We start from the raw sequence: 288,358 nt of genomic DNA on the forward strand, positions 1-288,358 counted from the left end.
GGCCAATGAATTTGGATAAATATTGGAGTCAAGTTCTTACCTTAGTCCGAGTTTTCACATTTCAGGTTCATCTGTGTTTTCTATTGCTCTGGAAATTGAACCAAACTGAGTAAGTGGTTGTGAAATTCTAATTGTTTTCTTTTTGAATGAATAAAGCAAACCAAGAATCCACTTCTGTGCTTTTTTACCAGAAACAGTTTCCAAAATCTGCAGCTCAGAAGGCCAGTTTGCACCCTCACAATCAGAGGTCTAATTTCTTAATCCCCTTATACCGAAATTTAAAATGCTTCATCAATTCCCAGAAAAGCTATAGATATTCAGACATTATATGGCCCATTTAAGTGATCTTTTTGTTTCTTATATAGCAAGTTTTTGTCATTTGTGTATCTTTCAAGGGATTTTTGCATGCTTCATGTATTTGAATTGCTTCTTGTAGGTAATATCCTTTTGCACATAAAGCTTCTCGGCTGTTGAATTTTTTTAGCTATTAGAATTTAAGGTTCATATATGAAATCTATTCCTGAAATATATACACCTGGTCAGCAAAAGAAAATATTACAGAGAGATGAATTTTGCCCAATACACATAATAATGAAGGCAAAACTGTGTTTGATCTAGTATTTGAAATAGTTTCTGTGTTTTATTCTGTTCTTCAGCTGTGTTCCGACAGGTTTGCATTAATCTACTTTATAAGTGTAAACCTGGATTCTGAACAATCAATCACTACAAGGTCAACTGCAGCCATCGCCTGCCTGGTGTAAATCAAAACTTAAGACACATGGACATTTATGAGAAAATAGAGAAGCAGAGAGTTCACTGTCACCAAAATGCTTTTTGTGTTCAAAAATAAATATATGGAATGGTTTCAACTGAATTAGGTAATAAATTTTTTCCAGATTTTGAGAGTAAGATCAGGGGAAAACCTGGAGGTGAAGTTATAGTGTATTTGCCGAGTACTGTACTGGTCAACACCAGAAAATCCTGAGATGGCATTGACTGAATAGTGCAGATATTGGTCAGTGGTTAAAAAACTTCCTCTGGGTGAAAAGTGTCTTTGACTGAAAAACTCCTGGTGCTGAGCTTTGGACATGTTGCAGAAGTGAATAAAGGCAGCTGAACAGGGCCAGGGGATGGTGGAGGAGAGTGTAGGGATGCTGCTGTCCCTGCTTTGCTCAGGCACAGCTGGCTCCTCTGCACATCTCCTCGCAGTGGGGCTGGGGCGAGCACTTGGCAGCTGCACTGCTGGGGCTCAGGGTCCTCAGGAGGTGGGCGCTGCTTCTGGCTGTGTGGCCACATCCTCTGTGCTGGTGTGGCCAGAAGCACCTGGTGCTGACAGCAGCCTCCTGCCATGGAGAGCTGGCAGCAGAAGGGGAGCTGCCACAGGTGATGGCAACTGGTGGCTTGCTGTCTTGAGAATCAGTGACCTCTGCCAAGGAGACACCAACAGACTTCAGGGAGCTGATCCAAGAGCCAGAGAAGTCTGTGGAGATTTTCCCTCATATAAGGACCTGTGTTAAAATCTGATTATTTTGTTTATTGGAGAAATACCTCTCTAATAAGAGAGGAAGGATCTCCCAGCAATGTGCCCCCTGAATTGAGGTGCAAACTGACCATATGCTGAAGTCTATAACAAGGGCTTTATTTAATAATAAATGTGAGGCAGAGATAGAAAGAAATAGGAAAAAAGCAGGGGGTGGAGAGAAACAGAGTGACAGAGAAACAGATTAAGTAGAAAGGTATCAGGACCCATGGATCCAGAAGGTATCCTGTTGGTTCTCTCTGGTCTTCTTGGTTGTGGGGGTGCCATGAAACATGGGGTTCAACGGGTTAATGTACGTTCAGGTGTATGTGGGAGCATCCAGGTACCTCCCTCAGAGTGTCTTTTGAAAGGCTGGGGATCATGTGCAGTCCTCTGGTGAAAGACATTCAGTCTCTCACAGAGGCAGGCCCTGAAATATTTATTCACATGCTAAATGAAAGAGTGCTACCAGCCCATTGTTTTTAGTATGGTTGGAGCACTTACATATCATATCTGGCACAGTGCAGATGTTCTCTTCCATCACTTTCTCGACCGGGATGAAGTTCAAAGAAGCTATAAATATATATAAACATGAAAATTATGACAATGAGAAATAAATTTGACCTATTTTGTTTGACTGAGGCAAAAAGAAAATGAGTCAAATGTATCTTTAATGTATTCTGGTTTCCAAGAGGAAACTTGGGTGGCAATGTCAGGAAGGCCCTGTCTGTGTCTCTTGAAGTGTCCCAAAGAAAAGGATCCATTTCATGTGGGGCAGCTTTCCAAAGAGTGCACAATTAGGGGCAGCGATGCAAAAAATCACAGACACAAAGAACAAGAAAGACTTGCAGACGTGACTGAAACACCATGGCTGGGAAAAGCATGGGTCCACACCAAGTTGTGTGCCTTGGTGTCCCTAATTACAAATGCAACCTGTTGGTTTATCTTCAATGGCTTAGCAAGATTACTTTCACAGTGGTTGTCTGATAAATGTCTGCTTGCTCATTAACATAGCTGACATTTCCTAGCTCTGCTTAGTTATGCAGCCTCAGTTAATTCACATCCTTTTTAGCTGATAGGCCAAAGTTCAAATGGAACAAATTTGAATTATTTGTATGGCTGCGTATACTTTCCCTCCTGTATGGTCAGAATAAGAACTTCAAACCCAGAAAGAAACCCCAAACCCTGAAACAGCAGAAAGCTCATTTACATTTATTCTGGGGCAAAACTTCTTTTGAACTCTGAATATAATTTTTTCTTCTTAATCACTTGTACCTTTATCTCTACAGTACAGTAGTAGTTCCTCAAATCTATATTGCTTTCTTACAAGTCCTATGCTATAATTATACATCTGTACCCCATTAAAGCAGCAAACATTTTTTCAATGTATTTAAAGAAAATAAATATATAAGCTCACTGGATAATGTGTGTTGTTAGAACTGGCAATGTTATTGATGTGGGACAATGGCATCATTTGTCAAACCAAAGCCTGTCTTTAAAGAACTCTATTTATCACGACTTGAATTTGAAAGGTATATATCAGAAAATTTTTAGCCTGAAGAAATGAATAGAAATAGAGAATTTTTTTTTCTGAAATGTTTGCTTCAGCCCTGTAAATTTTCAGAGAGCAGTCTCTGAAATGGCAGTAATGAATCAGGTGAATGTTTGCTTTCAAGGACCCCTTGGGAAGATCTAGAATCACCCACCTAAAAAGAAGCTGTATGCAGCTGAGCTGTGTTGTCTCAGTGCTCTTCTGGGATGGAGCAGACTGGAGTGCAAGACCCTTCTCTGTTTCCTTCTTCACTTGCCCAGGAAGTAAGTGCCCAGCCATAGCCTCCTGCACATTTCTGGTCCCATTCCCACCTTTTCCTTTTCCCTATGCTTCTTTTTAGTCTGATTAAAAAAAAAAATCCATCTCTCCTCCCAGCTAAGGGCCATAGCCTAGAACTGAGCTCAGTCTCCTTTTTGCCCAAAACACTTGCATTCCTGGATGTCCACTTGCTGCAGGGCATGTGGTGGATGAGAGGACCTTCCCCCAAGCCCTGCACCATCACTTTCAGATGCCCTTTAGTGAATGCCTCTGAGGAGACAGCAAGCTGAATTCCGCAGACCAAGGGCCCAATGTCAAGAGTTTTTCAGCACTGCCAATGCACACGGATTTAGAGCAAATCAAATAGCAGAATGGCAGCTGATCACGCATTTGCCATTTTCATTCATGGACTGCTAAATTTTATTAAAAATACTGTCTTACAGTCACAGTCTCTTAGTATTTAATTTTTAATTTAAAAATATATACATGGGATGTAATCTTAGTGTCATTTATAACTTACTGAGTAGCTTTCATTCACTGGACTGCACAGTCTTTTGTTAACATCCACGAAACTTCAAAAATGCCATATTAGTCACTGGAGAGCTTTCAGTTTACTCCCAACCTACATTAGAGACAAAGGCAGAATTACAGGAAAAGCATTAATAAAAAATTGACACTGAGACTACAAGGACTGTTGCAAAGTGCATTTCCTAGTATGCATCAAGAGCTAACAACATAAAAAATTCTATAAAATTCATGCTTAATATAGTATGGTTTGTTTTTTCCAGAGGAACAATGTATTTTACACTAGGCCTAAGATTGTCTCCATAAATAATAAACCATTTGGAAGCACTAGGTCAGTGCAGATGAGCAGAATCAATGGCATCATGGTGTTTTTTTCCTAAAGTCCCTCCCATGTTTAGGTGGCGACAGGTAGGTAAGGTCCTCTCTTTGTGATCACAAGTTATTTACATTGACATGAAAGATTTAAAGCCAGTGAATGAACTGCAGAGGACATGAGCTCACAGGCAGTTCAAGTGACCAATAAGGGAGCCAATTCTGGTTCATAATTAAAAAACAAAGGAAGTCATTCCCTTCACTTCTATGTGAAGGACTTCTCACCTTTCTTTGAGGACCATTAGTGGGACAGAAAAAAACCACAATCATTCATCTGGGACATTTTTCCTCCTCCTTTTCCTTTCTCTGCTCTTGTTTTTCCATGTTCCTGAAGTTTATCTGCTGAGGCTCCTGGCACTGTGTGCACAATGTTTTCACTCATTTGTCTTGCATTGCTTTCAGGTTCTCTGACCACTAAAACCAAGCCATACCTAACCAAACAAGCCACTGAGGAGTATCTGGAAAAATCAACTGAGCTGTTAAAAGAGACTGTGCATAGCATAAATGAGAAGCCGTTTAGAAGAACAATGTCTTATCTTCATAAGCAAAAGTGGCTCATTTTCCCTGTATTGGCATGCTTTTGAGCTTCCCTCTTGCCTTCCAATTATATGCTTGTCAAAGATAGAGCCAGAAGGTCACAACCACTTTACTCTCCCCACTGTACAAATCAGCCAATGAAAACTTCCACTTCTTAGTGTATTTCAATTATTTATGATAACCACTTTGAACAAATACACTTCTAGGCCTGAATCTGGAAGCTAAAAGGGGAAAAAAGGCATAGCAACTCATTCAAAATGGACAATACCAGACTGGAAAATAGAGAGAAGTTCTCCTAGGATGCCTTTGCTGGACAGCAAGTCATGGGAAACATAAAGTATCTGGCCATTTTTACACCGTTTGAAATGATCATTTGAAACTATACCATCCTTATACACTTCTTAATATTCTATTTGGAAGTACAGCTGAGACACATGCAAACACCTGCATTCTCCCAAGCAAATAGGGTGGGTTTAACTTGTCAGACTAGATGTGCTAGACAGCTGAGCATCTAGCTCCTTCTGAAGCCTTGATGGGAGCTAAAACAAGCATCTTGTCAATAAATACATCTGAGCTGATGTATATACTCGCGGGATGCCTGTGAGAATTTCTCAAAAGCAAGGGTTGGAGTAAACCACTCCTGTTGGAGAGTGCTGAGCCTGGTGGCCCCAGGGTGGGGAACCTGCCATGGCTCCCTGCCTTCAGACCATGAATTCACCATATGCCTCACTCCCAGAGCCATCCCCTTGGCCCCAGGCCAGGCGCCTCCATTAACAGCTGCTCCATCGTGGTGCTGGTCAGGGTCAAGCACTGGCAGCACACCCTCACTGTGCCCGTGCTGGCTCACCCCTGGCGCTCAGCCATTGTGCTCTTGGGGCTGCAGGAGTGAGCCCTGCATGGGCCTGGGACACCAGGATGAGCTGGCCAGGGAGGGACTGGTGCTTCCCAAGCTGTGGTGCTCTTTGGGAGTATGTGTGCAGCTGTTGTCATGTAACCCCACACTCCCTATCCTCCCCTAGCCAAGAGACCACCAGACTGTTGGCTCAGAGGGACTTACAGCTGGATCTTATATGGCTATAAGCCATATGGGATTCTGGATCAAAATTCTCTCATCAGAAGTGAGTTGTAATAAACTCTGTAATGCCAAAGAATGCCACTGAAAATGAACCAGAGAAGAAATTCTTATGAACTTCTCATAGATATAATGAATTTTTAAAGAAGAATGAACATGTTTCCATAGAAGGAAGCAAGTGTCAGGTCCTGTGAAGCTCTCCAGGACAGGACAGGTTGTAGCTAAACAGCTCTTCTCTCCTGAACAGCAAAACAGAGTAGAAGGGCTATTCATCAAAGTAGGGACACAGTGTTTTGGAGACAGTATTCCAGATAAAAAATTCAGCAGATGTGTTCTGTTCCTGGGAAAGCCCTTAGTCCTCGTTGGCTTTGGAAGGATCCACTTACGAAGAAAAAAAACCCAAGTGTACAGTCCAGCTAAGAAGAGCCTTCACCCTAGTGCCTGTCTGCAAACCACTGATGGGTTGAGTAGACATTCCCAGGGTGACATGGGCACAGAAAGTCCCCACATGCCTTCATGGAGCTCAGACCCAATTTGAACCTGCAGGAGACCTGCATGGGAAGGGTTTGAAGGGATGGTGGAATTTTTGACCTTGTTACAGGGGATGTGCATGCTGTGCCCAGGGGGTACCCACAGCCCCTGGCTAGCTAGCATATGCCCCAGGGTAGGGTACAGAACCCTGAACATAAATAAAGGGCACAAAGAAGGGAGTTTCACCCACTCCATGCTCTCAGCTTAGTGCTAGTCAAGGCTGGACTCCATGTCTCACATGTTTTCTTCACATTAGATGCATGTACAGATGTTGAGGCTTGTCTCATTGTGAGGGTTGTTTATGCAAATTGCTGGAGTTGGTTTTTTCATGTTTTATCTCCTCCCATATGATTACATGGTCAGAATCACTCTGCATTTACAGTTGGGTTTTTTGGGGGAAATACTGAGGAATATTCAACTCCTCCTTTTGAACTGGCTTGCTCCGAAACAACTCCCAGAAAAATTCTTGTCAGGAGGAGCATGGTGTTCTCCATGGTGCTCTGAGCAGAGCGGCTCCCTGCCTGCCTGCCTGCCCATGGGGATCTGTGCCTTTCACTGGGGCTGTCCCGCTGGGCCTTTGTCCTTCCCACTGGCAACACTCTGGGAAACTGAAAAAAGCCTGTTTATCCCCTTGCTCATTTAAATGCAGACAGGCTGATGCCGTGGCTATTCAAAGTAATGGCAGTCAGCAGAGCAGATGCTTAGAACGTGAGTGCTGGACTATCATTAAAAGATATGGTCTATGATTAAAATATGTTTTTCCTATGGGAAACTGCAGCCCTCTGGGACTTTTTGGCTTATTAAGAAAGTTTTGAGCCACCATGTCTCTCAAGCAGAGATAAAATAATGCAAACTTGCTACTGATGCCAGGAGCATGTTGTTCTCATTCCTGCTGTTGTTTCTGGATCTTCAAACTATTCTGTTTCGATTCTTGCAACTAATTGACTTTGAGTAGAGAGAATGAAGTAGCTTATGTTCTTGTATATTGAGATCTTAATTTCTTGTAAGTACCTACAGGTACTCTTGACTTTACCCTGTGATTTCATGAATAGAATAGAATAGAATAGAATAGAATAGAATAGAATAGAATAGAATAGAATAGAATAGAATAGATAATAAATCCTATCTTCCACTTTGATTTCCTCTTGATCATTATTTTCTAGATAAGAGATCATTCTGGGTGCTTAGATTGATAGTTTTACAGGTGCAGAATGGGTTTGGCTGCACACATTTCCTTGAAATGAGAAGCAACTATGCTTCTAATGTAATGGAGTGATTCTGAAACATTTCATACTTACAGCTTATTTTTAACAAAGGAATTATTTCCTGTCAGGAGCAAATCCTCTGTAGTATGGGAAGCTGCAGCAAGCCAGTTCCTAACTATATCAATTCTCACCAGAAGCAAATCTAGAGGTGTGTGTTCTACATTTCTTTTGTTAATAATGTGAATCAAGTTTTATTTAGTAAATAAAAAGATACGTGTTGCAAAAGTTTTCCAGCATCTCATTGAGAGTGTAATAAACTGTGTGTTGTTTGCTAGCCTTGTGGCTCCTCTTCGTTTCTGATCGTATGGTATCAGAAAAATCGATATCTCATTTCTCACATCAGCCAGATGGATAGGCCAGGCAAGGGCTTCATCCAAGCCTTTGTGCCATTCTGACAGGGGAAAAAACACATTTTCCCTATTTCAAGCTCTACTGTTTACAAGCAGCTATTGACAGCTTTGCAGTACTTTCTCTCAGTAAGATCTATCACAGTAGAACTTTGAAGTCTTGCTGGCTCGGCTGTATTGCTTATACCTCCTCACTTACCAAGTACAGCTATAAATCCTTAAAGTGGTTACTATTGCATGTGCTCACTAAATGTTGAGATCAGCCACATAGTAAAGGAAGTATTCTGAATTTATGGTCAGCCTGACTTATGCTGATCCTTCCAAAAAAGCTGTTGGGAGATTTTGGCTTACAAAATCCTGGCAAGCACACTGCCATGCCTGCTGATGAAATTAGTTTCCCTGCATGGCTGTGTGGCACAGGTCTTTGTATCTGTTGCAAAACAAGCTGGTTTAGAACCAACTGGCAGTAGGAAAAGTTTGTTTTTCTGCTCTGTGGATGTCATGGGACACATTGACATAAAGGGTACATTTTTATACCACAACTTGGGACGATACTAATATTAATATAAAGAGTATTTTCAAACTTAAAAGACAGATGAAAAAAGTTCTATTTTGAAATGTATTGACTAAATCTAAAACATTTCTAGTGAAAGCATTGTTTTTTTTCCTTTTATGCACAATATCTCATAATCACATTCAAATGAGAGTATTAAAAGATAAATAGACCTTGTGATTGCCAAGTGAATTATGCAATGTCTGTAAATATCAAATAAGAATTATCCATTTAACTCTGGCTGGCAGCCCTACACACAGTGCTTATTACACATTATTTTTTCCACAGAGACACTGCTTGTCAAAATAAAACCCCTGGAATTATTTTCTCTCTCTATTAACAGTGGCTGAGTGCATGCAAAGTTCTCCACAACAGTTTCTTCACAGTTATGTCACTGCATATGAGATGGTTGTAAAGCTGGCTTCAAGAAAGTCAGTGCTGGCATTTAGTGAATCTAAAGCACTATCAGTATAGTAATACTAATGGTAATTCCCATGTAATACAAGAAATTTAAAATTCAAATGCAGGTACTCCATTTTCCACATGTCACCCTCAGGAGAGCTAGAGAGGCAGCTCAACTCACAAAGGGAATTTGTGTGCAAATTCGGGCCCTTCACAGACTGGTGGAAAGCAGCAGAATACAAACCAGACCTGTGCAATACTTTTACATTAATCCTCTTAAAACGCCACCAGTCCCTGTCCTGTGGTGAAACTAGCAGTCCCCTTGGACCTGGAGATGTCTGGGGAGGGCAGCCCATGTCCAGACCCAGAGTGACAGCAGCCCCCAGGGCTGAGCCTGGTCATTCCAGTGCCAACACAGCCCTACAGTGTGTGCTGTATTGCAGTGCAACTGTGTAACATCAGGGGCATTACCCTTCATTTCCCTCTGAGCTTGTAGGTCCAAAATTTTAAACTCAGACCAGGAAGCTCAAACCCAAAGCAATGTTCCTGTGACTCTCAGAGAATGAAACCAGGAGCAAACAATGCCACAGCCTTCTCTGATGGCTGCACAAAGCTATGAAACACAGTGGGACTGCATAAAGATTCTTAAATGACTGAGAGAAAGTTATGGGATCTATGCTTAGGTTTGAGGAATTAAATATAGTGAGGTATGGATCCATTTTCTTTCCAATTGCAACTTCTGAAGTGCAGCTGATTCAGAAGAAAGGCTCTTTTTTGTCTGATATCAGTTTGAAGATCAAAATCAATGACACCATACCTCAACACAAGCAAAGAGAATATAATGTTCCCTACAATACTTTTTGAAGCTTACTTCTCTTAAACATAAACTGTATCATTCTTCTGGAAATGAAATTTAAAGATCATTTTGTCAAAGATATCATAAAGTGCAAAGAAACAACTTTTGTACATTTTTAGCTGGTCTAACTTCAAGGTAGAAATCAAAGTTAAGAAAGGAAAATAAACCATGACAGAAAAGCAATGTTTCCTCCTTTTCTGGATGATTGCATGCTCAGATTGCGCTTAAAATTCCCAGGAGATGTACAGATAGAGATGAAATATTGGTTTGGTGTAATGGCAGCATGGAGATCATAGCTATAAGCAGTTTTTGTAAATCATAAATCAATGTCTGAGCACCAAACCATGGGAGTCTAGCATTCAATTCATATATTATCACTAATTATAGGGTTTTTTATTTGACAATGCATCATCACTCATGCAAGTAGCTATAAGCTATTTTTTTCACCCATAACCACACAACTTGTACACAAGACAATGACTCCTGCAAATTGTCAAGCGTAAATAGGAAAAAGGATATTTTTGTTATTGGTAATTCTGTACCCAGCTGAAAAACTGTTTCTTCTTACTACAGCCCAGGGCACTGAACAGTTCCTTTCCCAAAGAGTTTATCTTTCAACAAGGCAAGGCAAGAGATTCTGAGAATGAGACACAACAGCCAAGAAATTGAGACTGAGTGACAGTTTGCAGTCAGCATGTTAATTCAATTCTTTATTTCCTTAAAAGAAGAAACACCTGAGAACACTGTAAGTGAGGATGGGGTAAAGAGGCTGTGAAAGAGAATCTTGACAGCCTTGTAACGTGACTAATTAGCAAGGAGGAGGAAATACTTAAACTTCATTGTGCTTCTTTGACTTGTTTCCCAAACTGTTGGCTGTCCTGATCAGTTAATTTTCAGCATGTGCCCTCATCCTTAACCTGCTGCTGAGAACATTACCTCTGGAATTGGGGTCTGCAGAACATGTGCCACTGCTTTCCCTCTGAACTCTCAACTCATCAGCTGCTCACAGATGTCACCTGGCATGAGCTGCAGACATGATCCTCACTGCAGCCCTTGCTGGAGCTGTGTTATCCCTGCTCCCCTGGATGAAGATGTCTTTTCAATCTCCCGTGCTGCATCCTTTTTCTTCCTCTCCCACATCTATCTGGGCCCAAGCATGGCATGCTTATTCTGTGCAGATCTATCTCAAATCACTCTTACAGTGTTTTGGGGTTTTTTAAGGACTATGTCTTCCCCATCAACGTTATGATCAAGCTGCAGCAGCTCCAGATAGCCGGAATCACTCTGATATGACAAAGAGGAGCTCAGGAGACAAAATGGGCTGAGCTTCATCTCAGTCCCTTGCCTTTAGTTATGTTGACCAAAGCCTCCTACATTACAATAAATCTTGGCAATCATGCTGCACTGATGAGTGAGATTGGTACTGCCAGCAGCAGCCTGCTCAGATGATGTGAGCCCGCTGTGTGCAGCCAGCATGGTGACATTCATGGGCACAGTGGGCTGTGCGGGGGATTTGGGGGTGTGTTCTCACTGTGGAGAGTCACAGAGTGGGGACCCCAGCAGCACCATCTTCCATTTTTCCATTATATTGACAGTGAGAGTAGCTAACCTGTGCTCTCCGAGACTGAGGAGCATTTGGCTGGCTCCAGCACAGAGAGCCAACTGGTTCTGAACCTCATGAGTGCCCGGATGGATTATGTCATGAGGTTGGACCTATTGGGAAGAGGTTTCCTGGGGTGGCTTTAGCAGGGGAATCCTGAGCTGGACTATGACAAGAGCATGGCTTGCACCAACCAGGCTGTCTACATCTTCAAAGCTAGGAATTTACCCATAGAGGGTGAAACACGGGAATGAAGCGCTGGCTTACCAAGCAGCAGCTTTGCACTGGACTAGGAGATGTGAAGTCAGAATTTTTCCAGTGTGGAAAAAGCCTTCATTTGCCAGTGTCCATGTGCTCTGTTTTTGTCCCATTCTCCTTTTCACATACATCATATGGAAAACCAGGGCTTTGCAATTATCTGTTGTGTTGTACAGAAAGCAGCATCTGAGAGTGTGACTAGTTCCCCATGAGCAGTATATGTGAAGTGAACATTTGTTGCCCACAAATCTATAACAATGTTTCTAGGAGCAGGTAGGAAACTTTCAGTCAAAAGCAGATCACTGAAACATTCTTTGGTCATCTAAAATTCTTGCCTTTGGTGTTCTTGACCAACATCTCAGTAAGTTTCCACCAGGTATATGAGATTTGTTTTATTTGCAAATATAGTAAAGGCATTATTAGAGTTGCTTCTGTATCTGTACTGAGAGACAAGAAAAATGCGAGACAAACACTGAAAACACCTATAAAAGTGTGATCATTTCACTGAATTGCAGAATCACAAAGTAGTTTAGGTTAGTTGCAGGTCTTCTGGTTCAACTCCCCTGCTCAAGCAGGGCTATGTAAAGCCTGTTGCCCAGGATCATATCCAGATGGCTTTTAAATTTCTCAAGGAAAAGAGATTCTACAACCTTCCTGAGCAACCTGTTACACAGTGCAAAACTGTTTCCTGATATTTAGAGGGAACCTCCTGTGTTTCAGTTTGTTCTGATTGTCTCATCCTGCCATTGAGGAGAGCCTAATTCTGTCATCTTTGCACCTTCCCTTCAGATACTGTACAACCCAGCATGCACACACATAAATGCAGAGCCAACTATGAAAATGTACAAATCCAATAAAAAGAGTGAAGTCAGTGGGATGCAACAACCAGTGGGGTGTAAGACAGTGGATTATTCCAGGAGATGCTTAAAGCAAACAGAAGCCTCCTAGAAGGTGTACTTTGCTTTCTCAGCTTCTGTTTTTTAGGGTGTGAGAGACTGAAATGTAATGGTTAATGGCTCAAACAGTTGACCACTTTCAAAAGCAGGGGTGCTTTGCTGTCAATGTGCAAGGTAATAGCCCAGGTGCAGAAGGGGTAAACACCAGAGGATGACCATGACAAACCAAATTTTGTCTAGCAAAAAATCTGGGTTTTGAGTGAGATAAGGGAAGAGGCCAATAAGAAGCAGATCCTGCCAGGTGGAATAATGCTTTTTATCACATCCTCCCTTACACAACTGGCTCAGGTATGAAAAGCTCCCTCTGGGGAACTTCTGGGACATTTACACATAGGCCTGAAGGTATTCATCCCTTTTGAGGGGGTTTAACTGGCTAACAACACTGATGTGAGAGGCAGCTGTCATGTCTTAGAAGGTGTCATAAACCATCAAAGACCCCTGAAGCACCCACAGACTCATTTCTTGGGGCCTTCCATCAGAGGCCTGTCAGGATCCACAGTGTCGCATCTGACAGTGTAAAACTCCCCCCACAAGGGAGGGATGTGGGCATTCCCACCTACACCTGAACACATATTCCCACCTATACCTGAAACCCACTGAACTTTGTGTTTCACAGGCTTCCCCCTACCCCAGCCTCAAGACTGCAACCATTGCTTTGACGAAGGGACATCTAAATTTCAACAATCAAGCCTCATCACTGGATCCATGAGTGGTAACATCTTTCTACTATTATCCTTTCTTTCTCTTTCTTTATTTCCTTTCTTTCTCTTTCCTTCTCTCTTTCTTCTCCTAACTTCTCAAAATATTGTAAACCAGACTAAAAAAGAGCTCCAGTCAATGCCTTATGTCTGAGTAAGGTTAAAGTTGGTTATGCTTAAGTTTGCTGAGTTAAGTTTGTGAAGTGCCTTACATAGTCTGGATGTTGTTTTAAAATTTGCCAGGTGTCTTATTCTACCTTAATGGTCTGAAGTTTTCAAGTGAAAGTTTGTTGTTGAGCCTCCTAAGAATTTTGCTGGTTTTCCCACATATCACCCAGACTGAATCCAACTACCTTTCCCTGCACCTGTTGAGTGGACTGGGGAATAACACAGGCTCTGCTGGGAATCCTGAAATTTAGTCTACAGGTCATAAGTGGTTGCTACCCTAGACTAGTTTAGTACTGAAGTTAGATAGTGCCAATATGTGGAAACTTTTGAGCTAAAACCTACAGTAGTCAGACTTAATTTCTTCTCTGACTTGGAAGCTCTGCCTCATCCAAAGGTCATTTTCCCCTTGCACATGCATTAGGGTCTTAGCCTTGATGCACTGCAGCATGCTGATGCTTCCTGTACCCTACCAGATGCCACAAATCTTACAGAAAAGAGGGGAAAAGTTGAGTTGGAAAAATAATTTTTTTCATTATAAGAACAGGTACCTGTAAAATATCTCCATTCACAATCTTTTCAGTTAAAGTTCAAATCTGTATTTTGCCACCTACATATATATTAATATTCTCAAAAGGGTTGAGCACCCACATCCATCAAGACATGCCAATGCAGTACACTTTTATAACAGATTTTGACTACTGTAACTCAGTCCTTTACCTCCATTTCCAGCATTGATCACATCTTACTTGCCTGTTGAAGTGCTCTAAAAAGTCCAAGAAAGCCATTTTAAAACATTAAAGAAATTACGATCTGACTCTTCTTACCCCAAATACTCTGTGCCCCTCACTGCTGTTTGAACAGATTGCTGCTTTAGACACTCAGCTGCTGAAATTCTCTTGGTAGCCTGTTACTGTCGAGTGTTTGATCCTCCTACACGCCCTACTTGTGTCACATCTGACGTCTCTCTAAGAAGGGTATGTGCTTGCATGCAGGTGCTTGCTGACATGTTACTTTTTAATCCTGGTAAGCCATGACACTGCACAAGAAATTCAGTCTGGTCTGTCTGTGAGATAAAGACTGCTCAAGGAACTGACTCCTGCAAGTCCTGGAATATCACTGGTAACATCTCTAGGCCAATTAGGTCCAGAAAAGGAAGAGTTTCAGTACTACCAGGGAAAACCAATCTCATGACCAGGAGAAACCTCTCAGTGAGAGCAAACCAGAAGTGGGAGCTCCCCACACTGTGGGCAGTTTGAAACTCTCCAAGGACTGCTGTGCAGCATCAGTGACACCCCAGGAAATCCCTCATGTGCTTCATAGAAAGGTTGCCCCAAGTCACTCCTACCAGCATCCTCTTTGCACTTTCCCCATGGCTGCAGCCATCATCTCCCTTGACGGGCTGTGCAAGGTGCAACACTTTTTGAATGAGGAAACACATTCAATTATCTGAAATTGAGTTAATTTTTCCAGTGAAGTTCCCAGTGCTGCTGAAAACCAAGCCTCTGTGTGGTGCCTCTGGGAGATGACTCCTGGGAGCACCCTCCAACCCACACAGCTGCTCAGAAACTTTCCATGGTGCAATCAATTCTGTGGTGTGGTTTCAGGGAGTTTGTGGGGAGATGCTTCACTGTAACGGGGCTCACATCCCTCAGTCAAAGGGAGTCAGGGAACACAAGTGCACCTTTGTATCTAGGGTGAATTCAGGGACATTGCTTATGGCCACCATCCTCCACCATCATCCAATGGTATGTGTAGGAAGTTAATCATTGATTAGACAGCAGGCACAGTTCAAAGAGGTGATGCAAAACAAGTCAGAGAAAGTGTGATCAAAGCTGTACATAGAATGCAATCAGTATCTGAAAATCCTTTTACACCCCAGGACCTACATAAGCTCTGCACACAAAGCTGACTTCTCAGGCCACACCTGCAGTGAGAACTAAGAAATTTCTTCTCTTTCTGTAAATTTTGGGGCTGCAAACCAGACCACTCACACTAATCCCAGCTGTAGATCATTCTGGGAGAGGAACATTCATTTCTTTCAAAATTAAATTGCGAATCTGCTGACAGTTCAAAGTCATTCCTTCTACAAAAACAAGAACAATGCTGAAATAACTTTGTGCAGTATGATGTAAGCGCCTCAGGTTTCTACAAACTGTCAGAATAGAGAACATGACTTTTTTAATATTACAGTTACCTAAGAGGCTGATGTATTTTAGTTTCCTCCCTTTTAGATTGTTTTAAAGACTTTTTTCCTTCAGAGATAGAACTCTGAAAATATGGCTATGTTATCTGTTGCTTTTCTTCCCTAGCTGTGAAGAAGAAATGTCCAGGCTTTTCTCTCAACAAGAATATCCAATTTATATTATTAAAACTCAAGGCATCTTTGAATTGATCTCCAGAAAGATTCAGTCAGTAGGACAAAATTCTAGCAGTCTCACATTCCCCAATATTATTCAAAGTAAAGTTTTGGCTCAAGAAACTAGGAGAAAGAAAACCTTAAGTCTGGATGATAAAGCTGCCAGCAGATACATGTGTTAAAAGTGCTTATCCCACCACCTGCCTTTCACCATTCCCTCCATCTGCACACATGGACCTTGACTGGCAAAACACTCCAGCCTTGCTGTGTGCAGGCAGAGATGTAGCACAGTACTTGTCACTTTCTGCTGCTCACCTGTGCTCTCACTGGCCAAATGTTTCCCCTCATCCTGTCTTAATCTGATACTGGCAGAATTTCAATCTCAGACAAGACTGTGTACCAGGACTCTAGGTGCAGAATCCCATTACAAATAGATTGTTGCTTTACAGGTCTCTCTGTTTCATCATTTAAGAAAAAGTTAATGTATTCACAGTGTACATGACAGGAACATGTTAGCAGCATACTTTTTGTTGCTTGTTCTTTGAACTCCCAGCATTGCTCCTCAGTGACACTTGATAGAGTTGAAGGAAAACACAGTCCAGTATAAATTTTGAAGTTTCAATCACAAAAATGCTGTCAGTCTTTGCTATTACTAAGAAAAGGAATTTAACTACTTCCTGTTTGCAAAGGAACAATAGGATGTCACCATTTGAGGGCATAAAAGAGTGGCTTTGTAAGTCCTTTGCATGTTACTCACTGTTACTTGAAGCCCTGTTGAAGTCTGTTTTCCAGGTCACAGTATCTGAAAGCAGACTGGTTTCTTCTGAAGGAACCTCCAAAAGGCAGTTGAGGAAGAAATGAGGAATTTACACTTCCAGTGCAGCTACCCTGAGGCAGTTTCATGGCATGAGACAGCGGAGATCTGATGCTAGCAAAACTGCCTTCTGATTTCAAAAGTCTAATTTCTCCAGCAAAAACTTATGCAAGGGTGAAATATGCCTAATTCTGTTCCTGGGATATTTCCTGCCATGTCCATGTATATGTGAATCACATGAAGCAAAGAAAACATTTGACAGCAACAAACTAGAAAGACTAAAGTGCTAATAAAATATGCAAGCAGGGGATACCTGACATGTATGAAATTGAGCGAATAATTTAATGTCTTAGACTTTTAATTTTCTTCTCTACTTTTACATTTCTCTTGCATTGCAAAATCTTCAAGCAGTTTCTTTCCAATCTCTGTAGCTGTATTTGTCTGAGAGACTTACATGCAACAGTCGTGCCATTATAAGTGCAATACAATGAGTGGGTAGTTATAGTAAAATACAGTTTCCAGTGACCACAGAAGATGGGGAGAAATCTCTAGGAAAGGTCTTGTAAACTTTGTAGTTAATGTCTCCAAAAAGTTGGTGGGTATTTCTGTGATGTGAAGCTGAAACCTTTAAAACGCCAGGAGGGACATTTGGGCTATACGTATTTATTCCTCCATGTGCACTGTGAAAGGCACTAAAGTATGTCCAAACGAGCAGACACCTTTGAAGTCTAGTCAGATCAGTATTACACTGTGCCTTTGTGACACTCCTCAGAGCAACAGGGCCACACTGTTCAGGAGCAGTGACCTAAAATAGCCATACAGCCCACACAGATCTGAGCTTCTATCTTTGAATGGAAGAACCTGTTGGTACAGACTGGTTGCTAACTAAGGACCTATCACTGTGCTCTTATCCCTGGGATTGAAAACTGAAAAAAACCCACTTGATTTTTAAAGTGCATCAGCACATATTTCTATGGAGGTTTCATTAAATACTGCACCCTAAACCTACCTGTGGCTGACAGGTTCATGCCCTTCTAGGGGGGCCAATATAATTATGGGGCGGGGCTATTAAAATATAATTATAATAGGGGGGCCAATTGCTATTGAAACAGAGCAGGAGGTTACTGCCAACTTCTATTGCATCTGCTTTAACTGTTTTTTATACAAATACAAACCTCCTTAGACCTTAGAACCAATATTTATTTCTTTTTTATTTTCTTTTTTTTTTTTTTTTTTTTTATTTGAATGAATGATGTCTGAAGTCTCTCCAGGACTGCATAGGAAAGAATTTGATTGTTGTCCCCTTTGGGGTTATTTTTGAGGAGTAGCTTTGCTGTGGATCAGCAGGTCAAAATTGATGGAAAGGGTGAAAAGGGAGTAAGAAGGTTGCACAGATGAAGCAAAAATGGCTAGATTGTCTACTCATAATTTAGCTTTAACCTTGCAAAGATTTGGAAGACATTCTGGTTTTTTTATAGCTTCATGAAGCAAAAATAGAAAATGATCCAGTAACCATGGAAACATGGAAACAATGATCACTGGAAATTATCTCTACTTGTGCTATCATTAGATGACACTAAAGTTAAGGCACACATGCATCCTCAGCAATGCTGAGTCCTCAAACATCTGGAGCAGCTGGAGCCACTGCAGTTTTGGAATTTCTAATTCAAGCTGTTGGGGGTTCAAGCTATACCTGTTTGGCAAGTGATTCTGTGAACAATTAAATACTGAAACTCCAGCCATGTCTGACTATGTGTTCTGCTGACCAAATGACCTAGTAGCCACCAGCACATCAAGTGCCTTTATGTGCCCGCAGAACTCTCAAAGGAAAGGTCAGCAAGGCATGCAGTGTCTCAGAGCAGCCACCCTCGATGTTAATCCCTATTGAAGGGGAGGGAGAGGGATCCAGATGGTACCAAATCAATAACAGCAATTTTGGGCCTTTGGAGGGTAACTCGCCGTCCAGGTCACTAACAATAAAAGTTTATTGGAAATAAAAACAGAGGAATGAAATGAAATGGACTTTTAGTGGGAAAAACGAGAGAAAAATGAAGATAAGAAGAAATTCAATACGAAGAGAAGTGTTGCAGTTGTCACAAACAGCATGAGAGCTGGGTCTATAACCTGCCTGCCAGAATCAGATAAGCTGCTCTTATGCACACCCCAACTGCTACACATTAAAGGAAAAGCATGAGATTAGAAGTACCTCTGTGACTGCGCTGCTGATATAAGATATATTCCTGAAAGGATTTGATTTTGCTACTTCACTCCTCTTTGCAAAGCAGCTGGATTCATGCTTTTCCTTTCTTCAAGGAGTTTGCTGTGGGGAGTGCCAGCCTCATGAAGCATCTCCCTTACAATTTCTTTCCCACTTCCTTTTCAGAAAACTACTCCATTCTCCCAAACAGTGAAAAGCTGCTGACATCCCCCATGCAGAGGAAGTGTTAGGAGGGAATTATGATGGTGTTAAAACCTAGTTACCCAGAAGAGCTACTCACCCAGAAGTCATCTGGAAGCTGGGAACTGTTTGTGAACATTTGGAAACAGGGACTTGCTGCTTCTGTTTGAATATCTGAAGGGGATGGAAAAGATTTCTAGTGATTTCCTGTCTCTCCATTTGTCCCTTTGTGTTCCTATGAAACAGGACTTCTGCTTATATTGATTTGCTTCTGAAATGGTCACGTAAGTGACATTCTTCACCTCAAGGCCGTAAAACTGACAGACCAGACTTCCCCCTTTTGCCTGCCCTTGCCTGTCCTTCTTGGGAGTTGTATATTGGGCATTGCAATAACATGCCACAGCACTCTCAGGCAGCCCAGCCTCCCCACTGGACAGTTTTGAGCGCACAGGGAAGGGAGCAGCTCCTTTGTCACTTGCAGGACAGAGAGCGTATGGCAGCAGAGCTGGTCTGTCTGGGGCTGGCAGGGACACCTCTGTTGATAAAGGTACTGCAACTGTTTGTTAACAAATGCACTTTGAATCTTTGCATTTATCCATCATTGCAAGCACAGGGCCACTTACACATCTGACAAAAGTGTTTTGTCTCCATCCTGTGCTGGGAAGCACAAAGTGAATCACCTTCATATTCTTACTCACAGCGTTGTCTAATTTTTATGGTTTTTGCAATCTGCTCAAAGTTTAAGTTGGTTACTTTTAAACGCACACTAAAAAGTGGAAACCTTTACCTCTGTTTGCAGGATGTAACTACTTCAAATTTATGGTCTAAGATAAAAAGTCCTCTCCCACTGAGCCCCTTCAAGAAGGCTGTTAAAATTAGGGCCAGTGTATTAAAAATCTGTTACATCTTTTACTAGTGAGCCATGACCTGCTCACTTGTGGGAAAATGAGCTTGCCAGACTACTAAGGAACTGGCTTACTACCTTCCCAGTCTTTGTGAGGTGTCTGCTCTTTGTTCCCAGGTGGTTGTCATGATGGATGCTGTTCAATGCAGGAAAACCAATAATTTAACACATACTGTAATCCAGTGCAGTAGCCCAAAGTATCATGATATTAGCCAGAAAGGAAAGAAATCTTTTAAAACAGAAAACATTTAGTTTCTGCAATAAATTAAATTTGACAAAGAAATAACTTGAGGACACAGACAGTGCAATTAAAGGCTTTCTTTGGTCTTATATTTTCTCTGCAAAATAAGTAGAGGCAGAGGATATGAAACAACCTGGAATAAGTAACTGATGGAGCAATGTAGCATGAAAAGGGCAGTAGTAAATTGCCTTGTGGAACTCAGCATTTTTCCCAACAAAATCAACTAATCCCTGGGCTCCTAATGTACATACATTATAGACATTTTATATATTTTATATTTATATATTTATATATTATATACATTTTATATATGTGTTTTTTGAAGATATCTATACACTTCCATAAGCATGAATATTATATTTAAGGTACTTTCTACAAAAATTCTTACTTTCTATTTGCTTCATGTAATTTCCATCTCAGTAACGGTAATTGTTGAGAATATTAAGGCAATTTATGAGAACCTGTGGGCTCATAGATCTTATGTGCTTATCCTAGAGATGTATCTTCTATATATATACTATATCAAGTGGTTTCTATCATCCATCACTGTAAAATGTATCTATGGTAAAAAAAAAAGATACCAAATCTGATCTTTGTCAAAGCAGACACTGGCCAACCCTGTAGTGATGGAAGCTTCTAGATGGTTCATTACAGAGGGTAGATTGGAGGTGTGTAGTTTGTGAAAAAACTGACACTTCCTCCAGTTTCTCCCCTCCTGTGGGTTTTTCAACGTCCTCAGGAAAATAAATAGAAGCCTAATAAATTTATCCAATAGTTAGGTTTTCAGGAGAAGGTCAAATGTGGGTACTAGACTAGAAAGCAGTTCAGACTGTTTTGAGATAGCAACATGTTTTAGAATGTTAAATTGAACAACAGTTGACAATAATGAATTGTGCTTGGAGAAAGAATATTTCCATTTTGGGAAGAAGACTCAGAATGACTCTGCATTAGCAGCTAAGCTCAGGAGTGAAGTTGTGATTGCGCTCACTGGCTGTCCTCCAGCTCAGACCCTGAGAGGTCCTCCAGCTCAGGGTCTCTGCATGTACCCCAGCCACTATCCTTCATTCACTCTATCAGGACCAAACAAGAGCTAAACTGATATAAACCCCTGAAATGCACAGACAGTGGGGGGGCACTGGGTCCTCAGCACCAACTCCACAAACCTGCTCTTTCTGGGTTGCACTACTCAGTAATGCAGAAATAAATGACTGAGTTAGGTACTGAATCATCTTTAGGGTGTGTGGCAGCAGCTCTGGCCATAGAGAGCAGGTACAGGCCTTCCCAGGAATTCTCCCTGAGGAACGCTGCAAGAAGCTGTGAAAAAGCTCAGAGAAAGAATTAAACCAATTCTAATCTCCACTTGCTGCACCTGTTGCTAAGCAAATGTGGAATGTGTTATAGAAATTTGTTTACCAGTGGGTGGTAGTGTTTTAGTTAGTTGACCAATGAGGTCAGAGTTATATCAGACAAGCTAGAAGAAGTTAAGAGTTTCTTAAGAATATAGTAGGAATATAGTAGAGAAGAATAAAGCAATGGTTCAGCCTTCTGCATCACAGAGTCAGTGCTCATTACACATGGGTCAGGAGACCCCTGTGCTGACAAGGGTGCTCAGCTCTCTGCCTCCTTCAGAAGGTGCTTGGGGCAAGTCTGGCCATCTAACTCAGGCTTCTCAAACCTAACACTGGAAGTGGACAATGAAAATACTCCTCTCCTCTTCCATCTATGTCTGTGATTACAAATGAGACTCCTACATGACTGAGAAGTCCTTTCTCCATTAATTAACTAGATGAGTTGACCATGGTGAGTGGTTACACTGAATCTTTAAACCTCTTACAAATTATAAATAATATAAGCAATCTCTATGCTTGGCCATTATTTAAATACTCATGCAAAATCTAGGATTACTTGATGTTTTTCTCTCTTTCATGAAGGCTTATAATGACCTTAAAAGCATTAACTCAATATAAGGTCAAGGAATTATTTTAGCTGTGAAATCAGTTGCTTAATAATGTTTCCTCAGAGTCAAGAAATCATGCAGGCTGTAAGGCTCAAGTAATTATTTCATTTTTCTGCCTACATATTCACGTCTTTAACTACTACTCTGCACGAATAGAGAAATGAGTCAATGAGAGATTTTCAGTACTTGGGTTTACAGCGTCCAAAACATACAGAGAAGCATGTATCTGCAAAATTAAACAGCTATTTCTGTAACTACTTAAGAGATCAAATGCTGTTTTAATGTCATACATCAGTATATCAGCTCTTATACAGTACAAGCAGGATCTCACGCTGGTTTATCATTACTTATTAATGGCTTATCTTTGATTATATAGTAAGTCAATTAAACAAGCTTATAGGTTGCAGTAGGCAAAAGAGAATAAATTTGGGTTTAGCCATAATTTTTAATTGATAAAAAATTACTATGATTACAAAATTATTTTTTTCTGATAAAACATTAAATATTTCATTTAAAATATTAGATTTTGACATCACTGTGATGCTGTCTTTTTTAGTGTCAATTGAAATAGGGCAATGCATGGGTAAAGTGGTTTGAAAAACTGCAAAATTGACAGTGTGTTCCTGCCTCATAATAAACAATTGTTGAATGATGTTTATTAAAACTGGCTCTCAAGTGACAGTTAATAAATGCACAGTTCTATTATGCATGCTAAATTCAGCATTCTGAAAACTTAAAAGCAAATAGATCAAAACCAACAGAGATAAAAAAGTCACAAAGACAAAATACAGCAACACCAGAAAGTGACAGGGACTAATTCAGTCTTAAAAATTACTTATTATATGGTAACTTGTAACAACAATTTTATAGAACTGAAATAGAAGCAAATCAGAGTCTTTCTGATGTTTTAGATATGTGATTTCTCTAGTGCGTATAGTTTGATCATATAGCAAAGAAATTTACATTATGAAGTACCCTTCAAAAAAGCAAAAACCCAAGTTTCCCTCTGTTTCTGATTTCAAGTTATGAATAGTCATGAATAACAAATGAAGGACAAAAAAAAGGTGCAATAAAATTTAATTATTAATTTATGTTAATTAAAAACCTTCAATATTTCTTCAGTATTTGGAGAAATTAGGCTACAAGCAGTGTGTTACACATATACCCTGACCATATCTGCACAGAATTGCAAAAATGCTGGATTTAATGGGCTTTGTGTCCTTTACTACAATCATTCCATTGGCTCTTTGATGTTGCATGGGGTTGGTGTGATGATGGAAAGAGTTGCTTCAACCCTGTATTTTCACCTCTGTTTCTAAAAGGTGAAGGGCAAAACTTTAAATCAAGGAGCAGTTTATCTTTAATTAAGAAAAACATAATTAGGCATTATCACATAATTGCTATTACTGATGGAGAGACTCATATTTTCACAACTAGTGACCCATGTCGTATTATGTCTCTGCTGTTTACTGCATAATAAATCTGTATTTGTGTTTGGCAGCTAGCCAGAAAAATTAAAAGGTAATCACCATGCTTCTCTGCAGTCTGGTCATCAAAATCTCTGACTTCACAGATGAGTAATTAACAAAGTCAAGTTGTGGTATCCTAACAGAAAACCTTTAGGAATAACTATATTTTTCTCCTCTGTCAAGATATCAAATGACACTTGAAACAACCGTATACAAAAAGCTTTGCAAAACAGATGAGAAGAACTGTGCTATACACCTGGTGTTGAGTTAAAAAACAGTTTAATGTCTCAAGGCACCACCACGGTAGAATTTTATACCTGCAAGTAATCATCTAATACACTATTATACAGTTAAGGTAATGTATTAATAAATAGCTTGTGCAATTTTGGGAAGCAATCTATAAAGGAATGTTAGATATACAATAGGCACATACTATAATACAAATAAAACCCAAAATTCCTAGAAAAAGCATGCTGAGCACCTCTTGGTATAGGTTGAGTTTCTTATTCTAAACACTATGTAAATCTTAACTTACAAAAGGTAAAACTGAAATCTTAGAGTAACTGCTTATTTAAACAGATTTTCCTGGGTATTTTCCTCTATGTCACAGGATTATTCTTAGGGACAGAGGAGTCTGGTACTGGCTGTAAAGGGCTGTCTTGTTTGTTCAGTTGTGCGTTCAAGTTTTCAGAAGTTAGAAGAGAAGAATTAAAAACTATTTCACTTAAGTCTGATTTTATGGATACCAGGTGTGGTTCTTGAAAATTCAATGGTTCTTCTAACACCTGTGTATTTTCTCGTGTCATTCCCATATCTGATGGTGACTTTCTTTTCATTCTTGTGTACGATTTGTCTAAATTCTCCATGCCTTGGTCAGTTTTCTGAAATCGCCCAAAGAACCAGATGAAGAAACCAAACAAAGCAAAAGCCAGCAAACTTGGAATAAAAGCCAGGCATTTGACATCAAGGCTGGAGCCTGTGAACCTGCTGTGCAAGAACATGTCCCCTTCGGCATAGGTCCGGTTCGTCAATGGGTTTGTGTTATTGGATCTCCACTCCCAAGACAACTTAGTTCTGTTAAGGTCTTTCAAGCTCTCTGAGTCCTTCACTGTGTAGATCTTCTGTCCAGGACCGATATATTGACCATACTCATGAGGTTTGTAAAATATTTGGTTCTTCCACATATTCAGATCCAAGATTAAAACAAGGAAGATAATTCCATAGTTAAACCATTTGCCTGTTTGGAAAAAGAAAATCCTGTCATCTGATATATCCATTTTAGAAGCAGTACAAATGCCATTACACATAAAAGATACTCAGAAAACAAAAAGTTCATTTTTATTAATCTGTAAAGATTAATAAAATAAATAAATGTATAAATATAAAAAAATTAATAAATAAATTTCCACCACAATCAGATTTATGCTGAATATCCTTTAGTATTTCACAATTTGGTCTGGAACAAAACAATTTTGTAGCACAAGCACAGAAGTAGAACCATTCAATTGACATTACAGTTTGTAAGTGACCAGCTTATTAGATCACTAGGTGATGTGTTATAGAGCAACAAAGCTAGAAAAAGTAATTAATTCCACAGCTTTAAAAATATTCACATGGAAATTTTCCATAAAAATGACAAGGTGTGATTTATAGAATTACAGTGAGATTGTTGAAAAATAGCAAGGGCTGATTGTAGACTTCTGAGTCTAGCCTAGGTTTTTTTATAATCTGTGTCAATGAATATGCATAATGAATTATACTATTTTCACAGTCATAGCATGTCTTACATTTTAGTTAGACATATGTTAAGATCTCACCTGTGCAGTGATGACTGCTATCACCCAAGAACCTGGCAATTCTACATGTCAGCATTAAGTGAAAATAAATACATGGAGGAATGTTTCTGCTGGTGATGAATGATCATGGTCTTTGCTGGAATAATATCTAAGTATGCTTCAAGTGAAAAAGAAAATGTATCATAGGATCTATCAGATTATTTAGGCTAGTGACTTGCAGAGAATTAATGGATTCCAGTTCCTGAAAGTATGTGTTTTCAAACTGTCCAACCAGAATTCTTCAGGAGAGTAAGGAGACTAACTTCATGCATTCAGGAGTTATGTTTAATGGTTCTCTTCAGTTCAGATTAAACAGATTGAAAATAAACTAGAATATTTATTCTCTTGTTATTCTCTTATGTTGAACAGTCGTCACTGTTTGGAAACAAAGCTGAACTGAAAAGACCTTGCAGACAATCCTATAATTCCTGAATAACTCCTCTATCAAAGTCAAGTTGGATGGGCTTTGAACAAACCAGTGTAGAGGAGGGTATCCTGCTCACATCAAAAGCGCTGGAACCAAATATCCCTTAGGGTCCCTTCCAACTGAAACCATTCTATGATTTCTCCCTGTGATTTTGTCAATTTTATAATTGACATGTTAAAGAAAACTATCTTTTCATACTATTAACACTACATTTAATAATATTTTAGTTTCTTAAACCAACACCCAAGAGCTTAAAGTAATGCTAAAGCATGAAATAATCTAACAAACAATTCAGTGTAACTTGATGTTTCCTGTGGATGTTTGCCATGTATTTAATGTTTCTATTTTTCCCATCACATTTGTCTTTCAACAGAAAGACACAGGATTCACTGATCAATAGCTGTTGTCAAGCAGAATGTAATAGCTGACTTCTTGTTTTTACCTCAGCTGGGCAATTAGATGACTCTTTTTTACCTTACCACCATTTCTTAGGACACAGTGATAACAGCACTATTTTTCGTATTTTCACTATCTGAAAATGTTTTGAAAATGGTTTCAGAAGTTATTTGATGCTGAGTGTTTGATAGAAAGATACACTGTTCCTGTCTCATAGAAAGTATGAACTTGAAACTCCCTCACTCAGCTGCTAGTCAGAGCCAGGCAGGCAGAAACAAAGTCCTGAGCTCAGCTGCTGTGATTGTTGGGTCCATGTGGGCCATACAAACCACTCAGGTCCATCATCCCATTTAGTGAGGATGAGCTGTCACCTGCATATCTAAATGGCAGCTAGCTGACTGAGAACAGCTGTTGTTCTATAGCAGATTTTCTCAAAAATCCTTAAATTTCTTATTCTCAGCCAATTTTTTCACCTTCTGCTTCACTGTTATGCTTGATGAGCTCTATTAATTTTCCTTTACTTTTGAATACTGTTGTCACCAGAACCAAAGGCTGTGTATGAGTAACAGTCTCACTATAACCATATATGAACACAGGACAGGTATTCACTGCTGTGCTAGCTAGCACGACAGCCAAAGAAGCCAACCCAGCCATCCTTCTAGATCTGAGATGCTTTGGAGCACAAAGATGTCATTGTGCTCAAATGTGGTTATACAGAGATTTAATATATTGCCCAACCTTTAACATTATAACTTAAATGTTTGTAATGTATGTATATTAAATGATTGTCTATTGCAACTTAATTTTAGCATAACCATTTTCATAGAAATCTTTAAGTCATATACCAAGCTTATATAGGAAATAGGCTAAGTAAATGAAAAGTCAATCACAACCTTTGATCTTGCACATGAACGAACTCAAGTTTGTAAGTTTGCAAAGGATTATAATAAATGTATTATGAATGTACAGATACTAATTTTATTTTAAAAAATTTCAAGTTTCATTACAGATTAAGAGTGTCAAGGGAAACTGGATCCCCACACTACAAAGTCATTTAAGTTGTCTTTTACCCAGCTTCTGTAGGATTAGTATTACTGCTGCTTTAGGGTTGGCCCTACTTCAATGAAATTTGTGTGGCCAATACTGGCATATACCTGACCCCACTTAGCCCTTCTGGGATGGAAAGTGACAAAGACAAAATCTGAAATGGAAGGATGTAATAGGATCAACTCTCAAGACTGGAAGGCTAGTCAATCAAACAGAAAAGAATTTTATCCGGTCTTCAATAGTTAACAAGTTAACAATGAAGAAAGTCATGTGGGAAAATAGGTTGTGTCATTCAGCCATGCACTACCTGAAAAGTGACCTGGTTAAAAACTTTATAACTTTCACAGCACTGACATCTTACATGCTGCACATAATATTTGGCGAATTAAGAATCTGATTTGGTGTATTTGAAAACACGGTACAATACTGCAATTTGATGCAACAAAGATTCTCCAAAATAAAAATTGGACCCAAGAGTGTTAGTGTCCTTGTAAGGCTGTGATGTAAAATGTGTCATGATATTATAGGCACTGTAGACTACAACCAGTACTTGGGGATGAAAATTCACTCCCGTTTTCTGCCAAAGCATGTCTGTCAAAGAGGATTGTATCCTCCTGGCTAGAATACTCACCAGAAAGGAAACCTTGACTCTACAATAACCTCCACTTGTGGCAGCTTGGACCTGCATCATAAGACCATGCTCTGAGCATCAGCCTGTACAGAAGTCTGCTTAGAAACAGTCTCCCCCCACTGCTGAAGCTCAACAACTGTAGACTACACATGAATGCCAGGGGTCTTCTCATTTTGAAAGAAGTATGGATTTTTATTTTTCTTTTTTCCAGAAATTCACATATTTTCACCATCAAACAAGATTTTTGGGCAATCCTCCACACAATATTTGGAATATATCCCAATATTCCATAACAGCTGCTGATTCTGGAGCAGTTTTATTTTTGTATGCCCACTCTGGAACAGACCATTCATTTCCCAACAAAAGGATCTCATGTAGAAGCTAATCCTCAGGAACTTTACTGAGGTCAGGAGGTAATGTGAAAATTCTACTTAATAAGGCTAGACACAAGCAGCCTCATGCTGTGCAACCACAGCCAGAGGCTAGTGTAGGACATGTTTGCTTTAGACTTCTACCTCAACTGTAATTTGTGTCTAAAACCACTCAGACACTGCTGTAAAACATTTGAAATGTTCTTCCTATCTCCTGTCACATTGGTGCTATTAGCTAGATACATGCATACAGACAGACCACTCACAGCTGATCTAAGATATTAATCCTCTGAGGTTTTTTCATGTCTGTGTGCATGGAAAGCTTTGGTTTTACCTCTAACCTTTCTATTTATGGCCACAGACTCCCTCAGGCTACCCTGTGTAAGCCTGGGCTGAATCTAGAGAGGCTGTTGGTTTAACTCCACCAGCCAGCCATGCTGGTCACTGCCCAGCTACGAAGGAGATGATTCCTCCTTTGGGTGGAAGGGTACTTGGGTCAGAGAGCCCTCAGAAACATGTTACAAACACCCAGAGAAATCTCCCATCTCTTCTGACACCTAAATTGTAACATTTTCAGTTTGAAAATTACCTGCATACTTGACAGTAGATGCTCTTGGATTTTCAATGCTGCCATTAAAGGGTACAAGGCAGGCCTCCTACCCAGTGTCTTTTAATCACAAAAAAAGCTGAACAAAATTCATTTTAAGTTTTACAAATTTCCCTGGGTATTACAGAAACTAGGATAGACTATGTATTTTCATAAACATCAGCCTAAAAAGGAAAACACACTTTGCAATGAACCATCTGTCAAGGGAAATCCAGATGAGCTAAGCAGATGCAGGAATTCAAGTTTTTTTAAATGTTCACCAAAAAAAGTGGCTATCAAAACAGAATGAAAATATTTAATACTCAGTAAGGAGTATTGCAAGGAGTTCCTAGCTGCAAAGAAATGAGAGTAAAATGAGGTACTCACTTACCAGCAAAAATAAGATAGCTTTTCACAATAAATTCAAAATTACACTGAAGAGTCAGAAGATGTTAATTCACTATTACTGCCAACAACATTAAGAAATCATAAGTCAGGACTAAGGAAGTATGTTATTAGTTTAAGGTATCATGGGTTAAAATAATATACCGTGTATAGCTGTATTTTTCTGCCCTTCTAGAAACTGAATTATGCAGAAGCAAATTTTAATTTTTTTTTCTCTGCAATCATGGTCTTTATTTTATGAAAGCTGAAATTCTCATTTACTCACTGTATTCAGGAGATAAGTTTTTAAGACAAAATAATAAAAAAGGAAAAGAAAAAGAATAATAAAAAAGAGAAAGAGAAAGAAAAAGAAAAAGAAAAAGAGCAAGAGAAAGAAAAAGAGCAAGAAAAAGAGAAAGAGAAAGAAAAGAAAAAGAAAAAGAAAAAGAAAAAGAAAAAGAAAAAGAAAAAGAAAAAGAAAAAGAAAAAGAAAAAGAAAAAGAAAAAGAAAAAGAAAAAGAAAAAGAAAAAACAGTGTAACTGCCTTAAGACTTGTGACAAAGTCAGGAGAGCAGGCAACACATAGCATGCAACTGAAATTATTCATCTATACACAACTTGCTCAAAGCCATCAAGGACAAACCAGCCATCAAGGACAAACCAACAGAATGGTGGCTTGAAATCCTTGGCTCCTCAGAATGCTGCTTTCCTTAGAGATGCTCCTTTGTGGGACCATTGCTTATTTGAAAAAACAATACTGAATAGGATTGCTTTTATTTATATCAATTAACAGTGACTAAACCAGACTGTGTAAGAACTAATAAAGAATAAACTTTGCCAGGAAAAGGATGGCAAATGTTATTTCAGCCATGCTGTCTTTCTCCTTGCTATTTGGGAGAAAATGGTTTTCAGTTTCTGAAAATTAGAGCACAAGTCATAGATTTACAGCCTGGATTTATCTATGTAGCTAGTACTAAAATAAATATTTTTCAGGCCTCAGTGTTCATGTCCTGCTTGTTACTTAAACGTCCTATGGTTAAATTTAAATTCTGGATTCTGTGTATTAAACAGGGCTTAAATAAAGCTGGCTCCCTGTTGTTACCATTGTTCTACCCCCATGTAGAATGATGTAGTTGCATTCATGTCTATCATTTTAGATTGAATTATATTAATCTTGAATATATATATATATATATATATATATATATAATTAGGGGTTTTTTTTCATTTCAAATATTCTACACCTTGATTTGAGTAGAATATTCAAGTATCTGCACATCCAGAGAGTCACTAGAGCTTGCAAATTATCCAACATGCCCTAACCTAAGACAAGAACTGATGGCAAGAACAGATGGTTCAAGCAAAACTTACCCAAAGGGAGGTTTCTTGTGCCATGTGTTATGGCTGTTTATTAGATCTCCTAAAGGGTGGACTAGCTCTGAGATAAAACAGGCTCTCAGTAGACAGGATACGTGATGTGCAGTCAAATGGATTGATTTGTCTAGTGAATCTAATAAATGGATCTTGTTAATGCTGAGCAGGGAAAAATTTTCCTCAGCCCTCATTCATTATCTCATCCTCATTAAAAGAATGTCTTCTCACTAGAAAATCAGAAAGGATTCCAGTCCTCTCTGCAGAAGACTACAATGCATAAATATTGGTTTTATTTGGTTGGCCTGTTTTCAAACAGCAGCATTGCTACTGATTGCATTTCTGATCACTAATTTATGTTCTTTGCTCTTGTTTATTCTTTGATTATACCTGATTATCATCTACGTCTCTGTCTCTTCTGCAATGCAAAACTGTTCTTTGCTCTTCAATTCCTCTTCTATCACCCATTAATTATATGCCAAGTTTCTGTATCTGGAGACACAGCCCAACCTACCAAGCCTCAGCCATTTTTCCTACTCCTCTGTGCATCCATTCCACTACTTTTCCTGATACAATGGAATAACAGTATGGCATCTGGGACCCTTGTGGGACTGAGCCGCTCCAAATTAATTCCCTACCTTGAGAAAAAGGAAAAAAAATCATTTTTGCTATCCCTGAATTTCATACCTGTAATTCACATAAAATATCTGATGCTTAAACTAATTTTTTTTCCTCTGCTCCTTTCTCTTTCTGCTCACTTGGGAGAGAAAAATGTGTTCATCATGTACACATAACATCATCTCCTCTCACCCTACACCTTCCAGTCACTGACTGGTCATAATTTATTTTATCCTGTTCCATAAACCACTAATGGCTGAATGGTCTCTCTCAGATATGTACCAGCTCTTCTTTTTCCTTGTTAGCTGGCTGTTCTCTGTCAGCATTCCAGCAGGGCACCTACCTTCAATTTTGAAAACTTTCTATCCCTCCATCTGTAATTCCTGCTGGCTCATTTGCCTTCCCTCAGTCAATAGCCAACAGGTACCTTCTGCACTATTTTTATCTTCTTTTCTGTTTTTTAATCTCATTTCTGCATTCTCTGCTGAAAACACTTCTTTCTGAGGCCTCATTCAGTCTGCCTCAGCTCAGTGCTGGTGTCATTCTTTCCTTGACACATTTTCTTCCCTCTGCTTCAGCTGTCTGCTGAGCTTGTGACTCACCTGCTAACTCTTGGCCTTATCTTTGTATCATCTCTGAATGCTCCTTTTGTCCCTGGTCTGCAGGGGTTTCTTTTGGCTTGTCCTTGGTTGCCCTCATCAATTTTATTTCTGTGTGGCGTCATGTGCTGTGACTTTTTATATTAGCAGTTAAAGACCCCTGCCAGTTCACACCTGCATTCTTCTGTTATCCATTATTATCCATCTCTTCTCAATGTAGAGAGAGGAGCTATACTCCTTTTGTATAGCTTGAAGGTAATACCAAAATATTTATCCCTATTTAACCTTCTTCTCTTTTTCATTCCCTACTGTTATTAAAATACTGATTCACAGTATGCAAGGATCAGGTACTTTTTATCTATATGTATCATCCATTTCAATAACTGCAATTCTATTTTATTTGAGGTTATTTAACTGTCTGCTTCTTGTTAGATGACTGATGGAAGTAGGGTTATGAGTGGCCTTTGCCAGATGAGAATGACCGAAGTTATAAAAAGATATTAGCATAAATCATAGCAAAGGCATCTGAAAGCATAAGAGATTTGGAGATGAAATAAGCTGCTAATTTCCCTGAGAGACCAATTTTAGATAAAAGATGTCTGAAGTTACATTATGTATTACTTAATGTCACAAGAAGTTGCTGAAATCTGTGAGAAATAGCAGGCCGCTCTGATTTGTAAGATACAGGTTCCTCATTTCCTTGAAATGGTTATATATGGAGAATATGGATATGGACAGATAAAGAGGCAGAAAAAGTCTGGGACAAACACAAAAAAATACACATTTAAGACCATGGTAGCATACATTTGTTACATAGAAGCAGCTCACTGTGTGACTGAGTCACAATCTGTAAGATTACCTACCTGTTATGTGTATGTGATATTCCTCTTTCAGCATTTTTTGGAAATAAGGTACTTTGAATTGCATGTGTGCTGAAGGCAAGCCTGGAAGATTCACTTCAACATCACCCATAAAATGTGGAAACTCCCAGTCCTGTTAAAAAAGAAAAATAAGAGCCTAAAAGTAAGATTTCACAGTATATTTTTGCCTTTAAAATGGCTCAAATTAATAAAACAGAAATGTTCTATATTTAAGCCTCCATTATTGGATTTTCTTACTTTAAATTTGACTGAACTACTTAAAATAGAATACCTTATTTATATTAGATATTACAATATAATTTTTACCTCAACTCCATGTAATTGTATAAAATGTGTATACAAAGTTCATCTCAGAATGACGGTACTGAATCCAACTTACCAGCTGATAGTACAAAACAGAATAAGAATAAGAATACTTATTTAAAACCTGGCAACACTGTGAATACTTATATAAAAACCTTGCTATGCTACTTACTCTTAGTAATTTGTAATTTGGCAAACAGTTTACAGGTATGAGATTGGCAAAGGTGGCCTAAGCCTTTCAAACACCACGTATATCTGCATTCTACTTGTTCAACTTGCAGGGTGTTTTCTGTATTTTGCCTTCATACATTTAAATAAACAATCACTGCGAGTGCAGGCCCTTCAGCATAATCTGCCTGAATCAACCCAAGCACAGTTTTCTCCACTGCTATATTTCAGCTGACAAGGTAATGCTGGAAATGTGGAAGCTCTTACCTAGCATTATGCAAATTTTTGTAGTGTGTGGTACCCCAGCTGAGGAAGGGCTGCATTTAAAGGAATTTTTCACTTGGTTATCTGTACCCACCATCAGTCACTAGAAAATGGGTATGACAGCATGGCTCATTAGAGCCCAAACTGAAAGCAATAGTGCTAGAATCAGGATGATTACTGCCAGTGTCTTTACTCTGTGCACTGCAGATTGTTGATGATCTCCTGTTACAAACACACTGCCCCTCTTCCCATGCACGCTCCTGGATTTGTATCGAACAAGCTGGTGCCACAAGCACCTGAATTACTAAAAATAAAATTAAGGAATCCAAAATGTGAAGAACTCTATGAACGACTTCTGATTCTTTCACATGAAAACCATTCCAGCATAGCTGTTTTTCTGTGACAACCAATTCCATTATTCAATTTTCAGTTTTGTAAGGATAGGAAGTTTTCTTACAGAGTAATAAAAAAAATATTCAAAACTAAGAATCATCTACTAAACTGGGAGGAGCTGTTGACTCCCTCAAAGGCAGAGAGGTCCTGCAGAGAGATTTTGGCAAATCAGAGGGCTGGGCAACCACCAACTGTATAAAGTTTAACCAAGACAAGTGCCAAATTCTGCACCTGGGATAGGGCAACCCTGTCTGTTCCCAACACACAGGGAAGTGCAATACTGGAAAGCAGTGCTGGAGGAAGGGACCTGGGGGTCCTGATCAATGGCAAGTTGAATTTGAGTCAGCAGTGCCCTGGCAGCCAGGAGGCCCAACCCTGTCCAGGGTGCATCAGGCCCAGCCTCACCAGCCAGGCCGGGGATGGGATTGTCCTGCTCTGCTCTGCTCCTCACCTTGAGTGCTGGGGGCAGGTTTGGAGGCCATATTATGGGACAGATATAAAGCTATTACAAAGTGTCCAAAGGAGGACAACAAAGATGGTAAAGGACCTTGAGGGGAAGCCCTGTGAGGAGTGACTGTGGTCATTTGGTCTGTTCAGCCTGGAGGAGACTGAAGAGAGACCTCATTGCAGTTACAGCTTCCTCATGAAGGGAAGAGGCGGGGCAGGCACTGATCTCTGCTCTGTGGTAACCAGTGACAGAACCCAAGGGTATGACCTGAAACTCTGTCATGGGAGATTCATGTTATACACCTCAAAAGGTTTCTCCCCAAAGAGTGGTTAAGTACTGGAACAGGCTCCCCAGGGAAATGGTCACAGCACCAGCCTGACAGAGTTGAAGAATGTTAGGACAATGCTCTCAGGCACATGGTGTGATTCTTGGGGTTGTCCAGTGCAGAGCCAGAAGCAGTCCTTCTGGGTCCCTTTCAACTGAGGATATTCTATTCTATATATGGCCTCTGAAAGATTAATCACTATATATAACTTAACTTCCAAGACTTACTAAGATCTCCAACATTTTCTACAATGAAAGGGAAATGGAAGAGTTTTATGATCTGGAAAACACACGGCCTGATCACTAACAGCTGATCTGTGCTAACTATTTGTTATACTGAGTTAAGTGGATTAACAGAAGTGCAGGCAAGGAGAAAATCTGACACCCTTTACCTAGTTCTTAATGTTCACAGAAATGCAGAAAGTGCCGGTTTACAGATGTAGAAGATAAGAAAATAAGGATGCTCTAATTTTGCCTCATCATTAATGCAACACATGCACTCCTGGTAATACCTGCCCAGCTGCAGTCCCTTACCCTGCGTCTGTAGACATCCTCTTGCAGGGGGTAGGCATTCAAAAAATTTTCAGAGATAAAAATGTTATGCGTGCACACTTTCAGTTCACTGCTTCTAATATATATCTCAGGACTGGTGTCTCTTTTCAACTCATACATACTCTCACCCAGGAATAAATAGGAAGAAATAAATTACATATTCCTGAAAGTAAATGAATGGAGAACTGTGAACTCTGCGTTAGTTATAAGTAAACACGGGTCTATAAATATGGCCTCCTGTTCCTGCCTTGCCCCAAGGCTCCTACTGTGCCTTTTGCTGATTTACAGATAAAATTCCACCATGTAGAATTTTGCAATGGTCTGTGTCTCTGCATCTGAGTGTTTCATTAAAAAGAGTTTTTTCTCATCTGGATCTGAGTGATAACATTTTCTACATATATGCCCCATACTGTGTGAAGCACGCCTGAATTGTATCGTGGCCCTTATTACACTGAAGCACTGTAAATGTGGTGTGGCCATAACTGCAGAGATGGGCACAGGCTGGTGCTGCAGACCTCACAGCTATAAACAACTCACTGGTGTTCACCTAAAGAAATGCAGATCTGGGCTGGGCAAAACTACTTTTAGGGGTAACAAGGAGAACAAAGTATCTCACATAAGACGCTATCTGTAAAACCTATCTGTAATGTGAAGCTTCAGATCAAGGAGGAAACAGCAACATGTTATCAAACATAAAACCAGCCCCAAGCAACTTCTAGCACAAGAAAAAAGAAACCATCATGATGAAGATCATATCCTTCCCAACCAAGGAGTCCAGATGCCAATGACTTGCATAATGCTCCCACTGAGCCCCATCAGGCTGAAACTGCCCGTTTCAAGAACCACAGGAACAGAGGGAGAATGGATGAAATATAAGGAAAAGCAATAGAAACTAAGAAGTGTGTGCATAAGACTTTAGACATTGTTATTATTATTATTATTATTATTAATCACTACTACTATTACTACTACTACTACTACTGAAACTTCTTTCTGCACAGAAGTATTCTTTTCTGTAATGATTAGATCTCAACTAATAATCAGTGGATTACACTGTTTAAAAATAACACTTATAATAAAATCTTGGCTTTATATGTAAAACCTTCCTCCCCCATAAATAAAATTTTGAATGTAACACCTTTATCAGAACATTTATGCAGTCTGTTTTTTAAGAACAGTCCCATGAAATTACAGAAATAAAATATTTTTTAAAGCCACCAACAAATAATAAAATGTATTTGAAAGCAATTTTACGACAAGGAAACTAAAATAATGAGTTAAACCTACTGACTTCTATGGAAGTAACTACAGATGCAGCAGTTAGGAAAATGAAGCTTTAAGTTAGGGATTAAATAGCCTTTGGATCTTCATTTGACTCACAGCTTTGCCAAGTGTGAGTGTCAACTGTCTACTGAAATTATCACTTGCAGATACATAGCTGTAGTATTATTACTGTGACAAAGAAAAGTAGATTATTATTACATTTTCAGGCTAATGTCAATATCAGGCGATCACATCCAAGCCCAACAAAGTGGCCATTTTACTATCTAGATTCTAAGAAAATGTTGTCCAAAATCTTTTGAATGTGTTTGGTTTTTCCCTTACTGACAGCCAAAAGACAAATTAATTTCAGCAATATCCAGAAAAACATTTTCCTAAGAAATACAAGATGCCTTGTAGATATATTCCACCTCACTTACAACAGCTTCACGAAAACACCAAATGTTCAAGCCCATAAATAAAAACACTTCCCACTCTGGAACATAGCTCAGGCCTGCATCACCTTTCCCTACACACTGTTTTCTCTCTATGGCCTCTGGTATCAGTCTGTGCACACCACTGGAATATGAGTGCCCTGTGTTATGTTTTTAAAGATTTCAGGTCATAATTATGCAAAGTTCACTTGATCAGCTTTAGTCCTCATTGCTGAGGTGCTTGTACTCTGCCATTTGTGGGGTCTCATTAGGAACTGGGCCCAAAATACCATATTTAGAATGCACTGCAGAATTGTAAAAATAAAGCTGTACAAGCACAAGGTTAGCTCATATATGTACCTTTCATACTGCACAAACAGATTGTTTCTCCTTTAAATCCATCAGCATCAGATTTCTAATATTCATTGACTTCATTGACATCAGATTTCTGATATTCATTGAGTTCAGTGGTTCCCAGCCTGGGGGGATAAGGCTGCAGCACACATCCACTCTGTGTGTGGAGACAGAGCCAACCCAGAACCAGCAGGCTTAAATCAGCCGCTCAGAGGTCTCTAACCTCAGTGGAAAGTTCTGTGGCATGTGCAAATCAAATAAGGTTATTGCCTCATTTCACTCTAGTCATTGAGGAAAGGGCAGCCAGAGGATGAATTTAAAATCAGTGAGGGTCTCATCCTGGTGTTGCAATGGGCAGAGAGTAGCTGTGATTTCCCTCAGCTACCTCATTAAATGCAGAAGCACAGAAAAAACCTGAGGACATCATGGTATTTTGATTCTCTTTGCTTTGGTTCTAGCTACCCAGGCCAAACAGATGCACATACTCTCTGCTGCAATGCCAGGTGTTAGTTTAAGAGCCTGCAGTGCAGCTAGCAGCATCAGTTTGGTACCTCTTTAAGTAAAGATATTTTTAGAATGGTAACTAAGCATCAAAGCCAGACTTTCCGATATGATCTGGCCATTTTTTGCCATTGTCTGAGGGAAAGAGAAGGCATTTCCTGGGCAGCCCTCTCCTGACCATTCAAGCCAGGACACACAGCTGCCCAGGAGCACGTTTGCAATGCCTAGTGTCCTGGTTTGTTCAGGATGGGTCCTTGGTGTTTTTTGTTGCAGGTTCTGGGCCATGTCCCCAGAGGATGAGGAGCAGGTGCGGGCAGGATCAAGTCAGGATCATTAGCTGTCTGGGAGGGGAATGCTAGCCCTCAGCAAACCACAGCCCATGCATCATGCACACACAGCCCCACATGCCTCAGCCATAAGCCTCTTTCCTCCCAGGGAAAAATGCCACAGAGAACATGGGACCATGATTAGAAAACACTGACAACTAATGGTGAACAAATGTGCCACGGTTTTATCTCTCTTCCTGTTTGCATGTAGCTCTTGGTGTGTTCATTAAATATGAAATAACACTGAGAACAATATTAACACTGCTGAAATATCAGTGTTAGAGAGGAATATCAGAGGAAGAGAAATAATGCACACTGAATATTTCTGCTTTAAGTAATGATGACATATGCTATATTTAATGCTATGAACATACTTGTACTTTAAATGTCTCAAAACAGCAAATAAAAACAGGGCAGGAACTGAGAAAATGTGCATTTGAATGTGCATGTGAATAAATGCCTATAACAATTTTTATGTATTTATTAAAAACATTTTGAGGTGAAGACTGTTTTCAGATATCTTTGCATCTTAGAACATGACGGACAGACATCATGAGGAAATTTCAGGAGATGCAACGGTTTTGTATTTTTGCAAGTGTTTGAAGTAAGAAATGAACAGCCAGAATTCAGAGACAAAGGCCCAACTCCTTTGTGGTTATGTCTAACTTCATTGCAGTGCTGCAACTCACAGTGATGTCTACAGCTGACAGATCTCTGAGCCACTAAACTGCAAACATATTTATAATATTTCATTCAAACATAGGTAAGAAAGGAAGTCAGTGGCCATGACTAGAAATCACTTTCATGCTTGTGAGATCAAGCTTACTGCTCACCTTCTGACCTTCTGTTCTTTGACAAATATAGGAAGACAGTTTGATAGGCAGTGCTGGTTTTAGCCCTTGTTAAACAATAAAATACATCTACTCTTAATGTTACCACCTGTATACCTGAATGGCTTCAGTGGGGCTACTCAGCTCCCACAGTGAAAAATGACACACTATTCTTCAGAACTCTTTCATGTTGGTACTATCAGCGCTAATCTCTTTATATTTTTCAAGTCCATAAAATTTTATTTGATCTGGTCATCTCTTTTTGCTTCACCTATCTGGATTGTTACTGACAATAATGATAACAAAACCCCATCAGGAACTGTGGTACCAAGTCCCTTATTGGAGACACTGCTTCACCTTTTATCTCTTTTATCACTCAGTGTTGATTTAAAGAATTTAAAATATGGAAAAAACATTGCGGTGGTGGAATAACTGCTTCAGTTGAGATCCAAGGTGCAGAGACAGAAGATTGAAGACAACTCTCAGAACCAGACACAGGTATAGAAAGGCTATCCCTGCACTATATGGCAATGCATTAACATATACACAACCATTCTGTTGCTCTCCGTAATTTTTGTGCTCTTCCCTCCTCAGTCTTTGCTTAGCTTCTTCAAGCTCCTGTCTCTAGAAAGACCACTGCAAATCTTGCTGGTTTTCTCTCATTTGAGAAAATAATAATAAGACTGCAATAACCCCCTCTATTAGAGAGCAGCAATGCATGCTTGGCCTTGAATGACCTCTTCCATGAAAAAAATCATTAGAGAATCCTTTGTCTATTATCTATTTCTGCTTATTTAAAGGCAACAGTTCCCAGGCCACATAGGACCCAAATAAGCACTCTGCACTCTGAATCTACACACTAATGCAATTTGAGCATAGACAAAGCTGCATATGCACATGTCCTCAAAACAGTACAATTTGTTACTGAACTGTCTGTATTGGTATTTAGCCTTTCCACAGGAAGCTCAAAGTAATCTCAGTATTTCAGTCCACCCAAAATAAGGAATGCTTGCATTTTACTGAAAGTTGCATTTCTATGCCTGATTCATGACAGATGGCACCTCCCTCTCTTCCCCCTGTGACTGTGGCTTGGATATCATCCTCTATTCACTCCTCAGAACCTTGCAGTGCCTTGATACTGCAGATTTGTTTTACATAACATGTGACAGATATGAAGATTCCTACCAAACCTCACAGCTAAAATTTTTATCAAAGCTCTCATCATCTGCTATTCAGTTACATTGGCACCTTTCCCTCTGGCCTTCACGGATGCTGTTCTCCACTGATACAGAAATGCTGCTGCAAAGATCTTTCTCCTAGTGTGTTTTTTGACCAATAAATTCTTCTCTTTCATACACTAAAGCACAGGCCACTTCCTTTCATTTAAATTCTTTTAGATCTTTCAACACCTATATACAGACAGTTGCTCCTTCAATCAGTCTATGAGTTCAGGCTATAATTTTTTTATCTATTTAGAGATTTTTTTCCTCCTGAGCAGTTCTCTATCAGCTGAAGAGCATTAGCCTGTCTCATTCTTCTTTATTATTCTATTTTTGCATGACAAAACATTAGGATGTCATGAATTAGGTATCCTGGCTTACATGTCATCGTGACCAATAAAATTGCTACTGCTTGTACTCACCTGTCTAACCACTTCTAACTCTGGGATTTTCTTTAGCAATGAAATTCTCTAGGATTGGAGTTGTATTCTGGCTGTCTTTAATTATCTTTTAGCACAACACTGCCCTGGTCCCTAGTGATCATTGCTAGTTTCTTGATAGGACAAATACTGCTAGTAGTGTGAAGGCTGAATGGCTATCCATTAATTTTTTTACATTACAAGCAAATTGTGTTTGAAAACAAGCCAGTGCACAAGAAAGGACAGACACTAGAAGGTCTCACATCTTGAGAAGTGTAGTGACCAGGATAGCAGTGGTCACCATTTCCTGCTGGGAGCAAGGACTGTTCTGTCCTACAGCTACCCTTTAAGTTTTAATTACTTATTAGTGCCTAACAGGAGCAAGGTGAAACCCCTTTATCCATTCCTGAGCAGTGGCAGGCACCATAAAGCAAAGCCACTGTGCACTTACTCCCAGGATGTCCTAGGAGCAAGTCCAGCAGTGTTTTCATCAGGCAAATGTGAGGCTTTATACATCCAAGATGACACTCTGAGGATTCTCTTTACCATAAATCACTCTTACGTGTTGAATAGCTATTCACAACTGCTGGCAATGCTGATTGAAAAAATGTACTCAAAAGTAAATGCTCTTTGCTTTTCAGTGTCTATATTTTCTGTAAGCTTTTACTCTTTTACTGTCTCACTCATGTCTGACCTCAGTTGAGCTTATCAGTTGAGATAATCCATCTGAATGAGAAACATCAGTCAAAATTTTTCCAGTTAAGACTCTGTTAAACTGTTAAACAATGTGTTAATGTTACAATATTGTGTATCTGTAAAATACAAAGATATAAGCTCCAGTAAAGCAACTGTGTCTTGTTCTCTACTTGAAACTTCCCTAAACCACCAGCCAGTTGTAATGGCTTTTCTAACTACCTCAGTGACACACTTTATGAAAGCCATTTCTGTGGTGAATAGGAGAAATGAAGATTCACTAATAATACACAATACTTATATTTACACATTAACTGAGACTACATCCTACTGTCAAGGGAAATCACAACAGAATAGTCAATCTTTCTGGTACCCTAGAAAACCAAATATCTGACTATGATGTGGAGAATAAAAATAAATTTAAAATATATTGCTGTACAATCATCTTCAACAATATCAGAATATTGCAGAAGTACATGCAATGAAACATATACCACTGCATTGTAGGAAATATATGCACACTGCAGCTGAACAGTAAAATGGTATCTGGGGCATTTCAGGATTTGTAAACACTGCTAATGACATTTGTACCTATTTGAGAATAGCAAGCTCTACTTAGGTTTCTAAAGTAATTTTACATTAAGACAACTGTCTGCAGCAACTTCAGCTGTATTAAAATGAATATTGTTCCTTCTCCTTCCAAGCACCTACATACATGAATTTCCTTGTTGCCTGATATTTAAATTTTAATGGTGTTTTTTAGTGTTACCTAAACCTGAGAAGAGACATTTGCTGTCAAATACCTGGGCAGGTATTTCCTCGCTATAAGCTTTGCAGCACAATAAAAATGGTGTTATAAAAATAAAGAGCATCTGGAGCAAGGGGATTACAGTGTGTTGTTCACTGTAGCTGGAAAGTAAATCAACCCAAAGCTGCATCAGTGTTAGAAATGCATGACTGAGGAGCCACTCTGTTCTGGACAAAATTCCTCTGGATTATTATATGTGCTCTGAAGAGCTTTACCATCACCTATTCTGAGTCCTCAAAATTTGTGTCTGGTTCCAAAGAAAACTATAAATTGCCTTTGGGCTTCAGTGTGATCTGAAGTGGCAGATTTGGACCAATGGTCTCAGTTTGAAACTTTCATCCAGCTTGTTTTGGTTTAGCTATAACTAAAAAAAATAGCATGTGCAGGGTTCAGATTGCTGCAATTAAGGTAGTGAAACAGTAATATTAAATTTCCATTGGAAAAAAACCCAAGTATTACATGCTGCATTTGACTGATATTGAAAAAATAATAGAGCGAAGGTGACATAAAGTAAAAACATTGAATGCATACGGAACACAGAGAGAAATGTCTCATGAATTTAAATGTGGACTTGCAAACAAGTCAATGTGAATTCCCTTTTCCTTAAAAAATGGTAATAGCTCTTTTAAAAAATTATTTTCCTCTTCATAACTTGTGTTAATTAATATATCAGTTATAACATATAAGGAAAGATAAAGGAAACTGTGTGCAAATGTTGTGAGAAGAAAGGCTGACTGCAAAACATGGATATCTGTACCTAATTTTTGTTTCAGGGACAAGAGTAATATGGAATATACTTGGTCTTCCTGATTCCCTCAGGTTTTTAAGCTGAAATTTAAATATTTTCTCTGTCCTGAATTTTAGCCTGCTAGTAGGATCCACAGAATCGGCATACTGTTTGCAAACAGAACTTCATTTCCTGAAGGCAACTTCTCCCAACTCCTGAGCCCCATCTCCATCCTACCCCTCTACCTCCAGTTTTATCCTCAAAAGCTGTGGTATGGCCATTAGGCACATCTGTTCCAGGCCCTGAGAAAAATAAGAAAACTGTAAGTCTCCCTGTGTAAGTACAGGCCTACCAGTTTTATCATTTTTGGTAAATAAGAGGCTACACAAAACGTGTGTGTGGCTGGGATTACTGCAGCGTATCTTCCACTGAGGGCACAGCATTACATTAGTCATTCTCTGCAGTTCAGTGACATGGCATATCCTCTTATTAGAGACAGTGCATGCCTCTTAATAGTTGAAGAATTATTTGCTTAAGCTCTCTCTTTCCTATCTGCCCTCCCCTCTCCAAATAACCCATTCATTTTCTTATCCCTTGAGGAAGTGATGCTAGTACCCTATGTTACACATACATAAATTACATCCCTTAGAGAATGAACAATATCATAACCCAAAAGGATAGTCTTCAATGTGAATAAAAATTAGGGAAGATAACTCTTTTCTACGGCCTCCTCTCTGATGCCCCATGTGAAACTCACTTCCTGAGCATGAGAGAGGAAAAATGCAATTTCAGCTTTTTATACTAGAGCAATATATCTGCCTTTGCCAAGCACATGCAGAAAACATGAACTTCATCCTAAAAGGTTTTCAGTGTTTAGAAACCTCATGGGAGAGCTTGTCAAAAACACAGTGAACCAAGTTCTAATTGCACAAACTCACCCTGGTCTTGGAAAACACAGCTGTTTGGTCTGAATTTCAAAACTGTTCCCATCAAAATCCTTAGGAGCAGAGAAAATGTTATTAAGGTGTGTTTTTTAATCTCAAAGAAAAAATCAAAGGCTGGTGGAATGCAATGAATTGAAGTATTCTCCTAGTGAGATTTTAATCTAAATATAGCAACTATGTTGACCATAAGGTAAGGCTGAATTAAAATATAAAAAAAAAAAAAAAAAGAAAAAGACAGATGAGACAGGGTGAGACAGGGTGGACAGGCTTAAAAGATTTGGAAATTCAGTGTAGATAAGAAACCATATATACAGCTCTTGGAAGAACCTTATCCAAACTAACAGACACTCTTGAAGGATGTCCTCCTGCAACCCTTCTCTTTAGTCTTTACTTTTGATCTGAAAGACATTCCTTTCCCCTCTTGCTGATGCTACTTTTGGAAGACAACTTGCTAATTTCTATTCAGAGAGAATTTTCTTTGAGGAAAATCATAAGTGGCCCGTGAGCCACTCTTTTTGGAGGGGAAGATGGTCTCTTAGACTATTTCTCTTTTCAAAAATTTTGCTCTTTCATCTACCCGCATAACACTGTGTCTCTCTAATTTTTGCCACAAACAATAACATTTAAATTGTTTTCCCTTTACTGTCTTTTCTTCCACAACTTCCTCTGTAACATCTACAAGTGATAGACTTAATTCATAACTGCATGTTTTTAATTTTAGGAACTTTCCTGACAAAAGTTTTGGGAACTGACGCGTTGACTGTTCTCAGAGACACCGTTATGTGGGCAGTAAATAGACACAGGATCATGCCTGCAGATAAGTGTGTGGCTTCCAAACTTCCAAACTCCAAAACTTTTAATTACTGCCATCAATGAATCAGGGGAACTGCAGCTGAGTGATTACTCTGTCAGTCTGATTAATAGGGGAGGTGGAGTTTTAAAGCAAGGTTCTCATGTGTATATGCATGCAGGCAAGAGGTAGATGTGTGTGGGTTTTTTCTGGGGAGTCCAGTTTAACTAGTCAAAACCATAACAGTGGACACAGCTACTGAAACTTTCTGAACAGGAAAGTATAGAATTCAAGCATTGTTTTCAATAGTTTAAAGAAATGCTAAATCAATTTTCTCATCAGAGGAGCTGTTTTAGAACAATTCACCCAGTCAAGAAAATGAATGAGCTGTTCTTTCACAGCATTCCTCAAGGAGGAATTATCCCAAATGATATGGTTACTTAATACGAACATTTATAAAGGGACAGTCATTATGCGAATTATGTATTTTACATAATTTATTTAAACTTTCAGTTTATAGCAGCACTTTTATCTTCCTTTCATTCAGTGATAAAAAAAGCATCAATTATAATTCTCCTAACACATCTACAGAACAAATGTCTGCTACTGAAATTGCTGTGCTCATTCAAACATGTCATTATTCATCAGAGGGTCCCAGGCAATCTACATTTACCAAAATAATGAATAGATAGAAACTGCACACTTACATGTAGCAGTTTTGGTACACGAGAAATGCTCTGCAAAACATATGTAGGGATGTGCTGGTCTGTAGCAGTGCTACCTGCTATGTGTTGACTTGGCTGGGTACTTCTGTTATTAATTATGTAAATGCAATTAGAGCCCAGAGAACAATAGGCTTGCTGCCATGTTTAAAAAAAAAAAAACAGAGACCATTGCTTTGTTGTCTCCTCAGACAGAGTACATTTTTCCTGAGGCTTATCCACTTTACATGTACAAAGCATGGCTTCAAGATACGCAAATATGAAAGAAACACGAGCAAACCAGATTATTACAAGTACTACTGCAATTTCAAAGAATCTATAATCAGAATTGGAGAGTTAAAATGCAGGGAAAAATGTAGAACCACATGACAGGTTATTATTACAGGCATGTACTATTTAGAAATTAAAGACTACTGGGCTTTTGGTCTGCATCAGCATGCCTGACAGCAGAGGTTGGCCAAATGGTCTGATCTGCCTAAAATTCAATTTCACTGGATTCTGCAAGCAAAAATTCAAAAGCTAAGTTACTAATAAAAAAACATTTCTCATGTCCTATAGTGAAGACACCTTTGCAGATGCTGAAAACACCTGAAAACTCCAGGTCATGGTCTTTCTACTTAAAATGTCGTTCACAAATGAGACTTCCTTTATCAAGGCTACAAAAACCACTGACCAGAAAAGATTTTTTTTAAAGTTTTTTCTCAAGTGAGCCATAGAAGATTACAAGCTGCTATAGGAACATAGCACAGGGGGATACATAATGCTTAAGTACACAAAATTCATTTTAACATTTTCCTGTCTTGTATTCTTGAGCAATATAAAGAGCGATCAAAGTACTGACTACTCCCTAACAGTCACTTAGAATGACCAAGCCTTTTGTTAGAAACTCAGAATAAGAACTCGTATTATATTTAAATGCTCCTTCCTAAAATAATAAATTTTTTGCCTCTCATTCCCAATTATCTTCTGAGTTTTCCTGCAGTCAGCTGCCAAACTTTTTGCTTTAAATGCTGAGTCAGAATTCAAGGAAAATATCTCTCATTTAACTCTTGTAGCAATCATTTAAGAAGCAAGCAGTGCTATTTCCTTCCTATGATAAACATACTATTCAAGTCCACATTCCCTCATGCCTAATTCTTAACACTTAATTGTTTCCTATGAACTTATACTAGATACTTGGAAATCCTTTTGCTAATAAATAGAGTGAAGCCCACTGAAACAGATTCTTTGACAGAAAATAGAGTTATTAGAGGCTTGCTATTTAATTGGCACTAATGACAACATCCTACTTCCCTAAAAAAGCACTGAAAGTGTTCACTGATTTCCATTATATAAGGGCAATTACTAATCACATAACTGATATCTACATTTATCTTTTCATGAGTATGATTCTGCACAATGATTTCTGCCAGAATGTGTTACCTTTTTGAAACTAAATCACTAAGGAAAATAAAGTGCATGTTCTCATTCTACCTTTAATATTACAGAAATCTATGATTTAGACACAAAACACAGTAATAATTTCATTTAATTTTCTTATACAACCTGAAGGCCCACCTAGCCTGTATGGTTCTGTGTATGGCTATAAAGACACAGTTATTCTATCCCCAATGGAACTTGCAGTTTAGCTATAGTTTTTTAAGATTCTCACTACTTTTCTGATTTTCCAGTAGCAATCTGGAAATTCTTATAAAGAACTCTCAGAAACAAAGAACACCCTTAATTGATACAGTAGATAAAATACATTTGCTGGATAATACTGTCCTGATTGCCTCTCACTGTCCCAGTGAACAGCACTTTCTGAAGAGCTCTTTGCAGAAGAAACCTCACAACTGTGTATATTTGCATTGGGACACACTGTAGAAATTTATTTACCAGAACTGTATGCGGAACAAAAACTTCATTTTCTTTTTTTTTTTTTTTTTTTTGACAGTTCAAAGTTTCTTATACCTACAAGCACTATGTAAAGGAAAAGCAAGACTTTTATGGCTAGAAAAAGGAATACAAAAATTAGGTTGAGAAAAGTTGCATGGAAGTGGCTACATAAAAACTCTGCTCAGACTCTGAGCATCACCAATATGAACCAGGCATTTTGTCTGCAAATCAACACAGTTGTGTCAAGTTGGAGCCACCATCTCAGTGAAGGCTAAAAATGGAGCCAGGATACTGGAGCACAAATGTGTAGAGCTGGGAAAAGTCTCACCTGTTGATCTAAACTTCAGCAGGTCAAGGGAGCAGAGGCTGTTCTTCCTTCCAGTCCCCTCCCACAGAGCAACAGAGTGAGAAAACTCAGCCCTTAGTGTAGTTTTATAAAAGCAACTGAAAGAAATGCAGGAAGTTCCTTGCAGTATGAAAAGAGAGTGGTTTTGGGTTCATTTTGCTATAAAAAATGGCACTAGAGGAATTCATAGACGAGGACACCCAGCTACCACTGTGGCAGGTGCCATATGGAACACGCAGAAACCACAGTGCTGCTGCTTACCATGCAAGTGAGCTTGTGCACATACTCATCTCATTTGCTTATAACTTTTCCAAATATAACTGCTTGGGCTGAACACGGCCCATGCCTGGTGTGTGCCTCAGGCTGGCTTTTGGGGTTTTTTTTTTTTTTCCTACCTGGTTCTGTGTTTCTGGGTTAGGGTTTTGACATTTTCAACTAGCACCATGTAATCACTTCTGAGAGTGAGACCTAACAGGAGATAAGTTGCTTTGCTGTGTAGAGATATCTCAAGTGGACACATATAATTTAGCAAGGGAGCAACTTTGTATCAGAGATGTGCCTCTTGCTTCCCTGTAAATACTTGCCCCAAACTGAAACAGTTTCAGGTACCTTTGAAAAGTCAGTAATTTTCATACTTGCAAGAATCTAGCTAAAGGTTCAGAAATGTGCATCTTTCCAAACTGTGCATCCCTCAGCATGCCAAAGAGTCCCTCAGCTCCTAGAGCATCAGGCTCTATAGTGAAACTGCAAATAGAAGGGAGACAGAGCAGCCTCCATCTCCTCTTTGTCTCCATCCCCATTTTTTGCTGCTGCTGGCAGGACTCTGAGCTGCTCTCAAACAAGGACTGAGCTGGCCCTGCACAGCAGCCAAGAGACAGAGAGCCAGCTTTCCTCTAATTACTAATCCTAAGTACTCTGTGTGCAGCTGGAGCTAGTCAAGTGCAGCTTGAGCTGAGGGAAGATGGAGGCAAAAGGGCATTTGGCTCTGGGTCTGAGACTGAGTGTAGCAGGGACTAGTTTCTAAAATTAATTTTAATACTTTGGTCTTTTTCTTTTTATTTTACACATAGCACAACACAGCAGTATGTTGAATCAAAGGAAAGGTATTTAGACCTTTTTCAAGCTGTACATAGCCAGAGCAAAACTTTGTATTATATGCACTGGAACAGGCTGCCTGGGGAAGTGATTAAGTCCCCATCCCTGGAAGTATGTAAAAGACACTTAGATGTGGTGTTTAGGGACAAGGTTTAGTGGTGGACTTGGCTGTGTTAGATTAATAACTTGATCTTAAGGGTCTCATTCTACCTAAATTATTCCATGCTAAACCCTGTCCTCCTCCCTCCCCAGCAACCCTCTCTAAAGGCTGAGCAGAAGGCTTGGCATTTCCAAGGGCAGCCACACAGCCTGGGTCATGCTATGAAAGGAAATGACCAGAGACACAAGGGTTTGATAGGAAAACTGGAATAGACTACAGAAAAGGAGGGGGGAAGAGAGGAGAGACTTGAATGAGGGCAAGAGGGTAGGGATGAGAGCAAGAGGTTGGGACTGGCTGGTTAAGGAAAAAGGGGGAAGGGGAAGGTAGACGAGGAGTCATTCTGGTTTGAACAGCAGCTGCAGGGTAGATGAGTCGGATTCGCTAAATATGGAGCCTAGAAATGAGAAACATGAAGACTTAAGGCTGGAATTGGATATAAATAATGGGATATGTCACAGAACAGGACTCAGGACGGAGACAAAAAGGGAGACACAGAGAGAGGATTTGGAAGTGACAGGAAGGAAAAAGCCATGCTTGGGGATGTGATCAGAAAGTGTCAGCACCACACTGGCTCTGGAGTTTGGACTGGCCACCATGCCTCTAATTATCACCACTCTCTGCTGTTAACAAGCAGAGGTGAAGTCCAGAGGCAAAGTATACTTCTCTTCTTTCTTATGAACTGTGTCATTGGAAGAAAAAGCACACACTGCTATTAGCAGTTGCTCACATGGCAAACATCCCTGCAGGGGAGGTAAGAGTTCCAGTACCTGATAAGACATATTGAATTCATATGGCAGGCTTTTGATGTTGAGATTACTATATTTTTGTAAAAAGATATCAGATTTATGCACACAGGAAGTCCTGCATTAAGGCATCTGCCTGAATATTTCAGTGGTGAAGACTCAAGACCTAGATGTCAGACTAAGGTTATCTGTACCTTTGGGTAGGTATGGTAAAATCCTCTCTTAGTTACTGGATCACACAGAGAAGTAAAAACTTTTTTTCATGAAAGAGTATCTAACTTATGATTGTGAGGTGGAAATATATAGTGACAGAGACCCCTGTAGTTCTGCTGCACTCTGCATCTGCTGCACAAGCTGGAAAGTGTGTGGGAAGAGGGGTGTAAATGCAAGAGACAGCAGCAGATGTGAAAACATTTGCCTCCTGTTACAGAAGTCATTGCTGCTAGGAGAAACTGCATTTGACCAGCTCTGCTATGACACATGTCTCAACCTACTCTGCTATGAGACATCTAAGAGACACCAAGTGAATTTCTAGAACCAAACTATTATTTTTTCCCTGTGGCATTGCCTCCCCACCCTACCTAAGCTTAGATTTGTACAAGTGACAAGTGCCCATGGCTGGTATTGAAACTAACGAGAGCTTGACCTGAATTTAGCTTCACTTGGAAGAGGAAGAGGTGACACAATATTTGTGGGGAGAACAAAAGTCTTGTAGCACTGTCCAGATAGGACTGATAGGACTGTACTCCTTTAAGATCAGCATAAAAAAGTAACCAGACTTTTTATGGAGCTAGATATTTGACACAGTTATAAGCATCATTCAAAGCAAGCAAAGAAACTGCTTTTAAAATAGTTTGAATGCTACAAGAGAAATAGGGCTGTCAGTATAATTATATATAAGATTACATCAAGTAAATATGTGGCTCTGTCTGTTACTGATGAAATAATATGCTAGGCCCTCCTCCCTCAATTAGGTAACTGCTCAGATAAGAGATGGGTAATAATATGAATTTTCATAATAATGTCCTCAGACATCTCAAATTAGGGGCTCTTTGACTTTAATTTCTTTGTGCTTCAGTGTAAAATGTGGACAATAATGGACAATAACACTCCTGTTGTGAAGGCTATTGTGAAGATAAATATATTAATACTTGAGAAGCCCTTAGGAAATACAGCAATGGCTGTCACAAAAAAAAGTCTGCAAGGAAATGAATGATTTCATCTTCATATCAAGGTTCTAATCATGTGCAGTAAGTAAGGCCTGGGGCCACAGGCTGCACAGAAAAGGTAAACCAAAATATCAAATAGCTTCTCATTAAGTGAACACCATTCATCCAGTGCAGCAAGTGAGAGAGGTCCTGTGGAAAAATGGAATGTGAATAGATAATTAAAGATTGTATCACAATGCATGGACAAAATAGGGGTGAAAAGTTTATACTGGTGGCTTAATTCTGACATCTCCTAATTCCTGAATGCACGATTCTGCAGCTTCAGTGGTGTTGTCACATTTTTAACACCATTTTTTACACATCATTGTATTTGTCTTGCTTAAATTATCATCTGCTCATTTCTGATATTAGGCTTGTTTGTGTGATGCTTTTCTTTCTCTAATCCCTTGTATTTACAACATATTGTCCAGATATGAAAATCTTTGCAGCCTGACCTTGAGGAACAGTAAGAGTTTGTGTAATTTAGATTAGTACAGAAATTGTTTGGCCCAGATGCCAGAAACATCCCCAAGGGTATTTAGCATTCATTCAGAGGATGTAGCTGCTGCTTTTCAACTTAAGGTCAGGATGAAAGCACAACACAGAGCCAAAAGAACATGCTGCCATTCTTGTCTGGGAGGTGCCACTTGCAGGTGGCTGGGACACCACCAAGCAGCTGCCTTCAGAAATGTCACCCAGCACCGTCTGGGGAGTCTGGGCAGCTTTCTCCAACACACAGTCTGCAAAAAACTGGGCCAAATCAAGATCATAAAAATGTACACGTGCATTCCTGACAGGGAACCAGAGTCTTCTTGGTTTCCTCTAACTCTAGCTGTCTGATAAAGCAGATCACTTAATCACATCTTTTCTGCCACCTACTCCTTAACAGATTGTATTTTATACATGGGATCAGTGCTGTTGTCGAGAACTATTTCTCCACTTTGGGCACAGAGTTCTGAAGTGGAATGAAATTTCATTATAGACCAAATGCGTGCTGCACATTGTATACAGTCAAGTCCAAAAACCACCTGAGCGAAACTAAAAGTAAAGAGCCATCCAAGGAGGATTATAGGATTATATCCTTAAATCCATAGTGAGATACATTAAACAGTGATGTACACTGTTTTCTCATTTTCATGTACAAGCAATAGAATGGATTACCTAGCCACAAATTTCCATCATTTAATTCCTTGTGTGGTACGTGATGCGGGAAACAACATCACAGCAAAGCTCAGTGAGACCTGATGGAGAGTGAAATCAAAGCTGGGTTTATATGAAAGAAAGAGTTTTAATGTCTCTCCTGAAAGATGAAATAAAATCACAGACAAAATGACCATTACCAGCCAGAACAACTATAGTGCAGTCTTCTGACTTACTGTATCACTAAATTAATGCTGGCAGGGGTGCAAGCCATGAATTCACTGAGAAGTGCAGTGCTCCAGAGGCTTCTAGGATTGTTTAAAAAGACATGGAAACAGAGTTGACCAGGACAGAGTAAAAGCTTCTTGAAGGTGATGGCCAAATTTGGCTGGCCACAGCAGAAAAGCAGCCCTGCCAAGGCTGGGTCACTGAAACCATGAGTACTTCCCCAGGAGCAATTGCCTTTGGTCTGCGCCTCCTCCTGTGTCTCTGGTGCACCACACAGTGCTGCTGGATGGAGGGAGACCATTGCAGGGGATTAAGCCAATTTCAAACCTTTCTCTCTGCTGATGTGCTACCATGCACAGCAGGACTATCATGCTACCACCATGATCTTAATGCAGAGACAGGGAGCTGCTTTTAAATGTCTGCTATGAGCTGGAGGTGGCCAGGCTTGAAGCTGCAGCCAAGACTGCTGGGCCTGGGCTTTTTCTACCTTATGGCCCTCATAAGTGCTTCAAACCACTCCCAGCTTTGGGCTGCCTTAGGACACACACTGCCTTCCCCAGAGCCAGTCCTGAAAGCAGCTCTTTAATTCAGCTATTTTTGTCCAGGGAGAAATGGATTCCATGCCTGCTGTGACTGATTTCAGAGGCTCTGACAGCTCCACCTTGCATTGGTTGCTAATGGATGGTCCCCTCCATGCCTGTGGCTGCCCTCTCTGCTAATGAAGCGGGAGATGAAAGCACATGGCACCATCACACACTACCTGAGGCTGTGTCATTCCAGCATTAGAGGTATCAAGACAAGTTCAGCATTGCTGGCTACTGCAGCAATCAAAAAAGTGTTGGGGAAAGTGAGGTGAAAACTACAACTCTTTCCCAATTTGAGCAGCATCACCTCTGTCTCTGTTTGTACCGTTTCAACAAGAGCAATGACGTGTTGATATGGCTACAGCACCCATTGGCTCAGGCAGGCCTCTAAGGAATCTGAATGAAAAATTATATTGCAAATACTACCTGGGCACTAGGAAGAGATAAAGAAGAGGTTAATTATTTGGGGACCAGCCAAGGCATAGTGCAGTCCAAAGCCAGCTGCAGGACACTACTGAGACTTTGTGAGACTCTATAGGCATGTTGATTTCATTGTTTTGCTGCTCCAGTGGGAAATAGAGAAATTACACTATGTTATGTAGTGCTGGTGCCCAATCTATCTGTCAAACCTGGTGTTATTCTGGGGAATCTCCTTTTCCTAAAAATCATTACATGACAGAGAAGCAAACATGGTCTGGTTCCAGAAGGAGGAAAGTTTTTAGCTTCTGACCTGTAGGAAACTAGAAACCTGGTTGACTGAAGGCCGCACTTACACAATACCTATGACCCACAGGGACATGATGCCAAACACACTATAGCTGAGTAATTAAATGATAGTTGAAAATCAGAAACCACCACAACCTATAATTTCAAATCACTAAAAGCACTAGGGAGTACTTCCCCTCCTCTATATGTATGGAAACAAATTATTTCTTGATGGGCTCAGTAAAGTCTGGATTCTAACAGATGTAAAATATCTAATGCATTTGGTATCTCAAGACACTCAGTGATTAAATATGTCTGTTTTGTTATACAAATAAAAGCAGAAGCTTTATAGCTTGTTAGAGAAGTCGAAGGCAATAAAAATAATTGTCTTTTTGTTAATGTTTTATATTACGGGCTTCAAACTTTTTGAGGAAGTATAAACACATGCCATTCAATCAGCTTTGCAGAAATAACTCAGCTAGACTTACAATCTCAAGCATATTCTTGTTTCTTTTCCCCTCTAAGGTTTGATTAAGAGCAACCAAGATGTTCTTTCTCCCTCTTCTTGCTTGAACTCAGTATTATTGATAGGTGGATCTGTATGCTCTGTACAACCTGTCTGTAAGTCTTGTATGTTCAATATGCCACGTAGCTAAAGGTAAGATACAGATGGGCATGAAACTTGTTGCCAAGGCAGTGCTCTGTCTAATGATGGCAACATGAGGTTTATCTTTCTCTTTTTAATTCATTGCTTGCATTTAAAAATTGAAAGCAATTCTATCACTTAGAAAGCAGCTGAACTTGTTCCCTCATCTCAGAATTTTTATTTTTACATAAAAACCTGTGTAACGCTCATAACAGAGCAGATTTCTACAGTCAAATAATACATTCCAGAGCATTGCTGTGGAGACCTGAAATTATCTGAATGTCACCATTACTGTTATACCAACATAAATCACTCCAATATACTCTTAAGCAATGCAACATTTCTTACACATGCACCCAGCAATAACAAAGCCTATCACACACTGATTACAGCAGAATCTATGAAAAGGCTCTCCTTGCTGTTAAGGATGAAAATATTCCTGTGAAAGATTTGCAAATAATTCCCAGATTTTCTTGTTCCTATGAGTGCATGTTTTTCTGTGAATTTGGGCTGGATATGTTGGTTTCCAGGGGCAGTATGTGAAAATGCTGGGTCTGCTTTCAGACAACTGCTTTGTTATTTCAGGCAAACACCTGCACTGGCAAAGAAGGACCTGAGTGTCACATGTATGGCATGTACCCGTTGTCAGGGTAAAAGGGAATGACTGTGACAAATGAGAAGCTTTTCCAGCTAATTCATTTTGTGTGTAGTCATCTCAGAGCCATGAGGCTCCAGCTGGGACTGGTGCCTGATTACAGTAGAAGCTGTACCAAGTCAGCCTCCTTCACTGAGCACCTTGGGGGCTCAAGCAGACAATCACATAAATAGTGAAAGAAAAGAACTACAGTTGTTCCTCTTCTGCAAATGAGGAACTAAGTGACAGAGCTAAAAAAAGGGCTCAGCCCTCAGCCAGTATAAATTGGCACAAGAGGATTCAGGTCATCACAAATACATCAAGTTACAGCAACTAAAGAAAACACTGGAGTTGGATTTATAATGCCTGAGATAAATATAATGCATTCGAGCAAGATTTAACCATCTGCAATCAGTATAAAAGATGAAATGTACTTAAAAATACTGTGCTTCACATGTCTTGTTTAATAAAATCCCCAGCATAAAATGATGGTGCCAGTTATCAAACTAGACAAGTACAGAATGGTAACACTGCAAGAAAAACCAGACAGCTCGTTAAAATGGTAAGGTATATAATGTGCAATAAGGGACAAAATACACCCACCTTTTCTCAGCAGCAAATGATTTTGCTTATCATTTTCTTAGTCCCAAAGTAACTAAAAGACTTGAAGAAACAAACTCTAATTTATAGTGGGGTCTGGCAGGAGGGCAAAAGAATATTTCAAGGAGTTTTAGAAGGAATTTATATATCCTGATGGATCTTGAAAATATTTCAACAGAAGCTTCTGAGTTTTAATTACATATATCAATGCTTTTTGCCCTTCATCACCCTTTTACATAAGCATTACCTACACTTTCATTAAACTCTAAAGTTTTTCCCGTTAAAATAAAACCATTGGATTACCAAAGCATTATTTCAGTCTCTGATCTGAAAAGATAATACATTTCCATTCTTTTTGCCCTATCCTCAGTAAACAACAAAGTGAAGGAGGCTCCATGCCCTGGTTACTCAGAGCCTTACTTCCCTGCCAGGAGAAAGGCAAGGGCATTTCACTCTGTAGGACACTCCATTTCTAAGTGCTTGTTCCTGAGGTGGCCATTCCTGGGACCACACTAACTAGTCCCTCCTAGCACACAATAACTCACTCCCTTGTTACCAGTCGCAGAGAGATGAGACAGGAAAATTAAGAGAAAACAGATGCCTGATGGATGAAAGTGGAGCTCAGGAGAGCTCTATGTTCAAAATTGAAAGGAAAGAGACTTGATATCATTCAAAGCAGTAACTCTCAGGGAAAAAAACCCCAGCACTTTGGGACTGGGGAATTCAATGAAGCTATAAATCCATAAGTAGCAGCTGTAGAGGCAGATTCAAGAAAAGAAATATAGGATAGGAAAGAAAGATTCACATCTGACCCACTACAAAGAAGGGCCATGGTGCCAATAATGGCATGAGAAACATTGTACTTCTTTTTGTTAAATGGTATTTAGGAATATACTCAGGTATGTCACTTGAATGTCATAATAAGTACAAAGTGAAGCTTTGGGTCAAAACTGTCCTTTCCTCTCCTTTAATTCACTTTTATTTCTTTTATTTTCAGGATTATTTTCGAATGGTTTACATCAGTACTGATAAGGAACATTTCCACAATCTATAGATAGATGAGGATGTAGAAAGGACACAAGAAGAGGGGGAAGTCTTTACTGTGTAAGAGACTGCAGGAAGGAAATTCTATTACTTGCTACAGAAAGGTTTCTCCCAAAGTCACCCCACTTGAACCTGTCCTTTCTCCTTTAGAGATCTGCAGGCCACCAGGGATGCACTACAACAGAGCCAGCCCTGACAGCAGGATTCCTGGGCAAACATTGCACAATTAGCTGAGTACAAGTGTGTCTTCAAAATGGTTATCCATTTCTGTAATGCTGTTTGACAGGCGTGTCTAAAATCTGCTAGGAAGAGCAATATACTCTGAGTGGAATGAAACACTCCACATAACTCTGACAAAAGTAGTCCAGAGTGTATGGCTCCTCCCTGTAAAACCTGCCTCAGAAATGGAGCTGGATCTGTCATCAGTTTTGTTAAAGGCAAAGTTCTATCTACCCTGACTCATCTGAAAACCTCTCACTGGTCACCTGCCCTTATTGCTAAGTTCACATCTGAGAGATGACCTTATCAATCTCTGTCAGTATCTGAAGGGAAGGTGGGAAAAGGATGGAGCCGGGCTCTTTTTGGTGGTTCCAAGCAATAGGACAAGAGGCAATGGGCAGAAACTGATGCACAAGGAATTCTACCTGAAAATGAGGAAGAAATTCTTACTGTGCAGGCGACCATGCTCTGGAACAGGTTGCCCAGAGAGGTTGTGGAGTCTCCCTCACCGGAGATATTCAAGAACCTGTGCAATGTACTCTAGGATGACTCTGCTTGAGCAAGGAGGTTGGACCAGATGACCCACTCCGGTCACTTCCAACCTGGCCCATTCTGTGATTCCATGTGATTTAATACTTTGCTCTCTCAACATAGCATTATTGCAGTAGCAATGCTAAAACTACACTTTAAATAAAATATGCCACCATATTTTCACAGTCCAAATAAATAACTTCAAGTAAACAGATAACTCCATCCTACAAATATCACTTAGAAATGCAATTAAAAAGAGCGTCTTGCTTTGTGTTATAAAAATATGAAAGAGTACTCAGGACAAGCTGTTTCACATAAGATTTTTCTCTATATTCAGCAACTCCAAGATCAAAATACTGGGATCTCATTTTTCAAAGCCAAAAGGATGGTTTAATAGTTATTTCATATGAAGACAGCTCTGTTTTTCTAGTCTGCATGCAATATCAAATTCAGTATAGCTTGATACATTTTCATTCATACTTTCATTACAGCTCTATAAAGTACAATAATTTATTATACATTCTCTTGAATCTTTTTGAAACATCAAACAAAATGTAAAATTCAAAGGTAGAGAAAGCAAAGCAACAGAAATCTTACAAGAAAAGCAGTATTATGAGAAAAACAATATTTCCTTTCTTATCCTCCCAGTTCTAAACATGAACCACAGTGAGCACTTAACAGTAGTGGACATTGGAAAACAAAACTCAGCTATAGGACTCTATGCACCTTGCAAGTCCTAGTACAGCAGTGATAAAATCTGAGTGCCATCACTGTCACCTCTATGACAATTACTCAAGTAATAGATAGCTTTTTAAAAAGAACTGAGTGTCTCAGAAACGCTCTCTGCTGGCAGAATTAATAATATATTGGAGAGGATGGATCCATTGGTTCTTGTCATGTTCTTTGCTGACCTTCAGTTCGGCAGTACCTAGAACTAAGATCTACCATGTCTAGAACTAAGAGCTGTCATGGGCCTTCCATGCTCCTCTTCCTTACCTCAGCCCAAATGACATAATTTATAACAGAGCTTTGGGTGAATTATTCACACAGGGCTCAAACCACATGCAGATGCAAAGGGGAGAGGACAGCATCACATGAAGAAGGTTTTTGGTCACATAATTGTGACCCAGACTGCTTTCTTAGCAGGTAGATTCAAAGGAGTAGACATCAGGCAGATTACAATGAATCATCTCCCCAGTTAAGCTTTCAGGCAGAAGTCATTACACCACAAGGACCTGTCATCAAGTAAAAAAAAAAATTCACGTAGAAGTGGAAAGCTGAATCTTAATAGCAAATACTCATTTTCATCTATTAAAGCATTTTAGTGTGTGTATACCTAATATTGTAAATGCTTGAAATTTGGAAGTATTTCTTTCTTGTCTGCATATATCTCATCTTCCTAAGAGAAGATTTGAATTTACAAAACAATCAGCTGCGGTTTCTTTTCCTGATGTAATTTTTGCAGAAAACACTTTCTAATTTGGAAACTCATGCAGTTCTTCTAAGCACTCTAAGAAGAGAAATCAGGAATATTTTCGCAATCAAAGGCCAGAGGCCTTTTTTGCAAAATTACTGAGAATGGTGTTATAAAATGCCATTGCTCGTAGTGATTGCAAACTAAACATTTATTTACCTTTTTGTAGCCTTAGCTAAACACCTTTTGCTCTAGAAGAAATAGAGTGACTAGGCAGCCTCAACAGCCTGAGTGGAACATTAGGAGAGTGTACCTGCATGACAATAAGAAGGTCAAACACCAAGATGAAAGAAGCCAAGAAGGCTCTTGAGACCTCATCACTTGGCAGAAATCCACGATTCAGCTTGTCCCAGCTGATCCAGTCAGTAGTGATGACAAGCACAACTACAGAGGTCAGAGTAAACAGAACCGTCCTGGAAGGAAGAAGAAAAAATAGTTCAGAGAGAATACGATAGTAATGAAGATGCATCATTCTATTTTATCTGTCTTCTAATGGTCAGCTAGTATTTTATCAGCACTTTCCCACTGATGAAAACAGACTAAAAAAAAATTAAGTGCACAAAAAAATCTTTTAATTTAAGAAAGAAAGCAGTCAGCTGTATCCTTAGTGAAAATAAATTTAGTATCTAGTACTAAGCATGCTGCAAAATTAGCTGGAGTATATTACTCCGGTTCTTCATTCTGTACTTTCCACTGAAGACGAAAACCAGTTAAGTAAAGTAAGAAAGAAGTGAAATGTCCCAAGGTCTGCATGATGTAGGCCAAATTCAAATCAACTAATTGAGAAAACATTGTCTAAGGCACCAAAGACATTAGAACCTTTGAAAATCTTTTCTAAGCTGTAGGAGCTGTAAGACACAAACTGTGAAGTCTAATTTTTATACAGAAACATGTCTCCATTTTAAAAAAAAATCAATGCATAAATTAATTGTTTTCAAATTCTGGAGATTGTAGAAAGATTTTGCTTTACGTGTGATAAAATTTCCTTTGTAAAAGTTTTCAACTATTTTATGACTTTTCTGAGAAGTCAGTGAAGAGTGAATCACAAAAGTATTAAGGCCTCTGTATAAATGCTACAAGAATTCCAGAAGACACACCTGACTAATTCACACAATTTTGAAACACAGTACTTAAAAATATATTTCTAAGCTATCCCTGCAAAATACCTCTGCATCATTTCCAGCATCACTTTGGTAATACCTTACAGAGCTGGCAGCAGTGACTGATTGAATTTCTCGTTCCGTGGAAGCTGGAAAATTTAGCTGGTAATTTAAGGGTGAGCAAGGCTTCTTCCAGTAGCCATAGCTGTCAGCAAATCTGTGCTATAATAGTGGCATATCAAAATCTGAATGCATGCTCATGGCTAAATAATTGTGGCAGGATTTTTTTTTCTACAGCAATAATATCTCATTTTCTCCAGCTACTGAGTGTTGTAAAATAAAGCGAAGAATATTTCCCATGACATTTCCAAACAGGACCAATACTCAGCAGAGGGAAAAAAATGTACACCAGCAGTCACCCACTACCAGTCTGTATGCATTTCTTTTTATACAGCAGCCTTGTCTGTATCTGTGAGGAAGGGAAACCAAATATGCACATAGGCAATAATATAATACATTTAGACTCATAGACATTATTCTTCTGTGACATGATAGGCTGCACTTCCTCAATGTAATGAGACACAAAATTACTTGATTGCTACCACCTTTACCTTAGAATTTCTATTTTTGTTCTTAATAAATTAACTCAGTTACATGCAACACTATGGTTGACACCCTAACAATTTTCCTTGAAAGAATTATGAGCACCTAGGCAAGAAAAAACCAATAAATGAGGCATATTAGATGTAATCAGACCCAAGGAATAGTCAAGCCCTCTCATCCCAAAACATTTGCTTACCTACCATCTTAACTGTCCATACCTGAACCTGACTGACTTTTCTATGAGCTCCACTTTGGTACACACAGAGAACATTTTATTTTGGAAAGATAGTTCTCTCTCTTTTGCATATAGTCTCTTGAGACACACAAAGGTTTTTTTTTTCCTACTTATGTCACCTTCATATCTGAAATTCTCATGGTTAATGTTCTTACTTTACCTGAAAGGTTCTCCAGAAAGAAAGCAATCCTCAGCACTTGTCTGCTGACCAAGGCAGACTCCCCCAGCCACTAGGCACCCTGATTTTCCTTGACCTCTTTCTGTGGAACTACCTCTCCTGGGGCAAAGGAAGTTTAAAACCATAATTGGAATCTGAGTATTTTGCTATAGGAAGCATATACCCAGAAGTTATGCTCAGGACTATTCTGCCTCAGTCCTCTTGAATTATGTATTTGCATTTTGGAGCAAGAGTTCAAAGCATGGAAGATCAGACTTTGGCATGTAGGCAAGCAAAGGCAGGCTTATTTTTATTCATGCTTTGTTGGCATGCATGCAAAGACCGATGTGTGTGCTCAAGTCCTGATTTCCTTGAGGAAATGCATATGCACTTAGAAAATGGCTTTGTTATTCATTCTGAAATGTCAAACAGGGAGGGAAGGGAGCAGAAAATGGGCCGCTAATAGAATAAGAAAATGCGAGACCAACAAAGAAGGTTAGAAATAGACTTTCAAAATGGTCTCATTAAACAGCATAATTAGTACTCAGTTGTATTTTTGACCTATGATACTGGAACACAGCAAGATATTCAATACGTGCTTTTGGAGTTATTATAAACTGAGTTTTTTTGGGTTAGAGTTCAGTTCGCTTCTTGTGAAAGTACAGTGTCCTGGAGATTAAGAAAAAAAGATGAGGATTTAATTTTACTTGACATAACTTGTATTGGATAAACCAGTGTGAGCTGCCCTGCTACACCTAGCCCAGTATAGTTTCCCTTTATTCTGCAATGCACATTATTGAGAAAGAGCTACACCGTCAAACCATTCCCCATATTGCTGGCAGGACCTCTCCTCATTACAGAAGGAGAAAGGCTACAAGGTGAAGGGCAAGAGAGGACTGACTCTTCTCTGTACCAGGCATTAAGAAATGCAATTTCTGTCTCTAGTTCACAAAGGAAATATGCTTTTATATTTCACTTCTAATTCTAACTTGCTGTATTGAATGATTATGTGCCCTGGACACCTATTCAGCTGAAATAACACACATTTTACAACCTACTGCATACTCCTTAAGAGTGCAAATAAACACTGTCTAGACCAATAGCATACTGAATAGTTAAAATTATTAGGTAGGTCCAAAAAAGTCACTACTGTGCTTATCACCACCAGCGATTATTCAAAATCCCCAGGGCTACTGGGGAGGGATAAAAAAGGAGAGGCTGAAAGAGAAGAACTTTTACTGCCAGAAACCTCTCAAAAAACAGGCAATTTCTTAGACGGTATCTCTATAATAATCTTTAATTACCAGGACTGAGTATGGTCATGAATTTGTCAAACCAAATCACTCATAGCAAACTGAATCCATGCTACAGGCCCATTTGTCAACAGACTAATCTGGTTCTCAAAAACTTGGCAAGGTCCAAAACAAGTGCATCTTCCCTTCTGCCCCTTTCCACAACACTTTCTTGCACTGTAAGCTTTGATCAAACTGACCAACTTTATGTCTATCATCCAGCATATTATACATTATGAGAGGTTGTGAACCACATGGACCAGAAGCCTGAGCAGGTTTTAGTCACTGGTGGTGGTTCCCTCATGGCAGACAGGATCACAACCTAAACTTGTAGAGAGGAAGCATAATGAGCTGCTGTTATCTTAAATCCTGGATGTTTGGAGACACTCTCTTCTGCTGTTTAGCATGTCCTACCTCCCTCATCAGGAACTCCTAAGCAGAGCCCTTGAGGTCACAACTCGTTATCTTGCAGCCCTAAGGCAGCACCACAAAGCCATTCCAAACCTACAGCAGATGTATCTTTGACTCCATCCAGCCACACCCTCAGGAATCAGTCTGTTATTTGCCTGTATTGAGTGAAGACCTGAACAATCCAGAAAATGTCCCTGGAAAGATAAAAGACAAGCTAATAAATGTATAAATTCACAAAACATCTAATGTTGGAAACAAGAACTGTTTCTAATTGGAGTCTCATGATTCTTCATGTCCAAATCAGCCGGGCAAAGTATATAAAAAATGGATTTTGGTCTGTGATAGAACTTCATTTCTCAAACTGTAACATAGAGAAAATGAAGTTTTTAATTCAAAGGCTAAATACAATTCTCTGCACAACACTACATTCCCTTATCTTATGACTTTGAGCTGCTCATTTTTGGAGATATTTAGAAGTTTCTTCTCTTACATGACCCTCTGCTAAATCTTTTGTGATGCTACAGCTTTGAAGATCAGATAGTAAGAGTTCTGTTAAGACCAACTGAAGAGATGAAAGACAAACTTTAGTTATTTTCTGCATTTTCATTTTGTCTTTTTCAAGAGGCAAAAACACTATCTGGCCCTTTTACTACACATTTTCCAGAAAAAACCAACTTGTACTTAAAAGTAGCTCTCAGATTTGTATGGCTCAGCATCTTGAGAACTTTTTACCTTAATTTCACACATAATTGTGACTAAGCTGGGTCATTTGTAAATCATGAAACATTGTTAAGAAGAATTCCAAGTATTGCTTAATACAATGCTTATTTGGGATGGAACACAGGACCAAGAAACTGGTCAGTCACACTCCTTACGGCTGCTCTTTGTGGGAGTGGGTGTTTGCCATTACTGCTGTCCCACCCACATCACACAGCCAGCTCCTGGCATGTCTCTGCACTTGCCTGGGGTTTCTCCAACTCAGAAACCACCCCCCATATGTCACAATCCCTCACTTGCTGTGGAATGCACCTGCACTGGCTCCGATTGCCTTGGTAACTTCTCATGAACGTACCCAAATAGTAGCAAATATCCTGTGAAAACAGATACAGAAAAGGAACAAAAATTTTACTGCTCTTTATATTTAAAAAGGACTTCCAGTCCTCAGCAAAGAAAGATAATCCATTGAGTCAAATACTCTGCATAATTTTTAATCTCAGAATCAGCACTGGCCAAATACACAGTCACACAGTATACAATAACTATAAAGAACAATGCTACTGCAGATGTTCATATACAAATGCCAACACTTTTTATTTCACTCATTTTAATTAAGAAGGGCTCTGTTATTTAATCTGTCAAAAATAGCAACTCTAAGCCCATTCAAAATAAAATATTTAGTCTGCCTGTTGCTTGGTGTCAGAATCACTTCTGCAATTAAGCAAATATAAGGGACAGATGCTCTGGTGGTGGAAAGCATCTGTGTTCCCTGGAGCAGCATAACTTCAATCCTCCAGCTGGCCCCTGCTCTTCTGCCCCTACAGGACAGTTCTCTAAAGAGAGAGCAGAGCCTCGAAATTCCTGTGCTACCAGCAGCTACTGCAGTGCCACAGAGTGACACAGTTGGTGCTGAGGATCCCATTTTCACAGTGTTTGGGTAGTGTGGACTGACCTGAGCACACATCCATAACTTTAGCACACCAGGTGAGATCCCAGTCTCCACTTCAGACGTATCCAGAAAAAAACCCACCTGTGCACCCCAGAGCAATCCATACCATTAACCAGAGGGCAGATGGAGAGGTAACAGGCAGGTCCATCCCAGAAATGTGCTACTGAAGGGAATTGGTAATACATACAGACCCTAGAAATCTAGGAATATCTGGTGAGTTGATTAATTGGAACTCTTTTGTTAAAGTAAGGTGTTTGAATCTGATGGAGACAAGTACATGGCAGAGATGTGGAGCAATACTATTGTCAGATTTCAGAGCACCACACTCCCCATGGCATACTCTGCAGGCATGAATAAGTGAGAGAAATTACATTAATGCAGATTACCATCAATGAGACTTAATTATCTGAAGTTAAATATCAATTAGAAGAAAATGGTTTATAATTCAAACGTTGAATCACATTATTTTTTAACATTCTTGTCACACAGAAGTGTATGCCTGACTTCTGTCCTGTTGAAAGTAATGTATAAGTAATTCAGCATTTGCCAGTAACTACCAGCTCTGAAATACCTGTCTGAAACTCCCTACACTGCGTATGGCTCATAACTTCTTATCAATAGCAAACACTGCACATTTTGAGAACCACAGGTTCCCAGTTAAGTCTTCTAAACAATGCTTCTTGTCATTCTGACTGGTGAGCTGAAGAAATTGGACACCACAGAGTATAAAGGACGCTCTGAGGCGGCAACATTGGAATTGGTTTTCTGCTTTTTTATATATTCACGCTATGGGGTTTCTAGATCAGAAAGATGTAGGAGAAGCAAGGCTGGGGCCCTGATGGGATTGACTTTGTATGTCTTTTCCAGCCAGAGTGTCCCTAGAACTTGAGGCTCTTTCAATCTCTCATCCCTAACCTTAAGTATAACCCTAATCCTAACCCTAACACCAGCTTCAGCTCTAAACCTAACAAAATCCTATGGGTTTTCTAGACCAGAAAAATGGAGGCCCAGCAACACTGGGGCCTTGCAGGGATCCTGCAGGCATGGCTTTTCCAGCCCCAGTGTTCCTGGAGCTCTAGGCTCTTTGACTCTCTCAACCCTAACCCTAAAGCTAACAATAACCCTAAACCTAATCCTGGCCCCAGCACTAGGCTAGCCCTAACCCTACACAATGGGTTTCCAGTTCAGAAAGATGCAGGAGCAGCAAGGCTGGGGCCTTGCTGGGATGGTGCTGGCATGGCTTTTCCAGTCCCAGTGCTCCTGGAGCTCTAGGCAATTTGACTCTCTCAACCCTAACCTTAAACTGAACACTAAAACCTAACCCCAAGCCCAGTTTAAGCCCTAACAGTAGCAAATCCTATGGATTTTCCAGATGAGAAAACGGGAGGGGCAGCAAGGCTGGGGCCTTGCTGGGATCACCTTGTCTTGCCTTTTCCAGCCCCAGATGTTCCTGCAGCTAACCTAATTCCAAAAACCCTTCCCACAAACCTTGCTTTACATCTATCTTTTGACTGTAACAGTTTTGGTTTTATTAGAGTGTATCAATATGATTCCAGAGCTATTTGGGATTTTTGCCCAAAGATTTGTATAAAGCCTGAAATTACATTTATGTTAATATATAAAGGAAACATTTTGCTATGTTTCATGTAATAAAATTAATAAGATTAGGTAATGTAATCACATGGTGCAAGATCAGAATTCTAGAAAGCATCATTTTTTTATTACAGGTAGAAGCATCTTTGAGTTTCTTTTTGCCACACCATTAATTTACTAAAATGAAAGTGTTATCTATTTCAAACAGCAGCTCATTTAAATTAAACTCATCACCACAAGCTTTACATTTCAAATGCTATTTCCTATCTGTGACATAAAAAAGCAAAACCAGTTTATGAAAGTTTAGGGTCTCATTTGTAAAGAACATTTTCAATCACTATCATATGCAAGGTAGTATAAAATTCACATGAATCATATCCAAGGAATTCTACTTCATGTTCAAATTCCAAAGTTAGAAGTTAATTGCTTAACTCCAGCAGAAAGCATCAGGAAAAAAACCTGAACCAAAACAGAAAACCAAACACAATTCTATATAAGGTAAAGAGAAGCCATTTTTCTATTTTAGTTTCAGATGGATACACCACTTATTTCATCAATAGAATGGGGAGTGGAAGACAGCTGCTCAAAAAATCACAGAAAAAAAGATTTAAAAAAAATATTTTCAGAGCAACAATATGCCTTAGGATAGACCTGCCTGGCAATTATTCAGCAAAAATTGTGTATATTCAGACAAGTGCAGCTCATCAATATGCAAAATTTATCTGTGGAAGGGATTATTTCTGCCATGTGAGGGAAGCTGTGCCAGAACCACGCACAATCCCTGCACCTCATTGTGGTTGAGAAGCTGGGCAGCATCTCAGTTACACAGGATGATACAAACAGTGCAGAGGCCATTACCTGCTCTGAGTAAGTCAGACCAGCTATTTGAATATTAGTGTTAATGAGACCAGCTGAATGCAATAACAAGAAGATTTTTACATGCTACAAGGCACTATTTGTTCAGATTCTCTAGCTGCAGTTGGTCTGCTTACTATACATGAGTCAGCATTAGTCATGATATGACATTAGTCATGAGTCAACAGTTCTCAGGACACAGATTTCCTACACCCATGTGTCTTAGTGCTCAGTTATTCCCAGTCCCTGGTTAGAGTGAGGTAAAGGCTGTTTATCATAACAGCAAGACATGGGATATATGCCAAAACATACAAAACAGGGACTTTGGCTTTCATGTTTCCAGCATCCTCAGCAATTGCTAGAAACTCATTATGAGAAAAAAATGTTATTGGACTCCATTTCTCAGTTACCATGAAATATTCAGTAAAGTCTTAAATTCATTGCAATTTAGAACAGGAAAAAAATTTTGAAATGGAAAAGATATATGTTTTAACATTTAGAAGGAAAAACCTATTTCAAGTGCATTTCAATGGTAATTGAAATGCTATTCTAAAAGCCTAAAATGAAGCTTTTCAGACCTAGAGCAGGAGCTTGAAGTATGTCTCAACATCTCCTTGATTTTCCTAAATTGAAACACACTATTAAATTCTAATTTTAGAAACAAGAAAGAGTGTAAGTGTGGATTTAACACCATATTTTCAATCCTGTGTATAATCTGCATTATTTGGATTTCTAGAGGATTGATTTAAGACAAAGTGATTGATTTTCAGAAGCATAATTGAAAACATCTAAGTAAGAAAATGGTAAAAATTATTAATTAATAAAGTGAGTCTTTAATGAATAATTAATTACTTCTCAATTGCTGAATTTATTAGCATTGCTTCTGTTCACACTTAATTTAATCATTAATGGAACTTTAAACCTGATCAATGTTTTACTATATAAACAACACTCTGAATGTTTCCTTCAGGATATTTTAGACTCATATTTCTTTTCTGCATTTAAGTTATTCCAGTTTTTTCTGAAAGCACAGTGAGATCTGCTACATTTTTTTAGAGCCAAACAAAAAACTGATCATTATATTTTTAAAAATACATTATTTTTACATATGGATTAGTTTAGTGCAATTAGGAAATTTTATAAGGAATTCAGAATCAGCCAGAAACCTAACCATTGAGGGTTTTTTTTTCCAGAAGTCTACATGTGAAATAACATATCTAATCTCTTGTGACAGCCAACAGAGATGTAGTGTGAGATTTGGTTGCCTAAACCAAATTTAGTTTAGTGTGATTTGGGCTGCTGTGGAGTACTTTGGTTGGTCTTCAAACTTTGCAGCAGAAGGTCTCCTCTGAGCCCTGTGTCCTGTCCACCAGGCCTGTGCACTGTCTCAGTACACCACAGCATTCCAATTGTAGCCAATGCCCATGTCTAGGGACCTGAATCCCACCTTTATTCAAATGATGGAGTCTGGAAAATTCTGCAGGTGACTACAGGTAATTTTCTACTTGTGGCAAGCTGAATGATTATCACCTGCATTGGCCAGAGCTCCACTGGCTGTAGCAGGAGCTGGCATGTTGATAGCCACGATCAACACATAAACACCAGACACCTGAACCCAGAACTGCATCTCAAAACTGAAGTCAGTTCTTGATGTTTTAATTTCTTTAAATGAAAAGCCTTTGAATTTTTGAATTGAAAAACAAATATATTTTATGTAGGAATTAACAACACTCATGTTTAAGTAAAATAATGGAAATTTTGTATATATAAATGGTCACATGAAAGCAGTCACTGAAAAGTTGGGGTTTACCTGCTTTTTAAAACATATTTTAGAAAATTGAAATGATTTCACATATAATTTTGATGTGGCAGTCATAAAATTATCTTCACAAGTTTTTGGAAAAGAAAACAAGAACAGACCCTATAAAATTTTCCGTAGTATGTGTGACTATAAAAATATCACTCTATGGTTCTAAGAGTTACAAAGAATAAAGGATAAAAATGGAACTTACTTTATCTAAGCAGAACATATGGAACATGTTGTCCTTGCCCAGATACTGTCATGTTGCTACTCTTAGAAAACATTTATGATAAGTGGGTAGGAGAACTGTACAGTACACACTTACACAGTCAAGGCTTCTCAGACAATATATTACAGCCAAAACTGAAATTTAAAATGCATTTCAAATCTAGAATAAATTAAACATAACAGTTTAATAGCTTTCTATGTTCTAGACTAGATTAGCTGTATAATCTATCTATACAGTACTTTTATGGAACAAGAAATTTCTCAATATTTTAGGCTTCATACACCATCATATCTATGGGATACAGTTTCTCATTCATCAAGATGTTGATGAATGAGAAACTGTATCCCATAGATATGATGGTGTATGAAGCCTAAAATAACAGGATATATCATAGATATATCTGTGCAAACCCTATCACAGTTATATATAATTGCAATTGCTTTGAACTGTTCTTCAGTTTTTTTTCCCCAAAGCATTTTAAATAAATATAGGGTTTTTCACCCAACAACTTAATTCTATTTTGATTAAATGTAATTCCAAAACAACTGCAACATAAAAAAACAAACAAAAAACCAAACAAAACTTTAATCTTGCTTCCTGAACAACACTTATTTGTGTAAAAAATCTTTCAAATAATATCAATTTTACCTCAGTGAGAAAAGGGTATTAGTAGACAGCAAGCTGAGTGCATGCCAGGCATGTCTGCTGGCAATAAAGAAGTTCCAACAATGTCCAGGGCTGCAATAACAGAGGCACAACCAGTAGATCAAGAGACATTACTTTGCTCATATCCAGAATATCACATCCAGGTTTTGGCCAACATTACATAAAAAGTAGCAATAAACTAAAGTGGTTTTTTTTCAAAGTGGAGCATTTTAAAGCTTTACTGGTTAGGGGCTGAAGCATTTGTGCCATGAAGAGAGCCTGGGGGACGGGAGGAACTAACAGTTGCTCCCCACCAAATGCCCTGGGAAGGTGCACAAGAAAATGGAGCCAACCTATTCCAAGAAAGCAAATGACAGGATGAAAAGAGAATTTATACTAACTCAAAAGTTCTCTAGAAAAATGAAAGTTCATATACCTTATTTTTCTCAAGTTGAGCCAGTTCCAGTATAATGCTGACAGGCCTTCTTAAGAAAAAAATTGCATGCAAATGACTGTGATTTTGACTTCCTGGAAAGTTAACCTTTCTAATAGTAGAACAGGACTAGAAATAAGATTGAACAAAAAGAAGTTAATAAAAAGACTCACCAAAACACATCCTGACAGTCAGTGCTGTTCTAATAATTATATTCACAGCTCTGTGACAATGTGAATATATTGTCACCTTTTCAGTGGAAGATAAATATTAGAAATTTCCAAGAAGAAGGTGCATAAGGGAACTTGGGAATTATTATGGCTAAATTCACTAAGCTGCCCAGATACATACTGGATAAATTTGAGTTTTCCAGGAAATAGTTATCCCCCTCAAACAGAAACATTTCAGTATTTCAGAAAAAGTCCCGTGTTCTATCCTGAGACTAATCCGCACTCTTTTCTAAATTGTTCCAGTAAACAGAAACCAGATAAATTTTGGAAGGAACAGCAATATTCAGGGAACTCAGCAAAGATGCAGTGAAACCTGGGCTAAAGCTTGTCCCACACCAGCCCTGCAAAGAGAAGTGCAGGGGCTCAGATCAGCAATCATCCATGCGGACTGGATCATCATGCTGGCTACTCTGAGGAGACAGGGGTCTCACTACTTCTGCTCAGAAATTTCTTCCCATAGATGAGAAACACTTATCAATGAAAGTTTAACCAATAATGATACTTATTTTAATTTTTTTTTGTTTTCTTAAAATACAGCAATCAAAAGCTTTATTGCAAGATTCCCAAAAAAGTGTAAGCAAAGATCCCTTTCCTCCATAAAAAATTTGTCATCCTTTACTCTCCAGTCTTGGTCTCTTCAACTTCTAACATCCTAACAAGTAATACTTAGCATTAAAGATCCTCAGAATTTACCATCTCAGTCACATAATTCTATGTTGAAATAAAAACCCATTTGCTTTTAGCTCACATTCCCTCCTTGCAGTCAGTACTCATTCAATTTTAGACCCACTTCTCCCTCCTTACCTGTCCACTTGACCTTAGTTCTGAATGGATTTCCAGGTGGTTTTTAACTTGTAACAGAGCCTCTTTGGCCCTAAGATTTGATAGTTTTTTGTTGATCTGGGACTAATGCAAAGGACTAAGGACACCTCAGCAGGATTTAAGGCAGGGTAGTGGTACTGGACTGCTGAATGACACTGCAGAGCTCAGGCAGTAGGGATTGACAGGGACTGCTAAAAGCCGTCAGTTTTCATTTTTTTCCTGGGGTATAATCAGAGGCATTTGTTTCTTTTCCCACAGTTTTCTCTCATGGATCTCCATTAGGGTTATAACCATCTTTTAGAAAGACTTAGAGAGTAATTGATTAATCACACCTCTTATACCCATCCAACGAGGTAATTCTTTCACCAGACCCAGGCTACAAGCTGGGGACAGGCCCTTTACCTTGCCCAAGAAATAGACGAGCTGTCAGGACAAGGGGCCACATCTAGGTGAGGTTAGGTATCCACCCAGTTTATTTCCAGAGACCCAAATAGTACATCAGATTTTGCTTTGCTTGCATGACTATACTGTGCTTAAAATAGTTTAGCTGTGGCTAAGGAGACCCCAAGTTTGATAGAGACTGTGCTGACCAAATTTTTTTAAACATATATTCCATGTTTAATATTCTCTTAAACACTTTTACTCCTCACTGATTGTGTCCCCTCTAGTTTTACAGCTCTATGATCCTTTTCTTCCTGGTAAATGCTTCAACACGTGTGTTTGACAACCATAAATGCCTACAAGCTGCCACCCCACCATGTATATGATTGATCAATCTCCAGCAAGCACCTACAGTGAGAAGCTAGAAGAATACTTTTGGAAGGGCTATATTTTGCAGCATCTCACTTTCTCTCTAAACAGGGAACCTTTGTCTTGTTGATGAGACTTTGAAACAAATCAGAATTTGGAATAAATGGGCTTCTTTGATCAACCACTGGAAAGACAAGAATCAGCCACATTTTTAGACTTTTGTATTGCAAATAACTGCATCCATTTCACAGAGGTTCTAAGAGGGAAGACAGCTTTGGGGACTAGATAGAGCATCTCAGAAAGCTTCACTTAGTCATTTGGATTAACTTGGTTAGTTATCTTCAGTTTTCTCCTAGGTCATCCGGTCATTGTACAGAGTTGACATTAAATTAATTTGACCAGTTCTTCAATGAGATTTTTTGGTTTTATGTTCTTCCTGGGAGCCCTGAAAATAACTGTCATCTCTAGCTAAGAGGCCGTGAAAGATGAATGTGACTTAAAATCATCCCTGGGCCTTTCCATCCATTACTGGTAATCTATCACAGACATTTCTGAGTTGATAACCCCATCAATGTCTACTAAAAAAAAAATCTATTTCATCTGAAGCAGAAGCTATCTTCACTAAGCTAAAGCAGGTTTTCAGTGCACAGGAAGAGTATTCTGATATTTATTTGGGGAAGAACAGACTTTCCATTCTGTATTTTTTTTTAGTTTGAAAAGTGTTCATAAATGCTATAACCAATGATTGTTTATACAGGCATTTCATTCTGCATTTAAAGGTGGCTTCAGATATGGGTTGTACAGGACTAGGGTGACAACCAGTTGCAATTACAAAAAGTAACTGCAGAATGCCACAACATCTTCTCTGAAGCTACCTGTCTGCTAAGCAAGATGCCCTTAACTTCATTCAGAATATTCTACAGCCCACAAGATCTTGAGAATATGCTGCTAGAACAACTTTTAACAATGCTTCTAGACACTAATGCTGTTACCAATTTCTCTGTCAATCAACTTATACTTCCCTTGAATTTGCATAAATCTAAATGCTGGGAAAACACATATTTAATTCTATTTAGATTTCTGTAATTACATTTGCATGAAATTTGTTTAAAGGATGGGATATGTGTAATGAACGACACTAGCAGAGCTCTATTGCTTTACTTGAACAGGAATAAGTGAATATATGAAGGGGTCTGGTTACAAGGCATAATTCAAAAAGAGTGTATAAATCACCTCTCTCTAAAGGAAAAAAACCCCAAAAAACAACCAACAAACCAAAAAATAAGTTTTCATAACTCAGTTTGAAGAATTAAGACTACTTCCAAGGTGGACTGACCATGTGGAAAAGTGTCCTCAAATCTCTTTCAGAAAGATGATAACAGAATAGCTCACAAAGCCAGAAAGTTTGGAACAAATCAGTAACTTAAAACCTGTGAAAGCTGATTAAAATCTTAGCTCCTGCTTAACATACTATGCTGGTGGTGTGTGTGCCTGCTGTGTTGACACCTTGGACCTTGCCATCGATTACATTCGAAATAGGTCTGACCTAGGTGCTCTTTAGAAAGGAATTGTTTAAAAATATCTCCAACAGCTTTCTACTTACATTATTACACTTTGTAGTGATTTTTTAAAGCCCATTCTTTTTGCAACCCAAGGCCTGCTAGTGATTGTTTAGTTTCCTTTCATTTATATTGAAACACTTAATATTAGGTAGCAAATTAAATGCTTCTTTAATTTTGGATTGTTTCAGAACACAGTCACACCTGCTGCCAATTAGTGTTATTAATGCTCATTCAGTCAGTTCATATTGCAAAGAAAAATAAAAAACTGAGCCCTAATTGCCAGTGTCCTAATGAGCACAGCTGTGTCACAAGGCCAAAAGGTTCCTGAAACAATCCAAAGCCCACACCTTAGAAGGCAAAATAGGATAATAATATCTTTTTTCCTCTTTCTGCTCATGCAGGGAGAGACATGAAAGTTGAATTCTTCCTCTCTTGGTTCAAGGAGCTCTGGTTTTGTCCGTGTACTAGGAATTACCTCAATCACAGAAATTCATATCACTGCAGATATCCACAGAGCATGAATGATCTTAAAAACAAAAATGATAAAAGTGAGGAGATAAAATAAATAATGGCATTACAAAGTAGTGACTCCTCCCTCCTAATCTTTTTAATTCTGTTTCAATTTCCAAACTGATCAGAAAACACAAAAAATGAGCATAGTAAGGTGACTTGACAAGATGGATATATAGTTTAAATTTTCACAAGGTCCACAGGAAGATTTTATGATAAAACTTTAGTTTGTGACTGAAGCTAGGGTCCTATATCCATAGCCAGAGAATTATATTTAAATGGTCTGATTATCTTGATTACTGCAAGCCCCACAAATATGTAGGTCAAATTCAAGATAATTTTTAATATATTTTGATGCTTAAAATAATATTATAGGATAGTAAATTCAGATTGATAAGGTATGAATATTTTGGCTACATACACCTAGATATTAGCGTCAGCTTTCTTTATTAGTCTGTTCTTCCATTGAGAGACAAAACCTGCTATCACAAGACACATTAAAGTTTAGGATGTTGTATCATACAAGTTAAGTATGTAACTTCTGGCACTGATAAAGTCAGATTATTTCCCCACATATCACAAACAATAACCCAATCAGGTTTCTTATGTAAGAATCATAAAGGTACACGTGTTAAGAATATTGTTATTACTCAAAATCAGAAATTAGGTCTGTAAGAAAAAAATAAATGAATGTGAAAAGGAGCCAGATAAGGTGGAAACAAATAAAAACTCCAAAAAAAACCAAAACACGCACTAAGCATCAGAATTTTGCTTATGGAATAATGAGAATATAAGAACCAACACTGTGAAGAAAAAAGTATAGAAGTTCTTAGAGGGAAGTACTATCAAAGTTGAGAAAAGGGTTTAAGACTAAAGAAATCAAAAAGGACAGGTATTATTGTATGCTTGAATAATCTATTTTTATGGATGCCATGGAGCTTATTAAACACTTCAAGGGAAAACATCCTCTACACCTAACTGGAAAAAAAAATCTGTCAGTATCAAAAGGAGGATTAAAGTTTCACTGACGACTACTGGGCTTCTGTCATTGATTTTCAAAAGACAAAGGTCAGGTGCTTGTTTAAACACATGTGAATGTACCTATTCACTAAAAAAGTCAATCGTCTTGATGGTTAAAGTCAATATCAAAAGCCTTGGACAACAACTGTTCAGAAGCATAAAGATTTTCTTAAATTTGCAACTTCACCAAGATTGCTTATTCTATGCATGTATTGAAGGTCCTAACTAAATTCTGTCTCTTTATAAAATTAAATTATATTACATACTGCTGATATCTCTGGTAATATGGGTGATATTAACAGTATATTTCTTTCATTAAAATTATTGATATTATTAGCAGTTACAGATTGACTATAGATAAAAAAAGATTTTCCTCTAGACCTAAAGAAAATCTTCTGGAAGTTCTGAGGCCTCAAAATCTCATTGCATTTAATAAAATAATGCTAGTGTCGCTAGAAAGCAAATTTTGCTTCAATAACAGCCTCGAAACTATATAAAGAAACAAAACCACATATCTGGCTTTAGTTCAGGGTTTACCTCACACAAATGCCTTTGCTTCACTGTGCCATTATCCACCGGCAGAGTATGCCATTACTGGAACACAAGCTCTCATTCCACTAATGGTATTGCTTCAAGAACATATTAAGATGCTGGTGTTTTTAATCAGGAGATATCCATACATCTTGCACAAGTAATTACATTACCAGTAATCCTTTTAAAAGGCTCTCTTTGCTCAGTTGCTTTGCCAATAGCCCTTGGCTTGGTTACACGACAATGGCACTCACTCGTAGCGCATGAATTGATAACAGATGAACCAGCTAATACACTCACTCGCAAATCATAGAACCCCAACCCATCAAAGGAAACAAACATGCTTTACAAAGCCCCAGATAGTTTTGTTTTATTTATGGCTGAAAACAGCAAAGAAAGCTGAATATAGCATGTCCTTTTACACATTTTGCAAAGAACAGCAATTACCAGGAAACAGAGCCACTAACTTTTTAAGCAGTGCTGGCATTCACAATGATATAAAAAAATCAGCGTCTAACTGCAGGACAAGCATCTCTTTCATGAAGGAAAGCAGCACCAATATGAAGGTATGGACTACAAGGCATATAATGAAATACTCTAATCACACCAACAGATTCAGACTAAGAAGTTTTGCTAAATATTCAAACACTGCCTGAATTAAATCTGAAGGCTATTTTCTATTCTGTGAATTATGTTGAATTCATTAATGAATAAAAATTGTTAACCTCAATACTAACCTTGCACTTTTCTACTGTAGAGTCTACTCCTTGTTCCTGAGATAGTGATTAAAAATAGCAACTGTTGTTGTATCTGTCAGTCAGTGTATACATAGATGATGCAGGAGGCAGTGTGCTGAAGTGTTTTAGAATCATCAAGCAGCAGTACACAGAAAAGCAGAGAATAAATTAAACCAAAAAATAAGCCTCAGGCTGATGTGTTTGAACTTCACTGCAAACATTCTTCATACATATTTAATTGCTCCATTGAGACTGTGACTGTTCTGGAGATGTTCCAGGCATTATTTCCATTCCATTAGTACACTTGCAGTCTGTGTACTCCTTAACCCAAAATGATTGATTCTATAAATGTCTTCCCACTTACTGACCTGAACACTAATTGAGGTTGTGTATAGATTAAAAGACAGTGTATGCTTTTTGAAACCAGCCAACATATATTGTAGTCACTGAAAAATCTTGTGGCACAAGAAGAAAGTGGTGCTCTTAACTGAAGACATCAGTATGTGGTTTCACAGAAATGTTTCAGGTAGGAAGAGTTGGAAATCATACAATATTGACAAATTTGCTAAACAACACTTAATACAGAAGCTTAATTCTAAGTCCCACCTTTCTGAAACATAAACCAATCATTTTTTGAAATACAATTATCACGTACCAGATGCTTTTGTCTGGGCTTGCACCTTTTAAATTAAATTGCTTTGGGAGAAAGTATAAATTTTTTACATTCCATAAAAATAAAACTTTAGGATTCAGATAATATTATGAGTTCAGATACACAAAAGAGGAAAAGTTGAATTTTTTAAAACACCCTAATTAAAACTAAGATAATGTTGTACCCTACAAATTATTCTACTATGAACCAAAACTTTTCCTGTTCAAATTATTAAAGTTAAATATAATTACAGTATATCAGCTAAAATTTCGAGTAAGCCACCCTGAGGAAGCAATGCTCAAGATCTCCACAAGTACTGCCCTGATTCTGGATTAACCTTGAGGTGCTGGAGTACGCATATTCAAAGAAGGACAACAAAACCTATGAAGGGTCTGGAGCACAAGTCCATATCACAAGTATATGGAACAGCTGAGAGAAATGTGATTGTTTAGCCTGGAGAAAAGGAGAACTTTTTCAGGGGAGACCTTACTGTCCTCTACAACTGCCTAACAGGAGGCTGAGGACAGGTGGGGTCAGTCTCTTGTAACCAGTGATATAAGATGTGATGTAAGATGAAAGAATGTCAAATTGTGCCAGGAGAGGTTTAGATTGGCTATTAGGATAAGTTTCCCCACTGAAAGAGTTCTCAAGCATTGGAACCAGCTGCCCAGGGAAGGGCTTGGAGGTATTTAAAAGACATGTAGATGTGGCACTTAGGGACAAGGTTTAGTGGTGAACATGGTAGTGCTGGGTTAACGGATGGACTTGAAGGTCCTTTCCAATCGAAATGGTTCTATAATCAGCCTGAAAACTACAGACAGTCTTAAAAAAACTACAGACAGTCTTAAATCCTTAGCATTTAAGACATTACAAAATCAGTTGTGTCACATTTTGAAAGAAAAAATGCCTTATAATAGAGGTATGCTCATGCAGCTTGGTCAAGCCTGTATCAGAAATTGAAAGTATACTTGGGAAGCACTAATACTCATATTATATTTTATTTATAATTTTTACAAACATGAGTATGTTAGAATTCATGTGACAGAATACTAAAGAGAAGCTCAGACAAGAAATCTGGACCTGTCTTTGAGAGAAGTTTCATCCTGAGAAATAATGCATTAAAAATTACATTGCCAGTGCTGTCTTGCTCCAGACCCTCCAGATCAAATTTATTCAATTTAAAACTGATTGTTTCCCACTTAAATTCCATCTCTCAACTCAGTATATCATTTAAAAGTCAAATAAGATATTTCCAGCTTGTTTACTGTCATTGAAAACATGCATCACTCTATTTCCTTCCCAAGACCTATGCTTCCCATGCTATGCCAACTGGCCTTGAATATTTCAATAGATGTTCAATATTTCAAGCATGCAAATAACTGGAAGCTGAGCATGTGTTCTGGTCCATTTTTTTACGGGCACACCACTTCTGTGAGCTGCAAGTATATGTTTATAGTCGAGGGATTTAGCACATTTCTGTGCCACGTTTCTTTTTAAAATTAGAATTCCAGGATAACCTCCATGGGGCAGAGTTCACTTCTGGGCTGTGCAATGCTGGCACAATGGAGGTCCCCTGTAAGAGCATTTATAACAGCAGTTTGTTTTTAAACCATGGTCACAGGTGTTTGTTTATACCAAACTAATTTTCTAAAAATTATAAAATTATTGTTTTATTTTATAGTAGGGAATCACAGAAGCAGAATGGTTTGGGTTGAAAGGGAATTTAAAGATATTCTTTTTCCAACTCCCCTGACAGCACCTTTCACTATATCAGGTTGCTCGGAGCATTGTCAAACCTGGCCTTGAACACTTCCAGGGCTAAGACACCCACATGTTCTCTGGGACAATCTCTTCCAGTGCTCCACCACATCACAGGAAAGAATTTCTTCCTTACATCTGGTCTAAACCTATCCTCTCCTCATTTAAAGCCATTCCCCCTCACCCTACCTTGACACCTCTTAGTAAAAAGTTCCTCTCCATCTTTCTTGTCAGCCCCTTTAGTCATTGCAAAGCTATGATAAGGTCTCCCTGGAACTCTTTCATCTTCAAGCTGAACAACTCCAGCTCTCTCAGCCTGACTTCATAGAAGAGGTGCTTTAAAAAAAAAATTCAAACTAACCCATCTAAATGAAAAGTATCATGAATGAAAAAGGAGCTTGCACTGGAGCCAACAAAAGTGCACACTCTCAAAGAGGTTTGTTCAGAACTGGGACAAAGCTGTATCTAGTATTTTTAAAATAAGAAATTACTTACTTTTTTATTATTTTAAGCATAGCATTGAATAAATTAAAACTGCCATAGCAAGTCACAAAAGTGAAATGAAAACCTCCTTCATTTTAATGTAATAATTTGATAATTTCCTGGTCCTTGCCCTTTACCTTCTCAATTGTAGGACAGTCTTTAACAAATGAAATGAAATTCAATTTTTTCTATAGCAGAACTAGCAGAATCTGGTAGGATGTGTAAAAAAGAAATGGGGAAGCAGCAAAAAAGAGTACAACAGCAAAAAGCAGGAAACAAAGCTTTGAAAAATATGAACCTTTCTCAAGGCTGAATAAGTTGTTTTCCAATTGTTTTCACTGGCTTTGCTTTACCCCTTGGCCATCACAAACAAGGGCTGATGCCCTTTTCACTGAAATCCAGAAATATTTACTCTTTGTCTGCATGAGAAGCAGCACTGTGCTGACCAATGCACCAACACAATCAGTAATACAAAGCAAACAGCAGTAAACTGGAGTCAAGGTGGTTTTGATTGAAGGAGTAGATCAATCATTTCAGTACATAAAGAATCTGAAAAGATGGAAAATGTCAAGTATTGTATTAAAAGTATTGTTTACTGAAGCTCTTTGATTAGTCAATATCACAAAATCACCCTGTTCATCAGGATAACTTCCTGCTAGACAAAACATGCTCAAATATGCATGGTCTGAAATTTAACTGGCAGCTGGTTTTGTAAAGGCTTAACTGCTAACATGATTTTTTGTGTTAAAAGAAGAAAAATCTAGCAAAGATGCTAAAGTATCAAAACATACATAATGAAAACAAGGGCCCTGCAGGGCACCTTTTGTTAACAACCTTTTGTTGTGATTTCATTGAAAATTTAATCTACGCTTTGTTTTAGGCCTTGCTTTTTCCACAGTCACAATTGCAATCAGACAACATGCAATTATCTGAAATAAAAATATAGCCACAATATTCTCATTATGGTACCCAGCCAAAAAAAGATACGACTTTGAATGCCTTGATTAAGACAGCTGTCAGCAGATGCATTTAATTTTACAGCCATACCAATCTCTTCAAAGTAGAAAAGCAAGTAAGAAACAAAAGAAAGGCTCCTTACATCTAAATTGAGGTTTTATACATGGACTAAATAAGTTTATATACATTCATATTTATAACTGTTTTAAGCACATCCTAAAAAGATAGTTTTAATTAAGTTTGCTTCTGTATTGAAAGGGGTTCATTCTGAAAATGGTCATGGAGTGTAAGAATCTTAATGGGGACAGAATGGGATAGAGGATGAAGTTGGCAGTACTCAAATAATAACTTTTTGCTCCAACTTCAAGTCCAGTCTTTACAAAAGACAGAGTAATATAATTCCTTTCTTAGGCCTAAATTTGGCTTTGAATATACCAAGGTATTTGAATTGAATTTGAATATACCAAGGTATTTTTTCCTTCTTTTAAGGCATCTCAGGTTAGAATTTACAACCACATTCTGGTCATGTGCAGCACTTTGAATCTGAAGATGTAATTTCACTGGAACCATTATAAATCTGTGGCTGTTAGCCTGTTTGCATCAGAAAACAGGTAGATATGGTGGAGAATTTCACTAATTGTATTTGAAAAATTGATGCCCAAAACACAACAGAAGTCACATAATGAAGAACTATAAGGAAATCAAGAGGAATAAAACTTTTAAAATCAGATACTCAATGCCATATCCTTCTGAAAACTGCAGAAGATTAATAACCTCATCCAAAGTGTCCCCAGGAAGACTGATTTCAGTTCCCACTGTTAAAAAATCCCATTGATACTGGTGGAACAGTTTCACTGTGCAAGTGTGTTCAGTTACACATGAAATCCACAGGTGTTAAAAACAGAATTTCTAAGCTGACCTTCACTGGGCAACCAGTTTCAGAATTGCTTCTTCAGATGGATCTGAAAGCCAAGCAACATTTAACATGATAATGTGTTAACAGTATTTACAGAAAATACAGGAACACTGAGTTTATCATTAAGGGAAGATTGGTGCCTGACAGTTTCAGTGGTCTACTATGATGGCATTACAGCATTGGTGGGTAAGGAAAGAGCAACTGGCATCATCTACCTGGAATTGTACAAAGCATTTAACATTGTACTGCATCACAGCCTTCCTTCAAACTGGAGAGATGTGGTTTTGAAGGATAGACCAGTGGGTGGAATGGCTGGGTGACACTCAAAGAGTTGTGATCAGTCACTTGTGATGGGTTATGATCCCAGGGGTTGGAAGTGGGGCGGGCACTGCGTCACATCTGTGTTGGTGACTTGGACAGCAGCATCAAGTGCACCTCAGCAAGGTTGCCAACACCAAACTGTGTGGTAGAATCAACATGCTGAAGGGAAGGGGACCTTCACAGGATTAAGTGGTGGGTCAGTGCAAACTCATGAAGTTCCAGAAAGCCAAGTGCAAGGCCCTGCACCTGGGTCAGCTTAATCCCAAGCACAAGTACAGGATGGGAAGAGAATGTACTGGATTACTTTCTCCCCTTGGTAGAGGAGCCCTGGGGAGGAAAACTTGCAGGTGTTAATGGACAAGAAGCTTAATGTGACCTGTCAATGGGCATTTGCCCAGAAAGCCAAACGTGCCCTGAGCTTCAGCAAAAGCAACATGGGCAGCAGGGTAAGGGAGGAGATTCTGCCTCTCTACTCCACTCTCAGTACCCTACTGAAATGCTGCATCCAGCTCTGAGACCCCCTAAAAGAAGGACATGGACATGTTGGGGAGAGTCCAAAGGAGGAACAAAAAGGTGATCAGAAGGTTGGAGCACTTCTCCTATGAAGACAGGCTGAGAGAGGTTGGGTTGTTCAAAACAGAGAAGAGAAGGCTCCAGGGAGACTTACTGCAGCCTTCCAGAACCTAAAGGGGACTACAAGAGAGGTGGAGAGGGACTTTGCACAAGGGCATGTGGTGATAGGACAAGGAGGAATGGCTTTAAACTGAAAGAGGGCAAGTTTAGATTACATATAGGGAAGAAATCCTTTCCTGTAAGAGTGGTGAGGCACTGGAACAGGTTGTCCAGAGCAGTTGTGGATGCCCCGTCCTTGGAAGTGTTCAAGGCCAGCTTGAACGGGGCTTTTGGAAAACTGGTGTAGTGCAAGGCATTGGCAGAGGGGCTGGAAAGAGATGATCTTTAAATTCCCTTCCAACCTATGCCATTCTACAATTCTAGGAGAAAGATGAGTCAGAAGTTAAGCTAAGTACATCAGCAAATTCTAAGGTACAAATTTAAACATGCCATTAGGGAGAAATATAATTTTTTAAAAATACTCCAGCATTCCAGGAAGGCAAATAATTTCATGACTTTAATCATCACATTTATTTTAGAAAACTGCATTGATTTTTGGCATCCAGCCATGACAAAGTCTATGAACTCTGGCTGTGAGCATGAGCAGCTGAAACACTCACTTTCTGATCTCCATTGAACTTTTTGGGCTTTCAGAGTTCACATCTTGCACAAAACCACTGGCTGACGCTGCAGCTTCTGTATGTACAAGGTCTTTGGTGTGATGGATTCTTCACAGCTTTCCCAGAGAAATGAGTTTCAGTTGAACTGACCGTGTTTTGGGCTATGATTTTGCCAGGCTTCTGCATACTGCAGCAAGTATGCAAGACTGAATTTCTACATTGATAGTCTGAAATGTTTCCTTTTGTTGTAAGAATAATACTCCACAATATGCATGCTGATGTAATTGCAAGACTTGGAACTTCTATCTTGGAGTGGCTATCTCAATTATCTGACTATATATTTCTATTTTTATATTATATATTTCTTTATCTTTAGCACTTTTGTCTGACTATATAATCACATAATATGTATTACATGACAGCTACATTCATCCTGATTTTGGGGTGGACCAAGAATGAGGCTTAGGCTAGCTGTAAATGCTGAAGATAGAAAACAAAGTCTAATAACAAACAAAGGAAGGAAGGTAAAGAGCTCAAGCAGAAAGTGGGCAGTGATATAACAACAATCACATCACTGATTCTGCTCTTCTAGAAAATCTTCCAGTGCCTGAGTGGGAGAAGAGGTGTCTCCTGCTCAGCAAGAGTTCTGCAGAAAGTGGAGAGAAGGTGCTAGAAAATAACTTACTCCAACTATGGTTGAACAAAGAACTGCAACAGCCCATTCAGAGAAAAGAACTTTTTGGAATTTCACAAAGAAAATTTTTATCAAAGAATTAGAGCTTTTCAGGTTTTGGCATAGAATGTGATTTTATGAAACTATTGTCATTTGGCAGTACTGTTATTACTGAAACATTGGAGACACTGCACTTAAAGAAGTTTTATTAAAGCGATACACTGGATGAAATATTTTTAGTAATTGTTCATGATATACCTCTTTCTCAGTAATAGAGATGGAATAAAATGTACTTTTAGACTTTTAGAGAGAGGTGAACATGAACTGCCATACCCATCCAATTACGAAGACTATACTTAGGAATCTAGCAATTATGTAGGAATAAAAACAGGTTTTTTTCCTAGCAGGCTCTCAACTACTGAATTGCAAGTATCTACCAAATATAACTCAAAAAACTTAAACAGGATGAGGAACCGAAAAGATATGTCTGTGGGCCCAGTGCAAAATCCCATTGCAGCTAATGGATAATGCTTTTCTCTCTTCAGTATAATTGTCTTTCAGCCACACTGGTCTGTGAATATTTTTTTTCAAGCCCAGGACATGAAATGTTTCCACATTAGCCCTTACCAGGGAAATGGTGAAAGTGCAGGGGTGTTAGGAGCTCCCTTTCTCCCCTTTGCTGCCCTCTCAAGCGTGTGGTTGAGTGTGTGGATGTAGATGGGCACGTGTGGTCTACTTCATGCAAGAGGAAAGCTGCCACACTATACTCACTCTCCTCCTCTGCCTCCTGGTCTTATTCATGCCAATACAGATAAGAAGCCACATATGTTTTTGTTTGATTTTTAGGAGTCTCCATTAGAATAAAACAGGATGAGACTGCTTTATGTAACTTGAATGAGACAAATAAAGAACTTAATCTTCAAGCTAAAGAGATCTCACAATTTTTGTTTGTTGCTTTGGTTTTCAAGTTGTTGGTTTTTTTTTGTTTTTTTTTAATTTCAGAGTTCAGATCTCCCTAAACTCAATTATATATCTCTCAAATGCTTTGCCTTGAGAAGAAAAGTGAGATGAAGAGTGATTTGTCTTACTATTCTTCCTATCACAACTAAGGTGTGGGAAAACGCATGACACAGCCTTTCCAAACAGAGACTGGCAAGGCAAGCCACAGATTTCTTTCTTGGTAGCTGAGACAGATGGGAGATTTCCACCTGCATGCCCTCCCATATGCATACCTTTTCTGTGCTCATACATAAATAATGTCATGCAAAGCACCCTCCCCTCGTGCAGTGCATTAGCAGTCTGTGCAGAACACGCTCCATGCGGCCACATGGGAGCCTGGCAGTGACTGCAGTCCCTGAGATGCTCCCAGGAAAGCCAGAGAAAGGTTGAGACAGACCACAAGGTTAGATCAGCAAATGCAGTGTGGGAAGCCACCCTCCCCACAGCTGAACTAGGGCCCCAGGTCATCCTGACCCTTTCCTTTGGCAAACAATGCAGCATTTTGGGCTATTGCTGTGCTGGAGGAAGGGAAGAAGGGAAGAAGGGAAGAAGGGAAGAAGGGAAGAAGGGAAGAAGGGAAGGGGAAGGGCAGACATGTTCTGCAGGGACTGAGTGACACTTCCAGCCCTTTCCTTTTGCAAACAATGCAGCATTTTGGGCTACTGCTGTGCCAGAGGAAGGGAGGAAGGGAAGAAGGGAAGGGCAGACATGTTCCTCTGTGGACTGAGTGACACTTCCAGCTGACAGCAGTACCCACTGGGGAGAGCAGGTTGGTGGGAGAACCCTGAATTGCTGATACAATAGTTTTCGTGCACTGAGGAGGGCTGGCATCTGAGAACAAGGCCCAAAAATTGTATCTGACTCATGTGGTTGCCAAGCCTCAGCCATTCTGGTGAGTTTTGACGACCTTTACTTTTCCATACTAGAACTTTTTTATACAGTTCCATAAAAGCACTTTTTTATCCTAGTGGAAAAGTTTTCCTCAGGACATGAACTTGTTTTTTTACAGGACCAAACAAAGATATGAATAAAAACTTTCCCGCAAATATTTCTGAGAATACAATATTTTTGTATTTTTCCACTGTTTTCAAATATTCAAGATAATAAATAATGAAAACTAAAAATAGGCAGAAATCTTAAACAACTCTCATTTACATGAAAGAAAGTTCACCATTATGTATGTTAATGAATAATTTTCAACATTTTTTCATGCTAACAAATTGTCATTTCACAGCATAGCTTAACAATGATACCCAGGATTAAATAAATGCTCTCAAAAATCTTTTAGTCATTTCTTGAAAAAATATAATCATACAACTTGATGGCCAGAATAAATGTAGGAATCACAATTCATGGACAGTTTTATCCTGATAGAATATATTTAACAATGCCAGACAAGATTAGTAGTCAGATCACTCAATATAAATCATCTATGGAGGACCTTATTGAAATTTTTGTATTGAGACAAAAAGGAAACCATAAGAAACTTATGTATTGTCTTGCTTATCCAAACTGATATTATTCACTTAGGTTATAGTATAAGATTTACTGTGAACAATAATATTGGAAAATATTTGTATATTCTTTTATACTATTTATGCTATTTACCAGGAAATCTGCCTTACCTTTGGGATGATTCTAGGTTTCTGTTCAGTAGTCAGTACCTTATACCAAGATAAATTACTTAAATATGAAAGAATTAATAGATAAACTTAAAAGCCTTCAAACCAGGGAGAGAATACTGTATGTGTATCCAAATGCACATATATCATAGATACATTTATTTCATTATTTCATGCAGTTTTATTTGTGGGCATGTATCCCAAAAACTTTTATTCAAACTTAATGAAAGGTTTGTTTTGTTTCAATTAGCACAGAACTTAAATTGACTGAGCTATAATGTGTAGTTAGTTTTTCTCAATTAAGCCTATTGTGAGAAGAATGAATGTGTTTAGAAGCCATCTTTAGAACATTCATATATGTGAAAAGAACATACTTTTCCAGTATAAACTTATCATCTTGATTGTGAAAACATACAATATGGAAATAAAATTTATGAAACTAAACATAAACATAGGTGCAAACTAAACATAAACATAGGTGCATAATAGAAAATCTCTTATAAAAACTGCTTTTATTTCTTTGTAGGTGATGTGGCTATCTAGCTCATAAGGAAGCTTTCTCTAGTTCCAGGGTACAAAATATTGTCCAGTTAAGAATACTAACCTAAGCTATGTTTGACACAATCCAGTATAAACATATGTACATAAATTAGAACTCTCTAGTAATTCTGCAAAATTGTTTTTAATAAAAACTTCTAAACCTATATTACTAGCTTGATTTGTTAACTAAAATACTGTGATTCCTAACACACATTTCTGAGCATTTATAGTTGTATTTTTTCATTAAAGAAAGCTAGTGGGAGCTTATGGAAATACATACTAATATAAGAATATTTAGTTTGCAAAGTCAAACAGCAAACATAGAGAATCAAAAATTTACAACTATCTGTATTACTTTATTTCTTTTCCCTGTAGGTATCTGTTTTGCATTATTTCAGACAAGAATCCTGTGTCAAAGGACAATTGTCTTTATTGCACCAATAAAGACGGATCATTGTGTACACATACAGTGAATATCTAGCCAGGGACATCACAGAAATGGATTCCAGCCTGGAACTTGCATATTCAAAATTTCAGTTTGTGTATATTGTTCCGTCACCCTGTCTGCAATCAAGATCCAGCTGCACAATCCACACTTATCTCTACATTCCCCCATTTTGATAATCTACCTTTGAATATCAATTATCTGTTACCTGCTTACACAGACCTCAGCAGCTCTTTTCCTCCATTCCCATAAACTGGTTTCTTTTTGACTGTGCTCTGTTTTTTGGCTAAAAGTTCACATTCTTTATGCTTTGTTCATTATAAACCCTCCATACTGTGCTAGGAAAATTTTGAGGGCAATTGATATTGGAGCAGTTTGTGAAAATAGAGTATTCAGGTCTTGCCTCTATTGAGCAAACTGTGCGCACAGCCCAGACACGTCGTTATGATTGGATTCCAGCTACTACAGTCAGTTCCCCCCAGGATGTGGCAGGTGAGTGCAGCAGACCCTGTAAGGAGGAGACAGTGATTCCAGGCACACAGCAGGCAGAGGTGAGCCCAGGCCTGGTGGCAGAGGCTGTGTGTTAGCATGGCAGTGGCTGTACAGCCCGGGCACCTACTGGGGCACAGCTGTGGCTGCCCCTGGCAGCACCACCAGCTGCACTGCTGGGGACAGCTCACTCCTGGGCAGATGTGTAGGGGACACCTTTAGTGTAGGTTGGGCTTATTAAATGGTTGGAGAAAAATAAAAATAAAAAACATTTGCAAAAACATTTGCAAAAAAAAAAATATTTGCAAAACAATCAGTCCTCTCAAATTCTACTTTGGCCCCTGCTTCATCTAATATAAAACATCAAGTATGGTTCTATATTGTCTTATTCATTTATCGTACCACTAGCTACAGCTGTTGACTTGTCATCAGTCTTGTCTAAGATCTTTTTTTTTACTTTATTCAACAAACTTATTTTTGCTTCTTTCAAATGCCAGCCCTCTCTTGCCATATATAATTTCTCTCTCCCGAATCAGCCAAGTTATCAACATATCAAAAAAAATCAGCCTGTTTCAAGTAATGCTTATAATTTTGCAATACTGATGGTGATGACAGAGTACTGGAGACAGTGGTCTGCAGAGAGACTCATCTGACAGCAGGAGGTGCAGATATTTAACTCCTTGTGTGTATCTTTCTTTTGTGACCCACAAAATGAATGCACTTCGTAGTAATTCCATCAGTGTTCAAGATGCTTCATTGCTACCTAGAAGTCCTCTTGACAACACACTTTCTTAAATCCATGAGAAAGTGTGTTTGTATTTGCATTGCATCACTTAGCAATATAACAGCATTACACAAAGCTGTCTCAGAAGGCTGCAATTAGCCATGAGCAGAGCTGGAAACAACCAAAATGGGGACCTTCATGAAAAAAAAAAAAGACAACCTCTGACTTACAAAAAAGTTGAAGGCACTTCAAAGAACTCCTCAGTGATGGACCACACAAAGGCAAATAGCAACTGATCATTCTTAGCTAGATGTTTGTGGAAGAATTACATTGTAAAGAAATTCACAAGTCAGCCAGAATCCTCAGGAGCAACCAACAAGCGGCTGCTGACAATGCTTCCAGAGAATGATTTAAAAGAGGAGATGATAAGATAAATCAAAATCTTTCTGAATTAGTTGCATTGGAGAGCTGAAAACATTTACAAATGAAAAACAAAGCAGACACAAATTAGCTATCATAAATAAATGGATGGTGCATTAACCACCTTTACAATCCATCCATCTTTGGTACACTTACAGAAGTTTTCTAATTTTGCAAAGTAAACACAAAAATAAAAAAGACACTGGCAGAAAAGCAAGTCAAGTTCGTATCTAAGGTTTTCATATCATCAACCACTTTAGACTGTATATCATGTATCTATACTAGGAAAAATAAAAATAAGTTCACAGTGTTGCAGTAGCTCTACTAAGCAGGTGTGCTACTAGAAAATGTCCTGAATAAATGGATTTTTTGACCTACCAGTATCTGTGCAGGACACACTGTTGAGGATGCTTCATTTAGGACATTTGAGAAATGAGGCTATACACATCACATTGCTTAAGCAACAATAAAGTAAATACAAAAACCCTATGTTACCATGCTTAATATCATCACTCCTTTATTTTTCATATCTGGAGGAGAAAACAAAAAATTTACTGATGTCTAATTTGCACTATATAAATAATGTCTACAGAATATAAACTATCATCCAGGCTATTTTATTTCACTGCTTAAAGCTAAAAATAAAAAGATCTATGTCGCCCTTTAGGTTTCGAGCATACCCTTTTGTATGAGGTTCTTGCATGAAAACCCTTTTTTTTTTTTACTTATCTCTATATTGAACTTTTGGTAGGATTTGTCTCTGACTATTTTTAGAAATAAAATACTGATTTTTAACATTTCAGAGTAGAAGAAAATTGCTTGCAATAATATTTAAGTAATTTTAATACGGTTTTATTGGTCTCTCAGTCTGGCATATAAATTTGAAAACGATCATGTCACCTTGCTTTTTAATCCTTTTTTCCAATTTTTCCAGTCTTTTCATGTAATTAAGTTTTTTCTTAAACCTTAACTAATCTCCTTTTCAGTCTTTCAGACAAAGCTTTCCTTCAGACAAGGGTGAAAAAAATCAATGATGTTTTAGACAGGGCTTTTTGCTCAGATGACATTGTAATCATTGGCTGCCCACTTGGCACCTGTCTGTGAATTTTTTTGATACATCTGCTTTACCTTTTTGCCCATCCCTACACAGAGACAGAATCTTCCTCTGCACATTCTGCAATGATGACAAGGAGCTGCTTGAATCCCCCTACCCCCATCTATAACTCAAGTATTCAGTCACATTATTTTTTTCACCTAGTTTTCTAAGATCACTCTTTCATGCATTTTTCAAATTATTAACTTGATCTTTAAATTCTGTCACGTCACTAGTATTTATGATGTATATAAATAATGAATACTACTTCAAACATTAAATAGCATAACTCCTCAGCCTTATCAATGTAGCAGAAAATTATTATTTTATTCATAACTTTCACTGCACATTGCTGAGATTATTTCTAAATGTTAGCACACTTAGTCTTACCAGTTTTCTTACTTGCACTCAGTAAAGAACTTTGTCAAAACCCTTGGGAAAATCCAAATAAATTATACCAAGTATTTTTCCTTCAACCATTACTTGGATGACATGTGCATACAGTTCTAACAGATCTCAGAAGGTTTTCTTTCAGCATAGATTCCCTGGCTTCCTTTAGCAGAAAAATTAATCTAAAGTTTTGCTCCTAATTCCATTATTGAAATATAATGATCTATAATATATACTCATATATTCAATCTATTTAGCTAAAAATGAACTCAGACTTACAGGCTAGTATGATATTATTAGTTTGCTGGAAAAAAAGGCAGAAAAAGCAAAACAATATCCAAATTTTAATATTCAATTTTTCAATAGGCAATTAAGTGCTAATAAAATTTGCATCAGCTTAACTCCTTCAGTTCCTTATAAGCTTTGTGTTTAGCCAATCATCCATCTGATTCTGCTTTCCTTTTAAATGTCTCTTACTATTTCTTTCATTGCCTCAACTTAATAAAATAGCTAATTTTTACTCTTTAAAGTGCAAGACAGCTAACTGCAGTTTTTATAGGAGACTTCACACAAAAAAATCTTTCAGCTTCTTTGTAAGAGTTCTTTTGACATCTGTTCTTTTAAAAACAGCAGGTCTGATGACATTTTCATGAGTTTTTTTGGTTCTGATATAATTGAAAAAAATCTTTGCTATTTCTTATATCTTCAGCTATAAGGTCTTCAGACTGCTTCTTAGAATATATACTCTCCATCTTCCATTTTTCCTGTCATAATTTGTGTTCTGTTTCAATAGCTACATTTGTCTGGAATTTATCTGGAAGAGACTACATTTGAGGTGAAATAAACTCTTAACCCTCACATCTTTCTGTGTTGCTTTTTAATATTTTTCTTAATTATCTGAGGCTGATGTGATATTTTGAATCCTATTAATGTGGTAGTTCAAAGAATTTCTATAATTAATTTCATGGCCACAAAAGGAAGTTCAAATATCTACTTTATTACAAGGAATTACAGTGGGAATTACACCCAAATATTATCGCACATTATCAAATATTTGATAATATGTGGGTGATTACATTATATACATATAATATATTGTCAAATATATATGTATGTTATATATATAATATGTATTATATATATATTATCAAATATATAGCAAAAGTTTCACAACTCAATTATAAAGCACCAAAATAGAAGAAAAGAAAATTTATAAATCAATTTTAAAATTGTATTTCTACACCAACTCTTTCGACTAGGAATTCCTCACTCGTATACCATTTTTTGCAATTTTTACTTAGACCAGATTTACCCTTTTTTTCAACCATATCTCTTTCTGCCACAGACAGTCATAGAAGACATGTTTTTCAATGCTCCATAAAAGGTTTGTTTACAGTAGTTTGATTTTACTGTTTTCCTACCAGAATAAAATGATCCTAATGTTTCCTTTCTTCCAGAAAGCTCTGGCAGACTTTCCCCAGTCTGGGTAGGGTTTATCCTGAAGCATCATATCTGTGACCTACAGGGAAAGAAGAAACAGTAGACAGTTACACTAAGGCAGTACTAGCAAGGACTTTAGGAACATTTTATTTATGTGTGGCACAGCTGCATCAGTTCTGATAATGATAACAGACAGTGCACTAATAGTGTGCCCAGTGTTATTTGCAATCAAGATAATGAATATTGGGCTACATACTGTGCCTCTAGAAGTGCATGCAACTCCTTGAGAAACAATGAAACCTGTAGAGATCCAAAGATAAGAAGATAAGAGGAACCAATCTGAAAGTTACAGCAACCTACGGGAGGGGAGTTACATTCCCCTGTGGCTGTGGAGCTTTCTGGCCCAATCTGGGAGAGGAGAAGCACTTCCCTGAGAGCAGCATCAGCAGAATTTCCACTCCTGAGACCAGAACTGCAGCTAGGGAGTGGAAGCCTGTGCATTAAGCACTAAATAACATTTATAATGTCCTCTCAGTTCCTGCTACCAGTATAAAAAGCACACTTGGGACTGGCAACAGAAAAAAAAAACCCCTTAAAACTTGCAAAAATTTTTAAAAGTATGAAATATTTATTCTCATTTTCATAATTCCTGTCTAAAGAGACCATCTGTTTCTCTGTCCAGATATTCATATGTATGCAGTACTTCTGGGTGGTACATGGAAGGATTAAAAATGACTTTCAGCTCACTGAGGGAGGTGAATACCCCTCAGGCACCTGCTTCTTTGGGAAGCTGTGTTTTCATATCCATTTACTTCAAATTAACTGTACTAAAAAGCACCAGAAGTTACATCACAATAAACTCATAAATTCTGTTGTGCAAAAGATGCAGAGTGGAAAGCCTATCCATTTGTAAAGATTTAAGAAATAATTGATCAGATAAAGGAAAACTGGGGTGACCACCTGCTTCAAAATGCAGATAAGTAACCAAATTCCATATCACTGTTATCAGTAGAGAGTGGGAAATTACTATGTGTTGTGATCAAAATGAAAATAAATATTAAGATTCCAGAATGAAATAATTTCAAAGACAAAATTTCACAGCTGCTTTAAAATCCAGTTTGTCATACAGAGTGTAAGCTACCACTTTCAATCAATGGCATTAAGAGGGTTTATCAAAGAGAACATGTGGCCAGTGAGTAAATTAAAAATAGATCCAAGTGCTAAATTTTGGCTTCAAATCCATTTGGGGTTAAAAGAGCTCAGTGTATTAGCATGGGCTGGGTCCAAAGGATAATGACTATGTTAAATAAATAGAAATGCACATTCTAGAATTGTGTTATTCCATTAAACCTAACCTTAACAAAGAACAGATCAAAGAACAGATAATATTCTAAAATACCACCTTTAATAACTGTTTAATGTGGGTAAATCTTTTCTCTGATCAGCAAGCTATATTTTTTAATAAGATCCCAATTATCTAAATAAATATTTCAATAAATATTTAGGGTTGAACAAGACTTATGTAAAGATTTAATTCAATTCATTTAGTAACACTTTTTTGTCCTCTTAGGAATAGTCTACCTAGTAATGAATATTTGCAAAGAAGAGCAGCTATTTCAAGAGGCTTTATACAAGTTTCAAAATAGTTTCTCCAGATGCTTTCTGGAAAATTATTATATTTGGGAGAAGGATGCAATTTGCAGCTCTATGACCAATTACCAAAGGAGCATGTTTCATAAGAATGACATTCGAGATGGAGATATTTTCTGAGGAAAATGGCAAGATGAGGCAGGAAATGTTCTTTCTGATACCAAATAGCTGGTTTTCATCTCCCAACTTTGGCATTTTTTTAAAGTCATATCACCAGATCAATGTCAGGTCAGTTGCAGCTAAATTGGCTAAAGCAGAGACAGTCATTAAAGGGATGCATTCCATAAAGAGAAATCCAATTACCTTTTGCATTAGAGAAATCAAATTCATTTTCTGATTTGGTCAAGGACAGTCACTGTAGAAAACAGCTCACAGGAGAAAAGCACTCAACACTGTCATACAGCAGAGAAGTTTTAAATATATATTAAATACCCACTGTTTTTAGAAAAAGAAAAAATATAAATTTTAATTTAATTTGCAGAGCTTCATGTAAAGAAATGTGGGTTTTTTTCTTTCTCTATTTTTATTTCACAATGTTATTCCTGGACAGCATATATTTATTTCTGCTTTGCTGGACTATGTTTGAAAACATTGCTGATACATGGGAATAGAAAAAAATTGGACACTTTAGTAAATGTCTGCCTGCATCTTACATAATCAAAATAAAATAGGGAAAGCCACTTACAATCTAATTAAGTAATGTATTTTTTCTTGAACTAGGACATGCAATACACTTTAATCAATAATTACACTGCTTCAGTTCAAAAAGGAATGGCCCCAACATACAGACAATATATACATTTTCGTTTCATTTAGTGTCTCATGAGAGAGAAACAGTTACACTATATTAAATTTCAAAAGCAAAACTATATCACACACACTGTCTGATTTTATAAGTTACACAAATGCCACAAAAATCTCAATTTACATTAATAATTACTATGTTTTATATATATTATGGCATCTTAATTTTTATTTTGTCCTATAAAATATGACTTTATCAACTATTCATATTACTCACATTATATTAATTATGAGGCTAACTCCTAATGGTTTAAAAAAGATATATTGCTGTCAGTAATTGCAAAATGTTATGATTCCCATTTTTCATTACAGAAATATAAAACTGTTCATTTTGATATGCTCCTTTTGATGTTTGATACAATCATTGAACCACAGAAAGGCTTGGGTTGGAAGGGACCTTACAGATCCTGTATTTCCAACCCCTCCCTGCCATAGGCAGGGACACCTTACACTAGACCAGGTCGTTCAGAGCCCCATCCAACCTGGCCTATGATAGATACTATTTTACAATATATAATACAATAATTTGTAATATTATATTGTATCACACAGAAGAAACAATCTGGGATTCAAAATCATTCAGAGCAAGTAAGTTACTCAGACAAGAAGTGCAGAAAGCAAAATCATAAAAAACTTTTTAAAAAACCCCCCCGACAATAGAGTAAGGTACCTAAGATATCTGAGAGGTACCAAGTGGTGCAGGAAGACACCTTAAGGATCATTATTCCTTCCATGCAGTTACTCTCTGAGCCTATTGCTCAGGATACACTGCACATACTTTACATCTCTCCACACACACTTATGTCAAGTGACACTGCGTTGCACCTCACAGGGTCCTTCCCTTCCCAGCAGAGACAACCTCTGCACTGGGAGTGTCAGCTAAGGCAAACTATCCCTTCTAAGTTAACAGTAAGTGAAATTTCCTTGAAATAAAAAAAAAAAAAAAATTAAAAAAAAAAAAAGATAAAATGGACTCATACTTTGGTCATGCCTACAAAGTATCATCGAAATACTCCACTACCAGGAACTATGCTATCACCATCTTCAGAGCACTAAGAGATAACCCACAGAAAACTCATGTGGCACAGGCTGCTTGCCAAGCTGCTTTCATCTAACAAACTGCATTTTAGAAATGCAGAAATATAAAACTACATCAGTTGGTTTGATAGTAGCACTTCTTCATATAACCAGCTGCAGAAACTGTTTCTTACTAGAGAAATGGGCTCTGGGCTTTAGGACACAGTATATTCTATCCTGCGATATTCATGAAATGGAGACAAGCCCTTAACAGAGAATTTTCACTGCTTTATTCATACTTGGATAAAGCATCAAAACAGGGTAAGAGCAGCATTCCAGAATTCAACAGTAGGTAGAAGAATCTAAGATCCACAAGAAAAGCCTCAAAACACAAACCAAATTATGAAATACGAAATATTTTTGTATTCTTTTGAGGTCGCAGTGAGTAGCAAAAAGTCCAATGGACAGCAGGACTCCAACATAAAAATCAGTAAAGAAGCTGTTTGTTTGTGTGCAACTACTCAGCCAGAAGGACATGACATCACAGTGTATTGTTGGAAAACTGAGTACCCTGGATAACTGCATTTGCCAAAATATACCTATCTCTACCACTGTCAAATACATGATTCAAGCATTAAAAGTTTTCATTTTTTTCAATTTTTATAATCTTATAAATTTAAATATCTTGTTTTAAATCATGAACTGCTTTGCAAGTAGCACTGTATTAAGTAACCTCTATATAAGTAGCACTTGACACTCAGCCTTTAAACAGTGCATAATCTGCCCATCTCCACTCACCCCAAACTCAAACCAAGAAACATTATTTTCAGTCCTGCAACTGGGGCATTTCATTGATAACAGTAAATATCATAAATTCCAAAATATTTTAGAAATTATAAGGATGCCATAGTGACAGGACAGGCCAGAGGGCAGTTTCCCATGGCAAGATTATGAACATTGCATTCCTCATCAAAAGAATCCATCAATAGTTTTGCAAAGACTGAACACTGCCTATATGTTTCTGAAAAGTATGTGAGTTTTATTTCTAGAAAAAACAGGGGCTAAATCAGGTTAAAGTAATTATGTTTTCTGAAGTCAGAGTGTGAAGTCAGTGAGAGCTAATGCACACCGCTGAGGGGATACACTTCCCTTGCCCTGCTGTTATGTGCTTTTAGGTAAGAGCTAAATATAGGTGTCCCACTAACTGCACATCAATTCTTTATCATATCTCAGTCTTCAAGTACTGTACTTCACCACAGTGATCATATACAAAACATTTAGTACTCAGTCATTAAAAGTTTCCATCCATCACTTTTCTCTTCTTTGAAATTTGTAAAAATTGTGGAGCTGTTCGCTTGATGTATAAAAGTAACCTATAGGGAAAACGTTTTTACACTTTTTTCATCTGGATTTCTGGGAGAAAATTATCTTCTGTGAATCGAGTCTGATACTCCTCTGATGGCATGACAGGATGGGTCAGCAAGGGGAGGTTAGCTGATGTTGTCTGTGTCAACTCCAGCAAGGCTTTTGACTCTATTTCCCATAATAACATCATGGATAAGCTCAGAAATTGTGAGTCGGATGAATGCACAGTGAGGGGGATCAAGAACTGGCTGAATGGCAGAACTCAGAGGGTTGTGGTCAGCCAAGCAGGATACAGTCAGTGGTGTTCCCCAGGGATCAATACTGGGACCAGCCTTAACTTTTCTATCAGCAATGTGGACAAAGGGATAGAATGGCACTGGAAGCCTGATAACATAAATCCCAACATGGTTTCCTACATTTTTTAGTGTTTCTCACCAAAGTGTCATTAAAACCTCATCAAGTTTGCAGAGAATGTAAAACTGTGGGGAGTGGTTGATATACTTGAAAGCTCTGCTGCTGTTCAGTGGGACCCTGGTAGGCTGGAGAGTTGGGCAGAAAGAAACCTAATGAGGCTCAGAGAAGGCAAATCAGGATCCTGCCCCTGGGGAGGATAACCCCAAGTGCCAGCACAGGCTGGGGCTGACCTCCTGGAAGCAGGTCTGTGGAGAAGGGCTTGGGGAACCTGGAGGGTGTGAGCTGACTATGAGCCAGCAGTGCCCTTGTGGCCAGGAGGGCCAATGGTACCCTGGGGTGCATTGGAAAGAGTGTGGCCAGCAGGCCGAGGGAGGTGATCTTGCTCCTCCACTTGGCCCAAGAGAAGCCACATCTGGAGTGCTGTGTCAGTTCTGGGCTCCACAGCTCACAAGGGCAAAGAACTACTGGGGAGGGTCCAGGGGAGGCCACAGTGATGATGAGGGGTCTGGATCATCTCATCTTATGAGGAGATACTGTGGGAGCTGGGCCTGTTTGGTCTGCAGAAAACGAAGAGGGGATCTCAATACATATAAATATCTCAAAGGCAAGTGCCAAGAGGATGGTGCCAGACTCTTTTCAGTGGTACCCAGAGACAGGACAAGGAGCAATGGCCATAAACTGAGAAAAAATAAGTTCTACCTCAACATGAGGAGGAACTGCTTTACACAGAGGGTTGCAGAGAATTGGAACAGGCCCACAGAGGTTGTGGAGTCTCCCTCCTCTGGAGACATTCCAAACCCACCTGGACACATTCCTGTGTCACCTGCTCTAGGTGACTTTGTTTTGACAGGGGTTTGGACTAGATGGTCTTCAGAAGTCCCTTCCAGCCCTTACAATTCTGTGATCGTATCTCAACTGTTACACATCTTACACATGAAAATATGCAATGCTTCTTTTAATTCTGAAATAGTTTTGGCAGTTGAGCAGAAGTGTCAAGAACTTTGTTACAGATTCTTCTGAAATAACTGTTAATTTATTTCAATCCCCTCTGCTGCATTTTGGAATAAATAAAATGTGTGTTTGAAAACAAATTTAACAAATATTTGTAATTAGGCTTACAGATCCATAAGGGGGGCAATATTTTTCAAGCTAAATATTATTAGTCAGCTGTAAATACACTACTAGATTTTAAAGTTTGTCTGCTTCCTCTATTTTGTAACATTCCTAACTTAGTTGATTTCTACCCTTAAAAAATTGAATCTTCTTTTAGGTTTCTTCTCCTTCAATTTAATTGCAATGATTTTTTTTCATATTTGCATTTGCATTTTCAAAGCAACAACAATCACAGAGATAAAATGGCCCCTTCAATATACTTTTTATTGTTTTCTCATTTTAGTCAGAGGCAGAACATTGTTCTTGTCTTACGAACACATACTGTTCTAATAAGTAAACCCTGAAAAATAACATTAAATTGCTGTCACAATTCAGTAACCAAGATGAGTGATAAAAAATATTATGGTTCACTTTTGTGGCTCCCACAATGGCCTCCAGTATAATTTTGTGCATTTGCATATTTCCCACCATGCTCTAAGTATTGCTCTTATGAGCTTTTAGGCTCCCAAACCACAACATTTGGATATGTGCACTATTTTACACCCAAATATCCACCAAAACCAGTTAAAGAACTTCTTCTGCATAAACATGGAGGAGGCTTATGTTAATTAATGCTATCTTTACTGATCCCTGCAAATTTATTTCTCCACCCACTGAGGAAACAGCAAGCCTCTTTGTTTTTAGCTGGAATGTCTTGATTTGGTTCTGGTATTGTCATAATGGTTTCTGTGCAATCCATGCTGGGATAACAACTCAACAAGAGGGCAAGAACTAAAAATATATAGACTTTAGGTTCAACTTTAGAAAAGTCACTACTGCCAGCATTTCCTTTCAATTTCCAAATTCATTTAGGACAGAATGCTCCACAAAGCCAATATCTAGACCACAATGAATTTCTGGTAAAAAACTTTAGATATCAAAAGATGAGTTAGAGAGAAATCTGGTCTGCAATTATTTTAAGTCTATTCAATTTTTCTGGAAATTATGCTTTGTATTTCAATACCAGGAGAAATAATTTCTAAATATATTTTGCTTTTCTTAAATGCCTAATCTAAAATGAAAAAAAAATTAAAAAAAATTCTTTTAACTGGAACTTCCTTGACAGTTCATACATATAAGTAATTGTTTAGGATCAATTTTACAACTGGAGCAGAGCTTCTGCAGAAAATCTCTAAGCTGTGCCATTTCATTTCCTAACATTTCAAGTCCCTACTGTGCACATAAATCACTATATATGTGCAACAAAATGTCCTGGCTGCTGTGTGGCAAGCACTTGCTGTTTATATAATCATTGACAGCACATTTCAGAAGACTTTTTTCCTTGCTTTACAGCTTCCTTATTAGTGTTAAAAATGCAGAAGCAGAGGTCTGGGTAATGTCATATATTACAGACAAAGGGCAAGATATAAAGCCACATCATGATTTTCATTTAAGGTGTTCAGCTCAGTTCAATTTTAGATAGTCATGACAGGAAAGCTTGCTTTACTCATTTAGAGAGCGTAGTGGTTCAGGTCAAAGGCCAGAGACAGAAGTCATGCCATGTTTGATGCAATGGCACATACATCTAAATCAATGTAGATTCTTTTTATAGTCACTGAAAAGAAAAAAAAAAAAAACATTTCTGGGGTGAAATTCACTTCAAAATAGATTCTGTCGTGAAGATGTACCTATTTTTCTACACTCTAAAGCAGAACCTGCTCAGATGATCACACTGCTGCCACTGGAAGTCTGATAGCATAAATTCCAATATGGTTTCCTACATTTTTAAGTGTTTCACACCCAAGTGTCATTAACCCAATTAATGACATCTATGATGGCTCATAGGTGATGAGGTTTTGTCACAGGAAAGGGCTGTATTCACACATCCTATGCCTAAAAAGTAGGCTTTTGTCCTCAGCAGGCTGTTTCAGGAAAAGATATTTAGAGAATCCTTAGAGTTCCTTTGGCAGGTCCTGGAGGATTTTAGCAAAGGATTTTAGAGAATGTAGAAGTCATATCACAAAAGGGTAACACAACCTAGGGAGCAGAGCCAGACAATGCAAATATCAGAGACAGAGGTACTTTCCTATGATTCCACAGGATGTGTTTCTATATTTTTGAGACTAAAACTGCAAAGTTCTATAGGGAATGATGCCAAAGGTGCATTGGTTTTCTTCTGTGCAGTAGACTATTGCTTAAAGCAGTCAAATCAGTGTGCCCATTTTTAGTCTTGGATCTAACAGTGCTCATATCTTAACCAATGTCACAGGCATTATCCATTGACTTTAATTCTAAAGACACACCTAGGCAAAGTAGCAGCCTTCAAGTCTCCCCATCTTCTGTAGCTGCCGATTCAGACTCTTCACAACTTATCCTATCTTTAATCCTCTGAATAACATTGTACAGCTATCTACTAACCAAAGCACTGAAGAAAGAATTGAGCCAGCCCCTGATTAATATAGAGGTAGCCTATGGCAGAAGGTCCAAGATGAGTTCATGCTCAAAGGGAATTTTTATGCAAAATTCAAATAACAATTTTTAAATTAGGTTTGGATCCATAACATTTTGGAATATTGGATGAATGCGAGCACTTCCTCATTTACCTAAGCATTTACAAGTTCCCAGCTTTGAGCTGTACAATCACATCCCATAATCACAGAGGTTTTGTTTTAGCATATATGAAACTATACACCAAATGGTGGCACTCAGTAATTCAGGTGTGGTTCATCCTCTGAGACTGTCTTAACCTAAACAAAATTTTTGATGTCTGAATGTACCTGTCACAGACAAGTCCAACTGCCTGGTCCCACACGGAACATAGAATTCAGAGCAGTCACTATCTGCAGCAATGAAAAACTGGGAACAAATTCTGGTTTGATTTGGCACAATAGAACACAGATGCTGAGCTGTTCTGGATATATTGCCAGCCATTCTGGAATGACAAGGAGTAGTTATGTCTCTAAAGACAGTTCTTCTGGATTTTGCAAACAGGAAGCTTACCGGAGGACCTGCTGTAGAGCAGAACATCAGCTTAGGCATGGAATAAATATCAGTACCCAAGACATGAAGGAGTCCCATGCCAGACAGGTTCACAAGACAAAGGTTTCTACTTATCAAATTTAATTTCAGGACTGTCTTCCTTCAACATCTCCATCTAACAATATTCTCAGTAACACCTGCACATACCCATGTGCTGTAACAGATGCAGACAGCTTTCTGCATGCACCATTAGCTATTACTCTTGAGCAGTGCCATCATTTTTATTTCTATCATGATGCCCTCAGAGACTCACAGTTAGAGTTGTAAACTGTCAATGCAACGTCTGTGTAGTCTGTGTTTTGAGTGCCAGAAGGTCAGCATTTGCTGTTCTGACTTCAAAATCGTAGTTTTGAAGTTCTTGCTCTTCAGAAAAAAGTGACAACATGCATGTCACTTGGTGCCTTTCACAAGCCTTCTCCTTTCCCACAAATATTTTAAAATTGTGTTTGGTGAGTTAAGGGATGAAAGAAGAACAACAAATGTATAAATAACACTTGTGCAACACTTGAGTACACAGTGTGATTCGGTGACACATGAGGAAGCAAAAAATGTAACCTTTGTGACAATACATTGTGACAATAGCATATTTCCAATTAATTATTTGGGAGGTTGCCATTAACTTCCACTTAGGGACTAACGAGGGAGTATCTTATTATGAATGAGTGAATGTGAGATACAATGGGTGTTTCTGACACTTGACTTTTGGGAATTGATTTCACTTTACACAGTTTGTTCTAGATCAACAGTTAAATAGGGTAAATATAAGATAGAAAAAACATATATTTCAAAATTCTCTATTGTTGTCTACATAATGCAGAACCTAGTAAAGACTAATGAATGTGTTTGAATGAAGAGTGTGATTTCAAGCTCTGATGTTTGCTCTCTGCACCCAGGCACAGAAGCACAGGAGACCCATCTGAACACGGGGATGCCCCCGGCGATGGGCAGGAGGCACACAGGCCACTCTGCTGAGACACTCGCCTGTCTCCTCTTGCCAGAACAAGGCACCTAATTAAATGAAAATCCATCTCCATGCTGCTGGCACCGTGCTGCTTTTCCAGTTGATTCAAGGCTGTGATGTACTGACAGCTCAGAGTGGTTTCAATCCATTTCATTTCTTGAGTAAGTAAAGGGGAACTTGAAACTTCCTTTACGTGGCCTTTTCTGTTCTGCACTCAAGGCAAACACAGCTACTACATGACAATATTTTCAGTCTAAATAAAGAATGAGAGAAATTCTGCACAAAACCAGTTTCTCATGCAAACTCTTACTGGAAAACAAACTGAAAAACCTTACATTGGCTCTTTCCCATATTTTCTTTATCATATTGTAAAGGATTATACAACTAGAATAATATTTATGTGCAGCTGCTGGTCCTTTGACAGATTTTTGGGCAGCATCATTAATTGTTTTTAATTACATTTTTACACTGAAGCTACAATCACACTGAGAACATAATCCACCAACAAGTTATAAATCCTTCTATTTGTCCCCATTTCCTGTGCAATTCTGCACTTGAGGTACAAGCATGGCCACAGTTTTGTTCAATCCTCTTTAAATGGTAAATAATTACTTTGGTCTAACTTCCAGTCTAAAGAGTAGAAGGAAGGTATTCAGTGGCAGGTGATTAGCATCTGTTTCATTTCAACAGCAGAAAATCTCCAGACTCTGTTGGAAAGTCATTTGCTATTCTGAATAACAAATATTTTGTTTTGAAAAGTCACTCAATTATTTTTCCTGTTGGATTATGTTCTTTAAGAAAACCTAGGTAATTTTTTAACAATTCAGATTATAATTAAAATGTAAAAATACCCATCAAAAATTCACAAGAGGATGTAGCATCTTATTAGAAAGCTGAGAAACAATGATTACTCTTAAACAGTATTGGCATTGTTCGAGGAATTCTCAGTGCTGAAAGAAGAACACAAAATGAATGTCCCTATTCCCTAAATAGGGAACTTTTGGGATTAGTTATTAAAAAAATTGAGATCATAACTAAAGTTGTCTCTATTAAAAATTCATAATATTGAAGGCCTTGAGGATTTCAATTGATCTTACTATTCCCTTAAAATTGTGTGATTGGCTTAGCTCAGATATACCAAATTAAGAAAGATATCACCATCAAGTTTCATTTTATTTTCAGTCAGGTTTTAAGGTTCATGTTTTTGTAGCATCTCCACCAAATGCGACGCCTTCAAATAAAGCAGAGGATAAGACACTCTTATATCACACAAAACTCCACTTTGGCTTTCAGATAAAATTGCTGCTCCTTCCAAGTCAAGAAAAAATATTAAAAATTTTAACAGCTCCAAATATTGATATTTTTCTGTACAGTAAGCACCAAAGGGGAAGCTGGTTATTAAACATTAATGGATACAACTGAAAATGTTTCACACTGATCCTTGTTTGGTAGGAATATTGAAGACACACAGGGGATAAGGGTTTGTGAAGAATTCCTAAGTACTTGTTGGGTTGCTAGAGAGGATTTCAGAAAAGGAGGCGCAGCAAAAAGAGAGCTGAGAGAAATCACAGTATCTCCAGGGACAGAATTTTACACTCCCTTCTGGACTTGTGCTGAAATATGTTCCACAGCCAATTTGACAGTAAGTAGATAAGAGGTTCTGCAGACTGGGAAGTCGATGATTGCTAGAAATTATTGGTAGTAACACTGCATTCTCACATGCCCTTGGCTATAGAAAATAGCAGTCTTTAACCAAAATGCTTAGTTACTGAGCATAGGCAGAACTTTGTACCTTTGTTGGTTTTGTGCAATAAGAAGTGAAAGAATACCAGGACCTCTGGGCAAAGAGAGAATTCAAAGAGAATGGAAAGAAATTTGTTCCACTTTTAGGGACACTTGAGAACACAATCCTTAAAATATAGTTGTTTTTTAGCCTCTGGTACACTTTCATTTGAAATTTAGTATCTCTTATATAAACAAAGAATCTAGGTTGTTTTTCAGGTTTTATTTTTGGCTTCTTATGTATGACTATCCATCTGCAAACATTAATCCCATGGGGATGCAGGACTGATGTCACTTAGAAGAAAACAAGCAACATTAGATCATGGCTGCAGTTATTTGCCATTAGTTAGACATGTTTGGTTTCTAATCTACTGTCTACATACAAGACCATGGGAAATCAGCTAATGGTCACTCATTAAAACATACTTTTGCCTTATACATATTTATAAGAAACACTGTAGTGAGAACCAGTACATTCTTTCAAAAAAGAACAAAGGAGAAAAAGCTCAAGGAGACCAACTTTACATGAAAGGGAAAGTTAGTTTTCTTAAATGTTCAGATGTTGCAAATTAAAAAATGCTGCTTTATCAACACGGTGTAAAGCAGATATTTTTATCAGATTCTCTTTTGAACAACAATTTGTGGTCAATTACTACTTCACATGTGGATATTTCTCAAGGCTGAGCCGTACTGTGTGCACAGCTGATATGGTACAATCTTTGCTCTACAGCTGCTCTTGTTTGTCATCTCAGCTACCCTGATTAAGTATTTTAATCAGTGTTTTGCTTAAGACCATGCACCTTCTGTTGAAAATTGTCTGGCTGGTATTTAGTTGAAAACCAGTTGACTTCTCAACATCTTTCTTAGACTTTGTCCATTTCTCATGCCATAATTGTTGAAGGGTTTATAAATAGTACCTTAAATTCTTTCTTACAAAACAATAGTGGATGTTCTCTAATACCTGCAAATTCTCTACTAATAATGATGATAAGCAGCTCCCAATGAAGCTGCTAAGCTGTTTTAAGTTTAGTATAATGCCACGGAGAATATATAACAAGACTGCCTTATTTTGCTTTAAACTTTCTGACTCTAAAAACCAAAATATTGTGTTTAGTAAACTTATCTTCCGACTGTTTTGTTAAGTTACCTCTTTTATTCAGCCAAATCAGGTGTTTTGATTATTTTCTTGGACAAAGTAGTTCTGTTTTTTCTCACAGAGTTCTCTGGAAATGCAAGGCAGATTATATTTACATGCTTGAACTAGCTTTGATGTACAATCTGAAATCACCTTTATTCCAGTCATGCTGCCTATGTTTATATATGTCTCCCTTATGATATTAACATAACCCAGGACCATTATCATTTGGGCTTTTCAGAGTAGACCATTTGGCTGAGCTCCAGCCGTTTGCCTTTCTCTCTTAGCAAAAGGAGGGAACCACCACATTTTTGGGAAATGTAAATCTGCCCTCCAGAGCCCACATCATATATTTTCTTAATATCTTCTAGAAATTTTTGTTGAGAAATGAGAAACAAAAGCTAAGAATTAACAGAAGGACTTCAAAAATTATATCTTTACCTTATGACTGTGAAGAGAAGGCAAAGACTCAGATTATTAGTGTTCTCAAATAGTAACTACATAATCGCAAGTGATATGAGACAAAAAATTCTCTTTAACTGGGAAAATATACAGATACTATCTTTACTGGATATCCACTACTGCAATATTTGAAGTAAATTTGTATCTACAGCTGATTTTCTTTAATTACATCACCTCTTGGATAAATTACATCTATCAAATATGTGTGTTCTGCTTTACTCAAGTTTCATCCTCCCTGCCTTAGGTCATCTTCGAACCAGTCCTTAGACTACAGTTTTGATGCCTCTGAATTCTCACTGTTAATCGTCCTTGCTCAAAAAAAGTATATTTTCAAATTACTCAGCCCAGGACGATGCAGCCCATTGGTATGAGAGCACTGTGACATTTTACCTGACAACTCCACTCTAATTCCAGTTTGAAAGACAGTCTGTTGAAAACTAAGCTTGGGCTGGTGCACTTGCATTTTAGCCCAGGTGGATATTAACCTAGGAGGCATACTGCTGGTTTAACTACTACCTAGCCTAATTACTGTGCTGCCACTTCAAGCATAAATGACAAATATAAGTAGTGATGCTCAGTGTATGTATAATGCATAAAGCTGAAATACACATTCCCTGATTTCTTTTGTCACATAAGCAGGAATCTCATGAAAATGTCCATGTCAGTTGACTGAAAAATTGGAACAGAATTTTTAAGGTTTATTTATATAAGCATATAAAATTTATCTATATACGCTTGAAAACTAGTAATGTCTGTAAACAGTTTTATTAAAATTGCAGGTCCTCTCTGTATATTGGCAAAACCATTTTATAACAGATGAATAATGAAATATGATTACAGTTCTAGATTAGCTAAAATTGATATGACCTTAGGTCCACTATGAAGCATTTTTCATGCAAAAATACAGTATATACAGGCATTTTAGTTTGCAATAGGGCCTCCTGAATCCTATGCAAACCCAAAGTTTAATAAATACCCTTATCAGCTTTGAAAACCTTTTTCATTTTTTGATAGGAAAATGAAACAAGAAAATAAACAGTCAAAGATGAGTGAAAGAGATTCTAGAAAGAGAGTGAGATGGAAGACAGAGTGAGAAGTGTGGAAAAGATATAATACTAAAAATGAGAGTATGAGTTGAAATAATCTTAGCAAATTGACATAGGAATCTATAGTTGCAAAAGAACAGAGATCCAATTCAGAGTTCTTCACACTTCCTTCAAAAGAAAGAAGGATTGACATTGACAGGTAGATTATCCCCAGATTAAAGAAAACTACAGCTTTAAACCAGAATATTTCATAGGACATCTCAGATTGACTATTAATTACTGAAGTGTTTGAAGGGGAATCCAAACAGCTGTTCAAATAAGACAAACTACCAACCCACAGGACAAGAACCAGGCCAAGGCAGATCAAAGACACAACTTCCAGGAGCAGAAAGTTCATGTCTAAGACCACAGTGTCATCATATGCTTGAGAGACAGGCAGAAATTAGATACTACCTGAAGTTATTAAATATAAAATACACCTAACTGGAGTAGTCTGTAGATTTTTCACATTCATGAGTAATTAAAATATCTTCAAAACACACAGAATCCAGTGCTGTCATGTGAATCATTGAAGATACAGAGAGGAGCAATGGAAAATTGCTTAGTGGTTTATAAGCCTTACTATCTCATTGGATAAGCATGTGAAGAGACTTTATAGAAAGTCTTCAAAAACCTCTGGTCAACTATGGAGCAATGCGAGAGCCCAGCAAGGAAAACTCAAAACTGGCACCAGCACAAGGCAGTGTCTCCTTGTGGACTGCAATGCCATCGACACACACTTAGCTTTGGCTCACAGGCAGCTGATCCAACGTACTTCAGCCTCCTGAGACACAGGCAGATTAATCCTGAGGGACCACAAAACATTGTTTTCATTTTTATGACCCAGGCCTGACTTCAATGCATTGTGCACCCTTGTACTTCTTATGCTGGGTTTGCAAATATGGATTTGCTACTTTTTTTTCCCATGCCAAATGAAAAGTAATGAAAGTAAACTGATTCATGTTTATGTGAATGTTTCATTCCAGTTACTAGGCTAATAAGTTAAACCATGTTGTAATGCTGTAGTCAGCAGTCAGCAGTTCAATTAAATTTGGCATGAGAAGACTTGAGTTTTTCACTGCTCTGAATGATGTTCTATCAACTGTTGATTCATTGGGGCTTCTTCTGTACTTGTCTACAAACAGGAAGGTGATTATCACTGTTGAATGAAGGTTCTCTGTGTCAGATACCTCTGGTAATGTATCTTCAACCAGAAAACTTCTGGGTTCCAATAATATTGGACATAAACCTGAACAGCTCTTGAATCCAGTATTGCAAAGCCACCTATCCCTGGCTTTCCACATAGATATGTCTGCTAACAATCATCTTCAATGCAAAAATAAGGCTATGAAAAGTCTGGGACAATCCTGCAAACAATTTATACACAGAATTTGCAGGCAAGCTGGGGATCAGGCTATGAAGAATCTGCAGAATCAGATTCTTCAATCTCAGTTCTTTAGCCATGGCTAATATTAAAAGTTACAGCCAGTCACTATTAAAAAAGCAATATTTCAATGATTTTCAGTAAAATTTTCTTCTATTTCTGGCACAATTACCAAAAACCCCACAAAGCCCAAAACAAAATAACAAAAAAAAGCTGAGAATTACCAGTAAACAGGAAATATTTATAGCTGTTACTTGCAACTTGGTGCATACAACTGATTAAAATAATTAGAAACATGATTATTTGTTGGCTGTTTCAGTGTAACAATCAAGGTAGCATAAAAACAGCAAATGGGTATTTGATTTCCTGTGTCGTATATAATACACATGTATCTACATATCTACATACTTCTGTCAGATACTTATATTAAGCAGTCTCACAAGGAGAAAAAGGAGGAAAAGGAGGATGTAGGCTTTTGGAAAAATAAATGACTTGATGAAGTTTTTAAAATTACGTTAGTTTATCTTAATGGTGAATTTTTAATAGCGGTAGTCACTTCGTAGTGACTACACATGCAAGTACAAAAATATTAATTTATACATAAGAATAAATTATGTATAAATTTATACATTTCCCTGTCTGTCCTCCTATGATCTGACTGGCAAAGACTAACACCCTGAAAAAATTAAACTGGGACATAGGTCCCAGTGCCACAAAGACTTTACAGTCTGCAGTTTACAGACTGCAAAGTCAAATGCAGTCAGCATTCCCAGGCTCAAGCTCTTGCCCCAGTCTCTAAGGCAGGGAAATCTATTACACTGGACTATCTACCTCCCTCTCACTGTCCTGTGTGCCACCTGCCTCCCAGCAGCATGCCATCCTCAGATTTGTCTTGCTGAATATCTTTCCATTCCTATAATGAAAGAACATTACCTAATATATAAACAAAGGATCTCAAGGCTTAACACCTGAAGCTCAAAGATTAATTTTGTCCTCTGTGGGTTTTTCTCCATTGATGCTTCTGGTCACAAAAAATGATCTAAAAACATTCTTTGGGAGTCAGTGAGAAAGCTCAAAGTATGCCAGCTTTCTGGCAATCTGCATTGTCCCTACACTGCCACAACTCCACTGCAATTTTCACTTGCAAAATAAATTCAAAATACTAGAAAACAGAAATGGGCAGTAAGAAAGTGCTTCTAGAAAGCAGGCTGACAAAGAGCTGAAGATACTCTGCTGCTGCAGAAATGTTACTGAAGCAAAGAACTAAGTATTTCAAATGGAAAAATTAGTATCAGTTATAAGGGCATACACAAGCAAACCAAGGCATATTTACATGAGTTTTTAGGCCACGGCATCATAGAAGTCCTCATTTCAGCACTAAGCAGGATATTTCTGAAGGGTGTTATTTATGAAGGGCATTTCTCTGCCAAAATTCTTATATGACATTCTAAATATATAGTATTTACACATCTATACTATTTTTACAGCAGAATGTCCAGTCAGCACAGACACCATACATATGGCTGCCCTTAATAAAATATTTCACAGTACTCATTCTGCTGTAGGAAGATACTGAAATAGAACTAAAATATCTTTTGCCTCTGGTCATTCTTGCTTTTCTAACTGTTGTTAGACTATTTGATTAGTTTGAGTGTGTCTTCTTTCACATTCCAGAGCTTATATTTTTTTGATCCAAGAAGTTTCTAGTTTTTAAATTCTTGCACTGTTTTTTTAGCACTGTACATATTAGCATTATACAAATGTGTCATCCTTTAGAGAAATATCATTAAGCATAATTATTTTAGCAGTTTTTAGAAGTTTTATAGGTAAGGAACTTGCAACATATTTTCTTTCTTTTTAGTAGTGTGATAGCAACAAAATTCCATCTTGAAAATAAATCCTGTGGTTTCTGACTATGCTCCTTTCTCATTAACTGCACTATAAATTAGAAACTCAACAATAAATATTATGGAACAATAATTAAGAATAGATTAAGTTGTCAGTTGGAATATGACTAGCAGCAGATTCCTATAGCTCACATTGTTTCATGACAATTTTCCATTTATGAATAAAATTGGGGACTTGAAAATCTATTCTTAGCTTCCTAAATCGAAATAATAAAGCTTTTGGCTTTTTAAGCTGACTTTGTACTGAAGCTGATGGAGAAGGTTCATATGAGCCATTCTGCTGACTCGTGTGTGGTTGGGAAATCTGAAACTGATGGGTGGTAAAAGAACACTGAAGAGGCTGTTTAACAAAGTTCTGCATGGCCATGACCATCTTCATTTCCAGACTTTTGTTTAGTCTCCATATCATCATAGCAATAAGAACATGCTGCTTTATAGTTCCCAGAGGATAAAAGATAAGAAAACCAGATAAGCAGTACCAACTACATGGAAATGTTAAGGAAGGCAAATGAACAAAGCCCATTTAATTTCAGCTCTTTCAAAGGTACTTGCTCAGACAGCTCTATCAGTTTGCTATACTGGAGATTTTATTGCTTTTTCATCGCAGTAAGTATTAAATTATGGGAATATTTTGGGCATGCTTTATTTTTTCTGAAGCTGTCTTTGCAGACACATGATATTTGCTTCTGTGTGAAAAACAGTCTAATGTGACTTTCATTTAAAATCATTTCCTAAGCTAACAGTATTTCTTGGCCCAGATCCCTAGTCCCAGACTTGGGCATTAGAAGACAGTAAAAGCTTCAAACTACACTTGTACTTTTCTGCTCCTACCTACCCTCAAGCTCTGATTCAGCTCTCAGTGTTCTGATTGATAAACAGCAAAGTTGTTTGATCCCTCTTCAAGGCATGACCATCAACTTGCTGTCAATCTGCCAGGCAAAAGTGTGATCTTTTTACACCTGAAGCTCCAGTTATAAATGTGCAAACTTCATTCCTCTAAGAGCAGTAAGGTTCACACACCTGGACTGATGAGGTGTAGCTATGGCTGTCCAAAAACCACAGATTTCCTTTTCTTTGTTGGGATTTTAGTAACAATATGCTGCAAATAATGGAAGTATGGCTCACCATCCAGATACCTACTGGAGGGTGACCTAGTGTGAGAATCTTCCCAGAAAAATGTAGGATGTTGCACATGCATGCAAAGTATAACATAACTCTTTGGAACTGCCCTTTGCAAGGTTAACATTTTGATGTTTGATGTGCAAGACATGTCTCAGCTGTTCTACCCATTGCAACAGAAATGCCTTTTCCAAACAAAAACAAAAATGGAGAAGTTTATGATTCACATGGGATCTCAAAATACCTTCTGCTCATTTTGAAGGTTAACCGCAGGTCTGACTCAGGAACTACATCTTGCCAATATCAGTGGAAAGTTACTATGAAAAAAGGATGAAAGGGCTGAATTCAGCTCTCCATTGCACTGATTAGAGCAAGTCCATTAATGTGACTGTATGGCAAGAAGGACCCTTATTCTAAATCCACCTAAAGAGAACAGAGTTCAGCCTAGACTTTACTGTTCTGCCTGCACTCTTGTCCTTCACAAGGCAGTCAGACGTTGCTGTCATGTTTTATTGTACTCTCATCAGATTTGTTTGACACAAATTGCAGATCTGACACTCTGGGTGCCTGTCATTGCTCCTCATTAACAATATGTAATGCATATAGCACAACTGGCACCAATGGGGGTGGCATGCTCAATTTAGGAACAGGTATGCTACAAAGTTGCTGGAAAGTACATATGAAATGCAGAACTTAAAATTACAAAAAATCTTCATTAACTAAATTAAATTCCAATCATGGGTCACAGTTTAAAAAATTAGAAAACCAGCTTTAGAGATCCTGCCAGCTGCAAAAAAGTTTCTAAATATTAATTAAAAGTTCTATTTAGAAGTATTTCACGCATGATTTCCTTACCATCTGTATTTGAAAAGTCTGAAAAGAAGAAAAATGCAACATCTGGTTAAAATTGCTTGAAGGTACTAATACTACACTGCTTGAATTCAATAAAGGCATTCACCCTCCTTAAAAACATATTCTTTTCTAGATGAAAAGACTACCAATATATTATCTTTGTAGACTTGTCAAGTGTCTACAAGCAGTGTCAAACTATATTTTTAGCTATGGAGTTTACTTAATCCCACAAGGTTTAATCTTGCCTTTATGTTGACAAATGAACAAGGCTGAAATATACAGGATCTGAGCTTCTGTCAAGATTCACCCTGTTTCAAAAGCCATTGTTCTTGTGCAGCTGTTTCCTTTAAGCTGTTGACTTAAACACAGTTTTTATTATTCTTCCGGGCTTATTACTGAATTCCTCAGTAGATGCAGTTAATTTTCTCCAACCTTTATCTTTGTTTGTAGACAAGGCAAGAAAATGCAGCAGAATTATAACATGATATACCAAGATGCAATGGGCTTACTTGGATAACTACTTTAACACAAATGGCTGTGTTGTGGCTTGGTTTTCTTATTCCCATGTTCTTGTTTTTCAAAATATACTTGCAACATACTACCAGATGAGAGTGAAAATGCTACATGCATTGCTTGTAACACCTTTTAGTTATTAGCACAGGCAGTAATCATCAGTAGCACATAGGTGCTGCAGTGAAATGCTTAAGTTAGCAAGTTGGCTTGCTGAACACAGCACAGGAGACAGATTCCTTACCTTGAATTTTCATGTCCTTTCTAATCAGCGTTCTTCACAAAAAGTTATTTTTCCTAGATTTTAACATTTCTGGTGAATTAGGGGTTGGTAGGCTGCCTATAAAATCAGTAAGGTGCACAAATACTTGAAAATAAGTGATTTGCTCATTGTTACCAACAGAAGACAGTGCAGGAAGATCCATAGGATCCTACAGTAATGTCAGAGGTGACAGTAGTGAATTTTCTTCCTTTTATTCAGTATCTATGTGTGGCAATATATTCTCTGCAGAAACGTGATTTGGAATAATCCTTCAAGGTCTTGTTAACTGCTCTGTGTAAAAATATTTCAAGAGTATGACATGAAAACTGTTTCCACAGAGTAGTTAGTCTAGCTGTCAGACATGCCTTTGAATCTCCTCTTTTTTCATTTAGAAAAAGGATACTCATGGTTTTTTCTTAAAGCACCAATTACTTTAATATAAATACTTCTTAGTTGATATTTTCAAACAAATTAAAAGATAAAGAAAACACTGAGAAGCACAAAGAACATTCAGATTACAGACAGGCTGTTTTTCCCTAGTTATACAGACATGAATACAGAGATAAATTTGAACTGCAGTTCTTAACAGGAAATTCTTAATCATCTAGTCAACAGGTGCCATCCTATGAGCAAAGTGGGGAACCCATAAACCTCGTACTGTACCCATGGAAACTGAATATTCTGATGTATGGGATAGATGGACTACAAGAACCACTCCTAAATCCTGTCAAACTACTACTTCTTCCTCTTCACTCCCAACAAAGACTACAAAGAAATGAAAAAAATCTGCCACCTTACTAAGCATCAACTTATTGTTGAATGAAGTACTGAAAAAATATACTTCTCTTCAGAATCAATCTGACAGAGACTTGGCAGCAGGGATCCACAAACCTATGACCTCCAGATTGATTACTGCATCTCATAGTACCCAAGACTGAAAAATACATACTGTGAAAAGAACTCCCACTGCTACAAAAGCAGCTGCTAGTCTGCTTAGCAACACAAGCCACTGTGAATGCCTCATTCTGGCACACTGGTCTCTGCACCAGCTCCCTCACGATTTCAGAGTCCACGTGGAGGTTATTTCCATGGTCCTCAAAACTCTCTGCAGGACTGGCCTTAGGTACTTGAGAGACCTCCATCCCCTCTGCAGTGATGACCTTTTCTGACAGCTCTGTTCCCTTGGAACAATGAAGCTGTCAGCCAAGGGAAGAAGCTCAGCAATGCAGAAGAACTAACTTTACAGAAGCTAAATCTTGGTAAGAGTGTTACCATTAAGAGGGAAACTACTAAAACTCACCAGCCAAAATCCTCAGATCTTCCACAAGTTTCTTCCCCACCCAAATGCAAAATGGGCGGATGGATTGGATACCAGTCTTCAGTGTATAATCATTGCCAGATGTAAATACAAAATACACTCATAGTGAGAGGTGTAATACTTTAATAACTGCTCCTATTTTGTGGTTCCTAGACTAGGAAAAAACACAGAAAACTGCCTACCTACTCTGTCTCAAACATCCTCTCTTGAGGCCAATGAAAATTACTGAAAAGTGAGTTTCAAGTCATTCTGCCCAATTTCTTGCTCATTGAATTAGAGTTACTGGTAATTAAAATTTAAGTTTTTTCTCTAGAAAGACAATGGTCCTTACTCCCAGTAAAAGCACTTCTCTCTCCTTCTCCCATAAAGTACTTTTACTTTGGGAAACAACAGTGATAGGAAATTCAAAGCAGCCCACTTAGAAGTGCTGTGTTTTAAACAGTGCAGTGCTTCAGATGGACAGAAAAATATCCTCTTGAATATTTTTGTAAAAGGAAAGGAACATTCAGTCTCAGAAAATTTAACTCACTTTAACAAGTGTTTTCAGCATCTGAAAGAAAAATAGCACAGGCTGTCATAAACAGTTATTAGGATCAGAAGGAATGAGACAACTTTTAACACTCTTCATGCTATCACAACGTCACACTTCAGTCCTGGGACTTTATCCTTAACTGAGATATGTGTGTTACTGAAGAAAAGTGCTGCACACAGTTCAAAGATGTGTCAGCTGGTGGAAGCAACTGGACTGAGTAAAAACCTCAGGGTAATAAGATGACCTGGTATGAATACAAATGCATATCATTCACTCAAGGGATCACGCTTCTCACATCATACACTGCCTAAGTGCTTTATGGACAGCAGCAGAACCCCAAGAACAAAATCAACACTGCTCTCTGAAGTCATTCAGTATACTGCATAGAATAAACTGTGAGCTCTTGAACATCTGAAGTTCAAAAAATTTTAAAACCACAATGAATAATTCAATTTTTCTCTCAAGTGACCTCATGCAATGATGCTGGGGGCTGGATTCAATGTTTATAAGTGAACTGAAACCAGAGCAGCAGCTACAAGAGCTACAGAACAATGAGTGGGAGCTCTCTTAGAACTTTTAAAGGGCTCTTCCAAATTTACTGGTTTGTAGGCTTGATCTGTACACTAATTTTTACACAAATACTGCTGTAAAGGTTGTGGGACGATCATTCTCACATTGTCAAACTAGTTTTGATAAGGATGCAGCTAAATTATTATAAAAGTGCATGTGGAATCAGACTTTTCTTTTAAAAATACCTCGGCTCTAATGTCATCAGTAATAAAATGATTTTTCTGACTTTATCAGTACTAATGCTGATAGTCAGGGCACTGCACAGAGGTTCACAAGCTATAGCTGCATGGGAGGCACACTGAGCCCTTCTGTAATGTTGACATGTTTTGCTGCCTGGTAATGTTCATCAGTGAACTGTCCACAGGTTAATGCAGCAAAGTGAGTACATCTTCCTGTCCTACTACTAAGTTTTAGAATTTATTTTTATTTAAATACAAGCTATTCAATCTACTCCTCTTCCAAAAATGAACTGATCATTTGCTGCAATTGTATACCTTATTCTGAAATGCATTATGATTTTAGCAATTAATTTTACTTAATTAATCAAAATTTCTAATGCCAATCTGAGTTTTCTCTGACAAGTCTGCCCTTGCATTGCCTTGTTGCAGTGAATGTATGTCACCAGCATCTGTGCTTCATTACAAAGAGCAGGTGTAAAGTTGTAGTTTAACCTCAGAGAAAGGATCACGTTCACCAAGGCCCACCTCATGCAACTCTATACAGGTAAAAGTTACAGCCAGGGTTAATTCAGCAATCTGTCTCCTGCAATTTCCTTTAACTGTGTTATTAAAGTATAGCCATTAGAACTGGCTGGCAGATTGCTGTGGCCATGCCCCTGCTGTATTCCTGTAAATCTCCTCATTTTAGTTTCTTTTGTATAGTCTGGTGGGGCACTGATTAAATCCTCAGTGAAAAGGATTCAACCTTCTCCATAATATTGACCATTTGACAGAGAGGTCTCTCCTGGGCTGAAGAGGAGCGTGTAGATATCAGAGAATACACATCAGGACTGCACAGCCAGGACAGCCCTAGGTGCCAGTGAGAGCTGTGAGCTTGTACACTGTCCCCTCTGAGCCTCAAAACAGACTACTCATCATGGTTATCATTACAACAAGAAAACAGCAAGTGTGGGGGGTGTGCAGGACTTACTCCACTGCCCACAATACATGAGGAGAGTGAAGCTACTTTGTTAATACCAAAAAATTCAATTAGCACTAATATTTATTATTGAAGCATAGCTTTAGCATTGTATAGTTTGCAAAACCCCACACAGTCAGTGAAAAAAAAATCAGTGCCTTTTTTACATCACAGAGGTGTCAAAAGATGAAACAGAGAAGACAGAAGTACAATAAATGAATAGATCAATTAAGCCATCATTAATTAAGTGCTCAGAATTTTAATTCCTGTGAAAGAATTGAAGTGTAATGCTTATGGAGAGGCTGTTCAGTGTAAAAAATACTGAACAAGAGATTCAGAATGAACAAATTACAAAGACAGAAGGAAATATGAGGAGTTTAAGACATTGTGTGGTGCACAGAAAGGATGAGAGCAGGAAGAGAGACAGGCGGAACCAGAAATGAAATATATTTGGGAACCACTCAGAATATCCCAGAATACTGACACACAGAAATAAGAATAGAAAAAGACAATCTTTTTTTAGAATCTACAGCTTGAAATGAATGACAAGCAATGAGTTTTAAATAAAATAAACTTAAGAGGAAAAAGCTGATTTCTGAGGCAACAATTAGAGACATCATCATTCATTGGTTAGATTTCAGAGCTTTTAATACAAACCCCACATTACAGCTAAATTCTCAGTACCTTCCTTATTCTTTCTTGTCAAATAACTGGATTTTTGTAATACTTGTTGGTAATTCAGATTTCATTTTTGCAATGCAAAGTTTTATTCCAGCGAGTGCTAGTCTTCAATAACCCAACAGGGCAACACCATGTAATGTTAGAATGGCTTGGAGGTCTCACTGCATTCTATTTTCAGCTCCAAATCTCTATGCATTTCCAAAGGAGAAAGAAGGTATAGAGTTGACCAGACAAGGAGCCAGAGAAAAGACCTCACAGAGGAATAGTCAGCCAGTGTTGGCATCTGTTCTGAAATCATTCCCAAGTATCTGGCTCTGAGCATCATGTGGCTGATTGAGGCCCTTCAGGCTACCTCAACTCATTTAATAGTCCTTCATCTACCAACTAGCATAAGATAACCTTGTAATAGATTAAATCAATAAAAATAGTAGGTTAGCACAGCATGAACAAACAGCATGATACAGGCCCAGTCTGGCTTTGGTCACACCAAAGAGAATGTACACAAAAATCACCACAGGACAGGAAATTCAGGGGAAATCAATGAGCCAAAGCTTTCTGTGCCACAGATCAGCTTAGTCTGAATAAATAAATGTTTGCCTTCAATTGCCTTATAAAGATTAAGGCTGTTTTGTATCAGTAACAACAGAAAACAAGAAATGCTCCCTTTCAGGAACACACACACTCACAAATTACTTTCCCTATTAATGCCCGATATCCTTTGAAATACGTCTTGAAATTTAGATAACTTCAATAACATTTCTTCTTAGCAAGTTTCCTAACTTCAAGGCAAAATATAAAGTTCTGGAGGATACTCTGATATGCTTGTTCTCATTATTGTCCATACAATCCTTGATTTCACACTGCTGTTGCATGTGGATTCCTGCTGGTTTATTTGTGTTATGGTTTCACATTTACCCACTGCTGCATGAACCTCTGACTTTATGTGAAGTTCTTTTAATGTTTCATCAGGAAGTCCTTGACACTCTGGAAGTATTCCTTTACCTTCTTTAATTCCAAGGGATGGTTAACAGTAAACCATTACATGTTTTAATTCTGCTGGTTTGTGGGACAACTTCTGGCATTTCTATAAGTGTCCTGGGTTTTCCCAGGACACAAAACCTGAATACCTTGAATATAAATATCTAACTCTGAGTTGCCTTATAATTCCTTTATTACCAGTGGACAGAAATATGCAGTTTTACAATATGATTTATTTGCATCCTTTTGGATGTCAAATATAGTCCAATGACTTAGCAGGACTTTTTCTCTTCATTGACCATTAAGACAACCCAGAAAATCAGCTCAGAATAAAATATCAAAATCTGTAACTGTCCAAATGTAAATCCCACCAATTCTGAGACCAAGCTACTACTTGGTCACACAAACCCTACCTTCATTCTCTGGGTCAAGCGATGACCCAAGCAAAGTACAGTGTAAAGCCATACAGGTATAAAGCCTGTTCCTCATCTGCCATGGATATTCTGGAGGTCTGTGAGATATAAAAAGAAGTGCAAGCAAAACATGTCTGCAGTCTGAAAATTATGGTCCTGCCTAATAAAACACTGAAGTGCTGCAACCTGAGCTGTGCCTTGCACTAGTGCTGGACCTTTGTGAGTGCTGCACCACCATAATCACACCTACGTTTGTCCTCATTCTGATAATACTCCTGACAGGACTCTGTCCATTATGAAGTAGATTATCTTGTTTAATAACACCACTTAAATTGTTTCTTTACAATAAAATTAGGGTGGTGGGTAGTAAAACTAATTTTGTGTCATTACGTGATGAGCCAAAAAGTTTAAGCAAGAACCTCTTCAGGTTAAGAGATAGAGAATATGTGCCTTGATTCTCTGCAACCACACATTAGTATGAGCTTCATCCCTTTGGTGCAGTTATACAAGCTATATACAAGTTATAAAAGAAACACAAAGCAGAAGAGAAGACAGGCCAGAAATGAGCCCAGAACAAGCCATCACAGGAAAAAACCATGTACTCTGGGTTCATACACAGCTGAAGCCAGGGGAAAAGGGAGCACAGTCCAGGGGCATTCACCACTTGGAAGTATCTCCAGTGCACATACATTCCATTGCAATTTTCCACAGATTAAATTATTCAGCATCTTTGCAGAGACAGACACCACTTAGAATGCTGCCATCAATGGGGATAGAGAGAATAATTTTCCTTAAAGATTTGAGGAGAGCAGGGATGGGATTAATACAAAACTGAGGGCAGGGTCTTGTCTCAGCTCCATCACCATTTCCCTTTTTTCTTGTCCCTTTTCCTTTGTTTCAGCTCTCTATTGTAAAACAGGGGCATATTAGCATACGTATCTCCATGAGTTGCTATAAAGATCAATCCCTAGTGTCTGGAAATGCAAAACCTTTTTTATTACTGCCAGTGTAGGAGGCAATGATTTCTTTTGTGATTTGGAGAAGCGTAGTACTGTAAGAAATTACAAAAATAGCTTTTTAATGGAGGTTTTAAAAGTACTTAGAAAAGTTTAAGTGAAACTCGACAATCCCTCTATCCATTAAAAAAAGTACTTCAAGTTCCCACTTCAAGTAATGTAAAATAAAAATAAGAAACCAAGAGATTAGACTCATCTTACTGAGTGCTTTCTATTAAATGAAGCTTTATAATGAATTTTAATTCATATCCATTGAAACTTTTTAATATCTCAGTTTTTAAGAAGCAATTGTATATTTTAAGTCTGATACAATCAGCATAATTGCACCCAAGTTAGACTTGGGTTTTGACAGCAAAGAGCTTTTGGAAGCCAACCAATCTGATTAATTCTGTAAAAACTGGGTTTAAACATACTGAATTTTCATTCTTTCTTGAGCACAATCACAAGTACTGATATCAAAAAAATTACCTTTGGCTAGAGTATCATAAGCCTAAATTGGACGGTTTCTAAGATTTCTCCATACATGCAAGAAAGAGCTAGTGATTTCACTCAGAACTCAAGTTTCCTTGATTAACTCAATTTAGGGCTCATAGAAGCGCTGCTAAGAGAAGACTTCTCACACCATAATATAATTCATATATTATGCAGTACTGCACATGAAACTTAATTCTGCTCTCTATTTGCTCAAGCACTTGTTTAATTGCTTTGCTGACATATTGTGGGTTAAGTTGACTTACGATAACATGGAATACAATTTAAGGTACTGTAGCTGCTGTGACAGTTATCTTTCATTTTTAGGCATAATGCAACATAAAATGAGTAATATTCTGGTAACTTGAGTGATTTTTGGCCATTACTTTCTAGACATATTCTAAATACATTTTCTCTACAAAACAGCATCAGAGATAAAGTTCCTGAGCTGAACACCCACCCATAAAAATTATGCAATTTAAGATCAGAAAGAGTGTCTTTCTTAATTTACCAGTTTTAAACCTGCTCTTCCTTGTAGAGACAAAGAGATAATGTACAACCATTCTCAACATTATTTTAGGCAAGAGTGCTGTGATATATTTTTTCATAATAAAAATCCTTCTTTTCTTTTTTCCCTTGTACACTGTGTACAGTGTCTAATAGTTCATCCCACAGATTCTGAAGGAATTCAGAATTAATGAAATGTATTGCTGTGTACCACTGCCATCTGCTGCTAATCTCTCCCTGTGGATACAGAAGGTCTTCCTTCGCTATATATTTAATCCAGTAAAGATCTTCAGCTGAATGTGCATGGTCGGTCCAATACTCCTTTCATAATACTTTTTAAACAATCTTTCCCCATTTGATCATAGACTTCCTGAGTGCACATCTTAGCTGAATCAATTGTTTCAATTTCAGTTTCAGAAAAAAAATTATTTTCTTCCCCCAGTCAGTGAAAAAGGTTTGTTCTCATCCAGAACCAGACTGTTCCAGAGAGGAAGTGTCCATCTTAGAGACTCCAACAGTTTACACATTTGCCATCTGTACTCAAAGATCTTCAGTAAGAACATGTTATTTCTAGAGTCCCACTTCTGCAGCACTTCTGACACCCACTCATTCACACCATTTCTAAGGAGTACATCATGTCAGAATGCAGAATTGCTGCATAGCTACTTTAATTTATATGCTGCTCTGACTTCAGTTTCTAAATACATATAACCAGGATATATCAAGATGTGCTGCATAAATATCATCAAGAAGCAAATACCATTCCACGTGAAAAAGAGCAAAGGCGAGTATGACAACGAGGAAGAGAAAATAGAGGTCCCCCAGGCTCATTTATAGCGGTATGGCTGCCTGAAGCTACAACACAAATCAATCAAACAAGATTTGAGTTGCAGGAAGACATATCTTCTCCTTACAGCTTGTCTTTTGACTTCACAATATTTGGAGAACAGAATTTCTCTTATTAATATTTGATATGACCCTTCCTTCATTTTTAGATGGGATCCAGACTGCAAGAAAAGTGTGCACAAGGTCAGAAAAAGCTGTGTATGAGTTCATGAGCACTGAAATTTAAAAAAAGATAGTTGGGAAAATGTCACCTATTTGAAAGAACTCCTACTACATTTCCTTATAATTGGAAGATGTCAGTAGCTGCTTTGGAGTATACTAGGAGATATTTTGGGGCCTGACTTTGGGGTTTGCATTTTTTACTCTTCAGCTCTGAGGTACAGCTCTCTGTGGCCTTCTTCAAAAATAATCCTGAGGCTTTTACTCCTAGATATACTAAGCACATGTTTTAGAGCCCAGAAAATGGTTATCAACAAAGGTAACTGCTGTAGCAATGAGCTGAAGGAACTCACTGGTGGGAAACAGACAGGGATGAAGTAACACCTCTGGCAATGCTTGGTCAGGACTGAAATGACAAAGTAACAGGGGAATACAAAAAAAGATCAAGCTTGAAAAGGCAGATAATTATAATCTAGAGCATATGAACAGATGGCAACACCATCAATCAATGAATAAATAATAGTGCAATCTGACTTGATGGAACGATTGGATGAACTCAGATGACACCAGGCACACTCCACCTTATATAACTAAGTGGCAGTCAGGAAGCAGAGCAGGATATGAGCACATTCATGCCCCAGAAAGTGGAAAAAAACAAAATTAGCAGCTCTCATATGACTGGATATATTTGGACTGCCATTGTGCTGATGAATTTACTAGTGGTTATCACCTAGAGACAGAACGATTAACTACAGAATGTTTCTGCAACTGGACTGGCCCTCAAGAAAAGAAATTAAAACCCAAACAAGATAGACAGGTGAACAAAAGGGGCAACTGGCTTTTGTATGCCTCTCTGAATGGAAAGAAACATATTGCCACTAATAATGTTATTAGTCACATTTCTGTGCAACCCTAAAAGTGAGTTTAGGAACAGGTGTCATCCACTTCGCTCCTTCCAGTTCATGTTTCATAGTTTAATTTCATTTCCGCTACTCGAGAACAGCAGAGTTGTTAGCTGTACGGCACTTCGGATGCTGCTCCAAATTCAATTACAGTTTTATTTTGTTATTTGATATGCCAGTGGAATAGAAACAATCAAGAAGATTGACACTGATCATAATCTAAATTGTCATGCCCACACCTTGACAGAGGCATGAGTTAAAAAAGGTGCCAGTCATTCAAGACTCCCGACTCTTCAAACTGCCTTGTAATGTGCATCAAAATGGACTCTTCACTGCTTGCAAATAAACATATGCACTATTTTTACTAAACAGAATTTCCTGGATAGAATAATTACTTTCCAAGAACAATGTAAGTTTAAGAGTTAACATTTTTGGCTATTATTTTAGTGTAAAAGTTATATACAAAATCCTGGAAACTTTATTATCTTTAATGATGATGTAATGTTTTCTTTCAACATAGACTTTATACTGGTGTCCTTCCAGTAAACTAAAGTAAACTTCATTTTTTAGTCACGTTATTATTTTATTTTGTCTATATTTTCACTGCAATAAGTTAGTGTGCCTGCTATTTTCATCAATATGATAATATTTCCAGCATCGATGTTGCTCACATTGTGTGAACATACCCTAGCAACACATATGCATTTTGAGATTAAATAAAATGAAGAGGTAAATTAATCTAGTTTCTTCAGAGTGGTAATGAACTCTTCATTACTCTAGGATGTTGACATAGATAGTTACATCTCAGCAAAAGAGGACAAGAATAATATTCTCTCTTAATGGACCCAAGAAAAGCACTTTGATATCATTGAATAGCTTGCTATCCTACTCTACAAATAAATGTTGTTTGTCATGATCACAGAGGCAACAGTCCAAGCAAATATCTCCAAATACTGTTAAAACTCTTGCCAAGAGATTGCAAGCCATTAAAAATGTTTTAATGGCATTAAGTAAACATCTATTCTTATCACAAAAACTGTTAAAGAAGAAAATACACAAAGAGTATTCTACAGGTACCAGGTATCTACCAGACAATAACATGAAGTGATGGATTTACTAACATGTAATGCATGTACTTCATTACTTCACCCTACACTGCACATTGTATTAGATCATTATGTTTGTATTTTATAAAGAAACACCATAACATAATTTACAAAGTCAAAATGAAGTGACAAGTGAGAATATATTTGGGGAAGTTGAGTTCTTCCATCCTAAAATACAGCAATTAGATTGAGTCCACTGTCTGTACAGTAGGGAATTAAGAAAAAGGCATTTCTCAGCAAGCCTACCAAGAGGGGCTCAGATTCAAAAAATCACTTTAGCAAACACATGTCACTGTGCTCAAAATTATGATTCAACAATTCCATCCAATCATGAAAATATCAAAAACTTCTTAAGAGCCAAAGAAATCCATAGACTACACAAGATTTCTGGAAAGAGAGGTTATGTATCTACGGTTGATGTTCTCTAAACATGGAATCCAGGCCCATACTCAGAATTTAGGTCTTACCACAATCAGGGACATTTCTGTCTTCGACATAACAGCAACATCCATGTTCAGGCTCTGCTGAACATTCTTTTATATGCAAGAACATACAAAACAAAATACTCACCGCTTAATTTTTTTTTTCACGTGCAAAATAATGCGCAGGCCATAAGACAAAGAGGTGTTGAGGAAAAACGACAGAGAAAAGTAATGATGAGGTAAGGTGAACATGAGGAAATAAGCTCACTGTCTTTCACTGATAAGGCAGATGAAGATGGCTCCATACTCTTTCACACATTCACAGCTCCTGAGCTGTGACTTTGTCTTTCCTGCAAACAGCATTTTCAGGGCCAGCCAACATTGCTAGAATACCTCTTTAATGGCAGAGGGAATATCTGAGGCTGCAGAAGGAGTGCTAAGTGGCTGGCTCTGTAAACAAGGGGAATGGTGATATTCCAGAACAGAATAACTGAATGAGGTCAACAAAACTCATGGATAAAGGAGATGTGTTTAAAATAGGCAAAGCTGAATTTTCTAGTAGGCTTTTGAAAAATTCCTCGTCACAGGCTTCTATGGAAACTCAACACTCAGAGCTTTAGGGAAGGTCTTTATGTTGATAAATAACTGATTAAAAGACAGGGAACAGAAGGTAAGTAGGTTAGCCAGAAAGCTCTAGCAATGGAGGGAGGTCATTACCAGAGTTCCACAGGGATTTTTGCCGGGGATGCAGTTATTTGTCATATGCCTAAGCAAACTGGGAAAATAGATGAGCAGTGAGGTGAGAAAGCTTTATAATTATATTAAATTTTGCAGAGTGAAAAGGATGATGGCTTGCTGGATGTGAAGAATTAGGCAAGGTGCTTATGGAAGAAAGTCCCTAGGCAATAAATTGGCAGATGAAATTCTTTGTAGTTGAATGCAAAGTGTTATAAAAAGACCAAAACAAATCTAAGATCAAGAGTCATTATGTACACGAAATTGCACGCATTTCAGGAGAACGTTAGAAGACCCTGCCACATACTTTTGGCTTATTCTTACTGTCCTGTTTGGCTTCTGCTTATAGTCACAGTTTGAGGTAAGATACTAGCCTGGGTAGATTTTGGTCTGACCAGGTGGAGGAACTGGGCTTTTTTACAGTTGTAGCTCAAGATCTAATATGGTGCATGTGACAGAAAAACATTCTGGTTTAGGACTCTACAGATTTACTGTGTCCTTGTATGGCAGTAACTATGAACTTAAACCTGTCAACAATTGATGTTCATAGCATTTAGAATCTCAAGGAAGGTTTCAGCCCTTTAGAGTATTCTTTACAAACTAGCCACAGACCCCTCTACTGGTTACACTGTGACTGCCTAGGTAAGACATGTTAATCACAAAAAATGCAAGAATACAGAAAGTTTCTTCACCAGAGGATGAAGACAAAAATGTTTAACAGAGGAATGTGAATTTAAAAAAAAATGGAGAAAATCTATTTCTTTCACAACTAGCAAAGTCAGAACACAAAATGGTGTGAGGTTTTCCCCTGGAATTATAAGGCTGAAAAACTGGAACTTTTACAGCTAATGCTGATAATCTCAGAGAACAGAAAATCCTTCTTGCATAAAATCAGATAATCTTTATCAAGGGGAGGAGCAGCCCACCAAAAGTTATATTTCAGAATGCCACCCAATGAAGTGACTCTTTCCCCTAAAAGACTTCAAAGAAGCCCAGGCAACTTGTGTATATGGGAGTCATTATCCAGTTCCCCTAATAAAGAAAGGGAGGTGTAGATTCACTACTCAGTACTAACCTTTTGAAATCCCAATACTGTGTCCTGACAAGAAGTCTTAGGCAGAAGGTCTCTACCTCCATATCCATCCATCAATCCATCCATCCATCCATCCATCCATCCATCCATCCATCCATCCATCCATCCATCCATCCAGATACGATGTGTCTTAGTTAGCACTGGATTAGCAGAACAATAGTGATCTCTCACTCTGCCATCTATGCTGGAAGTACTACTTCCTAACTTCCTACTAATTCATCTGCTAAGATGATGAAAGAGAAACAGGCCCGGAATTCTTCATCGTCCCACACAAGGCAGAAGTCCAACTGAAGTCAAGGAAAGGTGTCAAAAAGAACAGCCAGGAATTGCTACAATGATTCAGTTCACACTCATTGTGGCAAGTGCTCTGCTAAAGCACAGTGATGAGGAAATTCATGGCTTTTCTTTTTAAAAAGAATATGCTGATACATCTGTGGTAAACACTGGTTTGATGAATAATGTACTAAACCATCCCTAGAGCTTATCATTGTTTCTGAGAACAGGAGCACACAGTCTCTGCTGCTCAGTGATTCTTCAAATGTTCCCAGTTCTCCCTAGCAATTAACATGGGAAAAGAGAATCTCAACTAAATTGCCATTCAGAAAGAAGGTAAATAGGAATAGGATCCCTTGTCAGGAGGATCAGCCTGGTATATTCATAGAGATCTGACACTGGCTGAAGACAACTGCTTCAGATTCTGGTAATTCTAGCAAGCAATGTCTAAGAGAGGTATAACAAACTTCTAAACTTCTAAACTGTTTAGCCTCTTTCACATGTATGTAGGGTTTGTAGGCAGAAATATGTCTTTAATGCAAAGCTTGCCATGTGTGCGAGTATAGTTCACAGCTCGCGGTCAATCTTTGTGGAGACCAAAAAGCCACCACCAAAAGGGAACAGTTTTGACAGTGTGAAAGCCAATACTACCCTGCTCTCTGTATCACTTTTCAGTGCCACTCACTCACTCCTGCAGCTATCCTCTGAGCATGCCTTACTCCACACACCCAGGACTGTGTCCCTCACAAAAACACAGCTGCAGCAGGTTGCTCATCTTCACAGAGAGGCCACCATAATCATCAGAGATTCTGCCCTCAAATCAGCTCCTTCCTCAGCTTGCTTGCACTCTCCCAGAAGGCAGCTGTAATTGCTAGTTTATAGATTTGTCTGGGTGGAATCCAGCCTTTCTTCCAAGGTGTCCTACTGTGCAAAAATCTGTAGTGTCTGCCTCAAAAGCAGTCTCCATGAGGACAATGGACTTTTTATGGGAGCAGGAGGGCATGTCAAAGCAGGTACAAGATTGCAAGATATACTTCCATGGCTTCAAAGAGGGAAAAGTGCAGAGACAGTCAGTGTACTGAACAGACTTCACAGACTTCAGAATATCTAACACTTACTACAGATTTCAGCAAAGATGTTTATTAGTAGCAGATGCTCCTGTCCAGAGGTACAAAGGAGAAGGTTCAGTGTGCCTGTAGCACGGCCCCATTCTCATTACACACAATGGAAATAATATTGCTGATTTGTGACAGATCCTGTCACAAAACTAGTCAGTCAGCTAGGAAGTGTTGAGGAGAAAGTCTTACTTCTGCCTTTTCAATCCAAAACATATTTCCCATTTTAATCACTTTCCTGATTTAATAAGTCACTCCTGTCTTGGGGAGAGTCATTAAATCAGGAAAGTGATTTAACAGTATTGTGTATTGAATATTCATTTTTAAAATGGAATCCCATCCATTTTATTTCCGCTTCTTCCCAAAGTTTCCAATGAAATAAGGAATAAGATCCTAATTCCAGTATGGTTCAAACACAGTGAAGTGAAGGCTACATCTCCACATTTACCTTCTGATTTAGAGTCTATGGATGGACTCCATCCATAAAAAAAACTTTTTAAACATTAAAAAATATAAACACTCCTGTGAATGGGAAGATATGCAAAGGTTCCTTTATAGGTTTTTTTTCTTTTCTGTTTCAAAAAAGATGAGGAAACTTCATAAAATATAATACCACAGAAAGACTCATATTACTTTGACATCAATTCCACACTGGGCTTTACAAGCAGAAGGTCAAGTAAATTCAAATATAAACAACACAGCAATTTCTGTTCATATAGAATAAGATGGATTGCTTATATTAGATGCCATGGAAGATGACTTGTGCCAATGTACACGTCCATGCACCAACATACACATCCAATCTCATCTTTTACTAATTGAGGTAGAGACCTTGAAATTGTAGTAGTTTTGTTTGATGCTCCCAGGCCTAGCTGCCCTTGAACACTGACATTTCCATTGCATGGTTGATGTACTTTGCCAAGAGATTTGTATTGCAGAAGCAATATCACTATTCTCTTTTACCCTGAAGACCTAAGCATGAATCCCTACACCTCTTAATTCTCCTCATGCAATCAAAGCATGTCCTAAAACACATTGACCCTCCAATCCCATGTTCTCTGCTCTTCCTGAAAATTAATAGAATCAGACTAATTTAAACAGTCTCCTCTAATCAAACCACCTCTGTAGTTTCTCCTAGTCTCTCTCCCACTCTTCAGTGATACCTCCATCTGCCACAGGAATCTGCTGTGGCACAATCCAGTTGTGACTCTGCTGTTGAAGAGAGCTGAGACGGCTTTGAGTACCCAGAAAATGATCAGGATTATGCCTTTTGAATCAACCCTTTCCATGCTTTATACAATGTTGCACAAAACAGGAGGTTTTTAAATGGAAACAAGAAAAGAGAGACTGAAAAAACCCCACATTACCTAATGTAGAACAATTTGTCTTTAATCTATCACTGGAGCCCTAAGTCACATATGTAGGATGTACATGATCTCTCTCAGTTCAGTTTAGTTTATGCACCATCTCTTCTTGGATAGTGGAATAAAGGTGTGGAAGCCCATGAGAAAAAAGCAAGCTAAAGGTATTCAGAAGTACCCATGAATTTTATTACCAATTCAGAAGAAGTCCAACATTAATTGCCAACATTAGTGAAGGCACCAATTCTGTGATGTCCTTACTGTAAAGCATATACAAATTATTTTCTCTGCACTTGCTTTTCATGGCCACCATTTCACAGAGTACAGTTTGCCTTGGACAAACCACAGACACATACTGAACAACATCCTGAAAAACCCTTGATGCTTTTTTTTCCCTTTGGTCTGTTGTACAGTATGTTCCAAATATGAAGGGTAGAAGACATTGTTAAAATCCAATTGCTAAAAATCTTACCTCTGCAAATCTTAAAAACCTAATCTTAAAAAACAAATTCACTTTTTATCACTTTGTGTTTAAGAAATGCTTTTTCTGTACAATTAAAATGTGCAGATGCTTTATTTTGTTCTCAAATATCAGCTGTCATTTTCTGGTTCTCTTTCACTAAGCTGATCTTTGGCTTGCACATAGAAGATGCTTTTGTAAGAAGTAAAATCCAAGTGAAAATTTTATTTTTCTAAGTCCTAAATTAGATCAAAATGAATCAGTCAGATCAGACTACTTTCAAATCCTGGCATGTAACTGGCTTGCTTTCCTCCTCTCATTCAATTTTTCTCTATCATGTCTTTCAGTTTAATTTTTCTTCTAATTCTTTTCATTAAAATTATTTATCCTTAGCTGTTACTCACTGTTTCATGGGATAGCAAGTTGTGATGCTACTTCCTAGCAAAGGACAGCCACCATGCAGAAGCCAATGGCAAAACTCCCACCCACAGAAAAAAAAAATCTCCTCGATACATTTTAACTGAAACTCCTCTGGACTGTCAATTGAATACCTGCCATTATGCATTTGTTAACTTTTTACTTTTCTGGGTTGAAACACTTGAGTTAGAGAAATTGAGTTTTCTCTCCTCTCCTCTTTCTCTTGAAAGCAACAAACATATTTCTTTCCTTTTAAAATGTAATTATGTTTCTTACCATCCATGCTGTGACAAAATCTCCCATCCAAGTCCCAACTGCAGCTACCTTCATAAAATTTTCATTCCTGATGCCCATGAAGTCTGTTATAATGTATGCACTGTGAAAACAAGAACACAAACATAAGATATACATATTTGCTCAATGTGGTTACAAAGAACTTGGATTAGTGACAAAATTTATGATTATCTGTGAAAGATTTCCCATTGCTTCCATAATAACTTTTCTGCTAGAATCTGAGTCTTGACATAGAACTGAACCCATATGGGTCGATTTCAATTAGAAATGCAATGTGAATCTGATTTTGAAGTCCATGTCTCTTTTGAAGGTGCTAAAATAACAGTTGGCAAAGATTTTAGGATTATGTAAAGCTTCTGGAAGCAGAAAATGATTTATGCTTTTTTATCTTTTTCCTTTATACAAACAGAATTACAATTTTTCAAATACGTGACTTTGTGAAATCTTCATGGAGAAAAATAAAAATCTTTAAGGTATCTTTAAAAAGATAATTGAGCTGCTTGACTTTTCACTGTATCAGTGATGCAGCCACGTTTTTAACACATCAGTGTAAGCAAGTTTTGGAAAATTTCAGTGGGATGCCACTGTTTCTAGATTTATACAATTTATTTTCACAGATATATTTACTTAAATCCAAAAGAAGTATTTCCATTTTCCTTAAATAATGAAAGAGATAGACTTACAACCTCAATTGGAAATTGACTTTAAGTTCACCAAGATGCTATAAGGACAATTAAGAAGGTAAAGTTACTTGTTCCAGATTAAAACCTTTCTGAAAAAACATAGATTTTAACATACTGATATCCTTTTCTAAAAGACTTTTGTAGTGGTCAAGAAGAGGCAACTCTCCTCAAGAGCTAATATGATGATAATGAATATGAATGGCAATTGTATTTTAACTTTACAAGTGATGCCTTTGCTTTCAAGATGCTTGTAAACATTTTTATGTATTGTTATGCCTATTTAGGAGTGTGCATAAGAGACACAGTTTCATGTAAAAGTGTCCTTGAACACTGTGCTATCCATTATTCAAATCTTACCATTGTTACATACCAAATATTGCAAGGTCTAGGAGCTATACAGACCCTACCTCTGCAATTGGATCGGTGCAAACTGATTCCACTCTCTGGGCCAGTTCTGTTAAAATCTAAATATCTAATCAAGATAGAAGGTCTTGCTAGCACTAATCCATGCATAGCATAGTATAATTTCTTAGAGAGAATTTAATATGCTGTAGAGCAGAAATATTGTTGTCAGTGAATAGTTTCATGACACATGAAAAATGTCCTAGTGTAATAGCCCTTTTCATTATACATATTATGACCTTTCAGCTGGTATGTCACTAAAAAAAATGCCATCTGTTTATTTTTTCTGTTGAACAGCATATAAATGCTGGCTCTGATTTCCTGCTGGAAAAAAAAAATCCAAACTATTTTAACAGTATTCCATGTAGTTCAAAGATCATCAGTATCCTAAATTCATCACGTTACAAATAAGGATGCATTCCTGTGAACATCGGGTCAGCCTAAAGTCTCCCTGCTTCAATGTTCTGTCTCCAAGAGAGGGCAACAGCAGAAACAAAGGAAGACTGAAAACAGGCAAGCACAATCCTCCCAGATATATTCTCCTAGAATCTTTAGAACTGGAAAATATTTGGAATTCCTTTTTTTCTGTAGCTTGGACATGCCATTCTTGTAGCATCTGCGAAGGCAGAAAACTATCAAGTCTGCATTCCTTAAAAAGATGTCTTGTTCACAAAGAAGGCACGGCAATAAGTCTCACTTGTAAGGAATGGCCCTCAAATGCAAAGCATATCTTAGTCATTTCCATCACTGGGAGACACATACAAAACCCCAGTGTTCTCACCTTTTCTTATGTGCACTGCACATTCTCATTTGCATTACACAGGTGTACAATAAGAAAACACTTGCACAACATCCCCAGAAAATGGGCCACTTGGGCCATTCCTATAGCCCTGCACATAGAGCAGGCTGGCCACAGCCACCCTGTCCAGCAGCCTGGTTAACCAAAAAGGCTGAGAGGTCACTGATCCCTGAATGCAGGTATTAGCTAGCAGAAGAGAAATTAACCCAGACATAAGAGATTCTTTTTAATGGAAATTGAAATTCTCAGTGTAATCACTTGTTTTTATGAATGCTAGAAGTACCAGAAGGCTATTATTATAAATAAGGTTGAATGAACTGGATACAATACTTAAATACACAGAAAGGCCTTGAAACCATCACATCCTCCCAACAGCTCTTACTGTCATTTAGAACATGAAAACATCAAAGAAGCCTAGTATAAATTGTGCATTTCAGTCTACAAGTAATTAATGCCTGAATTAAATATGCAAATTGACAAACCTTCAGCTAGTGTCAAAATAGCATATTATTATAAAGAAACTGTTAGGAATATAAACTGTGCATGGTTTAAGTGCATTTACTGATTAAAATACAGCTACAACTTTTTATGAACAGGAAGAATATTTTTAGCATTGTCATCTTATTAGAAACAGTAATTAAATACATCACTATTTCATTAACTGTTAGCATTTCACCCTCTGTCTTTTATTCTCTCTGCAGTATTATTCTTTCAAAACACAAAGAGAAATTGACTATTTTAAAATAGGGATCTGGAGCTGCTTAAAATGAATTTAAAAAGAAAGAAACCTAACTCTCTGGTTTTTATTTTCAGGTTTTAGTTTAAATAGGAATAAGAGCATTTGACATTTTCAAAAAAGACATGCTTTCCTGATACTAGCAGGGTACATATTATAACAGTACCAAAAGTAAAATTAATTCTGTTGTGGAAAATTCTCACATTCTTCTAGCTTTAGCTAGCGATTAGAGTAGTTTTCTTTAATTATTTAGTCTTATTCCTGGTTAGGACCCATTTCTGCACCTTGGAGGAGCACTAAGGTCTGCTGGGTTCCAGTTAACAGTCATGGCCAGCCCAGATTTTCTATAGTTTTTCAAAAGGCTTCTGTTTGCTTCCCCATATGTGTACTGAAGCAAGGCACCAGCAGATTGCATGAGCATCACAACCCAAGGAAACACCGAGGGAAAAAACACCGCGGTTAAAGCCCAGGGTAAGAAAGTTCTTCTGAGACATCCAGGATAAGTGTAAATAATTACAGTCTGAGGAGCCAATACTTGTGAATATTATAGATAAAGGACAAATTTGTGACTGGGATTTGGGAGCCTTTCACAGTAACACTGGAAGCTGCAGCTCCAGGGAAACTGCTCTTGGCAGGCCAAAGTCTAAAGAAGGTAGAGCAACATTTTAACAGAACAGAGCAAAAGAGAGGAATCAAAAGACAAAGGAGACTGATAAACGCAACTCTAAACACACTTTAAAAAAATCATAAGTAACTGTATACATCCATGTTGATGCAGAAGGTATGTTAATGAGTCAGTGAAAAGACACATAGCCCAGTGTATTTGAACAGTTTCTGGAGTCAGCAGCTGTGTGCACAGAAAGGATAAAGGGGAAGACAACCACGCTAGCCTGGAGATTTTATTCAAACGAAGTTCTCAGAGCATTTTCTCAAAGAAGGATGACACTGTTAAAATGACTAAGTGTGAAAGCAAATGGAAGGTTTTAAATTTTACATTGGATAAAGATGCACAAGTCACTGTGGTGCTAATACTGTTCCAAGCACTGGAAAAAATGTCATGACTGAGACTCAGTGCTGAGATGGTGATTTCTTGACCATCACAGGATCTAAGAAAGGGTTTTAGCTTGAATAGAGACACTTAAATGTAAGAGTAAACCAGGAAGTCAAACTCTCTATGGAGCTTGATCAGACTGGGTCAAGGATTTAGTTGCTTTATATTACTTCTGGATGGCTAGCATGTCAAAAAAAAGATGTTCACATATTAAAAGGCATTGTTAAACCTGTGACATTGTTAAAATGTGACTAAGTGATTTCCAGTGAAGTGACATAACTTGATCTCCAGATGATAATCCAAAGAGTTCTGCATCCCTTGTGAGGTCTGTGACATAGCTGACAACCTAGGCACATCTGAACTGAACCCTGGGTGTCCAGGGACAGCAGTGAGAGCATAGACACTTTGAGGAGGTCTTAGTTGCCTTTTAAAGCAACTTTAGGAAGCTTGATGCATCTTAACTAAGCTTCAGCTGGTTCTTTACTAGAGTACTGAAGGCACTGGGCCTGCACACAGAGCACAGGGCACATTCTGCAGTGAGCCAACAAGAACTGCATCCACAGAGAGTGACAACTTAATGCTCTTTGAAAAGGAGGGGAGGCCCAGATATCTTTTATATTGAGTAACAAAAAGTCTATACATGTTCTGCAATCCAATATGCACTTTTCTGGGGTTGTTTTATTATCTGGCCTTCCCCTTAAACAGTTGATTATATCCATATGGAACTCATCTTCCTTGGTGCATCTGACAAAGTGAAATGCTTTGACATTGGCAAACAAGTGAAAGCACAGGAGTTTACACAGGCTGCAAAGAAGGATGTGTTTAGATGTGGCACCACAAGCTTCCATTACTGTCAATTTAGAAGAGGCAGAGAGTGTCAGAATAACTGAAAACACACATAAAAGACTGCAGATACAGTTCCTGATCTGTATTTGTCACTCTAAAATGACAGAATGGCAAATGAGACACTTGGTAGCAATTCACTCAGTTGAAAAGCTATTCTTCTAATGTTAGGAATTGAAGTCAGAGCCATGGGGAACTGGAAGGTGCCCAGAGACAGCAACACCTGCTGTCTGAAAAACTGGCACATGATAATGAGGATGGCATAATGCACAGCTACCAGCAAACAGCACAGAGAGCACAACAGCGATTCATCCAGTCCCTGACCATCCCCAGTGCATGCTTTAGACATACAGACAAAACTTCTCCTATGACACCAGAACAGAGAGAATTAAGAGGCATTGAACCAGGGATTTTGCTTGACAAGACATCAAAGAGATAACAGCCACAAGAGGATCAGCAGGCTAATCTCCAAGACACAAAAATCTGAGAAGCAAAACCAGCTTGGCTATAGTGCAGAGGATCATGGCACAGTGCAGAACACCTGAGACTGACAGACCGATTCTGTAACTGAGCACCACTGCTTGGTAACTATTTATACATGCTTTTTTTGAACCAGGCAGCAGAACTTTAATTCTGCAAACCTCTCCTCATCATTCTACAGGCTTGAGGGCTGTGTGAGTTACTCTGGGGACTTTGCTTGTAAAGCTCCCAAGCCATGAGAAGTTCTGCTGCTAGGATACACAGGAGCTCCTCACTGTCCACAGGGACAGGCCATTTAGCTTCCAGCTTTGCATGCCTGCCTTTGAGACAAGGCCCATTGAAAAATGCAGCAATTTCAATTCTGTCTGTTAATGTAGAAGAGGTGTGCAACTTAAATGGCAGTGTACACATGAGATCCAGTCCCTATTCCAAGGGACACTGGTTTAATGCCCTTCAGAGTTAGAGAACTGAACCTCACTGTCATTCTCAATGTGAAAAGATGATGACACAAGAGGATAAGAAATATGTGTTTCAGGAGGCTGTTAGGTGAGGTGAAACTGAAGCTGGATATTCCATATTTTTTGTATAAATATCATCTTTCACATATAAGAAAAATATTCCCTTTCCTTCACTTTTAGAATGGATGCCACTGGTCAGTATAGGTGTTCGGCTGGATGATCTGTAAGGTTACTTCCAATCCAAATCTTTCTATGATGCCATGATTCAGTTATGTTTATTTGGCTTTGAATCTGTTTAAGATGACTGGTTTATATCAGTCTTGCTTCAGTCTATAAAATCAGACAGAGATATAGAAACTAGAGTTGTTAAACAAAAATTCTTTACCATGCTCACAGGTACCTTTGAGAAGAAATGGAAGGAAAATGAGGTTTGACAACTCAGGGGCTGGTCTGAGGATTTGGTTGGCTTCCCTCATGATGTACTATCAGTAGCAGATTGCAGAGCAGATGGAAAAGAACTAGACTTCAAGCAATGTACAAATTATGAAATTGAGATTGTTTCTTTACTGTATTACTTGAAAACTGTATGTAAAGAACAACTGTGTCTAGGGCCAGTCACTTGACAGGAGCTGGCATGTAATTGCAGCAGAGAGCTTTACATGGAAAACACAGCAAAGAGCACAGCCTGCTCTTCCACTCCTTGGCTGCCAAAGCAAACACCTTTGCTGTGACTTCTTAACCATCCAATGGTTGATACCAGTCCAACACTTGATATAACTTTGCTCTGTATTGTACTGACTGTTTTATTTTCTGGTCCCTACAATACTCAGCATTTTAAGTAAAATTATCATTGAAATATAGAGGGGAAAGTGACAGAAGTTTTTAATTGATTTTACCCTAAAATCAACAGCTCTCTATTGCAGACTGTCCATTTTACAATACAGTCTTCTTTTAATGTCTTGCACATGAGTTACCAGAAGACAAACACATCAGAACCACACAATGGTCAGGTTTTTACTCCACCGCTGTCACTTGTAATACAATATAAGACACCCAAACGAAGAAAATACCAAATTTGTGGTCTGAACTTCATTGAAAAGAATATTCTCCTAACTTGCCCTAAGGAGAAGCACATCTTCAAACAATGGAAAGAGATAGAAAGAGATAGAGATGCATGCACATGCCTTTTTGACATCCAGAAACTAAGTTGGTGCTTTTGGCTACATTTTTAAGGTCAGTTAGTTACAAATACTATTGAGTTTCATCTCAGCTACAGACTTAATAATTAAGTCTCAATTTCAGCTGGGAATTCTAGGATTCTCTGGTAGAGTCCACTTCCTTTCAGAGTCAATGGAGAAGAATAAGCACTTTAGACATAACTCATTAGATTTATCTTAAACATCTGCACTGGGTTTGGCTGAGATTGAGTCAATTTTCTTTAGAGCATCTCATATGGTGCTGTCGTTTAGATTTGTGACCTAAAGAGTGCTGATGACACACTGATGCTGTTAGCTTACCTTGTTAACATGCAAGAACACCTCTGAATCAGATGAATCATCTTCTGGGGATTACAGTTCCATTAAATGTAAAAGTAGCTAGTTAAGTGCAAACTCATCTTTATTGGATTCTTAAACTGTGAAATATGACCAAATATGGATTTTTATGTTTTGAGACTAGCACTGTTCAGATTTCTAGAGTGAAGGTCTAACATTCCTTATAGGCCTACACATTTACCAAACTGCAATTAAAGCCAGTGACTTCAGTTAAAATATGTAGTTTGGAAAATACCATTCTAACTGAAAAAAATTACCTTTACTCTTATACATAAGATTGAAAAATACATTTCCAAATAATGCAAAAGATTACATGACAAAACATTGTCAATATGAAACCTTTAAAAGAATGAACAAACTTCAGCTAAGATTTCATAAAATGTTACGTTAAATCTCAAGTTGAAAAGAAGACAGATATAATGATGCTCAATGTGGAAAAACATTTCACAATGCTACTTTTCAATGATAATTTGATCAAGAAATAGTTTTATACTGACTGAATGTTATCATCCACATGTTACTAGCTAAATCAAATGGGGGCATTAATAAGGATACCTTGAGATCTTTATCTTGAATGCTCCCAAGCTTCAGGAACACCATCACTGTATTTTACAGTATTTTCTGAGTTTACAAATTGATTATGTGGGAGATTTTCTAACTAAACTGGTATTCTACACTGATGAGTGGAAGAAGTAGAAGGTTGCTGAAAGGCTTGGCAGAGCAATTCTAAACCCTCCCCTCTGCCCAGGAACAACAGTGCAAAAATTCTCCCTGTCAGTTGAAGCCATGAGAATGCTTAGAAGCAGGTAAGATCAAATGTAACTCTTCAAATAAAACCAAGTATTTTAAGTCTCACACAATAATATTGCGTCTTTTAAAGAAGAAGATAGAAATAGTAAACAGCTCACTTTCAAGCAGCAATGCTCACACCACTAAGAAGGTACATGGCAATAAAGTAATTTGAGACCACATCAATAGAAACCAGTCACTACAAGGAGAGTATGATTAAATGATCATATTTCAGGACTTTTAAATCTTATTTGCAAATAACTTTTAAAGACACTTTACTGCAAACTTACATTTTTTTGCCAAAATAAATATTTTCTAGGTATATGTCAGATATATTGCTCACTTTTTTTCCTTTTTTTTTTAATGTCTTTTTCACACACTCTCGTGAACAAAAAAGGATATGCATTCTAAATACAGCTTTATATCAGACATAATACTGCACATCTTCATTGCTACACACATTGGGTCTGGTTGAGATAGACTTTTCTTTCATTTTGCAGCCCATGCAGTGCTGTGCTTCGCATTTCTAGCTCCAGGGGTGCTGGTAACACGCTGATGTTTTGGCCATTGCTGAGCAGTGCTCGCACAGCACCAGGGATGTCTCTCCACCCACCACTCAGAAGGCCAACACGCTGCAGACAGGCAAGAGTTTGGAGGGACACAGCTGGGGCACCTGATCTGAACTGACTCAAAAGATATTCCACACGGTATGCATCACACTCAGTCATAAAAGAGAGGGATATTTTGGGTTATGGTGCTTGCCTTCTGAAGGAATTGCCATGTGTACCAATTCCCCAATTCCCAGAAATTCACTGGACATCTGTCTGCTGGCATGAAATGGTGAATAAGTTTCTTCTTTTTTTTCTTCCCTTCCACAAGTGACTTTTGCTTTTTATTTTTACTAAACTGTCATTACCTCAACCCATGATCTTCCCCATTTTATTTTCTTTCTGTGATGGCAGCCAACCAAAATCAACCCTCCACAATATATTCTGTTTATACTGACTTTCTACGAATGAAAGGAGTCCACCACTGATAAAGTAGTAAGTCCTCTGGTTTAGCATTAATTTAAATATTCCTAAGCAATATTTCAAATACAATCATAATGCCAAATTTCTGGTAGGACTTTCAGAGATCCCCAGTATCTAGATTGATCATATTTATCTCTCAAATACATACTGTTAAATAAGATTATAGAGATTTTTTAAAATTAATTGTCTTCCTTTTCTAATATCAATTATTTACCAAACCAAACTGCTCCATAACATTTGATTTTTATATCTTTTCCAATTTCTTTTAATCTATATAGAAGTACTAAATTCTTACATATAGATTGTATCATCCCCTTCTGGCCACTGTCTGGCACGTTCATACCATTTACATCCTCAGTTCAAAATGTATGAACCAGAAAACTTCACAATTATATTTATGATAAATGTGTTGACCTAGTGAGAAGTTTTAACATTACATGACAATGCAGACAATCCACAAAATCTCTAAAAATAAGTATCACCATGTCTGTGAGTTACCGCCTGCAATGTTTAAAGAACATTTTCTTGGATTTGTTTGAAGCCTGTTCAGTCAGCAGTCTGTCACATTTGTGAATTAAATCCCATTTCTTGTTCTGTACTGAAAAAGAAAACAAAATCCTCTGCTAGATAACAGAAAAAAGAATGGGTTGTGACACTGTCTCTTTTGATTTACTGGTTGTACAGGCACACTGTGCATTACACTGAGTCATCTCTTTAATTTCCCCAAAGATTGTATCTCAGAACTGGCAGGAGATCTTTCCCTTGCAGGAATCCAGTTCCACTTTTTCATATCCGGTTTTCACATTTCCTATTATACTGGAAGGGGGTCATTCACCAGCACTTAAAGATGGTAAATTTTTACTCTTTTCTGGCCAGAACTCAACTGTTTATTGCAAATAAACACCCAGACAAATAACACTTCAAATACATATTACATATTTTCCTATTTTTATACTTCTCATGAACACATGAATAATTTAGGTCTGAAGAAAACTCTGGAGATGACCTAATGCAAACTCCTGCTCAATTCAGGGTTAAGATCTTCCTTCCCTCAGCAGCAGAGCACAATCCAAATGGCTGCTGATGTTGGAGACCTCCCCAGCTGCTGTGGTCAGAGGTGAGGAGTAGCACAAAGGAAAGCCACTGCTGTGCTGAAGGGGCCACTTGGGAAACTGTTTAGGGTTTTATTAGGATAATACTACAAATATTCCTGCCCTCTTTTGCAGCTTGGATGACCAATTTCAGGAAGACTGACAGGAGCAAGAACTCCAAAAGAAAAGTTTACTCCATGCTCTGCATACTTTAAATACATTTCAACTGATCAGATTTGGAATGACAAATACTATTCATCTAAATTTGAAGTAAAAGTTATATCTCCTTTTTATTTTTTTTTGGTCAAAAGTGTATTATTCTGCTGTGTTTTTGTGGAGGTTTTTGTGATAAGAATTTTGAATGGATGAAAAAATGCACTCAATTTCTGAGAATTCCAGATGAATTACATTCATCTTGGAAGTAATCGTGTTGTTAGATAAAGAAAAACACAGTTGAAAGTACAACCAAATGCATTAACTGGTTTTGGACAGAGAAGTCCACAAAGACTTCTTGTTTAAAAAGAATTGACTAACAGAATGATAAATAAAAAACTATAGTTTTGGATAGTTAAGAAGAAATCTTCACTGATCAGGCTTTGGTCTTTAACTGAACTGCTGAAATAGAGAGCAATTATAATTTTTTTAAGTATGTATTTTTCTATCCCCCTTAAAGGAAAACAAGATTTTGGCATTTATTACATTGTCAGGAAGCTTTCCTAGGGCTGAGAGAATTCCTTCTTATTAACAGACCCCTCAGGAGTGAAAGAAACCCTGCCCCCGATGAGGAGCATACTGGTGTCCTCTGGAGCACAGCTGGATTCTTATCATGGTGTGGATATGATACATTTTCATTTACTTTTCCAACATACTTTTTCACCTTGTGTTCCCTCTAATCTGTTGCAGGCTGACAATATCTGGCACAGCCCCACATCCATCCAGTGAGTGGTATGGCTGGCTGGGACAGTGAGCACAGTGCTCCTTCCTAGGCAAAAATACCTGCGGGAAGACAGCACAAGCCATGTGGCTTTTTCCAGATAGCAGAATAAGTTAGTGTTTGGAAAAGAAGTACATGAACTCTGCTGGTATCACACCTTAAGTCTGCCAGAGGAACAGCCAACAGAAGTTTTCTGAGGGTTTTACACCACTTTTCTTAACGCCCTTTGTTTTAGAGTCTTACCATTACACACTTTTCTCTTTGTGTCCCTCAAAAAGATGTAGTCATCAGTGGTTCCTTTTCTCACAAAATGGTATATGACAACCATGAGATAAAACTGAAACCTCAAATGAAAGCTTATTTATAGAAAATACATAAATAGACCTTTTTTTTTCCCCACAAAACAGATGATCATTAAACCAAAAAAAATATTGTTCTTTAAGTCAATGGGGAAGTAAAGAAACCCCATATGATTTGGCCAGATTGGCAAGGTACAAAATAGCAACATTTCAGATGCACTTCTTATCAGGGATTTGTTTTCATTTAAAAAGGTCATGTTTTCCCTTATGGAAACTTTGTGACAGAAGCATCCCCTCATTAAACAAACACAAGCAGTTTGCTTCAAAACAATGAAGAGAGAAGACATTATTTTTGGAGTAAGACCAATAAGTCAATCCTGTTTCTTTAAAAGCTGAATAGACTGTAGAGACAGTCAGTGTTTCAAGTCCTTCAAGAGAGAAAGTAATCAAGAGAATGGAGTTTTCTTGATGCCACCAGCAGTGCCAGTTTGGAACAAATATTAGCTTTCAATAATATCAGATGACCTCCAGGGCATAGAGAGAGTCAAAAGTGGAATGGATCCTGTGCTACTAGAAGAATTTTTTTCCCCTGGATAGTCTGGGGATAAGTTCCCAAAAGATGAGAAAGATAAGTAATATACGACGACCTGTTTGACAGGCCAAATTTGAAATGCTGACACTTTTTGTTCTTAGTGTTGTAAGATATGGATGCCAAACGTTTGTTTAGAACATTTGAATAACTTTTCTGATGCATTTTCAAATAATTATAAGCCCTGTGGTCAGCTTGAATAAAATATATAGAAAATATAAGGTAAAAATGGGGTCCACATCCAATATACTACATCCTGAAGTACTTCTGCACAGGGGTGCAAAAATGCAGAAGAATCTGACTGGATACAGAAGAGATCAGCTCTAATAAAAAACTGGCAATTAAAAGATTTGCTATCAGTCCCTCTTCTCCTGGGCAATGCAGGCACTACAGTAAACCTTCTTACTTCAAGGATATTTTTGCCACAATAGAGGCCTTTGTTATTAATTGGTAGTTCTTTCAAGAGTTGATGACTATGGCTGCAAAAAGAAATTTATGTTTAAGGCAGGCCAAGTGAGAAAGTGACTACTGCTTACTGGAATAAGAGCCATGAAACAATAGTGTAGCAAGTGCCAAAAAGAGAAGTGATGTTGAAAGAGAGGAACTCATCTATTTCTATTTCAGACTTTGTGTGGCCTCTAGTCGAACTCATGAGTCTTTTCTTAGAGTCGATCAGTTTATAGCTGGAGAAAAAGGAATGTTTCTTGAGTTTTGTAGTACTAATTTCAGGCTCTGACTACTACTTCCTTGCAGATGCTGCTTAAATAATTTTGTCCTTATGCATGATGTCTACCTGAGGAGAATTTCTTTCATACTTCATGTTTTAAACTACTTTTTAACAATATTTTGTCTATAATATTTGAGTTTCAATTTAATTGAAACTATGCGTTGATTAGCAGCATAGTTTTTGATTTATGGATGGGAACTCAATGGCATTTATGAACTCCTAAACAGGAAGAGGGGACAGATAACTTAAGAAATTGAAGTTTTGGGGATAAAACACTTTTAGGTTTGGTCTGTTATCCCAGCACTGACCTTTGAGAAGGTTAAGAGATTAAAAGTTAGCACAGTTGATCGTCAATTTTCCAGATTAATCTGCCATTTCAAGAGCAGGAATGCAAGCTCTGCAGGTGGGCAAAACACTTTCAGTACAGTGGAACACCGATTTTCTACCCTTCCAGTCTCCATCAGAGAAATTTTGAGACTAAGATCCTGAAGATAAAACTGTGAAATACCAAAGTGAAGCTGCTGATCAGAATGTAGGTGGTATAAGCCAACATGCTTTGGTTTAATAAAAATGTTTTAAAACTTTTTGAACACATGAAGGTTCAACTTCTGACTGGGGAAGTGCTTCCTAGAATGAAGTTCTTCGGACTGGAGGAGAACTTGCAGTGGTAACAAAAAAAAAATATTTGGAAATTATATTTAGAGTGGCATACAACTGATTTACTAGAGTACAAACAGCAAATGGAAATACTAATAGGAGATATCATTATCACTGTTTTTCAAAGCCTTGGCTTTTTACTTTGTTTGTTTATGGGTTTTAGAAACAAACATGTTTGTTGGCCATTAACCAGTCTCTGAAGGTCCAGCTCTTTCTGTCTTAATTGCCATTCTTACAGTCTTGAGCAATATAAAGACAACTCACATGGTGATCTAAGGAGGATCCACACTAATGATGGATTTGTAAAGTTAAACCAAAAATGAAGAAAGCACACATTAATCTGAATTATATTTTATAATCTACATTACCTGAGCAATGTTCATACTTACCTTCTAACATCAGTGTGTATGAGGCATTCTGAGCTGATTTTATGCAAGTTCTTTATGGAAACAAGACCAAGCCACCTCTGTTCAATTGCATTGCTCCCTTCTCTCCTTCTTGAATGAAATTGACTACAGTTCATTTTCACTCCTTTTAAAATTCTGAATATTGCATTGCATTAAGAAATACAAATTATTAAAGGCAATAAATAAATTACTCACTTCTGCGCAAGGGCATTTAAGCTCATTTCAGACTGATATAATCAAAATAGGCTTTTGTCACAACATTTTGGATAGAAAAGCTGTTATGATCAAAATTAATGTTTCTCAAAATCTCAAAATGTAAGTTCCTTTAAGACAATCCTGTACAGAACTCACACTGTTCTGGTGTTAGTAGGATCGCAACCTTGGTCATATACAGGCAACTTTGCTGGAAAATAGCTTTGTAAATTCTGCTTTTCACCAAATCAATACTGCTGTTAACAGGAAAGGTTGAGTTACACAGTAACTCTATGGGTTACTATTTAATGTCAACAACACTTAAAATGGTTTGTGCAATGAGTTTTTAAATAATTGCATTACATGGACATAAGATAGCCTAAAATATCAGTATGATATTTATTAATTTATTCTGACAGGATTTCATTAGTGGAATTGAAAGGCATCACACCACTAATTTGCTAGGCTTCCCTAAAATAATCTGACCAACTAGATCAGGGATTTATGTGTATCCCCTGTCCAAAGGCTTTTATCTTGGATCCATTCCAGCCTTGAAATAGGTCCCCCTGAGAATTATTTACTTCCAAAGTGGTAACAGTCAATAAATCTAGAAGCTCAATTGAACAGTTTCAAGTCAATGAAATCTTAAAAATAGGTTCAAAGTTTACAGTGCTTGTTTAGTATTATCAGGTTACAAGAGTCAGTAATTTTTATAATGCTTTGAAATTTTAAGCTAACCATATTTTTAACTGTGTTCTAACCTTTTAGAAGCCTACACTCAATGTCCTAATAAAACCATAACACAACTGAAGTAAACAATATTCCAGCAACTATAGTATTTCCATGGGTTTATTAATTACAAATAAGAACAAGTACTGAGACAAAATATGCAGCAGTGATCCAATGAAACAACAGATCCAAATCCAAGTTGCATTAAGGATGTAAGGAGTACATTACAGCATGTAAGGAGTAGTGAAATACATAACTGGCCCCTACATCTATGTGACTCCCAGAGAGAAAGTGAGAACTTAGGTATTTTACTAGCAGTTAGGTACTGAAATATACTTTTTGGTTTTGAAATAAATGTGCTGCAAGCTGGCTGCTATAGTCAGCTATAACAGAACACTTACCTTCAGGTGTATCACTACAGCTAGTTGTATCAGAAAGTGTGTACTTAAATTAAGCATGGTTCCCTGAACCACAGTATTCTGTTAAAACTAAGTTATTTGGAAGTAACCTAATAATTCTGGGGAAACAGAGGCCTTTTCTTGTCAGTCACTAGGCAGCAGATGTTTCTCAGCTGGCTTAGGTGATACAGTCTGCAGAGTGCCCTCAGCACTCATATAGGAAAAGTGAACAAAACCAGAATTGAATAAAAAAAAACCCCAAAAATATTTTAAAACAACTGTTCCAAAACTACAACCATTACAGGCCTAGATCTCCACTACTTTGTGTCATATATGTAGGGCTTCACAGAAAGTGAATATAGAGTTACTAAGGAAAGTTGAATACATTTTCTTTGGCAGATTACTGGACTATTCTCAGGATAAAAATTCCTCACACACATAGGTAAACAATACAAACTAAGAACAATTCACAATATATACCCATGGTAGGAACATACAAAACCAGAAATAATGTCTAAGTAGATGTTATCAATTGTAACAAAGCAAAATGTAATATCAGGTATTCGTCTCAAGAATTCCATGGAGAGACTTACTTGGAGAAAGACAAAGGTAACCAAAAGACACAAACACTGGATTAGATGGGCAGCTAAGGAGAGCTGCATAGTTCCTTGGATTCACAAATTTAAACAGCTCATGGTTTCATCTCAGCTGGCTCTCCTTTTAGTGGACTCCTTACATTTTCAGAGTCATGGAAGTTGCAAATAAGAAGCAAATCCAATTAGATCAAAAAGAGCTAAGGTTGAATATGGGCTTCTAAATTCACAAGTGCCATTCTAAAGGCTTTAATCTAATCAATCCAATAGTAAACTATCTATTCCTGGACCAACAAAAAGGGTAAAATAAAAAAAAATGAAGAATTCAGGACATTAATTATTAATGAAGTAGACATGTAAGCAAAAGATCAAAATTAAACAGTATCTGTTCATGACTGATTCACTAATGAAAATAGTTGTCAAATAAAATATTAAATTCATAGGTATAGCTGTAGTTCAACTTGGTATTGGCAGCCTCAAAATAAAACTTTATTCATTGACATAAAAAGTATTTTGAATGTATTAATTGAATTACTACTACATGTTAGTTTTTTGTCAAACTAGAGCTAAAAGACTATCAGTAATTTAATGTTACAGCAGGTAATCCTGAATCTCTGCACAAGGCCATGAAATGCTATAAATAGGTACCAACTGGACTGGTTTAATTTACATTCACTGATGAGGTGACCCTACCTTTACCTCATTTCATTAAGATACATTAATGCTAGAGACTATCCAGTAAAGAAAAGGAATCTCAATATGAGATAGATGGTCGTCATTAATAGTGCACATTACCTTGTTGTTATACTGCATACAGACTGATTTCACCAAATACTAGCTTTAACATATAACAGAAGGCTGAAACAATAATACTTAAGAAAATTTCTGCTAGATGAAGAATGTAATATCTACAAATTTGGGCCATTACACATTTGAATATGCTCTGCTGAAACATCCTTATCAGCAAATCATTCAAGGGCACTTTTAAGTTACTGTAATTTAGGAATTAAATATACATACTTTCTCATGCAGACCTAAAACAACAGTAATTTTACTGAATTTTCCCTCTTTTACTGCATTTTACAGCAATTGGCACTGTGTGCAAATCTCTTATTAACACAAGCGTGGGGGAAATGATATTGATTCCTTCATTTGCATTCCAACTCCTGAATATTTATCTACATTTTTTATTTACAGGCTTGGTTCTGTCATCTCAGTCTTTTGGTTTTCTATTATTTCTCTTTATGTCACCATGCCTTAGGCCTGCTTACACTGTGGATTACAGTACTGGATTGTGAACCAGGAGATGCTGACACTGCAAAAATGCCTGGCTGAGGAGGAAATAATTCTGTTATGAATTAATATCCCAGACACAGACAGACCAAAGAAACCACATGGAGCTGACAAGAGATAAATAAGATCATGCTGCTAGAATCACTTGCCTTGCTCTAGAGAATGCCAAAATGAGGAGGGCTGAAATTCCCACTAACATTTCCAGCTTCCAGACATAAATAGAAATAATTTACTTTAACTCCTTGTAGACAGACACTCACTCACAAAAGTACCAAATGCAGTTGAGCAATTTAACAGATGTCATTTAAAATGAATCCTAAAGCTACAGGAAAAAAAAAAAAAACACATTGGTTCCATACATACTAGGACAAAGGTACAATTCTAGTCAAATTTTATTTCCTAATGGGATATGGAACTTGATGTGTTTATCTCAGAACAGTTCAGGCTGTTGCTTATGTTTCTGGAATTAATAAATTCCAAAGTAATTCTAATGACAGAAAATAATTTATGTATCTTTAGCATTATACATTTTTTATTTTCCAATAAATGATAGCCTGGGTTTCACCATCCAATGAAAAACAGCAAAGGTACACCGAAGATCAGATGCAGTTGGGCATTTGGGAACGTTTCACAGAACCAGAGAATCACAGAACGATTTGGGCTGCAAAGAAGCTTAAAAGTCATCTGGTTTCAACCCCCCTGCCATGGGTGGGGACACCTTTCACTAGTGGGTCGCTCAAACCTCCTCCAAACTGACCCTGAACTCTTCCAACAATGGGATATGCACAACTTTGCTGGGCAACTTGTCCTAGTGGTTCACAGCTCTCATCAAAAAACAATTCCTCCTTCTATCCAATCACTTCCAGTTTAAAAGTTCTGACCTTTCTCCTGTCATTAAAGACCTTGGTAAAAAGTCTCTCTCCATCTTTCTCATGATCCACCATCAACACTTTACTGATGGCGCTGTTCCTCAACCTGCTGGCCACACATCTTCTGATGCAACCCACAGTAAGACTGGCTTTCTGGGATGCATGTGCCCACTGGTGGGTCATGGGTTTTTTTTGGTAATGCAAGCATTTTTTTGGTAATGCAAGAAAGGAAACCCGGAGATCTTTCCCACATTTTTATTTACAAAAACGTCTAGCTTTAAAGCCACTGACAGCAAAAAACTTAATAAAAAACAAAATACAGACATGCTTCATACAAGCAACAGTGTTAATGAACTGTTTGCATCGCTTGAAGCAGGTTAAGACTATTAAGCCTTTCTTGCTGCCAAGTATGGCAGATAGATTTGTTATCTAAGAACCTGTCAGAGTGTCTCATGGTAAAGACACTTTTACATTCTCTAGTCATCAGTTAGTAAAAAGTATTTGCCCAAGATCACAAACAGATTATACATGTCACCTATATGGCAGCAGCTTAAAAGTCTGATTTTATAAATGGTTTATAGCTTAAAGATGACTAGTTCTCCTCCTTGGTACATAACGGCCTAAACTGGACCTCACCTTCCTGGTAGTGCCTATTTTTAACAAGCCAGTGAATGCCCTGCCAAGTCTTCCTAGAGCTGCTTGAAAAATGTATGAATAAATCAATTAATTTTACATGCATGTTTTAGCTGGCAAAAAAAGATAATTTTCCAATTTTTAATGAATTAATTATTTAAATGCTCATTTTCCCTGAAATAGAGGCAAAACATTGATATCAGAAAATTTTCTATGGAAGATAAGTTTAAAAACTCAGTTCCAAACTTGAATTTTGAAAAAATGTCTTCTGTGCTGTGTTGTGGACTATCCTGCTACCAGAGATGATTCACTACAATGTAAAGTTATAATTGGTAACAAGAAATTATGAAGACAGGAGTTATCCAAACTATACCTCCTATAATCCCATAAAGCACCACAGTGACCTAGATTTATGCAAGCTGTAATGGAAAACCCTTTTATAAGCCACCATTTTAAAACTATTTTCCTTAAACATAAAAAAAAATATAGTGCCTTTTTGAAAATTTTATTTTAGCAGAAAATACAGTTTCTGTAGAAAATTCTTAATTAAAAGTTTTATCCAACTGTAATACAAATTTATGAGGGTTGATTAGTTGCTTTTTTCCCCCTGTCTGGATCAGCAGATTTTGGTCGAACAGCACACTTGAAGAGCCACAGCATTTTCCACCTCGGTTTAGCTACAGTTGTCTTGACAGCAGACGTCAAGAAAAATCTGCCACAGGGAAATCAGACACATATGCAGACCAAATTTGGAGAAGACTTCAGGAATGGCAATGTGCAAACATTTTTAATGACATACTGCAGGAATGCTGAAAACGAGTAGTTCAAGAGTTTCAACCCACTGTTGAAACCAGTAACTTTCGTAAATACAGGCACATCACCCAAGTTCTCTGCCACAGTTTCTGCGGTAGATTTAGGGGCTGATAGAAGAAATATTTACATAAAGGGTGCATCTCCTTGTAGCTTAGAGAAATTACATAACTGCTAAAGAGAATTACTTTTATTACTACAAAATTTATTTCTTAAGAGATTAGAATTACTTAAAGTTGCTGTAAGGCCTCATTACTAAGGTATCAGTAAGAAGACATAAACAGACCTAACCTTGCGGTTTTTTCCACTCCAGTGGTCAAAACAAAACTAAGTAAAAGCAGAAAATTAGGTATTTTGAACATGGACATCCATGAGTATCTACAAGGACATGTGAAGAAGTTCTATTACATAAAACCCGATTTAGAAATATTTGTACTTTGCTATTTCCATTTCTTCTCTCCGCTCTTGGCCTCATGTAGTTACCCTCTCCTAGCTTTCAGGGTCTGAAGTGGCTTCTCAAGAAGCTTTCTACTTTCACTCTGTTTTGCAGCTGCTGATGCCAAAACTCTATGTACACAAAGCATGAGTAAGATTCTCAAAAATGTGCACAATTAGATATAAATGTACCTCTCCTTCTCTCATTCCCTCTCCTGAATGTATAAAGCCACAGACAGATGCTGTCTCTTTTCTTTCTCAGTGGTCCACAGGCAGGAGGATATCCTTGGAATGGCAGGATTTTCAGTCAGACTGTCCCTTTCAAAGCCTTCATTACTGAGCAGTAAAAAGAAAAAAGTCCTAAAGTCTTCCTGCAAAACTTCTAAAGAGAGGACACACCTTGCAAAATTAATGCTTTGTACTGAAACTTGTGCGATGTCATGTGTGATGAAACTCAGATGTGCTTGCACAGAGCAACCCTGGTCTAAGCAGAACTCATCACCAGCTTCATAGAAGACCACACTGTGTCTTTACTCTATCATACTCTGAACTATTCACTTTATTTCAGTTTCAAACTGGTAACAGCAGTACAGTGTTACCCTTCAATTTCACTGCCTTGTACCATGTTAAAGTAATTTGTTCATTAAAGTTTTGTGTCACCTTAACTGGTTTCAGCTGCAGGCATCAAGATCAAATTCTTTAAAATTAATATTCTGTGATGATAGAAGCAGGTGGGGAAAAGCTTTTGGTGTAGAAATCACTACTATGCAAACCACAACAAGTAGGTCACATTTTGGTGGCAGACCTTAAATTTGATTGACAAATAGACTGAAAAATCTTTTAAAATGTTTTGAAAAGAAGCAAAAATTCCAAGTTTATGTGGCTTTTGTACATTAAGAGTTAGAAATGAGGGTACATGAGATGAAAAGGAAACAAAATATTCTCTGAAGTGCTGCTTTCAATGGGAGCATTCCTCCCTGGGTCAAAACAGCACAGTCATCCAGCAGATTTAATAATTCCATTTAGTGATGATGAGACAGGATCTATAGGACAGATGATACAATAGAGGAAATATGCAAAAATAAATATCATTCACTCTGCTTTGCTCCACTTCATTGCTATCTGGGTGTAATAACAATTCTTTTTTCAATGACAGTAAGCAGAATTTTAGCTTTCTTTTGCAAGGTGTCTGGGGCCAGCTAAATTGCTGTTCTAATACATAAGGAGCAAGAATAAATTCTAAGGGAGTTACCTGCATATAGATGCAACAAAGGGAAGAAAAATGCAGACTGGGACAATTTAGTGAATTAATCTATATAAAGTCTATAAATTTCCTTTTATGGTGTTTCCTTTAAATTTATATATCCAAGAAAATAAACTCCATTTTATATGCATTTCCTCATGGGATTCTTCCTTCACTGTAAACTAAATCTCACCTGGTGCTGACCTTGCAGGTACAATAATGTCATTAATTCAAGATGGCCATTGTCCTCCCTGTCCTCATCCTGCCTTTTTTTTTTTAGCAAATTAGTCCCCACTTCTGTTTCCTGGATACCACTGAACATAATGCCATTTTCGAGGCTTAAGTTGAGCATTTAGGAGAAAAGAAAGCAAACAGCAGCAGAGGACATATAAGAGGATTATAAATTACAAAATTTTATAAGGAGAAACAATATGAACAGAGGGTGTTCTTACAGATGTCTCCTAACACAATATCTAGGAAATAGCCAATATAACTATCAGGAATTTAAAGTAAGTATTTTCCAGAGTGCTTAATGTAAGCAAAAAATGCAGGTAGCTTGAAAGAAGTGGAATTCTAAATTCATGTTAAGAAAACTCCTACTACTGTAACTAGTATAGGCTAATGTAGTATTAAGTACTACTATATATAGGTCCAGAATATAGGTCTTAAATCTATGTAAAATAGTATCACCAGAGAAGCTTTATATTGTTTCTGGGTCCCAGTGAAAACAAACATGTAGGAACAGTGTTTTATTTATGTATATGCTGGCAGCAAACCCGACAAATAATTTATTAATGTCTTAATGTTCCTCCTGGTACAACACAATTTCATCCAAGGGCACTTTGGAAAATTCCACAGAGCAACTAACCACTGTTTGTTTGAAGCGCAGACAGTTTCAGAACATCTTTTTAACATGTTGAGGTACCACTGTGCATATTTTAACTGTAGCAAATTACACCAATAACTAAAAAAATTTTTCTCCCCAAAAGAACTGCAGAATAATTCCTCTGAATTTGTAATTGTCTTTGACACACAATATCAACAGGAAATCATAACTTGGTGCGTATATTAAAAAAGATACTTTGATAAAAAATAAATGCTGTAAATAGACAGGAAGCAAAATTCAGTTCTCAGTTAAGCTCACATTTTTCTTTGCTGTGCTTCTTCTAGAGAGTCACTAGTTTTCAGATATTTTAGTGACCCACAAAACTTCAGAGAAACAGCACAAAAGGAAATTATTACAACCAGCCTAATGAACTGGAAGCAATGTTCTGCCTTTACTTATCCTAAGACACAACAAAACTGGAGCTTTCACTGTATTTGAGCAGATCTGTTTCATATCTCTCTACAGAACATCTGTCTGTTAACAACACAAACCATTTTCAAGGCTGCTGTGCAGCATGGTGCTGGTGTGGATCCTAGACATCAGCTGCCTCCCAGTGGTAAGGAATATAGGAACTGACTGGAAAAAAATTGAAACTGAAAGGGAAGACTGACCACTGCTGAGATCCCAGCTTTCTACACAGCTCCCACCTCCTGTGCCCCTGCAGGGGCACCTCTGCTCACCCCAGTACCAGACTAGAGCCAGGCTGAACCCCCTCACATCCCCCACATCACATGTATTAAGGATGCTCAGTCCTCAGCACCTCTCTTTTTTTCTTTACAGATCCAATCCTATTTTGCTAAGCAACTTGCTAGCACAGATATAGGCTGCACAGGTCCCTCTTGACTAGCTGGAAGCAAGACCAGTCTGTGTTTATTCTTGTCCTTTCAGAAAGCTAGCAGTTAGTCCTAGCTTAGCACAGAGCCTGTTCTTGTCACTTTGACTTTATCAAACTGTGAAGAGGTTATGTTCCATGACTTTTCCTTTTCCAAGCAAGGACAAATTTTGACCTGACAGGATAAACTGGGCAAAAGTATTTTGGAATAGATATAGGTTCTCAACAGAAAAAAAGCTTTGACACCCAAGGTCAAAAACTATGTACTAAATTAGGAGGTAGAGTTTTCACAGGGTGTCACAATAAGGGCCAGGAAGTTCCTCAGGAATGGTGGATCCCACCCATACTTGATCAGTCCATGATGTATAAGCACAGCAGGACAGCCTAAGCTCTGCCCTTCTGGAAGATGCAAACAGATGTGGGGAAGCAGAAAGAAAGGCTCCATCAAATAAGTAGCAGTACGGAACAAGACAATCACAGTAGTTCTTGCCTGTGCCAATTAAAGGGGTCCTGTGAAGATAACATAGGCCAGAGTACATCAATAAATTAGGCTATTCATGTGAAACACCTATAGATAGTAATAGATATTTCTTTTTTCTGCAATCTTGACAAAAAGAGAACCAAACTGGTGACCCTAAGGTGGTCTCAGAAGAGAAGTCAGACCACAGGAATATAGTCCATCATGTCTAAATTTAAGAATTCAGCTAGATTTAATGCACCAGGTGAGTCATACAAAGTCCTTTAACTATTTAAGTACATAAGAAACACTTAAAATCCCTTCTTCTCTTATGGTGATAAGTAAATTGTACCTTGTGTGGTCTGTGTGCAGCTCTGTAGCCTGGATGCTCCCTTCAAATTTCCTGCCTGACATTAGGAGGTGGTGACAGAGGGCTCTGTTTCTCAGGCTCTACTCCTTTCTCTCTTTAAAGCTCATTTTCCATTTTAAGGTGGGAAAGCTCAACTCTAGCCAGAAATGAAAAAAAAAAAGGTTTCATGAATTAACCAAGACATCAAGTAATTCTCAGTACCTCAGTCTGTCCCTGCTCCTCCCCTGAACCTCTCCTCAAGTACTTGTCTCCTGAAAGGCAGTGCAGTGGCCAAACCAAACCAAATGCTCAGCAGTCTGAAGGAAATTTCCAATAAAAATGGCAACTCACACATAAAGTCAGACTCCAAGGAGGAGCTAACAATGCAAAAACAGATTTTAAAACCAGTATGGGCACATCTCTTTGTAGCAAATCACTTACTACTGAAGAAAATCTGTGGCCTGGAGACTTGAACTACACTTGTTGGTCTCCCACAGATGTTTTCACTGCCCAGCTATGTATGCTCATTGTTCCTGTGATACTATCATTTCCAGCTAATGAATTAATTGCTTCCAATTAATTGACAGCAGCCTCATACTGTATTACCGAAGGATTACAAATTAAATATTAATTATGCTTCATTGTGCAGAAGAAATCAAATTAAACATAATCACACTCCATTATGAAGCAAGTACACTAGACATTTTCCAGAACAGATGCACACTGTCCAAATTATAGTCAATTCTGATATATTGTAAACAAGCTAAGTCTCATTTATTAAACTGAAATTATCACACCTCCCACACAGAAATGCATGAGACAAATGTTTAAAGCTTCAAATTTTCACAGATGGTAGCAAAGAGAAAACACTCTTATAAGACAAGTATTTCATGCCTGCAGTCTTTAGCAGTCACTGGTATTCCACTGAAAGGAAAACAAAATTCCCAATATAGTTTTCCTGTACCACAGGATCAGTAAAATTGCTTAACTGTCACGGCAAGTTTGGCCTGACATCATGCAGAACTTCATCCACAACCACTCCAAATTGTTAAAAATACATGTCTGAAAACAAGATATTTTCAGGGAAGAAAATATTCTTTTGCAATAAGGGCATCTGAGTTTGAAAAAACAGACAGAGAAGAGAGCCTAGAGAAGTGGAGTACATCACTCAGGAAAAGGGTGCCTTCATCAGTGTGGCGCCTTGGAAGGGACAGCTCTGTTTTCCTCCTCATGTTCCCTGAAACTTCACCCGCTCTGGGAGAGCAAGTGTAGTATTTTTGGAGGTAGTGGGAGGAAGAAGGATAAAGGAGAGACAGATATCTCCAGAGCAACATTTTTTTTCCTCTCAAAAGATTGACTTCAAAACATCTGATTGTCAGCTTACCCAGTGAGTGGAAAATTTATTACAGAAGCTGAGCCAGATCCTTAGCTGGTAAAAGTTTATTTAGCTTCACTGATTTCAGCAGGAGGAGAGGTGAGCTCTCGAGGAGCCAAGACAGCACCTTTCTCAGTAATATTGCCTATAGTCTTGATTCCTTTAAAAAGGTACTCTGTGCATAAACAGCTGAGTAAAATTTTCTACAAAACAAAACAAAACAAAACAAAACAAAACAAAACAAACAACAGAACCATAACCAAACACAATCCATAGTTTGAAAAGATTTCCAATGATTTTTTTAATCATCACTATTTCACTCTACCAGTTATAGCTAACAACCTGAAAGGACCATTTCAGCATATGACAGACTTCATGTAGGTAAATATTCTCAAATACTCATGCAAGTGAGTCATCTCAAAAATTCTAATTCAAGACCTCCACCAACTAGCAGCCATCTAGCAAAGCCATGCATCATGTGTGGCAGCAAGAGAATACAACCCTTTCAAATGATCACATCTGAATGCAAAACCAAATCAATTTTTCACAAGGATATCTAAAAGAATGTGCAGTGAATTATTTTGCATTATAAGATGCATTTGTGTACATTTTGTTCTGAGGTCCTACAAGATCAGCTGTCATTGACCTGAAAATGCTACAAGTTCATTGTTAAAAAATTGCAGAAGACACAGAGCTATACTGAAAAGCAGAGGCACAATTATGCCATCTGTATCATTTACAGATGTGTTCATTCATTACACATTACATTGTGTTCATTCAAATAACATTTTAATATTCAATAAAATAATCCTAATCTGTAAAACAAGACACATCATCTGTGAAAACATGCTATGAGCATCATTACTGCTAACAAAACACAAGGTCCCAATGCAGTATCACAGCCAATGGATAACAACATCCCTGGGAATATAGGCAGAGGAATATCTATTGAGACTCCAGTGATGGTACTCATTGTAAATATCTTGGTATTTCTGGACAGCATGTGCATTTTCAGAGTGCTGTTTTGGGTTCTGATGTTCTGAAGTAAAACACAAGCAAAAAAGAAAAAAAGACATATAGTGGAAGTACTAGATAATCAGAGGGCTGTAAATCCTGCCTTACAATGACAGACTTAAGAATTTGTGTCTATCTGATCAAAGCAAAGGTTAAAAGGGGACTTGATTACACTATACAAGTACTTACATGGGAGATTATTTATAGTAGAGAGCTCTTTAATCCAGCCAAAAAGAAAGTACCATCATTAAATTATGGAAAGATTAGGTTAAATACCGAAATAGAACAAGAGTAGCAATGTTCTACTATTAAAATAATTAATCTTGGAAATGTCCTGATTCCAAAAGTCTATGAATATGTGACAAACTGGTAGAATTTATAATCAAAAAGAGAGATGCCTCCTATGCACCTAAGTTCTTAAACCTGCAATTTTTAAGAAAAGTGTCAGTAAAAAAGCTTTCTGACATTCTGTATAATGAACAAAAATAAAGAACACCTTAATTTCATCGGCACTTCTCTAATATTTTACTAATTCTCTATGTTTATATTATACAAGTATAGCTAAAATTTAATTTATTGTCCTGCATCCTATTCCTGCTCAGGTAATCCTTGGGACTCAGGCACATGTTTCCGAAAACACAGGTACACATTACTAGCAATATTGAAATACTGCTTTTTAAATTTTCTACATGTTCTCCAATAGGAGCAGCTCTGTTGATATTCTGTGATGTAATATCATTTAGTTAAGAAACACAGGGAGCTGCTAACTGCAGGTCATAATACTGTCACCAGTCTTCACGGAAGATTTACATCAAGATGCATACAGGCACATCAAAAAGTAGTACATGCACACATCACAACCAGATTATTGATGACAATTTTTCAGGCAATACTGCTGCAACTTTAAATGTACTCATATTCAGCTCTCACATGGGACTTACAGTCTATTACAAGATGCTGCTTTTTGCATACTGCAGACATTTCACTGTCATTTAGCAGTCTGACAACAAAACCAAAATTATCCTAGTGACATGCAACAAAAATGTGTTACCTACAGGATTTGGAAAAACAAGACCATAATATGTGTACACTTGTGATGATAAACAGTATAAAAATTGCAACTATAAGGACAGATACTGAACTACTTTAAGGATTTGAATGTTTCATGTGATCCGCAACACACGCATGTGTGCGTGTGGGTGCCAGAGAAACTGAGAGAAGCTGATTTACACTGCCAAGGTTTCCAGGGTTTCCTTCTTTGGATATTTATAATGTGATGTCACTCATTAGGGTCAGGGTAGTGATGGCTTATTTAGCTAATAACTTACTACTGTAGAGAAAACATTTGAAAATATTCAGTCCAGTGTCTGTTGGGTGCTGTATGAGTGAATGAATGAAGACAGACTGAATGAAACCAGCACCTTGTCTTTAGAACAGATTTGTTAACAGGAGGATTTAAACAGAACTAGAATATACAGTGTACTCCAATCTCTGCTGTACCACAAAAAAAACTTCAAAACACCTGTTTTTACTTTCCTAAGTACATGTTTTGCATGTTTCTTTCACTACTTGTGTCTTTTAAAGGAAAGAACAAGCTTTTATGCTAAAGAAGTAGAAACAGTCTGACAGAAGTCAATTCATTAGTTTGCTGACAAAACTGAAATATCTTTATGAATCATTCACCAACCTTTGCTATCTCTCTCACATAACACTTTAGCAATTCACAATGTCACTTACTCTTTTGCAGCTTTGTTACATTTTGCATATGATCCTTCCTATATGCTTAGCAGCATTGTGAGAATGACAAAATATTCATTGCATCTCTGATGGGTATTTGGTTAAGTTTAATACACCAGCCCTGTACTTGCTGCAACTCTTAAATAATATATACTGAATAAAAAGCTACTAATCCAAATAGAATAGCACAGAAACAGAATCCCAAATAGAATTAGACACACAACTAGAATCTCAGATGGCCATAAACATAGGCCAGCATTTTTAACCAATTTTCCTATTGCTAAGTCTATATACACTTTCCCCGATTTCTTGGTAAATTTCCTTTCAGTGCCAAAGCATTTCCAGATTTTAAGGTCACCACCTCTCCTTATGGTATCTGGAAGAGAATTTCTATCCTTCATGAGATTTTTCATTACACCTTTCATGATAGTATCTGGAAGACAATTTCTATCCTTCATTACTTAGATTACTTAGAAGACACCTCAAAAATCATCAATTTTGTGTTCAGAGAATGGTAGAAAGGGCACATTGGAGATGTGATCTGTAACATTCTTCTGTGTGTTTTCACACAGCTTAATGCAAATGTCACATTTTTTAAATTATCTCTTTTCTTATGATCAAACGTTTGAGAGACACACATGCTACCAAAGCTGTAGGATATAATAATAAGGGCTCTATTTTTTCCAAACATCTGTCTGTCCCAATATTTCCTTACCCATGTAAGATGACCAAGGAAAGTATTAGAATAGAGAAACCCGGTGGGTGATACCTCCCCACTACAGACTCCAAGACAGGAGGATTTTCAGGGACTTTCTCTGGCAAAGGTAATAACACTCTGTATAAAAGTTCTAACATATTCCTGTTCCATGAGTTTCTTAATTGCTTTTCCATCTACACAGACATCTGCAGTTTTCTATGGCAATGAGTTCCACAGCATGTTTTTGATATCACTTGATATAGTCTGAATTTTATAGCAGGATAAACAGCTTAATTAGTTAATTCTCTCTGTGCCATCCATTAATTTATAGACCTTTTCATAGACTTTAGTCTACTTCACAGCTAGTAATGTAGAAGATGTTCCTTTGGCCATCCTTTCTGCACTTCTTTATGCATTCTTGAGCTCTTTGTACTATTTTCTGAAGGGGAGCAGAACCATGTATATTATTAAAGATGCAGGAGCATTAGTTGTATGAGGAGTTGCCCAATAATTTCTGCTTTGTTCTAAATGCAATTCCTGGTTCTCCGCTCTTTTACTAATATTTCTTTACATGCTCTTCCTTGCCCTCTGCTCACCTCTGCACAGACAGTTTTTATACAACCACCTACATTAGCTCTGAAGCCTTTGTCCTGAGAGGGAATAGCTTGTCACCTGCCATTCTGTCATATACTAAATTAGTATTGTGAAATCCTTCTGTATCTCTGCAGTGAGTTTTCATTTTTGCTACACTGCATAATTTGGGACCATCAAAACCCTTGCCATTCTGCTCCTTTCCAGTACACTTCTCCAGACACCAAGCAATACAAACATCAACACAGACCCCTTTAAGACACTCCAAATAATATCTTTTCATTTTGGAACTATCTGGAACCTGTCAGGACACTGGATTTTTAATGAGTTTAGTAGTTTAGGCCACTTTTAGTTAATATAATACAGCAATCAGAAAAAAAAAAGCATTGCAGACAGCAAACCGGGGGGGAAAATAAGCAAAACAAAGAAACAGCTCCTATTGAACAACAAATGCCTGCAGTAGGGAACAAGATAATCACCCATAACTGTAAACAGCTTCAAAAGGCCTTAATAACACTGTGAGAAACTCATGGATGAGGGAAAAACAATTCTGTGTGAAAAAAAACCTATGAAACTGCAATACATAAAATCCAAAAGTGACTTCTACCTCTGAATTTCTTTACTGGCATGGGGAGTGCCAGTGTAGGGGATTCAAACATCCTCCCTGAGCTTTGTGCCTCTCCTACACAGATCTTATTGCTATCTCCTTCCCGTGCTCTTGCAGCACAGTCAGCTGCTGGGCAGTGAGGGCATTTGACTTGCACTAATTTCAGTATCTGTTTATCATTTATTAAAACAAGTTACAGGAAGCCAGCTACTGTGCTCTGTCTCCAAGGCACTCTCCTATGGGGCCTACAAGTTTTATTATTCTACTGTCTTCCAAGTCTTTCCTGTAGCTCCAGGAGTAGCTCATGCCATGCAACGTACACAGCAGGACAGGGAGGACACTCGCTCTCCTTCAAAACAAAGGCACTTTTGTTACAGACATCAGCAGAGGTTTAAACTCGACGTCCTTCTGGCCTTAAAAAAACAAAATAAAGGACTGAAGTTGAGCAGTGCAAGGTGTATCCCAGTATTCATCAACTATTTGATGAGCACTGATGGAAGCAACCAAAACACTGAGGGTGCCAGGTGCCTGAAATATCTTCTCTTTCAGTCCAAGTGTGTGTTAACAACAGAGGACAGGCTCTGGTGGAGGATATCTGACCTCAGCAAAACTCAATAATCAGAACAAGGTGATATCTAATAGCCCCCAATATACAGCTGGACTGGATAAGGGGTAAATAACATCTTCCCAGACAAAACTCAGTGGAATGCAGAGCAGGCTCATTCCTAGGAGTGGGTGAAGGGAGGGCTTTCACCTGAATCAGTGGCTGCAGTGTAGTGAGAACTCTGTGACTGGACACTCATACCCACGTAAATGTCAACACCACACAGGACAGGAAACTGGATACACACTATTCTCTTCTAAAATTTTGTTATTAAAAATACAGCCTGAACATCAATCTCTGTGTGTCTTCATTTACCTGGGAAAGACTTTTATCAGTGTAAATCAGACTGATCCAGCCTGCCTTTCAAACCATCTATTTGACTATGATGCATAAACAAGGCAAGAACAGGTGCAAGAGAAGCTATTTCACTACTTTTGGTCTTACAATAGCTAGATGTAAAACACATTGTCACTAATGACACAGAATTATTACAGGGATGAAAACTGCTTGCTGGGTTAAAATGTTATCAAATAATCAGAATAAAAGCAATTTTCAGGTTTCATTACACTTACATGAAATCACAATTCAAGTAGTCACAAAAAATAGCTGCAGAGCAATAACTCTCCCGGTTCACGTTAATTTTCCTAAATAATAAAGGAAAAACAACTCTTTGTAGACTTCTGGGATTATACAAAATTACACTTATGAAATATGTGTTTTGCAGAATGATCTGCTGGGAGGACTTTTATTTAAAACCTGCACTGTACTGAATCCCTGAGTTACTCTTGTTTTGATCTTTATATAACAAGACAGAGGGGAGCCAAACAAGTTTCCTGTTGGACAGAGGAAGGTACAAGACAGAAAATCAATCCATTGTATGTAAAATTGCCTCAAACATAGCTTAGAATTGACAAAGCATTAATATAGAGAGTTAGCTTTTACCTTAAGACTCTGGATTTTAATGAGAGGAATCAATTATCCTCTCATCAATTACCAGGGTAGTTTCCCTGTAATCTAAGGATTTAGCAGGTCAACCTGATTTTTTCATACCTACCTCAATAAACATTAATTTCTTTTTCATGGTATATTATACCATTTTCTCATTGAAAGTAAAGAACAACCAAACTGGTAAGAATCAGCTTCAATTAAGACTACTGAAGGTTAATATGGTATAAAATCTTAAAAATCATTAATTTAATACACTTAGTGCAACCATTTGTTCAAGTCAGCACAGTGGGTTCCAATTAACATTTTTAAAGCATACTTTCTGCACTAGTCAGAGAAGTAGAATAACTATTGGTAGGGTGACAGAAATTCAATACCGATATTTAATGTTTGCAAGCCTACTAAAAATTCAGATCTTCTACAGGATATACTTCGTGCTGCTGTAAAGGTGCAGACACACATTTTTCAATGACACTGGAAAAACAAGTCCAAAAATCAGGAATAGGCTCAACCATAGGCAGCCTGAAAAGGAAAATACTTGCTCCCTTGGGACAGAAATCACTTTATCTTTGCCTCGAGCATGCATTCAAGTCACCAATAAACCCAATGCCAATAACTGGCTCAGCTGTTACCTACACTATCATCTCCCTGAACAAAACAGAGACAAAAGAGAGGAGTTGAGTCATGGTGCAGCTGCAACACCCAGCAGGAAACTAATCCCAGCTGAACTGCACTACTGATAATAGTTACCAGCACACACCCAATTAGGTGGGATTAATAAATGATTCCATCAAATAGATGGTGCAATTAAATAACAGCAGTTAACTGGTATGTGATTTATGTAGATAAAAACATTCAGACATATCAGATGTAAATTTTGCATTAATGAACCTTATACATAGCCATTTTGCATCCTGATGAATTATTAAGCCAAGAACTCTGGAACTGTGAAAAATAACGTTATACATCCTTTGATTTTCAACATTTTGATCCAGAAAGAAAAAGCTAGTGCTCTGAATCACAAATTTGAAATTCCATCACAGCCTTGTGCATCTCAATACACTTTTCTGTACACATTTAAAAACACATTTTGTAAAGATTCCGTATTTTCTCCATTAGCTGTGCATGTATCACTTATGCAGCAGAGATTACCTTGTGATTTAGAGTGGATTATCTGGCACCTGAATGACTAATTCACAGCAGTTTAGCTATGGACAGGCTTGGTGTACTTTACTCACATGAGAACCAATTCACAGTAGGTTGTTCTACTGGTTTAAATGAGGTCACAGGAGAGCTAAGGCATTCCTCAAAGAAATCAATACAACAGAATCTGACAGTAAATCCAGCCTTGTCTGTTCAGAAGTTGCCATTCTCAGTAAGTCAAAGTCTGGAACCTTTCTTTGGTAAGATTTCCAAGAGATACATCTCACAGCTGAAATATTGCCGGTTCTGTGTGAGGGAACTGAGTAGGTTACAGAAAATTATTAGTTTCATTTAGATTCCCAAACATTCAGACTAATGACCAAATAAACTCAAACAGCAATATTTTATGTACTGCACAGAATTCCTCCTTTGGAACCAACTTTTGACATATATAGCATATATCTCATCAGTCACTTATACCATAAATAAAGGTCTTAGTATAACATATGGATACCAACTTCCTTAAAAATTATTTATCAATTAGAAAAATGTGAGTAGTGGATAGAAGATTTCAGCATGTGAAAATGTGTAGATGGTACTGTAAAAAACCATACAGTTTATAGTCAATATATTCTTTTGTGGGACTTTAATAATATTCAGTTCTGTATATTTTTATCTCTTCGTTCAAAAGCTCATGAAAGACAGAAAGAGCATTTTTACAGTAATTTTGATGCATTCTACATATGAAAAAAAGACACGAGGGGTAACTCTAAAGCTACTGTTAATTTCAATTTACAGTTTACGTCTAGCAAATAAATCTGGTCTTGGTAAATAGCAGATTACAAATGTTTAGCCACAGTGCCCTCTAGCTGTCATAATACTTATTTTACAATTTCAGTGTAGTTTTCATGGAAGTAAAAAAATCTCTGCATGAACCACCAGTTAGAGAGGTATAGGTATTGCCAACTGTGCTCCATCTACCCATTTTCCTTATCATGATGACCCACCCACCCCACTCTCTCTAACATCCAATAAACAAAATGTATTTATTTTCCCAGCCTGAAAATTATAGATCGGGAAATCAGTCTGAATAAAATAGAAACTGATTAGAAATTTTCATTGGGACCAAAGAAACCTCAACAGAAAGAATGGGTTTCTACCTATCACTGCTTTTTCCTTCTGTGTGCAATCCACGCTGTTTGTTTTGAATTTGAAGCACTAGTAAAGGGCAGCACATTTGGGCACACCTGGAAAGGTGGGCTGGTAGATAAAAACATGAAGGCCAGGCTCCCTTCTCAGATGACAGACACCAGTCAGCTGCAAACAGGTAAGAGGCAGTTTATCATGTTTTTTTCTAATCCAGCTGGCTTAGGGACCTGGTGCACTTTTCAAAGGCTGTGTCTTCCAGAAACACTCCCTGATAGACACTTGATATTCTCTTCCTTCTCTTGAGACTATACCTTGCCCTCTTCAGACCTCTTAAATCATACTAAAACTTGATTCAACTAAAACCTGAAATACTCAGTGTCTTAAATACTCCTTCACAACTTTATTCTCTGTAACAAGATGCACTCAGCTTCTTTCTTAACTTTTAATGGACAAGATGACTTACATACAGGAAATTTTTACCCAGTCACTTTTGTTTCAAAAAAACACCAGGAAATTGCAGACCTTCACAAAATAATGATCTATTTAAACTATTTTGCAATGAATCATGTTAAGCAGTGTGCTCCCAGTCCCCCTGCAGTCCTGAAGTCTGACACAACTTCCATAATAAGTAAGTTCCTTCCTTGGCTTTCTTTTTCCAGGAAAGGTGAGAAGAAGGGGTAAAACTGGAAAACTTAGGTGAAGCATCACAGAGGTACTAAAAACATTTCAAATTTCTACCCCAGCCTACTGTAATTTTAATGTATAAATCCTGAGAATAACTGTGTGGGGAACAACTTTTTTTTAATAGCCTTTTTCACCCTGTTCTCATTTTTAATGAAAACCAGCTGGAACTAATGATACCAGATGAGAACATTCAATTCTTTGCAATGTTCAGAGCTACAAAATTCAAGACATATCTCTGACACTGTGTGCACTCTGCTTATTTAATGCTTATGTTGCATTTATGGAGCTGCAACATAAGGCAAAACAAAACTTTGAGAACCTGGATCTGAACATCCACTGTATGGAAATATCTTGAGGTAAGCCCTGTCTCCTGGACACAGGATGCTTTCAGCAATAGATTAAAAACAAGGTTTTCCTCAACACTACCAATATGAGAACTGAGCATTTACTCTACAGTTCCTTGAGGAGGTAGACAGTTCCTACTTGAAAAAGTCCAAAACTGAAATATCTAAAAAAGATCAGTGTTTCTGAGTCACAAGAACTGATCACAGACGGATGGCTTGGGATGGTGTTATGCTCCAGCCTGTAGAATTGTGGTGTCCCTGTACTGGCAGGGGTTTTTTTTCTTCATTTTTCCTATCCTAATTCCATTCACCTCATTGCATGCATATATGGAAATCGTTTCAGCGTGGAATAGTCCTAGCAGGTAAATGCTGTGAGAAAACCATTCTAAAAAAGACTAGAAAATATCTTTGTGACCTCAAGTGCTACATTATGCTACATATGACTAGAGGTTAAGAAGAGAATTTTCAGCTCTGGAAAATTTCAGGCTTTTGTGATATGTTTCAGAAGTCTCTAATCTGGCTTTTCTTTTTTGTCGTTGTTGTTTTTGTTTAGTCCCAAGCCAGTCTTGCAAGCCCCAGTACTAAGCCCAGGAATCACAGCACACACAGGTTACTCATAGCTGGTGTCACAGTCACAACTGCAGGTTTCTGCCTCTGCTGTCACACTGCTCCAGGGAGGGCTTGTCACCCAGGGAGTGCACACAGGACCAGCCTTCACTCCTCTAGGACAAAAACCCTCTGCAAGGTCCCTCACTGTACTTCATACAGAGCAAGGCATCACCCTCCTGCTACAGCACAGTACTAAAGGAATATTCCCTTCCTTAGCCTCACAAGCATTTCAAGACTAGGAAAAGTTCTTTTGAGTCTATTCTCATTTATTCTTCTCTGTGGGACTAAATGCAGCACTGCACATGTCAAATGCTGCTGTTACCCAGCACCAACTTATGTTCTCTGTTACCATTATGAGTTAGATAGACTTGAGGTATCACAATGGGCCACCTGAAAGAAGCAGAACCTATTGTCCATCTTGACTCCACTTTTCAGAGCATGTGTCACTGAAAGTCATTTTATCACAATTCATTTTACAGGTTGATTCCATTTAGATAGGCTCTAACTGTGTCATTTTTAATATTTCATTATAATTTTTACAATCAGCAGTGCTCTCCATCGCAGTCATGCTGATTCTGTTACAGCAAAAATGTTTCTAAAAATAAATTCCTACCCTATGTTTTCCTGGGTGAACATCGGTAAGTGGCAAAACATTTCTAACCTATACTTAGAGATTTTCTGTAAGAAATCATCACATGGAGAATTTTGGATTGGAAAATGTTTGTATCCTAAGTTACATTAACTTTTTTGCATGCCTATATGAGTAACAGTTCAGCATGCAAATTCAAAATTCTTGCACTCAGCTATTTTTAAGTTCTTTCATTCCTAAAAGAGTGAATTGTATTAAAAGTTTTGCATACTTTTAAAAAGGAGAAAAATTCTTTAAATAACTACAGCCAGTAATGAATTTAAGGAAAGATATATGCCTGTAGAATTAAGAGTATTTTTTCATTTTTTTTTTTCAGAAACAGCAATATATCACAATTCCTCTCAATCTACATATATATATATATATACATATATATATATACATATATATATGTATATATATATACATATATATATACATATATATATATTTTATACTGTCCTTTCCTTCTTTCAAATAGTATTACTACAGAATGGACAAGAATAGATGTAACTGCATTCTGTCTAAATAATACTGAAACTTTCACCCTAATTTTAAAGGTTTAACAGTAAATTTAATTGAAGAATGATAACGTGGAGAAAGCTTTTGGCACATTAATTATAAAGAAGCACTTTAATTTAGCAGGTTTTTTCTGCCATCTGCTACCACCACAAGTAGTTATCTGTATATTATTCAAACTTATTTTTGAGTTCTTGAATTTTAGACTGCTTGTTAACTCAATGTTTTATTGAAAATATCTGCTTCAGTTTGCTGGTGCTTTGGCTACTTATTTGAATGTGAAGTTCCTTCAGGTGCTGAAACTACAGAATAAGCAGTTCTGGCACCAAAAAAAAAAAAAAAGGGAGTAATTCCTGCCTCAAAACTTTGTACACTGTTACTACACAGCAAATAAAACCACTTACTTCAAAACCTGGAGAGTTTGCTTAAATGCTCAAAATGTGTAATGCTGTGAAAAACACTGAAGACATTCTAAGACACTATTTCTTGTTAACATGCAAAAGAAAGTGGAGGGCTGCAGCTACTAGCAAGCAAAAAATTCCTGGATCATCTAGTGCATATTCTGACTAAAGATCTCAAGATTTGGCACGAAGACTCACTGAGAGAAAAAAACAGCAATCTGAGTAATCAACTGGAAAAAAATAAATAAAGCAAAAATGCCTTTAAGGTTCTGAGTACTTTTGTAGATTAAATTTTCTGTACCAATTCTTGAAAATTTCTCCTCCCTCCACAAATTTACTGTCTTTTTTTCCTGTTGGGGGCCTAGTATGAAAGTTTCTCCATACTATGAGTATTGCTAAGAGAAGACTAAGGATTCTAGTCCAATTTCATAGTGAAAACACTGCTAGTTTCATTTTATATTAAGCTAGGTAAGTTTCAGATAAAATAATGCAAGTAGCAGGAATGAGATACAGTATTGCTCTACCACCTTAATTTGTGCCCTTTACAGTCTGGTAACTATTTCCAATCCATCCATGTCATTTCTGGAGATTAAAACACTTGGATATTTTAAGCATTTTCCTCCCACTGGAATATACCTGAGGGTTTTCTAGAAACTCAAAAACTGTTCATAGCTTCCCTTTCACAAACAAAATGTTAGCATTCATAAGCCTCGGTGAAAAAAAACCCAGAAGATTTTGATTTAAAAAACCCACCACATTTTCTAGTTTGGAAAAAAGGTAGTCCATTTTTAATTGGCATCAACATTTATAACTTCCTGTGCACAAGCACATTTCTTAGTCTGCTGACTAGCAGAGGTATGAACATATTAATGAAGAGGTGTCACCTACAAGTGATTACCTGCTTTAAAAACAACCTGCATTAACTACGCAGGTTAATCACTAAAGCACTGTTTTATTTATATCACACTTAGAGATTCTCTTTAAGAAGACCTAGAAAACAGGCAATTGCTGAAAAGTGCAGGTAAATATTTTTAAAATTTACTACTTATCTTTGTTACAGTAGTGTTTTTAGGGTGATTGATGGTTTCATCATCAGATAAAACAATAGGGAGACATGCATTATTACTTGCTAAATTCAGACATTTATATAAAAATGTCTGTGCAGTCATTTTTCAAGATGACAATAAAATGTGTCATACAAATGCATGTACATTTGGGAGGGACTTCAATTTTAAATGTTTTTTAAAAGCTCAAGTCATATTTTCTCAGAAAGCAAACCTGTTTTTCTGTTTTCTTCCATTAGCCCTGTACTACTAAATGGTAAAAAAACCAGATACTTCAAATTGCCCTCTCTAGCAAGAGCAGTTTAACTTATGGCATTATAGCATTAGGGCCATAATCTGGCAAGAATTACCTCAAATGCTCAATTTAATTCACACAAGCAGTCACTTGCAAGCACAAGGCAGTTGATGCACCCAGGAGTATGGGAAGGGCAGAGCCCATTATCCTGCATTACCTGTGGGAGCTGAAAGCACCACGGGAGCCAAATCTGGTGAATCCCATCAGTGCTGCCACTGCTGCTGCTGCCAGGGGACACCAAGCGCCTGCAAAGTTTCTTCCTGTACTTTCCAATTCTTTCACTTCCCTGCCATGGCTTTCATGTTCAGCAGCTTTCATGTTTCATCCCAGCTGCAGCCTGCCCTCCATCAGCCTAAGAGGGATCCAGGCTGCTCCCATCTGCTGCCATCCCCACCTTGCTGCTGGCAGGCAGGCTGGGGACAGGGGCTCTTCTCCCCAGCTCTGCTCCGATGAAAAAAGGAGAATACAGCAGCAGTACCCAGAGCAAGCAAATGGCTCACTAGGGTGGCAGCTGGGCTACAGAATTTTCTATTCCAGGTTCTTGGTATCTTCAGGGTTTTTCAGCCAAAACTAAGAAGGATAAAAAGTGTCAGGAAGACTTCTCCTCTTAAAAAACTGATTTTAATGGAAGTTTTCATTATTAAATTTCTATTTTTGAAACACTGTTTATCTCAATGTCCTCCTGTAAGCTAAAAGCAAACACTACAGTAATGGACCAGCTCCTCAGCTAAAGTAAATTGGCAGTAGGTCTCTCACAAGATAAACCTCAATTTTAGGTTTCCCTAGAAAATAAAAACCTCCTAGAAGTGCAGATTGCAGCTTTACAGATTTTCTAGTTCAAGGTGAGATGATCTAAAAACATGATATCCTAGACAAGAAGAAACTATGCTTTGCTCAGACCATTCCAAAAGGACTATTCCCTAACAGGCCTCAGGAGGTGTCTTTGTTCCTTCTACACAGAGATATTACCCACAGACATGTGGCCTCAGTTCATGAGCTGCAAACACAGGGCAAGCCACTAACTTGTTCCACAGACTGTTCTTCTCTTTGGAACTCAATAATCTGGGCTAGGGAAAAGTATTTTACAGTCTTCAGGGAACTCAACTCGTGTGTGTCATGGGCAAAGAAAATGAGAAATGAACACAGCAGCGATGCTATAGCTCCTGAAATGGCAAGAGAGCTGCTAGAGCAGAGTATTCTCACATAATCCTACTGGACAATGCCACAGCAGCAAGGTTAGTGTGGTTAAGGGAAAACACTCTCAATGTCTACATGTCAATTCAATACAGAGGAGTATGAAATAAGGAAATCTGTAACGGTGCCATCAATTAACTTTTGCATAAGGTTTAATAACATTGTGCTGTGATCAATTTACCTAGTCATTTATTCCTAGCACTGGAAAGGAAATTTATTTCAAAAGAGGAAAGGGGAATGAGTCTATAAAGCCCTAAGACATTCCCACAGGCACATGAGTCTCATCATGGCAACACCACAGGACAGCTAGGACACAGCCACAGGGCTGTTGTCATTGTATTGCAAAGCTCCCATTCCTTCTCAGTGATTTCTCACAGGCATCTCCTCAGAGCACTGCCAACAAACTCCAACTGTCTCCCCACCCAGCTATCCCACTCTTTTGTGGCACTCGTATTCTTATTGGACACAGCTGTGGCCTGTTAAGGGCAGGCCTGTTCCTAATCTTTGGTGATTGGTGCAGCTGCAGCTCCTCAGGTGTGAGACTGCCTTCTGCACTATTCTCTTACATTCTATCCCTCCACACAGGGCTACTTGTCCCTCTGTCTAGGGTTTGAACAAGACCCCTCTGGTGCTGGACATGCCTTTGTCTCTCCCATGTTTCTCCCAGCACAGCCTCCAGCATCCTCTGTGCTTGCTGCTCATAGCTAACAGGTCTGGTTGTGCTCAGCACGTGCAGTTCTTCCCTCTGGCATCTCTTATCAGTGAGAACCTTCTTGGAACCAGAGTCATTGATTTTGGGCAATAGGAAAAAAGCTCTTAGAGGAAGGGGCTTTACAACAGTGCTACAACCATAATTCTTACCTAAACACCTACAAGTGCCTGAGACTAATTCAGTCAGCCACATGACAAATACTTTACTCCCAAGCTGTGTCTTCTGCCTATATCTTGACAAAGAACTCCTTCCAAAACTGGTATGTGTCACTTGAGATTCTGTGGTTTGGCCTTTGCCTGTAAGCTTTCTAAAAGAGTTTACAGGAAAATAATTTGACTTTGATTTTTTTTTTCTCACTGTTTGGTGTTCTCCACAAATTCTTATTAATTCAGTCATTCTATCCAAGTGATTAACATTGCTCTCACCCTGACTGACCTGCCTTATGAGAGAGCCAATTATGCCAGAGGAGTTTTGGCAGCCTTTGATACCAGCAACCAGCAGGTAGTCCTGGGACAGTTCTATGGACAAGACAGCTCTTTGGTGTCCTGGGATACCATCCTCCCTGGGATCTATGATGATTCTACGCCAAATATTTTGGGATGTGCAAGACCTCCCTTGCCCTTTCTCTGCAGAGAGTATGGTTTGGGGAATGAGTTTTTTGGTCATTAAAAGGTTTGGGTTTTCAGAATCATCATCTTGTAATTACACATAAATTAAGCATTTTCTATTCTTTGCCATTTCCTGGCTTAGGAGAAGGAAAAGTTTGATGAAGTCTACTTCACAGAAGACAAAAGCAATATGGCGGATTTAGCACATGGAGAGGTACTTTTTGACCAGTAAGTTTAGCTTTTTGATCAGTAAGTAAGATTTTTTTGGGAGTAAGTTTAGCTATAAAGGTTGAAACACCATGAACTAGCTTGGAATTTTCAATTACTTTGATTTTCAAGTACTAATCCTGTCTCAAGACACTTTCCAATCCCAGTGCCTTGGAAAATACAGTATCTATTGCTGCTGGGATCTCACTAGACACCTGTCCCTTAGGATGCCAGCTGGGAGGACGACCTGAAAAAATAAAAAGGCTAATTTGTAAATCTCTTACAGACTGCATTCTTAGAGCAATAATTTACATCCATAATTTGTATAGCCATAATACAATAAGAAATAATAAACTGTCTGCCTCTATATACTTTTACATAAAGTAAACCTGTCACAGTTTTTGCTGTTTAGAAGCTACGAATATTCTAAGAGTGTTCCTGTTTCCCACTCATATTTTGAGAAAGAATGATGGCCCCAAAGGATTAATGTCTGAGAACAGCACAGAAGCCTTACAGATTTGGAATCTTTCCTTCTAGCAGTTCACAAAACCTTGAACTTTCTGAAGCTCACAATATAACACTATAATCTTTGCCCAATATTGAGCATGACTACAGTACAAATACACAGCTACACCAAATATACACAGAGGACACATCAAAATAAAGCCCACAAAACATATGGCCAGGTAGACACAGCTATGAAAGTATACTGGAGGCCTAATATAGATCCACTGTGGGCCTCAGAGTTCTGTAGAACAGTAACCATGGTTAGGAAAACAGACCAAATCTTTGTTGTCCCTAAACCTTGCTGTAAAATTATGCTAATGATGACTAATCCTTGACTCTAATGAGCAATCAAATTTAAGCACAGAATCCTGAACAACATGTAGCTTTTAAGCTTTGAATAAACACACATTTCCAGGGACACAATAATCTGTATCTTGGGGGAAAAGGAAAAGAAGCAGTAAGTAATTTGGATAAGGGTAAAATATTTAATAGAAAGTTATTATTGTGGCTTTTAAATTTACCAATATTTCCTTGTTTCAGCCTGACAAATGAAATGCAAGCCCTCTGTACAGGCATTTGTCAGATGCAGATTGTAATTGGGTCCAAATCCACTAAATCACTCTAACTAAAATTAATTCAAGTTGCATTGCTATTCCTAAGGAATTTCTGCAAGTAATGCAAAATGTATTGAAATTCCACACTTTTTCTGCAAAGGAAATGAGCAGTAAGAGAAGATAAAACTACACCAAGAAATATGTGCTCGCTCCTAGTGCTTAATAAGAATAACCAAAACCTTTTGGCAGCACAGGTAACAAATTCACACCAAACCCTCTCCTGACACATGGAATGCTCAAAGAAGACAATCCCAACAATTTGTATTATTGCTACAGCAATGTGACAATTTGCAGCTAAAGAGAAAATGGGTTTGTGTCTGTTATTTCAATGACACTTTGCAGTGTTGAATAATGATGCACCTGAACATCCTTTGGACAACTGCAAATCTCTTCATCTAGGACAAGATAGCTGACATTTGTGACACAAGAGTCACAACTTTGATTTTTGGATGTCATATGAAAAGGACATCACTGTGTTGTAATGTTAAACATCAAAGCATAATTTACTGATGCAGGCTCCCAAAGAAGAAAATGGGTTTCCTTTTGGTGGCATATTCTCTACTTAAAGCAATATGCTTGGGAAAACTTCAATGTGAGTAGGTATAGGCTTGGAATTCCTCAGTATGCCAAGGGTACAAAAGTCACACATAAATGACAAAAATATGGGACAGTCCCTGGACATTTCCAGGCCTGAAATTCCTTTAAGGAAAGAAACAATAAATAAAGGGCTCTGAATTTGCTTGTGGCACAGAAAAACCCAGAAAAAAAGTTTGATAGTGAGGATCCCCGTATACTTTCAGGGGATTTAGCGTCTTAAACTGTACCCTTTGCTGCCACCACGTGGCCTTGCCGCAAGACACTTTTTGATATAGAAAAATGAAAGTTTCCTCCTTTCATTTATGTCTCAAATACAGCCTTTAATAAATAAGCCATGATGCTCATCTGTTACACAGCCAAAATCACTGCTTAATTTTAAGAATCTAAATGACCTAAGATAATAAATGTACACCCAAGTCCCTCACTTTTTAAAAAAGTATTCAATGGCATTTTGATAACAGATATGGTCACCAGATATTCAGTTCTGACTACAAGAACACTGACGTTACACTAGTGATCAGTGGATTAGTGCCTTACACTGTGAAGTGCCCTACACTATGAAGTACCTAAAAGGCAACATCACAGAAAAAAACCCCCCAGTGACTTTAAATTTAAAATGACACATTCCAATGGGTCACAAGATTTTTATTTCAAATAGTCATGCTTTCACCCAACAGACAGCTGTGCAATGTAATTCAAATATCAGCAACTCGTTCACATAATTACAGAATTGTTAACACTGGAAAAGACCTCCATGGCCATCAAATCCAACTGTTTACTGAGAACCAGTGTATTTATGACTAAAACATATCCCCAAGAGCCACACCTCTTTTGACCACTTCCAGAGACTGTGATTCCACCACTTCCCTGGACAGTCTGTTCCAATGCTCTACGACCCTTTCTGTGAAGTTTTTTTTTCCCAATATCCAACACACACCACCCTGTCACAATTTGAGGCCATTCCCTCTCATCCTGTCAGTAGATGCCTGGGAGAAGAGATGGACCCCACCTCACTACAGTTTCCTTTCAGGTCATTGTAGATGGTGACAGGGTCACCCCTAAGTCTCCTTTATTACAGAATACACAAACCCTGAGCCACTTCTCTTATGACTCCTTCACCAGCCTCACTGCCCTTCTCTGGCCATGCTCTGGCACCTCAATGTCTGTCTTGTAGTGAGGGGCCCAGAACTGAACACAATATTCAGCTTGTGCTCTTCCCTGAAAATTCAAGTCCCTCCTGCTACATTTTTTTAAGGGCTATACTCACAGTATTTTAAGTTTGCTGCACTAAGACACATGTGAAATGTCTTTAAAAAGTACTTTTTAAAAATCCCCAAATTTTGGCAACTGTAAAATGTACCTTTTTAAACTATGGTTATATGACAGAGCTTTCAGGTTTCTTGAGCCCTCAAAAGGGCTTTTGCTGTAGTCATCCATGCTGGCATAATGCAGGATGTATGACTTTCCTACTTGTATGCCAGAAAGGGATTTTCTTTGATGAGACCAAACATCTGACATAAAGAAACTTGTCAGAATCCCTCTGGTGCCAGAACTCAGGGAAAGGTGATCCAGAGACATTGAAGGAGAAAACAAAAAAAAAGGCAGAAAAAAAAGAACATTTTTCCCTTAGTCTTGTAGACAGGAAGGCTTTCATAGCCCTTGTATTGAGCGATGTGTAATCTGGGATGCCTGTGTTTCCTAGGAGCCCACAGGCTCAAAGGTCAGTTTCTCTGCACAAACACCATAACCTTCATGCAGGCAAACTCTGACCTTCATCCTGGAAACCAGGCTCTCTGGTGAATCATTTCAGAATCATTGTGGTAAAAGATATAGACAGAGCTGTTCTTTTGCACAGAAGTACAAACCACGAAGCAAATAGCTTTCATAAGGATTACATTTACTCAGGAAAAAAAATGCACTCCTTGAAACACTTCATTAGGGCAACATGGAGCAGTTGGGTTTGATAATGTTTGTTGTAGAAACCCTCTTTTCAAAAGTGCTACACATTGTTCTAGCCCAGCTTTGAGAGGACTGATCCAAGAGCTCTGTTTTACTCATGATTTAAGTTCTGTTGTTTGAGACTGAAACTTTTTGCTCCATATGCTTTCTTGCTGGAATGGAGAGCCAACATGTCCATAATGAGCCCTCAGCCCACTTTGAAGAAAACCATGCAATTCCATGAGGACATTATGGTGAACCTCTCAAAAGAATCACAACCCATCCAGAGCTGGGGTATAAGCTCCAGGAAAGAAGAGGCTTCACCCCACAGAATGCAAGAGGGCACATTGTCTGACACAGCTATTTTAGTACAAGGCTGTGCCTGTTTCCATGGATGTGGATGCTGATGGCCACCCAATCTCTTCAGAGCAGCTAATGGAAGCTTGTAGCAAAGACAGGAAGCAGGAATGTGAACGGACAAATGAAATCTGATTTCCAGACAGGAGTCAGGCTTTCAAGATTCTTAATGCTTTGTCTAACAGCTAGCTGGTTTTAGTTTAAGGAACATTAGAAAGACCAAACAGAAATCTGAACATGATGCCAATAATAGCATGACTATGTAAATAGGGAAGCCAGAAACCTGCAATGCTCCCCACCTCCTCCTCCTAATTAGCCCACCTGTTATTGAGCATTCATATTTACCACATCATTACTGTGATTGTTTCATAAAACAGTCAATGAGTCTGCTGCTCTACCTGCCTGCCTCAAACCAATACATTCAGTCTTCATGTCACAATCTCATGATCATCCCAGCTGGTCTGAGCTTATGCTCATTCAGTGACAGGCAGTCTGCCTCCTACTCACCTTTTGCTTTATGTCACATTATTTACAGGACTTTGAACACTGCACATTTTTGTTGACATGCTTAAGATCTGTAACACACCACACCAGAGCCCATTACTCATCATTCTGTTGGTATGGCTCTGATATTCTACTAGGAACAAGGAATTTAATTATCTGCATTGTTCTTCAACTCATAAGTTCTTTGGATTTCTTATTTCTTGCTGGGAAGTTTTTAGATGCTATCTTGCTTTTCATAAACAACATTGCTGTGGGGTGTTTCCCAATGAACTCATTTTGTACATATTAGATATGTAAAAATATAGATTTTCTCAGTAAAATTAACACATGAAAGTGTCGACATAATAGGAGAAAGCAGGCCTTAAGACAGAAAATTAATATAAAGTGGTCCATTTAAAATAATCCATATATAATAGATGGCTGTTCATGTCTCAGCCAAACACAATTTTGCTCTCTCAGAGCACCTTATGGGGAAAAAAATTAAGAATATTCTAAACAAATTGGATCAGCAAATATTATTGTACATAACCAACACAGAACTATACTACCCATTTAATATCCATGAGCTTCCTCAAATTTAGATATTTCAACTACTTTTAACTCTAAACTTCCTCCCCAGGCACAATGGTAATGGTTAATCTTGTAAACCACTCAGCCCTAATTCAAATCAAATTTGTTTAGCTACAATTTTAATTTTTTTTAAAAAGGCATAATATTCATTATTACTATGATTTAACAGTTGCTAACAATAGTCTAGGACTCAATTTTTTATAACTAACACTTTAATCCTCTGGGCTAATTAACCAATTAAATTACTATTCTACCTAAATTCAGAAAGCAGAGGAATAAAAAAGTTTACAGTAAAGTATATTCTAGAGCAAAAGAGACAAAAATAAACTCTGGAACCTACCTCATATTCCCTGCCATAATGAGGATCAGGTTATAAATGTGAGAAAATATGAAGAGGAAGAGGATGGTACTGAAGAACATCGTCATCCAAGACCCATGGTCCTCTCGAAACATTTTCAGACGAAGCAACCGACCTATGGTACAACAATTATGAGAAGGTGTATTTTAGTCAGTCAGTAAACACATGTTTACATCATAATAAAACCAAAATAAACTACTAAACTCTATTTCTTCCTATAGCAAATTATTGAACTGTGTGTGAGGAGGACATACTTAGCATCATGCAGGTGAAGTACCCTTCTGTACTTCAGCATGAACAGATATTGCTACAAAATTACAAATTACTTGCAACCCAAAGGGGGAAAACAATGCAACAAGGGATAAATGCAATAACATATTAATTTCAGTATGTTTAAGAGGCGATGAGAAAGACCACAAGCCATAACAATGCATTTCAAGTGCTAAAAAAGGTTACTGATTCATACATAATTTTCTTTTTTCATGTCCAAGACAGCTTTTCATGTCTGAGACTGTGAATTATTTGAGGTATGTCCACTGACAAATATTATTTGCTTTCCTAATTTAATTTGGTAATCCAATTATGAGTCTGTGTAGAATCTTATACTGTATGTTTTTCTTAGATCTAATCACTTTAATCATATGACATGGTATTATACATTATTCTGCAAAAAATACCTTTTTTCAAAGAATACTGGTGTGTCTTGCCACTGGAAAAGAAGCTCTGCTTACTCTTGTCACTTGTGTTAGATGAAACTTTTATGATACTGTTGCCGCAAACATTTTTTTCCTGAGCTAGCTTTTTTTCTCTGTCATCTCTTACCTTTAGAGAATTGTTTAGAGTATTGAAAACCTCACCAGCACAAGAGATGGGAATTTGCTTTTGCAAGGATGAGAGTGCCACAGCAGAAGCCAAGAGGGGGTAAAGGAAGACAAGGGATAATTCAAGCAGCAAGCTGAAGGACAGTGTCTACCAAGGAGACAGAACAGTCTGGTGCTAGAAGATGGGAAAACAGGGAGAACAGAAGTCATATGAGGAGCTGGACAGGCAGTGTCCAGAGAAGTGATATAGCAGACGGCGATGTGAAATGGTCTGGGATGGAGGCAATTTCTCTCAGCCGGTTGTTGAACTACTACTGTCCACATTTAGCATTGATTAGGGCTGGATACAGATGGAAGCTATAAAGTGGGAGAAAATAACAAAAAGTTTGAAATGCTCATTCGGACAGACAGGAAGATTCCAGGACTGGTATTTGCTACTGAAGATGGATGGAGAGGCAGGTTTGGAGGAACAAGACTTGAGGACCTGGAGCAGACATGGACTATGGGCTGAAGAGGTAGGATGTGAACTCTGGATTAAGCAGCTGGAGGATGAGAGTTCTTTGAAAAAGCTGAAACTTTGGAATGATGTGGAAACCATGAGGCAAGAGAAGTGACAGGTCCATAGAGGGGGGGTGAATGAAGCTCTACAATGGGACAAGAGCAACATAGGTCCACAGTCCAGTCCAGTAGTAGGGCAGCAACAAGGTTTCTGTGAGTGAAGAAAGACAAAGAAAGGGAAAGTGCAAACACACATATACATGCCCCAAGCCCCTGTACTCTTCTACATTTTCACTGCTGGAAACCATGACAGCCCCTGGCCTGGCTAGACTGAGGGTGTCCCATAAGTCTGTCCTTCCCTAAAGAGCAAGCTGAGGCTGCTATGGCAATGGCATATTATCCTGACTTACTGAGAGGAGGGGCTTAATGATAAAAGATATTTCCCTTGCAGTTTGAATCCTGCTCTCTGAACAGCTGCCATTGCATATGGAATACTACCACCACCGTGGATAATAAGCAGTACTCGCAAAATAGAGTTGTGATTTCAGGAGGTCCAGATTAATGGAGAGAAAGAACACAGCCTGGAATCTAGACTTCTGTAAAACAGATAACTCCAACTTTTCTAAAGCAGGTAAGAGGAAAGATTTAATAAATATTCATTGCACCTGTACCCTTCAAAACAATGCTTTTTCCTATTTAGCTATTACACACTGATTAATACCTACTAATATGTATAAACATCACATTCTTAAAATAATATTTTCATAAATATTATCTTCAGTAGGCAAATTCTTCCACTTTAACTTTCCTTCTACTGTAGCTTGTGTTTGCCATATGCAACTTCATTAACTCTCAAGCAGGGTTCATCAACATAATTTTTTAATGAAAGAAATAGTACTTTAATCACAACACTGATACGTAAAAATAAAAGGAATTGAATATTAGCACCATCTTCTTACCTAACTGCTTACAAATGTCACAGCTGTTACTTATTGCTCCCACCTTACCAGTAAGTATAACATGCTAAATGCACTTAAACTAAAATATGTTAAATGATCCACATGATGCTCACATTGTTTTATACATCCTTTTGCATCAATTAAGTTGAAATAAAAATGGGTGATCAGATGATTGCCTAACAGGTAAGTTGTTAAACTAAAAATTGCAAATAATGCTTATTGGTTTTATAACAAAAACTAGGAGTCTGTATAATGCTTTGTTTTTGTAAAAAGGTTACACTTTCAAAGCACACATAACAGAAATATTATGGGGTGTGAATGGTCGGCAATTTGGAAAACCTATCTAGTAACTGGAATAGACTTGTACTAGACTCAAGTACAATTCAAAACAGCCCTACAAAATTCTCAGAGTAATTCCAGAAACAGAAAACAGTTCATGTAAAATTAGGTCTTTTACCATAAAGAATAGCAAACAAAAAGTAGCAAGGGGAAAAGAGAGTAGATAAAGAATAATATTGCACAAAATAAGCTTTTGACTCATGTTAGCTTTCTTTTTTTGGTTTTGGGGTTTTTTTTTGTTTTGTTTTTTTTCTTTACTTCAGGGAAAATTAGCTGCTTATGATGAATTGTTAAAAATGTAAAATAAACTCTGACAGGTATGACAGAGAAGAATATGGTAGGATATATTTACACATAAAAAATTATATACTTAAAAAATCCCAAATAAATGTGTTAAGCCTAACGGACCTTTGCAAATGCAAGTTAAATGCCAGATGAATGACCATAAATTGGGAATTAACTAATAAAATGGGAATTAACTATATACAAAAATCAACACTGTAATATCATAATGTTTCCTAGCTCCACCAGATGTTTCCTCAAAATGTAATTTCTTGCTGGAAGTAGGTCTTTTTATCTGCTCCAAGGCTTTGGAGAGCACATCAACAGTACTAGGGGAACACAGAGTAGCAGAGATGTCACCGTTTAGGGTCCTGCAACAAACCAGGCAGTAACCAACCAGTATTTTTTTTCCAGTCCAAGAGGAAAGACAACTCAATAGGCAGATACAAAAAATTGAATCAAACAGGTCACTTTTTATAAAATTCAAGTTTTTCCAGTATCTTTAGATCCACAGCCCATAAGATGGTTGCACTCATTAAACTGCAGAAGCAGAAACAAGAGAAACAGTAAGTTCTTACCCATGCATTTAGGATGCTTTGTTGTCTTAATTATGAGTGATGGAAACCATAAACTTCAACCATTTCCTGGGCATATTTTTAATATTCTAATAACAAGCTCTTCATTGAATCAGATATATTACTTTAATTCTGGGTGCACCATCAAGGGATTGCTCTTTCTGACTACTTAGTGCTCCAGGTCATCTTCATCTATGACTGAAACTGTTCACCTGAAAAATTAACCTCAATAAATGGGAAGTACGTTTTAACCTTGAAAACCAATTCTACTTTCATCAAAGTTTGGCAAATCTGATTTTAGCCAGTAGTAATAACAACATATGCCACGGTGCTGTTGCTTATTCCACCCCAATACAATATGCATATATGTGTTGGCTGGCTTTGCTTAAGAATGTATGGACTTAGCAGTGAATGCTGTAATGTTCAGAAAAAGAAAGTTTTCTCAAAATACAGATGCAAAATTTTGGATTCAAACTGTGAAGACAATCTAGTCATATCCTGTAGCTTTAGTTATGCTGTTGGTGCTAAGACAGTAGACAGAAAACTTGCTATTGTCTGATATAAAAAAATGTCACTTCTGAAAATTATTACAGCACATATCTTCTGGACATCAGGGTGGCTCCAATGGCTTCAGCATAGAGCAGGGCATGCTTCCTGTCTTCCTGCATGCAGTCAGACTGCATCTGTGATTGTATAGGCTTTACATTCTTCTGATGGAACACCAAGAGATCCTGGAATAGCACCAAATGGGGGGGGTCAAACCCCTTGTGTTTTCCTCTTGCTTATTAAATTATCTCAGGAAAGGTTCTTTTTATCTCTCCACCTGTTCCTCTGTGTCCACCCTCAAAGTCACTCACTTCAGTTGCAAAGCAGAGCTTCAAGAACCAAGTCTTATTTATGGTCTCTAAGCTCTACTACCATACAAAGAATTATCAGGAGACAGCAGAATTATTTTAGAAAATTCAAAGAGGAATCCCAAGGTAGACATGTGGGAAATGCCTACACAAACAGACATATTTTCTAATGACTCTCTGAGCTCCAAATGCACCTTACACAGTTGGGCAGCTCCATCCCCTTCAGCTACAACACCAGCTTCGCACAGCTCAGCCCTGAGTGCAGCCTAGCAAACTGAAGGTGATGAAGGAGATAGGGAGTTTGTTTTGTTTCAGTCTGTGACTGCCCTAACACAGTTACACGGCTGCACATCCAGACTTTATATGGCCAACTTAGAGCAAAGCAGAGCATGTGGCACAGCTGTTTGCCTCCCTCCATCTAGACCTAGCCCTTGGCCAGAGGCTCAATAAGATTGGGAACCTGGCATTACAATTCCCTGGTGCAGCTATGGCCATACTGTCTGTAGCCAGTTTAGGACTTACTTATACTGCCATTTGTAAGGACTGAAAAGGAAGGCAGAGAGGTAGGAAATGCCATTTAGTTCCAAGAACACACAAACTCTAGCCAAGAGGGTTTTAGGAAAATATAAATTTCCTATACCTATTCAAACTACTTTTAATTGAACATATCATGAGAAAATGTTACTTAATGATCTTTCACATTTTAAAGAATTTACAGGGATATCTTATAAATGTCACAAGAAAACAATAACACAGTTTGTGTAATTTTTTATATTCACAAATGCTAAGAAGCAGGGAAAGTATAGCTACCTTAGGTTAAGGTCCAGTGCTTCCATACTTAAAAAAATACATTTACAGAACAAACACTCCCCATCTGTGAAATACACTGTGAGTAGAACAGATGGTTTTCTATCTACATAATTTCCTGGAAAGTTATTTGACTGCCTTTGTTGCTGAGCTTCTAGAAAAACCACTTTCCTTCCTAATTTTGTTGAGTACAGTCTAAACCACCTTTTTGTCTGGTAAGTGAGTGGACCATAAATTTGCAAAGCACAATAATGCAGTCTTTATTTAGAAGGTCTTCACTGCAGCTTCTGTTTGTTATAGTTTGACCTATGTATGTGAACACACCTTTGGAAAAGTATGTATGAAGCTTAACACAAAAGCAAAGCATTACCTTAGGAAAAAATCCACTATTGCCAACTCAGTGGTTGAAGATGTTCCAAAATTTTCAATAAGTCAATAACATTCTGAAAAGGTCCTTTCTTCCACTCAAAGTATGGCCTGTACTGATGAAAATTTTATTCTGTCAGCCTATCAAGCACTGGAGTGGACTCTGATCTATAAATTGCTGTTTGGATGATCCTCATAAAAAGCTTCTACTTGGACAGACCTCACAGTCTGGCATCGTTTGGAAATTTGCTAGAAACATAACAAACTGCATTGGTAACAGCTCGTTCTGACAGAATATTCCAGCCTTTGGTTTTATTAGGAGAAAAAAATCATTAGAATTAAGCATGAGACTTAATAAGCAGTAAAAATTTGCTTTGAAAAATACACTGCAGATCTATATTCCACATATTCCATAATGGGAATTGATACAAAGTAGGCCATAAAGTTAGATGAAAAGAATATTCTCTAACGCTACTAAAGCACAATCTTTTAATTCTGGGACAAATATTTACAGAAGAAAATCAAAGAAAAAGGTTTTAAAAAAGCATTTTGTGTAGCCCTTTAGATTGAAAAGTTTCTGTGGCCTTCACTAAAAGCAGAATTCTATCCTCATTTGTTTTGATGCTGTTTTGTGATCTCAGTCACAGCTCAGTGCACAGCTGCGCACATGAAGCTTGCCCCTAGGCCCCATATGGATGCTCAAGGCAATCAAAGCAATGATGGAATGAGCATGGGCAATTGCTGTCCTTCTGTCACCTCCTCTGCTTTTTCCAAAGATAGATTAGTGGCCAAGGGACACTGCTCTCACTTGAGAGTGCACACTTTTTTTCTCACATCCATCATACACTACAGTAAATAGCAAAGAGGAAAGTACATAAAGCTTCCCATATAAGTTCATGAAGATCTGCTTGTGTGGGTGTTGTAGAGTAAGCTGTGTTACCTACTTGGAGTTTACATTTCTTTCAGATAGAGGAGAGAGTCTGTACATTATACTATGTTCTGAATTCTTTTGCCAGTTCAAACACACTGAATTTAACTTACAATTTTTGAATTTTAAATGCAATGTATCCAACTCTGTTTTTATTTTAAAGGTTGTTGGTATCTCTTTTCCCTTCAGGTGTACCCCCTGGACAGATGATGAATGGTACATGCAGTATTTTAATTTGCAACAGAAATCCTAAGCTGGAGTGGTACTGTTATTTGCTGATTCTGGTTTGCCTTTTCACTTTATTAACAGGATTTCTAGGCAATATACTTGCACTACGACACTATGTTTACTGCATGAAGACATGGACTACCAATACCATATTTCTCTTTAATTTGGCACTGTGTGACTTTACTTGGACTCTTGTGGCACCTTTTTCAGTATATTGTAATATCCAGAAGTTTGCTGTCTATTTCAGTCAAGAGTTTTATAACATCATAGGAGTACTTTTTAGTATTAATATCTATGGAAGTGTGTATTTCCTGACACTCATCAGTTTTGACAGATACATAGGTGCTGTTCATCCCATCAGCTCACTGACATGGTGGGACAAAGAAAAGGCTGTGTTTTGCACCATCGGGGTTTGGATCTTCATAGTGATTGCATCGGGGCCTGAGATTTACTACACAGTTGCAGCTAGAAGACAGCACAGCCTCACGGATCACTTGGATAGCACTGAAGAACCTATACAATTTGTCGTGCCATTCACATGCTCCAAAATTATACTGAGATTCCTAATTCCAGCCACAGTCATCTTTACATGCTACATGTTGACTCTCAAAGCATTACTGCAATTCAGTAAACGCCAGCAAAGAAGGAACAGATTTGTTAGGCCTCTCTTACTGATTTCAGCTGCTATGGTTGTGTTTGCTGTTTCTTTCATACCTTACCATGTCATGATGATGGTGATACTAATTTACAGAATTAGTTGTCAACCACCCTGTGGGAACATGGGCACATTAAGTGCCATTTACAAAGTCACAGAGATCATCTGCAGCATCAACAGTTGCCTTGACCCAATCATTTTTACAATAGCAAATAAGACATTCTATGAAAGAATTAAAAGTATAAAATGTCATCCCAAATGCTGTTGTCTGACAGGAAGGGTAAGGGACATCTCTCTGTCCCTGAGAACTATGACTTAAACTCCAGTGTACAAAGACTTGTATTTCCAGCTGCTCATGTGGCTTTGTGTCATCAGACCTATTTCATATTTGGTCACCCACATTGTACAGATATCTCTTGAATAAGCAAGAATACACAGAAATGCAGAGTAAAACTTGACAAGAAATACTAGCAGCTCCTAGCTTTACAGAATTGGCATTTTAAATATTGTTGTCATACCCTAATTTATTGTGAAATAATACTTCTATCTGTATGTACATGCAATATGGAATTAAAAATGATTAAAAGTTCTAAGTAGCTCCTTTAATTCTGGGAGAGAAAAATACAGCAAGATTAAGGGCAGACAGTGTTGAGGAGCCTCCTTACAGTTTCTGTGAATTATTTCTTCATCAGTTTGTAAGTGCTGCTGTGATTGTGATTGTGCAATTAATAACTGTCAGAATGCTTACAGCTGAACTGCTTGAGCATTTGCAGAAAGCTTTCTACAAGTACTTCATTTTAATGCTGCTTTCTCCAGAGTTCCACTGGCAGTGGAACCTCATTAACTCAGGAAAGTACAGCACATTTCCAAAAACAAACAAACAAAAAATAAATAGTAAGATAAAGTCCCTGAGGATAGTCAGAGCCACAGTGAATCTGCTCATGAAACAATCAAGCATGGATTAGAGAGCTGTGCTAAGCCTTCTCCCAGGCAGCAGGGGCTCCCTCCAAACCCAGGCAACCGCAGTTGTTTGTTATTAGTGCTCTGCTTCAGGGGAGGCACTTGTTCTGCCACGAACTCTGAACTCCTCAGCAGGGAGAAGTCTCCACTGGAAAAGCCCTGAAATGCAAGAAGGGTAAGAGACGCCACTACACAGAATGCTTCTTCTCCTGTTCCTTTGAGGTCTTACCATCACCGTTTCAGGACAGTCCAAGATAATTAGACTACAATACATTTTAGTCATTCAACCAGCACGACAGTCATCAGAACATCCACCTTCAAGAGTCATTAAATATATGTTCTTTCACATCACACTGTACAGGCAAAATAATCATGTTCCAGTAATCAGCCACCTGCTGACTTGTTTTTGTGCCAAGTTCCACACATTACCTTGATAATTATGAAAGCCCATGTATCACTGAGCACATTAATTTTACTTTCGAAGTTACTGATGACAAAATAGATTTTAATATACTTTGTACAGTCTTAATTCTTTAATTTCCACTGTTTTAAATATAATTTTCTCCTTGTATGTATTATAAAATTATTCTATTCCATATGGGTATTCAATGTCTCTTGTTCTGTTTCAATTGTATTGACTAAATATACAAAAATACAACCTAGAATTTTTTTTTAATTATCTGTAACTGTGATAAGAAAAGAATCCAGTTCTGATAATCTGAAACCCTTTACAAGTGTTGGGATGTACTATTACACTCACAAAATATCACAGGAAAATTGCATGCCTATGTGTACTTACTTCATTCTAAGTACTGCTTCTTTCCTTTGATAATTCTCAATATTTCAATTTTTCTTACTTTAAAAGAAAAATATTCTTTTTTTTAATATAATTGTCTATTGGAAACATGCCTCCATTTCTGCCTGCCTCCCTTTCTGTGTCCACAAGTTCCATAAAGCTCATTAATGATCTATCAATAAAGCCATCTATAACAGAGGTCCCAAGATGCTCACACACATAAGAGAAAAAGGGGAGAAAAAAGAGAGTAACAACCTCATGCTTCTAGAAAAATTAGTCTCAACCAACCCTGAATAATGAAGAACAGAAGGAAAAAAAGCAAGTAAGGGCATTGCTACAAAACACATCTGTGCCACGGCGCCTCTGCTGGCTGTTCTCCCAACCTGGACATCTCATACAACACGCTGAGTCTAAAAGCACTGCATAATCTTAAAAAAAAAATCCTTCCATCTCTCACCCCAAGATATTCCTGTTTCTCATGATACTCAGCAGTGAATATACTCTAGTAGCTGATAAGGGTTCTAGACATTTGTTTTCCTGATTATAAATGGTTATATAATCAATTAAACACTTTTTAAAAGCATTTTTGTTCAACTCGGCTGATCTAATGCTCATGTTGCCCTGATTGAAACCGAAGGTTTTCTGCAAAGTAAGAGTTAAAAGGCACAAGACATCTGTTCGTGTTTACTTGCTTGTAATTTCACTTTGAAATATATGCTCCTAAAATGTTTTATTATAATATTACCTGGATAGAATGACATAAACAAATAAAATTATATGTTTATTCCATTTTGCTACAATAAGTGAACAATAAACTAAGCAGCCAAGAGCCAAAGTAAACATCTTCTACTATGAAAAATATGTTGCAATATTGGTTTCTCACTGATCTTTGTTTGGATTAAATCTGAGGACATGGTATCCAGTTAAATACCTAACTATTCTGAGTTTGAACACATTATAGTATATTGTAATAATGTATTAGCCTACAAAACAGACTGCAAGGTCTAGGTAGCTTTTGTGTACCTTATCTAGACATTCTAACATAATACATTCAATGAACACAAGAGAGACCATGGCCTGAAAGATTTGACCTTTTATGTACATGCTCAGCTATTGTCAGAGAAACAACTTTCTCATTTACTATTGTACATTCAGCATGGTTTTGTAAGCAAAAATTATTAAACCAAAAATCTCTACATTGAAGAGATAAATTTTGCTACAAATTTCCCAAAGTTGCTAAGGAAAACATCTTTATATTCTCTATTTCTCTTTGTAGTACTTTACTTGTTAAAATAAAAATGTTCAGATGTTCCTTAAAGTTTGGTTTTCTCTTCGATATACATAAATGAGTGTATTCTGGTATCAAAGTTTTTCTTTGCATGCCTCAGAATCACCTCACTTGGCAAAAAAACTATAACAATACCACAATGTTATTAAAATACTTCACCGCTGTACATTGCTTTAATCTGCGGAAGTCAAATCTCTTCAGACACAAGAAAAAATATACCTAGACTGATTCTACAGCTGGAGGAACCACAGCAGAGGCAGGTGATACGGCTAAGTCCATCCTCTGCCTCGTAAAGAAATGCAACTTCTCTGCTCTTGCTTTAGAGAGACATCCAAGACTCTGAGGGGCCAAGTCTCCCTGGAGTCTGCAATCAAGAGATGATGGGGTGTGCTGGCCTCCTGCAGGAATCTATCAAACCTACAGCTCTCCCAAGTTCTTTTCAGGACTTCAGCTTGGCACTTACCAGCTTGGTCCCTTCCAGTTCACATGACTCAGCACAGATGGGGCTTCCTCCAGCTGGGAAAGGTGAACCCTAATCAGGAGCACTGCAGCTCTCAGCTTCTGCAGTCTAAGGTAAAATGCAGCCTAATGTCACAAAGGGCAACAGCCAAGGTCTCAGCTACTGACCCAGCTGGAAAACTGATGTCCTCACACAGAACACTGTGTGCTAAGACGAAGGGAGCTCAGGATCTCGGGTTTCCCACCAGTTCAGCCAATGCTGGTCAGAAGACTGATGTCTGTAGCCAGATGTCTTTCCACTGGGCTTCCTGTGCAGCCTGTCTTACCTGTTTTTGGTGGTCTCAAGGGCCTAATCTCAACTAATCTGTGTGAGTGCACACAGGTGAAATGCACAGCCCTCTGCCTTCCTTAGAGAAATAAATGCCATTTTAGAAATGCCACATAGCCTTTAAAGATTTCTTGCTATTTCTCAAAGAAGGAAAGAATAGAATTTTTCATAAGAATGCACATTCATCTTTTAATACCAAAACAAGAAGAGGAGGATTGACTTTTGCTGCTACAAGGAAAGAGCTGACACTTTCTTTTCTTAATGGATTAGCCAAAGGCAGGAAAGAGCCGGGTGGTGATGGTCAGTGCCATCTGCCAGAGCAAACCTTGCAGGAGGGTCCTGAAGGCACCGCATCTCTGCTTTACTTCATGCCATTGCTACTACCAAGAAACAATACTTTAGGCTGCTGATTTGAAAGAGTTGTAAAAGGCAGATAACCTGGGAAGGCCCAAGACTGTGCCAGAATTATTGTGTAGGCAGGTTTAATTCTGAATTTATCTGCACCTCTCAATTTCCATTATAGAGATTTAGCCTATAATTTTAATTTAACCTTTACTATTACTGATTTTATTACTTCAGGTTTAGACAATTGTGCTGATGCAGATAAAAGGAAACTTGTAAAAATAGATATTGATTTCCTGTAATGTTTTAGAACATTTTTAAATGGGGAAGTAACTGAAAACCCTGCATTAGCAACAGAAAATGCTAACGCATTTGTTCCTGAGATTTTTTAATTCTATGTGACCCAATCCCAGGTTACAAAACTAACAGGAAAAAATAATTCTCTTTTTAAGTGGCCTCACTGCATAATTAAAAAAAAAAAAAAAAAAGTTAGTTAGAGGACATGTAAGTATTTAATTATATTTTTGCACTCTTTATTCTTTTAGAATTTTTAGCATTTTTTAACTGCCAGACCTGTGTAAGCAATTTCATGATCCTCTTTATTTTTTAAATTTTAGAGCCAAAATGTTTAAACATCATATATGTCATTCTTCCAGAAACTACATTTTCCTTCTTTGAATTCTTTGGAATCCAAACCTCGTAACAGATAAAAGAAACACAGCAGTATTTATAGCCTGTGTAATGTTGATGCTGAACTCTGAAGGGAAGTCTGAAACTTCTGTTCTTCAATACCAGTTTACTGATGCTCTGCAACAACTTGTCAAAATAATCAGGGTTTTTCTACACTGTTTGTTCTTTTCTCCTGAAGCCAATTAATAAGCTTATTTTTAATAGTAAATAGAACTGCTTACAATGTATCTAATACACAGGCTTTCAAAATAAACATTTATAAAGAATTTTGAGTCAAAAAACAAAGCAGATTAAGCATGAGGTTTATTTTTTGTCTTCAATAAATATTTGCAACTCTGCTGTCTCTTATGGAGACTGTGACTAGATCTCACATTGGACAAACAGGCACTCCATTGCATTACTGAGCATGTCTGTGTTTCCAGTGCAAAAAGTGGAGAATTGGTTTTTTTGGGACCAAGAGGAAGCACATTCCTGTGAAAAAAATGTTCTCTAGCTCACAGTGGAGTACAGGGGTATGCACATAGACTTCTTTTCTGTAAACTATACACAGGATGCGCCTGTATATACACCCAGATCAACACCTGTCTGAGCACCAGGAAAGGATACAATCAGTTAATCCATTCCTGTGTCAGAATTAGTATGGCCAGCAATCTGCACAGATCTCACACAGGAAGGCTGATTATTATTCTGCCAGACTTGGACCAGTCTTACATTTAGCAGTTGTACTTCTAAAAGTGACTGTTTGAATGTTTGTCGCAGTTTTGTTTGGGGTTTTTTGTTTTGGTTTGCGTTTTTGTTCGGGTTTTTTTTTTTTTTTATGTTGGACTCTCCTTCAGACTTGAGACAAGTGTACAAACTCTCATTAGGGATGCATTCCACCTTAATTTACTCCAGGAATGGGTTTTGCTGGTGTTAGATGTATGACTGGACTCAATTATCATAAAAGTCTTTTCCAACCAAAATGATTCTGTGATTCCTAACTTTACATAACGTGTGGTTTGTTAGTTCCACCACAATTTCCATGCCTCACCTTCCAGCAGAAATAACTAGAGTCCTGCTCAGATGGGATTTTGATTTATCAGAGAATGAGTGATAACAGATCTGTTATTTTCATGCTGTGATAATGGTTACAGCAGATGAAGTCCAGCTGGTTTATAGCAGGGGCAGCGGCTGCAATTACAGTCTGTGTAAACAATTGGCCAGAACCACAGTTATCAGAGGAAAATCAGCTTTTAACAGCAATTCAGAGAGAAATAATTATCTTTCAACGGAGGAGCACCTTCTAGTGGTCTCAAGTGAACATGGCAGCTAGTTAAACAGTTCTCCAAATAAGGAGAGCTAAATGTGCTAAATAAAGAATAGCAATGTATATTTCTGTACACTATTTTTATGATTAAATTCACTATTCATTTAAAAACAAAGGAGAAAAACCAAGCTCATATTGGAAAAAATTAAAATATTTTTCAATTACAATATTTTCTACTCCTCCCCTTCTCCTTGCCAACCTAATAGTTTGCTAGCTTTTTATACAGTTACCTTGAAAGAGTATTTTTGTATATTTTACTTACAACCTACCCACCCTTTTGCTTTCTTAGTAATGAAAATTTGTCTTCATTAAACACCAGTTCCAAAGGAAATTTGCCATAGAAATATTACTTTGTTCAGTTTCACTGGTTATTATAACACAGTTTCTCCAGCCAGAGTATTCCTAGTAAGCATAGTTTTTGCAAAATATTATTTGTCCTGGTTACTCTTGCAAATAACATAGTATCAAATGATTGAAAATCCATTTTTTTCCTAAGTTATTATTAAATATAGTGGCTATGACAGTTTAGTCTAGTCTGTGGTCTCTTTCAATCAGTATGTAGTAGATAATCTTTTTGGACACAATTATACAGTGTAAATAATACAAATGAATTATGTGCTATTTCTATAAAAGCAAATTAATAAGCAGTGCTTAATATCATGTCATTGCAGGATACTTGTGCATTGGTGCAAGCTAACTATATGAAACAGATTAATACTTAGATTTTCATGACATTTCTCTGAATTTTGCAATTGAGGGAAAAATGTCAAGTGCAAAACCTCAGATTCTCAGGTGATTAAAAGAAGACATAGCTATTAAATTTTTGACTCTATAAACATTATAAACATATTCCTGAGTTATCAAAGTAGAGAACCTGACTTTTTTTTTTTCTGAAGAAATTTTTCAGAAACTTCAGCCCAAAACTGAAATAAAAAATTTTAACACACGAAAGCTCATTTTGTACCATTTTGTATCGCTTTGGTGGCGCCATTATAAAATAGGTTTGTTGAAATAGTTAGTAATTTTGCATCCTTGATACCCATCAAGGATTAGTTAGTAATTTGGCATCCTTGATAGCCAGAGTTGTGTCTGATAAGCTCTGGGTAGGCACAGGCTGCCTGGGCCAGCTCTTGGCACAGCAGCGTGGCCCTGAGCTCCGCAGAGCCCCTGATCCCTGCAAGGCAAGCACAAACACAGCCTCAAGAGAGCTTTGCTTTTTACCTGCTGCCTAAGAGATGGAAACCTGCAGGCATCCCCAAGAGAGCAGCATTCCTGCTTTACTCTCTGAATTTAGACAAGTCACACAAAAGTGACCTCTAATTTAGATAAAAATTGCTCCACCTTTGGCTGCCACAGAGATAAAGCTCATGGGATATAAACCCCAAACCACTTCAAAGTCATCTTAGCTGGAACCTATCAAGGATAACATGAAGCAAAGCGGTAGACATGGAGAAAACTGTTTGTAAATACCTTTTTATTTGCTGCATGGAAGTGATACGAAATTGAATGTTGTGCTAAGCCCTGAATTCCCCAGATCAGAACTCCACAGACATTCCTTATAAAATGTTAGTTTTCAGTTCCTTTTCCCTTTTCTGTACCTTTAGCACATTACACTGTCAGGTGTGAATTAAGATCCATATTTTTTGTCACTTACACCTATTAGCAAAAGAGATAGGATATTTGTGGGGTTTTGTTATGTAAAACTGCAGTTTCTCAATCTTTAGGCCTTTTACTCAAGTAAGTTAAAATTAAATATTGTTGCTGCTGTGACTCTCTAGGAATATTTTTCTTCATCTTGCCTCATCTCTTTGCTCCCTCACTGCCCTAATTATTTTTTTCATTATTTGTTTACATGTTTGACTTTACCTGAATCTTGCACAGATTTAATTTCTTTTTTGCTTTACTATTAAATGAAAGTGTGCTTCACAGTAGACAGACATTACATCAGTGTCACAGAAAGAGAAAATATTATTTAGCATGTACATAAGTGAGCCTAAAAAGCTCTACACAGCTGGCCACTTTGAAAGGTCATACCCCAGTGGTGCAGATGAAAGCAGAATTCAAGGCTCTGCTGCTACCTCTACTCAGATGTCCAGCCTGCTCCTTGGAGACTCCTTTCACACATACAGGCACCAGGGACAGTGTGAATCCTCAAAGCAGGAGAGTTTCTGCTGCTCCTGCCAACCCCTGGCATGAGTTACTCAATGGGGAAAGGGGTATTGCCCCTCCTGATGAAAAAAGAAGAATGCAGAAAATCCTGTTTTCCAGCATCTGAAATTAGGGCATGTGCCTCATGTCTCAGCAATCACATTTAGAAACTCTGCATTTCTGGCCTACCTGTGTCATAGGGAACAATTACTGGTCCTTCCTCCTTGAAAGTCATCTGGTTAGTGAACACATTTACAAATTCTTTTTACTTTTGCCATATGTAAAATATCTATGAGAAATGCATACACCCCACCTACTATTTGCTAAATAGTTCTTATATCCTGATAATGTATTCAAAAATTTTTAAGGACCAGAACAGGTTGAGGGTTTTTTTTTTTTTATTCTGGAATTAAATATATATATATAGTCATATTTTTATATATATGTTTATATTTTTATATATTTATATTTTTAAAAAACAAATGTTATACGGCAGGTGCACAGGCAGGGGAGTGCACAGGCTGGATTCAGGGGGTCCCAGCAGAATCACACAGAGAGAAATGTTAGTTTGTGTGTGAAGGACCTTCATGCCACTTACAGCCTAAGGGGACCAAGGAAATCGTGTTCTCCTAGGGACTCTTCAGCAGGCATATGGCAAGGTGATGTTCCACACTAATATCCTCTCCATCTCCTCCTTGTATGGGATAATGATACATGAAATTTTCCCCTGCACTAGGCTGCACCTGCACTATGCCCATCAGGATGCATCTACTAAGAATAAGCTCACTTCTATTTCTGGAAATTGGGGAATGGAGACACATCATTCCCATAAGTGGCAGGCATCATTCCAAAATCACTCCTGGCTTCAAACAGAAAGAAAAATCTGGAACTCATGTCAAAAAGATCAAAACACAGATTTGACACATCAATATGAAATAGCAATGAACTTATTTTTAGTTTTAGTCACTGGATGCTAAATATTATCTAGAGCTTTCCCGTTATGGAAAATCTGACACACGTAGCTCTTAATGCACTCTTATGCTACTGCTTGGGGAGTGGGGTATGCACCTCCAGTAGAACCAAATCTGCTACCAAGAGAGAATAATCTTTTTGTAGCTATTGCCTGTATTTCTCCAATTAAACTCTACAACTTACTACCCAAAGACTGATTCCACAACGAAGGCTAAGTGCAGACAACAGCAGTCTTCTCATTGACTGTGAAAAGAGGAAGCAGTGAAATGTTATGGCTCTTCTAAAAATAAGAGTAAGAGAAGAAATTAGGAGGTCACTTGCATGCTTTTCATTTATATTTGAAAGGTCACTTGTGGTCTCCCTCATGAATGATGTAAAGTTTAAAATAAACTGATATCTGAAGTATTGTCAGCTTGCCAGAGCTGGAATCTGATGAGCCTGCAACTCATTCAGTGGCTGGCTGAGAGCTTCTTCTTTTTATGTTGCTGCTTTTTTTTTTTTTTTTTTCTTTAATTTGAGGATTCTGGCTCTCAGAAATGCTTGCTCACAGTCATTTGTGCGTTATTATTAGCAAACTGTTAGACTGGCCCCTTGGCACACATTTTGTAGGACCAAAATAATTTTATTGTATTGCTTCAACATTTTACTGGTACAAAAGAGGTGAACTGACCCTGAAGCAATCACAGCAGACCTTGAATACCTTCAACAGTATTAACTTGGTCATTGTTATTAAAATACTGAACAGGCTCTCGAAGACAGTATTTTTTACCAGCTATCACATTAGTTGTTTTCTATCAGGCTGAAGTCATCAATGGAAAAGAAAGAGCAGGAACAAAGTTGCTGGGTTTTAAGTGACAGTCCTTAGTGTAATGTAAGACACAGAGCTGACAACAGAAAAGAATATGCTCTATCAATCAGCTTAGAATTTTATGCAAGTATTGCTATATGCACACCACTGGTTTCTACAGATGGTGGTATAACTGTTCCTATCACTACCATCAAACAAGAATGGGAAGCAATCTGGCTGGAGAACAAGCATGCAAAAATCTTAACAAATCTATGGGAAGCTTCTTTGGCCAAACAGATCACATGGCTCACTAGCTATTTCACAAGCACCACTATGAAAGTGATATGCCAACACCAGCAGCAATACTTCTGCCTAGATTTTACACTAACATGATCCCTAAAATATCAGGATACTAAGTGACCATATATGTAATATTGTATGAATTTATCCTTTTACCTAACATCCACTTTTCCCATGTAGTGCACCATCATCCTGAGCAAATCCCAGTCTGCCTAATTTCCACTTCCAATCTTCATTCAGTTAATAAACCCCTTAAATTTCAGCATAAAAGGTGACACTGAAGAGTCTGCTTTTAAGACATTTGCATGATCTTTTAGAGCCTTCCAGAGAAGATGTTTGACAAAAAGAGTAATGTTTTCAGATCACATAGCCTTGGTGAGTGTTTTGTTTGAAACCATCTATCATGAAATTGCTCCCAGCATGGCACTGCTGTCCATTAAAAAATCTGCAACATTTGTGTGCACCCACAGTTCAGTGCAATTCCTGTAATGAGTGATTTATTCATTTATGCCAGTGTCTATGAAGCTCACATTACCATTTAATTTTAAACAAACTGCATACTGTGAACATTTGTAAGAGAGAAACCCATTAAATTTAACATTAATTCAACGGCTCTAATTTACTCGCTGTATTATGATTCCTCCATTTTAAGAAATACAGATTTAGCTATATATATCTTGTTTGCTGTAATTTTTTATAACACATTAAGTATTTCATTTTTCCATCCATGCCATTTAGAAAGGAACTTACAAATATAAATCTAAGAACACTCATTGGCAATTGATTCAAATACAAATACAAATACAATACAAACATAGTCTCTGCATTCAGGCTTTTAACCAGATTTTAATACATCTTTAAAATCAGAAAAATGGACAAGTAGAAACATGTACATTTTGTAGTAAGGTTGTAAAAACTAATGTATCTAATATGCAGCAGAAGCTAAGGATTAGTACACATAAAGACCAGTCAAAGCAAAAATCCTGGACTGAAAAAAATAAGGTATTTTTCCAAGTATACTGCCCATTTATGCATACTGCTAAAAGTCTATTCAAATTGAAGACTTATTTTTATATGTATAATCTGTAGGCTTTTTTGAGGTTTTAATACCTTTTTGGTCGCTGAGCTTATTCTCTTATCCAGAGATAGCTTCAATATTGTCCCTAACATGGAGTTTTTACAGTAGAGGGGCATGGATTAGAATACCTATTGTACTGGGCTCAGTGATAATGATTTATAAGGATCATATTTATCTATACTGATGCAAAATACACAGCCTGAATTTTGGGCAAACTCCCCCCCCCACTGAACTCAGAATTTAGGTCTGAAGTAGTGCAGAAGAGCAACTGTGAAGATGCTGAGCAGGTGCCAATTAAAACATACACTTTCTATACCTTAAACACTGTGCTATCTTCCATATAATGCCACAGAGCAATATGAAAAATAGGCAACTGCTTATTTAGGAATTTCTTTTAAGTCAAGATTAGAATGGATTTGTTGAATGCATAGTGTCATCAAATGGGTAAGTTTGTAATAAAGCAGAAAATTAATCAAGCAGATTTAAATAAATCTGGTTTAAATAAAGCAGAAAATTAATCAAGAAATTACCTCTTTATCTCAAGTAATTCTTTCATACAGAAAGAAAAATCAAACCAGGGGTACGTATCTTTATTTTTTATTTCCCCAAACTCCCAATATTCTTCTATGACCTTTCACTTTCCATTGCAAAATTAAAAGCACAGCAGAACACAATACCTAACCAAACAGAAGATATGCTTAGTGATGGATCAAAATAACACAGTGGATAACAGCCAAAAGACAATGTTAAAATTCTACTTGTTCTGACCACATGTCATGAATATATAAGGAATGACTTAGATAAGAGCTATTTTCCATTGAAATATTTATCATGGGAAATGTTTATCAAATGAAATAAGCTATTTTTTGACTGAAGAACAAGAAAAGTAATTGTTTTCTAGTCTTGTTTTAAGTCATGAGGAGTGTCTTGAAGGATTCCCTGAAGATGACACCACTCAAAGGTTGCAACAAATATTATCAACAGAAAACATTCCACTATGTCCTCCAGCTGAAATCTCTACTTCTCATCAATATAGTTTACTTACTTCCTTATCTCTCTGTAAGCTCAGAGTGATGAAGCCTAAATCAGGTTTTCAGCACCTGTCTTCTTCCACTTTTAGACACATAAGGTGCTATTTCTTTTATTTTTTTAATCCATGACAGTCATGGCTATCAGGCAGTGATTGTCACAGATGGTAAACTGTATTGTGACACTGTTCTAGCTACACTATCTTTCTAGTTTCTATGCAAACTCAGCAGCAAAGAAATACAGAACACAAAGAATAAAAAAGCAGAAAGGCCATAGAGAAAGAAAATCCTTTCCTCTTCATTTAAAGTGAGACAGGCAGACTAATCCTTTTCATTTTCAATTTGCAGCCTCCATGCTGAGTCAAGACTTGTCAGGGGAAGATTGACTGGTGCTATTTGGTTTCCTGACTGCAGGAAGTTATACACAGGCCACAAGAAACAACCAGTCACAATTTCCTCTGCAAACAGAGTTTAGCAGAGAAAAAAACCAAAAATAAACAAACAAGGATTTAAATCCAGAGTGCTCCTAAGCAATTATACATTTAAAAAAAAGTAAAATAAAGAAAAATTACAAAAGTAGGAACTACTTAAAGAAATAGACTAGAGAAATTAAAAACCATAAAGGGGTGAATTCATTAACTGCTTGATGCCAGAAGATCCAGAGGACATATTCAATGAGGATCTCAATAAAAGGAATAATTTCTAGGCAATGAAGTCATTAAAGTAGTAGCAAATAACAGGCAGAAAATATTTCAGCATGGGTGTACAAATCTCTTGGAGACACAGAGATACTTGAAGCTGTAAACTCACATTCTCATCCCAGCAATGTCTATCCACACAGCCACACAGCCACATCAGTCAGCAATACAGTCAGCTCTTCAGTCCCACAGCCTGCCATCTGCTCTCAGTGCATCGCCAGCAGCATTTCCACTGCCACACTGTGTGGGTGCAGCCCCACAGCACTGGAGCCAGCACAAGCTATGGCTGCCACAGCCCCCAGCTATCCTGGCTGCACAGTCCTTGGCCATCTCATCAGCACTGGCACTCTAGTGATCACAGCACTTCAAGGAGCTGCTGCAGATGACAGCAGAAGCAATGATTTTCCATGAGTTTGGCTGCCTGAGCTGGCTTGCTGCACTGTCACATCAACAACAGCACTGGCTCAGAGTGATGTGGCTGGCATTAGGAGGGTGGGGTTGTGACAGATCCACATTGGCTCAAATTGCCATGAACCTCAATGTGCAGCCTCAAATCAGATTGTACCTACACCCCTGCTGCTTGCCCAGACCACAGCCACAAATATCCATAAACCAGCACTGCCTTCAGGGTCAGGAATTTCTTCCCCAGTAGTTTCCTCTCAATGCTGACCCCATCTTAGTGCTGCCACAAACATCAGAATGGTCAGACATGTGATCCTTACAGAAATAAAAGATGGGTGCTGCTAATATGGGTAATATCCTGTTTCACTGAGCAACTGCACAAAGCAGCAGACACTGACAGACTTTCCCTGTTTGGCAGCAAGACTGAATCAAGCCACTTTAACATTTATGTTTAGCTACATATGATATTCACTTACAAATCCAGAAGGAATTATCATAATAACCTACCTAGATAGAAGATAATGACTCAGTTGTCAGAAAAATGTGTTCTCAAAAATAAAAATTCGTGTCTTGATGAGGTCATAGCCTATAAAAACTTGTTCCACTGGTTGTCTAGCCTTTCAGATAAAAAAAATGCTGGCTATTTGCCACTTCCAAGCACTGGACCTTGCATTACATACGCTGAACTAAAAGTTCTGCCCTTCAAATTTGAGCAAGTCACTCTCTTATCTTCCCTTTATCCTCTCAATCCTCTCACTATTGGGCAAATTTTCTAAATTTATCATCAGTTTCATCATTTTTCCTTAAACATCTTCAGTTTAACAAAATTTCTCAACTGAGGAAGCCAGAATTGAAAGCATTCTTTGTTAGCCCTTGTACCAGGTAAAATCCTCTCTTTATGGGAACATTTTACATTTACCATTACACTATGGTAAAACAGCTGAATAGTCTTCATGATGCTAAATTATTTTTCAGAATAACTACTTCAAGAGAAGTCTGTATTAAAAGTCATTTGATGTGGCTTTGCTTGTTCACTCCTCAACACAACGGCTTTACATTTGATTTATTGAAACAATAGTGGCTCTCTCTTGATCTTAATAGAACGAGACAGACTAAGGAAACGGCCTATTGCTCATGTGCTTTGAGGTGTTCCAGTAACCATCCATCCTGCAGTGCTACCAGTATAAGAATTTGGGGGTTGTCCATCCAGACCAGCAGCAACACACCCAGAATCAGATGTTTCAAACCATAGTGCAACTGGCAGAGATGTAGGAATGTGCCCCCTGTTCATGGAGTAACCAAATTATCCTTTGCCTCCTTAAAAAGGGAATAAGCCCAAAAGTTTCTCTCCTCAGTAAGGTAAAAAGACACCTCATAGGACCTTGGGGACTTCACCTCAAACTTAAGGAAAGCTAATTGGACAGAAGCAAAAAAGTCCCGCCTAGGCAATTTACTAGAAAAAGAAGATAACAAAAGGAACTAATCGCTTTTGTGAGGCGTTCTAGCAGGAGCAAGAGCCTGTTGCCCCTGGCTTGGGTTTTCTCTGTAAAGAGCTTTGTTATTTTGCCATTTGTTAAAACTTTTCTGTTTCCAACACTACCACAGAAGCCATCCTGCTGATTTTATGCCATCTGAGATGGCTGAGCTATCTCAGGTGTGATATAGGTCTCCAAGAGCTCATAAGATCTGGCTCAAGGAGACCCCTAGATTTGGCAGAACCAAAGAAATCTTTTCTACTGAAGATTTCTTGTTATCTCTAGAACATAGAGACAGCCTGGAGCCTTCAGATGCAACATTCTCTACAGGTGAATTAAGACAACAATGGATATATTTCTATCTCTATATATTTACACCTAAGTTCTCAGTCTCAGATTTTTTTTTTCCAGAGCCATTTCATCCCCTTCAGTTAGTTCATGTACGGTACATTCCTCAGTTAAGTCACAGCTTGTGTATGGAAACATTTACTGTCATGTTTTCCCCCATTTCCCACTTTTCCATTTTACTGATTTGCTCTTGTACTAAAACAGAGACAGGTCCTACCTCTCTAGAATTCTCATTTTCACATGGGAGCTCTTCAGCACAGCTCTGCTAATATTTACAAGAGCCTCTGCTTTCACTTAAGTGTCTTTTGACAAGACATGAAGAGCTGCTGCCCCAAGGAAGAATTCCTTTTCTTCAAATTGTTGAGAAATTACATAATAAGACATAAAAACTTTTCTGATAGTGCAAAGCAGTACATTTGTAACACAGAAAAATTGAAAGTTACTGGCCTCCCAAGTATTTAAGACCTGTCAGCTTTCACTATTTTTATCCTTTTTTGACTGAAGTCACTGAGAGTTATGCTATGGCATTAGTTTCCATCACAGTGTAAGCTTTGATGTACTGAGTTCTATACAGCTCTAAACAGTAGAAGTGATTGAAAGCAAAGTTTACTAAATTGCCATGAGTAGAAAGCTAAATGGAAAAGTCAGAAAGCCATTACCAGGAAGTCAGCAGATGCATCTTTTAACTTACCAAACAAGCACTGATGGAAGAGAAATTTCCCAGCTATCAGTCCTGTGAGAATGGCCAGGAGCCACATAAAGACCTTCAAAAATCTCCAGCCTCCTCCTTCAGGGTATTTGTTTGTTACAAAGGAGAAACAATTACCAACAACAATAACATTGGCTTCTGTCTGGCTGTGGGATACTGGGTCCTCAGCAAATATTAAGAAGTTAAAGAAGATCACTAAGTAAGCCACAACTAAGCGAGACCATGGGTGCTGGAAGTAGTAGCGGAAGTCTTTACCCATCCTCAGATACTGCAGAAGTGGGTTTTGCCTGTAAAGACACAAATGCATAATGTTATACGAACTCCGAATTCTCAGAGTTTAGAAGAGACTCACACATTACAAAATCAAATCATTGCAACCTTGTCATCAGTAATTTTTAATATTTTAGACTTGACTAGAAATGAAAGTTTCAATCAAAAGATATTGTTAGATCCAGACACAGGAAAAACTGAAATCTCTCCCTATTCCAATGTAAAAACAACAACCAAACATATGTACATTGCAGCACAAGATTTTCAGTTTCAAATAACTATACTTCATGCACCTCCTCCATAACTGGCATGAAAAGAATGAATACAAGAACATGGCAAGACACCTAAAACCCAGATTGCCTTTCCAGCCACACAAAAAATACAACACAGATTTCACAAAAAATTTATGCTAAGCCTAAATGAAATCTTTTTCCATGTAGGAGAAGGATGGAACCAGCCCAGAAGTCCAGAGGTCTTCTACTGGAAGCTTAAAAGCATATGACCCAGAAAGATCAGAAACGTGCGCTCACATGAAAGAATAACATCTTGGAAAAGTTTCTAGAATTAATTCCTGCAAGTCAGGCAAGCCTGTATAAATCTTTTCACTGACTTCAGAGAGTACACCTATATTTTCAAAACCATAAAATAATACACCCTGAAAACAGGCTGTTCTGTATGAATTCAAAAACTGTATTTTGAAACCTGCCTACTTATTAAGTACTGCTACAGAAACATGCAACTGACCATGGACCATTTTAGTTGTTTGCCATTTGATTTCTTTTTCTTTTATTCACAACCAATTAGTTGTTTCACCCTCTTCAACCACTTTGTATGCACAAAGATACAAGGTCTTTGTGCTGTAGAACACCAAAATTATTCAAGCGACACAGTGTGTAGGAAGAAAAAAAATGTGTCTAGTAATACTGCTTGTTTATTACAGCATGATCCTTCAAGGATACAGTGGCAAGTTTTTGCAAATGTCATATGCCTTGCAGAAAAAAAACCCAAAACAAACAAGAACCAGCCCACAAAAGACCTAAACCCCCTATCAATTACTCATCCCTTCCTGGACTTCTAACTTAGGACTTCCAAACTTAGAAATGGCATAAATTTCAATGTCTCCCTTTAGTTAGTCCCAAAATTATTTAATTCCATAACCTAATTTATATTAGTAAAATTGCAAGTAATCCTGTACCTAATAAATGAAAAGGATAAAAGAACCCCTCGACAGATTCAGACAATGCATTCAGTAAATAAAAAAAAGGAATAATATTCCATTATGCATAAATTACATATGAAAAAGAAAATAATACCACATTACAGAGTTTAAAAGTTGGCACAAGGAAGTGTCGGTCCTTCGAAAACTTTATGAAAAAAACTGATTTAAAGTAGGGGTCGCTGCCGAAGAAAATACCACTCTGGGGAGATTAAACTGCCTTTCGAGCCATAAGGATGCCCAAAGCTATTTCTTGTTCTCCTTTCGTTCTGTTACCATTAAGAAAAGTTTTGGTATTTCCTTATGTGTATGAGCCATCTTAAAATCCGAATGGGGCCGGAGAAAAACAACTACACGTCCTGGTATTTTTGACAGCTGCCGGATAGCCGAGAGTTATCAAACACCCAGCTGAAGACGCGGCTTCTTAGGAAGCGTTTTATAGCATCGGAAACCAATATTAGCAACAGCAGCAGCGACAAATTGCTAACAAAAATCCTGCTCCTACCCACCTCAACGCCGAAATCGCGGGTGCCGACAGCGCCGCGGACCACACGCCCGTCCCAACCTGTTAAATGGACCGGATTGCCCCTGCCCCGGCGCACACCGGGACCCGCGGCCGCCTCCCCCGGCGCGGTAGCTGCGGCCGCCGCCGCCCCGCCGGGCACCGGGCCACGGGCCCCCGCAGCGCCGCCGCCCGGGCCGCCCGCCGCACTCACCGCCGCGGGGATCCGGCGCCGCGGGCGCGCTGCTGCTGCTGCTGCTGCCGCTGCTGCTGCTGCTCCTGCTGCCGCTGCTGCTGCTGCTCCTGCTGCTGCTGCTGCTGCGGCGCGGCTCGGCGCCCGCCCGGTGCGGCTCCCGGCGGCTGCCGCGGCCGGCAGGGCCCCCAGCCCCTCGGGCGCTGACAGCGGCGCTGCTGCCGCGGCGTCCCGCCCCCCGGCCGCCGCGGGAGGCAGCGGCTGCGGCGGCGGCGGCGGCGGCTGCGCTGCTCCTCTCGGCTCCGCTCCGCTCCCGGGCGCGGGAGAGCGGCACCGGCAGTGCCGCAGCCGCGGCGGCAGCGGGCGGCGCCGCTGCGGCAGGGTCCCGGCGCCCCCGGCGCCCGTGCCCGGCCGTGCCCGCCCCTCCCCCGAGTCCGCCGGCAAGGAGCCGAAACGTGCGCGGTGCGCCGCGGGTGTCTTTATTCACCCCCGGAAAGGGTGGCCGGGGAGCCACGGGGGCTTGTCCAGCCGCCCAGGTGAACGAAACCCGAGCAGCACTCAATTCCCGTCGGTCAGACTCCAGGATTATGCAAATTTACAAACACGGAAAACAGGCGGTCAAAACTGGCTATTTATTATCCCAAAGCAAAAGTACAGGGCTGGCAATAACAGCCGGATCACTCAGGACGAGCTATGAAAACCCTCATATTTGGGAGGGGAAGGAGGTCTACACCCAATTTACTTACTTGGAAAGGGGCTATGCTGAGGCTCCAGGGTGCACACCCAGTCTGTACGGTCACTGTGTCGGGCAAAATGCCCCTGTGCTGCCTGCCAGAGTTGTTGACGTTGCACTTCAGCCGAATTGTCAACCAAAGCCTTTTAATGTGGGATGTGGTCCCTAGTGCCAGTGTGCTGGTATTGCTGACATCCCAGGAAAACGTTTACAGGATGCCCTTAGCATTGCATTATGACTGGGATTTAATGCAGTATGTACTAGTTCTGGTCATTGCTGAAGACAGATAAAACAAACTTGAAGTTGCTAGATACAATATATTTTTGGGAAAAGTCAAGTAGCTCCATTGGAGTGGGTATCTGAAATTTGGCATCAGACAACTGGCTGCTTCAGGCCAAGGTATACAAGAATGTAGCTGAGATCCACTGAGAAATGAGGAAGGCTCTTTAGAAGAGTCATGTTGCAAAAGACCAGCACAATCAGAACAAGCAGCTGAAGATGACTTGTGAACCCCTTCTGTACTTCTGGCAACACAGTATTATGTATTTTTGTAAATAAATGTAACCGCTATTGAAGATGTCCAACATAATCACCACATTATCTTCCTCAGTGGAATCGTCTGAGACCCTCAATTTTATGTAGAAAGATGCAGTATTCAGTATTTCACACTAACACACCCCAAGCTATCTTTACAGTAAAAAGAAAATTCAAAAAGCAAAATCATCATGTGCAATGTGAGAGTACAGAAATACAGTGAAAGCACTGCCTGTTCATGCAACAGTTCTGTGTGTACTGCCACGCTTGCAGAACTCTGTCTCCTTATGTTCAGCTAATGAGAATCCACAGAGAGGGAGGCAGCATGCACTACAAAGAGATCATACTCTTCATGCACCTACACACCAAAAAATATTCTCTTCAGCTCAGATTGGAACCCACGCTACTACAAAACATCCATGAACGTTTTTTTTCAGATAGTAAATCAGTGAGCAAGTTTTTGAAGTCACTAAGTTAATAAAATGAAATTCATCTACTTTTCTACTAAAGTAACCAAAAGCATAAGCGCTCCATATATCTCCCCCAAATTTCATGTTGTTCATTTGCTGTTTTAAGAGGAAGCTGATATAATTTTTAAAAGTGTAGTGTTTCACTCATATATAAAAAAAGATGGACTGCTCCTATTTCTTCTTTTTAACCAAGCAATCATGATTTACTTGATGAAATACACACCTGAATATCAACAATTAACAAATAATCTCAGTAGACGAGACTAATCAGGCCTGCTCACTGAAAGCCAGGGACTGCCTGCAACAGAAGAATATAAACAAACTCTTACCTACAAAACTGTCAGCAAATTAAAAAGTCAGAAGTAAAACCAGTAAATTGAACTTAAAAAGCAGGCTGAATCAGGACAATGAGTCATCTTGTAATGTTAGTTTTGATACTTGTGAATGGAACTAATCTATCGACACTCCTACTACAAAATAGCACTCGTGTAAAGGCTGCCATTTTACACCCAATTTCCAGCAGAGCTTAAGTATTGAACTAACCATATATTGATACTACTAATTGATATTACAGTATCAATTTTTGTCTGAGTGTCATTTTACACTCAGATATGAGGAGTCAGCACAATAGTCTGTAACTGGAATGTTCTTTTTGTAATAAATTATATGAAAATTCTCATATTTCAGTTTGTGCCCATTGCCTCTTGTCCCTCACTGGATATCACAAGGAGTCTGTCTTCATCTCTTCTCCTCCTATCAGGCTTTTAGACACATCAATAAGATCTTCCTTCAGCTTCCTCTTCTCAAGGTTAAACAGTCACAGTTTTCTCATCCTATCCTCCTTCTTTCATTTGTGGATGCACAAATGCCTCTTCCCTGGCATGCTTCTCATTAAAGGTACTTAATTCCCTCAAACCTCAAACCTCCACTACTCAGAGATTGTGCTCTTAATGTATTTTTCTTCCATCCTGCTGTTGTGGGTTGATCATGTCCAGCAGGTAAGCACCCACACAGCTGCTAGCTCACTTCCCCCTGCCTCCTTCCCCAGTGAAACAGGGGAGAGAATAGGAGAAAAAGAAAGAAAACCAGTAGGTCAACTGAAAGATGGTTTAATAAGTAAAGGAAAAGTAAAGTGAGAATTATAAAATGTATTAACTAAGGACTAAAAAAATATATGCTAGGGCAACCTCTCACCAAAGCCCACAGAAGACCATCAGTCTCTGATAAACAGCTTTGAATACACCCTCTATCTCACCCTTTTCCTCCACCCTGTTTTATTGGTGGGCATGATGTTATGGATTATATGGGGTCAGCTGTCCCAGCTCTGTCCTCTCCCAAATTCATGCCTACTTGCTGGTATGGGAATGTGGGCAGAATGGGAAAGCAAGACAGCCCTGATCCTGTGCAAGTATTGCTGAGCAATAGCCCAAACACTGGTGTGTTTTCAACACTGTTTTAGTCACAAACACAAAACACAGCACAATTTCTCTGCTATGATGACAGTCAATTCTGGGCCAGAACCAGTACACCTGTAAAAACATCCTTGGAACAAAAGACTCCCTGCTTTGGAATTTCACACTCATGATTATGACCACATGTCTCAGCTATAACACTTCAAACTTACTCCTTATCTCATCCCCAATTCATTTCTTACTTCATTTCTTACTATCTTCTAAAAGAAGAGAAAGCAGCACAATAAAACATGAAGCAAATGGGGGAGGAAAAAAACACACAACAGCTGGCAACAGTGTGTAACTGAAGAACTAAATAGTTGAAGAACTTAGAGGAAAGAAAAGGCAAATAGGTACATCTCGTGGAAATGAAGAATGTTAAGTTAGTCAGAGGCAATGATATATCAAACACTAATACTGCTGTACAATTAGATGTGAAAAAATAGAATTGTGTAAAAAAATATGGAACAGCAGAATGCTTCTGCTGCATATTTAGAAAACATAAACAGTAACAGTGTTTGCATATTACATAACATGAAATACTTTCCATTAAATCAATAATATGAAAGGATAGTAAACTGCATGAACTAAAATTAAACACTTATTTTTAAATGGCAGGTTGAAGAGTTATTAAAAAAATAAATTAAAGACATGATAGACAACAATGTTAATAATTAAGTTTGCTTCCTAACTGCTGAAATGCTGAGGAAAATTCACAGAACTAGAAGAAAGTTAATGTTGTAATGAGTGAAAGGGAGAAAAACAACCACATATGAATGCACATGTGTGTACACATGTTAAGGCAAAAAAAATAGTGAAAAGGGGATTTGGATATAGATTTTCAGAAATATAAGTGATGCTCCAGGTAAAAATGTTAATGGAATCTTGGGATATGGGTGATCAATATGTACTTTTTGATCTTTTTCCACTAGGTTTTAGATTACTAAGAGGAAGTTAGGCATGGTTTCATCGCTGTTGATAGGTTAAATCCCAAAAAAAACATTTGAGCAGAATTTAATATATAGATATTTAGTATATATATTTAATATACAGACACCTTTACAATACTGGTGGAACTAGGAACAAAAAAAGCAGTAGAAGAACCAGAACTTTACATGACCTTTTATTTATGATCAAGCAGAACTTCAGTCCCAGAGTCAAATGATATAGGGCTTACCAAAATTGAAGCAGAACTGACAGTTTTGAAGATGATAGTCCAATGACAAACCTTACCCTTGAATTAATTACTTCTGTTCACCCAGAGCAAGTTTATTCCAAGTAAGCATGATTCTACTTCAGATAATCCATACTGGTTTCAAACAGACAGGCAATATACACTTAGCCTTGATGAAATCACTAAAGGAGAACTGAATGAAGTGAATTTACCCCACTCATTAAACACCTTTTAAGTATATCTGCTAGCCATATGGATGCTTTCAGCAAGTATAACAGCTACATGTGACTTCTGCACTAGAAAAAGAAAGGAATAATCAGCTTGCAGCTACTCTAATAGTGGCATGTACAGACTTAGAGAAAACACAAAATAAGAAAAAGTGGGATCTGAGTTCAGCCTTACACAGATTCTATTTAACCACACTGTGCAAGTTGGTTGCAATGGTACAGGAAGACCATAAAAACAGAGCTAAGCTGGAAGACACAAGTGGCAAGCTAAGTTCTTTCAGAGAAAAAATATTTTCTAATATTGCTGAACCCTTGATGTGTTGTGGACCATTTTTGCTGGACAGTAGCACTCGAAGAGCTGTGGTCAATGGCTCCATGTCCAAGCAGAGACCAGTGCTGAGGGACCCCTCAGGGGTCCGTAATGGGACAGGTGATGTTTAACATCTTTGTAGGTGACATGGGATTGAAATGCACCTCAGCAAGTTTGCCAAGCATACCAATCTGTGTGCTGTGCTTGATACACTGGACGAAAGGGATGACATCCAGAGGAACCTAATCAGGCTGAAGAGGTGGGTCTGTTCAAACCTCATGAAGTTCAACAAGGCCAAGTGCAAGCTCCTGCACCTGGATAAGGTACAGGCTGGGCAGAGAATGCATTGAGAGGTGCCCTGGAAACACACACAGGTGTTGGTGGGCAAGAAGCTCAACATGACCTGGCTATGTGCACTTGCAGGCCACAAGGCCAAATGTGTCCTAGGCTACACAGAAAGTAACACAGGCAGCAGTGCAAGGGAGGGGATTCCCCTCCTTTGCTCCACTGTCATGAGACATCACCTGCACTATTGTGTCTTACTCTGGGGTCCCCAACGTGAGATGGACACAAACCTGCTGCAGAGAGCCCAGAGAAAGGCAAGGAAGATTATCAGAGGGCTGAGACATCTCTACTGTGAAGACAGGTTGAGAGAGTTGGGGCTGTTAAGTCTGGAGGTTTATTTAATACTAAAGAAACATTTGATTAAAAATAATGAGGAGAAATTTCTTAACCTTACAAAAAAACACAAGACAAAAAAAGTCCTGTTTCTAACATACTGTGCCTCATGATGCTCCTCTAAAGTGCAATGAACAACTCTAGTGTGTACGACTACAGTACAACAATGCATTGCCCCTGTAAAATAAAAAACCTGGAGCCTTTACTGTGTTGTCATTTTAATTCACTACTTCTTGGTCCTGTTTCTGTTAAAAGTAGGTGTAGCATGACTTAAAAATTTTGCATCTTGAGAGAAGTACTTTTTGCATCATGGCAGAAGTATTCTTTTAAGCTCAAGCATAGTATGATAACTCAAACAATTAAATGACTTTATTTTCAAATCTCTGCATACCTGAAATTGGTGTATGCTATCTATTACAATAAAAGGATTGTAATAGGATTGTAATGATCATGCATTGCCATGTGCAACTGATCAAAATAGGGAAACAGAAATGCGGCCAGGACAGGGAATGTTATGAGGCACTGGCTGCTTTGTTGGCTGTCTCAATAGAGGCTGTGGCAAAGCAGACACTGCACTAATGTAAATGAAGAGCAAATCTGATGCTGCCAAAGCAGATCCCTTCAGGTGTCCTGCTCAAAGCATGGCTGGTCCAAGCGGTGGATCGAATACAGGAATAGAAGGGACATATGCTTGCTAACAGCTTCAATATGACTGTCCCTATGGTAGCAGTTGGTGAATCAGAACTATAATCTCACTGAAAATAATTGTGTACCAATACTAAATATGAGAGAGCTAATCATAGTCTGAAGAAAATTAATAAGGGAATCATATATATACTGCTATGTCTAGAGAGTTGGGGCGTTGCTGTCTGATCTTTAGTTTTGAAGTGATGAGAAGACCAGGTTTTGTGACCTTTCTTTTCAGCTTTTTCTTGTCCTTTATAGGGATATGCAGTATCTATTATGCAATTAGACTTCTTCAATGTCCAAAGAACAGCCTGTGGTAAATGCCTGTTATTTTTATCTCACACTAATGCACTGTGAAAAAGCATAGTTATGCAAAAAAAAAAAAAATTCAATGATAAATATAATAATTTATTTAGCAGCTGGAAATCTATTGAAAATGGACACACACTTGGACTAACTGCCTGAGAGAACAAGTAAGAATGCACAGTGGACTCAAAATATCCATTGTTTTTTCATCCTCAATTTCCTTCCATTTCTAAGAGCACGGTAGTGAGTGCACTGTAGAATCTTCTGGAACTAACATGAAGTACTGGAGTCCCCCAGCTTATGCTGAGACATAGCTTACATCTGAGTTTGTCTGTGCCTGTGAGGGTCTTCTTCTGCTGGGAATCAAGTGCAAGGAGCTGAGCACTAACAAAGCAGGCTGACCTAGTCAAAGCAGTCACAGTGCTAGAAAGGAACAGTGTAACTACTTTGGGTTGCACTGCAATTCTTTCTCTTACCCTTCTTCCATATTTCTCTCTATTTAAACAGTAAGCACTGCATAGTAAGGATCTGTGTTAGATTTTATTCTCTAATATCTCAGAAATGATCTGCCACATCTCAGAAATGCTTTCCACAACAAACTAACTGGCCTTGTGGAACCCTTTTGGGATAAAACTTCCCATGTTCTCTTGCTACTATTTTTATATTGTAATTCATGGGTAGAAGAAATTGGGTGTCACTTCTACATGACTCAGATGAAAAGCCTGTCCTACTGAATTCTTCTCCTGCAAGTAGGACCCCATGAGTAGGAGGAATCCTTTTTCCCAGGTCTTCCCATTCTTTCACCTCAGCTTAGACATTCCTCAGGTCTTAGCTCTCCTCATGAAGCCTATATAAAAATGTGGAATTATCTAACAACAGTTTGAACATTTCCTTATCTTCTTTGGAAATTTGGATAAGACCATAAAGCAGCAATAAGAAGCATTGGAATCAATAAGGAGTCGTTGGAAGGAACCTGACACTTGGTGAATAAGGAATTGGTTGTATAGCTGCATGCAGACAGTAGAGGTCAATGTCTCAATGCCAGGATGGAGATCAGTGATGAGTGGTGTCCCCCAAGGACCTGTATTAGCACCCATACTCCTTACTTCTGAGTCAGTGACATTGACAATTGGATGGAGTGCACCCTCAGCAAGTTTGCAGACAACACACTGAGTGGTGCAGTTGACTTGCCTGAGGGATGGGATGCCATCCAAAGGGACCTGGACAAGCTCAAGCAGTGAGTCCATGTGAAACTCATGAGGTCCAGCAAGGTCAAGTGAAAAGTCCTGCACCTGGGCTGGGACAATCTCTGGAATCAATAAAGGCTGGGGGATTACTGGATTGAGTCCTGCTGAGAAGGACCTGGGGGTACTGGTGGATGAAAATAAAATGGTAATGAGCCAGCCATGTCTGCTTGCAGCCCAGAAAACAAACTGTACTCTGGGCTACGCAAAAAGAAGTGTGGTCAGCAGGTTGAGGGAGATGATTTTTACCCCTACTCAGCTCTGATGAGATTTCACCTGAAGTACTGCATCCATCTCTGGAGTCCTCAGCACATGAAAGACATGGAGGTGTTGAAGAGAGTCCAGAGGAGGGCCATAAAAATAATCAGAGGGATAGAATACTTTTCTTATGAGAAAAGGCTGAGAGTGTTTGGGTTGTGGAGAAGACTTCTCCCTGCAGTTTTTCAATACTGAAAGGGTGTTTATAAGAAAGATGAGAACAGTCTTTTTAGGCCTGTAGTGAAAGGAAACGGGATAATGGTTCTAAACTAAAAGAGAGTCGATTCAGACTAGATATAAGGAAGATATTTTCTACAGTGAGGGTGGTAAAACAGTGGAAAAGGGTATCCAGAGAGGCAGTAGATGCCCCACTCCTGCTGACATTCAAGGTCAGGTTGGATGGTGCCCTGAGCAACCTGATAGAGTTGATGATGTCTCTGCTCATTGCAGGAGGTTGGACTAGATGGCCTTCAGGGTCCCTGCCAACCCAAAACGTTCTATGATTCTATGATCTGTTACATCATAGCCATACAATGTTACATACCATGGAGAAACAGGCAGGAATCTGGGAGCTCAGAAAGGCCAGGCAAAATGAAAAGATAAGAAAAATGACCAAAACTTTGAAATATTGATACTCCTAGGCTACAAAGTAAAAACTCTCAGCAAGGCCCAGCGACTCTGCAAACGCTGACTAAGAAAGGAAGTGACTTGGGACTTTGTCTTCAGCATCAAGTGCAAACAATGCCTTGGCCAGAGCTCTGTTTGCTTCCTCTGGAATTAGTTTGTACTAGCTGTACCTTGTCAAGAGAGGAGCTGCCATCCCTAAAGTAATGGAAAACAAGATAAACAACTGCACAAATCAGCACGGTCCTGATGTCTGAGCTGATACTATTTCATGATGACTCAATGCACTCCTCTAAAGTAAATAATAAAAGAAAGTGGAAATGGGCATGAAAGGAATGTTGCCCAGCATGTCTCTTTTGAGTTCACTAGGAAAATTATTGGATCCATGCAAGTGCTGCACCATTTTATCATCCTAGATCATCAGCCACTAAAAGCATTTCACATACTTCCTACTAGTAGATCCTGTTTGTACCAAAGTCAGTGAGAGAATTCTATAGGGTTATTATATCTTCCACAAAATGTTAGGAAAAATAGAAGCATAATCTCTAATTTTTGTAATATGCATTTTCACCTAATCATTGTATATGCCTTGGAATTATTTTTTATATATTGTAATAACAGAACATTTGAGTGAGGAAATCTATGAGAAAATTACTGCTTTCCAGAGTACTCAGAGCTACCTAGCAGCTCATTAGATCATGAAAACTTCAAATACTGCTCTATGTTTAGACATGACAACTGGCCAGACAAGCCACCCCTGCAGGAGGTAATTAACAATCTTGGCAGATAAGATCTACTCTAAATCTAGGCTGTATTGTGTTTGGTGGCACTCTGCCAGGACTCAGTAGCTTTCTAAAAGGGGTCTTTCTCCAGTCACCATGTGCTGGGCTGTCAGTGTGATCATCCAAATGGAACTGAAACAGTCCTAAGCATATTTTCTTTGTCTTGGAGAAAAAGCTAGCAAATCAAATGGAGTGGAAGGTAGAGCAGTCCTAACTGACATGAAAACATACAGAGAGAGGCTGCTGTAAGACATACCCAATCTCCTAAAACATAAATAGATACTTGAATTTTTTCTTCTATCTTGAGTTACACAAATAAATGTTTTACAAGAATGCAAATAGCACCTCATGTTTGCCTTGTAGTTTTTTTCAAATGCATGATCTCCATTTTTAATATAAGTGTTATTTAAGTGAAGTTTCTATTTGGTGGTGTGAAGACCATTTTCACTCCAGCTGAGTGAAAATAGTAATATGGCTTCAGTTACTGCTTCATTATATAATCTTTGATCTTTATGATTTGGATAGGACTTTAATGATCTAAAGCAGTTTAGTGGGAATCTGAAGGACATTAAAATTCAGAACTTTAGGAATCTTCATTAGCTAGAAAATCCCTACTTGCTCATGTTAGTTTCCATGCAACATCTCTTCTTGGGCATACATCAAACACTGTAATATAGGAAAATATATGTGATACTGAGATTTTAAAGAAAATAAGTTTGACTTTCAGTTTGTCTTTTTGCCAAAAAGGTGCTACAAAATGTCAACATGTGCCAGTCTTGTTTCATATAAAACTGTTGTTGAGATCACATTCCTGCACTTCAGAGCCCTCAAACTGGTGGAAGCTGTAGTGGTATGTCCTCAGACAGACAAATAAGACAATCTGAATACAGTGACAAATGTTGAACCATTTTGGTATTTCCAGTCTAGGCATAAATTTCCACTGAAAAAACCAGTTCCACAGTCTTAACCACACATTCTTGTTACCACTTTGTGACAATAGTAGTGGTTCTGGGGACACATGACTAACTGGAGCAAGGAACTGATTGGTGTTTTCAGGACATCTGTCTATCAATGAAAACTTTTTTTTCCCTCATACATTTTCAGGCAACTCCATCTGTTACAAGCACTAATACCAAAACAGGGATAACCCAAGAATTTAGAACCTGTGTCAAGCTGGGGATCAAATAATTTAAAGTAATTGTGATAGAACCACGTCTTTGGTTGCCACTTTGACTGGATCTCCAGTACTCTTTTCCTCTTGAAAAAGCTCTTCTCCAAGAGTTTATTTCTTTTTTTAATATAATCCTGGTGCTCCTGGAGCCTTACAATAGAGGAACAAGAGCCAACTACTGAGTACCTGGTAGGTGCTACCTGTCTCTTATTTCCTGGTTTCACATGAACCCTTTTCTCTGTTTCTTTCAGCCTCCTTGCTAGAAGAAAGAAAAACTGCAGCCTCTCTGTTTGCCCAGCTGCTGTCAGTCCCAGCTCATTAGCTGGTGACTTGTCTCCACAGTGACTCTGTATGTGCTGGACTAGCATTACACAGCACAGTTCACATAACAGTTACAGTGCTGTTTCACATTTCCCAAATAGGACACTAAATCCCACATGTTCTTTAAACTGGGGATCTGACAAAGCACAGGCACCCACATTTATCAACACAGCTGACTTCAGAAATTCCTGAGCTGCAGCATCCTGGAGGCTGGAAGGTGAACCAGGGAAGGATTACCATGTGCCACCTTCCTCTTCAATTCTTGTCTGGTCCATTGGGTTGGATATTTGATATGCCCTCTTACAGCACTTCTTGTGCTCCCTAGCTGAATAGCACCCCATAAAATCTGTATGGGGTGCTATTGTAACTCCCAGGAACCTGAAGGAATCATCAGCATCAATGCCTACAGCATGCACATTTTGTCTGTAAAGTCTTAATCTAGACCACAGCACAGATTAAAAATGCTGACTACGTGATGTTGGAACCCAGGAACAGGGAATATTTCTCTGCCTGCCCTGAGAAGTCCTGACCCCCAGGGGAGCACTGCTTTTAACCTTTGTCCATGGAGAAAGCTTCTAAGACTTTGGGATGAATTGGAATCTTCGAGTGTGTGAAATAGATAGTAGTATAGTTTATCACAGGGTGAAAAATTTAAAGTTTTGTACGAAAGTGGATAGGAGACAAGATGGACGATTTTTGGTGTTGTCTGATCTCCTTCTTGTTCTTCATCTGCTCCATCTTCTGCAGCGTTGGGAGCACAGGGAGATTGGTTAGAAAGAACCGTAATGCAGATATTGCATGGAGAGAAAAATTATTAGTTATTGGTAGAAAGGTAAAAATAAAGTATGTTCTGATAGTTAATTGGACAAAATAGCTGTAAAGGACCTTGAATCTGTGTGTCTTGTGACTTTGGTGCCTTCTCTTTGTACACTGAGTCTGAGACGCAGACAGCATGCTGAACTTCTGATAAGAGAAAAATAAACAGCAACCTGAAGACAGAAAAACCAAGAGTCCCATCCATCTCTCATTCCTGGCACAGAACTTTTTAGGGGTCTCCCCATCAGGGGGACCCACCAGGGAGGTTTTAACAAAACGACAATGAAGCGATTTTCAAAGAAGCTATAGTTCCCATTTTTGTTGTTAAGAGGAGGATGCTTCTCAACCCATAGACAGATAAGCCTGGAAAAGAGCTAGCAAAGGCAAATCGACCTTCAGAGCTTGCTTAAATTCATGGTGCAGGACTCTTCTTCACTGTAAACTTTGAAAGAAAAAGCTGAGGGGAACTGTATCAGCACAGGTTGAAAAGGCATAAAGGAGCCTTTGGCCGTGCATAGGGCCCTGAGAAGCAGATGCATCCTTCCTAAGCATAGATCCTTGCCCTGCTGAAGCAGACAAGTGGCTCAACCACCAGATCCGCACTGAGAGAGAAGAAATCTTCATTGTGTCTGTTGATACAGTGCCACCACGTACCAAATACTGCAAAATTAACAAAGACTGCCTTGTCAGGGGCAAGGGCTTGAACGGAGTGAGCCCTGGCTGTGGGCTCTGTTCCCTGACTTCTGGGCTCTTTGTCAGGGACTGTTTAATCCAAAATTTACACTATATGCATGCAGCCTGCTGTCATACCTGATGGATCCTTCTGTGCTGCCCCAAGCGAGAGAGGGGCAGGTCTCCACCACGGGCTTCTACAGACCAACTAAATTCATCTCAGTTGTATTTCGATTACTTCGGTTAACGAGCAGCCCGTGCCGCGGGGTACACGGCCCTTCCTGCCGGGCATGACTGACCGCAGGCTTTGCGCCCGCGATGCCCGCGGCGGGTCGCGGTGCCGGCTCCGGGACAGCAAGTGAAGGGGGCGGCGGAAAGGAGAGGAGAGGGAGAGCAAAGGGCACGGGAGAGGGAAAAGCTGCGCCCGGTCCCCGCTCTGAAGCGCCGAGAGGAGGCGCAGGGGGAGCGGGCGCGGGGCAGGGCGTGCCGGGGCAGGGCGGTGCCCGGGCAGGGGCGGCCGCTGCCCTCAGCCCTCAGCCCCCGGCCCGGCCCGGCGGGGCCCGGAAGGCGCCGCGCTCCCTCCCGGCCGCTGAGTGGCGGCGGCGCGTCACGTGCGCGCGGCCGGGCCGTGCCGGGCGGGCGGGGAGGCGGCGGCGGCGGCGGTGCCCGGGCGCGGTGCGACATGTCCCACCAGACCGGCATCCAAGGTACCCGCGGGGCTCCCCGCGCCTCCGCTCCGCGGTGCCCGCTGCTCCTCATGACAGCCGGCCCCGTCTCCGGCGTGGCCCTGCTAGCCGGGCGGGAGGCGGGCGCAGCGCCTTTCTCCGCGGGTCGGGGCGCGGCGCGGGGGCAGGCGGCCGCGGCGGGCGCTTAGCGGGCCGTTCCCGGCGGGATTTTTCCCACTGCTGCGCTCTTTGTTTGCTGCCGGAGGAGCCCGTCCTTTGCGCCGCGGGCTGGCGAGGGGGCGAGCGAGCGGGGGAACTGCTGCTGGTTTCGTCCCCTGCGGCCACGGCTCCTCGGGCTCGAACCCATAGCTCCGTTCCCAGTCAGGCGGAGCGTGCAGGGTTTATCGGCCCGGCGAAGCGCGCCCGTCCGCCCCGGAGAGACAGGGAGCCCGCCCGAGAAAAGTGTTCGCTGCAGAGCCCCGTGAATGGCAGCACGGCCCGCCTGGGCTCAGGTAGTTTCCCCCAGTGCAGGTTTCCCTGCGGCAGCGGAGTCAGCGTCCGGCCGGGGGCTGTCGCCGGCTCGGGGTCGCCGCACCGAGTTTGGGATGGGTTGGACAGCGCGGGATATGCCGGGGCCGCTGCTGGCTCCCGTGGAGCGAGAGCCCTGGGGAGGAGCAGGAGCCCTGGCGTACCAGAGTCCACTATAAAGCTCATCACTGGAGGCCACAAAGGGGGAAAGTATGTGGGAACCTTTTTTTCCGTGTTTCCAGGCCTTGGACGGTGCGAGGAGCAATTAGAAGGAGACAGCGTATTGTTTCGCAGTATTAGCGGGCTCCTCTGAATCACAGAATTGCTAAGCAGGGATTATATAGCAGGATTACGGAGGGGTCGGGTTTTACTATCTGGATTTCTGCAATCTGCGTGTTCGGTGACTAGCACCATGTACTTTGCCTGCTCTCCGGTATTTATTGTTGAAGGTGACTTTTGTCCCAGCCACGGCAGCCCTTAGCTGCTCTTCTATGCCCTTTTTTGTCCATTGGCTGCGTGTGGTTTGCACCCTTTTCCCGCTCTTCTTTTCCTTCCTTTGCATGCCAATCTTGGGTCTTTTTGCAGCTTCTTGTTTTAAGTTCTTCAGCCGTTCTCAGGCTAGAGGTGCACCTGGAATGGTTTTGTTGTTTTTTTTTTTTCCCAGTCTGGGGAAACCTGTTAGTGAATCGTAATCCCTTGTTCTCCAGGCGATGCAGGCAGGGAGGAGCAGAATAATACTCTGTTGCTTATTGTAAGCAAAAGAGTGGCTAATCCTCTTCTGCAGCTCTGCTTCGTGTCTGAGAATAATTTGTCCTCTGAGGAGAGCTGAGGAGAGAGAGCTCGGCAGCTTTCCTTCGGGAACCTGCCTCAGCAGGCACTAATCAGGAGTCCTGTTTGCAGCAAAGCATCAGCCTCTGCCATTTGGAAGAGGAATAGCTCTGCTTGTGCCATTGCTGGCTTTAGCTACAAACAGGCTACTGTCACTCATAAACAATTACAAGATTTGGCAGCATGGGCTGCTTTTTTCTGGAAACAGAAATGAAGTCATGGGCACAGTGATATGTACCAGGCAGTTGCTAAAAGGACTGGACGTTTTAAACAGGCCAGTGCAGATAAATACTGTAGGAAGTTACAGAATGTGGAAACTGAAGGGAAATACAATTGAATGGGTTTACAGTCTTCTAAATAATTTTAATATAATGTTCCCTGCAAAATAGTTGTGAAATAAACCCAGATTTTGATTCTGTTGCCCTCTGCAATGCAGAAAGTTTAAGAAGAAAATAATATCACCGTTAGGAATTTAACAGCCTTCATGATGAACAAAACCCATAGGTCACTTGATAGTGAGCTGGTTTCACAAGTGCCTCAAAATATTTTTTCAGGAAAATGTCACAATTCTGGAATTGGTGTAGAGGCTGCTGTATTTTGTTCTTGTTTTCGTGTGCAATGTTGTAATGAGAGAATAAGGAACAAAAGGGTAATAGACAAGAAGAGGACAAAGAATGTTTTGGGGCAACAGAAAGTCTAGAAAATGGCACAATGTTTGGTTGCCAAATGGAATGGTGAGGACCAGCAGAGATGACTTGAAAAGCTGGCAGGAAATTACTGTGGGGGTCTGCACTGGGGAAGCCAGCTGGGATGAAACTGGGCTTGAACTGGAAACCCACTGCAACTGTTTGTTTAACACGTTCTTTTAACATGCCATTTTGGACTCTCAGGATGGGGCTGGCACCACTTGGATGAACATAAATGTAAAATGTTTTGAGTATGGGCAGTAATGTTGCTGGATCCCATCTGTTCACTTGGCCTCAACCTGACTATAAATAATCCATTTATTTGTTTCCTGGTGTGATGTTTGTTTTGCTGGTGCTGTGCTCTGTCCTGTGGGATTATTTAAAGGACCAGCTTGCAATAAATGTTTTTCAGTAAATCCTTACAACTCTGGTATACTTAAACTGATTTGCAGTTGGATTATTTAGCAGGGCAGTTAAGAATAGTCTTCATGCGAGTCAAGGGCAGTTCTTCGGTGTGCTTATGGAATTGAGTCTGTCATGATGGTGGTATAGTGTCAATGTGATTTACAAACATGAAAAAATATTTTAGTTACTTTGTAAATTCACTATAAAGCTATCATGCTACGGTGGGTTGGGGCTTGAACAATGTTGTCAACTACAGAAGGAGATTAGGCGGTATGAAAGGTGAACAGTGAGTGGCAGCTTCCACTGGTACTCTGCAGAGAGGTGCTCTCAGGAAGGACCATCACTTCAGCCAGACAAGCTCTAACATTTTCCTGGCAGGCGTAAAGTTTCTGTCTGAAAGTTTGTGCTAAGCCTGCAGACTTGGTGAAGCTGTTGTAATTTGAGATGCGTCATATTTTTATTGTGTTGCTGTGTTAACTCTGAAACATGAGATTGATGATATGATGTCACCTGTAGTTTTCACAATGTTGAAGATCATTTGGTATGCTAGAAAGCAGGGCTGTTTTGTAATGTTGCCTTTCATCTTTGTGTGGTATGATGATGGTTGGAACAGTGTGCAGCATAGGAGCAGCATCACTCCTGGGTTTGTTTTGCTGTCCAACTTTGCAGCAAAGGGCCAATTGTACATTTTTTCCAGTATTGTTCTTACCCTCATGAATATTCTTTGTCCTAGGGAAGTGAAATGTGTTAATTTGATTACTTTTATTTTCTCTTTTTCAGCTAGTGCAAGTGTTAAAGACATCTTTGTTGGAGCCAGAAATGGACAATACAGGCTTTTAAAAATAGTCATTGACAATGGTTAGTCAAATTTTATTCTTTTTTTTCTGATTCTTTTAGATATTTTCCTAGTTCTTTTAATGACTTACACGTACAATTGTTTAAAAATCAGAACTCTGCCAAACTTAATGTTACTAAGGTTTTTCGTATACAGAAGGTAAAATTTAAATTTTCGTGATCCTAAACTTTTTTACTACAATACTGTTGTATTTTTGCGTTTGAATTTTTCTCCCAAATGTAATTTTATATTTTACTGAGAACTGCTCTGTATTGTCTATGGAGAGTATAAATAAGCTTATTCTTATCGCTTACTAAAGAAAGAGTAGAGGAAATTAAAATTTCCACACCTCTGTAGCATTTGGGCACTGTTTACTTTCACTAGACAGAGAGCTATTCTTACACAACAACCACTCACCTTAAATGTAGAACTGTAAATTTTATACTGATATATCCTGGTTAAAAAGGCAGATAAAAGTGCTGCATGTAGAAAGTCCTGCTAAAGCAGATGTTTAAGTGGTATTCTGACTACATAGAAAATGTCTTTATAAATCTGTGACTTTATTTAAATTTTCAAAGTTAAAGCTGTTTCTTAAAACTCAACATGTATGTGTAAATAGAAAATTACACAGTTTCGATCAGAACTGGAGTTTGATTTTTTAACTTCTAGGCAAGGGATGTAGACTGCAAACATTGAAAGACAGACTATATAATTACTTTTATTTTCTTTAATAGAAATGTTGCTTGTATAAGATATTTCCTGGTTTAGTCCATCTTTTCAAGCATGTCCGTTGTCCACTTTGAAGGCATTTGTTTTAGACGTCATTCATTTACAGTACAGTAAAAATCTGTTAGCTGGAGAAAGTTACATGTACACACATACACAAATACAGATACACTTTCATTGGTAGGTAAATAACCTACTGTTACCTTCCTTGTGTTTTCTTTTCTTAGGAAGTCTTCTGATATTTTAAGATAGGTTTCTTTGAGGCTGTGGAAGTAGTAAGATTATGGGCAGGACTTTGTGATAGTGTGAGTAGCACAAAGTCAATGCTGACAAACCATTGTTTTGGGGGGTTTTTTTCCCATTAACCAAGGCAAAACAATATGCTTTTGTGTATATGCTACTTTACAATATGAAGTGAAGCCTAGAAATAAGATACAAATTTAATACTTTCCCTATTTTTTCATTTCCTATTTTTGTGTGTACGTACTCATGTGTATAAACATATATATATATAGATATAAACATATAGGTATAGGTATGTGCATTTCATCTCCATAAGAATCAGAATCCAGTGTTTGATAGTATTTTCTGCAGTTCAAAAGGAAACCTGTAAAACTCCCAGTATACTGGAAGAAGAGCAGTTCCTCATCTGTCTTCAGGAGTTTTAAGGAACAGATAATAGCCAACAGATAAAATTCAAATTGTGTTTTGCTAATCTGAGTTAATAAGAGAAGAGATTTGCTGCTGGGCATGAAGTTTCTCTGGCTGTATCTTAAATCCAAGTGGGTATAAATCCACTTAGAGTTCAGAATTGGCAAGTACATTCTGAATACCCTTGGTTTAACTGTCCAGCTTCAGGTAGTTCAGGTACTTTGTGTCTAATTCAAATAAGGGCCAGACACCCTTGCCCTGAGCTGTTCATGTTCTGTGACTTACTGTGGTGGAATGTTTTGCTCAAAGTTTTGCTGTAGAGGCATTTGTGTGCTGTTGTACTTTTGTATGAAGTTTTGTAAGACCTAGGCTCCCAAAAGGTGATTTGTATACTAGCTGCTATGATGGTCTTCAAACTGCTGCAGGACCCCATTTAAACAAGCTATTTCTATTCCACTTGTGTGGGCTAGTATTTCTTGGGAAGCGGTTAAATGTTTTGTAAGACAGTATGCTAATATTTCCTTTGGAAACAGAGGTGCGATGTATAAATAAGAGAAAAATCTTGTTGCTACAGCTGTTCACATAATTAAATACCATTGAAGTATTCTATACAGACTTAAACCAATTATACGTAATAAACAACTTCAGTCATTTAAAGAGACCATAGCTGTGAAGCTATTTTAGAAAGAGGTTTATCTACTTACATAGACAAGTTAGTGATTAGTGCAAGCATATTCATTCCAAACTCTTTTCACTGTATAACTGGGTTATTGAGTCCTTACAATGAATACAAACAGGAATGTGTTATACCAAGAGCAATATAATTATAATTCTAAAATTGGAAAGTTTACTCTTATCTTATTTATATCTAAGTATTCCAAATATAAAAATAAACTTTTTTTATTTATTTTATTTTTGCTTATTTAAAAATAAACAGTTTTAATTTCCCTGCTGTGTATGTTATGCTAAAAAAACTAAAATCAGTAGTATTGCTTCAGATCAAAGAACCTGATGACAGCCAGCTTGTTACTTCTCTACTATCAGAATTTTGGTTAAAGTAAGTTAGGGTTTGAACATACACAGCTTATGTAGGAATTCACCTACTTTTACACTGACTGTTCTTGTCTTCCATTCTTCTGGGCATAATTATGAACAATTAAGTGTCCAATTAACTTCTTATTGTAATTATTAATTTTGACAGATGCTATTAACTGTATAGTTGCTAACCTGTAGCTTTGGTTATTGGTTTTAGAGCAGCTTGTTGTGGGATCCTCTAGACAGCCAGTTGGATCATGGGAAAAGGATTATGATTCCTTTATCCTTCCCCTTCTTGAAGACAAGCAACCATGTTACATATTATACAGATTAGATTCACAGAATGCTCAAGGATATGAGTGGATCTTCATTGCATGGTCACCTGATCACTCTCCTGTAAGTAACAGTCGTCGGAGGCTTCACGGTAATGATTTTTCAACAGTACCATTTGATCTGAATCTGAGGTATGAAGGAAAAGGATTTGAGGAATGAAGTATTCCCCAACCTCTTCCTACATTCCAAGAAGAAAACAGCTAGGAAGATGCTTTTTTAAGATAATTAAAGAGCAAATCAGTAGGTCTAGATGGAGTACAGCTGATCCTATGTATTTTTAGCCTGACTGGTGGACACGATACAGGTTTTTTGCCCTGTTTGTCTGTCTTACTGTCAGGATTTCAGAAAATTTATGGAAAGATATAGGACAGAAATCTTAATGGATGCTCATATAGAGAAGAATTACAGTGTGAGCTCAAGCTGTTTATTCTGTTTGGCTTGCTGGCTGCCCAGCTGGCACTCGTGGCTATGTGGTGTGCCACAGAATACACTCCTTCTAGTGCTTTGAGAGCATGGGAGAGGATCGAGGTCAGAATTAAGGATTTCTAGGAGAAACTAGGATACCAGTTCTGGGAATGTGGGATAAGGGAAAGCAGAAAGCAAAGCTTTTCAAGTATTCCTACTGCTTTCACTAGCAGTTAGGAAATAATAAGACATCAAAAGTTGATGTGCATAGAGAGGATTATGTGGAAAAGGTGAATGAAGTATTGTGGAGAGGATAACATGATGGTGAAATAAAGTGGGAAGGTGGGACTGCTGAGAGAGGAGTAAGTGACTATGTGAGATAGCAAGTTAATAGGGAGCAAAAATAATTTTTCTACTCTAGTTGAACCATAACTATCTGAAGTCACTATCAAATCAAAAGTAATAATGAGTTAGTTCTGTTGCATCCATTAGTAAACAGACAAGGTGACAACAGGTTCAAACAATTGTGGTTTTTCCCATTTAAAATTAGTAACAATTATGTTGATTTTTTTTCCTATTTAAAGAAAAGCTCATACTCCTAAGGCTGCAATTCAGTTTTGAAGTTACTTTGATAATAGTGCATAGTATCATGACCTTGTGAGTTTAATAATATGAGCAAGTATCATGATTCAGAGCTCTTCTAGTTTAATAGTGCAATTTCAAGACTTGAAATACTTGTTCAAGAAAGTATTGTTTGTTGATGGACTTGGTACACCAACATGTTGGATTCTCTGTGTACAGCAAAATTTTAAAAAAAGAACCAAACCAAAAAGCTACTGTTCTATTATATGCTAGGTTCGTCAAAAAATGTTGTATGCAGCAACCCGGGCAACACTTAAGAAAGAGTTTGGAGGTGGCCACATTAAGGATGAAGTATTTGGAACTGTACAGGTATGTTTTTCTTTTCAAGGTCAGGACACTGACTTTAAATAATGAATATTGTAGCTGATGTTATTGGTATGAATGTGGGTTGCTTGTGGTCTTTTTGGATTAAAGAAAAAAAGAGTTAAAAGCTATGTGTGTTATTCCAGTGTTAGAGTGTGTTTAAGCTCCCTCGGACAAGTTAATAGATATAGTTCATTGTCAGGCCTAAAGTCCTTGCTTCAAATCGTTATGGAAACTAAATAACCTAAGAATAATAGGCATAGCTCTAATCTCTTTGCATGAGCATGAGTTCTTTAATGGAATGGAAGGAGTTGGAGGTTTGAGGAAGAATAGAGGATATTGTAGTAGGGAAAAAAGCTGTGAAAGAGAAATGGGCTGTTGTGGTGAACATGAGGCTAATAATTCTGTTGCTCACTGAGTAAATAATTTGTTATATTTATCATTAACCTGTCATGGAGGCTTCATTATTCTAACAAACATATGGAGAGGCTGTATTCTAGGGGAGTAGATAACTGATGTGCTAAGGGGGTTTACTGGTAGGGATCCTGTTATTTTTTTCTTGTCTGTTCAATCAACCAGTCTTTCACTGCCTCTTGCAGCAAACCATTAGCAGTCTATGTAATATATGGAATTTGTGTCTAGCCCTACAAGTCTGACCTTCCATCTCAGTTTTGAGGAGAGAACATTAGTTCTGTCTTACTGTTATTTCAGAATGGGCCTGGGGCACATGGAAGATGACATTGAAATAACTCACTTTTCCCAGGCTCATTATGTTACAGCTTATATATCTCTAAAATGTTGGTTTCAGTGTCTTTATAAACTTAATTGTTGTGGTCTTTAATGTTAATCTGTGTGAAAATCACAGCTTCTTCAAGGTGTTCAATTTGCTGATCTCACTCAGGATCTTGATCATCAGCGTCCAGTGGGTTACTTTGTCTTTATTTTGTTAAACCTAAGAATGGTTTGGTTGCAACAGGCGCTGTTACTGTGGTGGAACCCTACTGTGATCCCACCTGCTAATTCATATGTATAAAACTGGGTACCTCTGGGCTTCTGAAATAAGACATAATGGAATATTGGAATATTGAAATAAAATGAACATAATTGTATGGAAGGCAACTGATTTTTGCAATGCTCCATAGAAAATCATTGAAGAAAAGTTTCTAAAATTCTAAAAAAACCCTGATAAATATTGATATTATGCTTTCAGGATGATGTTTCACTGAATGGATATAAAAAATATTTGATATCACAATCCTCCCCCGCACCTTTGACTGCAGCAGAAGAGGAACTTCGACAAATTAAGATTAACGAGGTACCTAAAATGTCTTCAAGAATGTGTGGGAAATGGTGCAGAATTCCAAATGTATTGTAGGGAAATGTCTTTCTAGGGCAAAAAAAGGCAGAACAGAAAATGGAAAGTTTCAGAAAGTGTGAGTGGATAAGCATATAAATATACATTTGAATGGGTTGAAACTACAGGGGGATGGTGGCAGGAGTTGAAGTGGCATGAGATCTCTCACGGTGTTTAAAAGGCCTAGTGTCTGAATCAGAGGCCTGGCAAATGCAGAGCCTAATTGTTGCAACTTGAGCTTTTAGTATCACTGGATGTCCTTCTTTGTGAAGGGTGACTGGGCACTGGCGCTGGTTGCCCAGGGAGGTTATGGGGTCTCCATCCTGGAGATATTCAAAAGATGTTTGGACAGACAACTGGGTAGCTGGCTGTAGGTGGCCCTGATTAAACAGTCTTGTTGGACAAGGTGATGTCTTCCAACCTCAGTCATTGTCCACATGTGATTGCCTGCATTTCCCATGGTGGCAGAAATTGTAGAGAAAACAAAGAATAGCAATTATTGCAGTGAGTGATTGCCAGGAGAATTTCACCAGCCTTATTCTTAGAGGAAGGGTGCATAGTTTCTGGTACCAGTGCATATGTCTTTAAGACTGAGAAGAAGGGAAGAGGATTCCAATAAAAATAAAACAGAAATCCAAACCAAATAGCTGATCACTTTAAAAGACTGATTCGCTTATGCTAAAACACTTTTTAGAAAAATCTCTATCCTGAGAGAGAGCCTTTAAGCAGAAGAATTGATGATTGCCAAATAGCTAGTGACTGAAAGTTTCAGAGGACTCTTTTTATCACATTTTTCCTTCATTTCAACACTGTTTATGTCAGATGTATATTAAAATAAGTCATGTGCTGAACTTATTTGTTCTTTAGACTTGTATGTTCGAGCTGTGGTACATGTGTTTGAAGTATGATTTATTTCTGCAGCTGGGTACCATTGTGTTAAATACAGTTGTGTATCTTTTGTTTTCACTCTACCGTGCTTTTGCTGCAATTTTCTTCACTTTTTTTTCCCAGTGGTGTCTTTTGTTAGTTTTCTTGTCTGATTTCAACAATTCAATGCAGAAATCATTAAATACTGCATTTTACTTGATCAGCTTTAAAAAAATAAAACAGTAATGAATGTAAAACTTCTGGATTGGGATTGGCGATTGCTTCTAGTATTAGTGTATGTACAACGTGTTTAGAATGTGATTCATGCAAACCAAGTCTTCATGTGTTCTGAAATTTCAGCAGCAATACCTTTGCTTTTCAGGGACACATAAATTATATATTGCTGCCATTTTTGCTTTGTTTGAAACATCTCACAATACATTAACTTACATCATTTTTCTCTTCATTGTTTGCACCATTACAAAGCCTGTAGTTAGACTTAGAAAACGAAAAGCTTTCTGATTTTAAAAAGTTTTCCATATGTATATTCTTTCATAATTACCCTAAGAAATATTTTACTGGGCCGGATCAAAGGATCACCTAGACTGTTGTCAAGTCCTTGAGGGAACAACAGAAATCTAGGAAGGATGTAGGAGCAGGGCAAGAAGGCCATAATTACATTAAATGCTCTTCTGTTGCTTCAACCTTTGCAGGTAGGGGGCTTCCTGTGCAACAGATGACATCTTACTATATTGTTCTTCTTAATGGGATTTTCATCCATCATCCATCTAGTCTTGTCATTTCTATAAATCCACATAAAGGTTTTGTTGGCCACAGGTCCTGTGACAGTATATTCCACAGCTTGACAAAATACTTTGTAAAGAGCCATTGACTGCTCTGTAGAATCTCTGGTTTATTCTGATACCCCTACAGATAGTATGGTGAAGGCAGAAAAGAGTCATTTAGTCAATCCTCAGTTTCTCCCTCCCCTTAGATAAAGCCCTCTGTATCCCAGAGTGCCAGCCATGTCCTGGGCTGCATCAAAAGCAGTGTGGCCAGCGTGTAAAGAGAGGTGATCCTCTCCCTCTGCTCTGCTTTGGTGATATCCCACTGGAACTCTGCAGTCAGTTCTGGGGTACTCAGCACAGGAAGGACTGGACCTGTTAGAGTGGGTCCAGGAGGGGGCCACGAAAACGATCATAGGGCTGGAACATACTCCCTGTGAGAAAGGGCTGAGAGAGTTGGGCTTGTTCAGACTGGAGCTGAGAAGACTTCAGGGAAATCTTAGGGGCCTTTCAGTACTTAAAGGAGACTTGTAAAAAATAAGGGGACAGATTTTTAGTGGGGCCTGTTGCAATAGAACAAGGGAGAATGGTTTTAAACTAAAACAGGGTAGGTAAGATTAGCTATGAGCAAGAATTTGTTTTATGGTGTGTGATGAGGTACTGGAAGAGTTTGCTTAGAGAGGTGGTAGATGCCCCATCCCTAGAAACATTCAAGGTCAGGTTGGATGGGGCTCTGAGCTACCTGATCTGTTTGAAGATGTTGCTGCTTTCAGTGGGGCGGGGGGGGGAATTTGGACTGGATCACCTTTGGAGGACCCTTCCAGCCACAATTGTGCCATGATTCTCTATCCATGGACCTCTGTTGTATTCCTTATCAGTTATGTCTTCCAGGCTGACAAGTCTAATCTGGGTAGTTCTTCCTCCTAAACAAAGCACTCCATACTTCTGATCCTTTTGCTTTTCTCTGCAGTTTTTCCAGTTCTGCTATGTAATTTATGAGATGGAGGGATGGGGAAGCCAGATCTGCATGTGGTATTCAAGATGCAGGCATGTTACTGATATCTCCAGTGCGTAATAACGTGTTCTGTTCTCTACTCTTTTTTTCTAACAATTTGTAACATTTCATTGTGGATGGGGAGTGTTCAGATTTTTTTTTTTTGCCTTGGGGTTATTTTCAGATTTAGTCAGAATGACATGCAAGGTCTTGCTCCTGAATGGTAGTAGCCAGCTCAACTCAGTCACCATACAAGTAGAAGAAGAGGGGTTTTTTTCCTCCTGCATACATTTACATTTATTCACAGGAAATTTCATCTGCCATTTTATCCAGCACTCAGCAGCCATTATTAACTAAATCTTAGCAGTGTGAATTTAAATATTCTTAAGTGACTTAGGTGCTTTGTTCATTTTTCTAGATCTGGAGTTACACTGGGTTACTCTCTTCCCTTGTCTACCTCCACACTTCACAGCTTGTTTTTAAGTTTGGAATACTTATTTTCTATGTGTATTCTAATCTAGATTCTAGACTATGGTATTTTATGATGGTTTGTTATTTTTGTGATGGCTATTTTACATTTGTCAGTCAGGCTTTTATGCAGATTTAGATTTTGCAAAACATTTTTTCTCTTACCTTGTTCATAAATTTACCAATCCTTGTGCAAAGTAAGCTCCCCACCTGCTTTCTTTTCCTCTTTCCTTGTTGCTGACAAGCTTTTCTTGAAAATGTGAAGTACAAGTATGTTTTGCCACAAGTGTTTGTTTTTAATTTTTTTATCAGTTTGTTTCATATTTTATTAGCATCTCTTTTTAATAAAGCTGCACATCTTCTAGTTGATAGATCTAGGGTAGGAAAGGTCTACACTTTCCATTTGGTACACTTTTTTGACATTTGCAGCTTCATAACCAATGTTAAATGTAATTGTGAAACTTTAAAAGTAAGTAAATATATTAAAAAAAGCAGTACTTAGACAATAAACTAAGACTGAAGAAGACTGGAGGCCAGAGCTCATTTTAAGAGAAACTGAATGAATACTAAGATAAACATAAATTCTTGAACATCAGCTTTAAAATAACTGTTCTCTCCAATAATTTGACACTAATATAACTGGATTATGAATAACTGTCTAGCTTGTCCTGGATTTTTTTTTTTTTTTTACTTTGTGGTAGACTGTCTAGAAATACAAAAAATAGGATTTTGTTTGTTTATTTTGTTTGCTTTCATTTTGGTAGAGGCTGTTTGCAGGAGTATGTTGAAGCAGGAGGGAGAGTAGAAGCTTTACTTATCCTTCTAGAATATCAGTTTGTCTCAATTTCTCTCTTCCTTCAAAAATTTTGACTCCCTAGAAATCATGTCTTTGTTTTGATCTAAAATTTTTTAAGCTATAACGAAGTTTATAGGGAATATTTTCAGTTTAAAATATAACACAACATATGAAAATCAAGATTTTTTTCCTGGATTATTGTTGTCTTTGTAACAGATTTTAACCTAGAATTTCTTCACTGACACTTGAACCAGTTTTCCCTCTGATGACTTTGTTGCTCTCCTAAGCAGAACAGAGCATGTTTCAGAGATAAGAAATTTTGCAGGCTAGCAAACAAACATGACTTGTAAATTAAAAAATGCAAATCTTTTGTATATGGGGATGATTTCTTGGGGTGGTTTATTCTTGTAATAGCTACTGCTAACTCTGTGTGTAACCATAGGAATTGCATTGTCAGTCATTGTATGAAACCAAATAAATGCCTGCAGAGGTTTCTTTTAACAACTCAGCTGACTTGTGTTCCAGGTACAGGCAGATGTTGGTGTAGATACCAAGCATCAAACACTGCAAGGAGTAGCATTCCCCATTGCTAAAGATGCTATTCAGGCTCTGGAGAAACTGAAAAATAAGAAACTCAATTATGTACAACTGGCAAGTATAAAATACTTCAACTATTTTTTAATAATGTATAAAATAGATTACCCACCTATTAAATAATGTGTGTTGATGTAGTATGCTGACAAATTACTATTTTGAATTAGATTAATCCAAACTTTATTCCATCATGTCATGTTCTCTGTTTTTTTTTGTTTTGTGTATTAACTATATTCATGTTTGCTTTGTTTACAGCAAATTGATATGAAGAATGAAACTATTATTTTGGCCAACACATTTGACACTGAACTTAAGGACTTGCCAAAAAGAGTTCCAAAGGATGCTGCACGTTACCACTTTTTCCTGTATAAGCACACACATGAAGGAGACTATTTGGAATCCATAAGTATGAGACAATTTCTCAATATGAGACTTTACTGGCTTGTTTCAAATTCCTTAGGAATTTTGAGTCAGAGAGAAAGATGTGTCAGCCTGATCATAAATTTCAGAGTCATTTGGTTGTGAAACTGTGAACTTGTGAAGGAGAGCTCTTATGTGAGCTGTCCCTTTTGATGATGAGCACCCATAAATGTGAAAACAGAGAGATACTGGCCATTCTCTTGTCCCCTGTTTGAAATGAAACACTTGCTGAAGCAAGAACACTCCAGAACAGCACTACACATTTTGCTTTCAGATTGCATAGTTGATTTCCATTGCCTCTTTGCTATAAATGGTTTTATGATACAACTTTTGATGGAGTGTATTTGTGGTTTGATTTGTGTCATTGTTTTCTTTTCCTGCAGTTTTCATCTACTCTATGCCAGGGTATACCTGTAGTATACGGGAACGAATGCTCTACTCTAGTTGCAAAAGTCCACTGTTAGAAATTGTAGAAACACAGTTGTGGATGCAGATAGCGAGAAAGGTAAGTGCAGGGGGTGTATGGGTATTTTCTCCATACCTGTCTTCCCTTCTTAATTAAAATCTATAATTGTCTCTGTCACCACCTTGTGTAAACAATGACAAGTGTAATTTAGTTTGTCCTGAACAGGAAATAATTGTTGATGGAGCTAGAGGATCAAAGTTAAGTCATGGAAGTTTTACTGTGTTTCATAATTTCTACACTTTTATCTTGAACAAAATATCCTTGTGCATCAAGGAAGTATTTAAGAGTACTTTTAAGGACTTTATAGCATTAACGTGATTTCTTACTCAGAGTTGTGTTGTATTTTGGACCATGACATATTGCTGTTGTTAAACACTAAATTTCTTTAAGCCATAGTTATGTATGGATTTTCAAAATCATTTCAAGCTGCAGTTCTGAAAATTAGGACTGCTATCTTAGGAGTCCTTGATGGGGCAAACAAGTATTTGCAAGTAAGCTGATCTTTTCACTCTAAAGATTTTACTGCAATGCAAAAAGTTGCTTCTCACCTCCCAAGTAGAGACCACAGAAATGATCCACTTGTTACCTATGGATGTGTTTTTAACACTTTTGTGGAAGCTTAGTTTCTGTAGAGATTATGTTTACCTTAAAATAGCAGAATTAATACTAACCATTTTTAGTAAAATGACAGGAATTAACTAGATATTTGCTATGTGCATTTGTATGTAATTATTTTTCTGAAATTGCCTTTCTGCAACAAAACTAAAGCACCATGTGACTCCTGAAAATTCCTGCAGACTGAAATTTCTGAAGCATGTCCTTGTAACAGCAAAACTGGGGCTGGCAAGTCTGTCAGGTGTTATGGTTGGCAGGGCATGAAGTGCTGAATGCTCAGCAGAGCAAGGCCATAGCATTTCTCTGAATTCTAAATTCCTGCAATTTATAACAGGGGAGTTTGGCTTGAGAACACTATTTTCTTTCTGTTTGGTTTCATATATCTAGATTTTGAAAACTAAAACACTCCACTCCATTCTGTTCATTATTTTAGCTTTTCCTTGTTAAACACTTGAGTACTTGCGGAGTCGCAGTAGCCAGCTAATAATAAAAGCTTCTTTATAACTCCTCCCCCTCTTTCTCAAGAGATAACAATATGCATCCACATTGTGTAATTAGTTAGTGTTTAAAACATGTTATAGGGAACAATTTTGATTCTTAAAATGTCTAAATGCTTAAAATGAGTAAATAAGTAACATAGAATGTGTTCTCCTAGTTAGTGTTAACAGGTACACTGTGCCAAAGCTTGTGACAAAAAGAAGTCCTTAGCCTATGTACTGTTTAGTTGTGCTTACATTTCAGGAAACTAATTAAGTCACACTTAATAGTGGGAAGAGTATAGGGGAGTTTCAGAAAAACTATCCAAGATTTCTCAGGGCATTAGGCACAAGCTGGAGAACTTTTCATGCTTGACTTTGAACATTATTGCACATATGGTTTTAATATAGTATTGAGTTTCAGCGAAGTTTCTAAATGTTTTTGACTTTGAGTATGATTTTTTTTCTGCCAGATTGAAATAGATAATGGTGATGAGTTAACTGCTGACTTTCTTTATGAAGAAGTACATCCAAAACAACATGCTTACAAACAGAGTTTTGCTAAACCAAAAGGTCCTGCAGGGAAGAGAGGAATACGAAGACTGATCAGAGGTCCAGCAGAGACTGAAACACCAAGTGATTAGAAACTGTGTTTGTATTTAAGCATTAAAGTAAGAAGTGGAATTCTGGCTTTTGGTAATGAACTGAAATCATTCCATTGATAGATGCTAGGGATAAATAAAAGCTCTTTGTACTCTTCTCTTTTCTGACCTCAACACTTTTTATATTGTTACATGATTATATTTGTTGACCATGTTTTATGACATATAGAAGAGATAATTATTTTGAAGCTAGAAGAAAAAAAAAAACTAAGATAGTACCCCTTTATTTTAATTTAGAAGCCATTATTTAATAGCTGTACATGTGATCATAAACTTTGCAGACATAAGACTGTGAAGCCCATGTATTCTGTCAGTAAGTCACAGCTGTATTCTTACACGTAGCCTGTTAAACCTCTAAGACTTTCCATGTGAGAAGAGATGAAGGACTGGTGTTGTCCCAAATAAAACTTTATTTTTCCTTGTAGCACTTAAGGATAATAGTAAAATAAAAGGTTGTCTTTGGATTTTGACAGGACGCATTGCTGGATTTTGTTGTTGTTCTGTTTGGGTTTTTTTTTCCTTGTAATGGAAAAGATAAACTAAAATCAGTTATCATTCAATTAATATAAGCATTCAGGAATAGATGGACATTTTCTGAGGCAAAGACTTGGTCATCTCAAATTTATAACTGATTTAATGAATTATCTTATAATGAAATCTGACATAAAACACAATAGCTTTTCCAGACTTCTGTATCACTCATAAGTGTTACATATTAGGTACTGAATGACCAAGTAAAAAGAAGATTAAAAGTCAATGAGTTAGTATATGCAATAGATTATGGAGCTGCTTTCAGAGCAGTATGTCTAAAGTAATTAATTATCGGTGCAGTTGGATCTAAAAATGTTTAAGTTCAGTAAAAATGAAGCAGTCTTGCTTCATAACAGTGAGTTATCCTTGAAGTCCTACTGTGTTTGTACTATCAACTGCAATTTTTACTTTCAAGATATTCTGAAAATTAGTTTTTCTAAATGTTTGAACTTCAGTGTAACTTACATCTGTAATTTAAGTCCAACTAGGTCTTGAATAACTGCTGGCAGCAAGCCCCTAGTTAGGATTTTGATGATTTTTTCTTCCCTTCTTCAAAATACTTAAATCAGCCAGAATAGTCTAAACTTGATTGAACTGTAAGTAATGTGTTTAACAGGAAAAGGAAAACTAGATTATTTTAATAAGTGCATTAAGGGGGAATTAGATGTGGAAGTCAAGTATTGGATGACCTTAAATATTTAAAACTGTGTGATGAAGCAAATACTTGTGAATAAATTATATTCCCAGTGAGGACTTGCTTTTTAGTGTCTTTTATGTGACTTTTGTGGTTTTTGAGTTTTGTTGGTTTTGGTTTTTTTAAAGCTACATGGGAGTTGCCAGCTTTGGTTTATCGGATATTATCACAGCTGCTGGATATACTCATTATAGAGCTGAATAGTGTGTTTACCTGGTGAAAGATGGATTTAAGGTTTGTAGGGGATAATGATTTGACAGTAGTAGTTCCTGAAAAAAAATCTGTTTTATCTATTATCTAGTTTGGCTATACTAGCTTACTGTTGACATCTGAGATTGCACTATATAATGTGAAGGTTGCAATAGTGGGTATTACCGTGGGGTTTTTATATGCAGCAGAAATTTTACACTTCAGCTTTTTTTTTCATTTAATTTTACACACTACATCAGTCCAATTCAATAGCTCTTGATCCTCAGCTAATCTCCTGCTTGCTTTTGTGTTCTTTTCCTGCCTCTTGCCTTCTGTACTATGTGTCAGGCAAATGTCATTGTTTTTTAAATATGGTTATTGTGTGTGCAGCTCATTGTACACTGCAATTAAATGTATTTTTTGGTTAACTCAAATATTTGCAACGCACCTAATTCACTTTGGAATTTTTGTATTGTTTTGGTTTTAAGGACTGTAGCATTGAAAACTTACTGCTAGAGGGTTGTTTGAATTTAGTATTCCTGCCCTTGTGCCAGCCATAGCAAGAGTGCTCATACCTCTACACTTTCTTGAGCTGGTAAAGAGGTTCAGCTTTTTAAGACTAAATATTTTATTTAAATAATGAACAGTTTGACCTGATATGGTTGTGTGGATGTTGTGATGGTTTTGTTGGATGTTTGTTTTGGGGTTTTTTTCACTGTTGCTTTTTGGTTTTGTTTTTGGATTTTTGTGCAATGCTGCCCTAGGTAGATGAGGATAGGAGATGGAAAACTTAATCTGGAGGAGGATGAGAGCTGGTTAAATGGTTATGCAAGAGCATTTATGATGAGCTGCTTTAGAGTTCGGCCCAAACCAGACATTGTAAATTTCCCTATGTGAAAATATTCTATGTGATGTACACACCCAGCCCAGACAGGAATCAGTCATATCCTGAGCATGTCTGCTTCTCTTTTCCCAAAAAGAGAATTATATGAAGTCTTGCACTGCTGGCTGCTTCTCCAGGCCTCTTGTAGCTATTCTCCTAACAGCAATAAGAAGTATCTGTTCTTTTTGTACAATCTGTCACATTTACATCTACACAGTTGCCTCTACTTCTGTTCATGAATGTTCAGAACCAGGGCAAAATGTGGGCATTAATCAAAGTTGCTCCATTAACTGTCTCTGGTCATTAAATAATTGAAAGTGTCCATTCAAATTGTTGGCCTTCATAAAGCCCAGAAGCAATGCAGCTGCTTGCAGTTAAGTCACAAGCTATTAAATAGTTAATTAAAAGGACAGGTAATTATTTAATAAATGTTTATGTTGTAACTTAGGGAGATCTTGATCTTTTAAAACACTCCTATCAACAGTTAAACTAATCAAGGTAAAAATTGCTTTGTTGCTCAGATTGACGTTGTAAATGAAAAAATTTGTTTATCAGTGTGTTTATGTATTCAATGAAAGCCACCTTCAGATGCTAAAATTAACTAAGTTTACCTTATCTATTTTGTAATTTACTTTATAAATAAAGATTGATGCTTTAGCTTGGTGTTGTTTGAATCATTTCATAGTCTCTTTAATGGAGATCTAAGATCATAATGTGTAAGAGGCAGTTCTTACACCCCACAGTCACCTTCTAGTCCCATGAGAAGGGAGGTGAGCAGAAACAGAATTCCTGGCTTTTGCTGTTAGAGAAAAATCTCTATGTTAGAAACAGCTACTCTATCATTGCTTTATGGGAGCAGCACCAAGGGCTCCATGGCAGAATCCAAGGGTGTTCTCCCGAGGTTTCTGTACTTTCAGTAATATGCCCCTTCAAAAATTTCTTCTGTACTTTTAAAATGCTGAAATAGTTGACAGGTGCTTGAACAGTTCTATCTGTTCTTACTTGCTCAGCATGAACTACTATACTATACCACTGGATTTCTCTCAGCTCCAGTTCTATGAAACCAGATCATCCCAAGTATCTTGAATTACCTTATTATAGTAACTAAAACAAACAAGTATGCTAGGATAATTTAATGTTTTTGGAGGGAACAAAAGAAACTAAAGTCAGCTACTCTTATCCTCTGTTTGTGTTTAGAGATGTTGACTTTACTGTATGGAGACCTCAAAAAACATCTGGGGTGGGAAAGGGAAGTTCCTTCTCCTTGTCCCCTGAATATTAAAAAAAAAAATAGTTGCCACATAAGTTAGCTAGCTTTACCTAGTTAACCCCTCATATTCACTAAAGAAGTTCCAAACTTTTTTCTCAATTGTATGAAAAAGAAGCTAACATGCTTCATTTTCAGTGAGGAAGGGAAACTACTGCCAAAACCTCACTGCTGTGAGCAGCACTGCAAACAGTAATGGTCAAGTATGACAGAGCAGGAACTCCCATGCTTGTGGCTGAGATTCTCCTCACTGAAGAATGTCACAGTTGGTGTAGGAACAAAAATGCTCTGCCCTACCAGAGGCAAACGGAGCTGAGCAGGGAGTTGCTACAGCAAACACTTCTAGACAACACTGTAGCTGCATTCCAGCTCCAGGGATAGTAAAAAGCAGGTGTGATCTAATAAACCTTCACATAACAGCTGGAGGTGCTTAAAACTGAAGAATGGCTTCAGCAGATTTTATTCTAATTTAGCTTTATAGCAGCTTTTTTCTCCAGGTTCAGAGCTGTACAGCTTTTTTCCATGCAGTGAGGTTACCATAATGTTATTAACAGAAATGCAAGCAACATAAAATTATTATTATTTTCAAGGCTCAAAGTTTTAATAGTAGAAAGAAGTAATAATGCAGCAGGTTTTTCTATGTTAACAGTTTTTTACAATTTATTCTCAAAAAATCTAGAAGCCATTAGGTAGATCCTTTTTTCTAAATTAAGCTAGCAGTTTGAAAAGGCAATACAAACTGAATAAATAGCCAGAAATCTAATGATATCATTACACTGAAATCACATGCTTCCTACAACAAAATATATATTCCTGAATGAAGTCACACATAATCACAGAATTTCAAATTTAACTGTAGGCCAGACTATGTTCTTATCCCTAAGCTATTAACAAAGTTCACGAGGTGCAAAATGAGTTTATATGAAAATAACATCTTTCACTTACAATGGTAATATGCTCATACTTAGTCCAAAGTATCTGGAATCTTACTAGGCACTTTCATTCCATTTTTAGTCTGCTTTGATCTGTCAATGTTTCTATTTTTAAAAGCTTTCCATTTATACTTTCAGAAGTGTATTTTTGTATTTAGTTAATATAAATATATATATATATTAAAAACAGCTTAATTATTTGACTAAGTAAAATGCAGAACTGGTCTTCACATCATCATTCTGATCCCTTTAAGAAAAGCAACCATCTGTATTTATAATCCATATGGAATCTTCTCCTAAAGTACTAAAAATATTCAATCCTCCTAAAATAGTCAAAATAGCTAAGAGTCTTCCTGTGAATAAAAATTAAATGGTTTGTCATCAAAGAGTTCACTGTAAGAAAGCATTTGCAAGTGTAAATGCATCTGCACAGCAAGATAACTATTTTGCTTGGGAATCCTTGAAATAAAAAAACAATCTAGAAAATGTCTTGCACCCTTTATTTGACTAGAACTAACACCAGGAAGACTTTTGATAATCACATTCACTAACAGTACCAGACCATTCACTCTAATATCAACTCTCAAGCTAAAATGTTAAGTAGAAGCTTGTTTAAATTGGGTAATTGTCATTTCTCAAAAAGACAACATTAAATACCATTATAGCTATTAAATGGTTTTGTCTTCAATAGACAAAGGCCTAGTAAACCTGATCAAGAAAGCAATTTGCAGAAAAAATATTCTGCCCAGTTACAGTCATATTTCTTTGCAGCAGACATACTAAATATGGAAATAAAAAGATTCAAATAGATTGTAATATGGAAATGCATTTAAAAAGTTGCAGGAGAAGATGATGTACCAGCACTGCAATTTGTTAATACAAGAAAGTTTCCCCATGTTAAGGGCCCAGTGACCAAGGAAATGTGAAAGAGCTGCTGACAGGCCAACAGCTCACCTTACATGTGTCCAGAAAGTTCTGGAAAGCAGAATCACTGATAATGTTGCACTAAATACAGATTAAATGTTTGGTACTGGTATCTCCATTACAGAAACACTGCTGTGTCAGAAGAAACACATTATCAAGTTTTTATCTCTTGGAGCTGCTGTTGGACCTGGAAGAGAACAGACAGAAATATAATTAACTGATAGTGTGACCATATGCAGGGGAAACACACACACTCACCCAAAATAAGCCTTTTTTTCTGAAAGACTACATACCATCTTAATGTCTGGCCTTCTGGTTTTTTTGTCATTCAGACATCGATCAGCAATTGAATACATTTTATGAATTGAAGGTACATCCCAGTCACTCATCTTTTCATCAACATAATCCTCAATAGTTGCTTCCTCATCCTCAATTTCATCTTTTATACTTAACTACAAGAGAATTTGAACCAACACGCAGATAACATTGTAAGTATCTGAACAGCATGTGAGACAATAAATAAACTACAAATTTTTATTAATTTATTATTTTTATTCTATATCATTTTAATTACCACAACATCATAAAGCAAATTTCTTTAAGCCATATCATACAGATTTAGCTGTCTCCCACTTCAAGGCTCAGTTTTCTAGTATTGTTTCTTTTGTAAGAGAAGAGGCACAACCAACTAAGTATCCTAAAATCCACAAATATCCAAGCTTAAGCTGGTATAATTTTTTAAATCACTTTTATAAAGCCTCTTCCTATAAATGAATGTCTGTGTGTAAACTAATCTTCTGTCTCCAGTCTCAGTGACTGCAGTATCTGCTGGAAACTTCTAGTCGAAATCAAATTTTGAATCTGACTGGTTTAGTCCAAAAGTCCTCAGCTCCAAAACACTTGAAGTGGGTTATCTGTAATCACACGTACTGTTTGAGGAAGCATAAATGAGTAAATAAGCGGCAATGAGTAAAGGCAGATATTCTGCCTTCCTCTATGGGTCAAGTCTGAAATTGCTGACCAACAACTGATTCTCAGAACCTCTTTACTGACTATGATTTCATAAAAGTGATCCTGGAGCAGTGAGAGGGAAGGAGAAAACATGAAGAACATACCAGCAACTGTGGCTCCCGGTTTTCATCCACTGGAGGAAGACCCGTTATTATTTCTAGTAAGACCTAGAAGGGAAAAAAATCAGAAGATAAAATAAAGCACAGAATAACCCTTAGCATATATATGATTTGCAAAAAACAGCATGACCTCCAGGCTGTCAACAAATACCCTCAGGATTTGTGTTTGTCCAAAGATTTCCTATACAATTAATTGGTTTTGTTCTTATCTTTATTTCCATTAACAGCAGTGTGGCTTACAAATTCAACACAAGTTATTCTCAGCCTACATGGTGTTCCTTCACAGCAAGACTGAAGGATTTCCAAACTATTCAGACATAGTGTTGGGCCTGCCTTCCCATGAAACAAAATGCTGGGAAGGAAGTGGTCAATAGTGAGTAGGGTCTTGGATCTATCCAGAACAAATTAAATTTTCTTCCAAATATTAAGCTCATGTCTTTTTGTACTCAGCTCTAAGGCAAATTCAACAGGGACATTGTCTTTTTGGTGTTGAATATAGTAAAACACAGTAATTTTGGAACATTTTCTTACATTTTCTTTTTTAGCCTGAGTTACACTTTTGTGCAACACCATGCAAGCAAAAACGTTCCACACACTTCAAACCACATTTAGCTAGAACCTGGAATATTATTTTACTCTGGTCTTTCACATAGCAAATCAACATATTCAAATGATTTTAACACAACATTTAGAAACACTATCTTAAGAAAATATCTTAAGAAAAATTATAGGCCAGAGTAATCATTTCATTTCAGATACTCTTGATTTTGTGTGCTTTTATCTTTTACAACAGAATTCATATACTGCTTCCCACATTCTACTTACTACTCCAAAACTGAAGATATCAGATTTAGGGGTTATCTCTCCTCGCAGAGCTTCAGGGGCCATATAGGCTGCTGTTCCAACAATTCTTTCAGTCATGATTGTCTGTGTGAATGTTACAGATGCTCTTGCAAGGCCAAAGTCAGAAATTTTGGGCACATATGTATCAGTTAATAAGATATTTGCACTGGTGGAGAGGGGAGGTAAGGGAAGAAACAAAAAAGAAAAGAGAATTTTCTGAACATTACAGTAAATAGGTTTTATGACAGACTAATAATTCTTTAATAACCTGCTATGTAAACTGCTATTTTGACTATCTTGAAAGCTAAGATATTTATATATTATTCATAAAACAAGTTATGTAAATTTAGTTTTGCTGGAAATTGTTCAATTTCAAAATTCATTCCTCTAAATACATGAAGAACTGGCTGCAAGATCCATCTATGTTTTTCTTGTGTGTGCATGCATAAAAAAATAAAAGGCAGGACAACAAAACACAAGGAAAAAAACTAGACACTCCCCCTACCCCCAAACCTTAGAAATACAAAACTTTCTTTTAACAGACCAATTATGTTACATTTATGGTTTGGCTTTAAGAGAGACAATAGAGAATAATTAGCTCTGATCAACTTCTATTGGATCACAGTTTAATTCTTACAGTCTAAATCTCTGCTCAGAACTAACAAAATCAAGTTTTTTATACCTATTATCTAATACCAAGCCAACCATGACAAATTCATGTGCTAAATGAATAATACTCTTGTCTTGAAAGAAAACCAGAAACCTTATTACTGCTAGAATATTCTATGTGCCATGTTTTCACTTGACCTCCAGCTTTTACTTTCCTTAAAAAAAGGCAACCCTGACAAATGAGGCTCATCTCAAAGTCCTTAATGCTTTCATACAATGCTCAGTGGGATGAATTACAGCAGAAATCTACTGGGTTTTAAACTTGTACCACTTAAAACCATTTTAAAATAACTTGATTTAATATTCATGAAATCCTCATTTTCTGATCCCTTTAATGGGACTGTAAGAAATCCACAATGCCTGATATAACATATAACACCTCCTGGAAAGTTATACTGCTAACTTCCCCTTCTTGTTCACCCAACCTGAACAAAATTAACACAGCTGTAAGTTACAATGGATCACTTGATGTGAGAGCTGCTGTAAATACACTACAAAAGGCATCATCCACCAAGAGAACAAGATCACAACTTCATAAATCTCAGCTTCTTATCAACTTGAACCCAGTCCAAAGAATGGTCATTTTTTGGGTACACCACAAAAAGCACAATAAATGCAAGTTTTACTGCAACTTTCAAGCTTTAAAAGAGAACAGAACTATTTCCTGGGCATAACCAACCCAAAAAACAACTGTGAGAATACCCATTAAATCCTGTCCCCTCTAGCCTAGAGAAGCTGTTCTAATGCCTGTGTGTTTATGAATGGTCTACACATCGCAGCAAAATGAAGACTGAAGTAATCTTAGATGTCTCTTCATCTAAATGTTATCTGGAAGTGGCAGCACTATTAACAGCACCAATCAAATGTATTGAACTACTCACACAAGTTGCAAAATGTTATTCAAACAAAAAAACCCCCAAACCCAATTCTCTAATATGATCAACTCACAGCAGTTAGAAGGGCAGAGGCACGTAAGGTAAAAACGTGCATCCCTTGCAGTCATTACACTTCTCCAGAGGCTTAGGCAGGGGAGAAAGAAGAAACAGACTGTCAAAGCAGCAAGCACACACATGAGATAGCTGAAGCAAATGCTTGTTCCCCCCAAGCTGAAAGGTCACAAAACTGAATTTGCCTGTATTTAGCAGAGTTGCCAGAAGCCAGAAAGCTACTGAAACATTCATCTGTAACACGCAGTCAGTCATTCCTTCTTAACCATCACAGAGAATAAGGCAATTGGGGCTTCTCTTCAAAGATTTGGCCTCTTTTTTAAGAAAACCAACACAGTAAACTGTAGCAGCAACAAAACAACAATGAAAATACCAGAAATAGCCAACCAAACTCTACAACAAACACCCTACCTATTCTGAGTTCTGATGTCCATAGGAAAAAACTCTGGTATAACAAACAATGACCATTCATTATCATTGAAGAACCCTGAACTTCATGAACCTGACTGAAGTAATTTTACTGTATTCATAAAAAATAGGGGTAAATCAAAGGAGACACTGAAGAAGTGTTCTACAAAAAAAAAAAAAAAAAAAAAAAAAAGATGTGTTTTTATCTGAAAAATTAACTATTTAAAAATTAATTGTTCTTCAACAGCAGCTTCACTAGAAGCAGTTAAAGAACAGAACTTTGTGTGTTCTCATGGCACTCAAATAACTATTTGAAAGTAACAGATACAATTTAAAATACAAATTACAATTTACATAATATAACACAATTACAATTACAATGCAAAACCTCACGGCTGGAAAGCTGTCCAGCAGCTAAGGGAGCTGGCAGAGAAGGAGCCTCAGGGAAAGACCTTATTGCACCACAAAACTAACTGTCTGAAAGGAGGCTGGACCCAGGTGGGGGGGAGGGCTCAGTCTCCTTCCAAAGCAGCAAGCAACAGGACAATAGGAAATAGCCTCAATTTGTGCCACAGGAGGTTTAAATAAGCTGTTAGGAAAAATTTCTTCACCAAGTGAAGCAGTGAAAGAGGCTGCCCAGGAGAGTGGTGGAGTCACCAGCCCCAGAGATATTTAAAAGACATGTAGATGCAGGCACCTAGGGACATGGCTTGGCAGTGGACATGGCAGTGCCATGTTAACAGGGTTAACAGTTGGACTTGATAATTTTAAAGGTCTTTTCCACCCTAAGCAATTCTATGCTTCTAGCCCCATAATTATCTTTAGAAATCTGTACTGGTCATGTCCTTGTGGCACAGACAAGATTGTGGAGATGGATGTCACTTGCAGAAGATTGTGCCCTTGACTGAAGTAATGCTCTTTGCAGTTTGTTCTCTCTAAAATTACTTTAACAGGGGAAAGATGAAAAAGAAAAACGAAAATGTGAAAATGCAGCCAGCAATAGTCTGCAGGTTTTACCTTTTAATATCTCTGTGAATGTGATTATTTTCATGCAAAAAGTTGATGCCATTTGCTGTACCTTGAACAATTTTACACCTCATATTCCAAGGAATTGGTGGAGTTTCATCCTTGATTAAAAAGAGAGAAAGGCAAGTAAAAATCTGAAAGATATATATGCACTCACATAAACCAAAACAAACATACAAAACCCCCACAACCCAAAAGTAACTTCTTGCTATGTTTTGTTGTGTTCAAGTAGATGATTAAAAACACTACCAGCATACATTTCTTAACTGATTTGGGCAGAAATGCATGCCTTTGTCACATTACATTTTTTTCCTGTATTTTGCCTTAGATTAAGTTGTCAGTTGCAAAACATGTTCTTGGTTAAGGCTTGACTCTGAGTCTCCAAGGCCAGCTGCTCTGCAAAGACCTATCTGTATCTACTGCAGCTCCCACTTTGTACTGGCACTGATACCAGGGCCTTCAACCCAAAGCAAAGAATTCAAAGCAATCCACTGTTCTTTACAAACAACAAGAAGCCAGTCTTCCAGGATTTTTGGATTTTTTGAGAGTACAGTTTTATTCATGCTACTAATTAAACCTCAGAAGTAAGGACATCTACATTTAAAAGCCAGTAATCAAAAATGTTGTCAGTGGCCAAGGGAAGTGGATTACAGTATCTCCCCATTCTACCACCTCCCTTGCCTGCTCAACATCCAGACACAAAGATGATACAAGCAAGAGTCCATGCATCAAACACATCCAGTGAAGTCACAAAATTAAATTATCAGCAAGAACAGATGTTCAAGTAAATACAGTACTCACCTCTCTGATCTTATTAGAAAAAGATTCTTTCTAATTTATAGATTCTGATTTAGATTCCTTGATTTATGCCATAAATTTGTCCTCTTGTAAAGGAAGAGACATTTATTTCTCCTTTAGCTTTCAATTATCCCCAATATTTAAAGCTCCCTTGATGATAACAGCAAGTTACACTGATGACCATTTTCATATACATCCTTGTTAAGCACTGCTCATTTCTACAGATAAACTTGCACTGCCCTTAGGTAAGACTTATCTCTCTTCTGCACTGATTCAATTTAAGAAAAATTGCACCTGTAGTAGTGTAGGCAAGCAAATAAATGTAAACTGACACAGCAGTACTAACAGGACTAGTTCTTTCCTCAAGCACTGCTATTCATTCTCATCATAGCACCATGTTTTCCCCACTGGAGCAGAAGTATTTGTGCAGCCCTACAAAGGAAATGTCTCCAGATGAAAATTAAATATTTTTTCACGAATTATTATTTTATCAACCTAATCAGTTCCCTAATCCAAATCTTTCTCCAACTAATAGATGCTTGAACCAGTACAACCAGATTATCAGTGCAGAAAAAAAAGCAAGCCCAAGATCTTAGGTCTGAGGACATGAATGGTTGAAGTAGCACCAATGTAAAATGTTCACCAGATTACAACCTCAGAAGCTGCAATTGCTTAGTATTGAGCAGATTTTTTGAACTCCTTCAACAAATTAACACAGACACTAATCTACTACCTTAAGTCTGGCTTACTATTGGACTGTGTGTCCTTGATAAACAGAGTTGCCTCACCAAACCAAAGCAACTTGTTATTTACATAAGGCCAAGGCTAGAACATACACCATTTGATTAAATCAGAAGCATTTATACAAAATAATAGTTTTTTAAATTGAAATTTACATTTACTGACGTACTTCAGAAAGAGATAAGCAGACTGAGCACTGTATTATAACCACTATCACAAGGACAATGAACAAGGTCAGTTTCACAGATTTCACAGAATCTCAGGAACCAGCAGAGAACATACCAACGTAAGAACTGGGAACAAGACTGCAGCACCCTCTGCACTGCCTCACACAGGCACAGTCAGTGCAAGCTTCTGTGATGCTTCAGATACCAGTACATGACATTGCACTGACTTGACTTTATCTAAAATGTTTGTGTAAAATCTTATTGGAATACTTGTTATTAGAAAACAATAAGAAAGTAGTAAAACATCATTTGGCCATCACAGTTCAATTCCATTTGAAAGGCATTCCACAGATTCTTGTACTTTAGCAAAGTAAGGCAATTGGAAGCTAGAAAAGATTTCACTTACCAGACAAGCAAGTCTGTCAAGCAATGAACCGTTGGGCATGTATTCATACACCAGACATGGCTGAGCACCATCACTTGAGAAACCAAGCAATTCTACTAAATTTTCATGCTGACACCTATACAAAAAAAATCTGTTCACATGTGCTCTGAGAGACTTTCAATATTGAGGAAAACACAAGGCATGGGGAACTTGATTCCCAATGCCTTGTTTCACCTCTACTGCATAAAGCCAGGTTTGTGTGGTGATGTTTTAAAACAAACAAAATGTGATTGTGTACAAGAAACATTTTCAGTTAACATGCAAATCATTATGTTAGAAACAGAAAAATTGAATAATGACATACTCACTTTGCCATTATGTTTATTTCTTGCTCAAACTGCTGTTTTAAGTCCTGAACACTAACATCGACCATCTATAAAAACAAGTATTTGACATTAACATCATTGGTTCATAATAAAATGCACAGCTGTTCATTAAGAAAAACAAAAAAAAGAATTGTATGCCTTTCTTAGTTAAATTTTCACAATATACCTTCTACTAAGTTCAAAAATAAGTATCAGATTGTCACTTTAAATTCCTTGGAACATTGTATAACTGGATAAATGGATCCATTTTCAGCAATCAACAGCTTATTCCATTCATTGCAGTTACACCCCAATAGTACTTAATTACAAATTCAATATTCACACAAAACAATGGTTATGAAGACTAAAATTCTGTGACAATTTAGCTTGTGAATCTCAGCCATTCTAATCTGAAATGGAAACCACCTTAGGACCCCTTCTCTTCTGGCACTTCTTGAGGGTGAGGGGAAAATAACTGGGGAAACACTCTGCTCTTCCCAACAACTCGCTTAGCCCCTCAAAGGAGAGCTCCAGAGAAGGCAAGAATTAGCTCCTGTGACTGTACTGACCTGCAACACTGATGGGACGAAGGATAAGTTTCTTAAGCCAACTAATGCGTAGGACAGTGACAACTTCTGGAAATCTATCATTCAATGCTTTTCACAACAAACAAGATAAACAAGTCTATTTGATAAAGTTCTCAGTCATTAAAATGAAAAATCCCCAGGACAACTCACAGCAATGAGCTTCTTGACAGCCACGTTTTTGCCATTGATGTAGCCTTTGAACACAATGCCAAAGCCGCCTTCTCCCAGTTTATTACCTCCCGCTGATTCTGGTCGCACATCAAAATTATTTGTAATGCTTTCCAAGTCATGAAACAAAAAATTCTGGAAATCTGAAAGACATCGACATTTAGCACAAAACTGTGTTTTCACTTAAGGAACGAGGTTTTCTCTTTCAGTTCTCTGTTTCAGTTCTCTTAAAACAAAAACTTGCTACTGCACAAAACCTGACCCAGTGGAGCCCTACTTCCAGCTCTGTGATGAAGATACCAGAATCACAAAAGGAAGGCAGATAAACATATACAATTACCTATGCATCATTTTCTTCACAACTAACACTGTAGCACACATCTGATTGCATTTTTGATTCATACTTGCAATACAGGTAGCAGACATTAAATGTGTAGCAGATCACAGAGAGAGCCACAGTGCCTTATATACAAAAAATACACCAAGGTTACATCCTGGCAGCAACCCAAAAGTGAACCTTTAGGAAACAACAGACCAACCACATACTTTCCTAAAATGCCTTCTTCAGTCATCTTTTCTGCAGCATTCTTAGTAATTTCTGACATACAAAATCTAGTTTCAAAGCATGAGATGCTGAACAGTCTATAAAATAAGTACTGGAAAAGCACACAGGATTATGTGTGGCAAAAAAAGAAATTGCAATTTAATCAACATTTAAGTTTTCCCTCAAAGTAGGTGATTTATTGGCAAGATGCTGTTTCTCACAGATGCACCATGACAGGAATAGAGTCATCATTCTTATGAACTGCTATGATTTATTTCACATGGGGTGAAAGACAGATCAGCAAAAAAACAGCACTGAATTCTACCAAAGTAAATGTCTACCTGTGTTACTGGACTGTGAGCTGCTTTTTTCTTCACTTGAGTAGGAAGAATCTGAATGCTGCTTCTCAGCACTCTGAGCTAACGCAGGCTTTACAGATGTCACCCTTTTTTCTTGTACAGGTAGTTGTTTCTCATGTATAGGCAAGGTTTCCTGTGAAGAAAGAGGTAATGTAACTTCCTGTGGCATCCTTACAGCTTCTGAAAAGGGAATTTAGAAAAAGCGTTAACTACATTAGGAACCAGAGAAAAACTAAGTAATGTTAATGCCAATATTTTTCAAAATTAGGAGAAACATAAGTATCACCAGGTTATATTGTGCCACTATGTGTAAACTCTAGCACTCTTATTGAAGCTTTAAATTCATACTTAAACTGTTATTACAAATGATAGAAAGTGGAAAATATATTCATTTTTGGTTATTTTAACCTAATCCTTTCTGCTTTTCAAGTTGGGATGAAGCTCTTTAGCATCTTAGAAAACTGAGAACACAACAGAAAATGTACAAGACTAACAGTTACCTGGAAGCAAAAGGCTTGCTGGTGCTAGGAACTGATTCCTGATCAGCAGATCCACAAGATCAGCAACTGTACAGTTTGTGGTTCCCCAGTCATAAAGCAATTCACACGTGGGGCTCTTTCCCATTTGTACAAATGCCTCAAATTTCCTTAAAAGATAAATATTAAGACCAGTATTTAAAAAAAGAAAAAATTACCTCAAGAAGCATAAAGGGAAAGAGATTAAAGGCAAATGACAAAAATAATCCACATTAAAAAAAAATCTGAATGCACTGCAAAAATCCCAGCTTTCTGAAGACACAGCAAAAAAAAAAAAAATGAAACACATTTAAAATCGGGATAAAACCATGCAAAATATGGGAAAAGCTATGGGCTTTTATATATACATATACATGGCTTCAGCTGTCTGTCTAGGATCCATAACATATTGGCATCTTGGACTAACAGAGAAGAGAATGTCAGGCAGAGACAGAGCTAGTCAGAACCAGATCAAATATAATTGTTTGATCAAAAATATATTGTTGATCAAAATATAATCAATATAATTGATCAAAAAATAATTGTTTTGCATCCATTTAACATTCATACTCCACCTTGAATATTTTGAGATGGCCATTAAGAAGAAAATGAGATCCAGCATTCTGACTCATTTAATATTATTACTGACAGAAAAACAAAGATTTAACACTACCATTACTAGAAAAGACTGGAAACCCAAAATTATATGTACAGCATGTAAAAATCTCAGTCTTTGAAACAGCTTCAACAAAGATTCAAGAAGCCCTTCAAGCAATGAGGTGCTCATAAAATATTGCAAGCATTACTCCTTAAGTGAATTTGTGAGTTTTAGGCCTGGGGCTCCCCACGTTTGTTGGGCATTTTCTTGAAGCAGTGAGTTAGGAGTTACAGCGCAGCTGTCTCTTGGGCACCGTAACATCAATGCCTACCAGCCTTTAGCGTACAGAGAGTTATGCAGCCCGTCCTGTATCGCTAAAAATACCTGCGCCTGGAGTTCTAATTAATCCTCATTTCTTCAGTCAATTTTCTGAGGCTTGCTTAAACCCGAGCTGCAGTACAATTAGGAGTAATTACCTTGCGTTCCCTAAGGAAACGGGAGCGTAAGGCGCAAGGGCCCCCCAGCACACGAGGTGCAGCAAGTTACAGTAACGGGCGGGCCAGCGGGGCTAACAGGGTACTTGTGGCGATGCACGAGTTTGGGGTACGGGACTGGTGTAGGACCTTATGTGCACTTGGCTGTATCTGCTTTCCCCGGACGGGTTGGTTATATCCACCGCCAGTTTCTTCCACCCTTCCTGCGGGTCGATGAGCTCCGCCAGGCGCCGCACGAGCCCGTAGCTCAGGGAGCGGACGCGCGTGGAATCCGTCACGGGCTCGCCCATCCTCCGCTCCTGCTGGGACACAGCGTTACCCGTGCGGTTCGCCGGGAAGGGCCCGCCCCGGCCCCCGCCCACCATTCCCGGCAGGGCGCGCCCCTGCACCCCGCAGCCGGGGCGCTGCCGCCCGGAGTCCCCTCACGCCTCACCGTCGCTGCCCGCCCGCGATCCCCCGGGCGCCGCCGCCCACCGGCCGGTACCGCCGCGCCGCTTCCCCTCCGCCTGCACAGCTTCCCCTTTAAGGGGGCGGGGCCCAGCCCCCGGTGCCGCTGACGTCACCGGCGCGGTGGGGACACAGCGGAAACGCTCTCCCACCTGACGCTCCCATAGGCGGCCGAAAGGGGCCCCGCCCCCGGCACGACCCATGTCCGGACGCGAGGAGGGGGGGCTCGCTGTCTCGTTGTATTTCCCCCCGGCCCTGGGGAGCTTGGTAACGTCCTTGGGCCCCTCTGATGGGAGGAGGGGGAGGAGGGAGAGGCTGTGGCGCCCCTTGGCGGCGGCTTTCGGGGGCGCGGCGCTCCCGCCTCGCTGTGTCCGTCCGTGCCCCGCTCCCTCCCTGCGTCCCTGCACCCGTCCGTCCGTCCAACCATCCCTGCTTGCCTCCCTCCCCGCCTTGCAGTAGCAGTTGATGCTCTTCCGCCCCTCTGCCCCTTTCCTGTCCGGCCTGGCGGGGCGCAGGGCAGGCCGCGGCCATGCTGCCCTCCTTCAGTTACCTGACCGAGCACACCGGCTTCCGCGGCACCATCAAAAACGCGCCCGGCGACTTCGTAGTGACGGAGCTCGAGGTGCCCGAGCTCTTCCTCGGGGACTCCCGAGCTGAATTGCTCCCGAAGAGCAGCGAAGCGGCACAGAGCGGCCCGTGTCCGCGGGAGCCCAAAAGGCGGAGGACGGAGCCCCCCGGGTGCCCGCGGGATTCTGCTCCCGGAGCTCCGGGGCAGGGCCCAGGCCGGGCGGGAGGCGGCTGTGCTGCATCCCCGGAACAAACCGGGCCTGAGGGAGAGCCCGAGCTGCAGCCCGGCCTCGGGGAAGCCCCAGGGCTGGAGTCCTTGCTCGGCGAGCCCGTGAGCGAGCTGCTCCACAAGTTTGCCCGCGATGTGAAGGATGCGTGGCGCTCGGGAAACAGCGCGGATGCTGCTGCTAGGGAGTTCTCGCTAGGACCGAGGCTGGACAAGAAAATTCGGGCTGATTTACACAGTGCCGTTAGGCAGAAATTCCCCTTTCTAGTCACTCTTACAAAAGACAACGAAATGATTGTAAAAGGGAATCCTGATTATAGAGAACTTTGTCAATTAGTGACTGAAAAGGAAACAAGTGGTTTCTTTAAATTTTTAGATGCAAAGCTAGAAAATTCTACGTTTTCCTTTGAGCCTGATGGAAACAAAGAGCACAGAAAAACAGTTCACCACTTTATCAATAGAAAATTTGGAAAGCTTTTAGAAACAAAATCTTTTACCATGACAGATGTCAGTGATCAGCCAAGTACATCAATAATGGTACGGTTTCGAGAAAAAAGTGGGTCCAGAAAAAGGTGTGCTGGTGGCTTTCAGGACAAGCAAGATGTTTATACAGGTAAATACATTTTTAGTGAAGGTGACAGGTATTACAGTGTTCTGTAGGTAAGACTGATACTCAGAATAATTTTTATACTGTCAGGTCACTGTTTATGTTGAAATAAATCATTATCAGTGCACTGGTGTTACACCCTTGGAGAACGGAATGGAGGAATCAAGTTACTGCAGGGATTTGGCATCAGCTGCTCGCTGATAATGGTTACAGTTCTTTTGATTATAGCCACTCACTCTGTGGCATTCCCAGGGTGATAGCTTTCCTTGAAAATAATTGTGGGATTTTAGGAGGTGCATCTAGAGACTGAACAAGTTAGTAAGGTCAAATTTGACTTATGATCTCATTCTTCAAAGCATTCTCTGATACAGAGAATGTTTCCTGCAATACATCCATGCATGTCTGTTGAATTGTGTTGCATTTTATGAGGTGCAGTTCTTTAAGGCATCAGGGTTTTTGGTTGGTCTGAGTTTTATGTACCATTTTTATTTTTTTCCTTTTGTGCTGTAAAAGTCCCATTTGATTTAGATTTGTGGGGTAGGAGGGCAGTTTCTTTACAGTTTCCATGCTGTTACAGTTCAAGGGGCAGAACCTGCCCATCTGTCATGGCAGAAGACTGAAACATAAAGGCAAGTTTCTAATAATTCTGAGATGATTGTTTCAGCTTTCACCCTTCAGAAAGAAAACCTAGAAACACTAGAAGCAATCGGCTTGTTGGCAGCAGAACTTGATGTTCTTCCTTCAGACTTCAGTTACACTGGCATCAAAGATAAGAAGGCTATCACTTTGCAGCCTATGGTGGTGAAGAAGGTGACTCCTGAGAGGTACTTAAAATTGGGTGCAAGCAATTTACCATGTAGTTTTTGGTGTTAATAAGTATCAACATGGTAGAATCCCTCAAAATGTTGTTACTGATGTGTCTTCCCCTTCCCTATATAGAGCAGAGTGGAAATGGCTTTAATCTTTTGTGGCTTTAGGAAATATGCAATTTAGCACTCAAGTCAATGGCAAAACTCCACTGCAAACTGGACTGTAAGGCCTGTTGTCCAAGAGATAATTAGCAAAACTTTGCATGAGTGTTTAAATGATAAAGAAAAATAGGTAAATGCATCCATACAGCAAGAAAAATAAATATTTTTTTTATAAATTAACAGTTTATGATGCTATTAAAATATTGCTTAGGATTCAAGCTCTTATGCTGAAATTTTCCTTTGATTTATGTTGTCATCTTATTAAAAAAGGCCCCATACCTTCTTGGTGATTTCTCATGGGTATCTCCTCACAGCACTGACTCCTTCATCTGCACAGCCAACAAAGTCCATCTCTCTCTCCTCACCCAGCTATCCCACTCTTTTGTGGCACTCATATTCTTAGTGGACACAGCTGTGGCCTGTTAAGGGCAGGCCTGTTCCTAATCTTTGGTGATTGGTGCAGCTGCAACTCCTCAGGGGTGAGACTGCCTTCTGCACTATCTTTATGTTCTTACATTCTATCCCTCCACATATTTGAATGACTCTTATTTACACATAAGAACAAAGAGATTGAGTGGATATTTTAAAGAGTAAATATTTGAACTGTCAGCTGTGTTTCCAATTACAAGCATGTGTGAGCACACCCAGATAATCAATGCACTGAAATTGTTTTTGTTAAGGCTGATGGAGAAAGAGCAATTGTGTTTTGGAGTCTGCTAGAGCACATTACCTTTTCTTTTCCTTTCTCTTTAATGAAAAACAGATTTTGAGGAGGTAAGAGTAAAAAAATTATTAGATTTTCAATTAAAAAAATTAAAAATTCTGTGCACTCTGAGAAAGTTCCATGAATTGCTTAATTCCAGCATAATAATGCCAATAATTTAAAAAGTACTTCTGAATTATAACTAAATTTTAACACTTCTATCTCTTAATTTGATTTTGTTTTCTTGTAATCATTGTTTTACATCCCATTTTATTTTTAAAGTGTTTTCAATGTGAGTGCAAAGGTGAAAAAGACATTAATTAGAAGTTGTATAGCTTTAGTAGAGGATGGTCCATAATTTCTCCCAATTTCCTATTTAGGTTGAAGGAAATTGGAAATAAAATGGAAAAAAAAGGCATGAAAATATACAACATCCGTCCAGCACAGCAGCACCTCAGACTTGGTCAGCTGAAGGGCAATCACTTTGACATAGTTGTGAGAGACCTCCAGCACCACAGTCATGACTCTGGTGATTTGGAGGAGAGAATAGCTGAAGCAGTGGAAAATGTTGAGGTAAGAAAGACTCATGATAATGAACAGAGTTTTCATTCTTTGCTGTTATAAAAAGTACATTTAAGGAAAGTGCTTGTAATAGCACAATAACGGCAATGTTTCCCAAGTTTGGTGCCCTTTGCAGTTTTTTGTCTTTCCTGCATTACTTAGGGAATCAGGAGCAAAAATTGCCTTCCAAGAAGGAATTACAAGTGAATTGATTCTGTGTTTCAGACTGGAGACCCCAGGGTGGTGCAGCAAACGAAAAGGGGAATTCAGTAACAAATGATTGTGGATGTAAGAGCCATTGCTGCACAGAGCTGGGGTGACCAAAGTGATGGGTCTCACTGTGGCAGATGAAGGGGGAAAGAATGTACTTACACATCCATATAGTGTGTATGGGATACCTGTATACACACACACATGCTCACTGCACATCACAGCTGGTTGCCTTTTTTGGTCATGTCAGGAACATGCAAGTCAAAAACTTTCATGGTATGAACATATGTGGAATGTCCATCTCTGAGAAGGAAGACTCCTCTGAAGTGCAGTGGATTTTGATTCTGCTTTCCTTAGTCGCTGAAGAAAACTCCAATCATCAGACATTCTTAAGCCACCAAGAAAAATAAAAGCAAATAATAGAAGGGAAAATTGTGGATATTTTTACAGTATTGATTTTCTTGCCCTATCTTTCAAAGTAATAACTATAATATAAATTGCTTTTAGAAGATTCATCCAGGAATAAACTCTTGAATGAAAATTACCCACTGTGCAAAAGCAAAATACATTACATGTATTTTGGAAAATAATTTTATTATTGAGAAAAGCATTCAGCTGGTACTACATTGCTTTCTTTGCTCCATCTGACTTGTTTTATTTTACTGTTTGGAAAATGAACCCAAATTCCTGTGATCATGTGTCTTGTTTTATTAGATTTACCTTACTGGTCAGAAGATAAATGACAATACAGGATACATATTTATCCAAAATATGCATTTTTCATCTTTTGTGAAAGCAAAATTGTGTATGGAACCTATAGGTGTCCAAAGCAAGATAATAAAATTTGAACCTATTAACCATTTGCAAAACAAATATGTGTTTTGTGCTTGTCTACTCCATGTATACTTACTATTTTCTAGAAAAGGGTGTTCTCCTTGGGTCACATGACTGTGATTTTTCTTCACACATGTGACCTAGAACTCATCAGGAGATTTAAAATCCCAATTAGCAGAAGTGTTCACTTTTGATCTTTATATTGCAGTAATAACAGATATGATCTCATGTTAAAAAATTTGTGTTTTTAAGAAAAAAATGTCCCGTGGTTACTGTTCATTAGCTGTGCTGCATTTGCTTGAGTAGAGATAACATAATCTGATACATGTAAAAAGCTTAATTACTTTGACTTGACCTATAGTTGTAATTATAATAATTAACCATATAGGAATAATTTTGTTTCATTTACCTGCGATCTTTTTAATAATGTGAAGACAATGGTAGAACTTGATTGTCTTTTAAGGTATCTTTTTAGTGCCAAAATAATGAATTTTGAATTTTGCTTTTCATGTAAGTTCTGATTCTGGTTTTATACATTTTGGATATAAATATAGATGTATGTGTGTTATCTGCCTGGTGTTGATCATACCCAGTACTTTCATGCATGTAACATATTTATCCTTTCTCATTCTAGACAAAAGGTTTTGTGAATTACTACGGACCTCAGCGATTTGGACAAGGACAAATTGTTCAGACAGATCAAATAGGATTGGCTTTACTGAATGAAAAAATGGTATTTCCATTTTGCAATTTGAGTACTTACTGTCAAGAGAATTTCATATTACTGTTGCAATATCTAGCACTGGAGTTGATTTCCTCAGTGAACAGTTTCAATTGTGAGATAAATCCACCTGTGTGCTGGAAGCAATTGCTAGATCAGTTTCAATACCAGCTTAAGCATGAAGATATTCACACTGAAACTAAAACCTTCTTTTAAACAGCAAGTGAAGCTTTAAATAGTTCTGGGGTGATAGTTCTGTCTGTGATTGGGATTTTCATCATGCCCCTTGGCAGGAAAGTGGTTGCATTCCATACAGGATTTGAACACTGCAAAGAAGCAGGCTTCATACAGTGTTTATTCATGGTCTGATCACCTTCAAACTGCAGCTTCTTTATCCTGCTGGGGGTCTGTTTACTTCCTAAGAATGTCACATAAGTTTGTAAGAGAGGATTTGCTTTTTCAATACTGCAGTAATTTATCTGCAAATATAGAAGAGATTTCTGCTTTCCATTATTCCTTGACTACTTTCCCAAACTCTCAGTTCTGAGCTTATTAAGTAATAATTAATAAGATAAGAGTAATGTACTTTTCAGTGTACATAGTATAGTGTTTGGCACTATAGAAGAAGTAGGTAGGAGACTAATCAGACACTACAAAGTCAAAAGAAAACTTGAATATCCTTTTCTGCTAATCTTGTTTTGATTCTGAGAAAAATCAGGAAAACCTATCTTTCAAATATAAGAATCAAGATTTGAGGGCAGTCCATGAAAGTTGCTGTTGATGTATCTGACATCAGATAGCAGTTGGACCAGGTGCCAGTCCCTGAGAAGTGATGATTTAAATCCTTAGTCTTAACTTAGTAATTTAATTTAAAATAGGTAGGAATTACTGTCTGTATTAAAAATGTGCCAGTATGTGCTTGCACAGTCCAATGCAGAGGAGGACAAGAGCCAGGTGTCACAGGTTGGTAGAAGTGCTAGCAAATTGAGCAGCTCCTCCAGTATTGCAAGCAGCAGAGATTACTGTAGTGTTTTTCTTGTCACAGTGTCATCTAAGCTAATACAGGTCAGTATTAAAAAACAAAATTAAAAAAGTTTTCCCTCTGTATGAAACTGTGAAATTGTTCAGTCTAAATTTTTCATGAAGCATGCAGGATAGAAGGAACCTTCCTGTTCAGGACAGAATGATGACAATTTCACATGGAAAAGTTTGAACTGGATGACCAAGAAAGTGACTTGTTTTCTCACAGAGCTTTGAAAACTGTTTTACATTTTCTGGGTGACTAAAACCTCTTTTTAATCTGAGAAGGGGTACAACACATTGTTCTGTGGTTCATGAGATCTTCTGGGAAAGGGAGAATTTGACAGTGAAAACTGATTTAATTTTGAGAGCTTGCAGAATATGTTGAGACAGAATTGCATGCATGATTACCTGTTTAGCTGATAAATAGTCATATTTAACTGAAAAAAAATGTACTTTTAAGGTGAAAGCTGTGAAGTTATTTTTCACACCCGAAGATACTGATGATCCTGTAAACAATGCAAAAAGATACTTTCTTCAAACTGGTATGTCCACTTAAATTGTCCAAGTATTTATGCAGAGTTGATATTGTGAGGTACTGTGTTGCTGCACAGGGAAATACTTTTTATTTTCCTACTGCTTTATGCTACTTACACTTCATTATAATGAACTTCATTATAATTTTTATATGTGCAACTCAATAGAATTGCATGTTTCAAAATTATATGAGGGTGAGGTCTTAAATGTGCAAAATAGTGGAAAATGAATGTACTTCAGGTGCAAGAAAATATGGAAGCAAACACTGTATGTCATAATGCTGGAAGAGATCAAGATTTATCAAGGGAGTTCTGGCCTCCTTCCATCTGTCTGCTTTTGGATAATGACCTTCTTCTCCCTAGTGAGGGAAATGTACAGGAATATGGCACCCAACTCATACTCAGCACTTAACACATCTACTTTCTTTCTTTTTTGAACTAAAATCAACAAAATAGGTCAAAGGCAGGAGTGTGCTGAGTAGATTGCTCTGTTTGCCATATTTATTGGTTTTATCATTCAGCCAAACTTTCTCAACAATTTGAAGTTGCTTTCAACTTCAAACATACTTTTCTTTTCAAAAATTCCACATCTACTAGCCTGCTTATCACTGTAGATTGTCTTACCAACTATGATATGTAGCTTCAAAAGCTAAAGACGTTTTTGGTTTCACAAAAAAGTGTAAGATAAATGATTTTGTTCTGTACATGGCTGTATGATGCATGGAACTTCCAGTTGATGTGGACCCTGAAAGCAGCTGCTTGCCTTTTCCTGAAAGCAGACATAGAAGTCTGTGCAAAAGACTTCATCAGGTAATCACTTGTGATATGAAATAAAAACCCCATAAAATTTTAAATATACAGCATTTATATAATGCAGTAAAAATCTGATTAAGTGCATTTTCATCTTGGTTAAGAGTCAGACTTCCCTGAGGCCAGTGTAATTTTTGCCTTTAAAATAAAGACATGGTTTTTACCTGCTGTGAAATACATCTTCTGAAATGATGAGAAGTAGAGATTTAATGTTCTTTTATAGCTTGGTTTTTACTTCCAGTTACTTGGTTCAAAAAAACCACTTTGGAGTGATAAAATAAGTTTTTTAAAAAAAATTGTTTGAACTAGGCTGAATAACTGACAGCTAGTTTAATTTATACTGCATGAAACAGAATAAAATTCATGGGTCTGTGTTGATAGGCATACAAGATGAAATTTGTCTAAGGCAACACATTGAAGGAAAGGAAATAATCAAAGCATGGAGACATTAGACTGACAGCTTTTTTCTCTATTTGATTATTTTATCTTTTTAAATGTCAGGTAATACTTGAATAATCAGGGATTACTGACATGGTTATTTTTGTTTATGTCAGAAGATGCAAAGGGCACACTTGTAATGCTGCCAGAATTTAAAGTAAGAGAGAAGATGTTGCTACGAGCTTTAAATCGCTATGGTGTAAATCATGAAGGTTGTACCAAAGGATGGCTCAACATTCCTCACTCCTTGCGCATATTCTATGTCCATGCTTATTGCAGTAAAATTTGGAATGAAGCAGCATCATATAGGCTGAAGACTTATGGCTCCAAAGTGGTGGAGGGTGATCTTGTCTTCTTGGAAGAAAATGATGAAAGCATTTCCCTGAATGACAAGGTGAGTCTTCTTGTAAAGTAGTTCTTGTAGAAAGAAAACACCAACAACAAAAACCCCAAACAGCTCCATGTTCTTGAATATATAAGCAGACATACTCTAATGCCTTTATTTTGGTTCTTTCATTAAAATATTTAATATTTGTGACTAAGTTAAAAAAAACATCGTGTAGGATTTTTTTTTTGTTTCACCATAAATAGAGCTACAAGCTAGACATACAATTAGCATCTTTAATCTATTTTGGCTGTTCTTTTTATTCAAGTGAGAGGAAGGAACAGGAGGTCAGAAATGATACATGTGGAAATTTATCTCCATGGTATATAATGCTCTTAGGATCTGACTGGGGAAAGCCTTCAGAGTAGAAGACTCTGGGTGTTTCCATATTACTAGTCAGTGCAGATATGAGTCTTGCTCTCCACATCAGGCCTTTCCTAAATACAATGCTGAGTGTGAGTCCAGGGTGAAAGGTAGCCTCAGGCTGATCTGATAATCTCATTGCAGTTACAGAGGCAAGATGTGTTTAGCACAGTTTCACTGGTGCTGGGTCTAAACTGGTACCAGCTGTTCAAAAAATACAGCAGTCTTCTTGGTAAAGGACTAAAAGGCAAGGGAGTGCTTCTGCTTACCCGTAGCTCAGCATGGGAGCTGTGCATGGAGCCATAGGTGAGCTAGTGAGTAGAATCTGGCAGTGAAGTGTCTGGTCCCAGGTTTTGACGTACCATAGTCCATTCTGAAGTGCTCTCTTCAGATGCTCTCTCTTTTAGGGTTAGCATACCTTATTGTGAAGACAGCTGCCAAGTAGCAAGTGGTAGGACAAGAGGAAATAGCCTCAAGTTGTGCCAGAAAAATTTAGATTGTGTATTAGAAAATATTCTTCACCAAAAGGGTTATCATACACTGGAACAGACTGCCCAGAGAAGGGGTTGAGGCACCATCCCTACAGGTCTGTGATGAGGGTTTAGTGGTGGACTTGGCAATGTTTTGCAGCTGGATTCAACCTTTTCCAATCTAGATTATTCTATTTTTCTATCTTTCTCCTGATCAGATCAATCATAAACTGTGCAGTGTTTCCTAGAGAACAAACAGGTGTGTGCAGAAGCAGAATGTAATTAATTTCTTTTGGGTGAACCTCTTACAAATTTGAAGGCAAGAGCATTTGAAAGGCTACCTTCAGTCCCTATGGAGTAGCTTGTGTTTCAATTGATATTTTTGTTTACTTGTATTTTTGAGAGTGAATGTTAATGGAACAATTAGATCAAATAAAATTAAAAGATGTATTAAATTCAGTATTGAGTTACTGAGTTTTATATAGATATATTCCTTCTTAATATAAAACTTTTTTTTGTATTTTTACATTTGCTGATGTAGCACAAGATGGCATTTGTTAACTTCAGACTCAAAGAATAATAGTGGCAGACATCAGTAAATATTTAATGCAATGCCATCTACCAGTAACTGATTAATATAAATTAAGCATATCTTAAGATTTTTTCATACCTGAGTTTATTGCCCCTGCAGTAGTCAAATAACCTTAATATTCTGTGCAAGTTTGTGAGTACAGTGCATAATTCCTAAAATAAAGCATATGACTTTACTTTTTAAAGGTTGGTGTTTTTTTCTTCTTAAATGTCTTGTCAGGTTCATGTAGTCACTGCTGCAGAAGAATCAGCTAACAAATATTCTATATACCAAGTAAGTCTGTATGAAAAATTCTGAGTTGTTGATCTTTTTATCTGATTAAAATGTTTTATTTTAAATAATGTGATCAATTTAACTGGTGCAGTCTTTGTCCCTGCCTGAATGCTCATTGAAGAAAACACATGTGAACTAATTTCCACTCTCATAACAAATTTACTTGGTAGTAGAAATAAGTACAGTGTCATTTGCAGTATAGCAATATTTATCCTGAAGCTGAATACTTTGGGAAAGATTTCAGTCTACTTGGAAAAACTTTCAAAAGAAGTTGACATTCTAATTTTTGAAGGTTTCAAAGTATAGTTGTGAAGTCTTGCATGGCAACTGAATGTCTTTACTGCTATACACTGCTTTGTTTTAGGAATCCTGATACATTGATTATTTTTTCTGCTTTAATGACATTCAGGATATCTGCCAATGCACAAGAGAATCTGTTGGTTTACTATTTCAGGCCCCAAAACACAAGGTTTAAACACATTTTAAATGATCACATTTATTTAAAGGGGAATGGGTGAGCATTACCTCAAATAGGTTTGTTTTTTCTTTGTAGGTAGTTCTTCCGATGGTGGGACACAGTATCAAGTATCCCAGTAATAAAGTTGGACAATGGTACCATGAAAGACTTTCTAAGGATGAGCTGGAGTTGTGCAAATTCAGAGTGTCTCCGTTACAGCTAAATATACCTGGATGCTACAGACTCATTTTGAAAAATGTTAAGAATGTCTCATATTTTTTGGAAAGTAGTGAAAAAGAGATCAAAATTGAGGACAACCATCTGAATGATTTAAAAGTCTCTCTTCATATATCATTTGACCTTGATCCTTCATGTTATGCAACAGTCTGTCTGAGAGAAATAATGAAATGTGATTTTTAAGATTCCACTTAACAAAAGATTGCAGGAATATTGTACAATGTTGTTATTTTAGATGTAATGCCAGAAATATAACGCAGAATAAGAGGTTCAAGTCACAAACAGGAAAAATTTGTAGATTGAGATTCATATAGATAAGGAAAACAAGCATTACCTAAATCCTTTGGAATGTTTCAAAATAATTCCAAACTCTGAATGTGTTGAATTCGTTGGAGTAAAACTGTTGCACCAGGAAGGTCTAACAGAACTTGAAGAAACCATGGGCAACCAGCATGAATTTCCTCTTTGCATAGGCATTTGGCTTGCAAAGTCCTGGAAAAGTATTTGGAGCAAACAAATGTGTCTTATAATTCATAGTATTTTTTATATGTTTTATACTAAATGCTATTCAAGCAGTAATGTTACAAGTTTACAGCCTAAAAAGTTTCTAACTGAAAAGTTGTACTAAGGTTTCCCAAATATATTGTGTTTCATTGTGTTCAGGTACTTAGTGTTAAAATGTTAAAGTCCTGAGTCAACAGCGACAAATTGTCGGTTGCATTATCAGACATTTGATGAATGCCCCAAATTGAGTTAATGCTGACCTTTTCAGGATTCAGTAGTGCATAGCTGGGAGGGCCTATTTCAGTAAGCTCTTCAAGATCAGGTGAGTACTTGACACCACTGGAAAAACGTTTATAATAAAATCAAAACCATGTATAATAAAACCATTGTTTACAAGATGCAGGCTCTACTGTTACTGTCAAGTCTTGTGGTAGTACAAAAAAAATATACTAACCAACTTTGGAAAAAAAACTTTTCTTTTTGATTAAGTAAAAAAAAGGCAGTTAACTGTGATAAAATAAGTGGATTTTTGAAAAAGGGTACAACAAAAAAAAACATCATTTACCTTGTCTGTTTGCCTCTGTACCACAATATTTGTGAAACCAAGTTAGTATATTGTGGTTTGGATAGGTGGAAAACCAGATGAGTGAAAATGTGATTGGATGATGAGATGCAGGGAGTAGTAGTTAAGGGGTCACACCCTCCCTGGAGTGAATGTCACTGGGGTGTCTTCTAGACCCATCAAGCTTTGTGTCTTTGTCAGTGGCCTGGAGGAGTGGATGGAATTCACCTTCATTGAATCTGCAGATGACACCAAATGAAGTGAACAAATGGATATTCTGGAGGGTCAGGCTGTTGTTCAGGGCAGCCTAGATATGTGGAAGGAAGAGGCAAATGGGAGCTGTGTGACACTCAACAAGGACAAATGTGAAGTGCTACCCATGGGAAGGAAGCACCAGTGCCACTGCCAGCTCTGCAGGGACATGGTGAGCAGCTGAACAGGGGCCCTGTCCAGCTCTGCTCCTTGGCAGCAAGAATGAGCAACAGCCTTCTGGAATAGGTTAGCAGGGACACAACCAATAGATCTTGGGCAGGTATTACATCCCAATTTCCAGCAGTTGTTTGACCACATTTAACTTTTACATTCAGTTTTGGTCCCTAGCACTAGAAAAATGTACAAGAACTGTTCCAAGTTCAGCAAAGAGCCTCTGAGCTATTAGGGCACTGGAGCCCTTGTCATTTGAGGAGATGCTGAAGGAACTGGGCTTCATCAGCTTGGAGAAGACATAGTTTGGGGGGAATCAACAGCAGCTCATCAGCACCTATGAGGAGGTTAGCAATAAGGTGGAGCCAGGCTCTTCATAGTGAGTGTGGCAGGAGAACAAGAGACAATGAGCCTAAATTGAAATGACATTTACAATGGTTAAAAGGAAGGACTTTTTACCTGTGAGGACAGTCAGGTAGTGGAACATGTTCCCCAGAGGCTGTGCAGCCTCCATCTGAGGAGGTTTTTACGATCAAATAAAGCTCTTATCAACTGTCCTAGTTTCAGCTAGGGTAGAGTTAATTTCTTCACAGTAGCTGTTACAGTGCTGTGTTTTGCATTCGGAATGAGAACGGTGTTGGTAACACTCTGATATTTTGGTCTTTTTTTCTAAGTTAACTATCCTGAGTCAAGGACTTTTTTCTTGTCTCATGCTCTGCCAGTGAGGAGGTACACAAAGGAAACTGGGAGAAAGCATAGCTGGGGCAGGTGACCTCAGCTGACCAACGGGATATTCCACACCATAGAACATCATGCCCAGTGTATAAACTGGGGGAGTTACTTGGAAGAGGAGCTGATCTGGGTTCTGCTGAGGGGAGGTCTGGCATCAAACAGAGGGTAGTGAGCTATTGCATTGAGCATCAGATACTTTTTCCCTTTTTGTTATTGTTTTGTGGAGGCAGCTAAACTAGAGATCTCCTCCAACTTGGATTACCTGTAGATGGCAGTATAACTTAAAGTAGGAAAGTATACTCATTTTTACTGAGGAAGAATCAATCCTATAAATTGATTTATCTTTATTACATCAGTTGATAAAATGATTGCATAATTTTTCAGATTATGCTAACAACTTATGATAAATTTCCCAAGCTTGAGAATTATAGGAATAGAAAAACAGAAATAAAGCTCACATAATTTCAATGCATGTATAAAACTGTGCAGCAATGAAGGATACAGATAATTCTATACCTGAAAAGAGAGGATTACTCTGTAAGTCTGTGTCAGTAATTCAGAATTTGATCCTTAGCTTTTATATGAGGAAATAGACTGTCATGCACACAATAGCTACAGAGCTGCTGCAGGTATCTTACAATGCTTACCCTATTACAGTGTTTACTGCACACCTCAAGTTTATGGTATAAAGGCAAAATGATGGAAAAATCCATTTCCCTTCTATGACCCAACTGAGTGATCTTTCTTCCATCTTTGCTTTTCAGTATCACCTCTTCTGTCTTCCATCTGCCCTTAAAAACCCCCTTGTTTTGGAAAATTATTTTTAACTTAAGTAATTTTGATACAGCATGGTTCAAAAAGACTTGTGTCAGCACTGGCATTGTAAAGTGCTCCAGTGCCGACAGGAAGCTGCATGCAGTTACAATGACCAGAAGAAATAAACTAGCACTAAAGTTCTTTTTAAGGAGACTACTGTGGTCATCATCCATGTGGATGAAAAGAGCCTTGAAAAAACCATCTCATCACATGCACAATTTGAATACAGAAGGTATTAAAAGTTGAGCATTGATTTGGAAAAACACAAAAGGTCAGGATAAAAGGTTTTTGACTGAAAGGCCTGCTATTTCAAAATAAAAGATCAGAAGATGGTGTTGAAAGAGTTCCCCTATAATCATTTTAGGATCATTTGTCAGTACTTCTATTGAACACTAAAAAACCCTAATCTTCTTAAGCAAATCATTCTTTCAGCAACTTTAAGGTGAAAGAGCTAATTATGTGTGCCCATAGGTTAAATTCCTAGGGTAGAAATGTTCTACCAGGGAAGTCAAGTTAGCTGCTAGAGTGTTTATATGATAAACATCCTTTTTTACTTTATTTTATTTCTTTGTAATTAATTTTCTTAATCCTAGCAGCTATTTTGCAGCTGAATTCAGAGAATTTTGTATGAGTGCAATACTCAGCTTTGTAAGTATAATCTATATAAGCAAAACATCTGCACCCCTGCATTTTGAAAAAAAGATTATCATTATGCACTGATCTGAATTTAAGGAAAGGATTCATGTGTTAGTCAGCTCTCATTTTACTATGCACTTCTATTGCTACCATCCTTTTCTGATAATCCTTAGAGCAATTCACTAGTACTAATGAAGAGGAGTTCCTGATTTTATTCTTAACAAAAGGGGTTTTAGGTTCAGTGACCAGTTGATTTTTTTTCAGCACAGATGATAGATAATTGGGAATTTGAATGGGAGAAATGCAAATGTTCCTAATCTATGAAATCCTATTACTTTTAATTCCTTACAAATTTGACAGCTAGTATGATCCTCAATGTGAATGTACAAATTTTCAGATCTTTCAGAAGGAGACGGCCTAAAATTACATTCCTATCATGAAGGCAATTCAGAAGCCAGGTAAATGTGTGATTATAGGCCCAGCTCACTCATTAAAACTCCATTAACTCCTCTCAGTGCCAGTTCCTGTCAGCTGCTGATTTGAGCTCCTACAACCTGCTGATGAGGACAAACCTCCTTTCATTTTTCTTGCAGAACTTCTGCCTGTAACAGGTACTCAAGGGAACAAGCTGAGAAGCTATTAACACTTTCCTTTCTTTAAGTCTGAGGTCACGTCTTGCAGCACATTGTTTCAGATCTAGATTTCTTCTGGAGGAAATAAAACCAGAAGGTGAGCTCCAGCTGCAGGCTAAGCATATGCATGTCCTCATGGGGAAACAGGGATCCAAATGAGAGGCTGGTCATTTGGACAGTCTCAAATCCTACACATGGGTATGTTCTGTGGAGTACATTTCAGTGCTCCAATATGTTCATCTGTTTCTGTCACACCAAAAAGCTTTCTCATGTAGGCATCGTCTGGGAATGTTGTCTTTGCAAGAAAGGCAGAATCAATGAAGTCAGATGTTCACACCATCTGAAGCTACTTTATTCTGCTTAGCAGAATAAAGTAGCTTTTATATTACAAAGTTCTTTTATATTATAGCAGTTTAAATGTATTTTCAGCTTATATAAAAGTGCTTCTTCCTGCTTAGAACAGGAAGGTTTTTTATGACCTTTAGAAATAACTGATTTAAAAAATTGATTCTATCTTCCAAAATGTTCCTGCACTAAAAAACTTGAAACTGCTTCCTTCTTGGCTCCTACATTTCAATTCAAGGGATGGTAAGGAATTCATCCCTATCCATCCCCTTGGTATCCAGCTGTATGTATACAAGTACATCTGGGTATGCTTGCCAAATGTATCTCCTAAATGAAGTGCTTAGCACAACGGTGCAGCAGTGCAGTCTTTGCTCCTATGGGTGGCTGTTCCATACTTACAATATTTGTTGTCCTTCTGTTAGCTTTTACTAGTTTTTAGTGTACCCTTTTGAGATGAGTGATCTATAACTGCAAATAGTTAAGGATATATTTTATTTAATCCTATTTTTGCTCCTAAAGGTCTGATAGAAGTTGCCAAAGCACATGCAGTCGCTCCTTGGAGCAATGGGGACACCTTCCATCTACCCTCAGCACAGGTAATGGCTGGGGAAGGCAATACCTACCTTCACCCTAACCTGCTAGTGGATACATCAGATGATGTGTTAAGCCAAGCACTTTTGGTCAGGTCATCTAGCATTTTCCCTGGATACATAGCTCAGATGACAGCTATCCCACAAAGGCAGCTAAAAAGGCATGGGTATTTTTCCTGCAGGAAAGAAGTTTCTGGAAGGAGACAAGAAGTTGTTCTTCTAGAAGTCAAAATGTGCTTCAGATTCAGCACTGAATTTCCCTGGGTCCTGAGGGTCTGCAGCTCTGGTTAGTCCTGATGCCTCGTGCCAGATTCCCCTTTTCCTGCCCATGGTGTTCTGCCTGGTGCCTGGGGCTGGGCCTGGCCCGTGCCCCCTGGCCACCCTGCGCCTCTCTGGGGCAGTGGAACAGGCTCTGGCCATGGCATGGTTGCCTGACAGACAAAAGATTTTCTCCTTCAGAAAACTCAAGTTTCAACATGTATCATTTGTGATACACACTGCAACCAGGCCATGTAATTTATCCCAACACTTCCTTTGTAAACCACTTTCTTTTGTACCTTGAAAATAATGCTTTTTAGCTAAATGGCTGACAAATTATTAAACTACGTTACTTTAGAAATCCTGAAAAACTACAGGGCAGAGTTCACCATCTCACACTGTCCATAAGCCCTAAATCTTGGCTAGACACCTGATACAGATAGTACTTATCTCCTACCAGCATGTCCAAGGCTAAGAGCAGTTTTCTGTTTCACAACATTTTCACATAAACATGCACTCAGACATTTTAGTAATGCCTCAAGCAGCCCATCAGTTGCTTATCATCCTAGAATGAAGTATAATATAGTGTTACTCTGAAATAACTGTTGTCTATTTTCCCCTTGGGAAAACAATATACTCCATCAAATTATAAAGCACTCTTAAAGGCTGTGAGTCCTCTACCTCTCCTTTACTCAGAGAGCTTCTCACAGCTAAACTAGGGAAGTACATCTTGGGGTGTGTGGAGCAAAAGAAAATTTTCCAAATAAAAACCTTTGGGCTGGATTCTTTCAACAACTGTTTTAAGAGAAGTGTGAAGGAGAGGTGATTTTGGAGGATAGGATGACTGCTATATGAGAAGGGGTTATTGATAAGAGTGATACTCTGTGCAGTGGTGTTGAGAAGGGCAGAAAAGGAGACCAAGATGTTCTGAGAAAGAAACAGTGCTCGTAAAAGGAGAAAGTCAGTAAGAGATAAAAACCTATATCTGTGTAAATTGTCATTGCCCCATTTCACTCAATATTTTTCAGCATATTATCAGTGTATCAGTTCAGAGTGTGACTTGTACTCACCACTGTTGCATTCACTTGAAGGAAGGAGAGCAGCCAGTTTCTGAAATAGCAGTTCTGTTAAAAGCTGGGTGGAGATCTTTGTTAGCTTGACTGGCAGGAGCCAGCTGGGATACTTCAGGGAATATATAGTACAGTGGGGTGTGGGCTGTCAAGGAACATGCTGATTAAAGGGCAGTTTAAAATAAAAGACAATCTAAAGGAGAAAAAGCATGATTTGGGTCTATCTTGCAGCAAGTGCAGACTCTGTGATTATAGTATTCAAACTGGCTCTAAGATTTTATTTTATACTCCTTGTTTTCAAAAGCCAAAGGGTGTATTCTGCTATTAATTTATAGCAGCTTTTCAGTATTTTTTAATCAGTAAATAGGAGAAAAGCATCATATCAACCTTCCTCTGTCTTTCCATGTCATGCATTTTTATTTTATTCTTTTATTTTGCCCTGACTTCCTAATTTCACCTTTTATTTGAAGTCATTCCTCTCTCTGATGCTGAGAACCATCCTATGCAGCAAATGACTTGTGCCCCACTAAGACAGAGCTGTGACCTTTTAATGTTACCATCCTGCCATGGTCCTTCAGTGCTCATCCCTGCCTGTCCCTGCGCTGGGGACTGTCATTCAGCTTTGCATTTCTTTCCCATCTTGGTGATACAGAAAGAGCTCTGTAAAGTAAAACTGCAGGACAGAGGTCCAGTTTCACTGTAGGAACGTAGGTTCATAAAGTCACTGCCTCATTTTTTGATTGAGCTCAGCCCTTCAATGCTTGAGAGCTCTCCAATATGGGCTCAAGAGTGTCAGACAGAGCAAGAAGAGACCCAGTTGCACCCAGAGCTTGTCTGACTTGAATTTACCCAACAAAGACCTTAGCAAACAGAAGAAAAATAAGTTTGAAGAAGACTGGTATATTGTCTTTGGCAAAGCAGCTGGCCTACAGCTGATACTTTTTCCTCTGAGGACCTTCTTGATGCTGAATCTGTTCAGGAACTGTGAAGTGATTTGTTATCTTCAAAGGACAGGTTTGTCTTTAGTGCTTTTAAGGCTTAGTTGAGCAAACAGATGAAGTGCTATTCCTAAAATGCAGTAAAAAGTGGTGCTCTGTTCAGAATCTAAAAAATTCTAATGAATTGAAAAATGAGAATCAGGTGAATGAGAAAACTTCATCCTTGAAAACTTCTCTCTCCTGCTCCATATATCAAAGCAATGCAGATGTGGAAGGTAAATTCCTTAGTGTGTGGTACAACTATGTTTTATGCTGTGGTCTCTTGGGCTAACATCAGGAAGTAATTGTAAAAATCCTATATCAAAGGTCTTTGTTTTGTCACATGCAGTGTTTACTTTTTAACATCATTCTCTTGCAATGTTATAATGCTGAGAAGCAATACATGAGAAGAACCAATTAGCATTTCTACTGTTGGAACTTCATCTGTCACTGGTATTTACTAGCCTCTTTTATGTTCTTCCCTGTAATACATGAGCAATTTTCTGTGGCTTATAACACTCCTGTTTTCAGACAGGAATTTGTGCAGGTAGAACAATTCATAATTCAGTTTATTACTAGCATAACTGTCCATCTGAGGTAAGAACATCACAAGAAATTTGATTCTAGGATTTAAATTGCTTTTAGGTATTAGGAGATTTCCAGCCTGTCATATTTTTAACAATTGAATAAAGCATAAAATAGCATATTTTGCAGAGATTCTTGTTGAAAGACCATCATGTGACTGTGAAGGAATGTTAGAGGTAAAATCAGAGCCAGACAGACAAATTCACAAAAAGTATTTGTGTGGGAAGGGCATTTGATTTTACATGCCACAGTCTAACCACAAAGGTTATCAGAGGGACCTGCGTAGGCCTGGAGTGCAGTGAAACAAGGTGTTGAGTCAAAAGAACTGCTACTTTCCAGAGATACACATATGGGGGAGAAACTGTGAAAATTGTGTCACATTCCTGGCGTTCTGTGTTTTAAAAGGCACATTGACACATGCTTGCTATAAAATAATTCAATATGCATTCCTTATTCCTAGAACACGAGATTGATACAATTCATACAAATGAGATTCCAGTAGAGGCTGCACATACAGGCACACATGTACCTGCACATTTTAGAGAATATCTCTGACCTGTCTCTGGTTGCCCAGAACATCTGAGGCAGAAGGACTTTTCCAGGGCTCGTTGTTAGCTCTTTGTGGAAAGATCTCTGCATTGGATACCTACATTCATGTGGAACTTCTTATCTCAGCTACAAACAGATCATTCTACTGGAGTGTAACAATTTGCATGACAGTACTAACTGTCTAACAGTACTAACTAAGGAATCAAAATGTGGGCATAATTTACTGCATTTTTTTCCCTTTAATGGCTTATTTATCTATAAAAACAGTCATTCCGAGTTGAAATAAAACAAATCTATTTTAATAGACTCCTGAAATGAATATGCTTCTTTTCAGAATTCATAATTTGTACATCATGCAACTTTATTCCATAGGTATTTATTTTGCATCTCTTAGTAAGCACAATAGACTAAACAGAATTTGCTAGATGTACTAGATTTACTAGATTATTCTGGTATATTTTAATGGGAAATGTGCAAAAGACTATCTTATGGGGTTTTAGATATGCTATATTTTAATGGATAAAGCGTGGGTTTCCAGGGCAAAAACCTAGTAGGAATAGCAAAAGACAAAATAATGAATACTTCCCTTTAAAAGCTGAGGCATTCCTGATATTTCAGAACTGCTTATGAAAGTCAGGCCTGCCTGAAAGCCGTACATGAAGCTGACTGCAGAGACCTCCCAAGAGAAAAGAAGGCTTGGATGTTCTAGATGCTTTAGAGTAGAGCCAAGCTCCCTTTACCCAGTTCATGAGGGTCAGGATATTCTGAGCCAAGCACACTTACAGCCCCATCCACTAGCAATACCCTGAGGCTGGCTTTTTCTAAGCAGTTTTAATGTTCTCAACCAAGCTACAAAAGAGTCTACAGTAAATAATGTGGGCAGTGCAGGCGTGGCTTTCCCAGCCTTCAGCCTGCTCTTACTCCTGCTGTGTATGTAGGGAGGTTATGTGTGGACATAATTTGCAATTCCATGTTGAAGAATTTTGGGGGTCTATGCCTGCTTTTTTTAAAACCCTAGGAAATTGCTGGCTAGAAAGTGCATAAAAGAATAGCAAGAAGGATACTGAAACTGAGATTCCCTGTGCAACCTCAATTCAATCTTCTTCTGTGTTGCTGTCATTATACAGCCCTTTATTAATTATTTTCCCACAGGAAATGTGAAGGATGGATAGAGTTCTGAGGAAGACTTAAGAATTGTCTAATGAAAGAGGCTTTGTGTTGTGATCTGTTCTTATGATGGAGGGATCCATAGAGAAAGGAAAAATGGTCTTTTGTTTCAGACAGTTGAATACAGAATTGTGAAATGTGGAATTGCAGCAGCTGAGTTCTGTGGGACTAGATTCTGTCCTTGCCTCCAGCATAAAATTCCTGTGTAGGAAATTTGTCAAGGCATTTACCCACAGATTTTTTACAAATGTGTCCTCACTTTTAAGGAAAGCTTTTTTTGAGGTCCTGTCTTCTGCAAAGTGTGAGCCATGAATTGAAATTGAAAGTAACAATACACTGAATTTCCTTTTTTTGAAAATTCAATGGTAAGAATCAGAGTTTTCACCTAAATTACATGGAGAATGTTTCCTTTAATTTCTGCCCCCCCCCCCCCCCCCCATTTGGAGATGAATGATTCTTTCATATTTACTGTTTGTGAGGCATGGTAGTATAATGTAATTAAATGTTCATAAGGAAATCAAAACATATCTTCAGAGCAGGGTTTTAACACTTGCATGGAGCCTGGAGCTGTGCTAAATGTCAAAGGATGCTTTCCATAGCTGCCTTTCTGATGGCAGTGGCTGTCCTATCCCTTGGGTGAGACTACAGATTCATGGGAACAGAGTGCAAACAATATTATTAAAGTTATTCCTAACACATTGTCACAATGGCATTTGGTGGCTTTTTCTAACTCTGAATGCTTGACCTTGGGATTACTGATGAATTTTCTGAATAAGCACTGATAGTCACAGTACCTTAACTTATAAATAAAAAATCCTGAGGCATCTAAACAGTGCAACTCTTTTGCATATATGGTCTCTTTTCAGCTGTAGCTCCAAAGGAGTAATTTGTTTTGATTGAACAAGCATTTGTTTTTCAGAAATGCTCTGAAAACCTGATCTAATCACCACTGACATAAGTGTTGAGTATCACATTTGCTCACGGAAGGTGATGGAGCTGACTGTTATGATGTGGCCCTTAGACAGCAGTTTAATTTTTCTGGATGTATATAGTAGTTATCTCAGACAAAGAAACATGCAGTCATAAGGTGGTAACTTCATTTGCTGCCAATTTGAGCACAAAATCCAACAAATATGCTGAAATTTCTGTATTTTTCCACTGTTCTGTAATTTTATAGCCACCTGCAATATTGTTTTGGAGGAACTTTAAATTGTGAGAGCTGATTAAATGAACGTGATGGAAGCAATGGGAGCTAAATGCAGAGTTCTCAAGGCAAAAACTCTCTGCCCTTGCCCTTTTGATCCAAACTGTGTCATTGCTAAGCAGAAGGTGATTTGAGAGAATAAGAACTGATTTAACTCAATTACCAGATAAAATGAAACAGCAGGTGAGGAAACTTCCATCATTATGGGAACAATGCTGTCCCTTGTATGTACACTACAGCTGTCTAAATCTCCAAATGAAAGTATTAACTCAGATCAAAGATATTCATACAAATGAAAAGGGAAGGCTGAAACTCAAAGTAATAAGGCAGGTAACTATAGGCATTGACAGTACAATGGTTTGCATTTAAATCAGCAAAAGCACTGGTATCCTATTTCTGGTGGCTGTAACACCTTTCTTTCAAAAGGATTTTCTGAAATATCCAGAAAGGAATCATTTCAAGTGGCTGAACCACTGGAAGGCAGACATAAGACTGCAGCAGTGTCAGGTTGCCCTGATGGAGGCTTTGAAACCCATCCCCTTCTGTGAGAAACACGAAGGATGAACAGCAGGCTTTGCACTGGGACTTAGCAGAGGCACGTTTCTGAGCATTACAGCATTACTGCTGTGACCTTTGGCAGCTTTCCTAATTATTTCTCAATGCCCAGCATTTAATCTTTTAGTACCTGTGTTTCCTCCTCTTCTTCTGTGTTTTGGAGGTAATCCTCAAAAAAAAAAAAAAAAAAAAAAAAAACAAAAAAAAGGAGAGCCTGTTAGCCTGTTCTCTTCACAATGAGGAAGATAGGATATAGAATCAACATGAAACTTCAGTCCATTTAGCATTAAGAGCTGCTGAAGTCACAAACTCCCTGATTTGTATAAGGTGTTCATTTTGAAGAGGAAAGTAAAACTAAGAGTAACTGCCAGTGAAAAGAAAAAGGAGAGAAAAGGCAGACAAAATATTCAATACCAGCCTGGTGGTCAATGAACATGTTGTCAGTTCTCTGGTTTGCGTGCCGGTAGATCTGCAGAAAACACCACAACGTTTTGAAGGAGAAGGAAATCATGGCTGACTGAGCAAGCCCCTGATTCAAAAGTGAACGATGCAGTAAACTGTGCATCCTAATGGAGCTGACTTCTGATAAGGATTGACTGGTGCTTGACAACTTACTTTGTTAATGCAAAGTATTTCTTATGTGATTGGTAGCCTTGAATTAATTTGATAATCATTGATGCTATTTTCAATTTTTAATTATTAAGTTTAATACAGAGGATAATGAGCAGTGTGAGACTGCACAACACAGAGAAGTTGTGCCTGAGTGAGCCTTTGGAGCACTGTATGCCCTGCCTGAGAACAATCAAGTACCTCAAAATGCGGTCCCTGGAATACAAAACTAGAGATGTTTTGAAGATCCATGTCGTTTAGTGCTTTGGTACCTGATTTAGGGTGTAGGGTGACATGTGCTGGGCTGGAATTTGTCTATACTCTGTGTAACTTCTTCCATCGTGGTTTCTACAGGGTTTCTTTACAACTCATGGATCAGCCATTCCTTTCCTTAACATACTTGCAGAAGACAAAGAACTGACCTGATATATTTGTCCTCAACTTGAGAGTATTCAGACCCAGAATTCCCTTCTCCTAATTACTGTGGGGTGGATTTATCCTCTGTTTCTTTGTGAGATTGCCGCTCTGCTGATAAAGAATTCACAATTCACCGTAGTAATAGATGGTAGCAAGAGTGAGCACAGTTTTGTAGATTGATGACAAGATCACGGAATAGAGGATACCTTCTAAAAAGATTGCTTATGAATTTCACTCAGGGATTATTTAATTACAAAAAAAATTTATCATCTTATGGACAGTGTGGGAAATCAAGCAAGGGGATGGGAACTATCAGACTAAGGGAAGGTCACTGGTTTGATGTCTTGGTTAGCTGCAATGATGGGAATGGACTGGTTTATCATCCAAGAGGATTAAAAAGAGACAAAATAATGCAAAAGAAAACGTAGAAAGTAAACTTAGGAATAAAAAATAAATAATTTGTTCAGAAAGACGTTAGAAGTCAGTTTTCTTTGGCATTTACTTGATGCGAACCCATTACTTTGTGGAGGGAGTGGGCGTAGGTTAAAGGCTAGTAAATTCTATTCCCATGTAAACTTAAAGCAAGATAATAGAAATCACGTATTACAACTTTTTTACTAGCACAAAACCCTTCTTAATTTTATGACAATGGCCATGGTGTTGCATTATTGGAAGAATTATTCTTTCTAAGTATTGGGCTTCCAGTGCCTGGCAATCCAATATCAGGGCTTCAGGGCACCCTGCCAAAGCATCAGCACACTTCAGTCTGGCTAAGCCCAAAAACAAAGACACACTTCAACAGAAGCTCTTTTGACCCTGTTTTCCTGCAGTCCTGCAGTAGGTAGTTGATAAAAGGTCCAGCCTCATAGCTAAAGTCAAAAGCTTTTGGCTTTGGCTTTGCATCCAGGCAACATGTTTGAGAAACTGTTAAGAAGTCATCCCAGCACCCATCAGGGAAATGTGTATTAGCTCAGTAGTCTGAGAACTTGAGTACAACAAAGATGACTGTGCCCTCTTATGTCTGAATTTGAATTCTAGGATCTGGCTTTGAAAAAATACATATTCATCTGAGGTTTTGTACTGTAACGTACAAAGGTTCCTAGAGAGGATACTCAAACCAAAAATGGCAGTAAAAATGTATGGTAGGAATGCATAGCAAAAGACTGATACTGCTGAAATGATAAATAGATAGAGGGATATTCCACTGCTGCTGAGGACATGGAATGAGATTTCTAGATTGCAAGATATAGCAAGTATGTACTTCAAACAACCACCCACGGAGCTGTGATGTTTGTGCAGAACGTGACCTGCTCATGAGGCAATTTCTTGTAACAGTTTTGGATTTAATTAGGGGTGCAAAGAACAGCTGCACACAAAAAGTACTCCAGCAGAAATAGAATTGAAAATAAAAATAGTATTATTTTAAAACCATGGAAATCTTGGATGATTAAAATTATGAGATAGCAGAGATCATGAGCAAATATTGCAGGCAGATGCAAAGAAAAGGGATTTCTAGATTTGAAAGTGGGGAATTGCATTCTAATTCTGCATAACTGGAGAGAGTTTCAGTCAGTTTGCCTTCATGATGTCAAGATTAATATATTTTTTGTATCTACTAAATCTGACGAAAACTACCCATTTTGGTAGCTCAGATGCTGTATGGTCTCCTCCATTACAACACACGTCTTCACTGGGAAAGAAAGTTATGCTTGATTTTTATCTCTGATTGAGAGGATTGTTCTTAGCTTAAGTCTTGATTTGCTCTCGTGGCAGTAATCTTGAAATCACTGTTGACTTAGACCATTTTTTTTCTTCTCCCAAACCCTCCCTTTGAATGAATTTCCTCTCTCACAAATTTCAGAAATTATTATTAGTAGTAGTAGTAGTAGTACTTCTGTATCTCTTTCCTTACATTATTTCTGTCCCATTATTTTTTCTTTTTGTTGTCCTCAAATCCTTGGTCTATAAATGTAAGTGGATTAAGAATGCTGAAATGAGAGAGCTGTATGCTTTCAGAAAATAATTTTTATCTACTGTGAGAGTACACAATGGCCTTCCTCACAAAAATGTATGAAAGAGGACAACGATTTTTCAGAAAATTTATGTATTCCTGTAGTGTAAACCCTACAGATTATATGTGTAATATCTTTTGAGAGACTGTGATGTTGTCCCTTATTGGCACCTCTGATTTGCAAAATCTTTTTTTTGTTGCATGGAGGAGAAGGGCAAACGCCTGGGAACATGATCAGCCTTGGATGCCAAAGCACGCCCTTAACTCCTGCTGCAGGTGTTTGCCTGCGTTGTACCTGTGATGGCTTTTCTCTTCAGGCCTCCCACATGGCAATGTGCTCTGTCCTCTTCCAGTTCTTCATGCTACAGCAGGAAAGTTGCACGAGATATGCTGCCACATATATAGCTGAGAAATACCCAACTGGTAGCGAAATGGTGACAAATGCTGCCCATGTACCCATGCTGCCATAACCACTGAAAACTGGTGACAATTGTTCTTCCTCAGTAAGGTGAAGGAAAACAAGACAGAACGACTTTGAGTGAATTTTCTGGAATTATTTTTCTTCTATATGTAGTGACTTTCCAATAAAATATTATTTTTTTCAGCTCTCTCTAAAATATCAAGGATTTATTGTTCTTTAAAACTTTTCTCTGGATTTTTAATTTCAGTAAAATGTTATGGAAAGAAGATTATATCAGAAGAGAAATTAGAGTTCCAGAAACTGATAATACAGATTTCTTGATAAAACTATTTCATAATTGTATCAGAAACATTATAAAAATTTTCTTAAATGACCACTATTAATGCATTTTTCAATGGTCAGCATATTCAAGATGCCAAAATCAGTGGAAGAATGTTTTCACTCATTTTGATGATAAACTAAATTAGAACATCTATGTTTTCTCTACTGTGACTGATTAAGTTAGTGACTGAAACAACAGCAAATATTCATGATAAAATTATATTCAATGATCTTATGGGAGCTACATACATACAGTTTTCTGCTGTAATATAGTTCTTGCAAAACCACTTTTTAATATATTGTGACTTTGGCATATTAAACCTTACAAGATCTAGTGGTTCTAGTAAATCAGTTTCTGACGTGCCCCTAGAAGTTCTCTCCAATTTAGGAAAAATGTAATCTAGAAATTTTGCATTTATCTTACACTCTATTTAGAAAGACACTGAAAAAGATCTGACATGAGCAAAATACTTTTTAAAATCTGCCTTCTTTTCCGTATGAAGCATTGGATGGTTAAAGGTCACCATTCATCAATCATCTGATTTTACTCAAGAGGTCAGGACAATGATTCAGCCTGCATTTAAGGCCAGAAGGAGTGACCAAGGCTCCACATTTGGCATCTAGATCATTTAGGGCAGTAAGGGTGCTATGGATTCTCTTCCGAATGCCAAGAGCTATGTAAAGCTTTCATTCACAAAAACACTGAAACCATGACAAATCAGACCCCAGGCTCATCTATCTCCATAGCATACCTCCAACAGAAGCAGGTGCCCAAGGAGATTAGAAACAGGCAGGAATGCAGTAGTAACTCCTGCCTGCCACCAATTTGTGGATCAGGATATCACTTGTCAAAGACATTTCCTCAAAGACATTTCTTCATTTGCCTAAATTGAGATGTGTTTCCTTTGTTCACTTTCCCTGGAGAAGTTAGAGACTTTTATCAGCAGAAACATCTTGTGGCACCAAGTCCTCCAGCTCCCCAGAGCTGTGAGCAGTGGGAAGAATGAACTCCTTGTTTGTTGTGAGCCTCTCTCCCTTATTGAGGCTTCATAGTTCTGTACTAGAAAAAGCAACAGTCATTCCCTATTCACCTTATCCAGGCCTCTTAAAGTTTTGTAGTCCACATCCATATCACTCCTTGCTCATGTCGAGTCTTAAAGTTTTTGTCTGCCTAGTTGTTTCCCATAGGAAAGTTGTTCAAGAACTTTGAAGATCTTTGTTATTCTTCTATGACCTTTTCTTATTTCAGTCTAGCTGAGCAGAGCTAATTGTCTTTGGTTGGCTTTGATTCATCAAGAAAACAAAAATTAGCTGTTGTTATTCACTGCAGATCTAAATATGTAGGAATAAAGGAGTTCTACTCGCTTTTCCTGCCTTCCATATAGGCTTTCAGCTTTTAGTGTTGTTATAAAAAAATAATTCGTTTCTTTCTAACCAGTAAAAAAAATTATCCTGTTGGTATTTACAACTGCTTCTCAGTTATCCATTCCAGAAGAAGTCAGCTGTTGCCAACAATAAAATATTGTAAATTACTTTTATTATGTTTCAAGTTATATACTTTATTGCAAAAACATTTACTAATTAGCAATAAAATAAAAAATTAATACAGTAAAAAAGTATATAATAGCAGAAAAATTATTAATCCCAAATATTTTTTGGTGTTTCAGCAGAAATGAAACAAAATTTTCCAGTGTCCTCCTTGAAAGGCTGTAACCCATAATTTTTAAGATTATTAAATTTTAAGATTCTGCACTAGAATGCCATATAAAAGGCCATGAACCTCCTCCTTGTGGCTTTATATTTTTTAATTCTTAAAAAAACTGCTATAATCTGCCCTTCCCTACTTTAAGCATCAGGAGCACCAGAGTGGTCTCTGGAGCGTCCCTTGTGCAGCCAGGGCTGAGGGCCAGGAAGACAGGCAGTGGTGGGATGGGGGCAGGCACCACTTGCAGCTTTTGATGTTGCTCTGCATTGTCGCTGAGAGGACCAAGGCCCAGCTCACCCCTCTGAATTACACTCTGGGAAACAGATGCTGAAACCTATGAAGGCAAAGTTAGCAGCTGGGAAAGTTTCACATAGTTCAGTGCCCAAGTTCCCTTTTGGGTCTGGGTCTCTCTTAGCGTGTAGAGTGCAGGGTAACAGTCACCACATTCATGCACAGAAGCTTTGATGTATGTCCTGCATCCTGCTTAGCAAAGGATAGGGAGTGGGAGGCTGCCTGGCCCTAAAGCCTTTTGAACTATCTCCATGTTTAACTTTTTTTGTGAATGTTCCAGGTATGAAATAAACCAAACCAACCAACCAAAAACAAAACAAAAAAAACCCACAACAACCCCCCCCCCCACCCAATCCCACCAGAAAACCCCAAAGAACCTAAAGAACCCCCCAAAAACCTTATGTTAGAGGGAAGGATAAAAAATAGCAATTTATTATTTGAACAAGTGAAAAATACTGGAAATCAAAGAACTGACTCAGTTTTGAGTAAGATTAATGTTCTTTTCTTCTGATACTGCCTTAACTCTTGATATATCATGCCTCTGAGAAAAAGTGGTATTGCAGCTGCTGTTAGTAATTATTAGATAAAGGTTGCAATTGTGTGCTTACTTTCCTCCCCCCTCCCCAAAAGGGTCTGATTGTTAAAACATTCTCTGAAGAAGCTGTTTCAAGCTTTTCTGCTATGCTAGACTTCATCTGTGGTGATTAGCAGCCTCTTTCCTTTGAAGATTTAGTGCAAGCAAACTATACTTCTGTGACCTTTCATTTATGTTCTGAACTCTGAAAATTCTTGCTTGGCACAAAAGAAGAAATGCACATGCCAACCTGACAAAAAGAAAAGAGCTTTCTGAAATGGAAAGATATAAATCAGGAAGCAATTCCTTATTCTTGCCTATTTAGATATTCTCTTTTTGTAGCCCAGGGAATATAACTTATCTTTAGAAATTGCCATTCAGAGTTTGCCCTCACAGTTGAGCCTTGGGCATGACACATCAGAAATTTGTTTTCAGTTTGTGGCTCTGATTTAGATGTGCTGTACAGCCCTGTCAAGTGACCAGTGACAAGAGTAAATGGTCCTAACAGAGATCAAAAGATTGACTTTTAAATCTGAGTGAGTCACTGTCAGGATGCTAATTTGAACTGGACACTCTTTATAGGTACAGATTCGTTTTCTCATTACACAGACAGTTAGAATAGATCAGATGAGTTGCCTTGTGACAGTACTTATTTATCTACAGCCTGTATTCCCTATGGAAGAGCTCCAAAGTGGCCTCAGCATTGGCCTCTTTAAAATAAACCTTTTGGTGAAGACTCCTACTTGAAGTCTCTCTGGTGCTATCAGTAAAAATTATGGCAGTACCTTTCTATTCTTTGTTTGCTTTTTCTTTTCAAATAGGACTGTGCTGGTGAAAAATGAATGCTTTATCATGTGAGTTTGTGGTGCCTATGATGGTTGGAGGGTGGAGGGCAAACACTGATTCAGGCAGGGCTCCTACTTCTCAAAACATACAAATAATAAGCCACGGCCGAAGACTGCAATGGAAATAACATTTTTGAATATGATGAACCACAAAGACATTGTAGCATTGTTAAAGGGTACCAGGAAAGATCACAATGCTACAGAAAACAATCCTTGTGGCTGAGAAGTTTACATACTGAACCTTTGGTAACTGTAAAAGTTCATCAGTAAAATCTGTGTCCCTTTGGTTTTATGAAGTCAGGAATTTGACTTAACACCTTACATCACTGGAGAGTGGTTGCTGAAATGCGATTTTTGATTTCCAGGATGCAATTACTGGAAATGCAGGAGAATTACTTGGCTGAGATGAGCTTGCCTCTTGCCATAGGTAACCCATGTTCAGCTCTGAAAATGCACTACCACCTCTGATGGTAATAATTCAGTAATTATTTTCCTTTTGGCAGAGCTTTGTTTATGGCAAAACATTTACAAATATCTATTTTACTTTTCTAAGGTCTTATTCATGTTTCATAAGATGACACATATATTGAATCCCTTTCTGGTGATTTTTTTAGTTGATAAGTTTTTCCATTAACCTGAAAAAGGCTTATTTCCCTTCTCCAGTGTTGAAATGAATTTAATTTTTCACAAGTACTTATCAAAATAGTTTTATTTTCTATCCTCTCTGGTGATTTATAAATATTTCACAGCTTCCTGATGATAAGCCTGTTGCTATCTACATTTCTCCTTATGGAGAACAGCAGAATACTGCAGTTAATCTGTTTTCTTTGACACTATTCATAAAAGGAAAAACCATATAAATTAATTCCATCTGACTGTCTCTCATCTAAGAGGGAGCATAAGGCATAACTCAAAATATTTCCAGACAATTAAGACAGTGAAGTTACTGAAGTTCAAACACTTCTGCTGTGTGCTTCCACTACAGAATTGAGCTTAACTGGTCCAGGCTAGTCCTGGTAGAACTAGTGTGTGAGAACATGCAGAGAGGTTGGTTGCTGTGGTTTGATAGATAATATGTCTTCCTTTCAACAACACACATTGTCCCTCCTTTCCTAAAACTTCACTCTCAAAACCTAAAATGCTGTGGAATGATAATTCTGCTCCAGCAGGAAATGCTTGCTCGTGATGTTGCAGCTGATGCAGAAACAGTCATTTTGACAAAAGAGCTCTGGGAAAAGAATTCCACCTGGTAAAGTGGAGGAAGATTTTTTTAAAAAGTGAAAAAAACCACAAGATAGAACTGGAGAAAGAGAGTACAGAGAAAAAAATTTAACACTAATGTTCAGGAGCAGAGGGACATGGAAAAGATAGGAACAAAGAGACTGAGCTAAAGGGAGAGCAGGACATAAAAATTAATGTGTAAATGTTTTGAAAGGCTTCCAGAGGGAAGACATGAAAAATAAAAATACATATGAATAAAGGAGATTGAACCATGTGTTCTGAGGTTTTGAGAGATCAGTTTCATGCAACATGATGAAAATTTTTATTTATAACAGCACACTCTGCCAACACTTAAATAAGTCTGATTTGATTCCATTAACATCAGCAGCTTTCTATGTAACAATTTTCAAATTAAAAAAGTCAGAAAAATCCAGGGGAGTCAGATGACTCCCCTGGAATTCATGGGATATGCAGCCATATAAACTAAAAGCAGAATTGAGCAAGGTCAGTTGAGTCAGTGCCAGTAATAACAATTTTCCGTGCTATTTTGGGATTAGTGTCATAAAGACATGAGGTTTGTTCAAACCTTACTTTGTGGTGTTACTTTCATCGTCCTAACAGGTATAATTTTTTTGAAAAAAATTGTAAATATACAAAAAATAAACCCAAGTCTGACAATTTCTGTTAGTTATGTTAGTAAAACTGTGTAATATGCACTCTGAAGATAAATATTTATGAATCAATTCTCACTCAGCTAAGTGATATACACTCATATTTGAATATATAAGCTACTTTTTTCTTCACATTTTTAAAAAATACTACTCATAAAGATTTTTATGTGTGCTTTTCCCATGTTTTCCTTTTGGGATCAATAGTGCCCTGAGGGTTACTATGCTCAATTTGTCTTTCTTGCTGGAGGTTGCTGCAGGTCCTAGAGACCATCCCTCTGAAGTGGGAACAAAGGCAACACTTGAGCATATCCTTTCTAAATGAAGCAAAACAGTGGGAAAGAAAATTCCAGGCTCTGGGACTGGGGTGAGAGGCTGGAGGGTAGAAAGAGTGTTAACTTCTCTTTATACTCTTTGATACACAGACCAGAGATAAATAAAGAGCAGCTATTGTCCAACAGATGTACTCTGAGCTAAGGCTCTATCAATCCAATCATCATTGCATTAATGAAGTGGGATAAAGAGATTGCCCTGAAATAAGTGACATAAGTCACTTTTCCCATTCCCTAACAATTTCCTCCCTTGGTTTTCTTTTATTGCAGTGTCCCTATTACTGGATGCCAAAAGTTCAGAGGATTTGGCAGGCTGCTGCTATCATGTGGCAGCCCCCTTTGGGGCAGAGTGGATACCTTGTGGGTTTACATTTGTGTACGTCCTTTCCACATGCTTGAGTCAGGGCGCTCTTTTTATCCCTGCAATGCTGAAACACTGACACAAAACTGCAGCTGGAGCTTTAAAGAACACCACCAGCCCTCAGAGCAACCTTATTGGGCAACAAGGCAAAATTTTACAAAGGAAGGAACCAAAAAGGCAAGAAGCATAGCAGGCTTTTTGATTCCATTTATCAAAAGTGGAGTTTTCCAGTAGGGTTGCAGATTTCACTAACAGTGGGCTTTATTATTCTGCCAATGGTAAGCACCTGAAATACCTCCGATGTGACTTTTAAAATTTCTATTCAGAATATGTCAGATTCTATTATTGTAAGAGAAGATGAAATCAGCTCTTTTCCAGACTCTGCTTGGAGGGATGATTTGACTGTTTGCAGCAAAGTGACAAATCACATCCATTAACTGTAAGACCTTCAAGTGAGGGATTTTCCATATTATAATATATCCATTAAAAAAAAAAAAAGAGGAAACTAATAAAGGAGACTATTAGGAAAATGATAAAAACCTATTCTTACATTTAGTAACATAAGTATTTAAAAAGCTGAGGGCAGCAGGGTGTATAAATCCTTCTCTGAAAGACAATGTATTTATACTTTAAGTGAGGTTGGTAGACAAATCCAGCTGTGGGCATGGATAGATTCTCATTTATTCTATTATAATCTAGAGAACAAGATACTTTGTGTCAGAATTAATTTCATGTATGACTGGAATCCTCTATTTTAAGCTCTACAGTTATTATGAATTTAATCTTTCTTAAGATTAAAAATAATTCAGTCTGCAGCTTTGTTGTACTGAAAGAGGACAAAAAAGAGATTTTTACCTAAATTAAAGATTTGCTTGTCCTTACCATGTCCTTACATCTCTTCAGTCTTGTTCTCATCATACCTGAGTAAATTCAGTTTCCCATAGGCATGAAATCTATTAATGAGTTGGCTGCGGCACAGTCAGGCAATTGCATTCTCTGAGATTCTCTCTGTCTGGAAGAAACAGCAACTAAAGGCAGACTGCAAACTTGAATACAGGCTGAAGGTGTACAAAGTCAGATTTTAAGGAGAAAAGCATAAATTAAAATACAATGCTATAATTTCTATAATAAAAATTATAACATGATGTTAAAAATTATTTCTGAATGCTCCCAGTGATTGAATCAACTTGACTCAGAAAAATTTTCAGCATCACAAGCAAGCATTTGACACTGGAAAATATTTCTGCAGCAGAAGTTATGATGTCAGATCTATTTTTGAGGTACTCATGTCATAGAACTCAACTGTACCTCCATAAATGTTCTGTAAAGAAAATACCATTGTAGGTACTGAACAGACTTAATTTTGTCTGATTTTTTTCTGAATCCTGTTTATGCTGAGGATACACAGAACTTACTGCTTTACAAACTTTTACAAAATATTAAGTTTTAAATTTTATCACAGCTAAAATATGGTCAAATTTTATGAGTAAATATTTCTCTTTTTCCTTTAAATAAAAATTAATTGAAGAGACCATGCCTGCAATGCAGCCTTCAACTCTCTCTGTTGGGAGTTGAAGTTGGGAGAATTCTCACTTTGAAGGAGTGGAGTCAGAATAGCTGAATATAAGCTCTGGAAGAACAGTCTCAGAAGATGATGGACTTTAACCTTTATTAGACTAGTGTTGTCCTTTACAGAGTCATGACTGAGATCAGAGTCTGACCTGCAGACTAAGGACAACACTGTCTCTCATGGTGGGAGCTGCTTGGCTAGAGGTAAGCTGTCAATACTGGCAATGATTGGCAAAAAAAAAAACCAAGAAAAAATGTCGTTGCCAGGATTAAAAAGATTTAAGAAACATTAAAAAGGTTTTAGAAAAGCTCATGGGGTAGAGAAACACCAAGATAAAGCCCCAGTGTGTCCTCCTATAATATGAAATAATGAGGTGCAGAATCTGACTGAAGGTGTGCCTGAAGAAGCTGGACTTGAAACACTCATATTCACACAGAGGGACAGGATCCCACCCAAGGAGGAGAACTCTGGGTTTTCCTCCTTCTCCTCAGTTACCATAACAGATACTCAAAGGATGATGTGGCCCTTCTTCTCCTCACACCCAGAAGGACCTTGTGTTTGTGGTGGATATGTTAGTGAAAGTGGATTTTCTTCTTCCTGAGAGGACTGTGGAGTAGCTTCCAAACTGATGAAAGAATTGCAGATTGCTGTTTACAGAAAAGCTGAAGAACATCAGGGTATCACCTGCAGAATGCTGAACCACAAGAATGCTTTTAAAATACTGAAGGAGATCTGAAGGCACTTTTCAAAGGGATCATATTTTATTTTTCTTCTGCTTTAGCAAAAGAGAGCTTAATACTCCAGGCTTCTACATTCCCTCCCTTCAAGCCACTCTAAGACTCCCAGTCTTGTGGCTAACCTGGACAACTTGAAGGAAGGGAGGTGCAGGATCGCAGGGTGTCCAAACCCAGTATGATGTATTTAACAATTATGGATCATGCTGGGGAAAAAAAAAAGAAAAATTAATTAAGATACAATGGAGGTTTAAGGAGACCAGCAAGAACTGAGTGCATGACCCAAAATGTTCCTTACCTTCACCCAAGTCGCCAACAGAAGAACAAAGTTTATATTTTCAGCACTAATAGATGCCAATTTTAGAGATTTAATATTCTAAAAATTTTCGTTTGCCTTAAGAGTAAAGTTAAACACAGAGAACTGCATTATGAAAGTCAAGGAAAAAACCACAAAATGATAGAATTGTTTGCTCTGTGAAGAGCACTGTAGCAGATGAATAGGAGATTATCTATCTCTGAATCTATCAAAGCCCTTCAAAGACCCCATAATAAAGAGCCAGCCTAAACAATTTCTGCAAATTGAAATTCCCTTGTATCTGATTTGCCATCTGACTCTACAGAAGTTCAGCCAGAATGAAAGTAGATTCTGATGTTCATATTGTGTGGTGTCTCTTTGAGTTCACTATGAATTAGTTCTCATTTTTTTACTTTCAGTGCAAGCTTAGATGGTAATGTGAAACATATTGAGGGTAAAATCTTCATGAACTGAACAAGCATAGGAGCTATCTAGAAGCTTGGAGCTCAGAATTATTGTCAGTATTATCTATTTGAAAGTTTAACTGTGTGCTTGCTATTGCAGAAAATATAAATGGAATATTAGGCAGAGATGTGACATTGATAATGCACTTCCTAATTATTTCCTAATGTTATGTTGTTTTGGTATTTGAAATAGCCATTATTTTTAAGTCTTTGGAAAGGACATACCTCAGCAATACTACAGGTAAGGAACTAATGTTGTATTTTGGTTTTTGGTGGCAATAACCACAAAATTTTCCATGGATGCTTGCTGGTAATTTCATCATTGTGTATTCTGGCATCTCATTCACAAGGCTACTGTTTGTAAAATGCCAAATTACAGAATTGTGGAGGTAAAAATTTCACTAATCATCTATTTATAGAAACATTAGCAGAGAATTAATTTGAAATAGGGATTTTCTGGACCTAAATGGTAGAAGGAAGAGCCTAGAGTGCTGGAGTAAGGGAGTTTGGGAACAAACTGTGAGACAGAACCAGTAGTTGAGGATGAAATAAAGGAGATGAAAGAGAGAGAGAAGGACTGGAGAAGGAATTTCTCAGAGCAAAGCTGGAAGGAAGATAGTTGGAATGGGAGTCTTGCCATTGTTCTTCACTCAGCCCTTCAACAAGATGGTCCCAATAAAGCCCCTCCTGAAGATCATCCAGAGGTAGACACAGGAGATCTCCAACCAAATAAAATCTCCCTCAGACTCTCAATCTGGAAGGTGGCTCTAAGTCACAGGTGTGTTCCAGAGTGATCCTCAGGATGGATCTTGTTCATTTTGTGTCAAAATCCAGTCTGATCCCTTTGAATTCACCAGGACATTTCTGTCTTCAGGTTTTGAGTGAGAAGAGCAATTGCTTTGGATTTGTTTCCTTGGGCACTGCTGGGCACAGAGATATCCAAAAGGAGACCCTTTTGTTTTGTGATCTGGTCAGAGCTGCTTCCTTGGGTCCGCTCACCCTCCTCTTCACAGCTGGCCCTGGCTGCCCCTCCTGGAGCGGGGAGCCTGTGGAGTGTGGCAACCAAGTGCACACAGAGCACAACATCTGCACAGCCGTGCAATTCCTCAGTGGAACCTCCCTGAAAAAATGTAATAATCTCTGTACCAGTAAATATTTTAGGTCAAATCCTGGTCTTGCTGAAAAGACACAATCCCTGGTGAATTCATGAAAACAGAATTTTTCATCCTTGTGTTCCCTTATGGGTGCATTATATAAGGAGAATTAGTTAACTGCCATAGAGTTCAGAGTAGGTCTCATTGTGATTTGAGTTAAAATTATTGAAAGGAAGGGAAAGGAATTCTTCCTTTTTTTTCCCTTATATTTTTAACTGATCTGGCAATTTAATAAGCCAGATCATTTTGATTTAAAAAATAATCTGCTTTAAATAACAACTAATTTTTTAATAATAAATGGGGTAATTTACCATCTGAGGACAGTAAAAATACACTGCAAAGTCTGTCAAATGGAATGACCCAAACCTCCAGAAGTCTGGAAACTTGTTAGCATGCAAAGTTGTGCGTGTGAAAGTATTTTTTCATACTTGCCTGGTGTTTTAGTATATGTAATACTCATCTGTGGAACAATAAAGAATTAAGTTAACAATTTATGTTAAATTGAAACAACACGTATTTAAAAAAACTTGCTCAGTCACTAACAAATACACCCACCTACTTTCAAAAACTTGCATTTCAGTCATACCTGGAGTTTAAAGTTTGGAACCTGTTTCAGGGGTCTTGTCTGCAATGCTGCTCTTCGCTAATAGTTTGGCTCTGTTTCACTGTGGCAGATCTGCTCACGGTGAAGAACTGATTGGCACTGATCTGCATTACCTGTGGTAAACACGAGCAAGGGGGTGCTGAATGTGAACAGCTTTCAGCAGAATCAGATCAGTATTTGAAAACCAGCTAGGGTGAAATGTATGGGAGCTTTTGTTACTGTGTGCAGCATATTCTGCTGCTTCATTTTAGTCAGATGTACATCCTTTTTCACTTTTCTTTGAAAGATTTGGTATAAAACACAAATAAACAAGGCTATCTCTGATTTAATAAATAAGGCCTTGAAACAGAATAATTAAAAGACACCTGAGAAGATAAAAGAGTAAAAAGGAAAGTTGTCAGGGTAGATCAAATGGTGTTGCATTTTGCTTCTTGTAAAAGATCTGTATCCTGTTCAGTGAGAGCTGCTGTCTTTCAAGTTACAGCCTGCTGTTATCCTATCCCTCACACAGGTTTTGGTTCATAACCAAACTCTTCAGACACAGGCAAACATTAATATTACATAATTATTATTATTATTATCTCTTGCTATCAATAGCACTTGCTAGCTTGATATCTCATTGACTCTGGCCTATAATGATATTTACATATATTTCTCCATAGTGTGTAAGTGAATATCAAACCACTGAGACAAGTGAATACCTCAAGAAGAGCTGTACATCTGACTTGCAAGACACAATCAATTGCTTCTGCCATACCATCATCTCCCATGCTTTAAAATCTGTTTCAGAAGGGGTTTTTTTCTTCCATAAAAATGCAATGATAACACTGACAACAAGAAATAGGAATTCTGGTGATATACTCTTGGCTCACCTTTTCTGTATCTTTTGACAACAATGAAGTCTTGCAGTAGAAGCATAAATAATGTTTGTCACCTTCTTTGCATATGCTGTTAGAGCTGAATTATTTCAGACAAAAACAGAAGACAATCTAAATCTGTCAGAGGAATGAAAGACTGAATGACATGACAGCTGTGAAGTTCAGTAAGCACCATGAAAATAAACTGTTCTCAGGGAGTACTCAGTACTGTTTCCAGAAATTAGTACTATTATACTATACCAACATACCAATCTAAATTCTTTTAGGTCATGAATAAAAAGACACTCTAGAATAAATCAAATAATGCTAGCAGAACAGAAGCTGATGTCATCACAAGCAGAGCTGCCTGCATTTCTTAGAAGCTGTGAGATTTGTGAAAGCTGGGACAAGGACAGTTTCTTGGAAATGGCAACAGCAAGGACAGCTACAGCCAAGAGTCAGTAGATTTGGTAAACTATCAGAAAAGGGACTCTGCTCTGTGCCCTGATTTTCTTTGCAAGCTGGATTGCAGGGTAATGGATCAAAGTGCCTGTTGCACTGTAGCTTCACTCAACCAGAAACATGAAGGGCACTTCTGTGCCAGTACCAGTTCCAGCTTCTGCAGAGCCAAGAGCTGCTCTTTAGCCTGACAACTTGCAAAAGCTTTTCAGGAGCCAGGCTGGCTGCAGCAAAACATGCCTTCTTCTCTGTGGAGCAGTGTGTGTCCAGCTGTGTGACCAAGCTCAGACTGCAATTTGGTAAGTTAAATAAAGTTTGGAAAGGGCATCAGTTTTTCTGAGCACCAGACAGCTTTACTACACTAAAGGATTGCATTAGTGAATGGGTGAATGCAGAGCAATGATAGAAGGAAGTAACACTTCCTTCAGCACACACATGACTGTCATATTAAAAGACACAAGCTCATTTTTGTTCACGTCTGCACATCTTAGTTTTCCACACTTTATTCACTAAAAATTTGAAGATTATACATGTTTTAATCATTTTCAGCTAGAGGGTTAAAAAATGTTTTCACTTTTCTGCTGTAACTCTATTAGCATACACAAGTTGCTTTGACAGCCCTGAAAAGTGAATTCTGAACATCTCCAGAACAGGTACAGCACAGTCAGAAATGACACATTTGTTTTTCCACATTGCTGCAGCTATAAGTTTCAGCTGCTGTTGAAACAGAGTACTTCTAGGAACAAAAGAACAGTTTAATCTCCATGTTCATTCAGTTTTTGGCCTCTCTAAAGAGACTGCCAAAAAAGTTGCCAATTAGTGCTAATTGTGAAGAAGGTTTTTGTGATGTGTGATGTGCAATGTGCACCCTTCTCCACTGAAAATTGGATTACAACCATCAAACTCATTTCCTGTGCTGCTGATATATTTTATTTAGGTCACCAGCATTTCTGCCGTTAGCCTTTTTAAAAGTAGTGCTTGATCAGACACAAAGAGAACAGAGGTTGAAAACTCATCATTATAACAAACTCTCTATTCTCTCAATGTGTTAGATGCATTTGGGGAGGTTTTGTTAGTTGAATTTCCTCAACCACAATACACAAAAATACAAAATAAGACTTCAAGAGTCTTTCGGTTCTCATGTGGTTATGTAATAATAACATTAATATAAAGGATTTCCATTTTTAGACATCAAGCCCCTGACAGATGTTTTTGGACCTAGTTGCATTTAGTTAGTCTTCATTATTATGGCACACTTTGATCTGGAGAATTCTTGTCTGTGATCAAATGTAAAATGAATTTAGATTCATTCCCTTTCATCTCATGTGAGCAAGACGTGTGAACCATTTACTTAGCCCTGCGACTCTGTATGATGAGTATTGTCTTTTTCACTGGTTCCTGGTGAGATTTTTTTTCTTCTTCTGGTAGATGAACCAGCTCCTTTATATGATCTTACAAAAGACACAGGCAGAATGTCACTTCACATTTGTCAAGAGCATGCCCCACAATCTCTTTAACAAGTGATGTTTTACAATGTCTTGCAGGAGATTTTTACAAACTGATGTTAATTAGCCCAGAAAAAAAATAGATAGCAATTAAGGCATCAAAACTGTCTTTAGAAAATCTGAAAGGTTTTACTCAACTTTGGAGAGGTAGATATTATGAAGGCTAACACAACAAAAGACCCCTTAACTCATCTCCTTATAACTAAGCATTGCAGCAATCAGACAAGAAAGTTTACCCTTGTTTAGGAGCCTTTGCTGATACTATTAAGGCTCTACAGAGTGTGCTGAAAGAGTTTTTCAGTAATATTAGTTTATTTGTTTTCACAGGTTAGCACCATCTCATTATCATAGCTTGTGTCCATTTCCTATACTTTAACGTTGTTGTTACAAGGAATATGGAAAAGGTACACAGGTGAAACAAAAGTGCTTTTCCTCTCATACTTTTACCATCAGTAGTTTAAAATGAAGTTTTACTATATGTCAACCATTTAAATTCTGAACTCTCCATTTGTCCATAACATTATCTTTAACCTATTAGAAATACTAATGCTCATAGAAGCTTTGCAGAAAAATTTCTAACATATTTATTTTGTACATATGATTTTTGTTACCCATTTATTTGCAAACTATATTACAACAGACATTTGGACATTTGTGCCTTAGGCCAACATCTTTAAAAGTGAGATACTCTCATGGACTAAAATCCTCCAAGCATTTAAGCATACACATAATCCATAGATTTAAATAGCCCCCTACACAACAGAAGGGGTGCATGCACAGCCCTTGCAGGAGAGACACCTTTAGACAGAACAGGAAGGGTTCAAATGTCTGGTCCTAGGTGCTGTAAGAAGTTCAGCTTCAGCTGAGATTGATTTCAGTAGCCCAAACTGAGGCTGGCACTGCTCAACACCTCTGTCATTGTGGATTTCAGAGGAGGGTTTAGTTATATTCTTTCTGTGTTTGTCTTGCTTACGAGGTCCTCAGCTTCCTTCAGCAGGGGGTGTCAGCCCAGTTCTCAACTCTGCAGTGCTGCCTGGAAATCAGCACCTCTGCCAAACCTGTTGGGTGTCAGCAGCAGGAGTAAGGGCCCTCACACCCACCCATCCCTGGCACCCCCATGCCCCTGGGTCCCGCTCACAAGGTGATGACTCCCCATTTGAGCTGAAACTCAAAGTGAGCTTGAGATTACCCTAGACTGTCGGAACTGCATTTCACACTTCTGGGATTGAGCTATGGCAATATGCCAAATGTCAGGACCAAAATGGAGTATAATTTTATGTGAAGATATATTTTTTGCCCAAATTCTTAACCCTTAATTTGGAAGTATCAAATTAAAAGGATTACCTTCATGATAACAGCAGCCATTTACTTGAACATCTATACAATGTTTTAGTTTTAATCTCAACCCATGTTTATGATATCTTTGCTTGTTTTTAATGTCAGTTTAGTGTATTTGAAATATTTCTTAAAGGAAAACTACTTTAATGCCACATTATACTGTAGGTTAGGAAGGAGACATAAAGTTTATGAAATTCTTAAAAAAAGATCTATGAAATCAATAATTGCTGAATTGATCCAGTAGTATAAGCCTGTGGAAGGCTAACTTCATCTTTTTGGCCCCTTTATATCTGTGTGGGGCCTGCTTCTGGAAAAACAGAGATATTGCTTAACAGTCTTTTAGAGTGAAGAGATTTAGAAAGTAATTGTCACAGCTGACTGGACTGCACAAGCACAGGCCAGGGATGCATTGTGAGGGTGAAGGAGAGGTTTCTGAAAATATATTACTAAATAGCAAAAGGTGAGTTTTGTTTCACACGGAGAAAGATAAAAATATTATAAGCTCTCTGTTGCTGTCCTTTTGGTTGACCAGAAAGTGCAAACAAACTTCCAGTCTGAGTGAGAAGTGACAATAAGTATGGAGAATTCTGTAAACTTTTGAAATTTTGTTGTTTTTAGATGGCTCAAATACAACATGAAGGAGCTGATAAAATCACCATATTATCTGAGACAGCCCAAGAAAGCACCCACAGCATATTGTTGTTGCTGAGCTTACATGGAATTATATCAAGCCATGGTAGCTGAGTCCCTTGCAAATGAATGGGATTACAGTATCTGTCCAAGGCAAAGCTGTATTTTTTCTTTCTTATTACTTTGTAAAACTTTCTTCTGTTTTGGCTGGAATTCAACTCAGTGAGTCCTTCTCCCCAAGCTAAAGTTTCAGCAGCACACATTATACAGAGGGTAATATGCAGCTATTACTAAAGGCAATACTTAAATGTAAAGGAATAAAAAGATACGTGTGGTATGTATAACCTGAAGCTTATTGGCACATCATTAAAATACCTTTCATAGGCTCTTTTTACTTAAGTTATGTGCACTGGTAAAATCTTAATATCAAACCACCTTAATCCTATCATTGCCTTTTAAGCCATTTTCTGTTGGAATACAAATTCCATATGTCAAACATATTCCATTATTTCTACTTGCTTTCTGATTGACCAAAAAGCCTTAGCCAATTTTTTCTTAAGACAAACATTTTTTGTCTCTAAGGTGTTGCTCACAAGTAATCGTTATTAATATTAATGTTGGGTAATTTATTAATTCCTCTGGATGGCAGTAAAGAGGCTGATGTTAGGGGAGTTTGTTCACATGGGATATTTGTAAGCCACATTGTGTTGAACATTACGTCAGGCACTTTGAATTCCCAAATGTTGCAGTTCTGGGATAATAGGAAGGCAGGGAATCTCAGTCTTAAACTGAAATGTTCCAGTCTTCAAGAAATATTTCTGGCCCAAACTTTCTCCTAATAAATCACAACCTTCCTGGCTTGCACACAATTCCGTAGGTTATGGCCAAAAAATTTAATGCCAC

General features: G+C 38.2%; 5 protein-coding genes across 7 annotated transcripts; 3 read left to right on the forward strand and 2 right to left on the reverse strand.

The window, feature by feature from the left end:
- Nucleotides 1-23,870: 23,870 nt before the first annotated feature.
- Nucleotides 23,871-199,979, reverse strand: TMEM117 (transmembrane protein 117). The gene is made up of 8 exons (XM_058022668.1): nt 199,897-199,979; nt 197,677-197,981; nt 174,251-174,383; nt 128,431-128,530; nt 90,784-90,881; nt 58,720-58,879; nt 32,737-32,866; nt 23,871-24,845 (listed from the first exon to the last, which is right to left on the reverse strand). The coding sequence occupies exons 2-8, from the start codon at nt 197,951-197,953 to the stop codon at nt 24,208-24,210; spliced, it is 1,536 nt and encodes a 511-aa protein (XP_057878651.1). The 5' UTR covers nt 197,954-197,981; nt 199,897-199,979; the 3' UTR covers nt 23,871-24,207.
- On the forward strand, nt 176,149-181,899 carry LOC131082619 (P2Y purinoceptor 1-like). Its single transcript, XM_058022670.1, has 2 exons — nt 176,149-176,218; nt 180,887-181,899. Exons 1-2 carry the CDS (start codon nt 176,149-176,151, stop codon nt 181,897-181,899), a joined length of 1,083 nt encoding a protein of 360 aa, XP_057878653.1.
- Nucleotides 199,980-212,970: 12,991 nt separating the features above from the next.
- On the forward strand, nt 212,971-231,826 carry TWF1 (twinfilin actin binding protein 1). 2 transcript variants are annotated; one of them, XM_058023489.1, is made up of 9 exons: nt 212,971-213,040; nt 216,226-216,303; nt 218,910-219,088; nt 220,286-220,381; nt 221,586-221,690; nt 226,165-226,290; nt 226,489-226,639; nt 227,037-227,158; nt 228,684-231,826. In XM_058023489.1, the coding sequence occupies exons 1-9, from the start codon at nt 213,016-213,018 to the stop codon at nt 228,852-228,854; spliced, it is 1,053 nt and encodes a 350-aa protein (XP_057879472.1). In that variant the 5' UTR covers nt 212,971-213,015; the 3' UTR covers nt 228,855-231,826. The 2 variants fall into 2 exon arrangements, with proteins under 2 accessions (XP_057879472.1, XP_057879473.1); XM_058023490.1 differs by lacking the exon at nt 212,971-213,040 and having other exon boundaries at nt 216,224-216,303; nt 218,915-219,088.
- A 1,133-nt stretch (nt 231,827-232,959) lies between these two features.
- Nucleotides 232,960-246,115, reverse strand: IRAK4 (interleukin 1 receptor associated kinase 4). Of its 2 annotated transcripts, XM_058022531.1 has the most exons (12): nt 246,034-246,115; nt 245,166-245,335; nt 243,930-244,075; nt 243,412-243,609; nt 242,509-242,669; nt 241,775-241,839; nt 241,428-241,542; nt 239,307-239,416; nt 236,248-236,431; nt 235,408-235,470; nt 234,586-234,744; nt 232,960-234,479 (listed from the first exon to the last, which is right to left on the reverse strand). In XM_058022531.1, the coding sequence occupies exons 2-12, from the start codon at nt 245,324-245,326 to the stop codon at nt 234,447-234,449; spliced, it is 1,395 nt and encodes a 464-aa protein (XP_057878514.1). In that variant the 5' UTR covers nt 245,327-245,335; nt 246,034-246,115; the 3' UTR covers nt 232,960-234,446. The 2 variants fall into 2 exon arrangements, with proteins under 2 accessions (XP_057878514.1, XP_057878515.1); XM_058022532.1 differs by lacking the exon at nt 246,034-246,115 and having other exon boundaries at nt 245,019-245,240.
- PUS7L (pseudouridine synthase 7 like) lies at nt 245,773-257,366 on the forward strand. The gene is given in 10 exon segments (XM_058022530.1): nt 245,773-245,831; nt 245,833-245,981; nt 245,984-246,889; nt 247,548-247,707; nt 248,938-249,130; nt 250,797-250,895; nt 252,367-252,448; nt 253,804-254,081; nt 255,717-255,770; nt 256,324-257,366. Coding segments are annotated over 10 exon segments (2,304 nt in total). The 3' UTR covers nt 256,648-257,366.
- Nucleotides 257,367-288,358: the final 30,992 nt, after the last annotated feature.

Source organism: Melospiza georgiana, chromosome 4 (assembly GCF_028018845.1).
Source record: "Melospiza georgiana isolate bMelGeo1 chromosome 4, bMelGeo1.pri, whole genome shotgun sequence".
Taxonomy (NCBI): domain Eukaryota; kingdom Metazoa; phylum Chordata; class Aves; order Passeriformes; family Passerellidae; genus Melospiza; species Melospiza georgiana.

What these genes read in the sequence shown, in the direction of transcription:
- LOC131082619 (XM_058022670.1), top strand. Translation starts at nt 176,149, where the DNA reads ATGGAGAGAAAGAACACAGCCTGGAATCTAGACTTCTGTAAAACAGAT. An exon ending in CTCCAACTTTTCTAAAGCAG is followed by an intron (nt 176,219 to 180,886) that starts GTAAGAGGAAAG and finishes TTTTCCCTTCAG; the next exon opens with GTGTACCCCCTGGACAGATG.
- TMEM117 (XM_058022668.1), bottom strand. Translation starts at nt 197,953, where the DNA reads ATGGGTAAAGACTTCCGCTACTACTTCCAGCACCCATGGTCTCGCTTA. An exon ending in ATTTTGTCACAGCATGGATG is followed by an intron (nt 90,882 to 128,430) that starts GTAAGAAACATA and finishes CTTTCCCTGTAG; the next exon opens with GTCACAGATATGATGCTTCA. An exon ending in ATTAGGATCATTTTATTCTG is followed by an intron (nt 58,880 to 90,783) that starts GTAGGAAAACAG and finishes TCTTCCTTCCAG; the next exon opens with GACGGTTCTGTTTACTCTGA.
- TWF1 (XM_058023489.1), top strand. Translation starts at nt 213,016, where the DNA reads ATGTCCCACCAGACCGGCATCCAAG. An exon ending in AAAAATAGTCATTGACAATG is followed by an intron (nt 216,304 to 218,909) that starts GTTAGTCAAATT and finishes TATTGGTTTTAG; the next exon opens with AGCAGCTTGTTGTGGGATCC. An exon ending in GGATGCAGATAGCGAGAAAG is followed by an intron (nt 227,159 to 228,683) that starts GTAAGTGCAGGG and finishes TTTTTCTGCCAG; the next exon opens with ATTGAAATAGATAATGGTGA.
- IRAK4 (XM_058022531.1), bottom strand. Translation starts at nt 245,326, where the DNA reads ATGGGCGAGCCCGTGACGGATTCCACGCGCGTCCGCTCCCTGAGCTAC. An exon ending in ATTCACAGAGATATTAAAAG is followed by an intron (nt 236,432 to 239,306) that starts GTAAAACCTGCA and finishes CCTCTCCACCAG; the next exon opens with TGCAAATATCTTATTAACTG. An exon ending in GAAGGCCAGACATTAAGATG is followed by an intron (nt 234,480 to 234,585) that starts GTATGTAGTCTT and finishes GTTCTCTTCCAG; the next exon opens with GTCCAACAGCAGCTCCAAGA.